Genomic DNA, 288,358 nt, shown 5'->3' on the forward strand with positions numbered 1-288,358 from the left:
ATCGTCAAACCCATCATAGATGATGTTTACATTAACTCTTATACCTTGGTGTAATTATTGTGAATACACAGCAACAGTTGAGACGGATCGCATCCGACACCAATTAGTTTGTTTAATGTAAATGTTCTGCCTCATTGTTAAATATGATATACCAGAATTATGTTGAAGCCAGTGTGGAAATGCTGGTACAGCTAAGGAAAACATGATGTGTCTGTATGCTTAAGGCAACTAAAGTACTACAAAGGTCACTGCTAATGTGTTTCAGGGATTGGAAGACTCAAATCAAAGTTGGAGGCGCTTCATGCCCATCCGTCTGCCTGACCTACACACCCTTTTTTAACCTCTACATGCGGTACATACTGTTTCCTGCATTGGCAATGATCATTGGCTTTGAATGTGAATTGGAAATATGGGAATGTCAGCCAATGAGAGACCTCGCTGCAGAGTCTTCCTCTGCGAAGATTTAATGACACCCAACTGGAGACTTGGCACTACCGAATGTTTATCTTGATGGCCCCAACTCCAATGTGTGTAAACAGTAATGGAGGCAAGCATTCATTTGCATTTCCTTTTGCCAAATGTTGTGGATGTTCTGTTAAAAATGTCACTCCCCTACTTGGACGGATACCTGACTACCGGCTACTATAATAATCACATTGTATCAGTCATTGTTTGCAAAATCACAGACACCTGGAGAGTGCAACCATTCTATTTTCTTTTCATTCTTTCTATCAAACGTGTCGAATAGCCAATTAAATCCCAAGGTTTACAAGCCGGGATACAGACAGCAGATGGAGGAATAAGGCAGAGGCTGTCATGAATAAAGGACACTTTGATTAAAAATCAGTGCTACTATAAAGATTTGTGTTTTAATTGTAAACACATTCATGGGGCACATGTTAGCTCATCTGTCAGGAGCATTAAAACCAGGGAGAGGCTTGCAGATTATAAACCAGGGGAGATTGATATACTCCCCATCCTAACCCATAATAAGTCGACTCTCCCCAGTCACAGTCTTTGCCCTTCCTTGGATGTCCCTAATGATACCAGCATTACTGATTGATGCTTGACAGGGGCATTACTTCCAGCGGAGGTCATTTTTGAAGCATCAGCACTTCCCAACAGCGAGCGGTGCTACCTGACCACACCTGCTGAGCCTTCCTCAATTAATGCAGCCGGAGACACGCGTGCATGTGTGTGAACTGTCAGTCTGCCGCTCGTTTCTTTGTCTGATTTCGCCGCGCCTGCCTGGCCTCTCACCGAGCTCATTTTCCCCTTCACTCTGTGTGAAGGCCATCTTCAGAGAGAGGGAAGGGAAAGACAGGAACGTACAAATCAGAGGGAGGGGAAAGACAGCGGGCGGCGAAGAAAGAGAAACTGTAACAAAGGCCGAGGAAAAAAAAAGGGGGCTGTTAAAAAAAGAATGAGATTGGCCGAGAAAGATAGAGGAACTGCGAGGAACAGATAGAGAAAAATAAATAAAGAGAGGATAGAAAGGCAATGAGAGAGACTTCTCCTGTCTGACGTTAAAGTTATTTGTAGTTCCTGGACACTTCTTTAAACACACATCTCCGTTCAAATGATTGAGCGTGGCTGTTATCTTTACGGTCTCGCAGTGTGACTGAGACTCTGTTCAATTGAAGAAACCGGAATGTAAACTTTAAGGCACTATTTATGGAAAGGTAGATACAGACGCCTTGATTGATAGCCACGAATAATTGCACTCTCACACAGAGGTTTGCAACTCCAATCAAAACATAAAGGGAGGGAATGTGTTGCCTTTACAAAAGCGGTCAAATCCAGTGCTGCAGAGGATTAGGAACATTATAGATCTGTAATGCATCATGACGGGCCAGAGCAAATAAACAAATTGTAGAGAAAAGCAGTGCACAAAAGACTTGCCAAGAACTATTCATCAACATCTTCCAGAAGCCTGTTGTCTGTGACCTATAAGAATGCCTTCTCTTTCTTTCCCTTTTCACAGAATACCTTATAGATGCAAGCTGACACCACTGGCATATAGTCTCCGAGAAATTATAGCTCAGCGCCGGACTCCCCGACTTTTACCAAGCTGTCAGTAATAGCTATTATCTTGTGTGACGATAGCAATGTCCCTGCTCTAAGCCATGGATAACTTCCAACATAATTGACCTCCGTTTTGAGGTTACATCTTCTACTTTCCCCTTACACCAGTAGCTCATCTCGTCTCTCCGCCACACATAGGCCGTAACCTATATGGACATGTGTTACCATGGCAGCGAGAGGCCTGTTTCATGAGTGTTTTATTACTTGTTGGGTGTGAACCTGCTCTACATCAGGCCCTTATCTCTGAGTGTGTGCCTTGTCAAAGCGTCCTCTTCACCCCTACACCACTGGAAAGTGTTTAAGTGTGAAATTGTTGTTTTGTTATATTCTACCCCTCGGCTGGTGTATATGCAAGGCTTTGTGAGGACACTTGAGACAAATCCTACTTCGATTTGAATCATGTAAGTGGAAACATGCTGGTGCTTAACTTACAGCTGTCTGATTTAAAGGGTTGACACACCCCAAAAATATCAGATTTCACACCTGTGGTCTCGTTCACTTGGTACATGCCAATGGCTAGCGCTCCGACACATTGTACGTGATAGGCTAAGAGGCGGGGACATCTCTAAGCGGTTGACTAATCATAACAGAGCAGACCAGCTAGTATAGTAGAGGCAGACACATTTATAATAAAACCTGAAAATGAGCAAAATAGGGCCCTTTTAAGTTTGTCAAATAGTGAATAATATAACCTGTTCAAGTTTACACTTAGTTCAAACACAACTCGGAAAATGTACTGATAAAACAAACCAAGATATATGAAATTGTAAAAGAACATTTACGTTTTGTCTATCTGTGAAAGTTACTGGTGTGTCCTCGCAGGATTTATTCCATTTCATGACGTTTTTTTATTTCACTTTTCTTATTGGAATTTGTAGCATGCTATATCCAAAGAAATGACTTCAAAGACAGGGATTGAGTATCTTTGTAAAACTCTTTTGATGTAATATTTTCAATTAGAAAACAGCTGGCTGGATGACAGGGAAGCACTCAAGAGTGGAATGTTTCAAGCAGACTTCAAAATAATACACTTGCCAGCGGCCCCCTTCCCACTTTGATGGCGCCCACCAATCTAAATGAAATGTGTTGTTGTGTGGACGCCCGTAGGCCCTGGCCACTCAGTCGGAGTAAACACCTGTCTGAAATTGGCTGGGATTGGTACCATCCGTGGCGCGGAATCATTACACCGGCACAAGATCGCCATGAAACGCCTTTTGTGTCCGTATTGCCAATTTCATTAAGCCTTGGCGAACTCTTTTCACGTTTCTTTGACAGCTTTTTGGTCTGGACATACTCCCTTTGGAACGAGCTTCAGAAAACATCATATAGTCCTTTAGCTATATCCATAAGCCCACACTAACATACAAGCTATGCTGCACATGAGAAACTAAAATAATTGGTCCATGGGGAGTTTAGTTTTGTCTATGTCATTAGAAAAATCTTAGTGATAAAAAAAGGCAGAGATGCTTGAATGAAAATAAAACTGGGGCTATGCAGGAAGTGTGACCCTCAGAGAAACACAGGTAATGCAAATTGGATGACTTTTCTTGTAGAGCAACAACATGTGCTCTTCATATGCTGTGTATGTGATATGAACAAATACAAGCACAAGCTGTTCTGGAACATCACACATATCCTCTGGCTTTTACGTAATTAGAAAAGCTCAGATTTGGCTTTCTTAAGATACTCTGGCATCTTTTTCTTAGATGTCTTTGAAGAGACGGTTCATCTTTGAAACATTCCAATTAGCCAGCGCTTTTTTTAAAGAATAACTCAAGAGAAAATGTGCCGACAGAGAGATGCCAAAGTCACTGTTCCTCTCACGCCTCAGCCTTCATCCACTCAATTAGAACAGCAGTCAGAAATTGGAGTTTTTTTCTTGCCATCAGCAACTTAAAAGATCTGTGGCATTTCTGGTCTGTTGCACTCCTGAGGGAGTAATATCAATGTGACTGTTCAGGCTCATGCCGTCAAAAACTTTTTGGGGTGGATTTCAGAACAACTTTCTCACATTGAGGGCACTTGTTTCTCTTTAAGAAAGAACAATGTCCTTTTTTCATATTCAAATGATCATCTACAATTATTCCCGTCTTGTCAAAAGATAGTGTGATCATTTTGAAACGAAGCTATTCAGAGACCACTGTAACAAGAAGAACCTTACAGTGAAACCAAGCATATTTGCATCTTGTTAAAAAAGTGTGCAAAGACGCCGTTGTGTACTCTTGCAGACTTCTGATCGAGGAGAGACAACAGAACGAGTCCACGAATGGAAACGTCGGAACACAGCGCGCATTTCCAATCTAAGCCACCTACTACTGACGGCAAAGAAAGAGAACATTTATTTTTTTTCGTTCTAGAACTTCTACAAGACAACATGATTACAGCACAGGGACTGGAAGAGAAAATGCACTGAGGCACCGATAGGAAATATAACCAGACAGACGATACAGTGCAGCTTCTTAAGCAGGGCTCATTACAGAAGGCCGTGCACTTTTCTCCGCTCTACTCTCCTTTTCTTCCACTGTTTTCTCTCTGTGTGTCATTTCCTCTTTTCATCTCCACCTTTCCCCTGAAGTTCCATGCTCTCTATCCCTACTTATGTGGCTTCTCTCCGTTTCATGCTACTAAAGGTTAACACAGCAAAGGTCCATGGCTGAAAGTGAAGCTGCCGCCTGCTCCTATCAAATTAAATGAGTTGGCCAGCGAAAAAAATCTTCTTTTTAATCTTCCAGTTCTTCTTCTGTGGGTGTTGCTGGAAAGTTTCGGTTCTGTATCCTCGCCTGGCTTTACAAGGCTGCGGGAAAGACTAAACGAGGGGCCTCATTTAGAGAAAAGTAGTGCAATCAAGTGTGACCTTACCAAGAGTGTACAGAAAGTGATGTCAGATATCTGGAGCCCGAATGTTCCCCGAGTTTAGCTTTCCGTACGGTCTTCACGAGAGATACAAACACTAACTTTGGGTTTGACGGTTGCTATATGGGAGAGAGCTGCATGCAAACTTTCGCTGTGAGCACTTAAATTGTCAGTGGAAAAAAGAAAGTAGTTGGAAACAAAGGTTGGAAGCGCCCTCGCATGGCAACATGTCGACACATAGGCGATGGAAATAACAGGGGCATCAGAATAGATGCCCCTGTTATTTTCATCATCAACGTAAATGCATCTGTCTCTTGTTTGATGTTGTGTAGGCTCATACTGCACACTGCGTCTCATTATCCTTGTTTATGCTCCAAGTGTATTACTTTGTCTCCTTCATTGTCTTTTTAATTAAAACTAGCTTACCAAGACATAGTATTTCATTCACCGTTGGATTTCTAACTTCTTGACTTATCTTGAAATAAGAAATCGACTCATAGCTAATAAACAAAACGTGTATAAGTGCTACAGCCATAAAAGCAGCTCTTCGAAGCAGAACTTGAGCTACAGTATATGCTAACGAAATACCCACAGCATTGTTTTCACCAGCACAGTTTCTTCCTCGGATCACATGCCACGGGTTATGCACACAGACAGACACGAGCACCGTCTTACTTGTGGTTTGCAGTCTGCCGTCTCCTGACCTGCATGTCTGCGGACCGTGGGAGGGAAATCTACGCCACCTCAATGAGAGGAAATGTAAACTGCACACAGAACGGCCCACGGCTCTGGACCTTCTTAGTGTAGGGCACCAGTGTTAATAAGTGAGGTACTGCGCCCTGTATGCACTTTACTAAAAACAAGTCATGAACTATATCTGCAATCACTATAGACATTGGATTCAGAGGGAATTATGTCAAGTAAATAACACTTTGTATTGTTGGTTTTACTGATTCATAAATCTTAGTTTTAGACATGAGCTTATTTCCTTTCTGTGTAAAGCTTCTGCTCCCGTCTAAAACTATGCGTCCTTGAACATTAATGAGGAGGTTCAAGAATTTATTAAAGGGACCTCGGGGTTTGCTGATCTTACTCCCTTTAAATCTGCAGCCGTCTGACAATTTCACCTTCAGTCAGATGTCAGACCATTAACTGATTAATCCATTGATTTATTTATTGATCACTAAAACTGACAGTCTGTCAGGAAGCCTTTATATCCTATATCTCATTCACATGCCACGGGTCACATGAAGAGGACTGTCAATCATTGAAACTACCGTGATTTTCGGAAGCATGTTATAATGGAAGGGACAGAAGAAATTATAGTGGTAATTGTAATGATTAAGAGGTCATTTCATATATTTTGCATGTGGGATATAAAAGTCCGTTTGGGTTCTAACAATCTAACTAAGTGTGTTTAAAGAGGGCATATGTTATAGAGTTAACACTATCTCCTTTCAAAGGCTGGGACATTTAAATCAAAATGATGTAGAAAATTCCATTAAATTAATATTTTTAGTGGGATTCCTCTTGTATTTATGTAGTTGTACTGACTCTTGAATAAAAATACGTGTCACTGTTGTGCAGAGTTGCATTGGAACCTCTCTTTATGTTTGACTTGTTAATTACGGATACCTATAAAGACAATTCTGTACTTTTTTTACTTTAAAAAGGAACTGCCATAACTCTGATTCACACAATTACAAAACACATCACTAGCTTATCTAATTCTAAAAAACTTTTCCAGGAAACACCCCTGAGAGTATTCTGCTGCGAGCCACTCATCAATCATTTCTGCTGTAAAGTTTTCCGGCTTCTTCGCGGTGCACTGAGAGTTGAAGCTGCAGGCTAATGTGCCACCAAACTGAAGGCATGCAAGAAAAAAGACCCTCCACTCCCACTTCCCTGCAATCACTCTCCACCCACAAACAGAACAGGTGGCACATGGCTCCCCTGAGACACGGTGACAACCAGGAAAACAAATGTTGAGCCTACTTCAGTGCTCGAGTCTGGCTGGCAAATACATGTGCTCGGGCTTAATTTCCATGATCAATGAATGGTTTCAGGGGGAGATCTGCATGGAAGAGAGTAAAACAGCCTTGTACATAACACAAGGTTATTCCCATTTGAAAGTGTAATGGCTGCTGCCACAAACTGTGCTCGCTCGGCATAACCCTCCCCCCCCCCCCTCCCTCCCGACACTGCTGCGCTCCCTGCGGGTCCCCGGGGACACGATTGTTTTTGCAGCCATGTTTACTTTGTGAGGAATACTTCCAAAGTCTGGATACATCAGTACTGTACAGGCTCATTTGCAAAACATATGAGACAGGCAACCTGTTTGCTTTCGTTTGCCAGTCTGTCCACGAGTTGTAAACACACAGTAAAATATGCAGCGATTATAGAAGCAGTACTGACTTTTCCAAATATGTAAGGCATATTATATTCCTTTGTTTCTCATCAAGGGCATGCTAGATCTTAATTACTATCCTCAGCGACTTGTTAGTCCACCTTATCCATTTAGTAATGAAATATAAAGACGGGATGAATCCAAATTTACAATTGTCTTTAACATCTCTACAAATTAAATGAATGTGTAGGCCTTGTGAAAAAACAGGATTCATTGGATGTTTAGTTTATTTTAACTGCTGTGGAACAAATAACTAAAACAACCTTCCATAGTGAAAATATCTTATCTATTGTAGTTGAGGATTTTGTCAATTTGGCTATTTAAAAAATGGCCTTACATGTACATAGCTACGGGGGCTTTAAATCACATACACATTTGCTTTTCTCAATTACTTTAAAATGTTGTCAAATCAACCTAATTATGCTAACTTACAGTATTTGATTAAACCTTCAGTAGTAGGTATTTTTGCCCCTTTGAAGATATAACTATGCAACGGTCCTATTTATATTTTTCATGGCTGCCTCCAAAGTAGCCTCTCGAGCCCATTGGCTCTCTTAAGTCATTGTCAATTAAGTCAGCACTAATGCTTGCTTTGGCTTAGAGAGTGAGAGCACTTTGGGCCCACTCAAGGCAAGATGAAATCTAAAAGGCAACACGTGAGTACAAACCCACATGAAAATGGTATATTGGGAAATTGCATCATCTAAATTGGTTGAGCATCGGCCTTCATACAGTATAAATATATATGTATATCCGACCCCTGACATGTTGCTGTGCCTATTCCACTCACAAGCTTAGTGTTGCAAGAGAAATGTGACAAATGTATCACCTTAGCTTGCTGCAGCGCCAGATACTCCACCCACCACCTTGTGTTTGGCAGGCAGGATGGTGGAGCTTCCAGCTGACCTACTACATCATGACATACATCCTGCTAGTCAGATCCATGTCATTCAGAGGTTATGTTAAGTGTTAGTTAGCTCTCCGGGCATCAGGTACATGAATCTATGTTGCGTCAATATGACAGCAGGAGGTGGAATTATCACATACAGAGGCTAGTTAGTAAGGGCAAAGCCTTTGTGGACAAAAGCTGGATAATGCTAGGCCCATGATAGAGCTGAAGCTGACACCAGCTGCACGTGGATTAAATGTAGCAAGCAACTGTACTCAAGGCAATCAGCTTGGTCAAAAGAGAAGTGAAGCCACAGAACCAACAGATCATCAAGTGTGGTTCTTGCCAGTGCTTAAGGCTGACAGCTCAAGGTTGACTTAGGAAGACAGCTCACGTTTCCAGACACAACACACACTCCTGGTCCTCTTGTCCGAAACAGCAAGAAAATTGGTCCTGCTGGGACTGAGTGTCCCTCGGGAAGAGCAGAACGAGGAGGCATCCAAGAGCAACAGTGCCAAATCCGAAGACCTGGTTGCCGGAGCTGAATATATAGTGTGTGCAAAGCATGCTCATGGAGGACGCCTGCATCGGCCAATCCCTGTCTTCAAGCTTCTTGGCATCCCAGGACTGAACAGGAAGAGAGCCATCAGGAACATCACAGGTGGCACAGAGAAGGCATCACAATGGCTGAGGATCAAGAGGGGTGACCGGTGGACCACATGTGATTTTTGGACACAAGCACTGACCTAATGAAACCTGGCCAATGGTATGAGAGACTTGAAACACCTGATGACAATGTTTATCGTCCATTTAGTTTGGATAAGTTATATGTTTGTAGCCTATCACGTACAATGTGTCGCTGCACTAGCAAATAGAAGCGCGAGTGTTACATAGTGATGAGACCAATGGAGGCGTTTCAGGCAGGGGGGGAGAGAGGAACTCAGTTTGAAGGGAACACAGGGATTTTAGCCTTTGCAGACCGTTTACATGCACCAAAACCTTTAAAACACACTACAGGAAAGGGAAAACCCCCAAAAGCATAATAGGGCCCCTTTAAAAGTACTGAAAGTCATTTCTGTAAACTCCTTAGCAGCGATATTTCTATTTTTATTTGAATTTGTCTCAAATGTGCGGCTAGTGACGCACTTATCTATCGGTTCGAGCCATTGACGTGTGCAATGGTGAGTTTAGGCAAACTCTGAAAGCTGTTTTAGTAACTGCTCCCTCGCAGATCATTTCTATCTCTCCAGCAATTCTGTTTCCACAAAGCTCTTGTAAATTAGTCTCAGTTTGAGGTGCCTTGTTCATCATACATCCTTGTTAATTTCCCCCAAGATTCAGCCCCATTTCCTGCCCGTTGGCTAGGTGATCGGGAGATAATCACGGAAGGTAATTCTCACATTAAGTCATTTAACCCCAACCAAGTGCCATGAATTAAATATCTCCCCAAACACACCAAAATCATTTCACATCTTAATCTGAATTAATCACGCCTAATCAGACAATTATGCATTTATTCTGTTTTGCACTCAAGCAATCAAGGACCAATTAGTGAGATCAGGCAAATATATGTATATTTCCAATTGTTGGAAAAGATTAAATTATATTCAATAACATACAGGTGTATTTTTCAGTGTGGTTGGCATGATCTCAATATATCTATACTTCAATTTTTTCTCATTAATGATTTTCTCACTATTCATAAATGTATGCTCCAAAAAGAGAGATTATTTTATGAGCAGTGGTTAAATTATTCAGTTAACTATTTTAATTACCAGACATTATGTGTTTTCATTCATGCCAGCCACACATTTCCAAAAGTAATTGTATCTTGAATAAAACAAATCCTTCTGTTTCTGTAATTTCTCAGAATTTAATGGCATTTGTGACATACTATATATACATTGTATTTAAAATATTTTAGTGACTGCATACTGGACCAAAGCCAAGATCTTGACATGTAATTCATTTCACTGATTTGCTATTCTAAAATGGTTCTGAAAATCTCCATATTGGTAATTTATAGATGTGTGCGGAGTCTGCTGCCTCAGACATATCTTAATTTGGGATAATATAGTGTTTGGTTTGCACAGTAAAACGTCCCACTTATTTTAATAGCTGAGCTTTACCAGTGCTAATATTTTCACATGAACACCCAGCCAAGGAGCCTGTGTTCACATTTATTTATTTAGTTGGCTGAAAACCACCATTTGTCTGACTTGTTCTGGTATTCCGCCCATAATAACTCATTAAACTACTCCCGAGCTTATTTCGTGTGTGCAAATATTAAACCTACAACCACGACTTCATGCAAAAGGAAGCAGATAAATGGTTTAATTATAAATTAGCTGATACAACATAATTCAATTAACCGTTTCCCTTTCAGGCTTTTTGCTAAGCCATAGCTTTCCGCAGGATCTGGCTTCTTATACATCGACCATGGCAATACAGATAATACATGCAAAGCTAGTGAAACAACAGGTATCTGTACATTATTTTAAAATATAGTAAGTCAATCAGAAACAGGACGCTTGGATAGGAAAAAAGCAAATGGGGATTACTCTAAACTGTCAACCAATGGCATCAGTTTGGCTAAATTGATTGGCAGTGTGTGCAAGCCAACCTTTGCCATCAGTATGTTTTGCATTCATCCCTATATACAAAGGTTACAAAACGATCTGGCTCTCAAAAACAGTTTTCTTCTCCTCATCAGGCACCTTCAGAAAATGGCTCTCCGCCTATTTGGATCAAAACCAAACCCAAACAATTTTACAAGGAACAATTGGACATTACTGCGGAGTAATTCAATGAAGTGCTACTATTAATACATTCTCATCAATGCAGTTTGAGTAAAGGAAAAACAAAAACAAGCCAATCCAAATCCAATAATCCAAGCAAAGGCTGCAGCTAATGTGTCTGGGGCCTTGTAAGTTGGACTAATCGATAGGAATTTTGAGCGAATCAAAAGGTGGGCGAAGAGGTCGAACATCTCAAGAACAAATTGATTTCCAGGCACCTTTGAAAAATTGGGGTTAGTATTGAGAGTCATCAGTGTCAAATGCAAGTCACTGCTCATGGGATTAATACCTGTCCTTCCTTCCTGAAGCAAATGGCATTGATTACACATTCACTGCAGCAGTTATGCACTTCTTGACACGGACACTTGTAATCTTTCCATGTTGTTCTAATCAATGCTCAGGGCCACGATTCTGTTGTCCGCTCCCCGATACAAACAGGGCTAGATTATAATGCTGTGAGATGGTGTGCGGCTAGTAGGGAAGTGTGTCTCTTTACTTCCTCTTTGTCCACGGTCAGAGGAGTCGTGAAATAGCACAGGGCTCCCAGGGGGGCACTCTGTTTTCTGTGACAAAGAGAAAGTCATTTGTCATCACACAGCTAAACAGTTCTCCTGTAAAAAAAAGAGCCACATATATCTTCAAAGGCAGTCATCCTGTTGGCCATGTTATATATTTTCCACATGTTCTCTTCCCTTTGCTCCCTCCTTCTTAATTAGGTGCACAATCTGATATTTTGATGTAATTAGCTTGAGAGCTGGATGCACTTTAAAGCAATTGAGTTTGTTGGGCTTCACTTATTTCTGCCTATCAAGCACAACAAGTTGCTCCACTTGAGCATGTTGAAGTGTGTGCAGAAGCAAAAGTCTGCACTCTGTTTACTTGCCTCACCCTGAGGGGACACCGGGGGAGATAACCTCTGCAGCATCTTCACTTAGAAAAGTCCAAACCTTTTTTTATTTTTATTGTTTTCCTATTGATACTTTTAATGATTTATATTCACTTCACAGACACTGCCAGTGAATGATTGAAGTGGCTTACCCTGGGCTTTCACATGAAGTAAGGTGGGGGGGATCCGACCAAGATTTCCCCAAAAAGCATGCAGGGAGGTTCAGGTCCACAAAAAGAAGTGTTTTATTAAACAATTAACTGGATTGACTTTAAAGGGGACCTATCATGCAAAATGCACTTTTTGATGTCTTTTATACATAAACATGTGTCCCTGGTGTGTCAGGGAACTCACGCAGCGTAAAAAAATAAAACCCTCTCTCTTTTCCTCCGTACCCAAATCTCTAAAAACGGGGCTACAACGGAGCTGATCCAGATTTGTGTCCGATATGACGTAATATCTGAAATGCGGACCCACAGCCCTATCAGAAAGTTGCTATCAGAAACAATGCCCGACTGTTATATGGACGTAATATGGTCGGTGTTTACATTAGCATCGCTAACACTCAGAGCTAACCTGTACTGGAGAGCATGTGTGTGAAGAAGCAGGAAATAAAAAGGAACTCACCTTGTGGTATAACCGGCAAGAGAGAAAGCCTTTGAGCTCCATACTGTTTCAGAAATAATCCTTGATAATCCATGATATGGCGTTTCATCACGGTAGTATTATAAACTTTTTTTAAAGCTTTATACACAAAATCAGCACTTTTGAAACAGGAAGTGAAATAGAGGGATATGAGGCAGGCTGATCTGTTTGGTATTTTGAGCAAAACACTTCATAGACATGTTTTTTATATATTTGTATACTGTATATCTGAGACCTATTGCCTAAAAATAACATGAGGTGCACTTTAAGTAAATCCAAATTACAATATTGTAATCTGTGTCTCCATTATCAAAACATAGTTTAACATTTAACATTAAGTATGTTAGCAGTTCTAAATTATATATTTCGTATATCATACTGTAACTCAAATCAAAAGCTATAAATGGCACCATCTGTGCAAATAGAGCTTGGGAAGTGCTTCATTATTGATAATGTGATAAGGTCATTGTAATATGCAACTTGCAAACATAATGTTGATCAACTGTTTGTACTAATCATTGTCTTGAGGAGATCTAAAGGATTCCTTATGTGAAATATCATATTTAGAATATTGTCATTTATTTTTCAAAACAGCTTGATACAAGAATCGAGCAGCTCTGACCTCCAATGAAGCATTGCTTACTGTTGGGCCGGGTCAAGTAACCCTGTTATGTCTCAAAATAAACACTGTGCTATATTTAGTGATCACTGCTATGACGTGCTATAACTCTGTTTCCCTTACTGCATTGCAGAGAGCTGAGATAAATCAGTAATTCAATATAAAGATTGCCCTGGACAGGATATGCTTTCATACAGGAAATGAGTTATCATACTCACTGCTATGACGCAAAATTACATCCATAAACATATTGATTAAGGCAGAAATACTGTGATTCTATAACAATAATGATAAAGGGTGAATGGTGATACCAGGGCACAAGAGGGTAGGGATGGGTATCGTTAAGGTTTTAACGGTACTACTTCTTTTATCGATACCGCTTATCGGTCCGGTCTTTTAACGGTACTCTTATTGGTTCTTTTGGAGAGAAAAATGAGGTAAACTAACTATATGTTGTATGTCAGGGACTACGGATGGAAATTAGCTCAAAGCTAAAATCCGGCATATTTACACTTGAAGCATTATTTGTCTAAAGTGTTCATTAATGTGCATTGTCCCTATTCAAATAAACAATTAAATGAAAATGAACAAATTGTGAACAAAACTAACATTGCTTTTTATTTAAATGAAATACATAATATTTCACATCAACAGAAACAACAACGTTTTAACAAATCATATTAAATAATCTGATGACAGAACTGTGAACAGAATGGCTGAAACTTTAACAAACTAAATAACTCAGTTCCCTCTAATCATTAACCCATGTTTGAATCATTGAGTTAGCTCCGTGTGTTGCTGCTAGCATACATAATATACCTGACGTGGAAACGTTACTCGTGGATGGGGCTACAGAGCTACTAGAGAGACAGTCGAACCCGGTGCATTTCTCCGTCTGAACGTGGTGCACTTTTGCAAGATGTTTAGACAAATTGCTCGTGTTACCGCCCTGACATGCTAAACTCTTATTGCACTTTAGGCAACGAGCGAGACGGGTAAAGTTTAACCACACCTCGGAGCGCGTTCTCTCCGCCATCTCCTCCGTGTGTGTGTGTGTTGCTGCATGTAGCAGCTGCGTGTGTGTAAACTGCCCCGCCCCCTCGCACACAGGCGGGGGAGAGAGATCTCTCGCCTGGATTGGAGAGATCGAAAATACTAAAAATGACGCATTTTGCAGTTTTTTTGCGTATTAGAAACGGAGTTGGCGACACTAAAACTGCAATATAATGTTTGTGTAGCAATAATACACATGACATATTTTTTAGATGTCTCCAGTACCGATAAAAAGACCGATAACGTCGGAGCTTAACGGTACCACGGTCTTTAATAATTCAGCCCCGGGGCCCGTTTAATACCGGGGCTCGGTACCCATCCCGACAAGAGGGAGGTTTTAAACATGCAATATTTTCCTCAATCACAGTTAATTGTACTCAATAGTTAATTATACAATTGCCATGGCAAGATAAATGTTAAATTGGCAGATCCAACCATCTGCATTGCAAAATAAGGTGTGTTTGTTAGGTGTGATTTGTGTGACTCATTTCCTCACCAAGACACATATTAAAAACGAAACCACCCATGCCTGAAAACCTAACATGCCCTGTTTACATTAGCATAGCTGACAGGTACAGTGTATAGTTTGTATTGTACGGTGTGACTCTGGGTAAAGACTCTAAGTTGGCACTAATGTGTTTGCAGGCGAAATATGAGTGACGCATGCAGCATGAATACACATAATGACCCACTTACCCTCCAAATCAGCACTGGATAAACACTTCCATGAACTCAAATCTAACACCTACAGGAATGCCATTGTTAGCGTGGCGCACTTTGAATTCTTACAATTGTAACACAGAGGAAATTCCAACATACTGTAAGCTTTTGTGAGCTTGGTATGTTTCCAGTTTCATGGGATCAGTTTGTTCTTACAAATATAGGAACTGAAAGGCTTTTACCGTCTTCATACTAAGGATTATTCACAAAGTTAGAAACCCACTAGCATAACTGGCACTGATTTGTTAGCTTGCCAATGACAAATGGCCATGTGCTCTCATAAAAAAAAAAAAAATGACATAGCACAAGAGGTTGCAGGTGTCAAGTGCAATTTACAAGTGTTTGCATTCCTCTGTTGTTATCTGTGTTCTAATGACGCTGTGGCCATGTTGCTTATCCGTTAGTGATTTGGTCTTAATGTGCTTAATGATGAACTAATTGCTTAAAAGCACCAGGTTGCCAAATCAGATCTTTATAAATTGAAAGTTGGATGACAGAAAGAGAGCCAAGATAAAATGCGAGGCTACAACCGTGGATGCACAATATTTATCTTGCTTTGTAAATCTAATGTATTCCTTGTATTTCATTCTGTAAACAGACATTAATGCATTGCATTGGGTACAGTTAAGCTTCAGGGTATATATTTATGTTTGTTTTGGCTCTAAAAAAGCAATGAAACAGCACAAATAGGACAGTATTGTGGAAACCAGTATTTATAAAGTGCAGGGCATTGGATTAAATGCAAATAGATGACAAATATATTAAAAGTATTTCTATAATTGCACTTCCCAGCTTTATTAGCAGAGCAGCTCAGTGTAGCTAGCGGTGCAGAGACATGTTTTATTGCACGTGTGTGTACTTTATAATGCGGTTCTGCAACTCAGATCTTTCGGCACGTCACGCCTTCTGATGGTTGTAGTGAAGAAAATGAGATGTTCTGCATAATTAATATCAGTGATGAGCCATAATGAAGTTCTAAATTGCAGCGGCACGCAGCGTTCACAGAAGGTGGGACTTTCTGAACGGATGCAGCTGCAAAGCCAATGACGAGAGCAAAGCCAGGACTGACGGATGGATTCAGTCGCTTCAATCTACCAAGTCAAATGAGTTACCATCGACTGTATGCTTGTTGAAATCCTCAACACAAACAGAATCTGCACTGTCTCTTAATTATTGTGTTTTCCTTCAGGCTCCATGTGGATAAAGGCTATCGAAACATTGCATTTAGTTATGCCAAATCTATACATAATTGATCATCTTGGCTTGAATTATTTATAATTATCAGGATATAAATATTGCATGGCTCACATGAATAATGAATCACTATCAAATTCAATTCTGTGTAGCTTTGGACTATTGTAAGCACTTGGCTATGGGTAATTGCGTATTGACTGGGTTAAGCCAAATGTTTGTCAAACTGTGAATGAGACAGAATGACTGCTGAGCGTTCGCCTGATAAAAAGGGACGACTCTCTGACTGTCTTCCAACAGCAGCTGGGACACAACATTGAAACTCATTCCAGAAATAGTTCACAAATCCAACTTTTTTCCATCACTGGCGATCAGTGTACTGGCTTCGCTGCTCATTACGTATGAATAGCTGACTGTTCACCCATTCCAATTAACATTGGCTTGTCAGTCTGAGAGACTTGTGCATTGATGGCTATGGATTTCAGTCCAGGAAATACTTATGAGGATCTCAGGGGGGAATTCAATCAGTAAGGCTTTCTTGTATCCCTTAAGGCAAGGTCTTTCTCCTCCTACTGCTTTAACCGGAGCACTTTAGTAGCCACATTTAAAACATGACAACTTGTGTAATGAAATCATTTTAGGGTATTGCTAAAAAAACAACACAATGGAGACATCTTGGCTTCAAAAGTAATTGTAGGCAAAAACAAAGTCATGGAATGTAAAACAAAGTGGCAGCTTTGAATGCAAGAAAGAGCAACTTTGCATATTCTAACGTCACTTCAAATCATTTCGCTGTCACAAACTCACAGCTGTTTAATGGTTCTCCAATGTATTAGAGATCAAGCTTACAGCGCTGTTCTATTAATATGTTTTGAAAGATAAACGTCAACGGAATACCGCGAGGAATAACATAATTTGAAGCGTTGTGTAATCGTTAGAAGCAGCTCATTTACTGTATAGTTTCACGAGGCTGAAGCAGGCAGAGTAAAAACTCCATCTGTCCATCAGTGAGCTCGATAGTGAGATGCCCATTACTGAATTTAAAACTTGAAACGTTGCGTAATAGCTCAGAAGAAGCACATGCTGTGCTGCATGTTCCAGAGGGAAGAAAGAGCAGGGCACAGGAAGGATTGTAATGTAATTGGGCGGGACGGATACATCTGTCCACCTGGGCTCTGGCAAATTAAAATGGATTTGTATAAAAGGAGGTTTTAATTCTCTGATAGGGCTTCCAAAGTGAGCAAATCAATAATTTATTTGTTACCTTTATGGCGCATTTCCACTACACGGTCGGCCTCGGCCACGCTCGGTACGGCTCGGTACGGCTTGGCCGCGTTGGGCCTTAACAGGGCCGACTCACTTCATGCTGCGCTTCCATTACAGTTTAGGAACTGGGGTAGTTACTATAGTAACGCAGTGTAGGCGGAGCCGTGACGTCATCTTCAATGAGAACTCCAGAAACACAACACAGCCGTTAGCTGTTAGCACTCAGAGCTCACAGCTCCTTATATATGTTCAGAAACTAGACAAAAGTTAACCAAGTACAAACCACAGACTGCCTGTGTCATGGTGAATACAGTCGCTGCCTTATTTATGTCTGTATAGGCCGTTGTTGTGAGTGTGGACGGTCGGAGCATATACTGCGTTAGCTTAGCCAATCTCCATCTAGAAAACACGCATTTTAAAAGGTTTTTCGCCTGCCGTCTGTCTGCAGACTTGACAAAGCATTAATTCATGGTTTTTACTAACCGGTATCAGTATGTTGTTACTTCGGCATCATTTTGAAACGTGTATTACAATTAAATCACGGTCAAATATGTCCATCTTGTTGTAGTTGTAGCCGCCTTGCCAGCGCTCCTCTCTCTAGTTTAGCATACTCAGCCCGACTCAGCCCTGTTTGTTGGCCCCGATAGAACCACAATTTTGTCGGGCCAGAAAAGAGGTGAAAAAGTGGCCCCGGGCCGGGCCGGGCCGGAACTAGGCCTAGTGGAAGCGCAACCAAAAACGGGCACGGCACGACACGGCACGCTTAAAGCGAGCTCCGCGCTGTAGTGGAAATGCGCCATAAGTGGCATAGCCTCAAACCCTCCAGGTTATGAACCCTATTTAGATTTTTAAAGTATTAGCTCTCTTCTCAAATGGATTAAAAAAAGGGTTGTTCAAGGCCAAAAGTGGTACAAATGATTAGAGAAAAGTTACACATCTCTAAATATTCATAGGTATTGAAGGAATTTAAAATGTAATGGAGTATTTTTCCATGTTAAGGAGTATGTTCCACCCCACTGTGTTCGTTCGTTCACCTTGTCAGGAAATGCCTCAGACCTTTGCTATCAAAGCTTATAACTCATTCAGTAGTGAACTCCAGTTGAGGTCTTCGGTATTAGCTGCTGCTGCTGCTGCTTTGGTTAGGCTGACAGCCAGAATGTAGAATTCATTTTCCTCACCTAGACCTGCTTGTGCACACTGCCAGACTCTGGGACACTGATAAAAGGGCAGAGCCTGGCACCGAGTGAGTCTCTCGGGGAAGTTTCTATGTTTAGTGGATGCTATAGGGAAAAGCTAGCACCGCCAAGTTACAGATACAACACTCATTTTCAGGGGGCGGGATGCCATTTACAGTCCCGTCTGCCCGCCAGTGGTGAAGACAGCGGAGATAAGGGAGAGAAATGCTCAAGTGGCAGGGCAATGCTTCACAGCTTTGATTTCAAATTCTGTAGCATCCATGATTCCAATGGAATATTCCCCCACAGCTCCTCATTCACACCAGGCTGAGAAACATACTGACACAGTCAAACTGAATGTTTTATGTCAGGGTGACGATGTATATGTTGCGTAGTGCACTTCTTTCCACAGGTTAAGCATCCAGCAACAACATGTGAAAAGCCTCGGGGCCTTACTATCTTTTCACATCTCCTATCTCAAAAGCGTACATTTTTTAAACTAGGTCTAGATAATACACAATCACTTCATTCCGGTGTTTCCATTTTGTTTTCCCCAACAGCATCATCATGCAATTATCGTCCATCTTCCCCCTCTTAGAGCACTTCCCATTATAAATGGTCAATTTCTTTGATTGTACCCCACAGTAAATTGCACTAATAGTAATAACTATGCTTCATGAGGCCGCATTTTAGCCGAATAGCTTTTTCTGATCTGTGGTTTTTATGTAGGTCTGGTAAGCAGAATTACAAAGGGCAGCCTGGGCGTGCAAATGTGCCTGCTGCTCAGAAAAGATGGATGTGAGTATAAGCGAGGGGAATGGCTGCTCTGTAACAACAGCTGGTTATTTGGACTATAGATCAGATATCTCAGACACCGCTGATTGGAATTTGATGAAACCTTGAAATGATGAGGCTCACCTTTTGGATTTTTGGGAGTTCACATTACGCTGATTGGGGGTGTCGAAGCTGCTTGACAAGATGACATATGTGCTATCGATTCCTTTTGTAATTATGTGACGTCATCAGCTACCACCCACGTAATATTTGAATCCAAGACGTCGAGAAAAAGCTAATGGGATGTTTCCATTTGAATTGGGAATATTGGACAATATAATACCGGTTGCAAACACACATTTTTTATGATCAAATGGATGATAGGATAATCTCCACATATAGACACCACTTTTATAATAGTTCAGGCATGAATGCAATTAGTGTGAGCAGGGCATTTACTTACTTACAGGCAATATTCCATTCATGTTGAAAAGCAGCTTCAGTACGGATGATTTGTCCTTCCTTGTCTTCTTTATTTACATTATATTATGTCATTAACCATAATCATTGAATGCACTCTTAGATTTCTAAAAAAGATACATTACATTAAACGTTCATATATGAACATACATTAAGTTAGCATTATGACGGTTAATTGTGCGATGATTGCTTTGAAATGATCCCCTGCTGTGATACGGCTTGCAAATGGATTTTATTCCAGGCGCTTCTTAATGTTTGATTTACATTTGAAGTAATAGAAAGTCTGCATACTCAGAATTTGATTCACTAAGCCACATTTCTCTACTGGATGCATCTACTAATTAAATGTTCTTTTTTAATATGAATCTCCTCATCTTTTTAAAGCAGAGTGGGAAAAAAACTCACCTCTCAACCAGCAAACCTCATGAGAATGGCATTCAATACTCTATGTGTGAAGCTTATTTATAACCATGTGACCTCAGTGCGCACGGGGGGGACATACTTTTATTCATTTCAACATATTAAAAATACGATTTGGTTATTCAAAAAATACAGCTCTTACAATATCATATCTTTTTGACTATTTCTTTATCTTATTTGTTTGTACTTGTTTGCATTTGGTTAGCATACAAACCAGACAACTGTAATCATCTATAACTGTGCAGGAAGATATGGAAATACATCTTGCCTATTAAAGCAAGAATGATGCATTACATCAGCGACTCCTAACTGTAGGCCACCAATGGGCCATGCACATTTGCCTCATGCATTTTGCACATTTCCTTTGATCTGTGTTTAGGGCCGTGCAAACCCAAAAGGTGTTACTATCACAGTTTCAAAATGAAGGACACATATTAATGCTTAATGTGCGGGTAAAAATGGTCAAATATCTCAAATATGCTGATCTCAAGTTCCAGGATTCAGCCGGGGGAAAGGACTTCATGCATAATTCAAAGAGCCCGCTGCGACACTGACAATGAACGTTTATGTAAACCCAAAGTGAGATAATGTGGCAGAGAAGCAAATGCTAATTCACCTCACTAACAATATGAAGATGATCATTTGCATAGTGAACCACTGTATCAAAGGTTAGAGTGGGAAAGAAGTGGAATTAAACGGAAACGCTCTCTTGATAGGAAGATAAACTTTGTGAGGAGAGCAAAGCTGCGTGTCATTCCCCATGTGAGGAAAGGTCACGAAGAAAGACTCTTGAATGGACATAATTAACTCCGCAAAGGATTTCTGCTAAATTGCTCATTTGGGGATTTATGTCTTTGGTGTAATTATTTTACCGTAAGCCTCTGATGGCAGCTTCGCCTGCATGTGTACCGGCATGTAGCTCAAACCTGCATAAGCAAATTGCTCTTTGTGCCGCTGAGGTCAGAGTCAGTATCTCGTTGTAATGGAGCAGGTTTTCACTTTGACATTTACACATGGCTGGCTTTTGACTTCTTTTCTAGGAGCAAGTGGGGCGGATACAAAGTCAGTGCTTACTTTTGAACAAGTAGAGAAGTTTGGAAACAAAAGACCTAGAAGGCTTATGGCAACAAATAATACAAATCATGCATCTATTTAAAACGAAATGTGCACAATATGTTTTTCTTTTCAACGTCCCAAAATATTCAATTTACTCATCATTATAAACAAATGTAGGTTTCAATTAATAGATTATTTAATTTATTTGAACAATTTAAGCCATTTCTTTCATAAAGCGGATCTCTCAAAAACTAGTTAAAATAATAACATGTCATGTGAGTCTCTTATTTTGTATTCAAATCTAGAAATATATAAATCTAAGGCCCCTGACTGTTCTTTTTACTTTAATTTTACTTGCAGTGCTGTTATTTCTAGAGTACTGTGTTCACATGAGCGTCAGAGGCCATTAACCGAGTGTGTTTCAGTGTCTTGCAGAAAAAAAATTATCCATGCACTTGCAGTCTTAACAGGCACTTGGGCCATGCTGCCAATTACCGGAGCCACATCACACAAGTGGGCACCTGACTAGCTGCAAATATCACAAGTGAAATAATGGAGGGAAGTCAGCGGCTGGAGGGGAAAGAGACTGAGCAGATGTCACCTTGACTACACTCAATTTGCCCTGAATTATGGCTCTAAGGAAAAAAAACACGTATTGATTTGCCACATGTGAGCATCCCTTACTCACCTATAAGCGTATAAATGTTAAGATCAGACATTTTTCCAATAAATACAAATGTTGTCTTCATGTTTTCCTCATGTTCTTCCAATTCACAAATCTCCACCCGTGTTTCTGTAAGTACGGGGCTGAAACCACCAATCACTTTGCATATTGTATGATCTCTCTTTTCTAATGCTTTTGGTTCAAATTAATATGCAAATATCTCCCAAAGCACGCTCATGCTCACCCCCCCATCTCCTATACATCCATCAAACAAGCCTCATTTACTTCCCTTAACTTACACAGCCACTCAACCAGCGCTCCCAACTTCCCAATTGCGTGCATGTGCCAGCGCTGTAAGGACTCTTCTTCTCCACAACACGTCTTCTTAATAAATCATCTGGCCCCCCTCTCATCTCTCCCGCGGATTCAAAGACCCCGATCAATACGGCACCCCTGAGTCGGAGCTTTCAGTTAGCACTTGGTATAAAATAAAAGCCTCGAGGGTGAACGTGTGCAGACTCGGCGAGGAACTGAGCTAGACGGTGAGGGAGAACGACATGTGTTTGATATTGAAGAAACGCTGCTGAGTTGGAGTTGGATGTGTGTGAGTGAGGAAGAGAGAAAAGGGCGCATGGTGTACACTCCTCCATCTCTCAATTAAGAACATTCACCACAGGCAATGAAAAGGCCTGGAGGGTTACGTTACACACACACATACATGCCCCGTATTGTAAATGTCAATCAATAGCTGCACAGTGCATGGGGCAGGGCTTCTCTTTGGGCGATTGGTAAACAGAGGAAAACACAATGAAACCTTTGTGAGCATCAATGCATTTCGTCTGCTCGCACTGTAGTTTACCTCTGCATTGTTCTCCAGGGAGAAACCAACTAGCACACATTCTATTGTTGCACCCTCTACTGTGTAATAATCAAGGTCAACACTGTAGGAGACGAGTTCACCTGTCTTCACTTCCTGCTTCCTCTTTCCAGCCTCAATAAGACGCTTCGAAACAAACACACACTAGCAAACGCCCCTGCACACTCTCACAGTTTCTGACACCACACACACACACACACACACACACACACACACACACACACACACACACACACACACACACACACACACACACACACACACACACACACACACACACACACACACACACACACACACACACACACACACACACACACACACACACACACACACACACACACACACACACACACACACACACAACGAGTCAACCCTCTCAGCATAGCCAACGGGAGGTAATCAAAGCCCTGATATGCTCTAACCAGATCCATTAAGGAGCTAATAAAGGCTCTGGATGAGTTAATTAATGACCCCCAAGAACATCATCTGCCTCCAGGGCTACTGCTCACGCTGCCGGCTCAGACTCTCGCTGAGAAAATCACAAATCAAAACAAAAACAGCCACAGTTGGGTATGATTTAGGTAAGAAAAAAACACTTGTTTCGGCGGGCTAACGACCAGAGAACAGGACAAACTGTTAAAGCTCCATTGATTGGATGATGAGGTGTGAGTGGGTGTGTGTGTGTGTGTATGTGTGTGTGTGTGTGTGTGTGTGTGTGTGTGTGTGTGTGTATGTGTGTGTGTGTGTGTGTGTGTGTGGCTCCGTCTGTGCACCCGATGTAGTTGATATGCAGCACGCCGCTGGAAAAGGCAATATGCTTCAGAAACAAAAAAAGTAATTGATGCTAATATGGAAAAGAGGACAAGAGGGAAATCGAGCAAATCAATTAATAAAACATTTCATTCGTTTGGTGAAGCCTTGTGGAAACTTCACAGCTTCTTCAGAAGGAAAGCCATTCCCCATTCTCTGCCTCAGCAGATAATGCTGTCAGTTCATTCTGATAGAAACATTTTAAATGCTGTTTCACACATGAGTACTTTTGTTTTTCTTTAACTCATTGATGTGTCTTCACAACCCACCACAACTTCTGTAATTAAAAAGAAGGGGGGACAAAATACAGAATTTTAAATAGGGATTTTGAAGGGTCCTATAAACGCATTTACATTAAAAAAGAAAGTGACTACGCAGATAACCACAAAGAAGCAAGGGACCTAGCTAAGAGCCTTGTGGTACTACACATCTCAGCACTGTGGAGGAGAAAAGACAATGACTCAAAGCAACAGTGCCTGATTCACAGACACACTAAATTAATCATTGTTTAAATTCCAACAGAGTTTTTAGACGAACACAAACTACTTGTATCAACCCTGTCAAAAGCAAACAAAGATTACACCAATTACGTTGTGATGACAAAACACAATATAGTCCCCAACCAAAAGCCAGGTATTGTTTGCAAACGTTTTTGCCTGTCTCTCAGCCTGCCTGTTTTTTTGATAAATATATATATTTATAAATCTTCTAATTTCGTAAGGTGCATTCCTTACATTTATAGTTGCTGAAAAAAGATTGTTGAGTATGAATTTGGACCTGTTGATAATATCCACAATCCCACCCTGATGCCTCTTATCTTATGCAATTAAAATGTCCAACGTTTTCATAGGATGCTGAAGTGCCTTTTGACCCGTGTTAAATGTGTGGCTGCTGATTGAATTATTTTACTGCTTTCAGTAGATTGGTGGGTTGCTGGTAAATATATTGACTTATCAATACATATCTCCGTGTGTACGCGCACAAATGCCAGTAAACCTTGGCCCCGGCTAACTTATGGATTTGAGTGGACCCCACCCCCTGTTGTCCCATCAAAATGTGAGAATGATAGTATCTGGAAGTCTTTTCCACCAGGGCACTCTTTTGTTTCCTCCATCTCTCTTGACATTTAGCAATGTGCTAGCTAGGCATGCAGCGCCTGCTTGTTTACAGGGTCATTAACTGTTTCTCAGAGTCCTTGCACCCAACAAATGTGGTGATTATAGTCCGCCGAGAGGCTCCGGCGTGAGGGAGGCTGTAAGAAGAAGCTCACTATCATCACAAAGCACAGGCGGCATTATAAACAAAACTAACCCTCTTTCTTCTTACTCATTGGCCTTTTGTATGCAGACTCAGCCCTTACTTAACTCCTTCTCCCCGTAAAAAATAATGATACTAATTAATTAAGCTGGCGTTTATTTGATATGGCTGGGGGAACGCTCTTAGTGCGTTCATACGTATAGTTATCTCCTGCTGGGTGGATGCGATTCATCCTTCTGATGTTACCAGGAATGCTGAAGTGTTAAAAGGCGATTGCATGCAAGCACATACAGCACTATGCCGTAGGGGAGATTTAAAAGGTTGTAGAGGAAGAAAGGATCATCTCCACTATTAGGGATGTAGTCACTGTCTTGCTGTGGTGTGTTATTGCTTGAGATGAGAGGACAAGTAGGGGTGGACAGTGTTTAAATGATGACTTGTCCGCTAAGGCGTGATTTTCTTTTGGTTTGACATTCATCCATTCACTTCATTCCCTACTTATCATCTCGAGTGGGCTGAGTCAATCCCATCTGACATTGGGGCGAGAGGCGGGCTAAATCCTGGACACATACAAAATGTAACACCCACGTAGTATATTACAAATGGCAAGGGCTTCAGAAACGGTGTGTCTACAAAACAGTATCTAAAAAAAGATTAGAATTAGCTGAAACCCAATGCTGGTGAGTGGTAAACAGTATTTTATGTTACCGTTTCTCTAGAAGCCTTATGGTTTCATCAATACTTCACAGAGCGGTAAATTTCAAGGTCACTCTGGTAGATTAAAATCCTCATTACTTCAGGTTGTGCAGCTGCTGGGGTGGAATTTAAAAAAGCTCTTTTTTGCAGGTTATGGGTGTAAAATATAATAGCTTGTCCATAGTAAAAATCTTGGCGACTATCCGAGCTATAGGGTTGTGAAACGCTGCGGCGAATATTCGAACGTAGCTGATTGAAGTGTTTGTTGCCTAGCCCCTTTTTATATTATCTCCATGTTAATGCGGACAGCTGGCATTTATTTTCCTTTCTACTTTGTTATCGCTTCCTCCTCGCCTGTCTTTGTTTACTCATTACTTGTGCGTGCAAACATACCTCAAGCCTCAAAAGCTCTGCAGAACCATATGATGAGGTAACCTTGCAGCATGCTATCTCGGAAGATGGCGAAGGTAAGGGAAGATAATCCAAATACAAACAGACGCTGAATTAATCAGAAAAATGCTAGAAGTCGAAATAGATTTTTCAACCTCCACACTAACTTTTGAATCTCCCAAACTTCCCTCGTTTTGTGACGCTTGACCTACTCAGAGGGACAACGCTTATACTATGATGTGTTTTTGTTCAGGGCCACTGCATTTGACTGTTTCATTAACATTCAGGGCTGGGGAAGCATCGGTGCTGGGGCCAATGTGATCGTTGGAACTGAGGACACGCTGCATACATATAAATAAATCCACGGGGGGTGAGGCTTGGCATGCAGACTCCCACTAGTTTGGACTCGGTGTGGATAGCATTATAACATCATTTACATGTGTTTAAAACAAAACATCTCTATACGACCCTGCTCTTTATGAAGAAGGATTACATCTCAGGGGAATTCTGCGTGCTCTTTTGAACATTGCTATAAGCATGCATGGTCTGTAGAGTTTTGCAAAGCATTATCAGTAACAGTTAGAGGTGTAAGAAAGCAGTAGCTTCACATGTTTGATATTATATTCAATTAGACAGAATATAGGTTGGTTTAAGTCAAGGCAAAAAAAACTAAACATTATTAGGGTATTTTTTCTGTGTATTTGGCATCCACTCCTTTACAATGGAGGAACATGGAAGTAACTGTGAGGTACTCATAATATGGTTTGATTTTAGTAATGAAGGAATGCCTTAGTGATCACGGTAACCCAATAATGTCACATATTTAAGTTTATTTACAACATTATAGTCCTAATAAACACAAAAACACAATTTGTAGGGTATCCATCACCATTGGAAGTTAATAACCTTCCAAAAAAAAAGTCCAAACTGCTGCCCACATTCTTGGTCCCTAATTAAACCAATAAGCTTTATTCGTCTGCTCGTGAAAATAACTGAGCATGTGTCGATACAAAGGCTCCTGCTGCAGCGCATCTCTACTGCAAGAAGCATCTGCTTGGCATTAATAAGTTAGACAATAACACGTGTGCACAAATGATACACACAGTTTCCCTTTTGCTAACAGACACACATACACGTACATGTTCGCTGCAAAATCCGTATTACATGGCACACAGCAGGTATGCTCCATTTGCAATCCTTGTTACAATGCTTTCAGGAAGGACAATGGGAATGAATATTTAATATTCATTAAAAGCCAGAACTCCTCGTACTGTGGTATAACTGAAATAAGACTTATGCTAATAAAAAAAGAGAGGAGGTGAAGCAATACCCTACTGCCTGCCTCACACTTCTACATTCATCAGGTGTGATATCCTAAATTCAAATGAAATGCAGCACCCATTGCACGAGAGATGTTTCAATTTCTCCTCTAACAGCTCAGTCAATGGAGCACAATAAAGCCAGGGTTGCCACATGTCCCCAGTATTTTCCAGTCATGGAATAAAAATTAGCCATATGAGATTAGAGAAAATTGGTATAGCTTTCTGAAAAAATATATAATTTATCATGTTTTTCCTTTTTGGAGAGCAGAGTGTTTGATGTCTGTTGAACAGCCAGCAGCTGAAATTAAGACTCTGTTCAGGGATGGGGAAGTTCAAATGGAAGGAGGGGGGGGACTCAAAAAGTTTTGAGCTTTTGAATGTGGCCTGGGTCACACTGGCAGGATAGAGAAAGAGTTTTATGTAGTGGCAGAGACACTACATAAAACTGGAAATGGCACTCGGAAGAGAGGACTTCACCCAGGGTCAATGCTGCGTTCACATGCACCTCGGAAAGTTCAGTTCCCTGAGATCTTTCACCTTCTGTGTGTTTAGTCGTGATGAAGAAACATGGAAAGAAGATTTGTTGCTTCTAAAGATCACGTTCATGTCTGTTTCTGAGGTTTTCAATTTCAAGGGGGGGGCATCGTGCAGTAACTTATAGTATTGATTATTAGGCAACACGTAAAGGCAGCACTCATGCCATTTTTATGCAAATTAAAAATGTTCTGTGCACACACGTGACTCTGATCAGTAACAGGTTTCTCCTTGGCTCAAGCTACACCCTTTCAACAAGTTTCATGAAAAGCAAACCAGTAGTTTTTCTTTTATGCCGCTGACAGACAAAACAAACAGAAAACCAAGCCAAAAACATAACCTTTTGATAATATCCAAAGTTCTCTCTGAATGTAGCAGAGTAAAAATGAATCTTTCTCTATTTGGTTGTAGAAAAAACTATGTTTTGCTCAAGTTGAAACACGTTCAATTCCTTTTTACTTCTTAAAGATTTTCCCTTTGTGTTTGAGCTTTTCTTTCAAACAGCTTTTCGGGGCATATGTCATTATTCCACTTCTATTGTTGAACATCAGCATATTTCTCTGATAACACCAATTCATGATGTCAATATGATATGTGTGATTTTTCTGGAAACGAAGGACTGAGGCTTCCACAGAAACCAACTTTAGCCTGGGTTGTGCTCGCCAGCTGTAGGTTGTTCAAATATGCCGGAGAAAGGATTTCTTGAAAGCATTTGGGTCTCAGAATGCAGCTGCGAAACATGCCGGGTTGTTAGGTCAGACTGGGGAACGTGGAAAAGCTCTGAAGGAGAAGCCGACAAAGCAGCTGGAGGTAAAGTGGGCTCCTCACGACATTTAGTCACAAAGCAGCCCTGAAACAGAATCCAGGGTAGATTTATGTTTGCTCCTTAGACATGCACACAACTTCCCGTGTTCTTGAGCTGACATGTCTTGCTCTGAATGGCAAACAAAATATCTGGAACCTGACAAATGGTGAGCGCTTCTCGCCTTGGGAATTTCACGTCGGTGCCAATGATTGAAAAGACCCTCAGAAACCAAACGACCTCCGAACGCTTATTGTTTTCTTCCTGATTCATTATGCGCGTGTCGCCACAATGGGCTCTACGTGCTCTGCGTACACCAGTTCAAATGCAAAAAGTTGAATGTTTAACTTGTCTGCCCCCAGAGACATGCAACATACGTCTTGTAAATGTATTTAATCCATGCCGTGAATTAAAATCATACTGCATTGTGAATTAAAAACTCCTGAGATTATGTGTGTTTGTGGATTCAGTGGGATAAGAGTGAATAGGATAAGTTATAAAACCAAATATTCATACTGAGATCATTCAAGCCATGAACGTGCATTATTCTAAAAGACCCCGGTTTGGGGAGTTGCCCTTTTTCACAGTTAAATCACTTGTTTATTCAACTTTCAGCAATGCGAGATATAATTTGTGCATCTAAATTTGATCTGGCTTGGGCAAGAGTAATACTTAAAAACTGTGCTGGCTCCAATCAGCAAAGCTCAGGAGCCCCCCCCTCACGCTCCATTACAGATGAACAGCGTCCAACAGCAGAAAAACTCTGGATGAACTGGGCATTGCCAAATCATGAGTGTGTGTGTGTATGAATACAAAGTAGGGAGGTCAAAACAACAAACACACATGAGTGACTTTGGTTATATTTAATTATTTTAAAGCAAGTGTGAAATATTTTTTTACAAAATGTTCTGTTAAAAAAGTATTTACTAATGTTGGATGGTTCAATCCTTTCAAAATGATCATATTTTTTAAAGTATTTCCAAAGTATTGTGTGTCCACATCTGAATAAAAAGAAACTGGTAAATAAATGTGTGATAAACCAACGTAGTGGAGTAAAAAATACAACATTGGCTTCCAAAATGTCATAGAGTAGAAGTATAAAGTAGTATAAAATGAAAATACTCAGGTAAAGTCAAATATACTTAGTTACTTTCCTCAACTGCAATAAGGGTATACTAAGGAAAGGGAGATCTCGAGTAGAAGTTGAATACATAGAGTGAAAACCGTTGTTAAATGAATATAAATAATAACTTGTTAGAACATTTCAGCATAGTCACAATGTTATGCTACATTAGCACGGCAAATGTACTGCCTCAATACCAATAATAAGTGCCTCCTTAATCATTCATTCATTCAAATATCGAATGTGGTTGGATGAAATATTGCAAGCGTGCGTGCTGCTTCACACCCTTTGCTCTCACATCTCCCCTCTGCTGAGCAGCTGGGGGGGGGGAGATTTCTCTTCCTCCCCCTCTCTGGGAAAAACAACAGCATTTGGGATGTAAAAGGATACATATGGGAGTTACCCAATGTGTGATGAAAAACACCCGAATGTGTGGACTACTATAGAAGTAATGGTGTTTTTCAAGCAACACCTTCCCCTAATACTCTCCTGGGTGTGTTCATCTAAGCACAGTGACTGCAGAGAATAATAACACAAGTTGCATCTGAGTGTATCTACATTTTGCATCTGAAATAATCTCCTAAACATGTCTCCGAATAGTATTCCCTCCTGAGCCTGTGCTGCACTTTGAATACAGAGACATTATTGACACCAAATGTTGTAAAGTATGATTATTATCATTGTTAAGTATAATTTGTTCCATGCTTGAGCCATCCAAAGTTGTAAGTTGTATTGTAAAAATACAGTATATATATATATATTATATTGTTTGGTTTGATTTGTAGCTGTAGGAAGTCACATTTAACGTCACTTTCATATATGTTGCATCAGTTGAGCGAGTTGAGATGAAAATACATTTATTAGCCACTTGTACCTGTGCACCAACAGGATCTGTGTCATCAGGAGGGGGGGCCACCGAGCGCCTGATTAATGAGTGAGGGTCTCTTACACTGAGAGGCTTTTCATTGTTCAGCGCTCTCTTCGAACGTCAAGAAATTGTGACCTTCCTCTCTTATCTGGGCTCGACTCCCACTAGAGCAACTTATACTGAACATGTATATGCTCATGATACACCACGTGAGGTCAAATGCATCTGTTTCTGCTAAAACCCAACTTCCTTTTCTTGAAATGCCACGTGGTTTTTATGATTATAAAATACAAAATGTTGTTTTTCCTAACTTATACGCAGCTGATTTACTTAAGAGGCTTTACCACATTGGCCTTAATGTAGTTCCTCTCATATTCCAGTGACATTAGCCCGAGCCTTGGTAATAAGCCTTGTGATACATCCCCCTTCCTCGCAGACCTTGGCATGTAAATGAGAAGTGGCACTGAGGAGGGGGGGGGTACTGTGCGTCTGAATTTATCTGAACTGATCAGAAACACAATTATGCCTTGCTCGCTCACAATAAACCACGGTTAAGTGGGTTGGAGAATTCATTTATTTACATTAACTATGTCGTCGTTCGACAGTAATGGATGCCTTTCATTAATGAATGAAATATTTCGCCTGGCTCCGGCTGCCTTGTTCTAAAGCTTTGGAGGGGGCGGGGAGGAGGAGGATTTAAAAAAAGCGAAAAACAATTGATAAATGCAAACTTTTAGAGAGATTGTATTGAGCGATTCAGAGAATACTGCCAAGAAAGAAATTGGCAAAAATAAATTCGAAGCCTTTTACCTCTCATACACACACACAGCTATTCATGTTCCATTCCGTCCTGTAGTCCGTCTAATTGAGAAAATAAAAAGGTTTTCCCATTGATTTATTTTCCCCTCGCTGATTTTAACAACATAAAAATGCATCGCTCCCAGTGGTCTACATGGAATTAACTCCTTTGGTAATGGGCAGTGATTTTTAGAGTGTGTGTGCGCACATACACATGCTTATTAAATGTGTGTGTGTGGCCTCAATGTCACCCGCCGCTCCCTCTCTCTTGGCCTGGTGTTACAGACAGATGTCTTATCTACGCTCCTGCCAACCGTACGCACCCCCCCCGCGCCACACAGGCTGCCCCTTACTCGGCACTAATCTCCGATTGGAATTAAAACATAATTGGGAATCATGAATCATTATTTTTTTCGCCCATGGACAGCTCAGGCACTGCCTTGTCAGTTTGATGCACTGCCTCCCTGGTTTATTTATTAAAGGCTTTGAGTCTGTGATGTTCATATGGCAGAGAAACAGTGGGGGGGGGGGGGCTCGGACGCTGCGTTCAATGTCTTCGTTAATGCTGATTCACTTGCCCCAGGGTAGCAGCTACCTTTACATTGACCTATGAAGTACATAAGGGCTGCCTGAGCGTGTACATTCAGTAACATTTACACATTATCTAAAGTGAAAGACCCTTAGAGGTGATGCACTGCTCTTACTGACCTCTTGGGAAAAGAGAAACACCAGAGGATAGACGTCCACGTTTTGTTCATTTTAAAATGTCGTTGCATTTGTAAAAAAAAGTATATTTTTGTTCCAATTTTTACTCTTTAATTATTATTTTCTTTTTTTACTGTATTGTACATTTTAATGAAAAACTGCAACGTGCATACTTGTATAATTAATACATATATCTTCCTTTGTTATATACATATATATTTTCATATATTTAGTTTAAGTAGAAAGTCAATATATGTTTGTTAGTTTTTAATTCTAATTTATTTGTAATCTATTTACACTCTGCTGTATCCCAAATTGGGATCAATACCTATTCATTCATTCATCTTTCGCATCTAACTGTTATTTCTGATTATATAAGATTGTATAATATGCATAGAAAGAAATGAAATGGATGTTAACCTCATCTTTTCAAAGAGAGATTTGGATCTTTGCATGTTATGAGAGAGAAGATGATTTTTGATATATATCCCTTGTATACGCCTGCAGCGAAAAGCGCTCGTCTGTCTTTGAACTGCTTTGAAGAAACCAGCCCTCCGCCCCTTCGTAACATATCGCAGTAGTAGAAGTAAAGATTTCATGATATTAAGGATCACACATATTCTTAACTGTAGTTTCCATGTACGCCGTATGAGCGTTTAAATGTGAATTAATGACGTGGTAAATGAGTGGAAAGGCACACACTGAAGCTTAATGTCAAGTTGTATCATTTCCATAATAGTACAGCTGCTGTCATGGCGCTCTAACCACTGATCTGTGTCACTGATCAACTTTCTCTTTCATATCTGAAAACTAGACAGAACTTTGAAGTCTGAGGAGACTGTCATAACTACAGTTTTCGGGCTGTTTTTAAAGTACATCAAATATTCATGCATTCTTTTATCTATTCAAGTTTGTTTGAGAGTTACATTTACTAAGTTCAAACAATCATCAAAGAGTTACCACATTGATTTACAACGATGCAACAGCTTTTGTTTACTAGAATAAAAATATATATTTGTCGTGTCATCTTTTTTTTCTGACTGTTTCTACTTCAATTAGTTTTTCTACATTTGCATTTTCTACAGCATTTGGCTTAAGTCTACTAGTTTTGCCATTTTCATCCAGTGAGACCATTTTCTGATAACTGACTTTACTTAATAACATGACCTGTTGTGACCTGTAGGATAATCAAAATATCATGACATCTAACACAAATGAAGTATAGAATAAGGGCTTTCAGGGGATGTATGTACATTGACAAAAATGTAGTCTTTAAGTTGTTCCCAGAAGAGTTGAGAACAGCTGTTACCGACCGATCAGCGACTGGAGCCCGTCCATGGTGCTGAAACACTCTGCTCCATTAAAGGTGGATATGTGTTCTTAAAGCTGCTCCGAAACCACTTTATTGGCAATATAACTGAGCTATAGGTTGGAATAGTTTCAGAATGACATATTTATATTCACTCTATTCACTTAAATATGAGCCGTGGATGCCTCTTAAAGACAGTAATGTCAGATATGTTTCGCTTGTGAATATGGCCAAGTGAACAAAAATGATCCCATGTGCTGCACAGATACAAGTCAGTATTGCCGAAGTCAGACATTTAAGGGGACTTACATATCAAAAAATGTAAAGATTATTTAATTAAAGTGGACCTATCATGCTATATTTGAATAATATAGTGTAGGACCATACCTATGTAAGGCATATTTATACTTTTTTTTTTTCAAAATACCAAACAGATCATGCATTTTAGCCATTTCTCATTTTGCTCAATTTGACATTTTTTTGCTCTCTTTTTGCAAGGGCAGATTCTGTGAGAACAGCACCACCTAGAGGCCTGGCATATGTACTACAGCGTCTCCAGCGCTTTCGAACGGCAATGGCCGTAGCTGTCTCCTCCTGATTGGTGGAGTTGGCCCAATAGCCGTAGCGCCACCGTCCTGACGTCAGGACAGTGTTCAAATCTGGATCAGTTTTTATCAGATCCGTTGCAGCCCCTTTTTTAGAGATTTGGGTATGGAGGAAAATAGAGAGGGTTGTGTTTTCTGACACTTGGTGAGTTCCCTGGAACACCGGGGACACATATTCATGTATAAAAGACGTGCAAAAGTGCATTTTGCATGATAGGTCCCTTTTAACTTACTGACCAACCTTTCTTTATGGTTATAATAAGCTCTTTCAGAGGAAGTGCGCTTTCTCTGTACATTACAGCAGCTAATAGTGACTCATATACCCAGGAGTGAATGCTTCCCTTGGGCCTGTACAGTAGGATGCAGCTGCCTTGTTTCATGCGAGGTGAAATACTGTTGCGTACAGGTATGGATTTCCCTATTACGAGTGGCTAGCCAATTTGAATGCTTCTTAAAAAACTCTATCTGCCAGCTGTCAATTCTATCACACCTGTAACTGTCAATTAATGTAAGCGCAAAAAAATGGACGTGTTTTCCCAGCATTAGACAGCATTGGTGTGATTCCTGGCTCACAGAGTGTGGGTGGGCCTGTGAAGAATACCATGTCTTAGTCAATACTGAGTCATACGGCCCGAAGTAAAAGCTGCCCTGACTCCGCTCTGTGAAGTAGGGCACGGGCGTCTTGCTTCGTGCAAAGCGAGTGATGTATTGGATATGCGTTGGGAAGATGCACTGTGCAGATAACAAGACTCGTGCACGTCTGTGAGAGAGGCAGAGAGACGGAGAGCCGTGTGTCTCAGGGTTTTTGTGATGTATCGCAAATGAACACATGCTCAGTTCAGGTAAGCAGATGGTAAAGGAAAGAGAGGAACGCATTTGGAAAAACACACCTCCAGGATTCAGAGTATGTTTAAAGCACAGGATCTGTATCATCTGTCTGTATTGTTCTCTGTCAGAGCCAATGCATAATATCTCCATTTAAACCTATTGAAGGGATGGCTCATAACTGAAGCTCGATGCATGACATCACCGCCAGCTTTAATACGATAAAGGTTAACATAATACACAAATCAGGCTTTTTTTTATCCTAATATTTCCCTTCAGTAATTGTTTTATTTAAATGTATTATTATTATTTATTTAATTTACACAAATTCCTCACAGCTACCACTTGGACTTTTTCAGAAAGCAAGTATTGTTTTTATTTTTTTACACAAAAACTCTGTTTCAACTGAGATACAGAGGGTCGTAATACACATACCATGTATTGTGAGAGATACTTTTTCTTCTTTTTGGGGCAGGTATGATTCATATCCCATAGTCTAAAACAACTCAGCACTATCCTAAACTGTCCTTCATTACATATGTGGATCAAGTAAATTCTCTCTCACCTCAAACGCCACCTTAGCAGCACGTCGCTCAATATTGCCGAAAACATCCTTCAAGAGACCATTTCTTAAAACACGCACGCTCGTTCATTATGCTAATCGACATTCTATTATGCAAATCCCATTTCCCAAATTTCATTCTAGTTAAACCAACAAGATAAGTGAGGAGCCATGATTGCATTAGAGAGCAATTTATTACTTTTTAAACCATAATGAAAAAAGTTTTTTTAAATCACAAGTCCACACCACTCTTAAACTAAACAACAGTTTCTCTATTGCTCACGTTTGGAGGGAGTTCACAGTAAGGTGAGTTTCTTATTTTTTTGTATTTTGGGTAGTCTTTTCCACCGACATTAATGAGTGAGTTGCAGGTAGCCTGAGTTAGTTAGAGAATATATGGAGGGACAAGGGAAGGATTTGTTTTCTTCGACTCACATTTCCCTTTCCTTTTAGAATAGTTTACTGTAGCTTCCAACTTCAAGGTGCTTCAGGTGCAAACACTCACAAATCTTCCCTAATACTGTTTGTTTTTGTTTCCTCTCTGGCTGGCTTCTGCTCTTATTCCTTTTCCTTGTTTTCTTGCACTTGTAGCATGCCCATGGCGTGTTGGATTAAGTAAACAAGACAGGAAATCGCGTAGCACTCTTTATTTTTCGTCTTTTGTTACGACGCTTGAAATGTGTTCCGTTGTAGTGTAAAAATAAGCTTTAAATACAATTCCTAGACAACACTGAAAGGTTCTCAAACAGGCCGCTTAATATCTGGTGCAAACATGCATTCAAGAGCTGGAGATCAAAGACAAACATGTTCTGTCTGTTCTGTCTTCCAGCAGATTCTCCATGTCTGATTGGACGCTGATGTCTTTGAGTCACAGCGTGTTTGATTTAGTCTCATGCCTGCTCTAATCCAGGGGATGCGCATGCCTGTAAAGTCCCCTTTTCTCTCTATAGCTCTCCGGTTGCTTCTCTTGAGTGAAAAAGCACTTTCTGGTGTGCAGAATCCTCAGATGTCACCATTTATATGAAGTCTGTTTTATGGCGCTTCTGAAATGCTGATGGTAACTGCTGCAGGATTTCCTCAGGAGCATAAAATGTGTTGTTAAAGCTACGTGGTCCCATTTATATCTGTGAATGTGTAAATCCAGGATCATATAGTAAGGCGGGACAGCTATTTCTTTATATTATGGTAAATAGTAGTCAAAGAGAAAGGGTAGCTTTTGCATCGACTACATCTGCCATAAATATTCTATTTTTAACTAGATATCAGTCATGTTGCCTGATGGGAGGACATCACTCACACACACACTCTCTATTCCTCTCTCTCTCACACACACACACACAGCCAAATGCCAGCATGGATTGTTGGTCAATAGGAAATGACATGGTGTTGTCAGTGTGTGTGAGTGCCTGTCAGAGTTGCCGCCTCTCCGGCACAGAACGAGATCACGTGACTCGCCGACTTGTGGCCGATTTGTCAACCCGGAGGCGACAGGGTCAGAGGGGGTCGGTGTCGGAGCGTCGACGCCATCGCGTGTGTGTGTGTCTTTGTCTCCTCCAGTGAATATTGTACATTTCATGTCTCCTCAAAAGGAACATGAGTTTTCTGTCAGGAGCACAAGCGGTCAGACTGGAGAGAATAAAATACATTTATACATTTGTTTTACCACACTGCAGGCACATAATCCTAATTTCCAGGTTCATATTTATAATTTCCCTCTGGAGGGAACACAGGGATTTAAGCATCTGCAGACCATTTACATGCACAAAAACATATACAGTATAACACACTACAGGAAAGGGCAAACTCCAAAAAGCAGAATAGGGCCCCTTTAATATACACCCTGACATGGAGATGAGTGTAATAAAAGTCTGTTCAACTTCTGTGCATGTTGGATATTCATCACTTTATGACGTATGGTGATAAAGAGACACTATATCTCATCCTAACTGCACTCCTTACTTTCACCTCTGTGCAGAGTTCTGGGAATTAAGCCAACCTGTGCGCTGGAAATGTGACACATAAAATGATGTACAGCGCCCTATCACCATGGCAACGCTGATGAATTCTGGCCAGTGTTTGAATACAGCTCGCATGTAGGTCAGAGGCCTTGGGATCTTAACTTTATATCCATGTGGCGCAAATCAGGACTGGGGAAGGGAAATAGAATATCAAATGTGACACCATGCGGCTTTCTGCTCTTTATTCTCATTAGACGTCATCGGATCTGTGTCACACATGACATCCAAACTGGGACAAGTTCTGCTGCAAAGCTACTGTAGACTGATGGAGGCAGGTGACTGGAGCTGTTTTAGGACAGGCTTAACTGGTTTAGCTTCAGGCCTCGCCTAACTAACGAAGGCTTACTGTACATGGAGCCAGTGTTTGAGGGAATTAAACGTTTGTGTTTGAATTGGCAGCAAAACGTAAAAAAAAAGAGGATTACCTTAAGCTGCAAACTGTCATTTTAAAGCCGAGGCTGTGTTTTTTCGTGTGAAATTTAAGATTTATTTTTCAGACTTGTCATTATCCCTCTGTAATATTTCTCCATGTCCTATTGGATTTCCTTGCAGACGTGTAGCCATTTGATTACACTAGTGAGAAAATTGTAATACATGTGGAAAGCTGCGTCCAGGTAAAGGAAATAGATCCCCCACCCGCCCCACCTTCCCTCCTCCACCCCCCTCTGAGCCTTTCAGGTAATTTATTTTTCTTTGCATACAAAGCGTGTTGCTCCAAGAGAAATATCACTTGCTTCTCAGCTTGAGTCTGAGTTGTGTTTCATTCCGGTGGGATATTTTATACATAATAATTCGAATTAACAAGTGTTCTCAGACTCTAATTCTTACTTTCAGCAAGACCGTGTGGAGTGGAGCTTAATTTTCCGAGGTGTGAAATGGATGGCCCGGTAAAATGTCAAAACAAAGAGAAAAGCGTCAAATCAACACTTTAACCCCGACACCGATACACGCTGCTGCATGTGGAAACATTCGACAGCGCTTTGATCCGGTCTTCCTGCAGTGGTTACATTAGTCGTGTCCCTCACCTCGCTCCATAGTTACCATGCAGACGTTGTAGAGAGAAATCGCTCGGCAACACTCTGTTGTCACTGGTTGTAATCTGGGGTTAAAACCAGATACGACTGCTTTATCTTTAACCCCCCGAAGCAGATCTGTTTAACTCTTGAGCATTTAATCCTTTATTTGGGTTCATTTAAGGTGCTGGGACCCCGAAAGAACATTAAATTGAAGAGATAATGCGAACTTAAAGGGGCCCTATTATGCTCTTTGAGGATTTCCCTTTCCTATAGTGTGTTATATAGGTTTTCTCTGCATGTAAATGGTCTGCAAAAGCTAGTATAGACCTTTTTGAACATTGAAGCATGGACACATGTCACAGTAGAGGCATAAAATACAAATATGCTACCTGAAAATGACATAATGGGGCCCCTGAAATAGAGAGCAGAGGGCTAAATGTATCGTGGATCTAGTATGTAAGTATCTGTGGTCCACTGGTTGAAGGTATTGTGTATTCTCCTACTTTAACTTGCAGGCTGCAGACTGTCACACGTAAGCTGAATGGCAACAGATCATATAAAAACAATATAACACCTACACTCACTTTGATACAGGAACTAAGGGAAATATTTCCGTGAAATCCCACCCTAAGCTACTCAAAATCTCAGCGTGATCCAAATGTGTTGTTTCCCGTCTACAGATTTGTCCCAGCAGGCTCCCCGCTCTGCAGCCCTTCTCTACCTACGTGGGGAAGGTTTGACCCTAAACGAATCCCCCCTGGTGGCCAACCTTCACAAATTCTCCTAAGTTGCCATCTCCCTCTTCAATACTTTCAATCAAACTCTCCGGTGGTGGCCCAGAAAACTGCCAGACGTTCCTCATTGTCCAGCCAGTTGGTGCTCTCCGTCTGTCTGGGCTTTCACAACTATCACAAATCGTAATTGTAACGAAAAGTAAACTTGAAGAAACGTCCAGCCGCGAACAAATTGCCCTGTCATCATGACATTTCCTTTTTTCTTTGTTGTTTCTCTGCGTGACACATGTAGCCTTTTACAATACAGATGGTTTTGACTGCTGGCTGGAATAAGACATATTCAATAAAAGTTTTCTTTCTGGAACATTCATTGAATATAATTAATCTCCATTTATCCAGCTTCAAATGAATTACGCTTTTGCGTGCTTCCTCGAATTTCTATAAAAAGTCCATTTCATACACCATGACTGTGGTTTGCTGCGAAATCCATAATGAGTGACACATTTGAATGTCTTCATTTTTGAATTTTAAGCATTGCTTGACACTCCCCTTCCTTTAGTTAAGGTTAAGATGATTGATGACACATATCAGTCAAAGTGTGTGTAGTGTTACAGAACATTTGATTGCTTATCGATTCATTTTCTCAAGACTTTGAAAGTACAAGTCGTAAAAATCGGAATATTTATCATGATATCAAGACTGACAGTGTCTGATGTAATAAAACACAATAGAAGCATTGTGCCTGCTTCGGAAATGTTTTTCTCCGTTTCTATCATCCATTATTCCATTTAACTCTGCTTTACATGAGCTTCCATCTAATGGACTCCATTCAGGTAGTTGAATGCGCTCTAATAACCGGCAATCAAGCGCTTTCATTGTGTCGCCACCACCACGCGCCCCATGAGATTGTGAATAGCAGAAATACATCAATCATAATGAAAAACAACACAGTGTGGGAACGGGACGCAAATATGTTTTTCCTGTGTCTTATTCTGTTTTATGGTTCCAATGATTGAGATGTCCATGTGTCGCACTGAGACACTGTCAGCAGTTTCCATTAAAGTCATTTTTAGGGCGGGAAATATAGTCAAAATCCATAAAATCCTTAATTATTGATTCATCATGATCATACTTGAAATATCATGTTTTATTATACGGTACCGCTCATATTTGTAGGGAAACTTAAATAGACAGCAACAACAGTGGGAAAAATACATAATACACTTTTTACAAAACCTATGGAAATCCACGCAATAAAAATACGTTCTGAATGCTATCAGGAAGACAAAATAAAGAAGATGCTATGTTGCATATTCCAGCCAGATCGTATATGAATGATATAGGGTTGAGGGAACTGATGCCTGCGCTGTGTGTTTTCCAATGGAGGCTGATCCCATCCCAAAAGAATTTCCTATACAATCCGGCTTTGTTAAATCAGTATTAGCCGTGTCCCGCTGGATCCCGCTTATTAGTGATTGTGCATTCAATAAAATACTTCCAAGAGTGTATACATTAATATTGCATGTGTTGGTTCTGTCACTGGGAATAAACAGGGAACAAATCTACTATATTCCCCTTTATATGACTCTCTAGTGGACTGTAAACATTGCTATGATGGTCCATTCAAGGTATTATTGAAGAACAGTTAGATATAAGCCTGGTCTTTCTGCGTAAGCGCAATATTTGCAGTGAGATCACAAATGAAAAAGATATATCCGGCATTATGAAAGGCACAGGGTAGAATACATATGTCTCGATTAAGGCCCATCAACTGTACCTCTGTTCCTAGATTATTTTAGAGGAAAGCGTACAATTATTCATGATTTATATATATATTAGCGTCATGGGCAGAGCTGCATACATACTACATGTTTAAAAAATAAATTATTATTTTTCAAAGGATAGTCAGTCCGAAATAGAGATATATAAATACTGCAATTCTTGGAACATTTCTGAAGGCTGCAGATTACCATCAACCTTGTTCCTGTTAATCTTCTGAAAAAAGTCCTTTGTTCATTGAGTAGAACATGTGACTATGAAGAGGAACATAACAACGGCTGCTTTCTTGGAAAATGAACACTCTTATTATTTGAGGGATGTGTCATTCATGAAGAAATTCTCTGGCCTCCAGATTGAAACCTCGCTTACGTGTATTTCTGTTCCATTTCCTCTCAGATTTATGATTACCTGTATGAATAAGTATTTCATCAGGTACTTTTTCTTCCTGCTCATCAGGGCTCGGGAAGGCCTTGATTTGTGACGGGCTGCGTGTAATGGCAGCACCAGGAGATGAAGTCGCATTACAGCCGTCGGTGGCGATCATCTGTCACCAGAATGGCGCCATTAACCAAATCTAGTCAGGTATCAGTCACCTGGCAGAGGCGCTTCCATCGGCGCTGTGACACTAGTGTGTCGGCGTAATGTATGAGCGGATTAAAGCCAGAACTAGCCCTTCAATTGGGGTATGTTTGAAGGCAGTCCACATACAATAAAAAGGGATATAATAAGTAATAACTCCATGCAAGTGACATGGATTTCCCCACTCAGGAGAAAAACACACACCGTTTCCCATCTTTAATTTAAGTCGCCAGTGTGTCTGAACTGCTGTCTCTTCATAAAGTATCCATCAGGCGATGACCGAGAGTTGTTCACCGCGGAATAAATCATCTTGGTAAAAAAGTGGAAGCAGCACTTGTTGTTCTTTATTTTATCACGCGTGACAAGCAAGACCCTGGCACCTGCTGGGTTATTCATGCGACTTGCTCTCCAGAAGCCATTGCGAGGATCTGGGCAGGGATCAGTCACTCGCTCATGGCATTTTCATCTTCTCTGTGACATGAGATTGCGTGGGAGTGACACCCAGCTGATGTGTCGGGAGTGATTGCAGCTGGGTTTTATCTCTCATTCTTCCCTGAGGCTGAATATTCCACAAATTACATAAACCCACAAAAAGGTTATGTAGCCTTTAGGAGTGTCAGCCTTTTGAAACTCCACCTACTACTTCCTCTGGAATTCATAAAGTATATTTCTGATTTAGATTGTGCAGCATTAACTAATACCAATGTTCTTATCTGACAATGCAGTCTGGGCTAAGAAACGGTTACCTTCTCCTTTAAATCCAGATGAGTACCTGGTCAATGGTGATAGGGCCGCCACTCAGCGGAGGCCCGGAGAACCAACAGAACCCTGCTGCGCATTACAAACCTGATTGACTGTCAGGGAAACACGACACCCGGTCCCTGCTGCTTCACTGAAGGGTGTGGGCGAACCCGCTGACATTGGGCTCATCCAGAGCACACAGACACATGGCTCCGACACCCACAGGTCTCCACCGGGTTCTGAGGAAGCGGCCTGTCACGCAGCCTCGCCCGTCAGCCATACTCACATCCTCTCCACCCTTGCCGCAAAAAACAAGTGACCTATCTCACACTGACCCAAGGAGAGGCACTGTCAACAAACATGCTGCTATCTTAATGTGACACCGTGTGAGATGCTAAAATATCAACGTGTCCTTGCTCCCAGGCTACACTTTTCCTCCATATCACGGACACAAAAGGGTATAAACATGAGATGATATTCAGGGGGATTCTGGGCCACTCAAAGCAGGTTATGTAATTTCCTTTTGAATATTGTTTATATGCTCTGAGATCTTTTTGTCTATGTTGACAAAGCGACAGATAAAAAGCCGCTCCCTGCTTTCTGTTCTTCCGACGCTGCACTTTTAAAGGTAGACTGATGCTGGGGTTTGATGCCGCGGTTCAAGCGGGGCTCTCAGGGCTGATTAAAAGGAAATGAGTTTTGCTGTTTTCCACGTTGTGATGGAATATTACTTCCCCGTGTTGAAGCTGTTAGATCATACGAGTGACAAAAGGTTTCCTTGAGTCAGCTGTTTACTGTGCCGTTTTAACGATGACAAAATGAAACCTCAGCACAAATGCAAACGGGCCAAATGGGCAGTGAGGACTAATGATAGCGTTTTGGGCCACTGTTCTGTAGTCTAAACACATATGACAGAGTGATACATCTACTACGGGCTCTGGTTTCAGACAGAGGGTGAAAAGAGGTGCTGCAACAGAGGCAGTATGAGAAAAATAACGTGCTTGTTGAACATTAAAGCATGGAGACATGTCAGAGTAGAGGCACTACATACTAATATGCACCTGGACATTAGCAGAATAGGGCTCCTTTAATAGTTTGTAATCATATTCAGAAGGAGATTTAAAGAAAACAAAGCCAAGTGTCTAATATAATTAGTATGGTATATTCAATGCAGTTGCGAAAGTAAAAAAAACGCATATCAAGTCATCAGGTCATGGTACAGTGTGTATTGTTCAGGGAAAACTTTCCAACGTGAATCCACTGTCTTATTAAGAACTTCTCTCATTGTATAATCCTCAATGCTTCGTGCCATTGTCAACATCATAATAAACATCCTGCAACGCAGAATGAAGTGCTCTTCTTAAGGCTGTTTACCAGAGGTAGGTAAGGGAAAGGTCAAGGAGGGGGAAAAGAAAAAGGAGACGTGACAAGTCTGTAGTGGCGGTCCAGTGTGTTTATTGCCCGAGGCATGCACTCCACCTGGCAGCAGTGTCCTTCTGCACACACACACACACCAGCACACACAGCTTCACAATACCTCTGTGCACTTTACTAGGATAGCTGTCTCCTGTGGGTTCTTCAGGCTCCTCTTTCCAGGGCCCAGTGCTTAGGTGAGATGGCATGTTTACTGGCTGCATAACATCCCTCTACCTTCCCATTTCTGTTGTTTCCTTCCTCCCCATGTCAGCTTACCGTCAGTCCCTTTGTGACAGCACTTAGCTGCTCGTGTACGATGTTACAGTTAAAGGATAAGGCGGCAGGTAATCTGGATTGTTCCTTTTTGTCGACATCCAATAAAAACCACCAAAGCCAAAAATGCGTTAGTCCATCTCTGAATACTTCATGATCTTCCTACCTGCGCACTAACTCCAGGGTTATTTTCAGAAATAGCATGTCTGTAAAACTTAAGAAAGTATGGTAAGAAAAGTGCAGGACTTTCAGTAAGCACGTATTTCTAAAAAATCCTAGTTGTTGATGGGCTTCGCTAGGTGAATGAGCTGCTGTCTTTTTGGGGCCGATTGAGTGAAAGAAGGTCAAAATGCAAAGAGTAGTTTTTTTGGGGGGGTGTACTGCAGGGATGGGGGTCACGGCAATCATAGATGTGCATCTGGAAGGGGAAATTGCAATTTCACCCTGAAACAGCCACACAGTCTGACTGCTACAGAACAGGCCTGGGAATACAGAATAATACAGACCTGAGAGGTGGGTTCATCGGGCGCCTTACCCAACATGGAGGCTGGACGATTGACACTATTATCCATGGGCCATAAGCAATAACAGCCAGGTATTTATTTCATGATACGTGTTGTTTTTTCAAGGTCACTTTCTCCTTCACCTCTGGTAAGGCTAAATGTAAGATTGTGCATTATCTCAAATGTATTCTGAGGTATCTAGTGTTATTATCGACCCATGGTTGGAGCAAGCTAGTGGAAAATAGTTCTTCTTTTACTTATTCTGTATTTCAGAATACTCTATTGGTGCCTGTTAGCATGCTGCTGTAACAAAAAAACATCCGGATTTTGAGATGAATGAATTATATTTAATCTGATCTAATCTAAAGCATATGAAAACCATTTGATGAGGTCAAGGTCAAAAGGTCAAACTACTACACAGCAAGTCAGGTGTGAAACAAGAAAACTATAGCTCACTTAATACAGAAAAGAGTTAAGGGCCCACATGTGGATGTTGTTCTGAGACCTGACCGAAAGTGGGGTTAAGGGTTTTCATTCTAAACTACCGATGCTCCAACAGAGCCAGTGTTGCCCATTAACTGTAACACTGTCAATGCCATTGTTGGCACACCCTGCATGCGTCACAATGAACACGCAGGATTCATTTGCGAGGTTAGCCTGAGCCCGCTGAATGAACTGAAGGACATGACTGAAATTGTCCAGCTGCTTTATTCTCTGCACCCCTTGTCGGTGTTATCAATCGCATTGCCAATAAAGTCCCGGTTAAGAGCTCACGTGATGCAAACATCCGAGATGTATATGCCATTTGGTCGAGGGGAAAGGAACTCATCTATTTTCTGCTTGGAGTGGGTCTGCATCCGGACATCCATCATTTCTGGGGCTATTGTCTGTTTGTGAGTGTGTGTATGTGTGTGTGTGTGTGTGTTCATGTTGCTGTCTTATCATGCCCCAACATCATAATACAGGCCAAAGCACATCAGCGAGTGTAATTGCACTTCTATCTGACTCCCCTAAACCTCTCTTCTCCTCTTCCAATCCCAGAGAAGGATTGTTTGTGTGTGGATCTTTAAAAAAAAAAATAAAACACGGCAGTTACTTTTTTATGATGATATCACGACTGTGTGTGACATCTGTGTAATGGCAGTGTCCAGGTTGCTAGGAGAGAGCGAGGTGCCGGGTGACATAGTGTCAGATGTTTTATGGAGAGATTCCCACGTACACAGAGCGAGGGGGGGGTTGTGACGGAGCGGGAATCGATGAGAGAGAGTGAGCGACAGAGATAACATCTCCCCACTTTATGGTGTGATTGGCAGATACATGGCAGACTCAACCATCTTGTTCTCGCCATCAAATGAAGTCTCTCTGGGAGGGGGGATAGTGATGGCGGCGCTTTATAGAGATTGCAACTAACATCATCATCATTGGAACGTATAATGGCAGTGTTGGTACAGTAATTATACAGTTAGCCATATGATGTCTTCTGTTTGCTGAAGTGCGAGGAAAGTAGTTTGAAGAAATCCCCAAACAATAATTTGCCATTCATTTTGTGCCCCACATGATTGGTCCCAAGATAGTTTTTATATATTTAATAATCATATCCCTAAATGGGTTTGGTGCTTTTCCTAGAGGTTTGGGCCGGGCCTTTTCCGTAGGCGAACTCATCACTCATGCTCCAGATCTCCGTTTCCTCATGAATAACATTGACAGATGGGGGACAACTGTCTTGTTGCTCTGCATGGTAAGGAGTGTGTATGTGTAAGAGAGATAGAGAGGAGTGCAGAAGGGATAAGACATGTTGGCACATGTCCGTATGCTTTGATATATATGTACTGTGAGTGTAAATGCATGCCTGTGTATGTCTAATCTAAACCTGCATGCATTTGACATACTTTCCTCATACTCATCCTACTCTCAGCATCCTGCATGTGAGCAAACTGCATAATGCACATGCAGTGTGTGTGTGTGTGTGTGTGTGTGTGTGTGTGTGTGTGTGTGTGTGTGTGTGTGTGAATATGTGATTGATGCTTCCCTGGTACTCGCCACTCCGAGAAAGCATGCTGCCCTCCACTTGTCTTCCATGCAATTAGGTTAAATAATGATACCACATAAATTCCCGCAGCAGGAAAAATGCTCCCCTGCCCTTGTCGCCCTCTGAAATATGGCCAAATCCTCCGTGAATGGAGGTTGAGTGGAGGTGTGTGAGCATATGTGTGTGTATATGTATGGGGTGAAGCATAGGGTATCATGTGATAAGAAGAAAATAATGGTGTATACAGTATATCAGCTTTTAGTGTAAATAATGATAACATATGTTGTGTACTTTTGTTATGGTTTGGGCTCCTTATGGGAATCCTAATGATACAATGGTATTGGAAGTACCGGCCTGTTTAAAACTTTATAACAGCTGGAGAGAGTTCTATATGGGCTGTGCACACATGCAGTAAACAATTGTTTTTACAGATTGAAGACACAGAGCCCTGACATCCACCCCATCCAACCTCTGAGATAAATTGGAACAGCGACTGCGAGCCAAGCCTAATTGCCAAACATCAGTGCCCGACCTCGATGATGCTCCAGTGGCCCAATGGCAGCACATCCCTGCAGCCTCGTTCCAAAAAGAGCCTTCCAAGAAGAGAGGAGGCTTTTTGAAAGCATATTAAAGCAGCAAACTTATAATTTGGCCACATGGGGGCAGAAAACAAACCGTGAAGACAATTAATCATAATTGTATAAAGTCGTTCTCAAATACGTCAACAAACAGTAGTCTATTTACGCCTAAAATCAATAGGAAACCTTCAATTAGAGTCAAATGTATGCTCTTGTTTCAGCTCAGGATAACTGTATGTGTAACTGTCATTACCAGGGTTGGGAGGGTTTCAAAATGTATTCCATCACAATTACAAGTGAGAACATGTAAACAGGAAGCTAATCTAAGTATTACAATATGATGATAAGTAAGGGTCACTTTCCTTTAGATTACTTGTTACTTAATGATATGACAACAGAACAAAGTACCCTTAGAAAAGAATAAACCAAGATATTTAGATTACAAAATGTGTCCACCTGAATTAACAAGAAGACACCAGTATTGTTGTTTAATAAACCTGGTGTATTTATAATAAAAACATTGAAACTAGTGTACATGATAACAAAAAAGTCAATGCTGTACGTCCAGGCAGTACGTCTACCTATAATATATTGATCTTTATTCAAAAATGCGTTGTAATATTGTAATCCTGCTAGTTATTCCCATTTTTTAAACAGTGATCTGATTGCGTATTTTTTTATTCAACTGTAATGGAATACAGTTTCCTTTTTGTCTGTCCTGATACGTCATTACTCACCTTTCTTAGTCATTGCAAGCGACCCCTCAGATCATCACAGATAATTATGTGTGGCATTACCAATATAAAAAAAACAAACCGATAAAAGGTAACACATGTGACACTGTGATTTCGTGACTGTTTGTCCCTATGCGTCATGTTCCAAAAACCCACTTCCTCCAAACTCTGCACCCACCGTTTATTTACAGGGTGTAACGATACACAAATAACCCGGCCTAAGCTACTACTTTGCTACATCTGACACTTTGTGCATGCCCTGCCAACAACTGCCCGGGTAAAACTGGCACTCCAGGGATGAGTACACATACCGCTACGCCCCTATTAGTTGTATAGATCGATTTGTACCAGGCCATATTAAACCCAAAGCAGACAGAAATTAGGTGTCTTTGAAAGACAACGTCTGGGGTTTCAGTATTCCCAATGATTCACCAGCCGGAGGCCAGCCAGCCCACTCACAATTTAAAGCACCCCTCTAAAGTATAGGGAGGCAGGGAGGAGGAAGGAGAGAGAGACAGAGGGGGAGAGATGGAGGATGAGAGGAAAAAGAGGGAATAAGCAGGGAGGAGAGAGAGAGAGAGAGAGAGAGAGAGAGAGAGAGAGGAGATGCTGTGATGAGGTTGGTTGCTATGGCAACTAGCAGAGCAGTGCTCTGATATATATTGTTCCCCATGAGAGAAGGAGGGAAAGCAAGTGGGAGATGGAGCAGAAGAGAGAAAGAGACGGGGGAGAGTTAGGGAGGCGGTCTGGGGATGGTGAAAAAAAGTTGAGCAGGAAAGGAGGAGAAGGGGGGGGGGGGGGGGTTAAGGAGCAGAGGGGGAAAACAAGACATGAAAGACACACATGGACTGAGAGGGATTGCCATTAGTGGGACGGTAAAGAAAAAGGAGCGGACAGATAAAAGGAGTCACAGTCTCTCAGGTACTTTATTATTTCCTGGACCCCGGCTGGCCATTCTTGTGATCTGGCCCCGGCTGCCTGCCCACCCCTATTATGACAAATCTGTCTCGTTTCAGCATTATGAGGAGAGCCACTAGCTTAGCAGGACAATATGAATCAGCCTCGGGTTAATGCCCTTCCTCTGTGCGCGCACGCACGCACGCACGCACGCACGCACGCACGCACGCACGCACGCACGCACGCACGCACGCACGCACGCACGCACGCACGCACGCACGCACGCACGCACGCACGCACGCACGCACGCACACACACACACACACACACACACACACACACACACACACACACACACACACACACACACACACACACACACACACACACACACACACACACACACACACACACACACACACACACACACACACACACACACACACACACACACACACACACACACACACACACACACACACACACACACACACACACACACACACACACACACACTTCAAAGCAGACCTGCTAAAAACATTGGCACAAATGCACTCGCACACACGGACAGAGGCGTGCCTGGCGGGATCACACAGACAGATCCTAATGAGGGGTCGGATATTAAAGGCAGGAGGGAGGGAGGGACGCTTTGCACTAAATTTAGCCTCAGACAAAAGGCAATAACCCAGCTGAACTGTTTCCATGCATCTAGATAACAGCCAAATACATGTGGAGACAAGCACACACACGTATATTAGAGCCATATCTCCTATCATATTACACTGAGCACCCAAGTGGAATCCCAATTGACCTGTCTGCTCTAAGCTGTTTGTTCTGTGTATTAGGGAATTATTTACAGTGCCGTTATAGCTCAGCCTCTCCTACATGAGTTAGAAGATGAGAGGGTTGGTCTTTTTGCTCTTACATTTCCATAATATCAACCTAATTGTGTGCTATCAGAAGCATTAAAGGTGACATTTGCGGAGGACAGTGCTGACAGTGAATGTCAAAGGCCTTTTAACCGTCGTCGCGGTTCACCTTGTACCATGTGTGCGTCAAAGCTTTTTGCCTGAACGCCTGCACTCATGTGTGTGCTGGAGTGTGTGGCCTGCTCTTGAACCCGCGGGCCAGAATTCAGCATTGATTAAACTCCTGTCACATCGCTCATTTTGGAGGTCGTGACATGCACGAAAGCTCTTACGGTGACTGATTTGGGTCAGGATCAGATGAACTCTCAAAAGTCAAATCATCAAAAGGCGTGCAGGAACAATTTAGTGGCTTTCTGATTTGTAAAAAGGAATATACGGCGAGTCCCCGACGTCTCGACGAAACCAAAAAAAAACGACAACAAATCAAAGCAGAGTGTGACATCTCAAGATCACAATGTTAAACTGCGAACGGATGGAGAAATGAGCAATGGGGATTTAACCGTGGATGCTTTGCAAACAGGGGTGAGCGCGGTGGCATTCTATGAGAGCTGTCAAGGCAGGGTGTATCATCAATCTGCCCCGCACTGTATGAGTGGACATGTTTGACGGCCCTTTGCATTTCAAACAGCAGCAAATGTAACGTTTAAAAACAGCGGACATGCTAGCGCTGCAGATGCAAAGTGAGGACGTTGCTTGGCCCCGTTTGCAGCGTGTGCTCCGTGGCGCAACTACAGAGTGGCATGTGACAGGCAGAGCAAATACAATTAGCTTTTACATTATTTCTTCGCCGTCATCTGTAAGGTGACATACAATGAAGCATCACGGCTCTTTCTTTGATGCACTGCATGATCTGTCTGTGAAAGAGTGCTCAGGTATGACTCTTCATTTGTATGGGAAACCCATCGGCCATCAATATTATTACTCATATAATCCATCATCCATGGCCTCAGAGATACGCACCCGTTGCTTCACAGCTCTGTGCTGCTCGGGGCTATGCCTCAAACGTGAGTCTAAAAAAAGTGGCGTTTGCAACCTTCAGATCACCTCCAGAATACTTCACGACACGTCAGGAAATATAATATTCACTCCCTACTTCCTACTAAGGTGTGCATCTGAATCCACGCTTATTTTACTGACATCTCATCGACATTCATAAACATGATTGTGTCAGATTTCATGGGTGAATCAAGAATGTGAGATTATACAAGCTCCAACAGAGCCACATATGCTTTACGTATATATGACTTTTTTAGTTTCCATCTCCATCATTCATTTTCTTTCTCCCTCCTCCTCTGGTGTCATTTCCACTTCTGCTTCCCGAGGTCACGACCCCCTCCTCTCCCTGCGGATCCCGCCATGGAATAATAAAGACCGAACTGTCCCCCACTGCCAGAGTGTCCACCTGTGGGAGGAATATTCACGGAATGACCTCAAACAAAATGCCGGTTGCCCTCGGCAGCTGGGTAAACAGGTAATATCCTCCATTTAAACAGACCATAATAGTAAAAAACCTCTCTCCTGCTCCCCGCCCCTCCTGGCCTCTTTAAACACATCTCTTTGGTGATTGCTCGATGCAAATGCGGCGCTCCACGCTCGTTTCACTTTGGCTTCCATTACACTGTGCAAAGATTGGTAGGCTTGTCGGAATAGGACATTTGCCTTTAATCATTTATGATGGCCATGTCTAAGTTGGGTATGCCCTGAAGTGCTCTGTCTCCCCTTACCTCTCTGATGCTGTGTTACTGTCTCTGTCTAACATCTCTCATTCTCTCTCCCCTCCTGTCTCATATTTTTCTTGAACTCCCCAGGGAGGGCAGTGATTCCTGTTTGCCCCTCCTGAAACGCCTCATACTTAGATGCTCTTGACACAACGGCCAAAACGTTAGCGGTTTGTACCACTCTTTGACAGTACAGACGCACATCTGATTTTGTAGCTTCTTTTTTTCTCCCTTTGCCGCGTAGGAGGAAAATAAAGTATTAGGGGCATTTTCACTATGTTTCCGTGCACCTTACAGCCAAGCCGGTGCATGCTTAGCTTGATCAGCAAGAGGCTCTCTGCTTCCCTCTCAAGCTGAAATCAAAGCAGGAGCAGAACAGGTGGGCAAGCTGGGATTGCGTGTGGAGCCTTTCAGATACCGCGTGCCACCTTTCTTACCGCTGCCTTTGACAAAAGTCTATGAAAGGAAACACACTCTCCCTTTTCACACACACACACACACTAAACAGCAAACCCATCACTGGCATTGTTTTGCATGCCGTTCGAGATTGTTTTCTCCCTGCCAAGTCGGACTGCTGTTTGACATTTTTCTATTTCCACATTGTTTTTCGCTTCTTCAATATTGACTTTGTTTTGTTTTCTTGTCGACAACAGAGCCCCCCGCCTCTGTAACAGGATGGCATTTCTATTACTGCATTTTATCTTCTATCGTCAGGAGCGCCAGCGCCACAGCCAGAGGGCCATAATTGAGATCCTTGTGTGTCTGGGAAGCCGAGATACTCTGCGGGCGGATGGGAATTTGATTGCCAGGTTTTGAGAGTTTCTTAAGAGTTGAGAATTAAATGCACACGCACAGAGAGGCAGGTTAGGTAGCACTTTGAAAGGGTCAAAGGTCAATACATGGTATGGATATAGGAGGAAAACTATTGTTATCCCAGGTCTCACTGTAGCCTCTGACTAATATATGAAGCATTACTGATTTACACGTTTATAAAGGGTTCCCTATTAGAGAAGTGGTTCCCATAATTCTAAACCAAGAAGGTTTTTGCCTCTTAATGTCCTGCCAAGAATTTGCATTACTCCGCATTTTCTGTACGTCCAACAGTAAATGATTCTTAATAATTTAGTGCTGACCGATGGTATGGTTTCTGCTGAGCACGGATTATGATGGCGCCTCGGTCCGAAGAAGTTTGGCTCGGTGATACAGAGGGGGGAATATGAGAACAAATGAGACAAATCAGAGGTAGTGATGGAAAACAGAAAGAGTAAGCGACCGAGAGAGAGAGGCAGTGCAGAGAAACAAACAAGTGTCCTCTTTAGGAGGGTCAATAAAGCCGGTCCGGTTTGAGCGAGTGCTGCTGCAGTTTTATGAGGCAGCCATTCTCACTGCTCATACGGGTGGCCTCTCATAACAGAAGGAAAACAACTAATCAATAATTGAGGAGAGCAGTAAACACTGTGTGCACAGCTCCTCTCTGGGGGGGATTCCTTTGCTGCTGTTTACATCATGTGTGTATGTGCATGTGTGAAAGCTCATGTATGTGTAGGAAATATATATTTGGGGAAAAGAAGAGGATCTTATTTCAAAGCCTGCTTTTATAAATCGATAGAGGGGCTATCCATCTTCCCGGGAGGAACAAGGGTCACGGTTTTGAGAATGTGAAATGCCTCACCCTTTGAGAAAGTGAGACACCCTGCTTGTATGAATGACACTTTTCAAATTGGTGCCTGTTGGTCCAGGGGACAGTGTCAAGCCAGGCTCTCCAGCCTTTGCAGAGGGGGTTTTGGTCGGTGAGTCAGTTCAGTCACTTTACTGAAGGTTATGAAAAAAATAACTTGTACTGTGTACTTCAGCTTTATGTTTTTAAACTGCCTTGATGGGTGACACAGCCATCCATCTTGTTGTCGGTCTCTGGACACAGAAGCTTGAGACATTTCCCCCGTTGGGATTTAAAATATTCGAAACGTCCCCTAACTTCCTCCTCCACGTCCATCTGGTAATGCAATCGCACACGTTTCCTTCTTTGCATAAAGATTATGATCACACGCATACTCTGAATAGAAATTACATTTTGAACATCCTTTGTCACCTGAGGGAATTAAATAATATTATATGAGAATTATGTTTTCTCTCCATCGTGAAGGGATACATCTATCTGGGAGTGTGAAGCGAATGGAAACGGCACTATTAGAGGGCTGATGACTTACAGGAGGGACTGTATGAGCTAATTTGCCCAGATATAATGTCTTCCAGAGCCGACAGAGAGAGGCAGGGAGGAAGACAGACTGCGATGCTGTAGGCTGTCATCACTCCAACCAGTCAGATTTCACGGCGGTGGAGCCTGCGTGGCACCGGTGCCTGATGTGGTTACTGTTGCAGGAATAACAACCAGGTTGCTCGGGGAGATAGAGAGGTCCACATTGCCCAACTGACGGTGAACACTGCATCAAAATGCTTGGCTGTGTATGCAGTAAAGCATACGTTGTAGATCTAGGAGCATATAATGTACCATATGTGTCCAATTAAGAGCCGTTTATTCAGGAAATAAGATATCAGAGGAAAATGAACCACCTGAGCAGAAACACAACCAAGAGGAATTTTTTGTTTGCCAATCATTATGCTGGCTTTTGCTGGGCAAGTTCTCCATGTTTCCTGATGGGAATTTTGCCAGACCTCCTTTGTTTGAACAGGTGTCTCTCCCCTATCTGGATGCACCTGTTTCACTGCATTTGTTCTGCCTTTTTCATTAAAAGCTCCAGCAAATAATCCCATGGCCTCGAATGATCTCAATTTAAGTAGCCAAATTGCCCTTATTCCAAGCTCTCTACCAGTGACTCCTTGTACTTAGTGTTTCACGGCTTCGGTTATCCAGAATTAATCATTAAGATTGCGTCTTTGTGACGAATGTTGTTGCCAAGTTGCCTTGGAGACACAAAAAGCTCTCAAGATGTGAGAGTTGGACTTGATATCCCTTCATCATTTAACAAACAAGTGTTCACAGCTGCTCTCAGCAAATGTAACTATAGCACTGGCTAGTAGGGATGCCAGCGATTATTCGATTATTCGATTATTCGTTACAGTCTCCATAATCGAATATTATTTTTAAAAATCGATTTTATTAATATATTTTTTTATTAATATTTATGTTTTTCTTTTTTTTCCTGGTTTGGTTTCAACCAAAATATAGACTAATGCTAATAATAGTAATAGTATTAATAATTGTAAATGACCATTGATCACACCACCAGTTTGTTTTACTGTAAACTTGGAGGAAGCCAGCAGCGCAGAGTGCAGACTGCTGCTGCACACCGACCCCGCCCCTCCCTCTCCGTCACACGTGCGATTGATTTATTGGCGACAGAACAGTGAGAACACAAAGAAAGATGAACAGAGCGGCACGTCCAAAGAAGAGTTCCTCGTGGAACTACTTCGAACTGACATGTGCCAAAGAAGTCAGATGCAAGCTCTGCGAAAAGACGTTGGTCTACCACGGCTCAACGTCATCAATGCGTTCGCATTTGAGTGCGAAGCATGCCAAAGAAGTGCCTACAGACACAGACGCAGCACAGCCGGCCATTACCAACTTCATTTCAAGGCCACGTCGTTGTGATAACAGGCGTGCAGGTGACATAACTGCACTTATCACCAATATGATAGTGAAGGACATGCTGCCAATAAGTTTCGTGGAAGGAGGCGGTTTCCTTGAGCTTATGGCAAGCGTGGAACCAGATTACAGGGTCCCGGGCCGTACTACAATGACCAAACGAATTGAAAAGCTGTACAAAGATAAGGCAGAAGATCTGCGCAGAAGCTTATCAACTGTCTCAAAGGTGTCGATAACCACCGACGGGTGGACGGCACTCACAACTGAATCTTATGTTACCATAACCTGCCATTATATCGATAGTGAATGGGAGATGAAGAGTGCGGTTCTACAGACCCGTGCAACGCCCGAACGGCACACGGCAGAGAATTTAGCTGAGGGGCTCCGCAGTGCTACCGAGTCCTGGGGGATACTGGAGAAAGTGACTGCGTGTGTGCATGACAACGCGAGCAATGTTACTCTCGCCAACAATGAGTACTTGGATTGGGATTCAAGTCCATGTTATGCCCATACACTCCAACTTGCAATAAATGATGGATTCAAGCTGAAGCCCATACATCATATTGTCGCCGGTGCCAGTCGACTTGTGTCACATTTCCACCACAGCACAGTAGCAACACAGGCGCTTTGTCAGAAACAGGTTGATCAAACACTGCCAGATCACCGCCTGATACAGTACTGTCGTACGAGGTGGAATTCCATCTACGACATGTTTGATCGCCTGCTGGAGCAGCGCTGGGCTGTTGCTGCGGTTCTTTCGGACCGAAGTGTCACAACTCTGTCAGACGCTAGGACCCTTGACCTGGCCGATGACAGCTGGATCGTGATGGAAGAGATGCTGCCAGTGTTGCGCTCCCTGAAATGCGCTACTACTGCCCTGTGTGGAGAGTCAGGGGTTTCCAGCTCTATGATTTATCCTGTCACAGCAACTTTGCTGACCAAACACCTGCCTGTTGCTCCAGAAGAGTCTAAAAAGGTTGCGGAGTACAAGCAAACCGTGTCTGTGTCACTGAAACGGCGACTGAAACCCGACGAAGTGGAGAGTGCCAAGAAAGTTCCGTTCATCGCATCGTTTCTTGACCCGCGGCATAAACATCTAAAGTTTGCTAACGATGCGCTCAGGGATGCTGTCAAGGCCAGAGTCAAGGAGCTGCTTTCAGCCTTAGCTGTGGGAGCAGACGCCAAACCAGAGATCACCGAGGAGGACTCCTCTGAGTCTGAATCAGCGGGGGGGTCTGCAGCGGGGGGGTCTGCAGCGGCCAAGAGACCACGATACGACAACAAGTCTGCAATGCTAACATTGTTTGGCGAAGAATACCACGCGGAGACACCTGTAACGCCTGAAATGGAATTAAGCCACTACTGTGATGAAAAGTGCATCGCTCCCCATTTGGATCCCCTCGATTGGTGGAGAGTAAATGAGACGAAGTACGAAAGGTTGGCACAACTTGCGAGGTCATATTTGTGTGTGCCAGCCACGTCTGTGCCCTCGGAAAGGGTTTTTTCGGCGGCAGGACTAATCCTTAACCGGCTACGCTCTCGCCTACACCCTGACCACGTCGACCAGCTCATCTTTTTGAACAAGAACTAAATAGTAAGACGTTTTGTTGTTGCAAGTGAAGCTGATTTAATTTGTATTTGGAGCCTAATTTTCAATCTATAGCCTAAAAGACTCACTCGCTACTGTTTGTTAGAATGTTCAATACAATAGGCCTACTGTTATTTATAGACTATAATGCCATTTTGATTTATTATTTTGATGCATAAGCAAGTGATGCTATTGTTTTTGTTAACTGATTACTGCAGTATTATTTTATTCGTGATTGTTTACTAGGCTATGAAGGTGAAATTGTACGGCCTATTGTTCTAAAGTGCCTGCCATAGCCTTTAGTTGAAGATGCGCGATGCACGCACACACATAAAGTAGGCTATTTATTTCAATGATGCTATTATTAATACTGTTCTACCTGAAGAGCCCTTTTGTACCATGTACACGTTCCAGTGTCAGTGTTTTTTTTTTCCTCCTCCGGGGGGGGGATGGGGGGGGGGGGCGATTAATCGATTAATATTCGCCAGGGCTGTCCGATCTTCGATTTTGGTCATGGTCAGTTTCTGGCATCCCTACTGGCTAGTATGGTGTCATTCTTACTGTAAAGAAGCTCCTGGTATATTTCGGGGCTTAATGCTGCTGTACATATTGTATTATGTTCTTTTCATACAGTACTGCAGTTGTTACTTTTTGTATCGATAGCGCCAACATACCGATGCAAGATGGTTTTCCACAAGTTCGTGTGCAAGGCACAACATGTGCATATGGATTTGTGTGTGTGTGAGTTGTGAATACTGCAGACAGACAGCTTCAGGTCAGCTGAGCTTTGTTTGGGGATTAGTTGCCTGTTGGCAAAGTCAGAGCTTCAGAATCACTTCGCCCTCGGGTTCTTTGTCACTCCGCCACAAACCCAGAGACAGACACAGCGACAAGCAGACGGCGAGCCCATTTTGTTCAGGGCCATTTCCTCTCCTCCTTCCTCTCGACTCAATAATACTTACTCACTGCTGCTGCTGCTGCTGCTGCTGCTGCATAAAAATCCCTTAATACCAATTTAAAGGCTTTTTTTTTTTTTTTACAACGTGCAGTATATGCTGGACAGGTTTTATGATCTCAACACCCATAAAAGTGATCACCATTAAAATAATGTATGGTTATTCCAGAAAAGCGGACACTTTTATTTGTGTTGGGAAGTTTTGATGAAACATCATATAATATTCACTCATTAACAGCTGATCAGGGTTGAGTCATTGGCATGCGTAGGACCTGACAAAGGCTATAATTGGAAAAGCATATTAAAAGATAGTCACTAGATGTGTATAATTAAGTCATAAATAAGGCATGTCCTAGCGAGTGGCGCAACCTTTACTTTAAAACAAATGCCTCAGTTGGAAGGTCATAGTGGTACGCATGACAAGGTGGCTTCACGGCACACACACACCACTCTACAGATGAGTGTGTGGATGTGGAATACCACCAGGATCTTGTCAATTAACCGCTGAAAACAATCCCTCAGCGCCTCGGGGGGTTTAGCAGCTAACTAGGAGGGCAGTGCCAGTTTGAGGGAAATTGGCCGCTCCACTAGGTTGCATGATGATGCTCAGGTGCAGCACAGAAACGCTCATTAATTCCTGCTACCTGGGGCTGGAGAGCATACATGATGGAGCCAGAATTTAAGGAATTTGCATCACAACCCCTCACTTAAAGACAAGGGAATTGTTAAACACGATGAGTTTTTTTTACATAATGATGAAACAATGAGAAGTTCTACGAGGTAAGCAAATGGTGCCAAGCACTGTGTGCATGTGTCTGAGTAGAAGCCAGCGCCCATTTCATTCTGCACACGTAAGTCCATGAAATGCACGTGGTTCTGGAGAAATATTCCTCTCATGAACGTAGGGATAAAAACACCTCGCTGACTACTTGTTGGAAATTGGATCCTCACACACAAGCTTTTAGGGTAAATTGAATTGAATAAGCAATTCAAAACAATTTTCTTTTTCAATAAAGCTGTTGGAGCTTCTAAGCTTAAAGGGCCATACTAATGGAGGTTTTTTACACTATCTTGAGATGGTCCCTGTTCAACCTAATTTGTTATATAGTACATCTCAGTTTACTACATGCAGTTTATAGTACAAAGTTTGGGAAAAACACTGCTTTTTTACCCCCTTAAAATATTGTTTTATACAACAATTCCTGCTCAATTGTGTCCACTCCGTTAACCATGGAATTAGTCAAAAGAAGTCACGACCAAGCTGAGTCTCCCTCTCTATCATTCATAAGTGATAATCTAGGGATGGGGGGGAAACATCTCATACCAGGGATTAATCAAGGCATTTAAAATCCATTTTCATCACTCCGCTGAACTGCATGCTTGACCTCATGGATCATCGTCCATGCCCTGAGACACTGATGGAGAAATGGTGCAGCCCCTACAAAATGAGACGTGACGAATGGGAAGCTTGGGATGTCTTCAAACTGGGACTCATTGAGGAGAAAAACACAACTGTAGGGATGTAATAAAGTCTTTAGTAGCTCCAGGGAGAGATGTCTAATGTCTTCAAAGAATAACTGGTGATGTCATTGGGGTTATCTCCTCTTTTGATACATTTATAAGCAGGTAGACATGAGAAAGCGGCAATCTTAACCCCTAGGCCACCCGGGTGACCCTACTACAAATCTGTGATGGAAAGACTGACAGAAATGGGCAATTACCAGGAACAGACGGTGTAAAGAAGAGATGCTATCGTGTTGCATTATGGGATGCGTAGGATTTAGGAGTTTAGGAGCATGACCCACACTAAATATGACGATATCTAAGTCTTTCTTCGGCATCAATTTAGATGATTGTTCTTTTTTGTCAGTCATTACAAGTGTATGTAAGATTTGGATATGTTTCTTCCTTTGGATCCTTGTTGTTATGGAAAAGTAGTTGAACCTGAAGAAGTGAGTTTTGACATATCCTCGACCTGAAGAAAAGGTATTCTAAAAAGTGAAGACATTTTGCTCTGGGGCAAGGGGCCGTGTTGGAGAAAGGTAGAAGCTCTTAGTCGCTGAAAGACGGAAGAAGACTACATCCCCATGCTGGCTTAAATAAAGGTCACTATAACTGTCTGACACAGAGGAAGGCGACAGAGGCACCCGGACAGCCGATAAGGGAAGAGCGAGCGCCTCTCTGAAGGAAGCTAAAGGTCACATGTGTGCTGTTAAGACTCTTTGGGGTCACCAAGGTGGCATGGGACCTCCCCACAGCCCAGCTCCTTGTTTGCCAAGGGACTCTACTGCAGTTGAGAGGAAAAAAAGAGTATTGATTTATGGAGTAGAGCCGAGTAAAGTGGAATTGTTTGTTTGCACGTGGGTGTATGTGTATGGGAGTTTATGCTATGTCCTCTTCATCTCAAGCTTCCCTTATCGCTCGCACGCTAATATCCGCTGCTCCCTTTCTTTCCTCCGTACCCCCCGCCCTCCTCCTCTCAGATTCATTCTTCCCTCTCATCATTCTCGCTGTCTTTTTGCCTCCATCTACCTCTCCTGCTGTTTCAGTAATCTATCCGATGCCATAGTGAGTGGTTAGATGGAAATGAATTAATCATGTTTTTCCAAAATGACTCATCTGCACAAAAACATGAAGCCGGTAAAGGGCAGATGCACTGCTGAGTTGTGGTGACCCCTGCAAAATAGCTGCACCAAAAATAATTCATTACAATTGGGCAGTAAGTGAGTGGGTTTAATTTAATAGACCCCTTTTCGCGGAATAACAACCGCTTTTGTAAGAGTCGCATGCAAGGTAGTGACGGTAGCTGTTTATTTTTCCATTTCTATTTGTGTAAATAATTTATGTCATTAAATCCGTACCAAAACATTTTTTTTGCAAAGGATAAAGAAGAAAGGCTCTCCACTGCGACTCTGCTAGTAAACAGGTCCCCATATCCACAGAGAAGTCACCCCTGAAAGGGTCTTCTGCAGAAGGGCCTAATTGCTGGTCGGCCATTTTGCTTTGGGGACATGACAATATTAACAGAAACTCTTGGGATCCGAGCAAGGAGCCCATGACAGTTGGAAAGATTTATAATTAAGCAGGCGAGGATTAAAGACATGGACACACACTCTCATCCCCTCGACCCCCCCTCTTTCCCCCCGTAAGACAGAGACAAGCAGCCACACACAAGTATGAAGATTAATACACAGCTGGCCGGGCTGACAAAGCCAAACTGTTGAGTCAAGAGTCATTACCGCCTTCACGCATCCCAGAGTGCACCACAAGCATCGAGCCCCGTGCCTGGAGAGACACAGCGAAGGTCAGGGGTCATAAACTCAGCCAATGTTGTCTTCACACACAGTTAAATTCGGCCCTGCTGTCCTTCATGCTCATTGGCCTGATTCCGGCAGAGAATACTGTGGCGGAGCTCACTTCACCTTTTGGGTTCGGGGGAAACGAGCCATGCACTTTAAGAACTAACCGCCACGTATAAATGATGTATGACTTTTGACACATTTGTCATGTTATTATGGAGTTCCTTGACAGTAAGCAGTTTCACGAGGTGCGAGGCAGATGGTGCAAGACCTGGCTCACACAGAACAATCCCAAGTGTGTATTAAACCCAGTAGGAAACCAGCTGGATGGCTTAATATCAGGGAAATTATCAGTCCCTTGACCTTTGGATTCTCTGTTACTGTGCATTGGTTCATTCTCATATATTTAAAGGGGTCCTATCATGCTGATTTCAGGTTCATATTTGCATTTTGTGCCACTACTGGGACATGTCTCCATGCTCTAATGTTCAGAAAGCTCTTTATATTCCTCATACTGCCTGTGCTGCAGCACCTCTTTTCACCCTCTGTCTGAAACCAGAGCCCAGTCTGCTCTGATTGGTTAGCTGGCCGGCTCTGTTAGCATTTGTACTTCATCACATCAGAACATTTATAAAACGGAGTTTCTGGAAACATAATGGTAAACACCCAACACAATTGAATCTGCTGTTCAGGATTTACAAACGTTATTGCCACAGCTGCAGAAACGTAACCCCTGAAAATCTAACAGATTGCTCAATAACATCCCAAAAACAAAGCACACTGCGAATGATGCATCTTTGTGTCACATTCTGCTCAGCCCTTCATGCTGAGGCGACAGCTCCACCAATTCTCTCCCTGCGCTCTCAGTCAGAAGAACTATTATATCATTTGTTTTTTTGTGTGTCTAATTACAGATTTTGCCTTTAGACTTTCCTGCCGACAGGCTCGCTGCGTCTTACAAAGTTTGTCGCAATTTATCTGGTAGAAAAATGAGCATTACTCTGTGACTCTGGCCTGCGGGGCACAGAGCTGTGAAACACAGCACATTAGCTTGTCAAAGTGGACGACGTAATTTGTTTTGTTTTTATGACTGAATTAAAAGCGTCGTTCTGAAGTTGTGCCTCGACTGCTCCTCGTAATGCGCTTGTGTTGTGAGTCTGTGGATGTACAGCTGCTTATTCTGTGTGTGTCATCTGAATTGTGTGTTCATGATGTATTCACGAACATGCATGCATGCACACGTCTACGTTTACATTCATCCAGTTGCTTGTTTTTCATATGTATGATTGATAGCGTACTTACAATACATAAAAAGAGAGGGAGAAAGGAAAAACGCTATTTGATCCATTATGCAGGAGTGATGACGCTACATCTCCACAGGCTCTGCATTAAGTTCACTCTGACTTCTCTAAAAAATGGTAAGCACAGCAAAAATGAGCCTATGCATACTAACAAAAACGCAGCAATATCTTTCAGTATCTCGAGCAATTTTTCCCCAAAACCAAAACACACAGCCATGACATGATGCTGGAGTCTGGAAGAAAAAGCAATAATGTTTGGTGTAGTGTTTATCAGCATTTGCATATATATTTTTGGTGAAGTTTCCCTGCTGTGACGCGTTTCTATACTCTTAAAGGAGTGCTGAGGGAACCTGTTGAAACATATTCTGCTAGTAGTGTTTTATGTGTTTTTCTAATGAGGCATAAAAAGACTCACATCCCTTCCACTACAGCTACACAAAATGTTGACTGCAATGCAACAGTGCACATTTATGTTAATGTGATATGCCAAAGAAGACAAACAGAGGGCAGTATGAATGTGCATATTGTAAGCAAAGTTATTTAGGCTAGACTAATGGTGCTTCTATTGTGTAATGTATGTATAGACATGTTTTTTTAATAACACAACACACTAAATACAGTTGTTATTCATGATGTGTGTATTATGTTGTAATGGTGTCAGATCTCTACCATCAAACAAATGATATCTGACATAAAGTATGGGGAGGGGGTCTGCAGTTCGGTGGACTAAGGACCTTCAAATCTGAGGCCGTGGTTCTCAGCAGGAAACCGATGGATTGTCCACTCCAAGTAGGGAATGAGTCCTTACCCCAAGTGAAGGAGTTCAAGTATCTCGGGGTCTTGTTCTCGAGTGAGGGAACAATGGAGCGTGAGACGGGCCGGAGAATCGGAGCAGCGGGAGCGGTACTGCAGTCGCTTTACCGCAGCTGAGCCAGAAGGCAAAGCTCTCTGTCTACCGGGCCATTTTCGTTCCTACCCTCACCTATGGTCATGAAGGATGGGCCATGACCGAAAGAACGGATACAAGCGGCCGAGATGGGTTTTCTCCGCAGGGTGGCTGGTGAGAAGTTCAGTCATCCGGGAGGGACTCGGAGTTGAACCGCTCCTCGTTCGCGTCGAGTTCCAGGCACATCCAGCTGGGAAGAGACCAAGGGGTAGAGCCAGGACCAGGTGGAGGGGTTATATCTCTTCGCTGGCCTGGGAGCGCCTTGGGATCCCCCAGTCAGAGCTGGTTGATGTGGCCAGGGAAAAGAAAATGTGGGGCTCTCTGCTGGAACTGCTACCTGTGCGACCCGACCACGGATAAGCGGGAGAAGATGGATGGATGGATGGATGGAGAGCTACTCACTCCAGATTAAATTTAAATATATAAATAGTATTACAAATTGTAAAACGAGGTAGGAATGTAAGAGTTCTAAATGTAGTTTGAGAGGCGTAGCGATGTCCGTCCTCTTAGCCATTTACATGCACAAAAACCTATATAACACACTACAGTGAGGGAAAACAAAAGAAAGGAATTAAAGATCCTGCCAATACATCCATTAAAAGTAAAAACTAGTCAAACAAACCCGATAGTTAATGAGAAACTTTTCCCCAAGTTTAAACAAATAAACTCTGTGTCCACCTCGCTGCAGGAGTAAAATATGTATGTTTATCCGCCTTCTTTTCTGCATCTCTTTTCCTCTGTGTGGGTGTTCCCACCCAAACTTCACATTCATATGCAGCCTACGTTCCCCCTTTGCAAACTTCCCAAAAAGTTCTGACCCACTTTAGGCCCCCCCTTTGCATATTGGTAAACACATTTATGAACATTCTGTATAATCAGCTTCCTGAGTTTTACCCCCATAAGGTCACTCGCTCTGCAGACTGTCTTATCTCGATCTTTTAGAACAAAGGGGATGAGAGACACTGATTAGGGCCTTCAGACGGGCGTGCACGTGTGTCTGCGTGGGTTTAAGCCTTCAAAACTGTGTGTCTGTTGCTGTTTGTGTGCATATTTTTTGGTGTGTGTGTTCCCTCTCATGGACCTCTGGGCCCTGAGTGTGTGTCAGCCTTGGACCAGAAACATGAAATTTGCATTCTTTAATTAACATCCAAGCATTCACTGGTGGTTGTAATTCCGAACTTGGGCTGCCGCTAGTGTTGGAATCACAAAGGCAAACAACCCTGGAGGGGATTTTCTGTCTTTCACACTCTCCTCTTTTTACTGTCTGCAAATAAAAAAAGCTGAGAGTAACTGGATTTGATTGGGTGACATTTGAGGGAGAGTTAGAAGCAATTGTGTTTAAAAACAACAACATGCCACCACAAATGGATTGCCTTCAGGATTTGTATTTTCTGCTGTGAGATAAAAGGACAATTGTACTAAATGTGACAGAATTGTTTTGGAGTTTCTCCCCGGCGGGCGAGAATGAACGGTGGCACGAGGTGTCAGGTTCGGTTAGCAGGAGGGGGGGGGGGGGGGATGTGTGGCTATGATATGTTGTTTCTCTTTGTAATGACACAAAACAAGTTAAAGCTTGGGGGGGGGAACATGATTTCCATTTCATCAGTGCCTGTGTTCAAAAATGCTGGCTGCATTTTAACTGCCGCTGAGTTATTCTGTTCTGTCCTAAAACAAAATACTGTTGTCTTTTTATTCTTATTTTTTGTGTGTAAATGGCAGCAGATACTCTTCTTAAGAGTGAAGTTGTTTGAATTTGAAACAAGGCAAAAACACTTACTCAATTTTAACATTGTTGCAGCCCCTGCAGCATCCATTGCCTCACAATGTTAGGATCACATCATTCTCATATGAACAGATAATGCAATCTGAGTTATTGAACATGTTAATATGTTATTAGGTATCTATGACTTTATCAACATGTAGCAAATGTAGGTTAGAAAAATAGCAAATATGTGCCAAAAGTTGTCCTATGTTTTCTCTTATAGGGACATACCTAAGATGTATCACATGGTTCAAATAATATATATATTTTCTGAGACACCAAAATAAAGGAATGATTTAATAATTAGGCAGATTTTGCAATAAAGTTAATTCCACTTCTGTGCTCCTTGATGATAACATCCTGAGGCTGATTCAGTCTCAGGGGAGCTCTCTTTCTTCATATTTTTCCAAATGCATTGTCAAGAACTACCATTCAAGACAAATCCGGCAGTGCTTTAGTTCTTCTAAGTAATATTTCCCTCTCCTGGGGGGGGTTGGGGTACAGCCACCAGGCAAAAGCAGCTTCATATCGCCCGATACTCTGCACACGGATCTAATATGCAAACGCTTTTACACTGGGTGACAATTTGTTTAAACAAATAACTGCCAGTGCAGTGCTTGTGAATCATTTGCATTAATGTTACGTCTAAATGGTCACATGGGAATGTAAGTGGAGCTTTGCAGCAGCACTGAGGAAAATGTAGCTTCTTGTTGATGATTCAGTCATTTTACTTTTTCGCTGTACTGGAATCAAGTCACAAACACCTTAGATCACCACGACATAGAAAACAGGGATTAAAGCATGCAGCAGGAAGGAACGCATCCTGTTTCTCTTAGAAGCTAACAGACTTCCTTGTTCGCATGACGTAAGCGGACTGTGGTAACTTTTTTCGAGGCATGCTCAGTAATCTTTAACTTCACAACAACGTTTAACACCGAAGCAAACTCATGGCCAATACAACACACCTATTTAGTTATTTCCAAACTCACCTGGCTCTTTAAAAAGGCTAACGCTAGCTGATACATATTTGAAAAGACCTCCTTAAGATGCTGACAATACAAAATCCTATACTATGTTGCAGAACAAGCTTGATGATGAGAGAAACTACCCAGAGTGCACTGCTGTCGTTCGCAGCACTTGCAGCCCCGGAGCGTGGTGCAGGGATCGCACTTCAAACTGCTCCCCTGTGTGGCGGCTGACTTCCAATGATTACATGTGATGGTCATGCCAAAGGGGGGGGTGAAGGGGTGGGCTTGGGGTTAGACCATGCTGGGAGTAGATACACATTTACAGGTATTGAATGAGGATGATGTCAGAGCCGCGCAATATGTTATACGTTTTAAAATCTAGCGACAGTCTTCAAACGCTTTCAATATCAAAGCGGCGCGGCTTCTGTACACGCTGTACTGTAACTCAGCTGCAGTTCATCTGACGGACTAAGAGTGACAATGAAGCAGCGAGAGAAACAAAAAAAGTGTGTTTGTGAGTGTGTAAGACAAAGTAGAGCCAGAGGGGGGATGGGGAGGGCGGGATCAGCCCGGTTACGGCCCGATGCTCTGCTAATGATGTGATATGTTCTTGCTGCCGCTGGTGCAGGGAAACTGGAGCTAGCTGTGGGCTAACAGCCTGTTGGTCCTTCTGTCTCACACTCTTCTGTTTTTAACATTTCTTCAACCTACTCACTTGAATTTGGTGTCTTTCACATTTGGCCTCGTTCTCTGTTTGTATAAGGGTCTTTATTTAATGTTTAATGCAAACATTTGTGTAATATGTACAAAAGAAAATATCTATGGTCATGATCCCACTTGTAAAATGTAATATCAGTGAGAAAGCATACAATAACAAGGGTGTTTTTGTTCACAGCGGTGCCGTGGGTGTTAACACATTCAGGAAAGTATTCATGTTTGGAATACATTCAGTGCAAACTTACAATTTCAATTTGATAGAAAAACAAATATATATATACAGAATTAGTTTTTATCATTTCTTCTTTTTCTTACAGCCTGTATATATTCTGTTTCATCTCATTTTAATAAATATAATATTTCACTTGAATTATTGTTCTTTCTTTCGGTGATAAGTAGCATTTTTTTGTGTCAAAACCAAAAGATATCAAGGCCAAATGCAAAACTTAAAATCAGCGGTTATTTTTTAAATAATTCTTACCAAATAAATAAAAAATATGACAGTCTCACTTCGATGTGTCTGTAATCCTCTTTTTCTTTCTGTTTCTCTATTGGCGTATGTGTCTGTGTCACCATTTGAAATGTAATCAATAATCGGAGACATGTGACAGCGGAAAAGTTATATCAGTAGTTTCCAGTTGTCACTCGTCAAATGTCTATTTTTTTCCTTCTGTCACACTGCGACATAAATAATAATAAAAAAATACGTTTCCTGTTATCTCTGTCTCCCACCAGTGAGGATTCTGATTGGCTGGGTGGTGACGTGTATGATTGGTGACACTGCCATTCATGTCTCTGGGGATTAAGGGTCCCTGCAAAGAGCGTGTGGGAAAAAAAAAAGGGGGTATGGGGGTTGACATCTTTACTGTTATTCACTTACGCAGCTTATTACCAGTTGAGTGAGACAGACGGCGAGAAGAGGAGAACAAATAATGTGACAAACAGCCTACTGCGCGGGCCGTAATAGCCCACTATAAATACAGTAAACCATTTGTTGTTAAATATTACATTTTGCTTCCTGAATTGAATGCTTGGGCAAATTCTATTAAGTGTGTGTGTTTTTTTTAATACCAAGAAAAATAAACATCTAATTTTTTCTAGAACCAATGCATTATTTATTAGGATTTATTTTACAGGAATTCAAGACTATTAACTAGATTGTGTTATGATATAGCTTCTCCTGCATGTACTGTACTGTCCTCATCCACACACACTGAAATACAACTTGATGAGGAACACTTAGCGACAGGATCAGTGTACGATTATTATTTCACTTAGAATTCATGGCAAGAAAAACAAAAAAAGGCGAGGAAATCTGTGGAGGGAAGAGGATTAGCTGGAAGTTCGGAGAGGAAATCTGGAGCTAAAGCTTTCCGATCTTGGGATTTGGCCCTTTAAAGCTGCTGAGTTTGGCGCCGTGTAGGGGCCAGATTAAACAGAGGACCCACACGCTCAAACATGTATGTTGTTTGACTCCGCTCAACACGGTTGATCTCTGAAATCCAAGGCAAGCTCTTAGATCTGATGCCTTTGTTGTACGCAAATGGTTTTGGCCTGATTAGCTGGTTCACACAAAGGCCATAAGTTTGTGCATAACGAGAAATGTTACGTAACACCAGTAAACCCAGCAACTATAGGCTCTGCAAGGCCATGTGTAATAATGCTCTGTGCTCACAAACAGAGTGATATTATGGGTGTGCAGTAAGCTTGTTATTCCTTTGAGGACACAGGAAGGATAGGTGAAACTGTACTTGTTGTGACTCGTCTGCCGCCACCTTTTTTTTACACAATTACTGCTCCATTTCTCAGTCGTTGCTAGGATACCCAAATCCAATAGTTTCTTTCGAGGTCAACTCCCGCATGTGTCATCCAGAAACAAACGGGACGCAAGTAAATCAAAAATCTATCCCTAAATCCCCTGTGACATCGTATCCCTGACTATCCGTTAATCCCCGGTTGTCACAGTGGAGGTAGATCAGAGTAAATAAGAGGCGAGCGCCACGATGACGTTTTGCCAGGAGCATGTGTGTGAAGGGAGAGGGGCCGCCCGATCTGCTGACCGCCCTTCACAATTATCATTTCTGAAACCGACTTTGAAAACAATTGCGGCACACTTTAACTTTCAAGTCTCTTCTGGCAATTACTGTACCTAATTATCACATTCTAGATACTTAACGTGAGTATTTCCAATTAACTTTATGTCAACTCGACTCCATCTAAAAGGGACATTTTGTACTTTTACCACATTTATTAGATTGCTTTGTTTACTAGTTCCTTTAAAGATTCATAAATTACCTATTCAATTATGATGTAAGCTAACAAGCGCTGGTAAAATGCTCATTTTCAGGTTCATATTAGGATTTTTTTATATAAATATATGCATAATTCACACTGCAAATACAAAAATGGAATTGGTTATGTGAGTTTGACTATGCTATAGGACTTTGAGGGTTTTCAAAATGTCAACCTTGCATACAAAAACTCTCACCACTCCTAGTAGTATATTTAAATATGATTCTATATTTTGATTTATTATTTCAGTGGTACACTGCAGGCTGCTTACATTACACTCTCATAACTTTCACTGAAGACATACAACTTACCAAAGCTGACTTAAGCCATCTTTCTCCCTTTTCATATTTTTATAAAGCCGAGTAAAATCTCAGCGAGGCACATGAAAAATCTCCTTCTGAGGATTATAAAAGGAGGGATAATAAAACCTGGCGATTGCTGCAAACCATTTGCATATCCTCTATTGTCGCTGGTTATGGCTGTGCAAATCATCACGCTGTTAGCAGAAAATGACAAATAGCAAGGACAACTTAAGAGAAAAACTGTGCTTTAGACAGGAGAGTTGTATTTTTAAAGGACAGTGTGACTCGGACCATTGTAGTGTTAGTAGAGTCATTTTGGCTGCAGGTTACCCATCAGATACCTGACAAATGTACACAATAGAAACTCCTGCACTATGAGTTATTAGGGGCTTAAGAATGGCTGCATTTCAAACCACTAAGATGATTGAGACTAAATGGACCAGAATATGAAATATGCACAATTCAATAAGGACTGCGAGTGATGTTTTTGAAATGATTGTATCAGAAATACTCATGGTGCCCTAAGAGGAGATACACATGTGGTATGGTTATGATCTGTAGAAAGGGTTCATCCACCGAAAATGATGACTTTTTTTACACAGGGATCGTGTTGGATTTGAATGTATCGACATGTCTCTGTTGCGATCCGTCTCCAAACCAATTTGCTTCACACGAGTGCAAACACAGAGCGGGGATCTCCATGGCTAGTGTAAATGAAAGAAGTAATCATCCTAAAAACTCATAAAGGAGACGTTTTCCCATCGGGACACTCTGAGGGAGACGGACCTGTGCAAGCACGGCCGTTATTCATACTGTGTGTGTGTGTGTGTGTGTGTGTGTGTGTGTGTGTGTGTGTGTGTGTGTGTGTGTGTGTGTGTGTGTGTGTGTGTATCGACCTCCGCCATGACCATGGGATCCGGCTGTCTGGGGAAATCTGCTCCAAATTGGACTATAAGCAGACCTGAGTGTGCCTAATGAGGTGTTGATCACGAGTACAGGTCTAAGGAATAGTTCGCCACGTTAACAACATTGAGCGGCAGAATTATTCTCAGTTTAGTGTGGAGATGAGCAGTTCAAGTCCCATATCATGTGGAAAATGAGAGTGATTGAACAAGTATGGCAGCTTCCCCTTGTTAATAGATGCTGTGTGGATTCAAAACCCCAAGAGATTAGATGCCTGTAAAGGTAGCCAGAGCGAATGTATGCACACACACATTTACACTTGTCATTTCAAGTGTCTCGCATCGGATACAATCCAAATGTGATTCAGTATACTTAGTCTATAATTCTACTCCAGGTCACGATTCTGATTACAAACTTCTTGTCTTGCTTTTCCCCGCACCCGATGGCAAATCCAGACCAGATGGCGTTGATAATGCTACTCAAGCTGTTTGGTGACACCACCAGAACAAAAACAATGTGGTAAACATAGCAAACACTGTGGCGCTGTGACTGTTATTTCAAATGTAATGGTTGTACTGACCAGGGATCAGATCAATGCTACAAGAGTGTTTCATGTACAAGTAATTAGAACGGGGGTGTAAACATATGTAGTATTTAGAATTGCAGGAATATGAAATCAATGTCTCCCCGAATAATATATTTTGAGATACACTTTTATTTATATATACATACTTGCATCGCTGGCACCTATTACCCAACTAGATATAACCATATTTGATTGAAATCAATCTGCCGCTTTGTTGCATTCAACTTCAACTAAAGTAGTTAAAAAATAGATATGTGATCCTTCCAACATACACACAGTAGTGAATGAATCAGCTCTGCCAAGTACAATTTGCAAAGCCCTTATTCAAAATAAAACATCATTTAATTTGACTTTGATGCCATTAGATATGAGGATACCCATCACACCTTTGATGTGCCGATTATCTTGGACAAATAGTTATTGTCTGCTTTCAATACGAGTCCGTCAGTGCGGAGCAACAATAAGAGGAGATGAAGTGGTTCAGTTTTAACCTGGGAGTGGACAGAACTGGACTTCAGGGGCCTGAAGGTCCCCTGAGGCCACAGAGACAAATCTCCTATCTCTGTCACATAGCAATGGTCAGAGATACAAGCACCTTCTTCCTGTCCATTAAACTCCCTTTACTCTGTCCTTTGCTCCATCTCTGTCACTCTTTCCCCTTTCCTCTTGTCCATTTAACTCATTCTTTCTGTCACTCTTCCTCTTTGTCTGTCTCTCTGGTTTCAAGGAGACAGCCATTTGCTCGATTGAAGGTGAAAAAAAGCCCCTAAATGTTCCCGGTTCTCGGCACAAGATCGCTCTTCGGTTGTGGTCCTGACGTAGTATCTCACTTTGACCTGAACTCCACACTCCATATTTAAAGCAGAACTGTTTAGACACTGATTAAGAGAGGAAATGTGCCATGGCCTCCAGCTGCATATCCTAACGCTCCGCACATCATTATCAGCCAGAGTTCACGTGGGGCCAAAGAGGATTTCACTTCCTGTATCTCCTCTGCTGACTTATGATGCTGAGGCAGCGCTATCAGGCCGTGCCGGTTAATTGTACTTGACAATTGGAGACAGTGCAGCCATGTTCTAATAATTACGATTAGCAAATTGGAAGATGGAGGGGATACAGGACAAAGAGGCAAAACTCTTCAGTCCAATTCCAGGCTGACCTGAGGGAAACGGTCACGCAATTACCATTTGCTAATTTTGTGTTAATGATGTGTACGACTTGCCTCTCATATTTCACATGCACGTACAGGTTGAACACACACACGTTTGAAGCCTAACAATGCGTTTGGCTGCAGCTCAACCATCCATTATGCGTGGTCTGACCCTCAGGCTGCAGCGCCCTTTCTTTCTCTTTGGTGGTGCCTGTACCCCCACCGCCCGGTGAACGATGTGAGACATCACAAGAAGGGAAAGAGAAACTTCAAAGGTTGGAGATGATTCCTTCAGATCTTCGCGCAGCGCGCCGCAATTGTCTGCGCGGTTAGACCACACACACTCCGACCCCTCAGCCTTGAATGTGGAAAGGAATGCAAAAAAAGTAAAGAAGCCTTACTGAATCACAAAGTTGTATTACAGATACAGGCAATATATGTGTTGGTTCTTCAAAAAAATATAATATAATATGATATTGTAGAGTATATTTAGTAATTGCACTTTTTGGGTTTATATTGTTAACTAGGCCAATATTTTTTTTCGTGTGTTTAAATAAATAAGAACATTTTAGCTTAATTTGGAGCAGACTTTGTGTATGGATTGAACAAACATGCACAGTTACAATCTTTAATTATTCCATTATTGTAGCCTAATGTCGTGTATACACACACACCGTGAAAGTACTTAATCACACTTTAATGGCCCTGTTTAAGCAGATATTTCTGTGTTAAACGCAGTCGTGCCGATCACTCTGACATGAGTCCAGCAGAGCTTACAGGCCATCGTGACTTATTCCCACACAGACTCTCTGCTGCTGTTGTTCAATCCGAGATGTCACCCATTACTCACTACTGAGACGGACACATATGGTAAAATACTGGGTAATTGGATGCTGACGGACCTCTTTGCCCCGTCTACTGACCATTAATTGATCTCTCCCGCTGTATACCAAAATAAAACGGTTTTACTATTGCCAAGGATTCTGATTGAGGCTGCTCTAAACACCTCCTCTGTCTGCTTTTTTTTAGCTGAGCTATTAAAAGATTTGGATCAAAGTAGATCTTTTCTACATTGTCTTGCAGTAAACACCCTTAAACAGCCTTTTTATTGCCATATGGAGCATTTTCCTGAGAGGTAGCTCTGGGTGAGGTCTATTTCGGGGTCATGTTGTTCCAGTCACTGTGTATATTTTTCCACACCTTCGGGATATTTGAACCTTGGCACTGTGTTTCGCTGAAAGTGGCTGATTGTTCCTCGCACAGGGTCATGGAGGGAAATCACACAAGAAGTGGAATTACATTATAGCTTATTTGGAGGCCACAAGGTTCCACGGAAGCCATCCATCAAATGTTTAAGGTTTTTTTGGCAACCTGTGAAGAGTGCATTCTGCAAACACTGCATAGTCTCAGGTAACTTCCTCTCAGCAAATCAAGTGCAGGGCACAGACACTCACCTCTTTGCACATGGCCGTGGGTCTGGGTGAGAGATCTCAGCGGACACCCTGTGCCCGTGAGTTTGCAAACTGCTGATTTGAGCTATAACTAAACACATTGATATGCATATTAAGGTATTAAATGACCCAGGCTACAAACAGTTTTGCTTATTTATAACTCGATATGACCTCTGAATGAGTGTTAATACTAGAATAAGGGATTATCTGCCTCAGGTGAAAGTGTTTTGCCATAATCAACATCCAATTTAGCTTAATTTAATAATAAATCAAATATTTATGACACTGCTTCCTTGACTTGCATTAAGTTAGTTAAAAATACTCATGCAAACGTGTAGAAAATAAAAAGTGATATTATCCAATTAAAACCATGCATCAATCCAACATACACATTGCTGCTGCTAAAAATAATCACCACCTCCTAGTGTGTATTCATCTGCAACAGAAAATAGTCCCCAACAAATATACACTTTACTCATGTTTGAATAATGTTTGATTTCACTTCAGTGGACATGTTAATTACTGATTTATAGTCTTATTTTTGCCAAAAAGTGCACTCTCCTCTGAATATGTGTCCATCACTGAGAGCTGTTATGTCTGTAAGTATCAACAGGTGTGACGTAAATACCGTGGAGTTACATGTGAGATATGTAAAGCAGGATTTTTCACAAGCAGCTTGATTGCATTCATAGGTTCAGCATGTTCCCTGATTTAATTTTCATGGATGGCGTACGGCACATGCATTTCCTTTAATCTAGACAGACTTTTAGAGTCATAACAGGGGTGCTTATGGTGTCTTGTGTACTGAGGGGCTTATTAATAATGGGGCATGTCCTCCAGGGCAGGCAGAGCCATACAACACAGCGAGCCCGTCGTGTGTGTCCTAATGGTGCCGTGTGATACATGACACGAGAGCCGGCAGCATTTCACGCTTTGGACTCTTTTATGCCCTCGGATGGTTTTACATCACGTCCGGGTGCGAGGCGCCACTTAGCACATTTACAGGTACAACTATTATCCCCTTCATCTCAATAAAAGTTTCAATTACAGGACATAGATTGGATCAGATAAATGGGCCGTGGTGGTGAGATATTGCACCCTCAACGTGGGAGAACAAAGAAGAGGGCAAAAGAGGGGAGAGGTGATTCACGTGGCTGCAGTCACCACTCAAAGTTGGATTTCGTTCATTAGGAAAATCTCTACAGGCAATGAAGTGTATGCAAAAGTATGCATTCCGACATGTTTCACCCCCTACGATACAAGTGTGTTTAAGCTGCAAGCGTTAATGGAAATAGTGTAAATGATGTGGAACAAAAGCACTTACGATGCAAAAGAAAAGTCTGATACATTCGAGGCAATAAAGGATTGTCTGATCCCGTGGTGTAAATAAGCTCCGGCAGATGCACATTCAGTAAGAATAGTGCATCAGTGTTGCCATAAAGAGAAAAATAATGGTGTCATTTACAGTTTTATTTTGCAGGGGAACACAGAGAAGGATGGTGATTGTGTTTGAGATGAAAACGTCCAGCAGAAAGAAGAAAATGTCTGAGTCATTTTAACACAATCACACAGATCCATGCACATGTACAACAATGGATTAGACTTTGTTTTGACACATTGCTCTCACGGCTGCGTGACTTTGCGTTGCTTAATATTGCATGGAAAAGAGAAATGTGGAGGAGGATGGGTTCAAATATCGAAAAGTTTTCAGACATTTCTCTTTTTTCTTTTGGCTAACAACCTCCTCTGTTTACTTCCGGAACATAGTGACATCATTATGTAACACATGCTTCTATGGCAAGTGAACCATTTGCCTCAAAATACTAATATGAACATACAAAGGAGCATAATAGGACTGACTTCTTCAGTTAGTTGAAATGTTGTAAAGACCAAAATATCCACTATTTACTCAAGGATTTTATGGTAATTATAGGATGAAATGTTTAAGCATTGCCCACTTGAAAATAAATGTATGAGATACACATGAAATAAGAGCATGAATCATCTACAAGCTTTACCTTGTCAAAACAGAATCAGCCAATTGTTTCACCCCAAAGATAATAATAGACTCTAAAGGGAACGTCAGACAGATTTTTAATCCAATTATTTTGTACCATAACCTACTGAAAATAAATATAAGTCACAAGTCTCACATACCCGTTGTTCCCATTTCTTTGGACAAATACATCACATTGAGCAACAAAATGGAGTCTGTAATGTCTGTGAAGGATGATGAATAAAAAACATCCCTCAGATCAAGACTCAAATGGGATTTAAGTGCTGCAATTTCAGCAAATTACAAGTACTCAGCCTTACAACGACTCCATATGTTCTACTTAGTTTTCTCTACCCTGATTGATTGACTAACACACAAACACACACATGTCTCAGTAGCAACCATTTTCAGTGCATTACTCATAGATGTTGTACTCCTTGGTCCATTATGGATTCACGATTGTGCCTTTTAACGTACAGCCTTTAAAGATAAGTGGTAATAATTCTCCATTCGGACTGAGAATGTCAGCATTTTAAGTATCAAGGATTTTCTTTAAAGGGGACCTATTATGCAAAATGCACTTTTGTACGTCTTTTATACATGAATATGTGTCCCCGGTGTTCCAGGGAACTCACCAAGTGTCAGAAAACACAACCCTCTCTATTTTCCTCCATACCCAAATCTCTAAAAAAAGGGGCTGCAACGGATCTGATAAAAACTGATCCAGATTTGAACACTGTCCTGACGTCAGGACGGTGGCGCTACGGCTATTGGGCCAACTCCACCAATCAGGAGGAGACAGCCACGGCCATTGCCGTTCGAAAGCGCTGGAGACGCTGTAGTACATATGCCAGGCCAGTAGGTGGTGCTGTTCTCACATAATCTGCCCTTGCAAAAACAGAGCTAAAAAATGTCAAATTGAGCAAAATGAGGCATGGCTAAAATGCATGATCTGTTTGGTATTTTGAAAAAAAAAAAGTATAAATATGCCTTACATAGGTATGGTCCTACACTATATTATTCAAATATAGCATGATAGGTCCATTTTAAGATAACTGCAGATCTTTATCAGTGATGACAACATCCATATGTCCTTCATTTGAGAATATTTCTATATGGGTCAGAGGTTAAAAAAACGGAATCTCTGCAGCTTCTTTCCATCACAATTTCCATTTTACCTTCACACATGCTCTCCAACGCTTAAAGCAAGTATAACAAATCTCTTTATCCCTGCTGCTGTCTTTACAAACATAATCTCTAATTCAAGGAGGAAATCATTCATAATACTGGCCAAGGTTATTAAAATGAGCACATCACTGAACAATGTTCCCACTGTTTGAGGGCACTAAAAGCATATGCTTTAGTGGAGATTTCAGCTTAGTGCAGTAATGTGAAGTAAGAAGTATGATCACATCCCTCATCACGGCAGGCACAGTCACGCATCGTATTAACTCTCATAGTTCTCTATTTCTCGGGAAGTATGCAGCTAATATCTGATGTAGCAAAGCGTGAGTTGAGGCCTGCATGTTCTTATGTTTTATTCTGACTTCGTTTTTGGTCATAATACCAAAATATCTTCCTATATATGACAAACAATGCTCATGATTAGTTCTAATGATGATATAAAACAGCTCTTTATCCTTCTCTATCATTAAATACCAACATTAAACTGATTTTGCTATTCAGATACATCTTTCATTATTCACCTCTGTGTCTTAACCTTTTCCAAGCCATCAGTGTCTTATTCAATAAGTATACATAGATACATTATAATTATCAAACACACACTCAGCCTCAGGAGGATAGCTAAAAGCCACAAAGAGTATTATTGCTAATTTTCAGGTTCATATTTGTATTTTGTGCATCTACTGTGACATGTTTACATGCTTTAATGTTCAGGGTTAGGTGCTGCAAACTCCATCTGAAGGGAACACAGGGATTTTAGCCTTTGCAGACCATTTACATGCACAGAAATCTATATCACAAATGACAGGAAAGGGAAAACCCCCAAAAAGCCTGTTAGGTTCTCTTTAACCATCAGCTAACTCTCACTCAACCATGGCCGGCCTGTGTACAACCCATGCCCGTGTCCTTACATGACACTAACCCTGATAGTGTGACTTTTGACATCTGAAATCCAGCGGCTCTCTCTCCCCCCCCCACTTTCGGCCCGAGGCGATGTGAGACAGTGGTAGCACTCCCAGCTTTACTGTCCGCCCCGAGATCCTCAGTGAGCGAGAAAAGGATCCAGGCTGTAATGAGCAGACAGTGTGCCCGCGTTAACACTGACGCTAATGGATTTCTACAGTTCAGGAGCACGGGGGCGTCCCAGTGGTCCTAATTCAAACTGGGATTAGCAGCAGGAGAGGGAGTGGTGTATGACTAAAGGGAGCAGATGAAGGGAATCAGCGAGGATGGAAGTTAGTGGTGTGGAGGAGCGGTGAGATGGTGGGAAACTGGTTTAACGAAAAGGGTATTTTTTTTGTTTAAAGGCCTTTACACACCTGATCCAGGAACAGTAACGTCAAAACATTTTTAAAAAGCAAGCATCGGGTATCAAAAATTCTCATAACAGTGATGCAAATTGGCGACAGTTGCAAAAAGTGTTAAAAAAGCTTTGAATTGATCAGCTCAAACAGTGTTCATCCCCCAAGAAGAGCAATTTGTCTGCATTGTGTTTTGCTTTAAAATCAGACTGCATAGTAACAACTGTGTTAACTCGCCACACAACATGCTACGTGGCGTGAGCTCCTTCCGCCCCGACTGACATGTTGCCCTAACTGGAATTAACCTATTTCTAGTTCGCCTTATTAACACTCATCCTCAACAAGAAGTGTTACCGCAGCGCTTGCTACACTACCTGCTGGCGCTCGCTGCTTCGTGTGCCACATGTACCCAATTAAAGTGGGTCTCCACACCCCCGCCACCTCGCAAGCTGGCTCTACTGTACCTTCCAGGGGAAAAGGTGCAAAAACAACTCCCCTGAAAATGCGAATGTGCTTTCAGTCAACTTGTGGTTTTGAATAAAAAGGTGTTAACTCTTTTGCAATAAAAATACAACTAAATGTGGACCAGGTATCATTACATGGAGTCTGCAAAGAAGGATACAACTGTTTTTACAAAGGGGAACAAATCATGAGAGGAATTGAGTCAATACTGTAGCTTAGTCGCTGCCAGGATGATCACATCACCAAACACAATTAAATCACTAGTCTCATTACTGTGTCTCAAGTCTGAGCAGAAAATGGCAAGAGATTTTAGAGGAAATTCTTCACTGAAATGTCTCACCAATGTGCAGCAATTTGCCCGTGTGCTATATTTACCCACTAACATGCATTTCTCTAAAACACGAAGCTGATGAGCACAACACCAAATGAAGAATATGGAACATGGAGTGCTACTGCTTTAGCGCCCAAATGGCCACTGTTAAAATTATTCAGCATGAATTGTTGATGTCTTGGATAATTGCATGTTTCCATGGATACAGTCCCACTGAATATGGCGCGCTCTCAGAGTGGAGAGGCGAGAGACAGCTGTGGTGTTCGGATGAAAACAGCCGAGAACATGGGGAAACTTTGCACAGCTGGCTCAGTGACGGATGCTATCGCGCCGCTGCAGCTCCAGAATGGCAGCATTAGCTAAAGTACAGGAGTGTTGCTTTGACGTGGCGCCTTCCACTCTCTGAAGTGCACCACATGCTGGTATGGCGGCCAGCCACACAGAACATACTGTCCTGTAAAATAAATCCATGGGAAGGATAATGTAGCCAGTACAACCAGATGTCAGTGTTGGAATTTTGAAACCTTTGTGGTTCACATATGTTACAAGGTAAAAAGGGTTTACCTGTGTTGATTTTTCTGCTATTAGTGGCTTTTACCATACCTATGTTATATTTCTAACTGTAAGGATGACTGTAAGAGCTTTTAATGTCAGTGTCTTGTTATGAACAAAGCTATTGATGCGAAAAAAAAGCAGTTGGCCTTAACCAAGGTGAAACATTTAGAACATTGGCTGTACAGTATCTTCTTCACAATGAATGCCTTTACATGCTTAGCTAGTGAAAGGGCCGTTACATGAAACAAAAGCAGAAAGACGCGGTTGCTCTGAGAAAACAGCAGAGCATTTTCTTTTCATAAAAAATAACAAAGTACATTTTTAACTGAAAGGCTCCCACCCAAAGACAGTTTTTATTATACACTGTCCAAAAAGCAAAAGTGGAACATGGTTTATAAAATAGGAGCAAAGAGATGGCTCTTTGAAACAGCTAGTTAGTTCCAAATGCATCAATAGGCCCTCCTCTTGACTGAGTGGGAAATTAAGGGGCAGGGCCCATTATCCCTCAGTGGAAGCCTTAACAGGAAGTCTCTCATGCGTGGAACTGAGCGGCCTGATGGGTTTTCAGCCTGTCAAAGCATTGCAGAGTGTAGAGGGTGGGCTGAGGGGGCCTTCCCTTTTCTATCAAATGCAAATTAAACATAGAGGAAATGTACATGTGCATCATAAAACTGTGTTTGTGCATCTGAGCATGCATTGGAGTGTAATTGGATGTTTCCAGGTGAGTCTAGGATACATTGTTTTTATAGCAGTGTTTGTTAGAGTAGCTATCACCCATTCCATTATTAATTATAATTATAAGGGGGAAGGGGAAGGGGGACATCTTAAACAAGTTGTTCCAAACTATGCAGTATCAATATTTGACTTTGTTGGCACCACACATGAAAAACATCCTGTTTGCATGGGCTAAGATCATTCATGGCAGTCTTCAAAAGGTTAAACACCCATTGTTTTTAAGTAATGTTGGAATGCTTCATGAATCTCATAATGAGGGGAACAAAAATCCCATAAAATCTGATTGTGTTTCTCCATTGAGTTCCATTGGCGGTGAATTTATCCAACAGCTGGGACCCGTTGAATGAAACCTGCAAGGACTAATTTGTGTTGAATATCAATTCAATGCTCAAATGCATTGCTGAAAGTAGGAGCAATTAACAGGCTAATTATCAGGACCGTGGAGAACATTCTAATCAGGGGAAAGAGCTTAAGTGAAATAGTGTTGTCAACATTGGCTCAGGGAGGGAGGGACATGTCTTTGACTGTTGCTACCAAGATTCAACCTTTGTTTAAAACTTATGAAAGTTATTAAGTTAGTTTATTAATGTTATATGGCTGTTTTTTTTAAATATATATCAGGTTCACTTTCCAGAAGCACAACAATGCATCCAGGTGTGATTTAAGCAAAAATACTGGTGTACTGTAAGCTCTGCAACAAAGACAAATGTTACAAACTGATGTGTTACAGGTAAAATGATCACCTTATCTACTACCTTATCTCTGCATGTTAGCATGACAGCATCTGCTGAATAGCACTTAGCACAAGATATGGTTGATGTCAAATGGACCGTGGTGCTCAAAGAAAAGTCTAGGGAAGTCATTCGGATGCATCCTCTGGGGACTAAGAATGTGAATGACCAATCACATCTATAATGCATGCATTATTAAGTGATATATTTCCAACTGGACTAACCAATCACTCGCAGCATCCCTAGAGTCCTGTCCCTAGTGGGGAACACTTGTATAACGGTTAAGGTTGCATAGAAGCGGAATATGTGCTGAACATATTGTACGAGGAATAAACCTGCCAGAGTTGGTGGAGCTGGATCTTTTACACAGTATATGTGAATGAATGGGTAAAGGGTTTAGTGAACTGCGGAGTATTGGAAGTCATACATTATGTTACACATAAGTCAAATGGTGGGCGACTCGGAGACAACACGATGACATATATGTGTCGTTTTTCTATAGTAAGACACTTCTTGTAAACAGCTTTCACTTAATTTCCAATGGATATGGAACTGCATTGATTAGCATGTAGCTCACTGGAATAATTGTAGCAGCACTCACCATCTCATTAACTGTGTCCATTTATTTTGATCCCCTGCCAAATGACACTGGGGATTGGGGAAAGGTGAAAAGTTTACATTGGGGTGGAGAATGCATCTATTAAGGCTTTAATGAAAACACTTGACCATTTCTGGCAGAGCACCAAGACTAGATACAATTCAAATTCACTGGACCTGAAGGGAAGATGCTAATGTTCCTTCCCAGCAGGTTTACTTCTAGTCTGAGGCTATAGAGTATATATACACGTTATGTAAATCTGTCTCATGAGGACTTACATTGAATTGCATATGCATTGAAAACCCATAATGGTACATTTATGCGTTTAAACTTCTTGTCTGCAGAGTCTCTGTTTCGGTAAAGCGACTCCAGGATATATTTCCAGGCTGCTGGCTGTTACCCATTGCATTCGGCTCCAAATTTAGTTAAGCCTGATGGACTCGTCTGCGCTTTGTCCGTAATTTACCTTCCCTCATTTTCATAGCAGCTACAAGCCCTGGAGAAATAGTTAAACATGAGCATGGTTGTATGCAGTGTACTCTGTTCATTTCGCTTTGCAAAAAAAGAGTAGCCAGCTATCAGATGTCAACATCCATCTCTTCATTATATCATTATAAACACTGAGAGAGCCGCTCTCTGCAGCCTTGGATTACATTCTCCGTCCAGACAAAGTGTATTTATTGTGCGGCAGAACTAAGACACAACATTCCAACATGTTGTCATTATTCTACCGCTTAGAAATCTACCAAATAAATTGAATTATTGTCCTTGGACATTGATGAAAGGTTTATTAGCCAAAATAAAACATAACCATAACACCTTTAAAGACAGCTTTTGGTGCCAGACAAAAACCTTTGAAACAAATTAGTTTGGGAGCCTAAAAAAAAGCTTTTAACTATTATTTCCAAATTGTAAATTATTACTATAAAAATAATTGTATCATTTCGAACAGAATCCCTCCATTGTAATGGCGTAACAGAGCTAGATAAATTAAGTGATAGTTTTGATGGTTGGATACCAAGTGGTAGTGAGATTTAATGAACCAATTAGGTATTAGAACTGACCCTTTAAAATATTCCAAGCAAAGTTGTTGCCCTAAACTGACTGAATCTTTGTCAAACAAATATTCAGCATACTTCTAATTTAGCTTTTAGGCCAAAAATAATGACACAGGCTGTTGGACCAGCATACCCTTCCTTCTTTTCTACATTCTTGGAAAAAGTCTCGTCATAAGAGAGAGGTTTGATCTCTTGGGCCATTTGTACATCCGAATAGTTCTACACCGAACAGCCTGGCTTTCATTACACATCAATATCCAAGCACTAACAAGCTTTAGCAGTATTTTCTTGTGTTTCTCATCTGGCAGAATCCTGCTTCCTCTTCCTAAATTGTACACAGATAATTAAGCACAGGGGACAGAATCAAGCAGACAGGTATGTGTGCCTTTGAGTTAATTGACTGATTTAAAGAGGGTAAGTACAGAATGATGTTATCTGCTTGGTTACTCATTCTTGGTAGTATGAAGTCCGCGTTGGGAACATCATTTATCTTGTGACGGCACATACGCTGACCTTAAGTCTGTAAACAAAAGTAATACATGTCCGGTAATCAGACAGCAAACAGCATACTCGCACATTATAATTACGCCCCTTTGCTGAAGCGCGGATATTAACAATGCTAATTATTCCAGCGTGATACTCCAGGGCGAGAATGTATCTATTTACAATGCAAATGTATGCTATGAATTATAAAAAAGGGTGTGTTATATTAGTGCACAATTAATCAAATCTACGCCTGATTAAACATATGTTTGAGGCTTTGGGCTTAAACCACATTATCTCAAACAAAGCAATGTGCAGTTTATTCATCTGCATTATGTGGGTGGTGCGGATTTAAAGTAAGGTTTTCAATGCACACTCACATTGGTAAAACATTTATTAATGTACCCTTTGTTCTACGACTGTGGAATTATTCTGCAAATGGTTTTCTTTACTTAAAATATCTGCAAAGAGGATATGTACTCACAGCACACATCACTCCCCAGGTAGGCAGTAAATCACTGTTTACCACATGTCACTGATTATTGTGTAATGTCGGCATAGACGGAGTCCTGATGGTTTGTTCTTCTTTATATTGAATCACATGTGCCATTTGAGTGATAAAGGACCTTCCCACAGCGGGATCGATGGAGTTATACTGCAACTACTAATGCACTATAGATGCTTGTCTTTACTTATGTTAGTACTGCACAAAGGCAATGGATGGAAATGGAGTCTAGTGGACGGATGTATGCACAGAACTCCTTACCCCAAAAACAGTGGATAAACCAGAAGTACATTTACAAATAAATAATACATATGATGCAAAGCCATAACAGTGAATTAGCATTAACAAAACTGTGGATATTACATTTGCTCGATGTTAGTAGTTAAGAAATGTATTTATTTTTACTATAAAAAGCTCCAAGGTCGAATAGTAATTACATACGAGTTTCAAGTTTTTCTCGCAATTCTCAGTCATATTGATTGGGAATTTTTAATAAGTCCAGATAAGATCGGCTTAAACAATCACAGTTTTCAGCAATAACAATACAATTACTGGGTCCATCATGGAGCCTTATTCTCTGTGTTTGTTTCTATCCACAAATCCCCCATGTCATTAAAAGACTGAGGGAGAAGAGGAAGATGCACTTTGTTTGGCTAAAGTCGCTATCCGGCCTGCATATGAATACGTCTCTTTCTATCCAGATCAGCATGCTACTTGGACGCCCCCATTGCTGTCTCATTAGCATTCCAATAAAGTGAGTCAGACACTTCCTGGTATAGAAAACTGTCCGTAACACTTAATGTCATTAAGGAACTGGATCTGAGGAGATGTGCAGTGGAATATCTAGGCTTCCTAACCTGTCTTAGATATGGAAGCATTAGCAAGGTTAAAACAATGCTTTTATCACAATAGAGACGATAGTAATCTTTAAATACTTTTTTCTGTTGTTAAATTGATCTTCCCAGTTGTGGCCATTACTTTAAATTACAGTGTCTTCACACTCTCCCAGCTTGAGCATTGATTTACGTGGCAGAAAAAAGGCTGACGCACTGTAATGGTGGCTACCCTGCTGTGAAACCCGTTTTTCCATTTGTAGGAAAAAGTAGACGCATGGTTGCCTAGTAATAGATTATATGGCTGCTTATTAACACTTGTGCGATAACACATCTGGTTTCCAAGGAGTGTGACTACTATTCAATCAAGCATATATCCCACAGCTACTAATCCTAGACAGAACTGAGTTGTACATACTTCTCTGGAGTTTATTTAACTAAGACGCATTTCTTATGAGCTTTGAAGAGTTCATACTTTTAGTTAGCTGGTTCCACATTTAATATATTCTTGAAGATGAAGAGAGTCTTGGATGTTCGCTGCACTATATTAAACCTCCTTATTTTTATGTGTTTTTCTCCTTTTGCCAACATCCCAAGGATAATAGGGTTTGTACCCATTTGAATAATTGCCACACGAACCCTGCTATACCTCACAGGGTCTTTACAGAGCTCGGTGACAGTGTTTTCCATAAAGAGCTGGCGGTATTTCAAAAGGAAATACAATTGAAGGGCCAAGGACAGCATAACAATTATTTGTGAATATAAATAACCCTCTTCCTAACATAAACACAAGATATTTTAAGGCTATTGTCGACATTACAAGTATAACAACAGAAAATATGAAGTGCACGCTCTTATTCTCAAAGGGAGTTTAGATGAATGATCGTAAACTTTTTACATTTGCAATTGTACACCTTGACCCTAGATTGAACAATTCCAAAGGACCTTTTAATCTGACCTTTGTGAAGATATATGGTTGGTTAATTGTGGTTATAGTCTAAATAAACTAGACCTAACATTTTAAAAACATATCACAAGGATGTTTTATTATATGTATTTATTGTTTTAGTTTACTTAAAGAGGTTTTATCTCATGTCGATAACTTAATCTTCTGGATGCTAAAAATATTTTAATAAAATCTATCTAGAGCTGCCCCTCAAATGACATCAAAACTATTTGTTTTTCTTGGCTAAAAATTAACAAACTAACAAACAAGTTAAACAAAACAGTTCAGCCAGTTTTTAAGCCATCGTGTGTAAAAATAAGTATCTCCGATCCTATAGCTAATATTGACCCGTTTTGAACTCCTTGGGAGAATGATTTGGAGTGATTGTCAGGCTGCTAGGTTTACCGGGACTGCAGCACGTCTTGGGATAGCTTCAGTCTGGGCCGCCGGCCCAACACAACACAGACGACACTTCTGAAGGTGGCCAATGATTTGGGAATCAAAACCAATTTCAAGAGGCTTTCTGTTCTCATGCTGCTAGACTGCTGGAATTAATACAGCTGAAGATGAAATTCTGCTTGGATGGACGTCATATGTCGACTTGCCTGTCTGTGCTGTTTTAAAGTGGTTTCGAGTCTAAGGGAGACATTTGGTGTAGGAAACTAAAACACCTCTTGTAGAATCGCGCAGAAGTCTTTTGGTATATGTGTCCTATGATTGCTCCATTCAATTGAATTGAAGACACATTAGAGGCTCAAAGATTGGATGAACTTAAATAATTTAACGAAAAGTCAATGTAGTTGCCATACACAGAAAAGCAATTTTATATGTAAGGCTCAAAAGAAAACTGTATTGTTTTCATTTCTTACCTAATATTTCCTTTAATCATATGCCGTTGCATCACATTTATGAAATGTATACTGCACTTAAATAAAAGCAACCTGAAAATATCTGTACACCTTTGCCTTTTATATTATTAGTCTCACTACACAAGAGGGAGTGCAACACTGTGCATAATATCTACATTATATCTGTGCATCGTTAAGGATAGAAGCAATCACCATGATCATTATGTGGGATTGTTTTTGCATTACAGCGTCTGACAGCAGGTATTTCTTTAATGGTGGTGGGCCGAACAGTTAAATCCATCCTGCATATCTCTTCACAAACAAGGACGCACGCCTCATTTAAGCAAAACACCTCCATAAGTGCATCGCTTGGAAAAGATTTGTAATGCATAGCAGCATTTCACATTTTTTAACAAGACTCGATGTGACTTATGCAATAAGATCGCAATTGGTGTTTATCTGTTCTGAGTGGGATGTTCATAATTAAGCAAGCATGTGTGGAAGGTTGTTGTGATTCACGCTGCCTCAAGTTGTACTAGCTCAAAGAAGTATTGATTAAAGGGGCAGATTCATGATCCGGCAGTCCTACAGGAACATGTTACGTGGAAGCCTGCAGCAACTCAAGTGTTAATCTGACCACGAGAGGTAGTTGGACCTCGTATCCAAAACCATTTTATATTTGTAACCCGTTAAAACCCTCCAGAGAGTTCTCCTGTTTCAGTTTGCATATTGATTGAACTGAATACGAGCTTGAGAATAACATACTAGCAGTAAAATCTTATTTCAGGACGGACATTACATTAAGTACTTACTGGGGGATTTAGCAATGAATATTATTTATGTCGAGCAAAGCCTGTTCACTAGGGTCTAGAGAAATAACTGCGAGAATCAAGCCCACCAAACATGCTTCTGGTATTTTGTGCAAACGTGATTATTTGGAGACCTAATGTGATTAACTTGTGAGAATGTAAACCTCTGTGGACCTTGAAGAGGAAGAGCTGTATCGGATGTTTTTAGTCAAAGATGTTTTGCATGAATCCTCCTCTGGTCCTAGAACGAGAGCGAGGCAGAGGGATGATGCTTGTGTGGGGTTCTCTTATTAGGCGTGCCAAAAGAAAAACAAGAAAGCCACGGTTGGTTATTTTCTTCCCATTAAATAGTTGATATGTTTATCAAAAGCATTAAAGCAGGAGTCCTGCAGGGCTTTTTAACCAACATTTTAGGTTGAACTTGACGTGAACCAAACCAAAACCAACTGCAGATTTTTTGTTTGCCGTGAAAATCTACATAAAGTACACTTGATATTTATGTAGAGCCGCCTGCACCAATATTTTTTTCAAACTTTGAAAAGTGTTCGACCCTTCATTGATTGGGCTGGTAAAGACTAGTTAACTTTGGATGTGCTATTCAGCAAAAGGGCAGATCTCTTTGGTCTTGACATTAATGGCGCGTTTCCACTACACGGCCTCGCACGGCCTCGCTCGGTATGGCTAGGCCTCGTTAGGACTGGCTCACTTTATGGCGAATTTCCATTACAGTTTAGGAACTGGGGTAGTATCTGTAGTAACGCAGTGTAGGCGGAGCCGTGGCGTCATCTTCAATGAGAACCCCAGAAAAACAACACAGCCGTTAGCTGTTAGCACTCAGAGCTCACAGCTGCTCATATCTGTTCAGAAACTAGACAAAAGTTAAAGAAGTACAAACCACAGACTGTCTGTGTCATGGCGAATACAGTCGCTGCTTTATTTATGTCTGTATAGGCCGTTGTTGTGAGTGTGGACGGTCGGAGCATATACTGCGTTAGCTTAGCCAATCTCCATTTAGAAAACACGCATTTTAAAAGGTTTTTCGCCTGCCGTCTGTCTGCAGACTTGACAAAGCATTAATTCATGGTTTTTACTAACCGGTATCAGTATGTTGTTACTTCGGCATCATTTTGAAACGTGTATTACAATTAAATCACGGTCAAATATGTCCATCTTGTTGTAGTTGTAGCCCCCTTGCCAGCGATTCTCTCTCTAGTTTAGCATACTCAGCCCGACTCAGCCTCGTTGTCTCTGGCCCTAGACCCACGATTTTATGAGGCCAGAAAAACTGTGAATTAGGACCCGCCGGCCGGTACTAGGCCAAGTGGAAACGCAACCAAAAACGGGCCGCTGACGTCACAGCCCTCTTAAACCGTGCTCCGCGCTGTAGTGGAAACGCGCCATAAGTAACAATACTCTCTTAGGGAGATGGATGATGGGAGCTAATAGTAAAAGTCAGACAGGTCAGTGTGGGAGAAACAAGGATCAGTTGGACCAATCAAATTAGGTCTATGGGTTTCCAGGCAATACAAAAGCTTTGATTAAAAGTCGTTTTAACAGAAAGTTGGTACAAACAGTGCAGGCGAACTGACTGGCACTACTGAACCAGCCCCCCCTTCACCATTATTCGTCATGCCCTGCCAACTTGCTACAGTCATCATCCGGGAGTGGGCTGCTCAGCTTAGCACCCTCTTCTACATCTCTATTTTCCCTTACACACCATCCACTGTTTTGCTGGCACTGCAAAAAATGGATGAGCATAGGTGGAGAGCAGATACTGATTTCCCAAAGTGCTCCGAGTCTCTGAGGGTACACTACATACTGAAATAGATTTCATATGCGTCATTGTGCGGGGCTCTGAAAGAGTCCAGTCAATATTTGTGAATAACTTTGTCCCACAGCTAGATTTTGGACAACCGAGTGGGTTACTGGAGTAGAAAATGTGCCTACATTGTTTGAAAACCCACTGGAATGTATCACAGTGGCCACAGAGCAAAAAGTTCTACCTGTATGAGAAAAATAATATAGTATTTAAAATACTGTCACTTTCTTTATATACTGTACAGTATCCTCTTACAGAATCCCGTTTTTCCCCCATTATTTATGGGCTCAGAACAGTCTCATAATACACACATGCACACAGAAGGATTCACACTTGTATTTCATGATCCACAAAAGGATTCACACTTGTATTTCCGGATCCACACTTGTGTTTGTCAATGCACACACACATGTGTTCCGTTTCATATTCATGTAAATAAAATCCAAATACAGAAAAAAGTTTTACATATGTATTTTTGATCCTCACATATTTGTTTTCCGTTTAAAACCGCTGTACCTACAAACACAAACCGCTTTCTGTGCATGGATCGCTGTGCATTCGTGTGTGGGTTTTTTGAGACTCCCCTGACGGTCACCCTATTCGTACTTGTAATTTTTCTAGATGTCTCCTTCATTCTAAGCCAATCACATGAGCGCGTCCCCACAAGGGTATGATTTATTGCGTTCATGACACTTCATATACGCATTTTGCGCTGTCCGGAGCAGGGTTTCCGCGGACAGAATTAATTTTACCGGACAAATTTGAAATTTACCGATCATGTTTTAATAATAAGAAGAAGAAGAAGAAGAATTGTGTAGCAGAGTTTCCGTTAGCAGGTAATTACCGGACTATGACCGGATATGGCTAATAACACGGGAGTAAGGATCATCTCTTTTCCTCTCTCCCTCCCTCTCTCCTGACAGCCCGTCAGTTTCTCATGCAGCTCGCTAAAGCTTCACTCGCGTTTATGTCCATATCGATCAGATCCAGCTCTCCTGATCGGCCTTTATAGAGAGCACCGATCAAACTATTAAGAGTGAATATTGGCCGATAATGACCGGCGGGGCTCCCCCCGTTGACAGTTCACTGTCTAGCACTGGCTTCGTAGTGCACTGATCGATTAGGCTAAGCTAACCTGTAGCTGCTCCCTCCACACTCACAACAACTTCATACAGACATAAATAAAGCAGCTGTATTCGCCATACAGGAAACACACATTTAAAACAGTTTTGCCTGCCGTTTTTGTGTACACAAGCATTCATTAATGGTTCGGAAAGAGGCACTGTACCTTAATAATATAAAGGCTTGTATTTGCGTGCATTTCCTGTTCGGAAAGTGGCAATGTACTGAGAGTGGAAGTGTCCTGAGATTAGCGCCTGCAGGCAGGCTCCATGGACCTGTCAGCTCCGGACAGCGCAAAATGCGTACATGAAGCGCGACGTCATGAACGCAAGAAATCTACCTTTGTGGGGGCGCGCTCATGTGATTGGCTTAGAATTGAGGAGACATCTGATTGGCTATAGATAGAAAAAATTACAAGTACGAATCGGGTGACCGTCAGGGGAGTCTCAAAAAACCCACACACGAATGCACAGCGATCCATGCACAGAAAGCGGTTTGTGTTTGTAGGTACAGCGGTTTTAAACGGAAAACAAATATGTGAGGATCAAAAATACATATGTAAAACTTTTTTCTGTATTTGGATTTTATTTACATGTATATGAAACGGAACACATTTGTGTGTGCATTGACAAACACAAGTGTGGATCCGGAAATACAAGTGTGAATCCTTTTGCGGATCATGAAATACAAGTATGAATCCTTATGTGTGCCTGTGTGTATTATGAGACTGTTCTGAGCCCATCATTATTTGGTAATGGAAGAGCCCTGGAGTATCATAATCCAAGCCCACTCACACATTTAGAGCCATTTTTGGTGGCAAAAAATATATAGCTTCCCTTAATGGAAAAAAACGTAAAGCCTTCTTTTCTCCTCAACCCACCGTCAGAAAGGGATTTCTAAAAAGAGCCAGCACATCTCTTCCTTTGCCCATTTCTTACTCCTTCAATTTCATTATGACATGTTATGGGTCACTGCAGTATTGCTACGTTGAGCTGCCAACAAGCATATCATCTTCCATTAAGATCCAGCTCAATGGTTGGAGTGGCATTATTGGTTGGGAGGAGCAGACGGAGAGTAATTGATCTGAAGTGTAGACACTAGCTGAGGGTACCCTATAGAGCCGTAATAGACCCAAGTCTCTATGAAAAGCATTGAAAGGAGAATAGGGAATATATTCAGAGGTAAAACCAGTTATGTTAATCATTTGGTTTGGAGCTAAGAGTTAATTTTCTTATTGTATTTAATTTAATTAAAGAAACCAAATTTGCATGGTTCAAGTAAATATTCAAATCCTTAATCGTACTTCTCCTGTGCCAGTGTGAAATTATGATTTAGCAATAATTCGCTTTTTAAATTCTGAACCCAAAGCTCTCCACCACCTCTGCCTGGGAAAGATTTACACGGTGTGGCACTTGCTGTAATGGGCTTGTCCACAATGTCCAGCAGTGATTGATCTCAGCCATCAAGCCTCATGTGTAAAAGTACTTTGATTTACACTTTGTTAATCTTTCACCACTGTGCAGAGGCCCGAAAACCGAACCTAACAATATGAGCACTGCTTGTGACTTATGGGAAAAAGTAGCTTCATAAATGCTCATAACTGTTGGCCGTATCAAATCATATAAAAAGATATACATCCTGCTTATCTTGCCCTGCAGAATTATGAAAAGTGAAGTGCTATTACTGAGGCTGGTTGTGTTAAACACCTCATGATGGGTTGGATTAGAGTAGATTTAAAGAGGCCCTGTAATGCTTTTCGGGTATTCCCTTTCTTGTACTGTGTTATATAGGTTTGTGTGCATGTAAATGGTCTGCAAAGGCTAAAATTCCAAAGTTCAATCCAAAGGGAGTTTCTCTTCCACACTTTCGGCCTGTCTGAAACACATCCACTGGATTTAACGCACGTAAACATGTCACATTACAGGCATACAATACATCCATGAACCTGGAAATTAGCACAATAGGGCCCAATTAGCACTAAACTTTAGCCACATATAGAGGGTAAAACGTAAGTATAGTTTTCCAAAATGTTTCCTAACAACCACAACATCAAACAAGTCGTATATATTCCTTTTTTTGGCACTGAAACTTCCATGTATGATTTATTTGCTTTTAATTTAAATGCCAAAACTCATTATTTATACATTATATTAAAAGATCATTAATAAAAAAAGCTCTTCCAGTTTACAGGAGCACCGTCACAAATCAGCCACTACGGTCCCTGTTGGGCCCCACACAGGATTTATGCTAAGATAAGTAATTACATTCAGAAACATATTTTTGCATACTGGATTTTAACCTTTAGAGCCGATGGATGGACTTTGGAATTGTCTCAACCTGACATGCTATATATTGTTATCTTAAGGAAAAGCACTCAGAGATACCAATCAATTTGCATGTCGGAAGTACAGTAATTCACATGCTCTAGGACAGTTTCTCCACTGTAGAAGTTATCTTGCATTACTGGCAATATATTTGCCCTGTAGGCGTGCATTATGCATCTGCAAGGTTAATGTTTCTGTTGGAGTAATGTGAATCTAAATGTGGTATTATGCAACAAATAGCCTTAAGCTCTGATTTCTGGCCGTGGTTGGGTGCTGACCACAGAACATCTGATTTAAAATGTAGAACATTTGGAGCATAAATTATTCATACCTTTCGCACAACATTGTTTACCATCAACTGCATTATTAAAAAGCAGAATAAAGCCAATTAAGGCTAGGATGTTTACACTTCTCTATGGTTATCATGTTTGACGACCCCAGATGTCTTGTTTATTGCATTTTCTTTGAATATTTTGAATAATGCAGCTTTTACAGCAGTGTTGTGCATCTTATTTGTGTGTAAAATATTTCGAGGATGCCTGTAAACATGGCTTCCACCCCGTAAACTCTGACCTAATCCCTCATGTGTTGCTGAATAGGTCCAGGTTACCATTTGATCCCTCTCTCTCCCATTATGTATGCAGCACACACACAACAATAAAGAAGAGTATAATTAACAGCGAGCGTTTGAAGACAAGTAGTCATACCCTCATTACAGGGCAGCTCCATTCCTCAGAAGCACGCACACACGCACACACACACACACACACACACACACACACACACACACACACACACACACACACACACACACACACACACACACACACACACACACACACACACACACACACACACACACACACACACACACACACACACACACACACACACACACACACACACACACACACACACACACACACACTACGCTCGACAAAGACAGGAATAAGAGTCGGTGACAAATGGACGGACAGCATCTGTTTCTCAGTGTCAGTCGGCAGCCTGGTGCTAATTGCAAATGCCAGAAGATACAAAACCGTGGCAAAGGTCTCTAGCTAACTTCTCCCCAGCTCGGATTTTTTTTTTTCTCCCTCCTTCCCCTTCCTTTCTTTCTTCTTCATGCTCGGGGGGTAAACAAACGCTAGGGGCCCGGTGGCGAGAAAAATCACATTATATATGAAGCGCTTCATGCTATCACTGCTGTGTGTGTGGTGTGTGTGTAATGAATCCCAACCACAGGCTTTCTATTCCCCAATCACCTTCTAATATGTTTCTGGCAGTGGCTGTCATGTTAGGCAGCACATACTGAAAGGCTTGATTCCTTAAAGGAGGATTTATCTGGTTAATTAGCAAGGCTTTGTAACATTTCACAGAAAATAATCATATCTTTATTTTACCTAAAGGATACATGTAAAAACATTAGCTGACGCAGTGTATCATATCTGTATTTCCATGTGTGGCGTGGCTTATTATCGCTACAAAATACATGTGTTTATTCTGTTTGTCTCCTATTGCAAAGTATACATGTTTGAGTGTACATTTGACTTTGTGTTGTTCTTGATTTAGGGAGGACATTTTTTGAAATCAGTGGCATAATTGTGTTCCTCTATTTGCATTCCCAACCGTTCTGCAGTCCTCAGTCACACCCAGGACTCAGTATAGCTTCAATATGATGCTGTTCATTTTACTTAGTGTCAAATATTCTATTTCATGTCTGTACATTTGTCCAAGAAGCCTTTATACGTACAGCCCACATGAATGCATTTCAGATAATTTCACTCTAATGACATTTAAAGATGCGATTACATGAATAGGAAAAAGATGGCAGCAGCAGAGAGACATTTTCCTCACTGTATGAGAACGATTATAATGGCCAGGCGTCTAATGGCCATTATGACGCTAAGTAAGGCTGTTTTTAGAGATGGACACCTCATATGAGTTGATTAGAACACTCTGTTCTGATGTAATTAGATCTCCCCTAGCTTTGTATATCTAACGCTGGAGGATGTGTAGCCTGCCTCCATTTTAGGTTTTGATTATGCACCATCAAACAGAACCAATCTTTTTTTTTTAAATATCCCAAACTTATTTTTGTCTTTGCAGGAATTAGATGTAACATTCTGTCCTGTTTCTTTTAATGAGGCCTCCTGTATCTACTTTGAACTGAGTATTGTCTGGACGTGTATTTCCAATTAAACACGACCAACATAGTTTTCCATGTAAGCAAAATCATGATCTGTGTTAGTCTACCTCACCATCATCCTGCGCGTTGTACGGTTTGTAGGGTCATTTCACGGTATAACCTTGTGATGAGTTAGAAAAACCAACATGCACACTGGTACAAAATACGGAGATGTTACCCTGCACTGCAGTGACAATATATAGCAGATTGGAAATCACTGAAAATCATCCCTCAGTGAAGATACCATTCATAACACTATGACTCTGACTACGTTTGGACAATACCCAATACCATAGTTTCAATTAGAAGTCATATCTTAAGTATCTGTTCCCATTATACGGCCATTTGAGCTGGAACAATGGGTTTATCTGAACTATGATATGTCCTGAAGCTGTTTAAATCAATAACACATTTCATGTGGTACAGTAGATGAAAAAGGTATATTTTTAACTATTTCCCAGTAATATGGACCTTAATGTGGCAAAAATCCAGCTCACCTAAGGTCTACATTTCCTCTGTCGAACCCACTGGTTTGTCAGCTGCTTTTCTCTGGAGACAATGCAATGTTCATGGATAATTCAATTTAGACTGAAGGGCAGTGAAATATAAAAGGCACTTGAGGCCACTTATTCCATTGTTACAGTGCCAACTAATGCAGATCTTACCAAATGTACCGCCTGTACAGAGACATGGATTTCAATTACCTGAGGGGATATTCTGCAGTGGCCTTTTGTAAGGACGCCACAAAGGGACTATATCTAGGGTCATTAGGATACAGGTTGGAGCAATGACACATTTTAAAAGTTTGAATCCCTGACTGAGGCCCTATTGTGAATGAATGACACACATGACAGCTATCAAAGACCTATCATTGATGCATCAGTCTGTCAGCCTCTCAGCCGTCATTCACAGAAATGTCATCACAATGCATCTGCATACTGAATGTATCACCGCTCCATTGAGATGAGAAGGTAATATAAATACATATCTCCGGTATGAGATGGGTGTCACATGCTCAGTGAATTGGAATAAATCACATCAAAGTCCTAGTGTGTATTCAATGGGGGGAAAAAACATGGATATGGTGGTCATCAACACAGCATGATGTAAAGGAAACAACTCCAGGGGGGATGAGGGTTGTTTGAAAAGAAAACCCCTTTAGCTAAATTAAAGTATCTTTCCCAAGTGGTACACATGCAGCATGAAATTTAATTAAAATCCTAACAGTCTCGGTTTAATTTGTTTCGCTCGCACACTTTTGAAATCCAAATAAATAAATAAATGTAAGACTAGAAGAGAATAAAAGGACTCTTGGTCGAGGTTCTCTGCAGGAAACATGTCTGCAGTCAGACAGTCGGTAAATTAATAATTATTGCACCTTGTATCTCCCACCCTTTGAAGAAGAGGAAACAGTTTAATTGACACTCAACCTCACCTTCCCTGAAAGAGGACAGAGCACGTCGTTCCGAGGTGACTCTCACATTAAACGAGAAGAGGGGGCGGGAAGGGGGAGGGGGTGGGAATTCACATTCTGAAGGCGCAGGGGATGTATCCAAGCATCACCAAAAATATTCTTCAAGAGGCATATTCGGAAGAAGGAAAAGCGTTGAACGTTTTCTTCAAAAATTACCTCCGAGTCTCAACCTCGAGCCAGCACACCGATGAGTCCAAAGGTGACTCAAAAAGTTTCATAATAAATGACATGCAATAAGCTGGATATAAAACTCACTGCTATATCCAAGACACTTACGGTAGTGAAATTGGGACATCACTGATGGGTGATGATCCTCGTGTTATGAGCATGGAGACTGGCTGATCCTCAGCGGGCTAACTTGATGTCGAGAGACACTGCTGTAGCCTTAGCAGCTACGCCAATCTAATATATGCAAATAATGAATCACCCCCCCCTCTATATCTCATTCTAACAAGTTGCTTTTGACATAGAGGCAGTTCCCCAACGAGTCCATTAACGCATTCTCCTCAAATTCCTTTTCCGTGATGTTGACATTTTTGCATGAGAACTCGAACGCCTCTCTAGCAGGGGACTTCAGGCTTGCTTGGGCCAGCTACACACACATGCTTTCTCAATCCTTTGCTAGCACACACACAGAGGCAGAAAATGATCCCATGTCCCGCTGCATTAGCATCTCCACAGACGTCAATCATTGCAAGCGAGCGTGAACAGCTCATTGACAGCTTTCCTGCTACATGGAAACGTCCAGCCTCATTTCAGCGACGTCAATACCAATTCTATGCTGCTGTCATTAGCACATGTATAAATGAACAAGAAAAGTTCATTTTGGATGCTACTCCCTTGTTGGATGTCAGAAGTGGAGTTGCATTATGCAGCTGAATGAGGAGCAGTGATGGTGTACTGCATTTCAATGTGTCTAGGTTTCCAAATGAAGTAAAAAAAAATGACTTTTAGACAATCATCAATCTTGATTTGGGGAAGTTATTATTCTTATTCGGGTCAAACTTAAATAAATTAATGCTACAAAATGTGCATGTTACAAGGATCAACTCACATGACTATATATATGTAGACAATTATAGTGCTCAGAAAAATGTGGTAAACAGATAATATTAAAGGGGGTAAAGGCAGCAAATGGATTACATAAATATCAGTCATATTCCTAAATGACTTTGTCCTCCATCATTGCATGGAAATCCACAAAGTATACACCAGAGATGGTCATCTGGGAACAGGATGATAATTGATCACAATGATTATGAATTGTATGGCTGGGACAATTAGTCAAAGTGTGACAGTGGACCAGCTGTGTGGCTGTTTCCTGTTATAAAAAAACAGTTTGTTTCCACTAGAGAGACAGACAGAGAAACAGTGGAGGCGTGGAGGATGGATTGAGGGACGGCAAATCCACTATTTTGTTTCCCCCAGCTGGGCTTTACAAGCTGCAGCTGGTAAAGCTGATCAAAGCACGTTATTATTATAAAACATGTTTTAGGAGGCAAATGCAAACCAGGAAATTGATCCTTCATTGCACAGTACAGTATGTGGTCTGTTTATGCAAATGGCGAAACATCCACTGAAGACGGAAATAGGTGAAATATAATGTCCTGTTTCCTATTCCCCAAATGTGTATTGTCCTACAGTAAATGTAGAACTTGGAGTATATCAGTATATTTTATAGAATTGATGTGCTTGCATTATTCTTTCTCTTTTTGGGGTTTCACCCGCATGGTTGAATGCACCTTTTGTTTACAGCTTTGAATAAAATGTTTACCTTAATACATAAAAAAATGTATGTGGCGGAATGTAACAAAGTACATTTACACAAGTACTGTACTCAAGTAAAACATGTAGATTCTTCTACTTTTCTTGAATATTTTCACATTATGCTACCTTGTTTTTTTTGGTGCAGATTTAGGTTATTAGTACAAACTATAAATCAAATAATCAGAAAAACTATTTTCTAATACCTCATACCTTTTTTTTAATACATACGGTGTAGTATAGAGGTGTGTCTAACAGCAATGTAAGGCTACAATACTCAATTGCTGGTAATCCCATTCAGGAATTGAGTGAAACTAAGCTAAGGGAGATGAGAGAGTAACCTTTCCAAGACAATATGTTGTTCAGGGTTTATAATGTACTGCAGGCTTTCCCCAACATGCATTGGGCAGAAGTGGAGGGAAACGCCCCGAGGAGGTCGTTGAACTTGTTCTAACCTTCTCGTCTTTGGGAGGAACCGCTGTACACAAACATGTGTTGAGCATGTACACTCCTCACAGAGAGACCCAGATGGGTTCAGACCTTGCTGTGAGGCAACAGCACTGAACGCAGAGCTGCTGTGCTGCACAGCGTTAAAACATTGATGGGAAATGTTAAGAATTCACGGAGAAGTACAAAATGTCAAACACAATAATTAGTGCTCAGCACGGTGGTGACAGGAAGACATGCTGCGCTGCAATCTGTAAGACAGCTGACTCTGAAACCTGCGTGAGCCACAGATCGATGTCTGGCACTACCCGCTTCTTGAATGCCATCTCTGCATGCCTTTGGCCCACTACCCTGTGTGGATAACTAGAAAATGGTGTGTGTGGTTGTCCTAATCTTCGGCACAGGAGAGATGATGAGGCTGGTTTCATGATTTGTGACATTGGTTTAATGTCAAAGATCCAGGACATTTCCAAATATAACCAAGACTAACCAAAGATATTTTCTTTTTGGATATTTCCAAGAGGAGAGAGCAACTGTAACGCAACAGTCTCATGGATTCTTAACATGAAATAATCAATGTTCCATCAACCTCTCTCTCACACATCAGCAGATAGTGACGCTGTGATGTGCGTCAATCATACAGACGCCACTCAGGCAGATAACAGGGACCAGGATGCGTCACCCCAACAGGGAGTGATATGGAACAAAGGATAAACTAAATAAGCTCTTTGTATCTCTGGCTTCTTGGATTGAGACGTACTGTAGAGAGAAAATTGATTTCTGAATTATTTCCCTACTTCTATGTTTACAAAGGCACTACGGTTTACGGAGAAACAACACACGAGTGGTGCACCTGGGAGTAGTTTTCATTGTGTCGTTGTGGCGTCTTTCTCTTCTTACCTTGTTATGTTCCCTCGTGAATCCCTTATGGGCTCTCAGGAGCACAATCAAGAGCTCCTTGTGGGCATTTCTCAATGATGTATAGTCCTGGGGAAGTGCAGAGGCTAGGTATCTGTGATACGTGATGTGGTGTTGTGATACGACTAAACAAGTCCAAGGTCGTCCATTGGTGATTAAGAGACGCCACCGGCTGAAGCTCCAGATCCTATTCAAGGTTTTCTTTAAATAGTTGTCGACTAATGGCAAATCAATAACGGAGAGAGGAGGATGATTAAACATTTCATCTTTGACTAATGACATTTAGGCCTGAGCTCCTCTTAGCGTTACCGCTCCTCACTCCCAGATATACGCCTGGTATATCCTCAAACATACTTCCTACATTTGAGGTGTATCTGCAGTCGTAGCGCATGACAGGAACTGGTGCTAAAGGTGCAGCATATCAGTCTGCATATAAACGGCTCCATCTATTTTCAATTAAAAGATGCCATCGATTCGGGCCTATTGGTATGCATGGGAAAACAGCAGATGGGTGAGGAGTGTTCCTGGTTGTTTTCGGCGCTGAGAGCAAAGTGAAGGGCATTCAAGCTAATCGAGCCGCTTTGTACACACGCGTCTTAACACAAATTAACCAAATTATAAATAAATTTGTCATACTCAGGGTGGGGATTCTGGATAAAGGGAGATTAAGGGCAGCAATGCGGTAAACAAAGATAATCCCAATGCTCAATAATGCAACTCACCTCCCTCTCAGAGGATTGAACACATTTGTTGCCACTTCTGTACAAATGATCTCTAGAGGCAATCACTCCCGATGAGTGAGTACATCTGTGAATCAATGTTTCATTGTGTCATGCCATGTAATCAAGAGTGTTAAATATTCAAGTTGTACTGTTAGTTGCAAAACATTTGAGGAAATAATTTGATAAATCGCTTTAATTCTAACCTGCTCCCGGCAATCCACCAAAAATAGACTGGATTAATTTTACCTAGGATAATCATCATTTCCTAAAAGCAATTAGATGGGTAATGTTATTATACAGGCGCTTCATATCACCATCAGCACTTATGTCACTCAGAGGTCTCCTACCTTCTCTCTGTGTTTTGTTATTCTTGCCATCCAGCCCAATCACAATGTACATTTATTAGTGTCGAGCATTGGTAACAAGCATTTAATGGATATGTGCAGCTGAATCATGCATTATTCATTCTGCTAAGGCAGTATTAATGCTTCACCCATCACATTACACAGGATTGAGTATGTATGCCTGACAACACAATGTAATCATTAATGTTCTCAATCATTTTTCTATGCCAGATTAAGCTGATATGTACAGATGCATTTCAGTGTTATCCAAATGTTTACCCTCAATTTGCAAATTGCTATTCATCACACAGAAGATGTTAACATTAAACGGTTAAAGCAAGTTCTATTTATATAACTAAAGTGATAAATATTAATGTCTGATTCATACTTCCATGGGTTCAGTCGTGCCCTACATTTGCTTGATGGTATTTTAATTTGGTAATGTTAAAGAGGCTTTTAGTGCTGTTAGTACTGTCGGGGTTGTTGAGTTTATTCATCAGTGACCTGAGGAGACTTCCGAAGAGGCGTTCCATCAAAAACTCTCCGTTGTGCTGATTGGGATTGCAAGTTACTCCTTACCTCCTCTTTTTTGAAATTGTTCTGACGTCAGAAACAGGGAGCTCCGCCTATATGGGCAACTCTCCACCTTTCAGGGGAATGGGGGGTTGGGCCACGGCCATTGCCGCTCGAAAGCGCTGGAGACGCTGTAGTACATATGCCAGGCCTGTAAGTGGCGCTGTAGTCTGCCACAAAAGCAGAATCAGCCCTTGCAAAAACAGGGCTGGAAAAGAGCAAATAGAGCGAAATGAGGCATGGCTAAAATGCATGATCTGTTTGGTATTTTGAAAAAAAAACTTCACAGACATGTTTTATATAGGTATGACCCTACAATATATTATTAAAATATAGCATGATAGGTCCACTTTAAAGAAAGGTGTTTATTTAAAGAGGCCCCATTATGTTTTGTGGGGGCTTTCTCTTCCCTGTAGTGTGAGGGTTGGATTCAGGCAGGGGGTGAAAAGAGGTGCTGCAGCACAGGCAGTATGAGAAAAGAGCTTTTTGAACATTAAAGCATGTCACGAAAGAGACACTAAATACAAATATGAACCTGAAAATCAGAAGTGTACAGTATGTCATCTTTAATGTCTCAAAGAGGATCAAGATGAATTGCTTGATGTGTTTGATATAAAGACAGATTTGTGAGCAAAGACATAGCTGAACTTCCTGTTTGTGTTAATGATTGGGTTTTATCTTTTAATCTGGGACCAGCCAATCACGTACTTATTTATTTTGTACACAATTTATCAGCACAGCTGTTGGTAACTTAACTTGTTTGTGTGTTGTGAGTTTGTTAGCTATAAACTACATTAGCATGCAAGAGAGACTTGTCTGTTTCAGCAATTTTTCACATGGTTGACAAACACATGCTAGGGAAAGGTCCAGAGGAATAATTATTGATGCTCAGGGCTGTGAAAGTCCTCATTTTCAGTGAAACTACCATGGCCAGACAGGGCTCAACTTCCAAACAGAATGGGACTCGGAGGTGGGGACTTGGCCTAGGATTAATGGCCAGTGTTGGAGGCCACTGGATCCATATGACAAAGTAATGAAAGAAAGACGTATGGCTGGAGTTCAGCCTGGCCGAGCTCGGGGGCCTCCATGCCTGACAAACACATTATGTGCCAGATGAAGTGACGGGAGCAGAATACAGAAAAAGACTGCGTTAGTAGAGGAGGCACATACAGTATAAACTACACTACATAAGGGACAGAGAGATCAGCAGCTCGGAGAACAGGCCAACATTCAGATTCCCTTCAGTGCGTTGTATCTTATCCGCAGGGATGCTGTTTTGCATTTTTTACCGCAACACTATTCTGGTTATTTATTCATACATCCACATTTTGATAAATAAAACAGGTCAAACATGCATCATGTTCTGCCAATACAAGTCAATGAAATGTCACAGTGTTCTTTTCTTGTTGCAACGCAGGGTTTAACGGCCGATTACAAAAAAACAAACAAGTGTATCAACTATTAATCTCCTGGGCCATGTTATATCATGCATTGAAACTAAATATAAAAATGGTGCATGGCAGATTCAAACTCAAGATCCTTTTATTACACATCATCAGACATGTGCACGAAGGAATCCAAAGTACTTAAATGTTTGGTTCTGCAAGTAATGAAACATTTAAACGCATTACGAAATAATAAGCTACCTGCTGCCAGCCTCGGCTATCCTTTTCTAGTCGCCCTCTTACGTCTCCCTTGAAACACACCTAGGAGTGGCAGGGTGCTGTTCCCTCTTGTTTCACCCTCACCTTAGCATTAGTACTTAGAATTGAAAGTGGCGTAGCAGCGTACTGTGGCATATCAACAGGTAAAGATCCAACTGCCTGTAGCTTAAAGCGTGTGCGAAAGGGTTTGTGCATACATGCTGAGCAAGGACCCTCAGCAAGACAAGGGGCCTTCAAGTACCGTACAGTATTATCAGATGTGGTGGATGAAAATAACTGGGCAAGGGTTGGACGCCAAGTCAAATAAAACAGCTTGCAAGTAGATGTTCTCCACCACCCAACATAAACAAATGCATGAAAGAAACAATACATCCACTACTCCTAAAGCACTATTTCAAAATGCCCATATAGGATGTTTTTCAAATGTTCAAGTTTGATTTTCCAAGGCTTATGGTTTTGTTTGTAACAAAACAAGGTCTCCCTTGAAAAAGAGATCAATGATCTCAATGGGACCAATCTGGTTAAATAAAGGTTTGAAATGAAATGAAACAGTAATGGTAGGGGTTATAGTTAGACTGCTGACATCAAGCCACTTTATTTGAGTGGGTGAGTTAGTTGTGGCCTTTCTAAAGGAAGTGGATGCCACCCCCCGGGAAATTATGGAGCTACTGTAGCAAAGCACAACGCTATTTCTGGATTCAGCTGTCACTTCTGCAGCAATGCTCTCGTTCCCAAGAATGCTAGAGACGGGATACTCACCTGTATATACTCTGATCCGCGTGCTTACATTGAATAAGGTACTACAACTGGTTCATAATCTGCTCACCATATATAGATACAAACGATCTGTGTGGATTTAAGTATTAATCTTCTAAGGTTAACACAGGATTTACACAGGTTACTTGTCCATTGCTTACGTCATTCAATGATAGTGCTTGATGCAGGCTTTTAAAGTTCAATTTTAAAACGCCACATTGATGGTATAGGATGATATTCCATTGAATCCAATACAATGCTACAGCTAGGAATCCACAGTACAAAACCCTTCTCTCTCCTACATACTGTATCTCTAAATAGGTTTGTTGGCAACGGCAGTAAACGAGGGCGACTGCTGACGAACATTGTGCACAGTTGGCTAATAGATCAGTATTGTGCAGTTGGTCAATGGATCAAAATAAAAAGCCTGAAAGCAGAGCTGCAGGTTTAGGGGGGGAGAGTGGTTGATGAACTGGGCAAACACTAACACAATTACCAGGAAATATCAGCACTCTCTGCACTTTAGTTCCGCCCCGAGTGTGACCATAGACACTATCTTAATGATGCCTATTAGATACTCTAGAGATTATGATTGTAGGGTAGTAAAAAGAACGTATTGCATGTCCATATACTGTGTGTTCCCTGCAGCACAATAAGATGCATGATCAGGAGAACAAAACATGGAATTGAACATATTAGAAAATAATATGTCTCAGTTTTTTGTCTGGCTTTTACAGTTAGAATATTCCCAGACAAAGGGAAATGAATGAATACATGCATACAAGTAAGCACAATATATATATGATATATTGCTCAAGCCATGATGCACATTTTCCAGATGAATTATACTCTGTTTTGTTATTATTTATTTTGTCTTATTGTTGGCAGGAAAGGTTCTATTGAGATACGATATGTCTTCTTCGAGGGATTCCTGGATTATGTGACATTGAAAGAAAAGCTGAAATATAATAAAAGATGATTTATGTTTCAAAAGGAAACAATCCATACAAATCCTGGGGGGTTAGACAATAAATGAATCTTCACCTGCTTTGGGTTAAAATGCTGTTATCAGACCAGGCCATGGGTCGGGATTCTCTTTTCGCTTTGTTGAAGGATTTAGGAGTTAAGTTAGCTTCCTAGATACCTGCAATGAATAAAGTATCCGCCTGTCTGAAATCAATTGTTTGTTCTCGGTTGCATGTCAGGCAGAGATAAATAGTTTTGTCTCGGTAACTGTCACCTGTTTCACGGTTCTTTTATATTACCTTTCTACGACAACGCCTTTGCCGACAGAAAAATGCCTGAAACTGTAATGAGTTCGGATCCATTTTTAATCATCAGTTTGACAGCGATGATAGAACTCTCTTTACAGCAGTATGCTCTACAGAAACCCCACTGCTATTCATGTTTTCTATATTGTATGACAACAAAATCTAGGAGAAAAGTATTTTCATAACTGAGTGTTTTGATAAGCAGCCAGAAAAGACCCGAGAAGATAAAATGTAGGGTGGGGGGGATCCAAAGCTTCACAGGGGGCACTGCCAATTTCACACCATTGCTGTAAACAAACGTCACATATTCATCTGAATGTGATACAACCACATTCGCCAACAGACAAAACATGGCACCGATTCACTGGCTGATTGCTAACACTATTGAGCAGAACAATTGTGTGAGTGGCAGCCCCACAAGACAGCAGCCTTCACAAGAAAATAAATTGAAATCTGAAAATAATATGTCTATTTCTCATCGCTGGTGGGAGCAGATTCATTTGTTGCTTTGACAATCTGTTATTTGAAAACAAAATATGACTTCATTTCACCGCTAGGTAATCACCGTAATCACAAATGTCAGTATGCATATTATTGTGTCCGCATGTTGTACAGCACGAGGAGAAAAGCAGGGGAGGGGGGTGTAATAGGGAGAGAGCAGAGGTCTGTCTTTTACCACAGTGTGCCCTATAGCCATATGGAGGTAATGATATCAGCTTGTAAGGACATCCTTCACACCAGCCGACATTTTCTCTCAACATATTAAGAGGCAACTCTTCGTTCAACAAGATGATATTTAAGGAAATGGCAAATAAAGTACAACCAATGGAAGTCTTCATCAAAAAATAGCTTTTACCATCAAAACAACTCACAATAAGCTTGGGCTAACACGTCAGGACTTCAGCCTGCTTTCCACTGGCACTCCCCAACTGTTGGACCCGGAGACTGCTTTCAACTCCCGTTAAATCGGTTTACAGCCGCTCATGCGTGTAATGCACATTTGTCATGAATGAACAATGCCGAGCCACCCACCGAACACAGCGGCTCGTTGCATCACATGCCAAAACATCCATTTATGTTAACCACCAATAAGTGTGGCCTGTTTTTTCGTCCTTGTTTCTTCTCTGGAGGGATATTTATAGTCTACTGGCTCAAGTGTGTGCTTACACTGCACCATCTTGTGCTATATGTGGGGGGTTTGCTCGGTGGTTGGCCAATGAATACAAATGATGGCAGATCGTATGACTTTAACTTTGATTTGCAGTAACATTGATGAAGGGGGGTAAGATATAAAGTGGGGGCGAAAGCAGGGGAAAAAAAGATCTTGATACTTCCGGCGTAAATGTGATTTCATTTCTGAGGATAAATAGATTAAACCGTTATTATTTTACTACTACTACTACTACTAGTAGTATCTGTCAGATTCAATATATTAGTTTAGCTGGTAAGCATGATACCATTTCCAAAGACAGATATAAAAGTCATACATTTTGGCAGTATTTAAAGTTTTGGCCAATAAAAAAAAAACTGTTTGATTGTTTAAATGATTAAAAAAATGGTGTTGAAGACAGCATTACATAATATATTAATAAACACAATAACACATCAATCAGGAACATTTCAAATCAAGCTTTCAGGTGAGACTGTATTCCAGGGAAGTCATCATGTAGAAATAATGAGGAAACTGGAAGGTCATCTTGCTTAAAATGGTGAAGTCCAGGGTATTCTATACACTTGTCATACCAAATGAAGGAATCAAAAGTTCACACAAAGTCTATTTTCATTGTCTATCTTGGCTTGTCCAACCATAATTAAAACAATTCATATCTCCATTTCAGTTGGAGTAGTTCCCATGATTATACCAATTAAAAGTCCAATGCAGTTGCCAGGAACAATTGTATAGGTTAAATCATGTAACTTTCTTACAAACTAAATCTAAAGTAGGACCATTTCCACAGGATCAAGGGCAGAGCGTTTCAGCGGCGTCATGCTATGCTTGTTTACAGCCGAACGAGTGAAGCAAACTGAAGCTGGAGGGCCAAGCCAAAGATTGTCAATCATTCATGAGCACACTGCTCTCTTCTTACCACAATGTAAACTACTTTAAAAAATGTAACTGAGCTCATGTATGAATTATTAATTGTAACTTGAGCTGACCTTGAATTTAAATACTTGTTTCTCCAGCTTATGTTCTTTACTTGTTGTCCACGTATCTCTGCTTATGTTCTGTGTATCAAATGAAAAATATGTTGGTTTTTGTCTGCTCTGTTGCAATGTTTTTATCCAGGGTCAACACCAAAGACTATTTTTAGTGTCCCACAGACTTTAATCCTAGTTTATGCTATCATACCTCTCATCCTTTCCCCTGACAAGTTCTGCATTAAAGTCTTTTGACCTCCAGAAAGATAATACTTTCTGTCTACAGATCAAATGGCTCCTCTATGGATTTTGATATGATCTTTGTAGTGATATTTCCCGTATTTGTCAGTATTCCTCTCGTACCACCAGGGTCATTACATCTTCCGCTATTTGCCGCTGTGCTGCAGCCTGCAGCTGTAATCGCCTCCCAGTGTCAAGCTGTGAGTGGCTCACCTTTAAACAGCTCTGCATGGGGTGGCTAAAGCCTTTCATGTTAGTAATCATAGCAGGCTTTATCAAAAATGGCCTTGGGTTGCGTCCAGCATGGCGGCATTAAATGACCAAAAGCAGCTGTGATTATAGTCAATTAATAAATATGACATTTGAAAACTTTGCACATTGCAACTGTGGCACGAATACGTTTTGCCAACCACAAATCCAAGGTGTTAAATTGGTGCTTTGAGTAAACCCTGCGAATGTTTCATCAAGTTAGTAATTGTTTTCTAAATGCAGTGCATGTGTTGCAACCGCAGCGAGTTTCTCCCCCCTAATGGAGGTGTTTTTGGCCGTTCCATCCAACTATAAATAATCAACAGTTTTATCACCACCTTTCAAAATAAACACTTGTATAGAGTGAGAGACCACAGTGTAGAAGTAACAACTTGGACACATTTCCTTGAAGGTCTCATTGTTGGAATGTACCACGCATCTCGGCCCACCTTCATTTCTCCTCACCTCTTCTGAAAGCGAGCTTAAAGGAGACAAAAACAGCCAACTAATATTTCACTTTACTGAGATATGAAAGACGGTTAGGGTTTAAAAGTTCAGAGAATCATAAAAGGAGCTTCTTTTTTTAATTTTCCTTTTACAGCAATGCCGATTAGTCCTTCAGTTTATTTGATTAGTACTTCAGACAGTATTGAGACTTTTGAAGAGAAAATAGGTCTCTTGTTAAAAATATGGCTTTTTTTGTGTAAACAAGCCCAGTTTCTATTAACATTTTAGATGATTCCACATGATTTATATCAGATCTCAATGTCCTCTCTCTGTCTGTGATTGCGTGATGCACGTGATTTGTAGGAAAAAATGCAAGACGTATGATTTGCATACAGTACGCGAAAAAACGTAATACTTAATTTACAGTCAATTTACACAACTGATCTCACTCAGCTAATCCATCATGCCTGATGGACACTAATTCAACACTTCCACATATTCTTGACTTTTCTTTTGACCTATAATTAATCAACCATCACAGTAAGAGGCAACATTTTTTTCTCAACCACACAAATCTTTTCACAAACGATAAAGTCTCATTTACTACAATAGGTACTTCATCTTAGGACCCGTTGGAAACATCTGGATGATAAATGGCTTGCATGAAATTAAAAACACAGCGGGTATTGTGGATAATCGCTCATCCCTCCTGGGGTGTCCTCGGTAATGAATACATAAATTACACAATATTTAGGCAAAATGAACGCAGCTGCTATTTGCAGGAGTTTGGTAATTTGGGAGGAGGGGGTTATGGTAAGGTAATGTATGGACAACCAGCCTAAATGGCCAACTGCTAACATTAATACATGGAAGAAGCAAACAGTAAGGCCATGCAGGAGAGGGCTAGGATCACTCAACAAGACCAAAGGGTACCAATTGGCATTTCCCTTTATGCTTCAGGGACATAAGGCCTAAGGAATTTCACAATAGGGTCCCTTTTCTATTCGAGTCATTCTCCCAGAGATATAAAATGTCGTCCCTTAGAGAAGCTTTAGAAAATCAGAAGATATAACGGACTAAAGCTGCGGAAGCTTCCTTATTCCTGTCCTTTGAGGCATAACATTGACAAAGAAGAGCTCCAGGTCCTCAGGAATTTCCACAACGGAAGACTCTGTTAGGAGGTGATGGAAGAACAGGCCCACTTTCTCTCTAGTTTACCATCTGTCAGACAAATGAATGTTTGCATACACTACCTACTCAATGGGAGAGGTTGTTTCCGGCTGCAAGATACCGTCTGACAAAAGCGTTCTAAGAAAGTTGTCATACATCAACACTACATTGATCATTTGCCACCAACACATGCTTCAAGCAGTTTCATTTTCTTGAAGACTCTTGCAATATCTTGTTTTTTCACAGCGTTGTTGGCGCTTTACAAGTAAGGAAATTGATTTAATGAATTGTTAAGGAATGCCAACTTTCACGCTGTTCCAAAACTGTCGTCTCACAGTATAATGTATGAAGGTGATGTGTACAAAAAAGCATGGAAAGGTCAGTTTAAATTGGGGTAAAATACAATTTCTAGCCGGTTAATGCATTCCAATATGTAGCTAATGGATTTTTTGTCATTTCACGAATGTCATTTTTCAGATGATTGTGACAAAACATAACATTGTGGCATTTGTAGCTTTCATCCATCATTTATACTTTTTGAAAGATCAGTGCAAGCATTTTACTAATGCAGTAAAAGCATAAACTGACAGATTCTGGATCAAAAGTCTAGAAACAGGCAGTTACCGAGCAAGGAGCTTTGTTATATAGGTATGTGTGTTTACTTTATAACTGAAGTCATTCTGCAGAACTGTGATCCCTAATGGTTGGACAAGTTCCTATAAAGGTCACTTTGTAATGTGAAATGGACCCTATGCCTTGTCTGAATTTTAAATAATTTCTTTAAACTAATTGCCAAGTTGAAAGCTAACTGCATATCCTCACTGATAATGGTTATCACTTCCTCAAGGCAGGTTGAAACCCATTGCTAAGAAACCAGAATTCCCTATTTGTTGCATAACTTCTGATAAAATGGTTCTCTATTTCTGGTGAGGATATCCCACCGTACCTCCAGTACATTGAATTTTAACCCAGAGCCTGTGTTCAACAAAAAAGCCCTTTGGTGTTTTGGATGTGGTCCAGATTCCAAGCACTAAAATGTAAATTCAGCAATACTACCTTGAAGCAAAATGCTGCAATGGGAGAAGTTGCTCCAGGCTGAAGAGCGCCGGCAGCGTACAGCAGAGGGCCTCGACTCAGACCGTTTCCAGAGCTTGTATTGCTAACATCTTTCAGCTCCACATTTGTAGTCAAGTAAGAAGATTATCTGTGATAAAATAATAAAAAAGAAGGGGAATGTGATGTTGTTCAACACAGCAACACAAGATTACTACCTCAGCTTCCAGCTCGTCAACCGTAGAAATCGTAATGTTTATCGGTCTTAAATTGATCTGGGTTGCAAATGATGTATATGTCGGGCTTGCTTTGATTTTGAGTACGGGTATAACTCATTATGTAACTCAGTGCAGAGTAAGAGCAGAGAGACCACTTCAAGTGTTGTAACCTATAAGCAAAGAGTCGCCAAATAACATGGCAACCCTGACTAAATTGGTTAGACCACTTTCCAAATAGATTGGTGATTCAGAGTTGGTGATGTGATGGATATGTAGACAGGGTTTAAACATGTCAAAAACAGTAAGAAGAAAAATCCACATCGGGGGAAAGGATGCAATGTCAAAAAGACAGCAATTTCCGCAGTGCTTTACACAATCGCAGCATTTTGTGAGCCACCACTTCAGCTCTTTATAGAAAAGCTGCAGGATATTGTGTTGTATCTGTCGCACAGCACTGATGGTGATTGCCCAAATAAAGATTATACAATCACACTTCTTACAATTTAAGTTTAAATAAGGGGTGAGTATTTAAATCAATGAATGGAGTGTGTGGGAGAGGAAACTTAGGGATGTTAGCTTCTGCAGAACACTTACATGCACACAAACCTACGGGAAAAGGAAACCCCAAAAGTGACCCATTTATTGATTTTGTGGTTATTAGAAAGATGATCATTGATCTACGAAACATTTAAAACAATCTAATCTTATTGTAATGACATATAGTATTTGTATGTATCCTGTAAGCCATTTCCATACAATCTGTATTGATCTCTCACTTTGGCACCACTGATTAACAGCAGTCTCTAACTCTGACACAGGCCTAAGAACACAGTGTACAGCCAACACAGCTGCTTAATTTAATTCCTCCACAGGGGTGGGCTCCATGGGTACCTTTACCCAATCAACCGTGTATTTCTGCTGCACACAGGAACCTTTGCCACCAGATAATGCCTGTTTTTTCTAGCTGTCACCGTGGTGATGGCAATTACAGGCCCTAGGGTGCCAGACAGGGGGCCTTTGAGTTTTAAATCAGTCAGGCGGTCTATAGGGGCCGTTTAACCTAGCTTAACTGACTTTTTGTTTGAAACAACATGAAACATGAAAAAAAGGGAACTTAGTGTACTCTAATGAAGATGACTTAACTTCCTTAGATAAACAGCTACACACATGAAATTGATTTAGCTTGTCAAGTAAAATGAGGCTCAATGCTATTCAGCCATCTTCCAATTTTTCTGTGCGTCATCCTTTTCTTCTCTCAAACTAAATGGCATGTTTACACATTGAAGTCTAGATTGGCAGCAAAGTAAACAACATTTTCTCTACCTCAGCATTTCTGTTCAACATTTCCCACCGAACAGGATGTCAGTCTCATATGATCAACTTCGGAGCTGAAAACTTTACTTCACTTGTTTTCAAGTCTGATCAAGTAGAAGTGCACTACCAAAGAAAAGTGAGCGTAATCACAGGGCTTATCTTTTTTAAAAGCATATTATTTTCCAACTGTGAACACTCAGGCTTACAGGCTTACTTTATTCCTGCTTCTACACAGGGAGAATCATTTGTAATTGGGCACCAGGCACCTACAAGGTCAGGTCAACTCAGGAAATATGTAACTAGCATCGTTTTCTCAACTGTTCTATTAGTTAGTGTTAATGTACTGAATAGTTCATGGATTAGCTGATAACTATAAAAGGTTTTCTCTTCTGTTATTGGAGAAACCCTTGAATATTTACCACTCAGATTATCATTTATAGCTGCTGGGAGACTTAATAATATTGGATAATAATAATAATTAAGATTGCCATAATTTGATTATGTTCTTTCCTTATTTAGACCACACACCTTATCTACATTTCCTCTATTGATTCTCTGACTGGAAGCAGTTTCATATCTCTTCCTTCAACAAGCCAATTATATGTTTTTTTCCCAGGCAATACCACATGGCTGTTTTGGATGCACTGCTCTAGTTACACGGCTGGGTTGTTTCCTAAAATATATATTAATGCTACTTTATGCATTTATGATGTTCTCTAAATGTGTAGTATAGACACTGACTGATTGTTTGTTAATAGGGACCTCTTAATATCTATACTCAAGATGCATATTTGCTGCCTCCTTTCCATTCTCTTATTTCCACCTTCCTCCCCAGGCTGCCCCTCCCTTTAAGTGCTTCCTCTCGCTCTGCTTGTTGTCTCAGCTCCACCTCTTGATAACTAATCAACTAAACAGCATGCTGTAGAATACATGGTAGCAAGCACCCGCAGGGTACACTGGTATGATGCATGTATTAATTGCAATTCCTCTTCATTGCACTTGACTCCTGCTGCATGCTTATCATCATGGCTTCCCACCAGCGGAGCAGAACGCCACGCCATTGGCTGACCCGAGCAGCGGCGAATCACTTTGACATGTTGTTAAGGTGTCGCCGGGTAAACATCACTTGTCTTGAACTTCCCAGCTGCAGGTCTTCTTAATACATGGCTATACAGCGACACAGCTTTCCACTCCCATTAACCTCTGTCTACAAATATGGCGGTGGAGGGGGCTGCTTTGCATTTGCAGCACAGGTTAGGCAGCGGGGAGTTTGAGGTAGATTGAGCATGATGAATGTTAATCGATGATACAGTATGTCCCGAACTGCATAATGAGCTTGTCTCTCAAGTCTTCCACACCTCAGCAAATAGAGTTTGGCTTCTGCCCCTCGTTCTGTATTCAAGTGGGTGTGTGTGTGTGTGTGTGTGTGTGTGTGTGTGTGTGTGTGTGTGTGTGTGTGTGTGTGTGTGTGTGTGTGTGTGTGTGTGTGTGTGTGTGTGTGTGTGTGTGTGTGTGTGTGTGTGTGTGTGTGTGTGTGTGTAGTCGCGCCATTAAATCTACACTTGAATAGCTTAAGGAAACTCTGCACGCTTGTGTTGTTCTGAGAGCTTTTGTCGTAATTTCTGAAGTCCTACCTTGAAATACTGCCAAGTGCTGTATGTGCCAGAGAGAAAAATACTTTTGTTGTTCAGTTGCTGCCACTTTTAATATCATAGCATTCAACATGGTGTACTATCAGAGGCTGTTTATCACCTGGCTCACATACAAAGCAAGCAATCAAGGTCTGTTCTGTATTTGCTTTTTATTGGATGTTTTTGAGACGTTTGCTTGTGTTGTTTTAGCTGTTACAGATTGGACCAGACCATCAAACAAGCAGTACTTAATAATCAGGCTCTTTATGTGTGCTTCTTTGATAATTCCACTGATTTCATTTGATTATTTCAGTGATTATCCATTTATGAAAATGTCATTTAATGAAAGCCGCATAGTGGGGCAATTACAAAAGTGTGTTTAAATGATAATTACATTCAAGGATCTATCAAAGTTTACAGAACATCTAACGCTTCAGACTTAGAGATTAAATCTTTAGTTTAAGTCACATTTGATGCAAACGTTTTTAAAAGTATTGAACACATATTGCGATGAAACTTGTATTTCCTCACTGACTTTGATATTGTAGAAGTAATTTAAAACAGCGTTGTAATACCAATATGCGCAATAGTGCCATATTGGTTCTGATGGTTCGAAGAGATGTATAGCATACATGCAGAGTATCATGTACATTATTTGTCAATATTGAAAGCAGAGTCCGGTCTAATAATATTCTTTTGTAATACAAATACCATGCAATGTCTGGTAATAACACAAAGACTCCTACAGTAATGTAATTGTATTCCATTTTCCAGAGGAGCAGTAGAGGGTGTCATCTTTCGAAAAAGAGACTTCGTCCAAATGGACACAGTGATGAAACTGTGTGAAATGTGTGAGCGCCCTGCTGACTTCATTGCAAAGGCCATGTCTCTCCCCTGTGTTCATCGTACTTGGTGAAGTGACTTGTACGAAAATGAGATTTGACATGTTTGAGTAAGGCATAACAGACAAGCTGTGAAACTGCTCCTATAATCAACACCTAGGTCAAATAATGAGGGGAATGTCTCATTTCCTCTCATTAGTGGTACCTGGAGCTGCCAACGCTTCTAATGATGATTCTGCCGATGGACACTTTTAATTTTTTATGTCTTCTATGTCTTATATAAAGCATGTTAAATTCATTTGTTGTTCAACGTCGCGAGTCAAACTCGCAGTGGCTTTCCCTTACACACCCACGTCAGAGTTATTCACATATTTAATACGTTTTACACCTCTGGAACTCAGATTTACAGTTGACAGAATTATAATAGGCAAATATTATCCATTGACTCAAGTCACTTCCTCCACCATTTACTATTTGAATGAGTGTGAAAGAATACATAAATGTATTTCTGGCAGATGAGATGAATAAAATATTAAAGTGTGAATAGATGGGATTTTGAATGACTTAAATGAGCAAATTCATGAACTGGAGATTGCATTGATGACTGAGTGACGGATTGACTTTTAGCTAACGTGTCTGCTTTTTTATTGCATAGCCATCCAGCCTTGAGTTCAATCAATACAAGGGATTACTTTGAATTCAGACTGGTCACGGCCTGGCTTTACTTCCTGTGCTCGAACAGCAGTATTCCCCTCCAGCGTGGCTCTCGGTGGAATGACAGATTTGGAAAATAAGGGAGAGTTTAGTGCTGGATTCACACCGACCATTCTTGGCAGATGGGAGCGTTTGTAACATCACATGGGGTGTGCAGGTTTTCCCAGCTCTCACTGCAGGGGGTTGGTGTTTGTGGAGGCCATCTTGGACTGCATTCAAACAGCTAGCAGTGACTGATGGGCCCAAGGGATGTTTGCCCCTGCCCAGCGGAATAAACACTAGCATAGCCCTGTGCAGCTCTGAGAAATCATGTAGGGGGTGAGCCTAAAATGCTACAGAGTGAACTGGCACTCAGCCGTGGAGTGGAAGTCAAATGCATCAATAGCATTTTTATGCTGATGTAAATGAAAGTTGATGTCTACTTTCTAAAATAGGCATTTGAAAAGTGAGAAGTTACGCTGATTTCCAGGTTCATATTCATATCTACTATGTTGCAGAAGTACAACGGAGTCCATTTGCATGCACAAAACCCTATATAACACACCACAGAGAAGAGAAAACCCAAAAAGCATTATAGGGGTCTCTTGAAAAACGTTCTCAAACTCTAACCCAGCAGCTGTCACTGATGTCTGGAGTCTGTACAGTATGTTCCACTCGGTGAGATGAGATCTATTGTTGCCGTCATTGAGGGTTTGAAGAGCATATTTATGTCAAAAAAGCACAAATAACTAGTGACATAGAGCGGCTTAATCTTTTGACCTTGTCATTGTCAGCTGTGCGAGTGGATCAAATATCAGCTTCTCGTGTGAGTGAGATAACACCCTTCTGTGCAATTGCATAATTGTTCTTTTTCCTGCTCTCTTTGTAGAATATTGAAAAGGTACACTGTTAAACAAAGACTTCTATTTCCGCCCAGCTGTGTGTTTGTGTATTAAAGTGTGTGGAATATTTTCCTAATCCTCCCTGGCCCCTTAATGAAAGATCAGATGAACCACACATGACTGAACACAGCCATTTATGAATCATTATTAAACATTTTCGACTGGGTCACTGTGTTTGCCACATTTGCCCATCTATAAATCTGCAACTCAAAATGCTTTCTAAAACTATTTATGGCGCATATTTATTGTGCATCCATCATTCTCTGGTCCTATATCAGCCCCCTAACTCTGAGATGGTTGATAAATGTCATTGTGAACAACTACAGCCTAAGTGACAGTTGACATTTTATGATCGGAGCACTCTTAGTAACAAAGTATCCGTATCTTGTCTTCCGCGTGATGTATAGCTTCGGAGGCGATGAAAGAAAGGCGGCCTGTTGCTTCATTACACCACCTTTCTCCAGTGTATTATAAATTCCACAAGGAAGAATATTCAAATTTCCGCCCGTGAGGCCATTTGCGGCTTCCAAATATACTCATTTCAGATATATTGCCAAGAAGGATAGTCATCTACGAGATCATTAAGACAGGAATAACTATCATAGCACGGCTGATTTCTCACTGGAACCATGGCTTAAGAGATTTCCTCCCTCATAAAAGTGTGTGTACATCTGCGTCGGCTCAAATAGGAGCAGAATTGATTATGCTAAGCTAATTGCTTGTATAGAACAATGACTTGTGGGTGAAACATATACTGAATCAAAGTCTCTGTGCAGTAATAACTAGCTTTTTTGTGTGTTTATAATACAATGAAGTGGTCGAGACTAAAGCAAGAGCTTCCGCACCAAACCTATGGTGGGTGGTTTACAGAGTTTTATCAATATGCTCTTCGCAACTGTGCCCTCGCTAACCCTGGAAGCAATCCATGCAGAAACCCTCGGCGCGGTACACAACACTACTGTAATGATACAAAAGAGAGGCAGTGGATAAAGTAGGATCTTCTTCTTGTGTAACAATTAGATTCATGACCTGATCTGAGTTGTATACCAGCAGTGTGGGGAGAGGGGGTTTTAATGTATGCCCCCGTGTAAATGTGATGTTATTTGAAGAAGCAAGAGGGCTTGTGATGTAACTGTCCGAGTCTCTCACTCTCACTCTCCTTGTCCTATCTGTCTCTCGGGGGGGGGGGGTTGAGACACAGTTCAGCCCAGAGACACTTTTGAAATGCCATGGGTCACTTTTTAAAAGATCAACGCGGATTTTAACTGACAGATTCTACTCAGTGCAAAATTAATGCCTCGAGGTGGCGGCGCGTCACCCATGGACATGTGATTTCCTTCTCTTTTAATTGTCTGTGTAGAGAGAAACTGAACTAAAGGCAATGATAGCCTAGCAATAAAGATCATTTTTAAGAATTATTTCAAAGACCAATGCCTTCTAACCCATGACTAATGTAGTTAGCAGCATTCTCCATACTACTGCTTTAAAGCATCTTCTGATGTTTGATATGAGTATTTCATATGTACCCGCTACCTAATACACAAGGACATGCTTGATGTAATGTGCACTTTAAATTTAATTAATATCGAATAATTTAATTTCATCAGTTACTCAACCTATTTTATTTAAAAAGGCCAACAGTGTAAAGTGTTGGAGTGGTAATGCAGATTTAAAATATAGCTGCAGGGCATCATCATCACTCGGAATTTCAAGGTTTTATGAAATTATTTAACTGTGTCTTAGATTTTACCGCTGATATTCAGTCAAATAGACTTTGGAACATATACTGGAGGATACAAAAAGATTCACAAGATAGATAGATAGATAGATAGATAGATAGATGATAAGGAACACTGCTACTTGAGCTTGAGCTCTAACTTATATATATGCTGTAAACACTGCAAACTTGAACCTAAGAGGCCAGTTATCATCTGAAAGAAATCTCCAAAAGCTTCAGCCAGAGGATTTTCATCCAAATAATATGGGTAATTGTATCATTGATGGACAAATTCCCACAGGTATTTGTTATATTGGGCTCATTGTCACCTGTTTGATTTAAAGGGGACCTATCATGCAAAATGCACTTTTGTACGTCTTTTATACATGAATATTGCCCCTTTCACACCGGCGCTTTTCCAGCTCCTGCTCGGAGCTGGAGCTGGAAAAGCGCCGGTTTTTCCTGTTCACACCGCAGCGGCGGCGCGTCATAGCTCCGGAATGCGGTTCACTTCCAGCTCCAAAAAATTGTCGGTCCAGAGGCAAGAGCTTCGGAGCTATGACGCGGCGTCGCTTACGTCTCTTACGTCGAGGCGTGCAGGAAACCTTACTTTGACCATCCGTTCGCTGTTATTGATCATTGTGGAGATACATGGGCTATACAGGTTGTCATGTCCGACTATCACAAGTAGAATCATAATGAAAAATACGCCGGTAAAAAGTGCCTGTAGAAAACGGCTTAGCAATTAGTCAGTTTAGCTTCGGTTGCTATGCTAACATCACCCATGTTATACCAGAGAAACTTTCATAACAGCGTTGTGATGCCAAACAGCGTCAATTCAGACTGACACACATTCACTTAAGGGGAACTGGGGATATGTATCAGCTGCTTGTGTGACAGTCAGACAGTGAATACTTTAGAGCCGTGTGAGCTAACCCGGAGCTAACGGGAGAATAAACTCCCGTTGAAGAGCAGCCAGCACTGCAGCGGTCGGTAAATGCCGCTGAAACACATTAATAAACAATGAACCACGACACTCTGGAGAAAAGTATAAGGTTGGAGAAGTCGTTATTTAATTTAATCTGGCTTCGTATGATTAAAAGCAACACAATCATCGACCCGACGCAGTCCCCGGCCCGTTGTTGTTGTGGGAGAAAATCAGCGACGTAAACTGTGACGTCATGACGCAGCAGCGGCAGCTCAGGGCAGTGTGAACAGAGCGGGAGCTGAAAAGGGAAACCGGAGCTGAACCAGAAAAGCTCTCGCTAGGAGCTAGAAAGGGAAAAGCGCTGGTGTGAAAGCCGCATACAGTATGTGTCCCCGGTGTTCCAGGGAACTCACCAAGTGTCAGAAAACACAACCCTCTCTATTTTCCTCCATACCCAAATCTCTAAAAAAGGGGCTGCAACGGATCTGATAAAAACTGATCCAGATTTGAACACTGTCCTGACGTCAGGACGGTGACGCTACGGCTATTGGGCCAACTCCACCAATCAGGAGGAGACCGCCACGGCCATTGCCGTTCGAAAGCGCTGGAGACGCTGTAGTACATATGCCAGGCCTGTAGATGGTGCTGTTCTCACTGAATCTGCCCCTGCACAAACAGAGCTATAAATTGTCAAATTGAGCAAAATGAGGCATGGCTAAAATGCATGATCTGTTTGGTATTTTGAAAAAAAAAAGTATAAATATGCCTTATATAATGTAGGTATGGTCCTACACTATATTATTCAAATATAGCATGATAGGTCCACTTTAAATAACATCTAGGAAAAGTAATCTGAGTTGATCCTGTTCAAGGACAGATCGTCAACATCACATTCAGACTGTAGGAATGCTTTAACTCAACCATGTTTTTCCCATCTGGCTAAGGGATGATCCAGTCCGATAGGCATTATGGTAATTCTCCATGCTCTTTGTTTGACCTTTTCATCTTGATGGACTCGCAGGAAGAGAGGGGAACAGAGGAAGTGCGAGCATGATGCTGTATTGATATTTTCTCCAAGTGGTTAAGTGTCGCTGAAAGCTAGGCTGTCACTTCACAAACAGAATATGAGATTTGGTGAAGAGGAGCCGCCGTGCCATCATGGGCGGCTGAAAGAGAATACATACATAGCAAAGCAAGGTAATGCGGTTGTGTGCGGGCTACGAGTGTTATTGCATTACCTTAAGCTATGTCTGGACCCCCAACGCACTGCGAGGGAGTCAAAGGAAAATGTCAACCAAATGCTTCCCGTTTAGCGGCATCTGGTCCCCTCCCAGCAGATTCTGACCATTTATTATGTCAGGTAAATGTTCAGTAATCTTTCTCCTGCCTCTGGCCTAGCTTTTGATGGTTCCGCGCAGCTTCCCATGAAAGAAAACAACATTTCTAACACTCAATATTCATTTTTTTTTGGTTATTCGGTAGTTATTGCACAAGACCTTCAATTTGAAAATACATTACGGCACCCGAAGCTGTGGCAGCTGCCCAGGACACGTTCAAAGGGAAACACACATCCGCCCTCGAGTGCACTATGCCCTCCTATTATAAGCATGAGAATCTGCTCTTAGAGATACACACTTCAGTCAAGGTTGTGATTATGTGTCAGCAGGTGTGGGGATGGGAAGGTGGGGTTGTTATCTTCATGGCTGAACAAGAACTAGATGGAGGAAAAGGGAACATCTTTCAAAAACTCTAGCCAGCACTCGGGAAGATAAGAATAGAACGCTCCATTGGCCCTGCATTGTGTTGGAGAAAATTGCAGTAGAATCATCACAAAAGACCCAATACCCCCCGCAATTTACTTTCCCGGATAAGGGATCATTGTAAATCATCTGTTAAAAGAGTGACCACAGCTGTGGAGGTTGATCAATGCTCACATGTGATGTTTCCGGTTCTGAAGATGCCTTTGGAACATGTTAAATACGAGTTTGCTTTAATATAAAGCCCATGCGTCACTACAGATGCATCTTAAATGGACTGTGAAGCCGGATTTAAGGACTTAACATTCACAAGGCTTTGCATTAAACAGCAGTCATAGATAAGGAGTGTCCTTTAATGACATTACATTATGAATTTAAATCAATTATATCAGAAGTAGAAGTAAGAACACCCACAGGAGATCTCAGGTCAGGGAAAAGCTTTTCACCCCACAAAGATGTCTCACATCAACCAATGTTATTGTACTTGAAATCATCTCAAAGGGCCCCAATAAAACTGAAAGCGAATTGAACCCTAACACAAGATATACTAGGTGTCATTTCAAAAAGTGTTTTTTTTGTGGCTGAATTTATTTGATACAACAAGCTGTAAACCCAGCAGAGACAAAAGGCCTTGGTGCAGCTCCCAGCAGGCTGTCACTCGCTCTCTGCAAAGCATTACAAAGACAGCAGAGCCGCGGTCCCTTTACTATAATTTCAGTCCAAACTGTTGGCGCTCAGGCTCGGCGGAAAGAGGTAACACACTGGGGCTGACAGGAAATGTGGGAGGAATAACTGCTTCGCTGTTGCAAAGGCACCTTCCGGGCCTTGAGATTCTAGGCTGCAGGGGGAAAGATAGCACCTTGCTATATCTTTCCGACATTACAGTTGAAGACTGGGGATTACAGTGCATCTTCCTACAGTGGCTATTGTTGAAGTTTTCTTGAAAGAAAAATAAAATAAAAGAATCCCTTTGGGGTGTTCTGGAGCTCGAAAAAGTCTCGGGGAGATTTGTCAAGGTGATAACAGAGTAGCTAGGGGAATACATGTGTGAGATATGTCAGTCAGTAGAAGGTGTGATGAGGTGATATGCATTTGTTGGCTTATATAAAAAAAAAACTTTAAAACCCTGAATTGTAGTCTATCAATAAATAATGTGTCATGTAAACGGAGAATTACATAGCAAAACTGTGTGAATGTGCGGGAGAGAAAGTGCCGCTGGAAGGAACACAGGGATTGTAACCTTTGTAGACCACTTCCATGCAGAAAACAACTATATAACACACGACAGGATAGGGACAACATTTGTATAACTTGCCTGTTGCTTCATTCATGTCAAACAACTGCTGTGTTCTGTGATGCGAGTTGCTGGGATCATATCCGATCTCAATAATGACTGTATATTTGTAAAAAATAGCAGGGGTGCTCATTTCAAGTGATCGTTCTGTGGTGTAAAGTTTCTATTTCAAGAATCTCAATTTGAAATGAATCTCAAAATGCATTTTCACAGTGTGAGTTCGAGCTTAGCTAGTCAGCTGGGGATCGCTCCCTACTGACGGGAGCATTCGAACGCTCTGACGCTCCCACTTCCTGTGGTCTGAACGCTCTGAATAAACAGGAAGTCTGTGAGTCCGTAAACCCCCAAAAGGAATAAAATACTCCATGTAGTTTACTCTGTGGTTTCAGATTATTATGTCAACCTCAGTATGAAAGCTTAATCTGATGTGCGGTTGGACACATCAAATATAATTAGACATTTTATAAATACAACTTACTAAGGGTTTTAATTGGCTCTCTTGGGGTTCTCTTCCCAAATTGTGATGTCCTATAGCTTATTGCTATCAATAAAGTTATTTTTCTAAAAGTAAAAACAAATCTAGATTACTTGACAACCTCATGTTTGGAGTGCTCTGATCTGAAATCTAGGTTGCATGATAAATAATTGCAATAATGATCTATTGTTGCCATTGCACAGCAGGAAACATTGTTTACATTGTGAATTATATATATATATATATGCCATGTTTCTTGCAAGCTTCAAGCTGTTATTTGAAGGGATTATCCTGACGTTGAACAGTAATGGAAAAAAATATATATAATTATCGGAATTAAATGCAAGATTACAGCGTTCCAATAGGTTGAATTTGGAGAACGTTTTTATTTTAATTTGAATAGTCATTAGGATGTTAAGTGCACCTGCACCTTGAAATAATTTGTTTTATTTTTGGAGTTTAATATGGTCAACAATTGTCCAAAGCCCTACCTACTGTACAAGTGTTAAGATGGTTTTGCTATAGCTGCCTCGCATACATATTTGCCATTACTTTACCATTCAGATTTGTCAGTGAACATCGCCTGTCAACATAAACCAAGAGCTCTCTGATTTAGCATGGTGCTCCTGACCTGCAGCACGAACAGTTTCAAGAGAGGTCTTTGATTATTTATCGGACATGCAGAGCGTGCCAGGTAGGACGTAGAGGAAATAGGTTTTTGGGGACACATTCATCACAATCTATCACCTTCTTTGCAGTCACTCATGATTTTTTTGCTATTCAGGTTGAAAGGTAAAAGTACAAATATGATAAATTGTTTTAATCGACAGTATTTTAGACTTGCAGAGTGTATGTCAGGTAGCAGTTACGTGACTGGTATTCCACAAAAAGCGTCTCCGATGTATTTCAGGCCCTAAGGCTGTGCATGTGTTAGCATATAAGAGGAGAGGCTCCAGGCCAAGACAAAGTGAAGACACTTCTTTTTAACTTCATCTTTAAACGTTCATTACTTCTCTTTTTGGGGTTAGTAGTCATAGATTGATCGTGTTAATTCTCATACATCAAAATAAAGTCTACAAGGGTAACGCCCCACTAGCTTAACAAATATTTCTAGCGAGTCGCCTGGGTTTGAAGCGACCCCATGTCGTCATCTTTTTCTCTTTTCCATTTCCTGTCTATCTTCAGATAAGAGAGAGGCACTACGCTTGAGGTGACAGGGTTGCAAAAGTGCAAGGTAAACTTGACTGAAGCCTGGGCTTAAGCTCAGCATTGATTCTCATTACATCGACTGTCAATGCAAACAAGTAGGCAAGAGGCTTTTCAGCACTCATTCAGTCTGTGTCAACATCCCACTTGCAAGGCTATCTGCACGCCACTCTCCATGTGGCAGACTTTTTGTCCAGACATATGCTAAACTCTTCAGCTTTAATAATGAATAAAACCTGATTCATAAAGCCCAGCTGATTTGACATGCTCAAGGCTATGTGAAAAGGAAAAATATAGGCTTGCGTGTCATACTGATTGGTGGATTAAACGTGGAGTTGAACACATTTAAGTGAAAGGCTCTAATCATGCGCTATTGAGTTGCGGTTGTGCAGCTGATTACAAATTACATCCCGGGCTACCGTGTTGCCTTTAGGCTCCACTGCGATTGAATTAGACTGTCAGCGTTCAGACATCTCCAACCAGAGTGTGTTCTGTCCCTGACAGGTGTTCCTTCTCCGAGACAGGTGAGTATGCTGGCGACATCTCTTGTGCTTTTAATGACGCTTGCATTGAAGTTAATGGGAATTATGTCATGTCTGAAGTGAATTGATGGAAATAAATATCCAGCCATCAGTGCTTTTATGTCACATGTGTCCTTTCTGTTGTTGGCTTTATGCCGAAAGAAGATAGCCATGACGAATGCAGGCCGCAAACTGGTTTTCTATTTATCTGCCTCTCCAAGTCTCTTCAAACCTGGATGAATTACACGTTTTTGACATGTTGACTGATAGCAAGATAGAGCAATCCACTCATGTGCAAGGCTCTCGTAAAAAAGTGGACTGAGCGCTAACGTTCTGCGGGGACCGAAGATTGAACTGCCAGGGGTTTGCAATCGCATCTTCGCAATGACAGAAGGCTGAGGAATTAGGGCTGGAAAATAAGAAATGTTGAGAAAGGTAACAAATGCAGGTGTGTCTGTACAGGACAAGCTCACTGAATGGCTTTACGGGTATGAAGGTGCTGTGAATGATTTGCTTTGCCTTACCAGTCGATGGATCCTAACTCAGCTGATCACCTATAGAGGCTTTCTGAGAATTGTTATGGTTGAATGATATAGGTAAGAGGGTAAAAATGAATTTCCAGTGGAAGCTATTCCTCTCTTTGAGTTTCCGGAGGCTGTTTCAATCCTGGTTATCACTCATTCAGAATGTGCTCCTCATAAATAAAGGTTTGACAAATACAAACAGTCAACTCTTAGGGTAGTATGACTCATTCAGATGGCTACATTTGCCTAGTGTTCACCAAGGTAACTGCCAGAAGAATAACAATAAAGATTCCATCGTTCCACTTTTACAGACATTTTTCATTTTATGTTAAATACTTCCAATTAGGTGGATTAAGGAATGTTGGTAGGACATTTGAGGGTTATGGCCATTGCTTTGTACTGTATTCTGTACCAACGTTATATATAAAATGCTATTATTACCTCTACGGTTTAGTTTGGACAACCTTGTACAAACTCATCTCGCCATTGTTTAACACCTTGTGAAATAACTGTATGAAGTTTAGCTAAGAACTAGTCGATTATCATAAAAGCATTCATGATTGCTAAGATGGAATCGATGCGAAGGAGCCTTACCCAAGCCTGTATTGAAATTAAACAGTTGATAAACTCTGCGAGGTTAAAATCAATAGCTTGGCCTTTCCTTTTAAACACACCACGTATTGCAATCACAACAGAGGGCTCTTATCACTCATCACAAATGTTCAGGAGAGAAAATGTATGTGTGTCATTTTGCCTTGAACTGCTATTTGTCCTTCCCTTGGGGGATTATTAGACAAAAACACATTTAGAGTGTTGCAGTGTGTGTTTTCACAATTACTTCCGTCGCCGTGTAATCTGCCTTCACGCCAGTTGTCAGGGGGAATGACAGCATCCCATATTGTGCCGCGATGAAAGTCGAATTGTGCATGTTCTAATCACTGGTTCTGCTAAATAATACATTAATTGCATCAACAGTGGCTGCATCAGAACTAAGCTTCTTAGGCGGCGCTGTTTGCATTGTGTGGGTTTTTGCTGGACCATTATATGAAGAGTGGAGAGATCAATGCAGCAGCCCTAATGGTTAGGCTGGTGAAGTGGAGCCAGTGGTGTGTGTATGACATATAGAGAGGGGGATTTGGGAAAGCTACACACACCACAGCAGGACCCTAGTGGGGCGGTGTGAGTCTGCTGGGGCATTTATGGCTAACATGATAACATTTCAGCACACATCAGCGCAAGATGCTCATCCTGTGTGTCATTTAGAATCAATAACAACAGCGTGATGTGTCTTGCCAGTCTATTAATTCCACATGGGTCATAACATGCGCCGCAGAAGTCATGCAACATGGCATATGGGATATTTTCAAATGTATTATTTATCAAGACGGATCTTTTCCAGTCATGTCACATTAAATGGGTCTCATAAAAAAACAATATATGCTATTTTTGATGATATATGAAAGTGCTTAACGGAACAAAATAGCGTTTTAATCATAGAAGAGAAAGGAAATTGCAGTAATTATGGTTCACTAGAATAAAAATACAACATTATCCTTATATAAAATCATTCTTACTGGGCTTGCTGTCTTATTATTTTACTTCTGAAAATAAGCTTTGAAGATGTTCCAATAAGTGTCTCTCTCTTCTCTCTGTGTGCTCATGTTATTAGCAGCACCTCTTTGCATTTAGCGATTCAACCTTTGAAACCAAGGCGGCGAGTGCGGCGGTTCACTTTTGACAACTTTTTTCCCCCTCGCTAATGAGAAGGTATCGACTGTTCTGAGCCAGCATTCGATGAGCCTATAGAAGCCGGAGTTTCAAGTGCAGCCACATTATTCTGTTTTCCTTGTGAGACGCCTACATACATCAGGATGATCCATCTCCAGAGTCATTAACAAAATCACTTTAGCGCGCTTCTGACAAGCCTCAGTGATTGCCGCTAATGAACTTAGCACATCAAAGATAAATCAAAGCTGAGGAAAAATACTTAGTTTGTGCACAGCTCAGAAAATAGGCAAATAATCTGGGTTGTCTATTCTTTAGTTGGTTTGAGAAGATCATTGACGTGCCACACAGGACATTGTCCTTTGAAAAATCACTCATCGATCACGTAAACAAATAGAAAATTGCTTTCAAAAAGGAATAATGCTAATAATAACCTAACATGGCAACAGCTTTCATACAGATTGGGATTCTTTGTTCTTTTCCAGAATGTTCTGCCTAATTTACAACCGTCAATAAACTGACAGCTGAGAAAAATGTTCCTGAACAGAAGAATGGCTGTGAGCGCCACGTGTTAGTTTGATAAACTCTCACCGAGAACGCCCTCAGCTGAGATGTGTAAGCTTTTTGCATAAGTTGTGTGCAACGTGCACCGTCTTCCAGTGTGATTTATTTCATCCCGGAATCCCGCCAGCATTAGTATTCCTCGTCGTCAGCGTCTCTCGGTTGTTCCAGCATCCCAGCCACAGGTCTGCTTACAGTACAACTGTGGTTTGCATTAGTAAAATCTGAGTTTGCTGGGTGAGAAGATTGGGGGGGGGAGGGGTCATCCAAGATGTCTGCTCAAAACCTCTACGGATGTTTGATTCATAACCTCATGTACATTTCATTTTGTGCTTCCTCTCCTTGTTCATCAATATTTCAGATTCCCCTCCATTGCTGCTCGAATAAAGCATGTATTAGTTCAAATATCTGTCCATGTTGCATGACTTGTCTGGCGTTTAGAGTACTTCTGTAAAAAAAAAACTCTGCTTTCTTAATGAAACATAGATCTCCACGTACAAATAGACGTGTTTCTGTGGATCCAGTGATTGCAGATACTGTGGATGTGTGCAGGGAGCCAAGGTGCAGAGCTAAAGGTTAAAGCAGGCCTGCAATTTTAGAGAGCTCATTAAATAAAGTACAAGTAGTGAAGCAGAATGAAAATCATTACCCAAAGAACTCTGCGAAAAAGCAGAGAAAAACCCTCTCGACATCAGGATTTGTGTGCCATGTTAGCCCCATAATCGCCAGCGAGCATCATGAGATATTGCAATCAAAAATACAATCTTTGAATCAAGGCTCATGGAAACATATCAGGTCCATATTGGAAGGGTTAAAACTCAAGCTGTTTCGGACCATCCGGATGCTGATCTTCCACATCCGGATGTTTGACATGAATCCAGGTCATTCTGCAACATTGACGAAGCAGTTCCCTTTAGCTTTTAACATATTCAAACTAGGGGACATTTGTACTTTAGCTGTTCGATTTGGAGGGATAGTGATGGTAATGATTCACCTCAATCTACATTTCTTTTACTCTCACAGGCCGCTATTCTTACGACTCACAAAGACACCGTCCACATTCACTCTCTACTACCAAGGCAGATTAGACATCATTATAGGTTAGTGAGGAGTTTGCTAACTGCAAATCAGATGCTGTTAGATGCCGTGATTACAAAGAGCCAGAAGACAGGCTTTTTAGTGAGTCAACCTCACCGAGTCCTCCTTTTGAGCTCAATTATAACCCTTATTATTGAGTGTGAATAAACGAACAGCCGGCCTTACTGCAATTAGAGAAGACAAGAGCCGAGTGAGCAGCGAGGAGACGCAAAGGGCAGGTTCACGGAGTTACACGAGGCTTCACAAACTAATTGGAGCCCAACTTCTCTCGTATTTTAACATGCCTTCTAGACTACTTTTTGGTTAACTGGACATACATGGTGCTTATCAGATAATCTATCATTTACCCTTAGAGTTGTGTAAGGTATAATTCTGTGAAGCTCGGTTTAAGAGGGAATTCTGACCAGGTAGTTATGGTCATATGGCGATTAAAGGCTACGATGAATTGGTATTGCTCACACTTTTTGGCATCTAACCAGTCCTAGACTCTACAAACCTCTTTCAAAGAGTGAAGAACTCACAATGTGCACTTGCATAAAAACATTATGTATGAATTAAGACTGTTTAAAATCCTTTGTGTGAGAGATATGATTCAATTTGGTTCAACTGCTCTGACTTACGTTGGACTTTTATCTCACTTGAAGACCCTCTGGAGACTTTTAACCTCCAAAGTTTTACTCGCCATCAAACACAACTTTATTATACTTTATTGAATCTTTTATAGTTCTGGAGCAATTTATGTCAAAAAGTTACATTTTTTACAACCGTTTTGAGACTTCATCACGGTGTGCCACCAGCGTGGGGCAGTATTTTTTCTTAAAATAAATCCTAAATGGATTTCAGGCGAACTCTTCAGGCACATTCTGAACATGCTGCTCCTCGCCTGTTCCTCTTCACTAACACACTGTAGAAAACGCTGATCTCATCCTTCAATTGTCCCTTGTGTCAACGGGCAGATTGCCCTTTAATCTTAACACTGTTTAACCAAACATTACGTTCTCCAGCTCAACTTCTCCTGCTGACACAGACACTTTAGCTTATGGGTAATTACACTGACTTCTCCTTAAAAGCTAATTATGACTTTCTTGCAGTTTCAGTGCAGTCTTATATTTAAAAGTGGCAGAGTTTGAACCTAAGGGCTAACATCCCTGGCAATCGAACTACATGAAACTTTCTGCCTTGTTTTGTGCCATTATTGATTGTCATTGATTACCATTTGTACATGGGAATACATTTTTGTATCAAAATATGCATCTTACTGTATGTCTAATTCATTTAATTCCCAGTCAGTATGTCCATGAGTTGTATTGTTGTAGGAGGATATGTTGCATGAAATATAATGGTATACAATGGAGTAGTTAGTATTCAGAACGGGATCATTAGGGTGTCTAATGTTAAGAGCAGATTGTGTGTGAAATAGGTTTAAAAAAACAAGGCCTCACAAAATGTGGAACTAAGAGTGTCACGGTTGAACGGAAGACTTAACAAGGGTTACAACAAACAATATGGGAGGTAGAACATCGTCCTTCACCAAGGTCAACCAATGAGAAACAAGGGTGCTTTAGGCTGATAAAACGTCTGTCCAACAGTATGATCCCGGGGTCTGCTCTGATTTTCTTTTCTGTTTTTGATTAAATAAAGTTATTTTGCATCGTACTCTGTCTGCCTCCAGAGGTCTGGACTCTTCAACGGGCCCAGAACTAGGTTTCTTCAACCTTATCATGTCATGAAATTTGAGTTACATTTCAACACAATTCAAAAATAAAATAATTTAAATCCGATCTCAGATTCCCAGTTGACTTAATTGAAGCAATTACAAATTAAAGACCATTGGATTGTAGACAGATACATAGGCATTGTTGGTCTACCTAAACAACTGTTTACTTCCCTCATGAAAGGAACACACATCAGGTATTTATTGGTTGAGACAACTGACTCTTCTTCCCTTTAACAAATCCTGAGCCCCTGGGTTTGCCCGAAGCAGAGAGAGCTCTCCCCCCTTGCATTTCAAACAGAATTTGTCCAGTGCACAAAGGCACCGTCCAAAAAATTCACAGCCTAATGAGACACAAAGGATTTTAACACAGCTAGTGAGAATCGGCAGACTTGTAAAGCAGATGCTTTGAAGATCTTCACTTCTTTTCCCGCCTCCGCTCAAAGCCTCGCTGTCCCCTCCGCCACCTTCCCCACAGCAAGGCCGCACATTCGGCAATATGTTGATTAGAACAGCGGGGACTCATATTACTGACATTGAATCTAAGTGTGATTGATGCTGCCGTTGATACAACTCTGCGAGATCACGATTATAAACAAACTTCCCGTGCGTTTGGGTGTAAACACTGGCCTGCTACGGTTGGCTCAGTGGCAGTGTCTCTGCTCGATTTGCTGAGGGATTCCTGAATAATAGAACATTGAAATTCATTAGAGGGCTTTTTTTTTTGTACAGGAAACATTTAATGCTCCTGAAGATATCTTCGCCGTAGAACTTACCTTGAAACTACTTTCAAGTCAAATGGATCTGGGGATTTAAATGGCTCACTTCTTCACCCAGAGGAAAAAAGAATCTAATAACTTGTTTCTGTAATGCACTTGTTGAATGTCGGTTATCTGGTATTAGAATGTAGAGGAAGTTATTCTGCATAAATCCATTTTTGGTAGAACATTAAACTGCAGCTTAATCAGTAATATTAAGTCAACCCTATTCTTTCTTATTTCCTTTTCCTGTAGAGACTCTTTCTCAGAAATATGTGACATTTCAAAGATAATAATCCACATTTGAGTTGATTGCTTTCAGGGGCATTTACTCTGTCCTCCAAAAGAAGAAACTCCAGCTTGCAGAGTTCCAGCTGAATTTAAACACCTTTTTTTGCAAGTTTTCCAAAGATCTTTGGTTAATTAGTGAGCAACAGGTGTGTTTCCTCTGAGATATGACAGTGGTTCTGACCTTGTGTATAACCTCCGGCTGGCAGTAGATCACACAGGTTTTCACGAGACAGCCTTGCAGATTTAAGCAGTGGAAGGCTGCACTTTGTAGGGTTATTGCAGACAGGTAGTACTTTACCATCAAGGGCTGTTGCATGAACTCACAAAGCACACCCCACCCGCTCCCTGACTCCTCTGCATTCAAATAAAAAAAGCCTGATTGAGCTTGACTCCGCTCTCAGCTCTGATATTTCAAGAGAACTTGACCCGGTTTTAGTCAACCCCCCGCCACTCTGTCTCATGTCCCTGCTGCTGCTGTGGGATAATCAATATGTCCTGTGTGTGTCTTATAACAAGCCTTAGTGAAAATGTATGCAGGGGGAATGGAACATTCAGACTTCCATGTCACCGTGGAGACAAATCTTTCAGCAGCCTCGGTGCTAACTCCGATGAGACAAGTCGTCCTTAAGACAAAAGGCTTCCCTCGGTTTAAAAACACAGCTGCAGTCTTTGTGTTTGGCTCTCATTTCACAAGTCTGATGGAAATGTGCAGCTGAGGCATTCATTCCCGAGTGCACGGGGAGGAGAGAAAGTGATTGAATGGAGGGAGAGGAGGAGAAGTAGAGAGTGAGGAATGCAGAAAGTGCAAGGGGTGCACCATTATTCATGCAACACAACATGTTGACCCATTTGTTCCAAAGACTTTTGAGAAACCCTGATTATGTTTTGGCATCGGTAATTGATTCTCTTCCTTTCTGAAGGAGGTCCAGGCTCCATGTTTGACTTGATTCAGAGGATTATCGAGCTTAAAATGGAGAGAGGCCTCAAACTCTAACCACAAAAATCCCCTCTTTCCTTATCGTGCCCTCGTTTTGCCGCTTTTGTAATTAAACAATTCCTATTAGTTGGTTCCATCAAGCCTGGCGAATGTGTTCACAATAGAATTCGACCAGGGCAGAATCTCTGACAAAATAAATCCACTACTAATGGCTCATTTCTGTCTTATTACCTAACAAAGTGCAGCAGTGTGGTCTTCCGGCCTTCTCTCCCTTTCTGGGAGCTGGCTAAACTCGGGATCCGTAATTGGTTCCCTGGCCCTGCAACACCTCAAAAGACTTACCATCATTACTGCAGAGGAACCAGAAGGAAGAGAGAGCAAGATTCCCGACAATGATCTTTCCCTAGTGAGCAGGGCCTGCAAGAAGAACTGAGGGGAAGGCATGAAGAGGAGAGGCATATCAAAGAGACCCGTGTTTCTTTTTTCGTCATGCAAATGCGACGTCATTTTGCAGCCGAGGAGGGAGAGCCAGGGAGTGGGGTGGGAGAGGGGAGCGAGAAAAAATGGCATCACTGTGTTGTTTTGGAACAAAGACGTCCTTTCATGCAGAGACAAAACTATGTTTGTATATGTTTACAGAAAATAAAATTATTTCTGGTGTGGAAGTTTCGAGACAAATGGCGGCATAGTGCTAGTGCATGTGTTGCTGTTTAACACAAATACCCACGACCAAATGCTGGGATATTCTAAGAGCTTTAAATGCAGTTGCAGCCTAAGCATGTGATCATTAGCCAGTAATATATCGTACCTGTAATGCACAGTGCAATCTGACTTTCATTTATATAAAGCGTTGTGGTGACAGCTCGTAACAATGACACCTGGAGTTGTGCATTAGTGTGATGATATAAATGTCCCAGCACTCATCACTTGGTTCAGTTTTCCATCAGCTGAATGCAAGCTGGCAGACTGAACTTTACAAGTAAAAACAGCACTACTTCCCCAGCTGTCACATTAGAGACGCCTAACTCTACTGTATTTTAAAGAATTCACACATTATATAAAAGATAGTAGAAATGTATAATACTGAGTGTCAGACCAAAACTATAGTGGATTTTCGGGAAAGTATAGGTCCAAAATGTAGAAAATATACTCATTTTGAACTGTTTTATATAACATTGAATGATTACGTTGGCACATTAATGGACATTTTTACATTTCAAAGATAAATTGATAAATTATTAACATTATTTTCAAAATACTTTACAAAGCATTTGACTAAAAATTGTCAAATAAATGTTTCTTTATATTTTTGCTGTACCTTGTTTGCATTGTTTTTACATTTACTTTATTATTTCAGAAGTGAGAACACTTGTAACACTTGTTTTATTTAAAAAAAAAAAAAAGAAATATATATAAGGTTATTTAGGTTCTGTTTAAAATGATTTTATAACTATTAGGTAAATAAATAGATCCGAACATGCCCTGTTTGACCAATGAAAAGATTGGGTAATAATTCATTTTTTTTATTATTTATTTTTCAATATGTTGATTACATTTGTTCGTTTCTTTAGTACAGTTTTTTTTTTCCAGTTCTAAGACAATAACTAAAATGTTAATATTGTAATTTGAACTAAATTCATAATACATTGGAACTATAATTTCACATCCCTATAATTTAAATATGGCTGTTTTAAAATCTAAATAATAAACACAGTACTCATCAAGCTCTTATCTAATATAGAGCTCTCTTGGGTAGAAAACAGAGATCATTTCAAAATGTTATCATAAGCAAACTGCCCTCAGTAAACATGGGGGTGTGCATGTGAGTAATGGTATCGCACACTCCGACAATTAGAGGTTATGTGGAGATTTTTTTTGGGATCACTTCCACTGTGGACCATCCCCTCTGCAGGATATCACAGTGTGTCGCTCGCAGCAGCTGTCACACTGCGATGGGAAACCATTACATTTGGATCTCTTTAACCGTGGCGAAATGTTCAGTGTACACTGCAGCAAAAAAAAATGGAGGAGTTTCTATTAAAGCGGTTTTAAACCCCTAAGAGGCTTTTTCCACACAAACGTGTGGATGAGGGAGGACAGAGAGGGTCTAAACACCATCATGGGGCAGTCAGCACCTCTGCTGCTTTAGAGGCTTTGTGTCTCAGCTTTGACAGGTCCAACTTGACACAGGGTCCCTTCAAAACACTGCAATTATCCATCTGTATCTCTCGCATCTGCAAGTAGAGTCTCATATCCAGCCCTCTTCACCTCGCTCCCACTTATTATCTCCCCTTTATCTTCCATCCATCCATCGAGGCGAGGTTGGAAAAGTAGGCCACATTTTAAACTGCCAACCCTGCACCATCACTGCTTAATAAAGTAGTAAACATGCACGGTTGCCTGCTTATCCCCAAATTAATTAGCAGAAAAATACCTGTCGTGCGGGTTATAATTACCGGCCACTCACTCCGGCATGCACCGCTGGCTACCAGAAGACTGGAGGGTGCCACGAAGAAGTGAAACCAGCTAGAGATAGCATAGTTTCCCTGTTTTCTTCGCATATCATCATTTGTGTTAACAAGCAGGATGGCATCCTCTTTACCCGGCTTCCCATCAGGCTTCCCTCCCTCGGGATCCCACCGCCAAACAATTAGTTACAGAGTTGATAAAAGCGTATTACCACAGAGTAAACACGAGCCTCTGGAAAGAAATCAAAGAAGTCTTATATTGAAATATTTAACATAATGTATGGGCGGCTTGTTTGGGACATTTTTTCAATTCAGCAAAACAATTTATTTTGTATCTCGCCTGATAGAAAAACAGTCAATTTGCCAAGAAGGAATAGCACAATATAATTGCACTTTAAACTCAATTGACATTATAGATGTACTCTAAAATAAATCATAATTGTCCTAGAAAGACATGTTGTTCAATTCCTCAGTAGGTTCCAGAAGCAACCTAAATACAGAATGACACCATGAAATTCCTGCTTAGCAATGTAATTATAAGCGCTGGTAAATCTGCTCTAAGACGTGATTCATCTTATCACCTTTAATCAACAGATATATGATGTGTTTATCAGTCCAACCTGCATGCATCCCTTCCACACAGCGCCTGTGTACAAACATGCGAGCTTTTTAATCTCCCAAACACATTCTAGTGGTGTGCAGGGGCTGCTTAAATACTGTGACACTGATGTGGAATGATTAAAACAGAAGAGACCCCTTTCCTCTCGTCCTCCCGCCCCCTACCCCATGTCTCCCTCCCGCCCATGCCTCTCATCTCATCTATGCTCCAGCAGTCACATATTCTTTGAAGGGGAGATTTAATTGGATCTCCTCAGAAGGTGCTGTCGGATTAACCAAGCAGAAAAACAGAGTTTGGCTGGTCATGCTTCTATCTGGGGCCTCAGATCGCTTCCGACAGACAGTGATCCCAATAATCAAGCAGCAACATGATAAAGGGCCACAGATATTGGATCAAAAGCATATATGCATTTTGACTGGGCTTTGAAGGCATGCGTGGCGAAGCGATGACGAGATAACTTTGCGGTAATTATATATGGCCCTGACATGCGGTTGAATAGGATGTGGTGGTTAGATACTTTTATCTTGTGCCGCGACAGTATGTGTTGTTGAATGCTGAAGGAGCGTTGCCATGTTTAAGATGGCTTTTGACCATTGAATCGATATAATTTCACAGCAGAGAAACAACATAAATGTATACTGTGTATTTCAGAAAGAAGCCCCAGTTATATGCTTACAAAACCAAGCGTTCTATCATTTTGACGATGACATCCCGGACTTTCTATAATTGTACACTTTCTAAATTCCTATCCTGCACTCCTAATCTTCACAATTATCTTTCTGATTCCTCTTCATGCGTCGTATCCCCATGCAAAAACTCATCATGTTCCTGCCATCTATAGAGCCTCAGTTTGGCATTCCCCATTGAAATAATGGCACCTCACTAATGGTTTATTTGCCATTTTTGGATTGTAGACAGCCCCTATTTATAGTTAATAAACAGATGAATGTTGTGGCTGAGCTAAATTAATAAATATAGTAAACAGTGAAGTAGAATTTTAGATGTGGGATGTGAGAAAACTCATCCCATTTGTAAAAGCCAAACAGTTATTTCAGGAGTACGTGTAAATGGCTCGAAATTCTGGCTTTTTCTTTCTTTTTTTAAGTATTTACTAATTAGGCTTCACATACAAAGGTTAGACGTGCTAACTCATGGCGACAGACAATCACAAAGGCAGGAATTCAAACCGTCAAAAAGCAAGGTAGTCAAGGACATGTGCAAGCACTCGGAGAAGAAACTACTTCTAGACTATGAAAGAAAATGAAATAATTTTATAAGCAGACCAAATTACATGAATCAGTATTTAAGAGTTGATTATGTCGTACTCTAAATGTATTGTGTATTTGTCTTACTTCAATTTGCATGATCTCGATATAAAACTACAGCTCCCTTAAATCGATGGAAGGATGTACAAGGAAGTATCAAAGTGCCATGGGGTTATCCGTGGGCTAAAACATACATTTAGCCTAAGGTTGTTTATATTTTTGGCAAATTGCCACGATTAAAAAGTACGTTGAATTAGCTGTTCCTGTCTGTGATGAAACCCATGGACAACTGTAACCTTTAAACTCAAGCAGGTCAGGAAAAGTTCATTTCTCTTCTCAGAAGTCAGTCTTACAATATATATGTATGGTCTGAATACAAGAGTTATTCATCTAAAAGTTGTGTTGTTCATTCTGTCATGGGCATAACAGCCTCCCGAGGGCTGCTTGTGGGGCTATAGATATATTTATTTATATATTTTCTTCTTTCCTTGCCTTTTTCTTATCCGTCCTATCAAAACGAGCTGCTGTTGGTAGCATTGAGGGCCCCATTAACCCCTCCCCTTCGGGTGGCCTTGAGGGCAGGGTCAGCACTGCAACGCACAGTAAACCAGGATGCTGTTTTCATGCTATTTTGCATTATGACCTCTGGTCAGTGCAGTCTTAAATACTTATGACAGCTGCGCCTGCGGCGGTGGAGTATCAGAGCGCCGGGCTGTGCGGCCCCTCTTCATCAGAGTCCAGGCCCGCTTATTTGTCCGCTCTATTTCTGTGTAACAGCGATGATGATGATGTGATAAGTATTTGTTAAATTGTTTAATATTAAAGATTGGTCTTCACAAACATGCATACTAATCCAAAACTGCACCTGTATGTGTGTGTGTGTGTTCACACGCAATTATATTAAATGCTTCAGGGTTTTTTGATATGAATAAAACATGTCAATGATTCCCCCTCAGGATGTTCTGGAAATTCTAATCAGGGAAACGTATGAGTTGCATGAAAAATATTGGAGCGCCCTTGTCTCCACTTGTTTTGTGTGTGGGATATAATGTGATCACGATTGGGAACGTGGCTATAGATTTTCAACGTGGTAGACAAACGTCTGTTGACAGTGATATCTCACTGCCCCCCCTCCTCCTCTCTGATGTTATTAAGCAGTCCCCTTCTGGCAGAGATTACAAACTGCCTACATAATTGCCATTCAAAACAATTATGTATAGTTTACGGCCTGGTTTTCTAAACTGTGGGCAGGGACCAACAATGGGTTGGAGGGCTGCTTCTGCAGGATACGCACGTCTCAGGGATAACAACACAGAGAGAATGGGTTCACTGCATTCAGTCGGTCACAGTGATTAATCAAACCTGAAAGAATCTGTCAGGGTAACAGTGTTTTATTTAAATATAAAAGCAAAGTACGATAACAAGCTAGTGGTTTTTTGCTCATGGTTTTGTTCTAAATTACACAAAGTTTTGTCTTTTTTTAAGGATTAATAGCTTGGGGGCTTCTTTTTTTTTTTTTATCATTATTCAACTTCAGGGTTAGTTACAAGTTAATCTCAAAGTGCACGGGGTGACAAATACACCGCAAAACTATGTAGAGATGCACTTCAGCTGCACGTCTGTGGTTCAGAGTGAGTTCATGGACAGTGGAAACAGTGTAGTGGGAGACATCTTTACACTTAAGTATCAGCACAGCCTTGGCCTCCTGTACTTTAACTTATATCACAGCACGTGTACGCGTGAATGAGTCATGGCTAAATGGGAAAATGAGTCCACAATGTTCCTGGGGAGACAAAGGGAGCCGCACAACGCCACCATGCTAATGGAGTATGTGTGTTTTCTGCTCCGGGAGATGTCGTGACAGTAAGAGGAGCCTGCCTACAACACACTAAACCTGGTAATGCATATGTCTATATCTGCAGTTCACTTGTGTGTTCTGGAGGTCATTCAGACAACAGTCTTTTGCATGCAATCACTTTGAGAATCTGAAAAAATACAAATATAAGTATTTTCCAACAGTTTCCTTACTTGTTGCAACTCCGTCAAATCAGTAAAACTACATTCTTCATGGCTAAAGGCTTAGACATCCATGCCAGGAAATGTTAAGTAGAGCTGTTTGGCCCTTGGTACTCCTTGTCTATTCATATCATTTGATATGTATGTGATTGCTGAGCAACACAGTGTTCTATATACTTTAAAATCCACTGTCAAGTGGATAAACTTGTACAAACAGTGGAATTAGTAATGTGTTGGATAAGATTTACGGCATGCAGATCTTCTCAGGCAGGCTGTTTATGTTCTTGTAAGATGTGGTGGAAAATACATCAACATTCACTACATGCAAATAAACTAAATAAGCTGGATGCAGCATACTGCAGCAAAACAAATCTTGAGTAAAAGCCATTCCATTATTTATCATTGCTTTCAATCACCCACATAATAGCGTACTAATTAACCTTTTCACAGACGGAGATGTACGGCCAATTATCCAACTGGATTGGCATAGACCGTTGATCACCGAAGATGTAAAATGGGGGAAAGTGATAACCGCGGCTGTCTGTTCTGATGGGCTGACGCTGCCTGCTGCTCATCAACAAAAACATCCGCCCTGACTGTCTGAGTCTCATCAAACTGCAACATAAAAAGCACAGAGATACAGTTTATCTCAGCGAAAATACGACCGGCTGAACCCAGTTAACCAACGGTGTATTATGCATGGGGTCCATGTGGAGTATGATAAAATCCCCTGTCGAAAATTACTTCTGATAAAGGTCATCCGGTTAAAGACTTGCTGGATGTTACCCACATATTTAATTCACCGCTGGCTGCTGCTGCTGCACTGCTCCACATCCAATGGATTGTTAAAAAGGACATTTAAAAGAACCTAGAATGTGTCTTTAAATGTACAAGAACTGTCCTAAATACAATGTTATCTCTTTGAAAAGGAATACTTTGGGTCATTTACTCATAACTATGTACTCAATTATAGTCCCAAAGGGGTATTTGATCTGGTTTCATGAGTAAACTTCATAAAGAAATGTTTTTATTTTAGAAGGACATTAATCTATTCGTTTTAGGAAGCAGTATCAGCATTTTAGATACAGAACATTTTCTAAAATAGGTGACATCTGTGACAAATTGTATCCTTAAACAATTAGATTATACCTGCTACTCTATTCACAATATGTTTGAAACATGGCTGCAGGTTTTTCCACAACAAACTGGGAAAAGAAGGTTTTATAAATGTGCTAAATGGCATGTAGGATCCATAAAATAAACATCAAATGATATGTTGCTATAACATCATTTACACTTCAAGGTCAAGGAACCAAATCATGTGAGAAATTGTGCTTTGGAACCATCTTCAGACTTCAAAAAAGTATTGACTGCTAAATATAGATCCCCAACTGGGATCACAGTCATCACAGTCTTGGATAATAGACCCAGCTTCCCTCTGCCCAGACGCCCCCCCCCCCCCCCCCCTGCTCTGTATTAACAGCGTGTAAAAACAGGCCATGTCTCGATCCCATGCATGCTTCTCCTCCCTGTGGACTGGCTGACACTCTGTTCTTTGATCTTTATGGTCATTTCTCATGTCTACAAGTAGCGAAAAATGCACCAGAAGGGTAGACTATCCCCCTGTCATTTGAGAGGAGGAAAAGCAGACTTGTCCTTTAATGCTACGCAGCGGGTGAAGGCGATTCATCTCTGCCTGTCTCTTGTTTCCTAATCAGCTCGTGAAGTCGCGATGCACCGCGCCGTTTGTGAATGGCGCCGACATCAGAGGCTGCTTGGCCGATCGGCCGCTCCATCTGCCCTGATGGACAGCGCCAGATTGGAGGCGCTTCCTGGGTCTTCTCCACATGTCCATGCACCCTCTAGATGACTGGGTCCCCACCAAATTACTCACTTTGATACCAGAGCAAACATTAGCCCCCTGTTACATTTCCAGAATATGTAGTTTAAGCTACTATATGCCAGGGTGCATAGATGCACATGGATCATATTGTGTGATATATTTTGCAACCTGTGTCTACACCATGTGTTAATAACAACAATTTGACACATATATATATATGATCCAATGCCATTATGTGTCTGTATGTGTCTATATATCTATCTATTAAGTATCAGCGCTAATCAGGTATTGCATAACAATTGTGAGTGTGATTTATAAGACTGTGTCCAAGAACAAAGACATGCTGCACTATAATGTGCTTCACTGGAGCCCAATGGAGGCTTTGAAGTGCACATTCATATATGTAAATAGTACTTGTTAGAAGCACACAGTGATACAAAATTAATTTCAGTCAACATCATTTAAAATATATTGCATGGTAAGAGTATTTCCGAGCTTGTGGAGGAATATAGTGAAACTAAAACTAAGTTTGATTTTAAATGAAAGAATAAACACTGTATAAAGAGAACATTTTTTACAAGTGAAATGCTATTTCCAAAAAGAGAGAGCTTTGATATCCAGGGCTGTCCTTGATCTTCACTGCCAATAGAATATTTTACAAAAGTGGAAAGGGGGCAGTGAGACATTAGATTTGGGCGCTATCCTACACAGATTCCATCAAAAGAAAATGACTTTGCAGGCATGGACTCAAAAATATCCAAAATTTAAATTGTCAAGTCTGTTTTAGCTGCGACTGCTATCAAAGTCGACTGGCTAGAAAATATAAAAGTGTAGCTAAGAGGGGCAGTAACATTTTCGTTTTGAACTTTATTCCATGTGGAGTTGAAAGAGATGGCTTTGAAGGCTGGGATCAGAGTTCTGGGACTTTAAGCTTAAACATGTTGCTTGATGAAAATAACCTAAGCAAATATCAGTGTAGGGATTAGAGTCCTTTATCCAAGGCCAATGCGTTCCACAATTCAGTATTTCCCTCCTTGTTCCAATGCTACAGCGTTTTATATAAGTACGTCCAGTTCTTTCTTCATGTTCCTGCTGACAAACAAACAAACGGTAGAGAAACCATGACCTCCTTGGGCCGAGGTAATGACTCTAAACTCAGTAGCCTACCAACAATTTATCTTGTAACATAAACCATAATGGTTAACCAACAAGACCAGAGGTTTCTTTCTTCAAAGGTGGTGTTTTCTCTGAAGAGAAACCATGTGACCTTATTCTACAATAACGAAGAACTGAAAAGGTTCATGGACACCTAGAATGTTTGGTTAATTTCATCTAATCCCTAGAGCATTTAACGCTTACGGTGTGCCTGAGTTTACTGTACACAGTGAATGGCCATTTGGGTGATTATAAAACACTGACCCAGCCTCAGGATGTCTGTGACACTATGAAAAACACCTGGGGCCTCATTTATAAAGCCTTGCGGTTCTTTTGGGGAGGTCGAGATAAATCAAATTGTTTGGTGGATGCAGTTTGAACCAGAGTAGGAGGTCGGATCGTCATCGAAATAAATAAATAAGTGTTCCGAAAAAAGTTAATGACAAAATACACATAACCTTCCTCAGGCAGTGTGTCAGTGTGTTTGTGCCGGGGACAGGAGACCCCCCCCATGATGAGAAACTGTAAGAAAGTATCGGGGGATCCCTGCGGAGTGGAGTCAATTCATTTTTATTTTTTTATTTGGTGGTTTGTGTTCCAGCTGTCAATCAGCTGTGCGCAGCGTCTCCACTGCAGCCTGTGCGTCTTAACCCCCCGCAGCAACTCTATCCACCACTTAAATGAAATAAAACTAATGTGTTGTGTTATATCAGCTGCCAAATCTACCAAATATATGATGTTCTTAGTTTCCATACCTCCTGTGTTTTATGAGCGACTTATCAAGTCTTAGCAAACGGCATAAAACACGATTAAACATGATAGTATTTAAAACCATGCTCGTATCTATACAACCTATAGACGTAATTCTGTCCTTCTGCATACCGCATAATTTATGAGAATACATGTCATAACATTAAGACAACATATTCAAAGTGGTTTTAAATAACATTTCCGTATTTATTTATTTCTCCAAGTTAGGTTTTTGGGTGCACTGAGGAGTCTCAAACAGGCGTTTGTTTAATCATTTTAAGATTGGCTTTAATCAATTTTTGCAAATTAATTCTTCATATATGATACATGAGAGATAAAATTTTATTTATGGTATTATTTCCACATATTTCTTCCTTCTGCCAACGGTGTTGCAGTTTCTCGTCTCTCCCGTTTTTGTGCGTACCGCATACGGATGGGTCAAAGTTTGCGTGGAGGACCGCACATTTTCCCGTCAAGTTTGTTTTTTATAAATCGCAAACATTGCTTAGAAACTGGCGTACGCCATCTTTTGAGCGTACGCACCGTTTATAAATGAGGCCTCTGAAGTCTAATGGCCTTACCGGGGTTCCCCATGTTTGCAGCTGCAATGCACTGTTTTAGAATAAATATCCCATTTCATTAGTATTAAACCTGGGAATTCCAATATTTTAAACATCAAGCAACAGCGACAACAACACAAGATCCAACGCAACGTAAGATTGTTGGCTGTCACACAGCAGATCACACACTCTTTGATCAGCACATTTAATAAATCACCAAGAACCCTTTTATCACCTACACAACTTAGCTGAAAGTAGGATGCAGAGACCCTACTTCATACCTTTGTTCCATCCAGACTTTATTATAGTGACATGTTGCTGTCAGCAGTATAGGGGCTGTTCGGTGAGGACCTAAATTGAATGGCTTTGTAAACCAAACAAAAGGACTCGGAATAAACCACTGCAAATATGCATGACATAATGCACCCTTAGGAAGATTCAAGCAATGCTGACAGCTGTTTGTGGCTCAGCCCTCTGTAAATTACCTTTATTTGAGATAACCTGACAGATACCTGCAGCGTTAATAGGTAATTCTCATCTTGCTTAATGAGTTCACCATATGTTGGAGGTACTGTAGGGTGATGACAAACACAAAACAGAGATGATATCCTCTTATGAACAACTGTTTCCTACGAAGCATGCAGAAGCATAAGGCAGGATATAAAGAATATGAAATTGCCTTCAGAGCTAACTGGCATTATAGTCACAATTATATACTGTTGATTATGTTGATAACTAACAACTCCATGCCAACTAATGCTTTTGAAAGGCAAAGAATAATAAAAAAATATATATATGTATATATACTGAGCCCGGAGTCAAATGCTTTTGTGTGCACAAACCACAGGTGAACAGCAAACACCAGTGTGATTTTGGTAACAGTACGACTATCTAGGACAAAGTTATAGTGGGGGTGCCAAATCCAGCAGCACCAACACCAGGTCTGCCACATGTGGAAGCCCCTCTTTAGTTTTTCACCTGCTGAGCCCAGAGTCAAATGCTTTTGTGTACACAAACCACAGGTGAACAGCAAACACCAGTGTGATTTTGGTAACAGTACGACTATCGAGGACAAAGTTATAGTGGGGGTCAAATGCTTTTGTGTGCACAAAAAAATGTGGGGGGGGCTGCCCCCGAGCTCTCCTAGCATGTTTTGGACCTCGGTATTTACGAAATCCTGGGTACGGGCCTGATCGTAACGAGCAAACATTCACATTTTCTAAAGCCCATCGTCTCAAAATGTGCAATATATTTGGATGGAAACCTTAATATTGTCATTTAAAGTCATTGTACATTGAGAATGAAAGGCACATTTGAGACAGCACAGGTGTAAGTGTGCACTAAATCCCACAGACTGTATCACAGGTATTATTCAGGCTTTAGCTAAATCACACATGAATGTTCAGCTTGCATTCATACTGTATTAGAGATAAGTCCTTTGCTTTAAATGACTCAAGACATGCATATTTAAACAGTGAGCAGATTTAAATGAGTCACTCTCCAAACACAATTGGCTAATTATGGAAATAAGCTTGTCTGATCCAAAATTAACTAATTCAGATTCCTTCCATCAGATTTTCATCGCTTTTGCCTCCAAAACAATGAGCTTTAGTTGCTCATTTGAGTTTATCAACACAGGCAAATGTTGAATATTCTGTTTATAATGCTCATTTACTAGCAGAGAACTGGTTTGATGGTAACCAAGATGTACAGTACAGTTAGAACATAACAGTATGAAGACATTCATCTGGGGGGACTTGAAATAGACTCATTAGATTTATTAAAAATAAAAGCAAATCTACCCATCTATTCACCGAATGAGACCGTGTTCCCAGGTCATTCAAGGACTTATCAAAGGACTCATGACTCACACAGCTAAATGCAACATTCCCAGCAGCTTCAATTGAATAGACACCCCCAAGGTCGGCCAGTTATTGGCTCATACCCCTCAGCAAGAGTCAAAATGTGACGGGGATCAAGACATAACTGTTATTCGAGATGAACAGTAAGTCATGCTCAATGTCAACAGAGAAAGGCTTCAGTTTCTGGGGTTTAAAAAACTATGAGACCAACCCAGTCTCACGGCATTTCGTGTTATAGTCACATTTAATCTATTGATTCGTGTTCACCAACAAGCTATATTATTTCACATGTTTTACTTCTACACATTAATATCTGATTTGTAAAACATCATAGACAGAAAGGTATATCCGTCATTTAATGGTAAGCTATTGACATTGTGATTCCATACTGTAGATGTGTCTCCCATCACCCAACACCCCTGACTATTCTCTCAATTCAGTATTTACATTCTTTAATTCAAAGAAAATGAGTAATATCTTTAAAAACTACAAGTCCCTGTCTATCAGCTGTGCACCGTTATGGTGTAAATATAGCCTATACCAATTGGATCAAATATAAAAGTCAGCCGAATTAGTGTTGATACTGCAAGGAGGCGTATTGTGTGAAAAGAAATGTAAGATGTTGTTTAATTGCTGATATATTTATGATCCACGTCACATATTCAGTTTTGGCGGCAGTTCTTCCAGTTTGTCTAGAAGTCTTCTCATCAGGGCTCTATACATAGAGAACTACGGCAGATATGTAATATTTAATGCAGCCGAACCGTGCATTACCATGCCGTTATGTGATGACTTCCAAAGAGGAAAGCAAGCACACTCTGATTAAAGTATTATTTTTTTTTTTGTAAATGTTTTTCGGATTTCATATCGCATTAACACCATATCCCAACGTGCATTGCGGCTAAAACATCCAATCACCGAGCTTCAACCATAGCTGAGGATCTTGGGTAATCAGTTCAGTGGGTGTGTATCGCAATGATGCTCGAAATGTCCCTTATAGGCCTACGTCTGTTTCCGGTTATTTTATTTTGAAATTCAGTTCCTGACGGACGGCCAAAAAGCCAGAGATTATAGAATTAAACAAATAAATAAAAACAAGGATAATTGTGTGTTATTGTTGAGTAAATAACAGTGTGTTATTTAGAAAATAACAAATTAGAAGGAAAAAAATATTTTAAAAAATACAGATTTCAGTATTCTGAGGCTCTGAGCCACATTTATTTTCCTCGCGGACAGCAAAAAAAGTCAGACATTATACGATTTAAAATAAAAACATTAATCGTGGCTTGATATTGAGTAAGACATTTTTTTTATGAACCACACAGCTTCCGGTCTCCCAGGACCCGACTGGACAAAAAGACGTGGTGCAGGCACGAAACATACTACCAATAGAAATACATTGCTTTTAAAATCGTTCTGTGTGACACGAAAAAAAGGGGAAAATCGTGTTGGTGAACACGAATCAATAGATTAAATGTCGTGACTATAACACGAAATGCCGTGAGACTGGGCTGGTGGGACAGAAAAGAGTGTAGGCCAATGCAATATTGTCAAAGATGCACACAAAAAGTGTATGTTCACATCAATGTAAGTTTGGACTCATTCAGCAACAGCTGAGCGCATCAAATATTCCCTGAACAGTTAGCAGGCCTTCTGCAAAGGCTACAAACAATAACATAGGCAACAGCTGACTATACAGCCAAAGCAAGCCTCAGCAGACTCTCTTCCAACATTTCTGTCTGTGTTGTGTTAGAAATTAAAATCAATGTTTAATAGCATAATTCAGTCTAAAACATATCGGCAGTTTAAAAGCTGTTTTATTGTGAAAAAACCCGGAAGTTCTCAGGAAATCTCAATGCCAAGCTTTTATTCTGAAAATCTTTCATAGCAGTTAGCATGTAGCTAATAATACGTTTTCTGAATGTAAAGTGAAAATGACACACCAAAACCTACGGACTTTAACACTACATCTATAGACGTCGAGATATTATTACTGCTGAATATTAAATGAAGGTACAGTTGATCGTAGAGTGTTTTCACATACGTGAGTAAGCTATGACGTCAGAGGGAGTTACCATAAATGAGAACTGTGCCGTAGCGGTGTTTTTAGGACTTCTAAACTAACGATTACAGCTGTTTATAAGGTATTAAATAGAAAGTCATGACAGAGATAAGGAGGAGAAAAGGCTTAAGGAAGTAGGCAGAGAATACAGAATGTCGAAATCATCTGTTCTCTCCATACTTGCCAACCTTGAGACCTCAGAAATCAGGAGCATTTCCAAAACCACCGCGGGGGGGGGGTGCTAGTGGATTGCCGGAGCTGTATTAGATTAACATGCTTATTGTAGTTGTAAGGAAAGGAGTAAGCAGAGGGTAGAATTGTCGATTCTTGTTCTGTTTGCTGTGACTATCTTCCTCACCCTCTCAGACTTTCAGTTGCGCGCGCTACGCTACCATGGAAACCAAACAATGGTGTAGCTGTATTAAAGTCCGAGTGGAAACAGTCCTGAGTAAATCTGATTTTGTCAGAAATCGGGAGAAATGCGGGAGAAATATGACCCCGGGGAGAGGGCAATGAAATCGGGAGTCTCCCGCGAAAATCGGGAGGTTTGGCAAGTATGGTTCTCTCGCGATATCGAACATTGAAAGATGAGAAGGGCGGTCCCACTATCTACACAGCGGGAGAGAACGAGAAGAGGATAAATCGAATCGAAAAGGACAGCCCGGCCTCTTTTCCTACGCTGCAGCCACCTGAAGACATCACCGGCTTTGTCTCTTCCTTACCTATGCTTGTTCTTTAACCACGTTACTTAATTAAACTACCCATTTGAACCTTTTCAGAGACTCCATTAGTCTCATTATTTTAAGTTTCTTTCCTGGGAGCGAGAAGATCACGATTTATCAACAGTTGACAGCAGCAACAACACAGCAGCTTCAGTGTCAAGCCAAACAAAATACACTACAGCACCTCCAGAACATCAGTAGTAAGCAAGCAATTAAATCCACACTGCAGAAGAGGGGATAAGAAAGCAGCGAGGAGACAGGCAGAAACACAGACAGAAAGAAGGTGTATCTGACTTACTTTTGACGTCTTCTTCCATGTCAAATACTGTCCCTCCGGCAGCCATCTTGTTTGTTGACATCTTCTCTTCTTCTTAATTTAGGTGACACAAAGCAACTTACATCAGCTATTTCGACAGAGATCACACACAGTTGTCCATTCCTACAGAAGAAATCTTTCAGTATCTTGACCCAGGGACACCTCAGCATGTAGACTGCAGAATTGAACAACCAAGCCTCCAATTGATAGACAAACATTTACCCCTTGAGCCACAGCCTCTTGTTCTCCTTTCTCCTTCATGTGGAAGAGGTATCCATGTCAAGAAGTGTCCCACTGCACATGTTACTGAGTAGCAATCTCGTTTGTTGACAGCACTCCTCCCTCCATTGCTTCTTGCTTTATCTGAAACACAGGAAAACATGGTAAAAGTCCTGGCTTTTTCACTTTCATGTTAACTTTCACAGTTATTTTTGTCCCCCAGAGTCCTTCATTCAACGTTGTCTGATACATCATGACAGTGACACCTTGTTCCTCTCGTCTTTTTCTTCTGTAGTATGACTGCACCAGATTTTTTTTCACAGCAGACACAGAGGACAGGTGTCGCTAACGATGGCTGGGTTCCATTTAGCTTCTCCAGGCAGCTAGCATGGGCAGCTTCCCAGCAGTGGATCAAAAGTTGAATCTGATGATGGTCATCAAGTTTCTAGAATCAAAGTTGAACTGTAACATAAAAAGGCAGACTTTTAGAGATTTTTAGAAATACTAACATATAAACTATGCATTCTGGTACACTCTGATAATGCCATTTTTTGTTTTTTACTTTGTTCCGACAGCTGAACTTGCTGCTCCTCACAGAGAGAAGAGGAAAGAGGAGAGTCTCTCTGAATTACTTTACATTGTGGATAAGGGTAGATAGCCCCCATTGTTCTGTGACCTGTCAATCATCAAACCGGGGGTCGTATTTCATTACGTGTTCATTTTTATCTGAAGTTGTACCCATGGATGTATAAAGAGTTCTATCGCAAAGTTATTCTCCGTCGGGACTTCCGGCAACAACACCATGCCGTTATCTTGATTCTGATTGGCCAGAAGACTCGAAAAAACATCAGCAAAGATTTTTTATTGAGAAGATGATCACTACGTGACAGAAGTTTATGGTCTCCGGCATTTCGAGTCAAAATCAAAAGTTGGGCCTATAAAATAAAAGTTTGACTTTAAAAAAGAAATAGTAATCTGCACCTGCAATACTGCACACTGACAACAGGGAGAGATTATTTATCAGATGTTGCAACCCCAGACATGTAAATGTATGAGGAATTTGTTTTGGTGTACATAAATACAGTTAAAGAAGATAAAAAGTAAGAAAAAACTACCAAAAAATGTAATAAAAACAATTGAAACTAATATATGTTAAGATATAGAAAATAATTTAAGTGAAATCTGGATGTACTAAAATACGATGTGCAGTATACTGTTACAAAGTACTTGGAATAATAAAATAAAAATATGTGCAGTATTGTCATGCAAGAGGAATAAACACTTAATCTTGAGTGGAAATGTGTTGGGTAATGTTATTAGTAACGCGCTATATTTTTTCCAAAAGTAATATATGACTGTAAAACTGAAAAACAACTAAAGGTGACAGGTCTCAGGGCAAGTTACGTCACCGAAGTGGATTTAGTGCAATACCAGAACTGGGAAAAGTAACTCTGTAGGTTACACAACATGTTTGTTGACAGAAATCTCAGTGTGTGATGTGGAGACGCCGTGGGCATGTTGTGCTTTTGAAAGAAGTGGAACTATAAAGACACTTTGATGTCCTCTGGTTTGCCCCCAGACTTGTTGAAGCAAAAACTGAAGGAGGGCTTATGTGATGCCTATATTTGTATTTTGAATATTTCACATATAGGGGTCAAAATTATGCAGCTTAACTGAGTGAAGTTATCTGTCGGAAAGATTTGGAAGTAAGCTTTAGTAACCTTAACTTTGCAGATAACCTTCTTGTTTACTGGAAAGTTACATCATGTGTTGTTTTACAGAGCTGCTGATGCACTTGAATAATACATGAGTTCACTAGTCACCGAACCCATTTTAATGCTAAAAACAAGCACAAATAAAGATTAATGATATTTTTTACACCTCACATGAATTAACCGATGATTTGTTTGGATACTTCAACACCTGTATAGATCTGCTGTTATGGGTCAAATTCAAATACTGACCTTGTCCTGGAGGGGAATTGGTTATTTATGGTATTTTAATAGGTAATTTTGTTATCAAGATTGCATGGGAGTTGGTTGCTCTCATTTTACTACTGACTTAATTTGCATATTTAACTGTGCATCATAAATCTGTGCCGCCAAATGGAGCCGTCATTACTTCCACTTGCTTTTACACCTGTACAAGTAAAGTAAAGCATCCCTCAGATTAAGTGCACTGCAAAGGCCAGTCTCAACAGAGTACTAAATATCAGCTCACGCTGAAGTAATTTTGTGATAAAAGCTTGCAGCAGCGAATTCATGTCGCTGTCAGAAATGTCTGTCTTTGATACTGTTGTTGAGTCAGTTGCTCTGTTGCATCTTCAAAACAGAGCGAAGGAACCCAGGCAAGCTTGTCATATGACAATGGCAGTTATTCAGTCAGCTTCTGATTTTCTCCCCTCTGTCACTCGGCCAAAAGATTCAGCACAATCTACAGTTGAATGAGAATAGGCAGAGAACTTCCTTTATTCCCTTTCCCTTACAGATATAAGAGGCACCGATTAAGTTGACCAGCTGGTTATCAGAGCCTCCACGCATCCACACACCCGGAGAACCTGTTCCCTATCAGTTCTGTTAAATACCTTTCACAGCCTGTCACTCAAGTTGCTTTGATTTTTCTGTCACCATTTCTTTGAGGTTTTCTGTCACTATGCCAATCTGTAAGTCACTCAACAAGCCTTGATCTCTTTCTGTATGTTACTGTAGGTGAGTAAAAGCCAAGATATTAATCACAATGCGGTGTAACCTCATGTGACTTTGCATACATGTGCAATTAGTGTCCATTTATGAAGCAGATGTAACAATAAATAGTACCATACAGAGCAGTATGATCTTCTGCATTTCTGGACCAAATACTACATACCATGCCAAGAAGACTGTCCCAAGAAATGCATTCCAAGTTTGGACTGCAGTGATCCCTTTTGTAGCTTTCAGAATCCCATAATCCTTTGGGGGCACGGGCCAGTTAATTAATGAAGCTGTCAGGCAATTCCCCTCAACTCGTAAAGTTGGGAAATATCAAATGGACGCATTCCATTTACCAGGTATTTGCACTCAGGCGGTCATTGATCATTGGTTTTATATATCGATTAAATCAGACCAATGAAAACCCCAGTGTGCGGTGTAAATAATGGGAGTGATAAACTTGTGCTTGTAGCAATGTGGACATGTTGTTAATCAAAAGGAATTGAAAAGAATTCAAGGTAAGGATATATTTAACTTTTCCATTGTGTGCACAGTATCATTCTGTACAATTCCTAATGTAAACTCACATCACATATCACACCCTAGCTTGACAGCGTTACACTATTCCTCATAAACTTTTACATATTTGACATTATGGCTTGATGAAGGCGTCTGGAATGCATCATTAGTTTTACTCCGTCAGGGCAGACAGTGTCATTTTCAAAGGAGACATAGGGTCAGCCTGGCCTTGAGGATTTACAAAGGAGAGGGCGTTTCCTGTTTGGAGGATACAGCCCATCATTTGAAACACCTTCTGCATACAGATTAAACATTGCATGACTTGGTCTCTGTGTAAACCCAACACTGTACTGAGAATCAGACATATGGAAGCCATTGGCCCCTAGGCTTACATCTAAGAACAGTTGGTACTATTTGATACATTGTGTGTAATGTATGGCCATAAATTAGATTAAAACATATGATGTACTTAAAAACAGAAGGCCTCAATTAGCAAGTGCATAATTAGCAATATCTTTATATAATGTAGTTTTCATATTAAATAAAGCAGCTTCATTCAACAAAAGTCCACACGTACAGTAGATTATGTTCTTTATCTAATTGAAAAATATTTGTATTTTGCCATTACTATTGCTTATGTTTTCGCTCGACCGGATAAGCCTCCCAAAATGTCCTCATATCCTTCAGCAGTGAGAGGAGCACACTTAACACAACATCATAAATCAACATTAAATACCATCTCCAGTACACTCCCATGACTATTTTGTCAGGGTCATTTGTGATCATGTAATTACACAGCGTCCTGTGCATCAACTTTTAAGAATGATTTACAGTGCAGGGTTCATCTGGCCACATTAATCATTCTCATGCTAATGGCTTGCACTGTTGCTTGTCTCTTCCAGGGCTCAGGGTGAACCGAGGAAGATACCCAAGAGCTAAATGAATGCTGAGCCATTGCATGTCATTACTCACTGAAGAGTATATTGGTAATGTGGAGGTGGATTGTGTGAGGAATGAAAATATGTAAAAGCTGTCAGAATCTGAGTGTGGCGCGCTAAACACACATGGATAGAAAAATAAGTAAACGAAGCATTAAGATTTCCCTCGGCTTCCACATTTTATTTTCTAGTTTAGTTTTGGTATTGACTAAAGGAAAAGGTCACCACTATTTATTACTAACACACAGAAATACTGTGACTGCATAAGGGCAGTCCGTTTTACTACACTGGGAAGCAAGGTGTATTTCACAATCATGAATGAAAGGATACAAAAAGTTCTTATATGATATGCTTGATTTATTATATATCTTTTTAAATGGGTGTCACGGGCCTCAAGGTCGTGCAGTTCCCTCGCCGCATGATTGAAGATGTTCATTTCAGTTCATTTAAACATGATGAAACATTGGCAATGGGTTTAAATGACAGCCACAGAAGGTCCCACAATGCATTGAGTTTGAAGTTACATTAACACTCAGTAATACCGAGCTTTACGAAAGCAACAGCATGTATAAGATCTGAGAGATGATCAATTCTGGCTTACAGCTAAATCCCCAGATTTGGTGATTGCTTTATCTAATGAGCACAACTGAGAGACAAATTCCTACATTGTTCTTTTAGGAATTAGTGAATGTTTTGATGTCCTGGTGGCGAGGAAGATTAATCCTTGGTTTGAGAAAAAAATATGTAGTCTTTGTGTAAATACCAGTTTAGAAGCTGGGGTTTTAATTTGTTTTTCGGTGCCATCTGTACTTAATGAGACCCCATAGATTTTCCATATTTGCTGAAATTAAATTATTTTGTATCGCTTAGCCACAGTTAGATGCAAACCAATGAATAACTCCTTGTGGTTCAATATGTTATTCCTGAACAGCAGTGAGTCCCCAGACAACTGGACTCACCGATGGAAATTTCATTTGTCACAGAAGGCAGATAATTGTCCGTAAGCACTTCCCACTTGGAGACACGGTCATGGACTTCCTAATTCTGCTTGTCTACAGGACTGACTGGCGATGTGATGCGGCGCGGTTCTTCCATGTGTTAATGGAAATCTGACCAGTCACTTGTTGGACGTTTCAGATGGAAAAAAGTGACTATATGAACAAAATATTCTGTTTTTGTGCTTTTTCCAGAGAAAAAAACACATGCATCCAATGGACTCCATTTTAAGTCTTGAAAAAGCTGTTTACAGTGTCTATTGTAAAACTACAGAATGTAAGCAACGGTGAATTTGCTTCTCCATCGTCTTGACAGTATTTACAGCATTTAGTTGTGACTGTCCCACCTTGGCTGAACTCTTGTGCTGTCAGTAAACCATACATGGTTATTTGAAGCTGTACAATTTGAAAATAACAAGCAACCCCTGCTTAGGATGTGTTCAACGTTTCCTTGTCAAGCTCCACTTGTGTCTCACCAGTTGGGAATCTGGTGATCCAGCAACAGATGGGAAGGGGCACAGTTAGCCGGGAGGGCTTGCTTTGTAGCAGCTCTTGGATGATGGTATTAAACAGAGAGCTGAAGTCCTGGCATTGGTTACCAGGCTCTCAAGCCGCTGTAGGATCAACTAAAGGCCTATGTTGAAAATGCTCCTCCACTGATCTGTTGGCTCGCTAGTCAAACTGCTGTTTGTCTAACAGGGGTCAGGGATGGATACAGGATAAGCAGGATGAAGAATGCATGTCACAAGCAGTTTTATTTTTAGTGACTGACATGATTAAGATGAAAACTCTAATCCCTTTTCATTAAACGTGTGATACATTTAGCTTTTGATACATCCAAAAAGAGGCTATGATATATGGATTTGTCTCTTCATCATTCCGATTTGTCTATGAGTTTTGAATTGCAAAGGTTTCTAGGTCTGACTTTGAAGCTGGAGCAGCAGTGGTTTGATACATGTTGAAACCAATGGAAATAATCAAAGCGAGATATAGGACTTAAGTGAAACGTATTCTATCAAAGCAGAGAGCAAGAGTTGGGTTTTGGCTGGGTTTCGTTGGAGCCCCATTCCTATCGGTGAGTTCCAGGATGAAGAAACTGGCAACTTATCACTGGCTTTGAAGATTGCGCTTTTATTTTGTTAATATCTATGGAAGCAAATTGGGAGCTATATTCGTCACAATTCTCGGGTTGAATCACTTCTAAAATGCGATGCCAAGGTAGAGCCAGTCCTGCTCTAAACAGCCTCCGTAGAATACCACACAGTCTTTTGAGGTTAATGTGCAGCTGCTTGACAGTTGGCACATGCATGGAAACAGATGGGAAAGGTTATCTGTAGAGGGGGGAATCTGTTAAGCATTATTCACCCGTAAAATCGACATATAGCTAGTCCAATGACGCACACTGTACATAATGAAAACAGCTAATGGATGGATATGAGAGCTGATATTAGACGTAAATATGTATTCTAGTTAAATTGTGATGAGCAGGAATAGCAGATAAAAGTCAGTAATACAGTTGAACCGGTAAGACAGATGGAAATATATAGCATGCCCTGCCTTATACCATCAGTCTGCTCTCATGGAAAGCTCCCACTGGAGTCCAGAGCTCAAGATATCTCAGTGAACATTAGGGTCCCACTAGCCCATGTCTCAGTCAATGCAGGGAGCTCATCCATCTTGTTAGCCAACGCCTCCACATTCCCTATAACAATAGATGGAATTTTTTTTTCATTTTTGTCCTATATTGTGTTTATCTTTCCCCTCTACCGTCTCTTTAGTAACCCAGCAGCTCACACAGTGGATTCTTTGGCCTGGGGGGTTTAGCTCTGGAGCACATCCCAGGTGAATCTCACTTACAATATGTTGCAGTTGGACTGTAGAAAGGTGATACAATTGCACCACAAAAAAACAAAGACAAATGTGGCAGTTCTCCCGAGCATGCTTGAGGGCCAAATGGAAAATAAGAAAAACTGCAGAATAATTAAAGGAAATGGAGAGCCGCTGCAGTGGTCTTCAATTAGTTTTGTCTTGGAAGAAATACTTGGAATGTGGAGTGTTTCTTAAGTAGATTAGTTTCTAGCTAATGCAAGCAGAATGGGGAGCTGCTGTTCCTAAAAAAAATAGCTCTGACTTTCATTATTTTCAAGTAGACAGGGAGGAAAGCCAATGCTTAGTGGGACAATGTCCAGGTTTTACATAATGGGGCAAATATGGGGGCTTTAAAGACCACCTGTAGATGTAGAATTACCGTAGCTGAAGAAAATACTCTCCACACAAACACTTCTTTGTCCCTTGTGCATGAATGTTTATGTTTGACCAATGTTTTATGAGCACAAATCTCCAGTAAAGTGTTGTGTTTGCGGTGAGGTCCTCATATGACACTTTGCTGCCAGTATCATAGCGAGATGCTTAGTGTTCTGGGCAGGATTCACGATGTTGTTGTCACTGAGGATGAGCTTAGCTTGAAGCGAAAGGCAGACATCCGAGTTGATCTGTCAACTATTCAGGCGGAGATGCAGACCTGTGAGTCTGAGGCAGAAAGGTGAATGGGGAAGTAGTCATTTCTGAGAGGACAGGAGAAACTGCTGAATATGTGACGGGGCAAATGGAGCACAGGGGAAAGTAGGCAAGGTAACCTGGGGAATTCAAAAGGAGGATGTGAGGTAAAGGCCTTCTGCACAAATATGATGTGAGGGGTCAAACCATCTGAGGAGAGCCCCAGATATTCGGAGGTCAGCATGAGGCATCTGCTGTTTCACCGTTTTTTGAAGGTGGTCTAGAAGTTCTGAAAGCAGCTCTCGCAGTGCACAGCAACTCACTGACAGTGCGCTATGCAGTGTGCTGCCTGGAAGCCAGAGTCTTTGAAGTGCAACCATTTCAGTGAAGGATTAGACAGCTGATCGGTTAATTTAAAGCAGCACATGCAGGCTTTTTACAAAGAAAGGGAAAGACAAACACCCACCCACACACACACACACACACAGAGAGTCACAAACACAAGGAGCAGATGCTACATCTGCAGCACAATGTAAATGCTGTGGTTGGCAACTTCCCATATTAGCAGTACAAAATGGCATGCAAATAACAAAGCAGGTGACTATAGGGACAAGTGCTTTTGTATTTCACTTTAACTATGCTGAAAAATGTATATCAGGAGTCCAGTCAACTGTTAACAATATTACAATTTTAATTCAGATTTCCAGTTGAATAACATATAATCCGTCTGCATCTGCGACTATAACGCATCTGGCCAACTTCCTGCCTTTCAAAATAGTTCTTTCACTAATAAGACTTCCATTTGAAGACAATGAAATTCAAGTTATGCTTTAGATACCCTTAAAAGACTGTCAAAATCTGCTTTTATATTCATCACAAATACCAATCGGGTCTTTAGCATACGGTCTACTTTGAGAGTTGACTTTAGTCATCTTGTCATTTCATTGTGTGTCATCTGCTACTGATAATGTGTCCGACCTGTGTGAGTGTGTTTTGTTGATATCTGACAAACAATGTTTAGATTACAGTCTTTGACATTAGTTAATGATATATGTTTGTCAAGAAATACATCATTATTTAACCATGTCTTCACTTTGAACCACATTTTTTTAAGGACCAGGACAGTGTTGCCATATCAGAGGGCCAAGTATAATTGACTTTGTTACTTTTTGGGATTTATAATAATGTTTGAATTTGGAAATAAATAATTGTTGCTTTATGCAGGAGATATAACCTCTCAACAACAGGCATTGATAACTACCTCAAATATGTATTCTTCCACTGCTGAGAAAATAATCCCTATCGAAGGATGCTGTGTGAGGATTTCCCAAACCCCATGTTTCTTTCAACACCAAACAGACTGATTGTCCCAGAGCGTTCCATTCTTAAGACATAACACGGCGTTATATACCGGCGGCGGGATGCTGATTCAGTTGTTAGTCCTCTCCAAGCTCAGCATGGAGCCTTCAGAGCTGCACAATACAGCCCCCATTACATCCTCCTAATTACCCCTGGCTGGAGTGGACTGCAAACTGATTATGCCAGCACCACGGTTAAAACACTCTGGAAATGAGAAGGCCACGGAGCGAGCCAGCACTTTTGTTTCCCATCAAATCCAAGGCCAAATCTGAGAGCTGCTGATTAGGGGGTTGTCTTTTGTGGATGGTTGTCGGGTTTAAAGTGAGGGCGTCTTATAGGTTTATGTATCAACATTCACGTGCTATCGAAAGTAACTCAGAGTACATTTGCATATGTACATTTTGTTGGTGTTCCTTTCATTAACATAGCAACATCTAAGTGCAAGTGAATGGCAAACGTGTGCACAACCACATGGAACTACTCACACAGTTGGTATTTTAAATGTGTTCTTTCTCAGTGAATATACTTACAAAAGAAATGAAGGCCAAACAGGAGGCGTATGGAGAAGGTCTAACATATTGAGTGGCACAAAATAGCAAAACACAAAACCTATTGTATGAATGTTTCCAAGTTCTAGCCTGTACCTGACACTTCAATTACATTTTCAGAAAAATCAGGTCACATCCACTTAGATAAGAGGAGAGGACATAACGCTGTCTTAATTGAACCTCTGAACTGCTCTTGACATAGTAGCGGTTATCTTACTTCTCTCTGGGTTTTTCGTTTTTTATTCAATCTTTGGTCGCACTCTAAATTGAAATGGGCGTGTTTGTCAGGATCCTGTGAATCCTGGACTCACAGTGCTCTGAGGACAACTATGGAAATAAGGGAAAGTGTGTCACCAGAGCCGCAAAGGTTAATCTTGGCAGACAGTGAGTGGGCAGTGCGGCTGAAAAGATAGACTTTGGAGTTTACTGCCCCGCTATTTGTCATACTAAGCCCTTGCTTTAGACAAAGGCAACTGGACACCTTGATCCGCTTAAATTAACTGTCAACATAAATGCGGGCCTGGTGAAAAAATAAATAGGAATAACAACCCCCCTCCCCACCACCACCACCACCCTTCTGCACCCACGACGTCCCATAAAAGAAGGTGAAGGAAAGGTCGAAACTGTGCCGACCGCAGGAGTTAAGACAGCTCACAGAGATGAGTTTGAGATCCATAACAAGCCCTTAAGGGCAAGGAACCTACAGAACTTGACCTGATCCCCTACAGACATCCCTCCACTGTACGTAATTGGAAAGAAAGAAAAAAACTACGCCTGCCAGCACACCATCAGAGAGTGGTTAATTCCAAACAACAAGAAATAGGGACAGGCTTCAGGGGCAGATTACTTATGACTATGAAAAGCAGATGACTGGGGATTCACATTTTCATTAAAGAGTTAGGCTTAGGCAACGCGTGAATGGGGATGTTAAAACGAACAACAGGTGGTGTTTACATCCATCATCTTAACGAGGCTATTAACTGAGCGAAAAACAATAGAAAAAATGTTTTCAAATCTAGAGCACATATGGGAAGCTTATAACTTCAATTAGGTTTGAATATTTTCTCTACCAAAAACAGACAAATGGGGGAAGAAAATAGAATATGCAGAATCTTAAATTATTAACAAACAAGTTGGATTTTAGATTTTAAGCTGCAATTATGTCCGTACCAGACTTTGGACATGCGTATGCTCTTAAATTCAATGTCTTTTAACCATATGCACAAAATAAAATCCCTATGCCCTGCACTATTCAGATCCCATGGTTGTCTTATGAATTCTCCTGAAAAATGTATATTATATTTCAAAAGACAGCCTTTTTTGGGCAGTTAAGAGTCCGACCACAGCAGGTCACACTTTCCCTCTCCTCGTTTTTTGACCCTCTGTGCCTGGTAATCAAGAAATATAAAAACCCATTGCAAAATAAACTCTGCTGCCTTCAGACCTTTGACCAAGCGCTCCTCTTCCACATAAATGCACCTCATTGTGGATACCGTGGCTCTGATGTGTGGATGTTTTGTGCTTCTGTTCAGTTCCCTTTAGGCGTTTTCTGAAAGCCTCCTGAACTCCCATGCCGTCAGGAGTTTTGAGTTCCAGCAGAGACTCCTCTCCATCTGCCCTTACGCTCTCCAGGTGGACTGTTCTGACATTTTGTTCAGTGAATGGCAAATAACGTCAGACAGGAAAGAAAAAAATATTGAGGACAGGTCTTTCGTCATAAGGCTATGTTGCCGTTTTATATAACATATCCTTACTTTAACTTTACACAGCAATGAGTTTAAGTCCCACAATTAATCTAATCTTAAAGCTGCTTTACATACAGTAACAGTGATTAACATTGCAAGCATATTTAACTACAAAGTGGTAATGTAAAGTATGAATGATTAGTTTAAATATTTTTGTCTATGACCAATGGGAATGTTTAAATACATTGTAGATGCCAAATGTATTTTCATGCATCTTGGTTAGCAAAACCACCAAAAATTGAAGTGGATGGACATTTAAGTTTGGATGATTGTGTTACATTTAGTTTTAAACATTGAAACAGTCTGCGCTAAAAGTCCAATATGATTGGAGTGATTTCTCCGCTGATGTATCGGGTCGGTGTGTGACCTCGTTTGTCTGAGGGAGCGCCCTGTAAGGTGAGTCAGATGAGCCTGATCAAATCACAACAACTTTCACTTCCTGCTCTTTGCATTTTCAGACCTGTCTACTTGAGTGAGCACTGAAGTCATCTGAGTCAACCACAGTGGAAGCCAAGAGCCAATAAGGCCAAAGCTTTTTAAATCACCGCCTCATTTTCAATAGATGTTGGTGTGTCATACTGCAATGGTATTTGATGATAAGAAATGAAAAAGATACAAAAACAATGAATCACTCTCTTTTTGCAACATGAACATAAAATTGCCTTGTGTGTAATCAAAAATTAAAACGTTGTATTTGCTTATACTTGCAAGCCGATGCATGTTTGTCTCCCTTTAAAATATAAGCAATTATGCATACCAACTTTTATAAGTATTGTTGGGAAGAACTGGCTAATGAACTGAAAAATCTTACAGTCAACTCCTACATGCAGCAACAACAGAGTGAAACAAACCACTGAGCTTCCCTGGTACGAATATAGACTTGTTTACAATCTGGAGAAAAGCTAATCACACACACACACACACACACACACACACACACACACACACACACATCTGACCAAAAGCTCTGCCTTCAAATCCCCAAATGCTTTGTGTTTGTTCTTATTGTGTGTATCTCCGTCTCTGTGACAAAGGGTTTGTTAAAAGTGTGTTTTTGCGTTTGACTTGACTGTGTTTGAGGCTTGTGAGCTACTCTTCTCAGCTGGTGATTCTCACTCAAGGCATGCTGGGAAAAGGCTCTCTCACCATCTTTGGGCCACAGTTATATTCCAGTCCCAAACTTGCATCTTTCCCCAGAAATATATCTTTGTTTTTGTTGACTTGCAACAATGCTTGACTTCAAAAGCCAGTGGCCTGGATATGCTAGAGTATCACATTCATTCAAAAGGAATCATTTACGCCTTTATCTAACCCCCCCCTCCGGGAGTCCACCATCAAGCTCGGTATTTATCTACGGATGAAACTACCCGTATTGATTAGAGCTCGAGTCCCGTCATCAAACTTAATAATCTAAGAGGTGATTTACATTTATTTATCACGATTGAGGGCGTTTGGGGGAATGCAGCAGAGAAGAATAACAGATCAGAGACCTTCGTGTTGTCAGGCGGAGGAAGAAAAGGACGAGGACTGCGTTGACAGGGTGTTTCGGTAGGGAGGGGTGGATGGTGTACTTTGGAAAACTGCTAAAAAGAAACTAAATCTCACAGGAGTAACTTAAAAAAAACACAAAGTTGTGTCCTATTTTGCAGCCTGACAGTAATTCATTGTTTAAGGCAGCGGGAGAAAACACTCGCTGGAATATGGTATGATATTTGCCTGGAGTGAGTTTGAGTAAATTCCAAGGATGCATATAAGCAGGTGATTTTATTCAGCAAGGGTAAGCAGTAAAAATACACCACACAGGTTGAGGAGGTCTCAAATTGTTTGCGGCAACCTCATAAAAAGATGGGAAATTGTGTTGGTTTTTCAGCTGATATGCTCCGCCAAGGTGAAGGACGTGATTCTGTCTGAGCCACACACACACACTGCCAGAAGCAGTTGTCTTTATCATGCTATTGATCTTTCCTATGGTGCTTGTCTTGTGGATTACCATATGTAGAAAAACACAAGGTTATGTCAACAGAACATGTGATTGAAATGCATGGTCTATTTCTCAACACATTATACAACATGTGTACATATGTGAGTCGGTTATCTGTGTTCTTTTGATGGGAAATGATTAATATGAATTCATTCATTCTTCTTCAGCTACAAAACAAGGTACCATCGTAATATATCTATTCAGTCCAGCGACTACTCTTTTATTTGTGATCAAATAAAAGAATAATGGAAAGTAACTTATTGATTTCTGCTCAATTTTCTCCTGGCTGTTGCCTTCCAACTCAAGCAACCAACACGGCCAAATAAAGTCATCTTTCAGGGTTAGATCAACCCCATGGAAACTTAAAGCACAACTGATAAAACCATGCTTGACTACAAAGCGAGAAGTGGACAGTGGCATTCAGTTGAACAAAAATTGTTCAATGGACTATTGGATCGTATCATTAGGAGTGGACTGCACCATGCAGTGCTTCAAAGCCTTAGATTGGCTTTTAGGGTCGCAGGATAAGTGTGACAGAGCTCCAAAGTGTGTGGAAAGGAAGAGGAGTGGTGCTATTTAGGTATTATGCTGCACAATTTTACCGTGAGGAAGCCAACTGTATGTGCACCCCTTTGTTTGAGGCCTACTTCTCAGCAGGAGGGAGGAAACCACACTGTGAAGACACAGTTGTTATGTTGCTGTTGCGGTCACGACGTCTGGTTTATACTTTTTTCTTAACTTTCTTCTTTTCCTTCTCTGATTGTCTCTGCCTTGGTGAAAGGGATGAAAAACAAACTGCATGGCATCATAATTAAAGCCGGTCACATAGCGTCTGACGGGGAACACAGACGAGTCCAATCCGATTGTGATTAAAAAATGAGAACCGACGGACGATAAACAAGCTCCCCGGAGTTAAACTGCGGACGTCTGATTCGGTGATGTCCATATTGTTTTCATTTTGGCTTAATCAAATGTCAGCGGCAGGGCTGTTGGATTTGTCCGACGTGAGTTTGCTCTCCGGACCTCCAACAGCGCTGGAGTTTTGCATAATCCGCTCGAGTCTTGTTTATTATTCATAAACACATCAACTAAGGATTAAGGAAATACTTGACTAAATTGACACGTTCTGCTCCTGTTACAATCTGTCTGCAGCGACCGCAGGCTGCACGCAGATGTTAAGCCTTTGTTTTAAAAGAGTCATTTTCTTCACATGTATCTTTTAAAAACAGACAGTAAAAAGATTATTGGCAAAAACTTTTTGTATTATCCTCTTTACACGAGCAAATCCTCAAACCATTCAAATGACATGCAAGCTTTGCGTTAATGATTCTCCAACAAACAGCTTGCCTGTAGAAAATTGTACTCAAATTATTCTTATGAATCACCATAAAACGCAATATATCCACTGGAAACAAACAGACGCTTGGTTTAGCTGACAGTTGTTTAGTAACCATCAGCATAATGTACTGTACATGACATTAACTGTTTTCCTCATTGTTTGCCTTTAGGCTTAGAAAATGTCAGCGGCAATACTTCAGTATTTGGTGATCGTGCCCTGCGTCGGAGGACCTCTAACCACAGGAAAGCTTTACAGCGTAATCCGCTGAAGTCTTGTTTACCATACAAAGCAAGCCCCTTTCTCCGAGGCTTTAGAGAAGAAAGCAATGCCTGTGAATGCAGCGCCTCACTTGTCACCATAACAGCCTCTTCAGAAAATTGCACTGTTGCAAAGTATGTAATTAGAATAATTGGCGGCGAGCAGCGGGGTAAACGTTTGACAATATACATACAGTGTATGCATGTGCATTATTTTATCAGCACGTGCTGACTTGTAGATGGAGATACTGAAGCAGGGACTTGGAAATGCCACAGAGAGCAAGGAAAAGGTCAACTGTTCTATTATTATCGAATGCACCATTTGTTACAAAAGTAAATAAGATTGTGCCCCATGTAAAAGTGGAAAGAGCTTTGTGCTTGTTTAAGATTTTAAAATATCCAATGGAATTGCTATAGAAAAAGGTCTATGGACGATAATGAAATACCATTACCACTATGGTAATTGATTTACAATAAACACAGATCCCAAAACAAGCTTTTTCTCTATTTTACCAACACGAGCAGGATTTGTAGGCTGCAATGGGTACAAGTTCTCTATTCCTTTCTGTTTGCCGTCGGTTGGTTGATCAGCACTCAGAGATACGAAGCAGTGACTCGAAGGGGTTCTTGATTGAGTACAGCTCTTGTGTTCACTCATGGTAGACTCCATTACTTCTCCATATATAGATGGCAGAGGGGGGAAAGGATCCCCAGCAAATTTGATCAGCGAGATTACAAACCACCGCGTACTAGATCATTTAAAGCTCATCTCTGTTGCCTGCAAGGACCACAATACATTACTCCCTGCGTGCGGAGCATCTATCAGCCGCCTTGCCGCTCCAGGTCTCCAAAGATCAGATGAACGAAGAGGGAAGAGCTTGCGGAGCAAACGACGGTCCTGACCCGACGGGGTCAAGAGAATGTGAGGCATGGCCAACAGCGTTCAAATGATGCTTTGAATGGGCGCAGATTCATCACGCGGGGTGGCAGTGGGCAGGGAGCGGTGGCCCCGGTGGCCTCGGTGGAAGCTATCTGTAATGATAGACGGCCGTATGAGTGTTTCAGAGCCCTGTGAGAGTGCTCTGGCCTGGTCCCTACATTGCAGAAGGACATCTAATCTATTGCTGTAATTGGACGCCAGCAAATGAGAAATCAACAGTGGATTTGTGGATTGGATGAACTATCGGTGGGAGGATACATCACAACTGGCATTCTTCTCTGGAATCATGTAGAATCAGTTACATGTGGTAGTTATGGGTTTGATCCATGCTTTTTATATATCATGTTGACATTTTATGAAAAAAAAACAGGTCAGGAAAGTCGGCTCACATGGGAATTCTTCCAATAAAACTAAATGGATTTGTTGTCATAGATGTAACTCATCTGAAGGCATGTAAAAGGACTAGTGTGCTCAGTAAATCACAGCCCATTTATTGTACGCTGTATCTAGTTTATAGCGTGGACCATCTTCCAAAGCATTTCTTCTGTAGATGTTTGTATCAATACATGCAGCTCGCCTTAAGTGAGGGATGAGAAACACAGGGTCAACCAATCAGCAACCCCCACTGCTGGAAAATAAAGCCAATGCGGGGGTGTTGTGAAACTGCAGTTCTGCCGAAAATCCCCATAGACCCCCATGTTAAAAGGCTCAACTATAAGGCAGCAATAAACATGCAAACATTTGTTCAAAGCCTTCAAAGGTGTTGAACTTCGGGGGTGTGGTGAAGTGAATGCCCCCTTGACAAACTTTTCCTGGCAAGGCTTATTCACCATGCTTTATATGGAGTTTAGTCTGTATGATTGAACATTTGTTGAAGATATGCCAAAAACACCAGAGCAGTACTTAATGATCTCAAAAAATCAAATGGCCTTTTTCAACCCTCAAGCTTGCCTTGCCTTTGTTCAAAAGTCCTGACATTGTATCACATCTACCACCCCATTGCTACACTATCAATCTCATTTGCATGTTGGCCCTGTTTCAGTCGTAATGCTGCAAAACATTCCCAAGGATCTAAACAAGGGGGAATTGGATAACTGCCCTCAATTATTCATGTATTTGCCCAGATGCATGTCCAGATTTGTAACCACTTTATCAGCCTGACCTCTCTCTGAAAACACCTGCAGTTAGTGTTAAAATTATCCCCCCTGCTAAACTCCCGACTTGTGTTAAAAGGGAACAACCTTGGTGTATTATGGCAGCTTAAAAAAAGAACAATTCAGTTGTGCTACCCTCAGCCCCACTCTCTGGAGAAACAATTATCATTCTTTACAGTGACTTTTAAGAGCTGCTCGAGGGCCAAGCAGAAACAGCGACAAGGACGTCTCCCTGTTTATGGAATTGTGTGAATATTATATTTGCTCCCTGCTGTGATGTTGGACTATCATACTGACGATACCCAGCCTCGCTATACCAGCCTTTTGTTCCCTGCATTTCAAAACATTTTCTTTGCAGCTGTTTGAGTTAATGCTGTCATTAGACTATTGGATCCTGTAGCCAAATTATAATGTGATCTCCCGCATCATCTATTCTTCTTCTCCCTCTGAGCTGATGAATAGCTTAAGGTCAGACTATCAAATTAGTGGCTCCCATTACTCCCCAGACACTAATGGCATCTTTATGAAAGGAAAGATATGTAATCTCTCCAAAAGCCTTTTGGAGACCAAACAGTTTGTCTGTAGATGAAATGTGAGTGCAGTGCTTCGTGAATTGCAAAGTGATTTGGGTGTATGCCTGTTAGAGCCAAACCCAGTTCACTTTCCTTCAAACACACACTGTGCAATGTTTTAAATTAATCTAACTATGCTAGTATTTGTCTATTTATATGCACCCTCAATTCTGGAATACAAATACATTAAAAAACAAGTTGAAATATTGCACAGAAGGTCAAAGCAACCACAAATAAGGATCAGTAAATGGCTTGGGCTAACCAGGTATCCAAAAACTGAGCACATCATTAAAAATATCTATGTTATTATGACAACTTCATGTTATTTTCGGTCATATTCCAAAGGAGTCCCATTGACTTGACTGTTTGAATTAAAATGTAAGCCTTAAGGGAACCCATTGCAATAAAAGGATATGACAGTATAGTGGTATTTATTGAATTTAAATGTTTATCTTAAAACCAATGAAAAACAATGAAATTATTGCCCAATTGATTGAAGTGACACCACTTGGTATAGCTTAGACCTCTGTGCCATGAGCTCAATGGATGTACGGAAATCTATTAAAAACACATTAGTCACAATGTTGTTCTGGGCGACATCTATTTAGCGCCATGGGCAGTGGCACTGTTGTTTATTTACGCCATCCGGCTGCCAGAAATACTCACTAGAGATCCAAATGCACATTAATCCACAGCTTAAAATAGTCCCCAACAAATGAACTATTTAGACCTGTTTGGTTTACTAAAAACTACAGAGCTGTTATGAAGTATAAGTGGAAACTGGGAGCAGATGTGTCTTTTTTCCCCCTCAGAAAACAAGAAAAACAAACATATGTAAATAACTGTGATATCTGTTTTTGATGTCTGTCATTGAACCAGAGTTAGCAGCGAGTCACGTTTTTTTGCAACCTAGTATCCGACATCCTGCATCGCCCACATTCTATTTGAGTTCCCTGCCACCCGAGAGGCCAACACGGGGTCAATTGATCAGGACCAGGACGGAAATAAAACAGCTTGGCTTCAGCCGGAGACCCCCCGGTCAGCCGCAATAGAAGTCCATCACTGGGTCACACCCTCCATCCGTCACTGTCTTCTGCTGCTATCACGAGCAGGGCCAAGGAGAAGACGGGAGTGACTCCAGACTGCAGTTCACTGTCTGGGTCAGACACTTACACACATAAATCTGTTGTATTTTTCTTGTTGAACACCCTCATTAAATCTGTATACCAGCCACATGCCAGATGATGAAGTTAGAAGAGGACTTGCTTTTAGACAAACTGAATGTGAACAGAAACTCAATTTAAGGCCCCTAATACTTTTATAATATGAATATGTTATTTATCCTGCAAATGTAGTGGCCTGTGCTTCCCTGGAGGTAAGTACGAAGAGACTACATTTTCCTCCAGACTGCAATCAAACCGCTTAGTTCACTAAAATATCCCCCCATCATACCTCCACCATCTGCAGTGGCGCTGCAGGTTATAACCTCAATCCCTCACTCGGCGGTTGGAGATAGACTGTATTCACTTTCCTTTCAGACAGCTCTTGTGTGCTCTGAAATTGCATACCAGAAACCTTGAGATATTTTACCTAATCCAGACTGAATATGATTCTTAGAAATATAGTTTTCACCTAGCATTTGCATGGTGCCACATTTTGAATACTTTTATTTAATTTCTTAGCAAGAGTTCGTAATATTGCACTTCATAAGCAATCAGTGCAGCTTCTGGCCATGTCCACTTGTGATTTTGGATTTTTAATGATACTTTCAGCCCAGCGGATAGGATTAGCTGTTACGGAGGTGAATCCAGTTACTTCCACAAGGACAGAAAAGCTACTTTTGGATTTAACAGCAGACTTCACAGACATTTCTATCAGGACAGCGTGCCAATTCTGACCTTACACAAGTTGAAAGACAAAGGAATTGTCAGGTTTCTTATTCCTTATTCTGACAAAATTCACAATTCTGCCTTTTTAAAGAATATATTGAAAAGGGCATGAGAAAACCAGGCAGTGTAAGGCTCTATATGTCCTAACACACAGTGAGTTTCGAAAATGCTGTCAAAGCTTTTTGTCCTCTTCTGAAAACTTTTTGACCTCAGATTTTCAAGATGACAGCAGCAACAACACGATCAAACACAAAATGTAGGTAATAATATTCCCTGCGATCCTGTAGGCTCCGAACTAGTGACCGTTATTAAATGATAACAGCAAGTTGTAAATACTCAGGGCATCACATTCTCTGGGAGGCAATAACTTTCTCAAGGCTGTTGGAAGCCTACATTTAATTCCACACTTCTCTTGTCTCCTCGCTGATTGGATGGATGTTGTGAAAGTGTGATGATCTTTGCCAAAGGGAAAAAAAAATACCATACCAGGTGCAGTTGTCTACTTTGACATGAGCAGAGATGGAACAAAGGAGGAGAGAAACGCCGGGTTATGACTCACACTGGAAGGCATCTAAGCACAGCTCCTGACATCTGTAATATTAAAAAGATAAATAGTTCCCCATTCTTTCCGGTCCCAAAAGTTTCCAATCACTGTGTTGGGACTGTGCCATTAAATGTGTGTGCGTGTGATATGAGAAATACTGCACTTATCCTGGATCCGTGAAGCTGGAAGGCTTCCTATTAGGAAACCATTTGGAACTGAAGTTCAAAATCCAAAGTGTGCCTCTGTGATTTAATTAGGGGATTGCAAACGAGCAGCCAGGTCTGTGTGAAGATGGCAGACTCATAACTCACCACTTTCTTTCGGCCATCTTGGATCCATTTCTCTCTGCACCTCTGCTGAAGTGGGTCAAATTCTATTCCTGTATTTCCAGAACTTCTTAAATCTTCAAATGATGTTCAAGCTGATTGAATTTTACTCCACTGCCCCTTCAACCTCTCTCAAATACCCTTAGGGTTTCTGGTCTCAAAAGGATCCAGTAACCTTTATATGAGATAAGACTCACATGTAGAAACAAACCTCATCTGGTCTGTCGTTCTTAATTGTCTGGCTCTTCAGAGGGACTCATTTAATGCACACTGATGTAGCACTGGACGTCCAAAGGCAACAGATGTGTCAGATTCCAACAAAATCTCTTAATAATTGGCCTCAAAATATAGTAAGAAAGACAGCTCCTCCGTTTGAAAACCTCAGAAGAGTTTGGTTTCAGTTCCGACATGATTGATTCTTCTCGATTCTTAAAGGATTTGCAGCCCTTAAAGCTTTTTATAGCAGAAGAGTTTGCTAATGCTCATTACAGAGACAGCAGACAGGCTGCAGAGCCAGGCACATATCTGCCGCTCCAACCTTTTGGGGTTTTGTGCTGATTGTTTTTTGTTTTTTTTGTGTACAAGCTGGTTTTCTGTATGCAGTGTGAAGGCAGGCTTGTAATGTAACTCCAATTATATGGTCTGCCTAAAGCCAAGAGCAACGAGGCTTAGTGGAGCATCTGCTATCTTTTGATGCAGTTTCTGACCTCACACTGGCTATCCTTATGGCGAATTATTTACCATTCAAATATACAACAAAATACATGCAAATAAGACTACTTCCACCTCTGAAACAACAAGGGACAAGTCATTAACAAGAGTTATACTAAATGTAATTGCATCTTTGAACAAAATGCTTTTGTTTCCTCGGAGATACAATTGTAAATGTTGCCCAAATTGGAACGCTTAATTATTTCTATGTTGTTGCCCCTTTAACGTATCGGTTTATCAGTTCAATCTCTTCTTACCAAGTGATCATCACTTTATTATTACATGCCTTGGGATAAATGAATCTGCAACACATGTTGTCAAATGCACCATCTGTGTAATTGGTATTCAAATGTGGTGTTCACCAATATTTAATTTGCTTCTAGATGGTAAACAGGAACCAGAGTGATACAGGCCCCGGCTCCACGGGAACACATACGGCAAAACACATCGGAGTAACGCAAACGCAACCGCAAAAAACCTTCCGCCCACACGCAATATACACCGGATTGTGTCAAGCTCCACGAGACGGCTCCGTTTACATCCAACCGCTGGAAAAGCTGCAGTACATATGCCGAGCCTGTACGTGGCGCTGTAACTTCCTCCACAAAAGCAGCAACTTCCTCCACAAAAGCAGCGAAGAAGAATGGTTGTCATGGCTGCACTTCTGTTTATTCTCCACGGTGGGGGCCGAGGGAACCGGGCAGAGTTTTTCGCCGGTCAACGTGTGTTAAAGTTTAAATCTTCCGGACAAAATTATAAAAGTGCCGGTCAAAGGTCTTCATTGTTATTTATTGAGCTTTAAAACAAATGAATAACGACGATATAATGATATATAATAATAAAATACACGGAGCCTGTCTCTTTTTCCTCTCTTCTGACAGCGTCAGTGTCTGTCTCATGCAGCAGCTGATCCTGTAATGAGTGACCCGACAGTAAAAATAAACATATTTATAACTAGTTTAGGTAGTTTGAGAGGTAATTAAAATAGCTAAGGGTGATGATCTGACTTGAAGTGTGTGTTTTGCTCCCGCTGCATCACAGCGGGAGGAGCTGCGTGTCTCCGTCCTGTCAGATTAGACTTCACTCGCGTTTATGTCCATATCGAGATAAAGATAAATAATCTGAATTCAAGGAGGAGCTCCTGTAGATGTTGCACAAAGAACTGTAGCATGGTCAGTAGCGACTGGAGCACGATAGCAACCCTGCGATCCGCCATTGTTGTTGTTAACGAAACACATCAGCAATGATGCGGGGTACGCGGAGAGGTGGGAAGAGGTGGGGAGAGGCGGGGCTATGAAACGGATGACCGTATAGGCGACCCCACGGCCCCGTTGGACCCCCCAGAGCGCTCCGTTCCCAGATCTATCCACCTTTGGACCCGTTGTCGTTTGCGGGGTCTGTTTCTACGTTTCCGTTACGGCGTCGTCGAGCTTAAAGGGCTATACGCATGAGAAATATGCGGATTCAACCCGTTTTCGTCCCCGTGGAGCCTAGGCCACAGTTAGAATAAGTTCACCAGGTAATCAGAATAAAAAGTTCAATTAAACTGAAGACAGGAACAATGCCCTTGTTACAACTTAAGCCAGAGTCAGATCACAACTCTTAGCTGTCCGTCCAACTTTTCATATATATATGGATGAATAGAAAAGTCACACTCTTGCTTTCTCATTGGATTGTGGACTGAGATAATGGTCCCTGAACTTGAAGGATTGTTCCTGTCTTTTTCTGTCTGTGTCACTGTGAAGTCAAGTCAGATATTTCCTCAAACGAGACACTTGATCCTTAGATGTCAGCGAAACTATCATACTGCTGAAGACAGCTGAAATTCTTTAATGCTAGCTGAAACATGTTCAAACTTTTATTGCATTCAGTGATATTCTGAAAGAATCCTTGAATCGCTGACATTATATCCTCAAACTGTGTCCGAGTCTAACACATTCACACGTTTTTAACTCTCTTTAGAATTCTGACTTTTAACTCTCATTGCTATTAACAATATCAATCTGAATGATGTGGACTGAGTGTCAGCACTGTTTCTTTTATGACTCTGTATATGAATGCCAGAGCGGGAAGAAACCTCACCATGCATGTCTGACCTTATTTCTACTCGGCATACATTATGCAATCAAATCGAGGTTTGCAGATGATATTAATGAAGACAACTGAATTCCAACGCCGGTCTCCCGCTTGGGCAAACAGACATCTGCTAGTCAGCTAAAAAAGGGGAAAGAAAAAGACCGCCAAGGAGGATATTCAGGCTTTTCCGGTCTCAGGTCTGAATGTATTTTCTTCAGCGCTGTCCTCCTCACTAAGGCCCCGTCCAAACGGAGACGAAAACGGACCGAATTTGATATCAAAAAAGTCTTCCGTCCACACGGAATCGGCTCAAGAAATGTGTCCGTCCACACGAGACCGCTCGAACCGCTGGAGACGCTGTAGTACATATGCCGGGCCTGTAAGTGGTGCTGTACTTCCGCCACAAAATACACCAAAAGCAGCGAATAAGACCGATGACGATTATTATTATTATTATTATATTATATTATTAATGTTGCTGATGGTTGTGGTAGAGGAGCTGTACATTTTGCACTAAAATCTGTATCATGGTCAGTAGCGTCTGGAGCACGAACGCAACCCTGTGATCCGCCATTGTTGTTGTTGTTGGCGGAACGCATCAGCAATGACGCGGGGGTGAGCAGGAGAGGTGGGGAGAGGCGGGGCTATGGCGTCATCGTTTTCAGGAAATGATCGTATAGGTATATCATACACAAGGAGCCGCAAGCGTTTCGTCCTCAGACCTACCGACCTTGGGAGCCGTTATCACAGGCTATCGGATTCGGGCTCCGAATCCGCGTTTCCGTGCCGGCCTCCTGATATCGTCTCCGTGTGGACAGGGCCTAAATCATCCTGTATCACAAAGTAAATCAGTCTTGTATCCAGAGTGGTTATGAGTGTGGATTATTAATGGTTGACTGAAGGGAGGACATGCTAATACAGTGGCTGAAGGGTGCAAGTCATTGGTTCTGACCTAAATGACCCCATTTACTAAGCAAATACATCAGGGACATACAGAAAAACCTAATAGATGCACATAAACATACGCCTTGGATTAGGTTTTGTCCAACATGAATTGGAACGAAACAAAATCCAAATGTACAGGAACAGTAGTGCTGCATATAGAACTTAGCTCAATGTCTGCATTCAGTGTGAGGTCATGCAATCAATTGCTATCTAGCACTGGTGGGAATGTGTTTTTGTTATGCAAATATTTGGTTATAAATCAAAGTGTTAGACAAATTGACCTTGACCTTTAGATGGCCCTTGATGGGAATGAGTTGATCAATTAACTTATTTCATGGGAGAGATATTCTATTGAATCAGATTTACTGACCATTGCTAAAGAAGAGTTGAGAGCACTTCTTTTTAGATAACAGATCAGCTCCTTTGTAGTGCCCTTTTCTAAAATCCTCAGTTTTGGCAGACGCAGGTGGTCTGTGAAAATTGTGCTGCATTATTATGGGTTATTTTCCCTTCTATTTTCTTATTTCCTTTGACTTTGTCATTTGGTCAGGAGGTGCAGGCAGTTAAAAAATACATTTAATTTTCTCCCTGAAATATTGTCATCTCTCAAGTAAAGTAATTGCCAGAATTGATTATTCCACTTCAGCTTTAAAAGTTCAGTTTTCACCCATTTAAAAGAAAAATAAGTAAGTAAGTCTCTTAGGGAGGGAATCAGGTGTCTGTATGACAACAAACATTACAATATAGTAAATACAAATAAAAGCTGCAGTGCTGCATTTTGGTTTGACTGTCCTGCTGTACTATGCATTCATGACTTCATTGTTTAGATCGGGTGATAAGCTCTTCATTAAAGAAGCTTCCCTGTAGTGCTTTATACGGGTTTTTGTGCATATAAATGGTCTTGTCCAAAGCATTTGAGAGAGAGGATGTAATTATTTCAGTCTTTTTCCCGTGTACAAAGATGACCACATCATCGGCATACATTTGCACATTCAACTCAGGACATACATTAGGCAAGTCATTAATGTACAGTGAAAACAGTAATGGTCCAAGAATGGAACCTTGTGGAACCCCAACAGGGTTCACAAGGTAGGGCAATTTGGCACCGTTGACCAAAACGCACTGTTGTCTGTTTGATAAGTAGGACTTAAACCAATGTATCGAAACTGCCGAAAAATTGAAATGAGTTAGCTTTGTAAGGAGCACTTGGTGGTTAACTGTGTCAAATGCCTTCCTGAGATCAAGGAAGACAGCACCTACATATGGGCTCGTGTCCAACATACATTTAACCTTTTCCACAAAGACACAGTTCGCTGTATCAGTGGAGTGGTGAGCACGAAAACCAAACTGCATTGGGTGGAGTGGAGCGAAACCTCTGTCTAAATGTTTGGTGATTAGTTTTGACACCCATTTCTCAGCTATCTTAGAGACTAAGGGGAGGATGCTGATGATATGGCTCAACAACATGAAGTACTTTCAAATCTTGCCAACAATAAATAACCCTGGATCAGTGGGCTAAATGGAGAGAGCACAGGCCTGCATATGGACTAAAGCTTAGCACATTTCTTTGTCTCATGGTGTTTGTTTTATGTCTGAACCTGAAAGACTTGGGAGCACACTTTATTTTTAAATGATGGAGGTAGGAGAAGGTCTGACACATTTCTAAAGATCAACCCAGCGTGGTATTGATTTCCGTCTACTGATGGTATTCTCTAAAGTGCTTCAATTCAAGAATTACATCGAGCCGGACCAAGGCTTCTGCACCACGTCAACCTATCAATCGTCCCCGTCCCTGTCTTTGAAGACGGATAAAGAGATAAAGAGCGGTCAGAACAGAAAGTAAAAACTGACATGTCTCCTTTTGATCCAGGATATAGAACGTCTAGTCCTGATGCCACTGATCTGTTGTTGTGACACTGATGGTTTCTGCTGTTACATAAAAAATAACCCCCGCTGAACTAGAAAAAGGGATTGTGGGAAGTAATTGGGACATGAAGTTATTTCTTCTGGTGATTTTTTCTTTTTCTCATTTGAAATTTGCATCAATAATCCCACTACCACAATGTAGAAAAGGATTAACGTCAGCAGAATAATTGAAGAAATGGTTTGGGGATTGATGTTGCTTGGCAACCCCTCAATTTGAGTTTCTAATGTTAGCTTTAATTTCAGTCAATTGAGTCACTCCAAGATTATATGCATGGAAGGAACAATTTCCCCTTCCTACCTTGCTGAAGTTAATTTCGCATGAGTCAGGGGTAATACACACTTGGTGTAACTGTTTAAATAGCATTTGACAAATTCATACTATCAACTGCTGCTTGTGGGCCAATTTCTCTAAATGGTTGCTATTGTATCTGTTAGCATCAGAAAGTTATTAAATCATAATCGTCGTTAACCTGGGCCTCATTTTCATATTTCTGCTGACAAATCCTCATCAGTCTTTTGTAATCGCTCCTCACAAGAAACCGGCGGGGTGAAAGTGAAAAAAGGGAATGTCAAGATACTTATTCAGCTATTTGAAGATATGATGCTGCTCTGGTTATGGTGCTATTATGTTGAAAGGCTACGAATTTAATCACGTTATGACTTTGAGCTTCCCTTGACCCCTCTGGAGTGCAGTGTCCATTGTAAAAAGGTAGCTCAAGGGTGAAGGAAGTGAAAGTACTTCCCAAAATAACACAATCTAATGAAGGAACCATGCATTTCAGTGACCGTGTGCATGTGCGTCCACAAATCCCAACCGTTTTTTTCTGCTTTTGTCAAAATCTGGGTCCACTTGAGTCACTCCAATGTTCTACACCTGTCTTACATTGTGAAAATCATATGCTAGTGAACATTACCCAAGCAGCAAATGTGTTTCCTCCAATCACATTGTTTATGCAGAGTTAATACAGGGTTGAGATTGAATGATGTAAGTCTATAATATGTTTGATGTATGTCTCTTTGGGCCTACTTTATATCCAGTGCATCAAATCAAATTCACTTGATTTCACGGAAGGACAAGCGAATACAAAATTCAAAGCAAAACATTTTCATTTTCAACGAGGCCACGCATGTGTGTCCTCCTTTACGGTTAACCAACACTGATATCAGACTTGTTGTTTGCACAGCTTGAGTGATGTGGCACCAAAGTGACCTACAAAACAGCCGTGGTGGGGCCATAAATCACATTGGGTCTGGAATTAATCACTGTGCAGAGGACATCTTCTGCCACCGCTGTCCTCTCACAATCACTCTCCACAAAATGCTCGCACCCTCCCTCCCTTCCATCCATCCTTCCGTCTTTACCTCCATTGCTGTATCAACCACCAAGGAGACCACCGATTGGTCCCCGGGGGAATGACAGAAGCGGGGTTGTCCTTTCCACCACCTATTTAAAATGCAGGTTAAACTTTATAGAGTTGCCCGCATGTCAGCTATCTGAAATTCTTTTCTGCACAAGATAATGACGTTTTTTTTGTTCTCGACTAGCCTCAAGACCACATTAAATTTCACAGCCTCCACCTCATGGCGCCAGCAGTATGATAACTGTCAGTTTTATTTCAAGATGCTGACCATAGGGACCATGGTGGGAGCAAGGAAGGGTGTGGAGGAGGAGATGGGGGCGCTTGATTTATTAGACGGCAGTCACAGTGGGGATCCAATCAACATTACATCGAATGCCAACACCAAGTCGGCGTGAGGCTTAAGGCACTTCACTTCAAGGGCAGCTGCCGTCAGTTCAAAGACAAGCCGGCACAGTGGCCATTGTCTTCACTGTAAAACTCAATCTGCCACTCACCAATCCCGCGACCCTAGGATGACAACATTGATCTGTTGGCCCTGCAAAAGCTGCCAATCCCTGCCAGCAGAGTATCAACGAATTATTATCTTGTTTTGTTCTGTTAACACTGATATTGGCTAAAAGAAAACAACAATATATATAATAAAGATGGGCTATTTGCCAATGCTGCAGAAAACCTCCGTTTTTAAAGCCCAACGTTGGAACTGATTATGAATGCATCTTGTGATTCAACATGCCACTGTTCATCTGTTCTCAAAACTGCAATTATTTAGTGCAATGAGTGTGAACATCCTACTTTATCAGGGTCAGGTAAAATAACATATTTGTATCAGGTTCTAGCATGAGTTAGATTGGAGCACTGGAGTGGATAAGTTGTGGAAGAAAATGTGATTCTTTCAAATGTCTAATGGGAGGGATTTTTTTAATTCCCTGCTGTCACAACATCTCACCAAATTGATAGTGGGAAGACATTTCATCTGCAGGTTATTTAACACCTGACTCACCTAATTATTGGTGTGCTATTACACACCATCACAAGAGTGTTGCTGCCACACTTAAATTGCCTTATAACAAGAAGTACACAATTGTTTCGACCTGGGAAAAAAGGCTCACAGTGTCTAGCTTGGTGTTATCAAGGTAACAAGGTCGCGTCAATATACTAAGAACCATTATTACTACATTATTTGACTACTATTCTTAGTTCCTCTGGTTCCTTTCCTCCTCCATCTCCAAACCTCTTACTTCACTTTTGAAATCTATTTGTGTTTTATGTGACAGTGTTGCCCAAACCTTTGTCATTTCTGGTTCAGGAGATTCAGATTGTTGGTGTGTTTTTTGCCAACCTCCAGAGTTGTTTGTCCCCCAGTGTGATTACAATCTCACACTACAGGAGACAGGACGGGTTCAGGGTCTGAAAACCGTCCGTATATGTCAATCCAAATTTGCGGCTGCTGCTGTCGAGGGTGAGAGGTGAGAGATACGTCTCAGCCCCAGTGGCTGGAGGCTGATGATTATAGTTGACATCTGTCCGACATATTTTTTTCCAAAGGTCAGTCAAAGGCCTCAGTGAGAACCATGTCCAAGCTTTTCTGAACGAACAGTTTTTTGGAATCCTTCACATATATTACTACCACATATAGTGCTTTGGCAAGGCAGTCTGCCAGGAATAAGAGGGGCCATGAGTACAGGTCAGGAGTGGATTTCCCAATTTCCCAAGAGATTATAAGAGTATTCTTGATATATGAACACTCTCAGAATACAATCATTGAAGATGAGCATTTCAGTGGAAACTTAAACAAAGGCTGACAAGGTATCATGACCTTGTTTTCATGTTTTCCAAACTCAACCAGAAATGATTCAACCCTCCCACACTCATATTCCCTACGTGAATGCAAATCAACAACACATGTAACGATACATGAGTGGCTCCAGTATTCTGAAGATCGATGACTGGTATATTATGTTGCATGGGTTTATATTGTCCACGAACGGATAACTACGGTACATTATGTTGTGTTTTTCTCTGCTCACATGAAGCCAACCTTAACCAGATGGTTCAAAATGGACTCAAATCCACGTATGAAATGACACATCACCTACCAAATGACCTAAAACTACAAATTAAACTGTTTGACCTGTTGCAGAAATGATACAATGGATGATTATTGATAAAAAAGAAAAGGACCAACCAAAGAGGAAGTCGCAATGGTTTCTCAAGGAAGTGACTGGGACTCTTTTGTCTTTTTCTGTCTCTACATTGACCTTATTTCAACTGAAATAAACTATTTGTAAAAAACTCACCCCAGGATTAAAATGCATCATATCGACTAAATCCTTCTGACTTGCCCTGCTCGATCAATGCCCCACTCAAAAACACACTCCCTGTTGTCACAGCAATTAATCGGAAACAGCTAATCAAGATCTATGAGAGGAAACCCTCAGCAGGACACAGAAACTGTCCCCTCATTGGTGGCTGGCGAGGTAGCAAACGGCTGTTGGAAAATCAATACTTTCCAATTAAGTGACATTTGCTCCCAAGGGATATAGTTATGTCCTTTCATGTGGTGTTTTTAAGATGACTTTTTAAATGCATTCTTTGTTAGTTGTTTAACAATCTTCATCATTCCATTTTGTACAGTAGAAGGAAGCAAAGACATCCACATCATATTATTTTTGGGCAATCCCCACACATTGTAAAAAGAATGGGTTCATTATTCGCAGAGGAGAAATGACTTCGACATAAAAAGCCAATATGCAAATCCCTGAGGAGCATAATGAGTTTGCAGAAAATATGAAAACAACCTATGAAAGACTGTAGAACAACCGTCCAACAATGCCTTCAGCTGCAATATCAGCTGTGCAAAACAGTGGAGACAATCTTTTTCAAGGGCCCTGTTCAATTGGAGTTGATGGTGTTGGTATTTCATGCAGTCAGATGCTGCGGACACCCGCAACCTCCTCCACCACCTCCTCCACCAAGCAAATTGCTAGCACCTAGCACCGCTCCCTGAAGCCCGGTACGAAGAGTCAATTACGTTATTGGGTTAGCAGCCGTGATGGTCTCAGAAGGGCAATAGAAATTAGGTGGTGCACTTACATCAAGGTGGGCCGGGACAATCGGTAAATGATTGCAGCATTAGCTTCCCCGACCACATCCCTCAGCGTTTGGTGTGTCCAATAAAACACACAGAAAAATGCAATCCAATGAATCAGACTCCACTCTGCAGCAAATGAATGAACTGTGCACAGTGTCTATTAATGTCAACCCGTGACAAACATGTCTGAGTCTTGCCTGGTCTGCAGTACAAAAAGCCTGTGTAGCATTATGGGTAGTGCATTATTTATGTTTTTTCAACACCCATAAATGACATTTTTATAAACTAACCTCCTAAAACAATGATTGCTGATGCTCTCTATACAGCAATCAAATGTAAGTGTGCACTAGCTGAATGCCATATTTATTCTAAAAACTGACTTTGAGTTATAGAAAAAATAACATGAAATCACACAGCTTCCCGCAGAGTGCATGGCAGTGTTTGATCTGAATGTCTTCAATGCAACAGTGATTGTGCTCTGACTTCAGCTTAGTGATTCAGAGTCAAAAGGATGTCTGTGAGTATGCCGACTTATTTTTAGTTTGTTCATTTCATCGGGGATGTGAAAAAGAACTAAGGAAAACTGCCCATGCGGTGCGCCTGAGGACATTTGACAATTTGTATAAGCTACATCCATCTTCAAGACAAAGTATTGAACTTGGAGGTTAGGGGAAATCAGCAAACACATTCATTTCTGTCAAGCAACACCACTGCGGACAGGAGAGGTACATTGTTTCTGTTTGCCAATGATCAATTTTGGATGAGAGCAAAAAATATCATTTTTTATAATAGACACCAAAATTAATCTCAGAAGTGCTTTGTGTTGGGGAATGAAAAAATGTTTATGCAAGTAAGGCATTAAAGTGAAGAACATAACCTTTACTTGTATTCTATGATAATTGCTTTGTGCTGCAGAAAGGGAACCTTTTAGCAGTGTAGTTTGATAACAAGCCTTGTATTAGGCTGTTTTAAAAAGATATATTAAAACATTTCAGCTCTGTCTGAAGGGCATGACGCAGTAGAGAGATAGTGATACAAAAACTCAGTTTCCAAATTAAAAATGTGCACAATCCTGACGCGTCCTCAGATGTCCCTTTGACTTCCCGCCTCTCCAACAGTGCTCCAGATGAATACCCATTTACAATGTTCACATTTTTATTGATTCTTCCTTTTTATTATTAATAAAGGTTGAGTTTTCTGTCAGACGGTTATGGGGCATGGTAGACTTGGACTTTTCCCATTTCTTTCTCTTTTTGGATTTTATGAGATCATGACCCAGAGCTTTTACTAGATTAACACTAAGGCTTTTAGCATCACACAGGTTCTAATTGTCCCTTGACAACATGAGTGCATTTGCACAAGCGCCACAGGCTTGACGCCACAGCTCCGAGCAACAGGCCCGCATCAACTAATGCACTTTGCAGTGAAAAGACTAAACGCTGTGTTTTCGTGCTGTCGCAGAGCAAGCGCAGTGACCTCATCCTGGCAGAGTGGTCATTTCATTGAGCACAAGTGGATTCCTTCCCACCTTTACTGGTAATTTCACAGCATCGTATGACATCACTCATGTCGAAAGACGCGTGGAGCACACTAGAATGGAGTGATGGTGTTAACTCGAGGTGTAGTGCAATTGTTGTGCCAACAACAAGCTTGAGCCTTCGTCTGCTCAAACAAGTTATTGCCGCACTGACGCAGGTGTAAAGGGCTATTTTTATCTTTTCTTTGAGACTTACTGTACTAGAGATCAATCAATAGAAAGAATAGTATGTCATCTCAAAACCTGAGGTATGAATACATGTATGTCATAATCTGTTACTCAAAGAAATACTGCACTAATTTCTGTTGCAATAGTCTTTTAAAACATCATAATATATCATGCACCTTTATGAATTTTCCTCTAACCTCAGGTGTAAAAAGCAACTTAGCTGATCTCCAAGACATGTTCAAGTTATTTCCATAATCCACAGGTTGTGCTCTTAGAGACATTCCCAACAATGTGTTGATTCAGTTAGTGCAACATGACTCATTAAATGAATTAGTACATCAGGGATCTATTCTCTGCCCCTTTATTATTTGTAAAGCTTTACAGATGACGTTGTTGAACAATGTAGGAACATCAGGTTTCTCTAAGAAGATGACACCACTGTCTGGCAGCTATAATGATCAAAATGCATCCGAGGTTACTGAGCTGGAATACATCTGAAAGTTGCCTAAATGTCTTCAAGCTTAGCAAATGTGTGGCATGATCCTATCAAGAAAGAAGAATCCATCTTGCCATGATAATGTATTTGGCGGAAGCAATATCATCAAAGTGAGCCTATGCATCAAATCACAGGAACGTGTAGGATTAAATCATTGTATTTTACACAACTGTCTGTGCCTAAACTTCCCTGCTTTTACCAAATCCTTCCAACATTCATGGGTAATGTTTTCTACCTTATCCAAATCCGTTTACAACTGTGTGACAGATACACCCCTACTGGGACAGTGCCTCTGGTCATAATATGCCATCAAATCTGTTGGTCACACTCAAATGAGGTGTTACTATACTGTGTGCCTCGTCTGCCTATACGCACTGCAATGCACGAGCGCATGAAATTACATCTGTGAAATGCTTAATATTTACAAAGTAGAATTGATTGCATCGTGAACAGTGTACTCTTGTCTGTAATGATATTATATTGACTTACACTCTTCCCAGGAATCATTTCCTCATAAATGGTTTTAATTTTCAAATGCTGCAAATATCTTATCTAAAATGAAACTTGCTCGAACAGAGAATGTATGTGTCTTGTTCATAGCTGTCGCACTGCGAGCTGAAGTGGAGCAGTGATTTACAGTCACAGGAGAGTCCCTCCTTACCAATCTAAACTTAAGTGGTAGTACTGAAGTATTTCAGTATTGCCACTTTACAACAAATCACCTCTGACACTGGGGAATCATCAATGGCACAGCAGCATTGTGCTTTTATCAATGTAACGGTACACAAACACTAAATCTAAATATGTAGTCCTACAGTATGAGCACATATGTTTACTGAAATGCCATTTGTAAATGTGTAAAACATGCATATTTCAAATATCTGGATTGTTTTAAATACAGTGATATTTAAAGTATTTTCTTGACTGGCGCAGTGAGTTGAAAGTTGTATTTCTGCAGCTTTGTCGAGACATTCAAGGCTATAATGTACAATGTCAATCAAACCTAAAAAACAAGGTAATGGTTGGCCAGTTGGCAGCGATCTTTTTGCGACGCAAGCAACACGGTCTAACACACTCCCACACACACATGACAGTGGTCACCTCTTTGTGATTGATATTCCCACAGAGATTTCGAAAGCAGCTGATCCAGAAACACACATGGACAGGTTAATGACATGAACCCAATGTGACCTCTTCCTCTGGTGTGTTTATGTGTACCATCAGCACAGTTAAAAGCTGACTCAGGCTTTGTGTGTGTGCATGTCTCCATTTGTGTCTCTTGCATTGTTTGCATGTGAATTAAGTGTGTTTGTATGCAAGGATATTCCAGGCACTGCATTCAAGAAGGCAGAACAAATGCATTTAAAAAGGCACATATGTGGTTGTTGCTTCTTTGTAAGACTCCATGTCCTCTGAGTCAAAAAACAAATGTATAGAGGCAAAGAAAGAGCTGTTTCTACTGATGCATGACATTGCCTCAACTGGTGAGGAGTGTTGTGTATGTATTCGCATGTATATGTGTGTTTATTCACTTCCACAGAGCCTTGGCAAAAGGCCCGATGCGTCATTCCCACTCTTCCTCCTGGACAGGCGAGCGTGTAACATTTGCATACACTCGCGGTCACTTGAGGCCTTTGCACCGAGGATTGCGTGCCGTCAGCATTACGGGCATGAATTCAAATGTCTGTTTTCATTTCAGCCTTCGACAGTCACAGAAAATGTCCAGACAAGAAGCCGCATTGATTTCCTGAAGTCTTGTTATTGTTGTTTTGCGTTCTCTCCAACTGTCACTTTTCATCACTTTAGATACCCACACCCTGTCCTCAATTACCACTTTTTTATTTGCATTTGCATATAACAAAATTATGTCTTCATCCCCTCAACTGTCAGGTTTTTATCCTTTTACTTGGATTGATACATTTGCTGCGTAGGCGTAAGATCATGGGGAAAGACGGCACTCCATTTGCACTTCAATTTATAGCAACTTTTGAATTACAAAATGCATCTGTGCACTTTAACTCACAGTTTAAAATCATGGCCTTTTAGCGGCCCAGCAAGCCAAGGTTTATCCCACCAATTCATGCACTTGCACTGACAGGTTAATCTGATTTCACAAAGGGGAGCTACAACACATTGGGAAGAAAACTGTTGCTCTGCACCTTGGACTACTTTTAAAGTGCAAACCATGAAAATAAAGGAAACATTGTACTTTTTGACCTGTAGGTTGTGGGTGCAACAACTAATAGCGATTTTTCAGTAAGAAATACAGTGTTTCAGATTGAGTTTCACACCTGAAAGCTGGCTGATATACAAACACAGTGTTTACTTGTGGCCACGGTGCAGCTCCACTGGAGTAATTGAGGATTGAGAGCTTTGCCCAAGGGCATCTCAATTGGAGTTGTTGATGGAAGGGGAGTGTCGCTTCCCATGACATCCAAAGCTACCTCAGGGATTCACTGATCTGATCGTACTGGCAGTCTAGTTAGGAGACAATTTACTTAATGTCATTTATATTTAATCACCACTAGTTGGGGGTTATATTCCACTCTTTGTTCCTCTTTCATTCGAAAATATGCTCCAAATGATGCTTAGTTGGACTTTTGTTGACCTTTCCTCTAGTGTCATAATCAGCTCAAAATAAAATGCATTCCAATACTTTGGTTTATGACCAAATGCGACTCACATTAGCCTCAGTTGTACATTAGCACATCTAGCATGGTTACTAGCATGGTGAATATAGCTTAACATTAACATTGTATCACTGTTTAGTGAGCATTTCGCATTAGCATTCAGCTAGCATTCCTATGCAAGCCTCACAAAGCATTTAGCCTGGTTGTTGACTATTTTAACCTCTTAAGCACGGCGGTCCCCCCATTGGACCCCTCCCACCGTTTTTTTTTTCGAGATAATGTCTCAGGGCTTCTTAACATTTATGAAACTATTAATGTGTAGCACCAGATTAACGGGAAGAATCTCAGCTAACTGAAGATATGAACCATTTTTACCAAAACAAAACACAAGTCTCATAAGAAGCGTCTAAATGACCCCTGAGCGAAAAAATTCTAACGCACTGCGGCACACAATTCAAGATAAAGATACCCTTATTACTTATCGTAGCTGCACATACAATATAGCCGATTAAAGCTGAGACTCCACTGATTATTTAGGTATAGTATCATCACTGAGCGATCCGAACTTGCGACAGGGGAAGCAAACACAGACATCACAACACGTAGCTGTCAATTAGGTCAAAAGACGTGTTCAATGGAATTAAAACGAAGAAAAAAAATGCTACAACTGTTGATCCATAGGTTGATAATGTACCTGTGCCTTTGAAGAAATTATTTATAATCCATAATTCCATTTTTTATGTAAAAATCGGAGCGGAAAAGTTAGCTGCTAATGGTAGCCACCAGAGTGTATGCAGCTTCCGGTTTTGGTAACGCGTCACTCTCACTCCTTATTTGTTAACGTTTTGGTGTGTATATAACTTTCCCTCGATTCCATTGGCTCTAGCGGTTATAAAGAGATTTCATTCATCAAAATCGAGCAAGGGGGGCCAATCCACCCAAATGACCCCAGAAGTGGGTTTTTTTGGCTAAATCTCTCTAAAAAGGTCAAATTTCACTTGTTTTGCATCAATCTTGATACAGGGTACTTATTATATGTTGCACTTTGGATTCCCAAAGCTTTTAGTCTACTAACCCATCATCCAAGGGTAGTTTTCACTATAAGTAAAAAAGAATTTTTGGACGGACACTATAATTTACAGTTTTTTACTACGTAAAATCTGAATTTTCTTTAAAATAAAAAACATCTATATTGATTCTGACTTTTCTACATCCAACTCACAGGTTTATCATTACTTTGAGAATAAAGATTATTAATTTAACCCTTTTAGAAGGGAAGATATGGTCATTTGTTCTGGGAATGTCATTTTCAAGCCTGAGACCTGAAAAACAGGCTCAGGGCTTAAGAGGTTAAACATATGGTAATTTGTCCTTTCAGATACAAATGTTATAAATGTTTCAAAGAAAGACAATGCAACATTAAAGGCATACAGACGGAATTTAAATGTAAATAAAATAAGCTACTGCACTTTTAAGCAGTACATAGAAACCACTATGTCCAGCAGACTTTGAGTGCAGATGTATGTTGTCATGGCGAGGACACTAAAAGCTACACTAGGACTACAGTAAATGTACACAAAGCTAAAGCACATGCTCACACTGTCTTCGTCTGTCTCCAACACTCGCTACAGAAGACCACTCTCCGGCTGTGTGCTGCAGCAGAAAGTCGAAGCGGTCTGTCAGGTGCTACGAGCTCTTCATTAGACACAGCACTTTCACAGCCATACCCAGCGCCATGTAATAGAATTTATAGAGTGGTAGTTGAGTTACGCTTCCCCTTCCAAGAGTCCCTAGCTGAACGTGCATGGAGGGATATTGGGACCACGCAAAGCCTTCGACTGTACCGTCAATTGATTTCAAGCTTTTTGAATTAGCAGACGGGGAGGCGAGGTGCTGATATTTGGTTTGGAATTTTAAATTGGAAAAGTCCATTGAGATTGTCATACCCTATTAGCGAATGGCTAGCTGAGTGGACTGAAACCATTCTTGACAGGTAGTGCTTAGGCTGACATTGATTAACTTTGCATACTGTGTTGTACTTTATGTTAAAAGTCAGCGGGGCTGGGCCAAAGAATAGAGCTATCTTTTGCTTTTATACCCACAATTGGAAAAGAAGTCCAGCTGCAGCCAGATCATAATACTTCTAAAGTCCTCTACTTGCAGAAACTACCTCAATTCACTCAAAAGCATAATCTTCAATTGTTAAGGCCAACTGGTGGGCTTTAAACTGAGCACTGTGGGGGGATTAGGAGCAAGTGTTCTGCATATTAGGCAGCCGCTCTGTGCCAATCTAAAGTTAACATGACTTTCATTATATGCCCCTTCCTCTGTGAAGGTGGGACACCCCTGCCCGATGAAGATTTATTTCCACAAGTCTTTTTAAAATGTAAGAATCTAATAGATATTTATGGTTGGGCTCTTTTTAATCTAAGAGGAGTCGAAACATCGGCGGCAAATTTTGGTTGAATAAGACTTTCAATTTATCATATACATGAGTCTTAAAAAAAATCAGTTGCTTGGAGAGTTACAGTACGATGTAAATCTATTTGTAAGTGCTTACATTTATCTGTATGGTTTTCAATACCGCTCACAAATTGGATTCATTTGTTAAGAGTTGAATGGAGGTTCGCTTAAAAATGTCCATCTTGGGGACAACTTCTTTTCCATCACTATCCATTTGCCTTGAGGGGATTTATAAGTCTACAAAGAAGGAATGGTCCTGAAGATTTGCAGAATATTTGTCTTATTCCTATAATGATAGGAATAAGACAACACAAAAATATGTACTGTTTATACATGTTCCCAGTTTTTATTAGTTGCAATTGTCCCCAATAAATTCTACAAAAAGTCACATAAGGTTCATCCAAACTGTCAAAGAAAGGAAGGCCAAGGTCTATCAGGCCCATTATTAAAATACAGATTGCTTCCTTTCCATAATAGGACTTTCACACATCTTTCACTAGCGAAGCATATAAATGTGTATTAGGCCTGGCATCGGGTCGGGAAGAATTAGTTTCATTTGCATTATTCATCGACCTAGCAGGCAGACACATCTATCAAGGCTTGGGTGACTTGCCGTTGCAGAGTTTTAAATATTACCTGTTAAGATATACACAGCTTATTTACTGAGGCAATTTGCTCTGAGAGCATTTTGTGGAGTGGTCACACAGTATATATATTTATACACCCTGCAGACAACAACCTGATGTGCTAATAATTGGCTGATCTCTGAACAGTTGCCGAAAGTTTCTTTGGGGAGAGAAAAAAAAGCTGAGTCCATTAAAAGAAATCTTACTGTGCCCTGCTAGGACAACAACATAAACAGCTCTAGTAAGACTGGCAGTCTGCCAACCAGGAGACGATATGCTGTATTAAATGCAGCATAGATGGCTAATCAATGTGCTGCAGTTCACTTTCCAATAAGCCTATCATTTAAGGTTGATTACTGTCATCAGCACTAATTAAGCAAACCAGAGAACCTCCATCCATATACAGGTAGTTCAACTGTCAACAAACACACGGTCTGGGTGGTCAGCAATAACATGAAGCCAATGAGGAAATGTATACGAGTGTAGATATTATTGACTGTTTACTCACGCTAAATGTTTACGCTAACATTTATGTTGCCAGATGAGTCTCTGGAGTTTAAGATCCTGACTGAAATAATAAATATGCATCCTTAGTAATGTCAATGAATGCATGGGTCAAGCAGCTAAATATGTAAAGTATACTTAAGGAGCCTTATTGTAACTTGAGGGTTCATGTTTGTAATTTGTGCCTCTACTACTCTCTACTCTGGAGGGAACACAGGGATTTTAGCATTTACAGAACATTTACATGCACAAAAACATCAAATGAATCCACAAGAACTGTTAATATTTCCATTCAGATACTGTCTAAAGTATGAATAAACAGCTACTTTGATGTCATACAAACCCATTTATATCAACTGAAGTTGGTATTAAATGCAGAAAAATCCAAAGTGATGATATTTTTGAATGGCAAAAAGTTACCATCTATTCTACCCAAGATTTGTACTGCTCAAGGGACTAACATTGAGAGGGTCACTACTTACAAATATCTGGGATTTCTTATTGAACAGAACTTGTCTTTCAAGTTACACACGGAAAATGTTGTTTCATAGCTAAAAATAAAATGAGGTTTCTTGTACAGAAATAAATCTTGTTTCTCTTTTCAGACAAGGAAACATTTGATATCTGCCACGATTTTACCTGTATTAGATTATGGTGATCTGCTATACATGAATGCCTCTGACCAGTGCCTAAAGAGCTTGGATACTGTGTACCATTGTGCCTTACGATTTATTACTGGATGTGGATATCGAGTACACCATTGCACACACTGCTGCTAATTGGCCATCTTTGTCTGCTCGCAGACTTTCCCATTGGTTGGGTTTTATTTATAAATCTCTACTTGGGTTGGTTCCCTCCTACATTTGCACATATATGTGTCAAAGAGAAAGTCTATATGGCCTGCGCTCCCAAGATTTGATTCAGATGCTGGTTCCTACAGTGAGAACAAAACTGGGTAAAACAGCTTTTAAATATGCTGCCCCCACAGCTTGGAATAATGTACAGAAGGAGCTGAAACTCTCAGATGTAATCACTATGGGGGAATTCAGGTCCATCTTAAAGGACAGAGAACACGACACCATTGGTAGATGTGAGTGCTTGTATATCCAAAAATTGTTTTAAATGTTGCCAGTTTTTAATGATTTTTAATAGTTTATTTTATTTCGCATATTGACTGGCTTATGTACCATTTTATTTGTGTTTTACAGCTGTATTTGTCTGCCTGTCTTGTCTGTGTTTTATCTGTTGTAACTTTGTTCATGCTGCCCTTCTTGGCCAGGTCACTCTTGGAACAGAGATTTTAATCTCAATGAGTCTTTTACCTGGTTAAATAAAGGATATATATAACTTCAACAAAGCACATTAATTGTTAAGTTACTCTTGTTCATTTCGGCCATTGTCTATTTCGAGCATATGGAGCTGCCAACAAGCATTCCCCCTGCCTTCCTTGAGCGGTAGCAGACAGGGATGAAAATGCCTGCATGAATACATCTTAAGTGAAAGACACTGTATGGTAAAGGCTTCTGAAGAACACTCCACTAAATCAAAGATCAGCATAGCGTTTGGCAACGGGTGGTTAAACATGGCCTGCTGACTTTCTCATATGAGACAATGGTGCATGTAAGGCTTGCAGAATCCAGCTAATGCAGTGAAGTGGCAGCAGCGTTCATGTGCTGTGAAGTACATCTTACACCATAAGAAGATGGCAGCTACTAACTGTTCATTCCAGTCCAAAACCAAAGGTTAAGTTGAGTAACAAGTTGTGTAAATGTAAAGTTACACTGCCATGCTGTTAAAAACAACTGACTATATGAGCCTCAAACGACAATATACCAACTTTAAGTGGAATAAAAGCGAGGTAAATCAATGCATGCAATCACCATAAACCCGGTTGCAGTGCAAGCAACCCAATTATTTTCTGCTAAGCAATGGAGTTAAATGTAACCAACAAAAGAAGGATATATATATATAAACATCAGTAACCCACGCGCTATGACGTCAGCAGATTACGCACATCATGCTTGTGTCTGTAGAGGGTAGCGCTGTTTCATAACTTCAAATAACTATCTTTATAAAGTGCATTTTTAAACAGAGTGTTCTTTTCTCAAGGACTTGCAGAACTTTGAAATCCAACTTCTCTGTTAAGGCAATTGTTCCCATCCCGCCTCTAACAAACCTAAACATCTGGAATAGCTTTTTGTCTTGTCAGTTTTTCAGCTTGAAACCATGCTGCACCTCAAGACGCAGAGCATCTGAACCTCCACATTAGCAGGAAGAACAATAGTGTATAGGGGAGGGTGTGATGGTAATGAGTTCTGGATCACCAGCCACATAAACAATACCCTTAACAGATGGGCGCCAACAAGTACCAGCTGTGGAGGCAGTGGAGTGAGGAAGAGACTTGTCGTTGGAGAGGACTAAATAAAACCCAGGGTTTGGTCTTGCAGGGGATAGTAGCAGCGGTGACACCCTTAGAGGGAAGGCAACCGGCGCCCGCTGACACAGGGGCGGCAGGTGGAGGGAGAATGACGGCAGACATTGTGACGCCCCCACGAGGACGGCAGCTCCACTTTGATCCAATGCATGATTCATTACAGGCTGACGTGACCAAGGACAGCCAAGGAGCTTCAGCACAAAAAAACTTTTTATCACATTTCCTCAAAGTGTCTGCTTGATTTATGCCTTCATAGCAAAGGTGGCGGGTTTATGTGGATTTCTCAGGGAAGGTTTATTTGAATGTGTAAAGAGGGTAATAAGCTGTCTCTGATATGGTTTTGTCAACAGTATAGGCCCTGCTATTGCCACCCAGAGCTTTCAATGAAATGATGAAAGCTGCAAATTTCCCACAGTGACATATTTCCCCATTATGAGGCTTTAATCGAATAGCTTACATTCTCAGTCAATTGTTTCTACATTTCTGTATTTTTTTTAGCAGATAAAAAAGACACTAAAATACAGTGTTGGACCTTCAAAGCATACCAATTAGCTGTGTCCTCCTGCACAGCAACAGTGAATTCATGAGTCACCCAAAGGCTCACAAATAAATGCTCTCCTCTTGATCCACTAGTTTTATAAAGCCAAAGGACAATTGGTGAGACATTTAGTATCTAATATGTGGTGTTTTGATTGTGTCCTATCTAAGCCTGTGGATGACCTTAAGGAAAGTTGAGGGCAAATGATTTGGACACAAATAATTTCGGATCTCTTATTATGCTGATCCAGTGTTGTGCGTGATCGAAAATGCATTTCGCTGATGTATGCCTTTTTAGGCTTGACGTGAACAGCCAGCAGCATAAACAGAAAAAAGTGCCAGGCGCACAGATTGCAAAGGTCCCTTTGATTAAGGTGGCAGATTAGTCTCAATAAACAGTCATTACAAATAATACCCAGTGGCTTTTAAACGCCTCGAAGAAAAAACCTGTGCAGAAAACACAAACCGCAGGGCACAGCCTTGTTTTGACATGGTGCCGCTTTTGTTATCTGTGTCTGTGCCCACCTGGGTGATGAAGCATTTGGACAGAGACAAAGGATCCTTGTGAAACACTTAAGTGTGTGTGTATTTCTCTATGGAGTGTTGTTGCTGGGTGTGACTTGGCAGTTTTCAGTGTGTGACCCTCTGGATCTGAAACACTTCTAAACACCTGGGTGGGAGTAGAGCAGAGGAAGAAAGCAATAAGAAAATCAGTTTAAAGGATTGTTTAGACCAGGTTGTACTGTAGTATGTTTCGTTTTTTAGTTCAACAAATAACATTTGTACAGTGTTTTTGTATCAAATAAATCTAGTGCTGGGGAAATCTATTTGGGGGGCCAAGAAAGAGCCCAAAGATTGATTGAATTAGCTTTTAACTGTGTTACATTTTTAGGTTGACATGCTAAAGCTCCAAATTGTCCAACCAGACTGGAGCACGTTCACAGCCTAATGTTAATAATTTATTGTAAACATTAAATAAAGTTAATTATTTAAGGTGCTATGTGTGCCGCATTAAATATGTTAGTCTCCACAGAAATCTCATAATTACAGAACTCGACACAAATAGTCACTTCTCAATAGCAAAATGTACATGAAATGCTCCCTGTTTCTTTAGCGCTGTTATAATGTCTTAGAATGTCTCCAGAAATGCTCAGCTGAAGGAGTATAACTGCAATATGCTTTTCCCGTAAAGCAACAAACACTCTGAAAATCCGATCTGACAACTCAGTGTGAAGTTAAACGCATTCTCCAGGGTGGTCAGCGGCCCCCTCTGTGCATCCCTCTCCCTGCACCCACCATGCATTAACAGTGCAGACACTCATATTGTAACATGAACTGTGTGCATTAGGACTTCCTGTTGTAACTTCTTAAAGCTGCACAGTATATTGATCCTGCTTCAGGGAACGAACCCGGATGCAGGAGTTAGTCTGCAAACAAGCAGTAGAACACACACACACACACACACACACACACACACACACACACACACACACACACACACACACACACACACACACACACACACACACACACACACACACACACACACACACACACACACACACACACACACACACACACACACACACACACACACACACACACACACACACACACACACACACACACACACAGTAATGCTGTAATGCATTACCACAGCAGTGTGCTTTTGGCCACAGAACTCCAACACACTCACTCAATGGAATTCAGCCAGCATCCTCTCAATGTCAAACTCTCTTTTAAAGCTTCAACATGACCGGCATATTTTAAGATTGGCCATGAATATTTTTTCACATGCCATTTCCCCCAACATTTCTGTCACCCCTCACCATGCCGTCTCCAATATGAACTCTGTCCACGGAGATTTGCGCCATTCACCAGCGAGGGTTACGTTTGATTTAGTGGTCAGGGCAGCCCGGTCATTTGACTTGAGCCAGCGTTTTTTTAATCCGGCTTTGGGTGAATTAAAGTTCAGACCGGGGGTGCAAATGGAACTCGCCCCTCTACGCTTGGTGTGTTTGGTTCAGAGTTTCTGCCAATCTCTGTGATGTAGGGAAGTTGGAGTACAACTAATTGTTTCTGGGTCCAGGAGCAAAATCAGATTATACACATTATTAATATTGGATTCAAAGTAAAAAAGTACAAGAGCAGTACACCTTTGGTCTTCCTGACTTGAGGGCTAATTGACGCTTGATTTAAATGAGAAATCGGAAATCCTTTATTCTTTCCACAGCATATGGCATACTTTATCAAAAGTTTAAAAGAGTCTAGTGTTTTATAGTAATGTCACTATGTTATGAAAATGGAGGATTTCATTACCAAGCAGCTGTAAATGGCTACACACCCTAAAGTTTTCAGCGTTTTCAAATACAAAACTGGTTCTGAAACAGTACTTTCGCCTGATGTCAAAGTTGTTGTGTACACACCGTCAGACAGTTAGAAAATAATTTCATAACAATGCAGTGCTTAGCCCCCTCAATAAATGTCTATTTTGTTTAAGCTTCCTTTAAATGCTAGAGTAACTTAATCTGCTTCTGTATATTTCACAAGTGTACACTCTTCAAAAGGCATTATGTTTTCCCATAGCGCATTGATCGTTGTTTGTACGGCTATGATGTAGCATGGGATAATATTAGCTTTCAAACAATGGGGAGAATGGAGGGATAATAATACGCTTCGTAAAAGAGGAGACAGGAGAAGAAGTCAGTGATGTATCTTGCTGTTAAGTAAAAAAATGGTTCCAACTGAATGTCCGACAAACCACTCAACCATAAGGTCACTTGTTTCCTCAACTCCACTCAGCAGCTAACTGCATTAACTGCAATTACAACTTCTATTTTCTCCTTCCATCAGTCGGGGCTGGCAAACACACACCACACCGCAGGCGTGAAAGGTTCAGGGTCATCCACAAGCAGCATGTCAGTGTTTCCTTTCAGGGCATTTCAACAGTGAAATACTCGACGGTCATCAGAGGCATCAAACCTGCGACCTTCTGGTTGTAGGATGCTTTCTCTAATTACCACGGCGCACTGCTCCCTGAAACACCAATATGACCCACAGTATCACTTTAGCTGTCCATCATCAGCTGTCACACTGCGAGCAGTGGGGTCAGACAACTTGTCTTTTGTGGGCAGGACAGTTTATACTTCAGGGACTTGCGAAAATGGAAGTACCCATCACCCAAAACCATTTTTGCCGGACAATTTGATGATGAATCATTCCGACAACGTACTAGATACTAAAGTGATGATATGGTTGAAATGGAGCCGCGGGCAATGCCACTTTGTATTTATTTTTTCAATTAAAAATGACATTCAGAATGCCGCCCCAGCTTGTGCTCTGATGTATTTTGGCTTCATGACAGTTTCAACAAGGTATGGTACCCCTGACAATAACAACAACCTTCCCCCTGTGTCCCCTCAATTCCAGATTTGGGAACGCTGCCAAACTACAAGAGCTGCAGCCTTGACAGATCTGATAGCTCAGGACTCACTCCTTCAACTCCTATCATCAAAAGTGCCTCCGTATCACCTTTACCCATCAACTCATGTTACAATGCATTGCTATCTGATATCTAGTTAAGTCATGAAGGATGCATATCAACTCAATTTGGTATCGATGTCTCTGGTAATTAGGCATAATTCAATTTTGCCCTCAGCCCCCGCCTCCCTCGGTTCCATCTTACCCTTGTTTCTTAAAACCCAGAGGAAATCAAGCCGGCGTCGCCTGAGGAATATGTAATTTCTCTCGGAAAAGTATTCCCCAGTTCGGCCCGAGCTGATGGAACACAGCTTCATTTTTGGGAAGACGGCGGAGAAGGCATACAGCTTCATAAGTGCAGGAGTTATGACGAGTGTTCTGGGATTGTTGGCTGCAGGCGTGTGTCTGACCTGCAAATGAACTTGTGTATTACAACAAGGCAATACAATAACAACAATGTGTGGGTAGAAAGACTACTTGTCTTTAGTTTTTAGATGTTTCACAGAGAAAACTGCCACATTTTGATTACAAAATAAATAATTTTGTTGTATTATGAAATATTAAATAGACCGAAATAATGGTGTAAGGTTTGGTGTGCGCAGACTTGCCTTGAACTACGAGTTTCTCTTAAGATTTTCATTTAATAAAAACTATATTTTGCATTAGTCAATGAAAGTATTATAATTATTATATAATTACCTCTCCAGTTATAGTTATTCTTATTCTTCGGCAGTGCTCTGCATGCACAGGATTTAAATGAACTGCGCATAATAACCGAAAATTATGCACGCATGTAATTCAATATTAGTTTTTAATTATCTAAATGATATTATATATTATATCATAATAGAGCTGCATTGAAAAAAAGAGTATGTAGAAAGCATAACATATGTACATGATTAGCATACAACCTACATTACCCAAAGGTTTCCTGATAAAACCACACATTTGCTCCTACAGTCATTTAGTTTAATATGGCTTCATTTATACAAAATTAATTTTTTTATGTGGAAGTATGTAAATACAAAAACAAATATGGGAAAGCAATTAAAAGTCCAGCCAATATGTGCATACGGTGTCTCTATTTTAAGAGGCCGAGGCCTGCAGAACATTTGTGAAGCATATTGTGAGTGGGAGTGCTGGTCCGAGATCAGCGCCCAGTTTCTCCTCAGCATACGATATCATTCATCCTGACTATCAATCACCCTGTGAGATCTCAACTTGATGGTTTCATCTGTCGTTCAGATTTGAATTCTGAAAAGCAGCCATGGTTAAAGCAAACAAGTCAAATGTGAGCATTTCCAATCACAACTCGGCAAACTGATCCCACGATGGCTCACAGCTCTGCTTTGTAAGCCGTAATACATTATCCAAACCGATGACAATGTCTGCGCCATCGCTGCGAGACAGAATGATGCAAATAAGGAGCAACATTTGCATACCCTTTCAATCAAATTTACAAGCTCCTAATATCAGCAGGGATATCTGACAGAGACCCACATGTTGCCAGTATGGGGTGGATTCATGGGGTTTTCATTGTCTGGGCTTCACTTCTTCTCTACTCTGCCTTTTTCCGAACCCAGCACTTGATTTAAAGTGAAGAACACATTTTCAGCATCCCCTCGGTGGCTGTTTCACAACTGATGAGCTTCATAGCGTTGTGCCTTTGTTAAAGATATTTAAGCCTCCTCAAGAGAGAAATGTTTTGGTATAAGAGGAGGATAAAAATGCAGACAGTTTTAGAAGCATTTAATCATAACAAGCAAGCAGTAGTGGGCATGTTTTCTACATATTTCTTCCCTAAAACTGTGCTTAACAAGGAGGAAAGCATTTACTAATTTGTGCTGCCTCCCAAGGTTTCACACCTTTTTTGTTGAAAAATACAAATAAAATGCACAGTACTGTGCAGCCTCTTTTATTTGATCTCATTGTAAACATTGCCTTGTTGCATATGCCAACAATTAATTAAGTCAAAATGCAAGCTTTTTCTATACTCAACATCATTTCTCCTTATTAATGTATTTTTGCATGCACGGAAAAGCATTATTTGTAAGCGTTTGTCAATATGTTCAATTGACAAAAAGACAAATTCAAACTAGCTTGATGCTAACGTATATAGCATCACTTAATTGCCATGTACCATCGCTACACCATAATGTATTGTGATAGCATGTTAACTTTGCTATGAAACAAACAACTGATGCTCCATTTTCCGTTCCTAAAACGCAGCCGGGAGTTCATTTCCATCACTACTTACGATTTTCTGGAAGCCATTGTGTTCTGCTCTGTTCCTGACACTGCGGTGACATTTTTGTGACGTGTAACTCAAAAAGCCTGTAGCGAACTCTTGCAGTCGTAAGTCATGGAAAAGGATGTCAAGCCTGAATCAGATGTAATGTTCGAGTCATTTCAGGCTCAGCTGGTGATCAGGTCGGCACGCTGTGAGAACCCATGCATGACTTTGAACCATTAGATCACTGAGGAAATTGTGTAAAACCTCAGATATTCACAGCACAACATGAGCCAATTGTTACAATTACAATTTCCCTCCAACCACTGCTCGACATTTCAAACTGAAGTGCAGGAAATAAAATGAGAAAAACTTCTTGAGTATTGGAGTTATTTTTTACAATAAGATTGAGTTACAAAGTAAAGTTCACCAAAGTTCCACAAACTAGCTTCTTCTGACTACCAATTACTCACTTCATACCGAAATGGGAACACCAGGTGCATCCCAATGGAGGTACTAAATACCTTAAGATCTCATAGTGTAGTCTCAAGATGTTAATCAAAATAGGTTATATTTCACAGGAAGTGGGGCATTGTGGACCTAAAAGCATTAGACTGGCGGTTTTACCCACAAATACTTTTATTCTTGGGTATAATTCAGGCAAAGCAAACAGAACAGAACTTCACATGAAATGACAAACAAGAATCCAATAAAGGGAAAGGCAGGACTCAAAATCTGAACTAATGAGTGGATGAAGTGTAGGTGTGAAAGAGGTCAGGTGGTGAAGGCCTGGTGAAACTAACAAGGACAAATAAATACGTGGGAAAACACACAAAGACAGGAAGTACAATCCTTTTTTTTCAAAATAACTAAATTTGACTCAAGCTATTGCTACTCATAGTATAATTATCATGATCCTTTTTTGGTATCGTAACAATTATTTCTCATTATTTATATGTAATTTAATGTGCAAGCCTAGTTTGTGGGGACTACTCTAATTATCTTTACATTTTGAACAAGGTCAAACACGAAGAAACACTATGTTTGAAAAGGGAAAATATCATTTAAAATAACTAGAAAACACAAGGTTTAATGAAAGGGCTGTTTGCACAATGTTGCAGATAATTTAAGTGGAAAAAAAGACTGAAGGATGTGGTCAAAAGCTCGGACGCCATGTATTGAATCCACCTCCAAGAGAGCCACAAGGCCACTCCTAGCACACTTCATTATTTGCACAGAGACGGAGTGGCACATACTGTATGTCCATAGAGCACTGAGCCTTCAGAACCTCCAGAGAAATGTTTGTGTGACTGAAATCCCATTCTGTGGTGTATTCAGGAGTGTGTGTGTGTGTGTGTGTGTGTGTGTGTGTGTGTGTGTGTGTGTGTGCTGTGAAGCAGTGTGGCTGTCAGTGACCTCCTGTCGTTTCGTCCCTTTCTCGATAGTGGCCGTGCGTTCCCTGCAGGAGTACAACTCGGGGAGATGATTGGCTTGGCATCACCACCAGCTCCACTTTAGCCCATAAGCCTTCAAAGAGCAGCTAGCCATGGAGTGAGGCCTCTTCTAAGTGTACAAAGAACTCTAAGCCCTGCTTTTCCATAGCACTTAACCACATCTTTATTAGCATGGCTGTATCTGTGAGACCCACGCTCACCCTGCCAGACTTCCATACCAGGAGCAATACCAGTGATGTGTTGCAAGTAGAGAAAATACGTTATTTAACTTCTGAAGCATGCACAGATGTACATTGCATGTCTAACTCAGGCATACAAAATGTGGCTGATGCACTATGCATATGCTCCTTCTTTTAATCATGCTGCTCATGGAATATTTGCAAACAGACAACTTTAAATAAAAGCATTACAACTGTGTAGATTTTTCTATACCCTTGTTTTAAAATGAAACAAGGGTATAGAAAAAGAAACCCAATTCTCTCTGATATAGAGAACAGAGGAAAAACACAGTGTGTTGTTAGTGATTAGGATCTACTGATATGTTCAAAGATTTCCGTCTCTCTGAACTCCTCAGGAACGGTGTGGCTAAATTATACAGCGAGTTTGACGTGACAGACTTTCAGTCTCAGTTAATTACTGTGAAGTCCCAGAAAGAAGTTATTACACGAGAAGCTCCTGATTTGCTTTTGTTTGTTTCCTTTTGTCCAGATGCGTCCCTATTTCTGCTCTCACACTCTCTTTTATCCGTCATGCTGTGTCTTTACAGTAGGCATTTGCTTTTTGACCGCAGTGTGAGATATACATCTCGTTAATTCTTGCCTCGCAGCGTGTTTGAGACATGCAGTCATTTGTATTTATATATAAAAAACATTGTTTTCCCCCGTCCAATCGCCTTTGTGGTTCATTATTTTGTATTTATACTACAGAAATCATTTTAACAAGAACAGAAGCACTGAAAGGAGTCAAAAACAACGGTTCATTTAAGGCAGGGGTGTCAAACTCAAGGCCCGGGGGCCAAATCCGGCCCGCGACTTCATTTTATGTGGCCCCGCAAGAGCTTGCAAAGAATATAATACGTTTATTATACGGTTACATGCCACTTTACAGAAGCAGGTTGCCCATAAACTACATGTCCCACAATGCATCTCGTTTTGTGACAGGCGCACTGAAGAGACATGCAATTATTTGCCCTGGACTTCTGCTTTCAGACGTAGTTAATTACTAAGTTATTACCCTATCCGATAATAATCCAATTCAGAGGCAATAATGTAATATAATACATTATTTTATATATATATTATATATTTATATAGTTACAACCGGCCCTTTGAGAGCAACCTTTATGCGAATATGGCCCGCGATGAAATTGAGTTTGACACCCCTGATTTAAGGTGACTCAACAAGATTACCAATTTACAATCTGCTGCTACGTACAATTACCATTTTTAATACTAATAACGACACTAAGATAAAATATGAATTATTAAAACCAAACAGCTTAAGGACAACAATAGCTCAAATACATAAATAAAGTAAAAAATAGCATTAAACTAGCCATCACTGAATTGTCAGTGTGTGTAAACACTCTTATTATGAAGCGAAGGTATCTCTGATTGTTTCAAAGCAATAATAAAAACTTAAGTGTGCGTGGCAAATGGCAGGCTTTCCAATAAAGCCCACTGTAGATCATGTTGCTGCATATTCCACACTCATAAACAATATGGATGCATTTACCGGCCTGCCACATGTCCAATCTACCACATCAGTGTATCCGCACTAATCCAGTTACCACTGCTCATTATCCCCCCTTCTGCCGATACACTGTGATTGAAATATGATAGTCATCTGAGATTGAATTAGCGACAAGGTCACAGCAGTAACCTTCCAACAAATTAGTACAGGAATGCTTTAAATATCACGGGCACGGCTTAGAAGTAAGTCTGGTTATTCCTGTAATTGCATGTGGGCTGCTCGGAGATGATCCACTGCTGTTGTTTGTGTCCTTGTTAAATGTTTAACAAACAATTTGTTTCATGTCCTTGTTGTTAAAGTTATTTCATTCAGTTTAGAGATACTTCCAAATATAGCAATGCATATCCTTGTGGGCCACACTGAAAATGTCCTTGTAGTTGACGATTGGTGGAAAACTAGTTCAAATTATCTTAGCATATAGACAGTTCTCCGTGCTTTCGTTAGTGTTATTCATCTGGAAAATTGGGTTAGGGTTAGGTTGAGTATACCATTAATCTAAGATAAATAGTGACACTGCAGTCACATGGAATCAAACTGTGCTGCATTTAAAGTTTTCGAGAGGAATAGATTGGCATTTGAGAGAAAATTGTAAAACTTGGCCTCCATTTAGCTGTCAATTCACCTCAGGAAACAAAACAAACCTATTAAATACCTATTGTTGTATTGTTATTGAGGGCAATAAAATACAGAAAAGTGTCTTTGGTGCAGCCTTGGCAGCGGAACAACAAAAGGCAAATGAAAGATAATTAACATCTGTTTCTGGCTCTTCAGCATGATTTAGGCTGTCAGGTTTCCTTCAGAACAACCAGAGTCGCAGAGGCGGCAGGAAGGATGCTGTCGTAAATGCAGCACACACAAATCAACAACCCACTCTACAAAGACACATGCAGTGATCATACAGGAACGCACCACAGATGCACATTTTACACGCATGCTTTACTGATAAACGAGGTATTCATTCCCTCTGCCAGACTGTTACAGTCAGTGTGTTGTGTGGGTGCATAAAGACAGCATCCCCTGCTCTCACATCATCTTTTCTCAGAAAAAACAAACAAAGGTTACAAAAGTCAAACCGTCAGATAAAACTTTTTTTTTAATGAGAATTAGGAATTATGAAAAGGCTGAAAGAAAGGACTAAATGCAAAAACAAAAGCATAACCCGCCAAGGCCGAAAGATCCTTAAAGAACCGGCTAAAGAGGAATCCAAACAATATTGTTTATCCAAACTGATATCAACATAATTAACTGTCACCTATACATTATATGATCCTTGACATGAGCAAGAACCTCCATTTAGTTTTCAATGATATCAGAATAAAGTGTTTATTGAGGATATTTTTGCCTAGACTTTGCCTTTTCAATGATGTGATTCACCTTGAAAACACAATCTCCGAAGAATCTGACTTCAAGGAAAAAAGTCTGGATTCACAATAGACATTACACAAGTGGAAAGGTTTTGTGCGAGAACTTCCTCAATGTCGCCCAAAAGTCCTTCTCCTTATCCTTTCCCAACTCCACTCACACCCAGGTTCAGACTATAGCGACCTCCTCAGCACTGATTATCTGGCCAACCAGTTCCTCCCAATTACCAACCAATAACGTGTTTCTGTGAGTTAAATTCCTCAAGCTGAACAATAGCTGTCTGCCATGCCAAGGGTACGCATGCCTAGGTCACCATCTTGCCTTTTGCCCTGCTAACAAACGCCTTTCCCAGAGAGTGGTAGACCTAAAGGGTGGCGGATTCATGTTGTCCATTTGTGCTTTGCCCATCCAAGTACCATGGGTGAAGGCCCGGCCACAAGACATTCGCCCGGCGATGTGCTGCTCAGTCTTATCTGAATCAAATTGGGTTCGTGAATTGGTGCATTCTGTACCCTTCCTTGGGACCACTTTGCCTCCAAGAACCGCCTCCTCAACATAGTAAAGAAATGTTGATGACCCTTGTGATAGTGTTTTTGGTAGGTTTCCTTATGTGTGAGTCAGCTCTGTCAGTAACATCAAGCCCTCAGAGCAAAGCAGACAACACGAGAAGGCTTGATTTTGGGTTTCCGGAGGTGGGCGGAGGTAAGAGAAGGCTGAGAGAGAGAGAGAAATCACACACTTTCATTCTCACCGGCATGAAAAAAACACATGGGGATACTATTGTGAAGCCAGAAAACGTGCACAAGAGACACACGCACAAACACACACACTAGCTTTGCACATACACCTTCCGACTCCACTGGCTTATCAGCGAGGCAGACAATACCATCCCACATGTAGTGCGATCTATCATTGTGGGCATGGGACTGCATTACAAGGCCTTAGATTGTGGACTAGATGGGCCTCTCAAGGGGAAGGAGCAGAGTGTGCCAGCACCGTGGAGGCAGGGCAAAGCTGCATAGCCAAGCGGCGGAAATGAAAGCCGGCTTGGGCCTCTTGGATCTCACTCTGTATTTTCTTCTATCTGTCTTTGCATCCCGTCGCACCTCTCCGTTTCCCTCTTGCTCTCTTCTGCCATAAAGGGAAGATCGTGCTTGAGTGAAGAGGCGATTTCGAAGGGGCCGGGCTCTGCGGATATAATGATTGAGGGGAGATTTCTGATAAGGATGAAAAGAGGGGGGAATATAAAAGAAGGCAGTGTTTGTTGGCGTCATTGATGGTGACGGGGGCGGCAGTGGGCTCGCGTCTAATTAAAAGTTTGCCCTTGGTGGAAGCGGAATTTAAAAAAAAATTGAAAAGGAAGAATTGCACCATGGACAACATTCAGCTGTAGTGTTTGAAAGCACTGAAGTGCATTAACGTGGATGCTGATTGCAAAGAAAAATCCTCTCCAGATGATAAAATGCACTAGAAGACGTAATTCCCTACTTGAATTGCACTTATAGGTGAAGCACTATGTTTCCAGACACTCCTTGGTGATTAGGAAAACATTCAACCACTATGACAGCTCCCATTCTGAGAACAAAAACACATTTGCTTTGAAATCCATTGGCTTATTTCTCATAACCTTAACCGCTTTGTTCAGCTAGAGTTCAACATGCTTTAATGCAAAGTGACAGTGAGACTCAGCGTCGAACCACTGTGTTCTATTTGGCATCCAGATGCAGAATAATTGCTATTTAGAACACAAATAAATCCCTATTTTTCTTCAAATGCCTTGTCAGTGAAACAACACAATATTAAGGCATCTGCATACACTTTATTTCCAACTGATTTCCAAATGATAAGTAATGCAGCAGCGTAGGCGTCGTCTTCAGCGTTCTAAAGGCATGCATAAGCAATATCTGCTTGTGAATAATTGAAGATTGACTAACGGTCTAAACAATATCTTTCCACTTAGGACGCAAGCTTACTTGGTATTATTACAGAACACAATGGATCAGTGCAGGAAAAAGACCCGGACTGAATCGATCGCGCTGCTCTTTGTGGTAAGACTACGCAGTGATGGAAAAAGGCTCAGTGGCTGAGAGTGGATGGATAAAAGCAGGGGGAAAGTTTGTTTGACTGTGATTTCTGGTGTTTATACTACTTAGCAGGGATCCATTCTTTCCTATTAGGATGTTTAACATCTCAAAAGCTGGCAGCTCATCTTCTTGAATGGTATATTTAAGGTAATCCTTGTGAGTGTTTGAAGACATTGAAAACAATTGCACCTGCTCTCTGCATTACTATGACTCATCAGTTTTTAATACCTTCCTAGAGTGACTTTTTCTTCCTGTTTTGCACACTAATCATCACCGTGTAAGCATTTAGTTTGTAAGTTTCAGATTCAGGATTATTCCACAGATCTGCCATTGAAATGTAGGGTTACAACTTTTTATGACTTTTGGTGGAATTAGTATTTTATTACTCCTTTTTTGTCTTTTAAAGGGGACCTATCATGCAAAATGCACGTTGGTACGTCTTTTATACATGAATATGTGTCCCCGGTGTTCCAGGGAACTCACCAAGTGTCAGAAAACACAACCCTCTCTATTTTTCCTCCATACCCAAATCTCTAAAAAAGGGGATCTGATAAAAACTGATCCAGATTTGAACACTGTCCTGACGTCAGGAAAGTGGCGCTACGGCTATTGGGCCAACTCCACCAATCAGGAGGAGACAGCCACGGCCATTGCCGTTCGAAAGCGCTGGAGACGCTGTAGTACATATGCCAGGCCTCTAGATGGTGCTGTTCTCACAGAATCAACCCTTGCAAAAACAGAGCAATAAATTGTCAAATTGAGCAAAATGAGGCATGGCTAAAATGCTGTTTGGTATTTTGAAAAAAAAAAAGTATAAATATGCCTTATATAGGTATGGTCCTACACTATATTATTCAAATATAGCATGATAGGTCCACTTTAAGTCAGCACTGTTTTTACATCATTTCGTTTAGATTTAAAGATTATAGCCATTAAGCAAAGAAATAAAGTTGTATGGTGTCTCTTGTGAATCTGTGTGTTGACTTGAATGCTCCCATTTTCAAAATGACTTCTAGCATCGCAGCGTGCCCTCTTGACCTTCATGGTAAAGTTTCTGCTGCCAAGACTGTTTCAAAATAGAGAAGAATGACCCTCCAGCTACTCTTGTTCCTTATGGGCTTTTCTTCACAACCACTATGCACATGTTAACAGTGGTTTGAGGGATATATTGCATACAAACTGTATACAAAGAGGCTCATTGCATCTCTTGAGTTTGAAACTTGAGATAGAAGGTTGGTGAGGAGGAGAACAGTGAGGTCATTGTGCATTTCAAGGACATTGCAGAGAGGATAAATGTCAGTATCATTTCGGAGAGGCCATTTGTTATGTGGTAGATCATTAATTCTGCTCACATATTCATTTTGTATTCATCCTTTGAATTCTCTACTCTTTTGAATGCATAGTTTTGCTGGAATACTTGAACATGTGTTCCTTTTATCATCATATGTTTATGACTAAGCTGCAATCAAAGTTAAAGTAGCATGTTTTAGTATTTCTTATAAAGATATTAACACAAAATCAACTCTGTGTTTCTGCCTTAAAACATCAGGAATGTGTGGGTTGATCAGATTTGATTGACAGTCACAGCAAATAACCCACAGACTATAATAAAATCCACGTTTTAAATTTGCTAAATCATATTTCTTTGCATATAAATATATAACCCATGTCAGTTTTTTTTCAACCAAGCTATTTCTATCTACAAAAACGGAGAGTACGTAAGGAAGAAGAAATTTTTTTTCAAACTTTCGAGGAAGACAGTGTGTTCATTCAGTCATTTATTAAGAAAATAATTAATTAAGGTTTTCTGTTGATTTGCCAGTTGATAACAAGACCCAATCATGCATTTGCAGAGTTGTTCCGAACTAATAAACAACAACAACCATATCTTGATTACGCATAACACTGGAACAGCAGCTATTAGTCTCATCCAGATATCCATGATGCCACGTTGAGATCGCAAATGGTCAAACGGGACAGCCTGCCGCGCGAACGAACAGAGTGATTCATGTTTTACTCAGTCACACAGAGAACTCCACACACACCCTTAGTGAGTCGTGCCTAAGTGTGGGTGACGAAAAAAAGAAGATACAAAACAATGATTTTTAACTTGTTATTGATTTCACAACCAACCCGCTTGTCGTGCAACAGAGCATCATTTAAGGAGGTGGCACCGGGGCAATGGTTTGTTCCCACTCCTCCGCAGAAATGACTACAATCTTGAAGAAGGCCTCTCTGCGGCAGACGTGGGAATTTCCAATCAGTAAGCACTGTTTTTCGATTTAATGAGGTGGTTTTCCCCCCACGTCTTGTTTCATATTGTCCTAGCAACAGGAAAGCCAACCACCCTACGACCATGGCTTTCAACTGAACCCCGCTGATTATCATCACATGTTCTTAAAGCAGAGAACCGAAATTGCAACCGCCCACTGTAGCAGCCTGTCTCCACACACTTAGAAGTGTGAGGCTTTGAATGTATCCATCTGCTACAAGCTCTGGTGGTTAGTTTGCTGCCTCGATTCTCTTATCTCATGTCACCATACATAGGACACTGTGAAACCTTCGGCCTGGTGAGATCACAGTGGAATCTGAAACTGTTAGGGTATTTTCCTCTAGTCCATTTCTTAAAAAGAAAAAAGGTTATAGTGCACTTCATTATAACAGTAGTGCTTCCACTGCTGTTTTTATCCTGCAGTTACAGTCTCTCACCTGACATACACACAATGTTAACATGGCAAACAGATGTGTGGCAAGTGTGAGATATGGAAAGTCTGTGCATGCTATTTCAAAGTTTTCAATGAAAGAAATGGTTATCAAGATAGAAAATGCCCAACAGGTCTAACAAGCGGTATCTATAATTACAGTATAGTTATATCTTGGAGCAAATGGTGGAATATATACAGTAGCTTTTAATCACTAGTTACAATCATAATTTTGTCAGGAATATGACTTTGACTTCTGAAAATACGACTCTTAAATGTAACTTTCTTATAGGGGCCCTATTATGCTCATTTTCAGGATTCATAATTGTATTTTGTGCCACGACTGTGACATGTTACATTGTTTAATGTTCAAAAAGGTCTGTGTGTTTCTCATACTGCCTGTGCTGTTGATAAAAACATAATTTAAGCAGCAATAGGCATATAGAAAAACCATATTTGCAGTTGTGTCATTTCTAAGACACATAGTATTGGTTTGAAGCATACTGAGGCCTTCCCTCACACACATGATATATATAAGAGTTTAAATCAAAGTGATTTTATTTGCAGTGAAGGAGAATAAGAGGCAGTCCTCAGGAAATGTGAATGACATTGAATCATTTTCTTTTTATTAAACTCGCTGCAGTATGAAGGAAAATAAAATAAGGTTTCTCTCTCTATTTTTCGACTTTGAGAATGATGGCTCTAAATTTTCTTTCTTTAAAGGTTATTTTTATGGCCTTTCCTCCACTGCACACCAAATAGACTTGTGACATGACATATGTGTTTGTCTGCTGAACCATGCCCTGACTTCCAGCGGGCTTTGTGAGACCCATGCGTTGAATCCCAATGTCCTCATCGGTCCTCCTGCATTAATTCCCCTATACGGCCGAGGTGAAGCCGAATTAAATGATGGACTGGCCTGATTGATGAGGCTGATTAAACTCCAATCATCATTTGCATGGCTGCCATTTTAACCAACTTCATTTACCAATAGAAGAATACTACTTAAATAATTATGATGATGGACTAGATCCTGAATCCGCAGTGTAGATTTTTTGGGAAAAAGGAGAAAAAGAACATATTAATATTACATTAAGGCACTTGGCTGACACTTTTATCCAGATCGACTCGCAATGACTGCTAAAGTTGAAAATAAATGAGGACATTTAATCCCTTCATAAGTTTAGAGGTTATAAAATGTAGTTTTGATGAAATACTTTTCCCAAGCCTGCCTTCATAAAGACAGAACTGAGAGACGCTTAATACATCACGCAATGCGGCTTTCTCCTGGGATAGTTCGAAATGGAAGATGTGAGCGGAGTAATATCTGCAACAAATGAATACAATAATACACAAGTGTTACATTCAGAGGGGGGGAAATGATAAAAAGGCCAGTTGAATATATTTTCTTATTAGAAGATCCTGAGAAGAGCGGAGCATCCCACCCTCCTAACTAGACGTGGAAATGGAAATTGAATTCAGTTGTCAGTTTTGATCAGTAATGGAAAATTAGTCCCTTTCTGCTATTTCATGCCTTGCAGTAGCAGTCTATAGATCAGAGGTTTTCAAAGTCTGACACTGTGAGCCCCCCCTCAGGCAAATTGAGACAACTGAACCACCCCATGCCTTTATTTTTTTCCGATAAAGAATCATTCTTGAGAAATAGGCACCATGAAAAGTATGCCGAATTAACTATTAGCAGTTCCTGTTTGCAATGTCACAATGGATGTACACAACACCACCACTGGATCAGTTTGATAGTGAAGAAAACCTTAAACAGTGAAGATTGTTAAGGATGTTCTGCAGTAATTATTGATCTATTTTTACATGGTGCATGTAAACTGTATTTGACAAGAAACTGACAAACTGTGATTACTGTAATTGCGTACAAAGCTCATAATTATCATGACGGGGGACAAGGAGGGTTAAAAACAAATTATTCACATGTTGCATGGTTGATTTTTAGGAAAACAATTACATATATGTATATAACAAAGCATTTGATTGATCCTGCTCACAAAGGCGACGATTACACATTTAAATGTTGCTGCTAATTTGGACGGCAGCCCTTTTTTCTGCTTCTCTTTCATCCACACAATGCATCTGACCGACCCTTGTTACATCAATAGCTTAATGGTATGATCCGAGGAGCTTTAAATATTAAATACCACATAAAAGTGCTGTTTCCGGGGTCCAAATCATAGCTTTAGTGGAAGTAGTTAGCCTAATTAATGAGGTTTTGAACTTTCTCCAAAGCAAGAATGCATTTAAGTGGCTCATTTCTGCCTAATGATAGGCTAGCTGTCTGACGCTTTATAATGTTGCAGTAGTCACACACTATTGTCTCCACTGAGTCATCATTATGAAGTTAGACAAATGTGTCAAGTTGACCTTTAAAAAAAGCAACGAAATAAATTAAAAAGGAACGAACAGACATGCAAGTCTCTCCTCTCTAGGGCTTTTTTATTTTTATAAAGTGTCGGTTTAATCAAGAAGCAGTGCAGTCAAGATGCAACCGAGTGCCATAACAGCTGTCATCACTTCCTGAAGGTGAGAAGCAAGGGATTGTCTACACTGCTATTGTCTGCAGGGCCCTCCATTCCATTAACATTCATTAGGCAGGAGTGATTTCATACAGGAAACCATTAAAAACCTCTAAGGTCTGGTTTTAAAGAATACATTAAGTACTTGCAGGTACTTTAGGATAGGTAGTACTTGGAGAAAACATCCAGGGATGAAGACATTTTGTTCCTGCTTTTGGATGCGTTTGCTTTTCAATAAAGGAAAGACTGTTTTATGAAAAGTAGGACTATGTTATATTTTTTTAATTCTACAAATGCAAGGGTCCCCAAATTCTAATAAGAACAATTCAGGGATTTAATGACAACAATATGTTGTAATAATAAGTAAGCAATCTTAATCCAGCGCAGGAATGGTGGGGTATTTGTAAAAACTACGATATAGAGAGTTGATTGCTGTATTTGAAGTCATCACATGACCATGACAAAATGTTGATTGCAGCTAGGACGGATAAGCATGGATGCATTCCAGTGGTGTAAAAGTATATATCCATTTATAATAATGTCATACAGTACAACGCTATACAGTAGGGAGACTTCCTTTCTCTCCAGACTCAGCTGCAGTGGTACTCGTATCCAGAGGGCAGAATGTCAAACAGGTGGTTGAGCGGCTGGTCAGGGATGGCAGCGCTCTACGTTGCCCTTTTTCCCGCTCCGCTGTTAGGATCTTAAATAAAGGGCAGCTGGAGGCACTCTTCTCTCTGAGCCATACAGTAGACGCACTCGCAATAGAATAAAGACATATTGAGAAGAATAGACGATGCTGCACATGCTGACCCTCGTGTCCAATGAATTAAACCATGTCATGCTTGCACACGCTTTTTATCATCTTGGAAGTGCTTTCTTACATTTACAGCAAGTACATGGAACGGTTTCTAAGGTCTGATGAAGGTTTTTCACATAATAGAGACATGAATAGTTTATAAGAGAGGAACAAATGATCAATTGGATCTTTTATATATTTCTGAGCAAGGTTAGCACTTTTCTTTACACCATTGCATTGGTTCGATGAAGTATATATTTTAAGTGTGTCAACAAAAGGAAAAATTGTTTAAAAAAAAAGAATCTGAGTTATAATGTATTCTACAAAGTGCAAAACATCAACAAAAGACCACCACGCTGCGCCACCTTTGTTCACCAGGAACGTGCTGTTTACTGTAAACCCATACTGTACAGTGCATGCATAAAATACTGCCAAGCAAGCATCAGGAATGTTCAACGTGCAGAAACCTTCATTGGAGTCTCTTTTTTCTCACCTCAGAAGACACACTCTTGGGATTTTGTTCTCAAGTCTGGGGCCTTTGAAGCTATTTTTGACTTGCTCAACCTACTTTTGCAATGACATTCACATTTCTGCTCTCTTTTCCCTTTTTTGAGCCAATAATCCCTCTTGACACAACCTTTGGTCCATTTTGCAGGGGCTTAGGAGGCTCAGAGTCGACTATGAGAGGTTGTTGTGTTTTGCCATGCTGACTATGGGTCTATACAGAGTCAACTACTTTTATCATTTTTACCTCTGCCGAAGAAGTAATATTTTCCACTTGGTTTTTCCGTCTGTTGGGTTGTCTGTATGCATGATTGCGGTTGTACTACTAATTTTCATGAAACTCTTTGGAAGGGTTAAGTGTCGGCGAAGGACTAACCAAGTCCGAACTCAACTCAAATTGTCCTTTACATTGTGAAGTGTGGCTGGAAATACAGTTAAATACAACAAATCCTCGATGTATTGGCCATGTTGATTCCACATTATAAATGAATGATTACATGATCAATACGAGAACAATATCCACATTTCGGGGATTGGGACCGTCCAAGGAGCATGTGAATGCACCATTGGCCTTGGCAGAGTTCTTCTTTTTCATTTTCTGTTTTCTGATTTAATCAAAGCGAGCGTGCTTGAAGGACTGCAAACAATGATCATCCAAAAAGTGATTGTTGGTATGCTCAGTATTGAGTACGAGAGGGACAAAACAGTATATAAAAGAAATGGAAAAAGCATTTCTGAAAAGCATTTGTCCCTAGAACAAAAACAGAATAATAACGTAAAAACAAAAGCAAATAGTGTGTAAAAATGAACAATACATTCGTCTATCTCGGTGCGACAGCCATGAATTAGCATGATTAGCTTTACATTGCTGTCACAACACTCTAGTGTACGGAGTATTTTAATAATGCCATCCAGACTGACTTCCGGATAGAGCCTCTTGGAGAGTTCATTTAAACTGAAAATGTGACAGCTGCCGTCATTATAAATTCATCGGGAGGCAATTAAGTCAGTGAATCAATTAGCAGAATGAACACTATGTATGTGATATCTTCTTAATTACTTGCTAACGCTGTATGTCCTCACGCCATGTGGTCCCTCTGTCTGCTGCTTTTTGCTCTGCCATTAGAGGAGGGAGGCGTCGGTGCCAGCGGAATAACCCCGGCTATGTGAAGCCAGTGGGGGGGGATGCGACAGAAAGAGAGGGAAAGGGAGAAAGCGGGGGACTCCACAGCTCTTTTACAGTAGATCCACTCTTCTCTCTGCCCCCCCCCCCCTCTCCTTCCGAGTCTTTCTGTTTCCTCCTGCCGAGTCTCCTTTTGCGGAGTGTTAGCGTGCAACGTGCTGAGGCCACGTGCTGGCGGCCACCTCACACCACAGACCTTGACCTCACACCACCCTCCTTCAGCCGCCCCCCAATCCCCCCAGCAGTGTTCCCTTTGCCCTCCTCTGTCCTCCATCCTCCCTCCCCTAGACACATCTCCTCCCTCCCTCGCATTCCAAAAATGTTTTTCTCATAAACTGTCCCACTTATTCCTCCTTCTCTCTTTCTTCTTCTATCCTTCTTCTTCGTAGTCAGAGCGCATCCTGCTCTCACTGTCAGTGAGGAGCCGTCTGCCTGTGACTGGAATCCCTCATTACGCTCCCAAACGTGACAAATCAACAAAGACACACTCACACACTGCAAGGTGAGACTTGGGAATTCGCTTATATTCCTCATCTCTTCCATACTTTTTCCCTACATGAAGACACAGACAGGAAGATGGAAAGATATAGTATAACATGATAAATGATATGATAAACGGTGATCATTTACAACCCAAAAGGCCCCAGGCTTAAGTGATAAACACAGAACGAGCAATTGTCATTTAATTGAGAAAATGCTGCTCTGGAGTCATATTTTGCATACTAATCAATACAAATGTTGTGTTCAGGGACTCCCAACAAAAGTGCACGTGGATGCTCATTTACTGGTGCAAAGCAGGCTAACGGATTTGACATATTTAATTAGCACCTATAGCATTGTTTTCTGCTCTCCTGGGCGACTCATACATCGTATTTTCATCCGGTTAATTAACGCCGGTGGAACCTCGACTGATTGTTTTTACGGCTCACTCTCATTACCTATCTCCGCACTGATCTCTGTCACATGCACTGGTAATGGCATGCATGTAGTGCTATTACTGTGTGGCATTCTCCATGTATCACGGGAGAAATTGGCCTCTCTTTTGTGGGGGGAAAATGCAGTTTTACTTGTGATTACATTTTTGATCTGGAGAACGGTTCCAGCTCGCTTGCTTTCATCATTTAGCAATAACAGCAGCGGAGGAAAAAAAGCCACATCATGTAGACGTTTGAAATGTGAGGAATAACTTTTGTGGATGTTTACCTTTTGGGCTTTCTTCTTTTTGATATCTGCAAAATGCCCTTGAAAGCTGAGACCGGCTTTGCTGATTATATCTCTCCTCACTTGATGAGTCAAGTGTGAATGTGTGTGCAAACCTGGCCTAGTTTCCTCCCACAAACACATCTCCTTAACTGAGTAATGCTACAGTACAAACCCAAATCTCACACAGAATTAAAGCTGCATGCCAAGTGACGCGGCTCGCCTGTCACGTATTTGAGCATATTTACCTGATTGCTCTGTGAGATATCTATAGGCTCACAGCCCTTTTTTTACTCCTGCAGCTTAAGCTGGCTGGCAGTCGGCCCGCACACACTGACACTTACACACACACACACAGATACAGACAACCACATGCAGACGCGAGCACACGTGCTCACTTCTAAAGAGCTGCAGGAAGGCAGAGGCCGATCACATCATGCAAATCGCTGTCGCTTGTTGGAACGTGCACGGCATTAGAAAAGAACTGACGGATAGAGGAGAGCAGGGAGGAAAGAAAAAAGGCGGAGGAGGGAGCAAGGGCGCGAGACTTAAAGGCTGCTTTTCAAAAGCTTTTGTGTTCTTGACCCCCATCGGTTCCTCTTCACGCTTGCCTGGCCACGGTGACGGAGTGTGTGACATGCCGTCAGACACCTCAAAGGTCAACAAGATAAGCATATGGCCTTTGTGATAATGGAAGCAGAGGCAAATATGTATGTCCGCCTGTGTATGCACCTTCAATCCCCCTTTTTCTCTCCGCTGGTCACGGGCTACAGGTGGCTAGCAAGGTGACACGGCATCTTGTTGTTGAAACAGGAACCGGCCATATGCTTGGGCTTCTGTACAAAGCTGTTTTCCATGTAAGGCAAGCATATGTGTCTGCCAAAAGTTTGCCGCTACATCGGTGAACTTGTTTACTTTATTGGTGTCAGCGTTTGCTTTCTTTGTCCGTGGACATCTGCGGTGACTGTGCAAAATGTAAGGACGGAGCAAGATCAATATGGGTTTAACAAAGTTTTAAACTAAAGAAAATTGACTTTTTTTCAAATGGCTGCTTTTCTTCTCATCTCCACTTAGGGAAAAGAGCCCTCACCCGATCGAATTATTTAGATTTAGATATCAACAACACTCCTCTGGTGGTAAAATAGTCAAATATGCCATCTGTTCCTACATTGCAAATATACAAAATCAGTGAAGCTTAGGCAGCTAATTTATCCAAAATGTAGCTCTTGCAGTCAGGGAAATACATTCGCAGCCAAATGATTCCTCCTGCATTGCAGCACTTTCCCCAGTGAGTGATGGTTCTTTAACAAGCTCTAAATAGCACGAAGGATCCCTGGGCTTAATGATGACTGCTATCACACACACCGATCCAACAGGTGAGGTCGGGATTGCAGTTAGGACTCAGCGTGGGCAAAGTCACCTTAATCATATAAAGTGCTTGTTATCGTGAAGGTAACACGGGCGTAGAAGTTGGTTGTACATTTCAAATTCAAAAATATATTTTAGGATTCTCTAGCAAGTGTGAAATAATTGTACTTTACCAAGCTGTGCTCTCCTCATTTTTATGCTCTAGTGCTGTTGTTCGAACCCTAAGGTGTTAACAGTGTAATGAAGGAATTGGACATTTCAGGTTTAATTGTATAAGCAAGAATGCAGTATGGAGACATTTCTGAGTATAGAGGATTAAATGGCTGCCATCGACGAGAGATTAGGATAGTGGTGCAAGAAAACTGCCTTCTGTTCAATTTTAAAAATATCTGTGAGAAAGATCTTTATCGGTAATAAATAAAAGTCAAAAAAGGCTTAATAAATGCTGGCTTGGGACACTTTTCTTTGCCAAAACAATAGATTGTGTGATCTTGGTAAACTGACTTGGATGAATGGTATACTAATATACTTTGTGTCACAGTGTCACCTGCATGAGTAGCTGATGTGTTTCCTGTTTGAAAATGACTTAATGCCGATATTAGGTAGATATTCATTAGAAAGTATTATACGTTTTGCTGAACATGCACAAGGCACACAAAAGACATCCATTGTGCCGACTGTCTTTGAACACAGATTTTGAATCCAGAGTGAAAAGATGAAAATCAATTTGGTTTAAAAAAAAAAAAAAAAAAAAAAAGTCTAAATGTATCCTGACAGCGCAAGTCCCATCAGGCAGGTTAAAAATACCACCAAAGATTATGAGTTACTGTGCAGTAATTTATGTGAAGTGAGAGACAAAATGATGTCCTCATTGTCTGTATTTGTGTCTCCTCCCTATATAATGTCACTACAATGTCAAGGATATCATGCATCTCAGCTCTGGAGGCCAACCATTGGCTCCACGCTTGCTAAAAGACACATAACATGTTTGTACACACTCCGCGGTCCCATGTGCATCCACCGTGAATCCTTCAGATGTGCGCACACCTTGTGATGTGACATGAATCCACAACAGAGATTTTACATGATCCGCCTTCAGACCTGCAGAACAGGTTGAGTGCGAGCAGCCTTGCTAAATATTAATCTCCTTTCTTTTTGGTCTTATCATTTCAGCTGCATGTGTGTAATGTTTGGCAGGATGCTGGCAATGCTTCGCATGAGCCCTGGGGAAGCTGGGAGAGGGAGAAACGTGGAACACATCTCATCACAGGACCCCACCAGATGCTGGAGTTGTTCACCCATCGAGCATGAAATTCTGTCCGCGGGGAGATGATTTATAATTTTAGTCTTACTGCTTGGGGAAAACAGCGAAGGAGAGACTGCACGTGGGAGAATGTGCAAGACAAACTGAATGGTTTCCAGACTTTGATTATTTCTCACTCTGTTATTGTGATAACGTGGAGGCAAAACAGCAGCTATGAGGAGAACTTGGCATTTAGTTTGGGAACTGAGGTTGGGGGCAATGGTCCTTGCTGATGTTTTGTTTGCATGAGTCGGCACAATCATTACTGCACATTAGAGGAAACAGGCACATTATGGATGGCCCCACATTGTTTGGCTATCTGGCATGCATCTACCACTGCATGGCGGACAGCAGCTATCAGCGATACATCAATTATTAGTTTGAGAAAAGGAAGTATAAGGTTTCCCATGGCGGGCAAACACAAACCTGCAATACTTAAGTATAACTGTAGAATGTAAAATAACTACATGCATTATTGTTTATGGTTGGCACTGTGAACACCGTCGGCAAGCAGCCCAAATATTGGTCATAACCTTGTCCATTTTATACATAATTGGTTATATCTCCCAACATTAACACACAGAGCATTTAGGATTTACTGAATACCATCTATTTTTAGAACCTGGCCTTTGGAAATACATCAAAGTTTGCGAACAAAACATATTTTGGTTCATGAATTGCTGATCGCGGCCAACTTCTCTCTTTCTTTTTTCCTGTCTCTGCTAATTCTATTTATACTGTAGACTAATTAGGCCGGCACCTAGCCACCGGCCAAATCTACAGCACCGCAAGTCAATAAGAAGCTTCGACCTGCCACTCCAAAATAAAAAAAGGGCTTGTGTGAACAAAAGAGACGGAGAAATAAAGTGAAAATGTGTCATTTGGTTGATGAATATTTAAAAGGAATGGGGGAAATGTGATATATTATCTTAACTTGTTTACCCACAGTAATGTATACTGTACTAATTTGAAGTATTTGGGCACATTTTTTTGATTGACTACATCTACGAGTTTACGGATGAAGCAGATTGCTGCCGACACGTACGCTTCACATTGCATGTGTCATCTATTTGCCCTCTGGCTTTCCTAATCCACTCCTGTGTCACTCCAAATCACAACTGGTGTCATTCTGAAACCCTTTTTCTGCCTTTTTCCTTTGAATGAATGGATGTGTTGCACTGCCGGGATGTAATTGACCTTGTAAAAGCCGAATAAAACACCTCAAAGACAGAAGTAAGTGAGTTTAACATTAAAGTGCCATCCATCCAAATTCTCACCCTTAAAACAATCAAGCGGCTTTGATTCACCTTGATGTGTGTTTGAAATGACACCTTTTGTGGATGTGGAACTTTATAGAAATCTCAAATGGAGCAGAACTGGCTGTGTGGACTTTTCTTTCGGAAAACTCTGACCTACCCCCGCCAACTTTGGTTCCGCTCGCTGCCTCGTCAAAAAACCTTAAATAGATTTCTCTAACCTTCACTTATCCCAGTAAGGTTCACTGAGCATGCATGCTGTTTTTTTCTTTCTTTGGGATCGGTCCCGCTTCACTTTTATACACTTACACACATTCACACCAGGGAGCTGCCCGGCAGTAACACAGTGCTCAACTAGTAGCCCTCTGAGGAATTCCTCTCGGGCAGGTGGGGATAAATTGTCTTGCTCAAGGACATTTCAATGGGAATCGAGCAGGTTTCTCATTTACTTCCCTGTCCAGGTTTTCCCAGTTGTTGGGGAAACTGGACCTCTCACATCTCAGTTTTTATTTTTGTGTTTTATAACCAATGCTAGGTGGTTGATTTCGGTCAAGGGTACTTTTAAAACTACTTGGACTTTAGTTATGTCACCATTCTTGGGCCGTCTACTTTCAAGGACTTGACTTCTGAAGACTTTTGAGGAGATTTCAGTATAAACATTTGTTTACTTCTTCTTTTCACAGCCTTTCAAAGTAAATGTTGTTCGCCCACTGCTTCAAAAATGTCTTTGTCCCAAAATGACAGACCTTTGAACACCACCTGTTGCTCACCCTTGGTGTGAATATACATGTGAAGCACTTTGTGATGTTATTTTCTTTTAAGGTGCTTTATAAATAAACTTACGTAAGGCTAAAATGTTTTTCAAGTCCAGTAGCAGATTTTAGGACACAAAAGACGGCAAAGAATTCTCCAGCTGTGTCCTCAAAATGTATTCAAATGGGTTGATCTCAGCAGAGGGCCCTTTTGCTGAAGCAATTGGTCTTGGAATAATGATTTAGTAGGAGGCAAGTCAGACTTGTCCTTGCTCTCAGCCTCAGTTGAATGTTTCCATTGTATGTATATTTTTCACAAAGAAGTTATATACATGCAATAAACAAAAGAATTATTCGCCCACAGACGGTTGGACTAGTAATATGAAATATGCCAGCTTTCTGACCTGGAGAACCCCATACATTCATTGCTACTTGGCTGAAACAGAACGTTTTTCATGCCCTGGCACTCTACACTTTCATTATACAGAAGCCCCGGGGCAATGTCTTCACAGGCGCCACCATATGAGGGGATGTCATTGTCTTGTGGAAGAAAAGCTCCTTTAGTTAGTCAGCCATAGAGCCTCCAGCAGTAGAGACACATCTTAACATAAGATTTGAAGGTTATGTCTGGGTGAGTGAAACTTTGACCTTACATGCACCACTGATCTGCTTTTCATATGTTTAACCCAAAATATGTCTGGGCCAACTATTTCTTTAGCAGCCAAACTGGAGAGTTTAAGGTCACTTTGTAGGGTTGGAGCTCCCGGTGGAAAACTTTGTGTAATCAAATATTTCAATATATTTCCCATTAATCATTATCTACTTCCTGTTTTGATGCCAATGTCATTTGTAGAACACATTATTTTTGATTTATTAGACGTATGTGGTACAGTTTAACCTCTGAGTCATTGTCTAAATCTCAAATATTTCCAGCAAAATACAACTAAGGTCGCCAACAAACTTCCGAAAGACTTGATTAAGAGGTTACATCACGGAACCAGAGCCAAAATGGAAGAATTGGCATGAAAAGAGCAAACAGAAATGTACAGGTTGTCATGTATAGCATTGTGAAAATGCTATTTAGATCGGATGAATGTGTCACCGAATATCAAATGCTTAGGGCAGAAAAAAAATTCTTATTTTTAACTGCCATATCTTTGTACCTTAAAATTGTTGCTATTGAGAAAAGTTGGTTGGCTAAGAATGGCTGTTAGTTGTTGATGTGTTTTACACCCTGAAGGCATTCTATCATTGTTTTTTTACACTCACATTTTTTTTAGCGTAAGGGGGTGTTCACATGCCGCTAGTGGCCAACAGATTGGGACATAATTTAACATTCATACGGTTCTAATAATAAGTGGTTAATGGTTGATACATATGCGGGTTGAAAGAAGCAGAATAACTGCTAATGAACCCAACACAACTAAGTATAGTCAGCTCAGAACTCAGGGAGCATTAACTGCATTACTGCCTTCATGTGGTTTGTCCAGTGTCCGTGTCCACGCATTGATTGAGACGGACTTGTGCTGTAGCCCTGGACAGATCAGTGAAAAGTGTGGGTTTCCCCCGCTCCTGACCGATGCCATCCTGCCGAACAGTAATGATGACAAAAGTATCTGTGTGACAGAGCGCCCGCGCAGACACAAACTGAAGGATCTTGAAGGTTCTTTCATCATGTGTGGAGGTCAGTGCGTGCGGCGAGGGGAAGCACAATTTATTGTCCAAACACGGACTTGTAAATAATGGGCAGGAATGGTAAACAGTGGGATGTCATCTCAGGCAAAATAAATTATGAGATGAGGCTGCAAAACAGGTTTGCAGACACAGTTTACTTCATTAGCTAAAAAAACAGATTTATCTAACCTCACCGAATCTTATCGTAAAAGCAATAAATCCAGTTGCTTTACTTTGATAATCTCGAAGAATACACACAGGGACTCGTTGCTGTGCAATGAATGATGAATTACTTTGGCCGTTGATGACGTCAGATATTTATCATATGCTGAAATTGGAAAAGAAATGCACTTGAATTCAATAATTCATGTGCATTCAGGGAAAACTGGAAATCTATTAGTGTCTCCATCACCTCTCGACAGCCCGTTTGTACGGCAGATAGTGGCAACATCTCATCGTCAGAGCCATTCTTCATGCATTGACAAACACAATCTACTTTACTGAGTTTACAATATTCCAATAGGCATTATTATAGGAACAGATGAGAGGAGATTACTATATACTGCCTAATAACTCTCAGTGTACATGTCACCTTGTGTACATTTCAGTTTATTGCTAGTTGTTATTGTTCGTTCCACTGTGATTAACTTTAATAACCGTTTTGTTATTACTAGCAGTTTGTCTTTCTCATTTCTCCGACTCTTTTTTCCCCACCTCCTCCTCTTCTTCTCCTTCACTTCTGACTCATTTCATTATATTTTTCTCATCAGCTCATCATTACTTGATTTATTTGAGTTTTGAGAATTACAGCTGTGATTTTTGTTCTAAATATATTTAGTTTGAAGCTATTTTGGAGTCAACTTTTTCTGTTGTCCTTGACCTTTTGAGTAAATACCCCTCGATCTTCAGTGCTTTGCTGATGCTTTCTCATTACATTTTAAAAAGACTTTTGATTATCTGATGAAGAAGCATGCACATCCTGATTTTCTCTCTAATTACATAAGATAGGGAAGCATGCAAAATGACAGATGGGTCATTGTCGTGATCCGGGAGATGGAGAGAATCATTTCCCCAATGATCCAGACACCAAAAAACAAACAAAAAAGTGCATCATCTGGAACGCACTAGCAGACCGTCTCATTATTTTAAGGAGAAAAACTGGATCTGTATTTTGAGCAGAGTCCAAGACTGCAAGTTTGTGGAGGGTAAACAGATTTTAATGATGGCAACAACCATTAGACTCTCAAATGTAATAATCCTGATTGAACCGCTAACTACAAAAAATTAACGGCGGGAATGTAGAACAAGATGAAGTGAACGTTGGCAGCCTTTAAAGCTGGGTATGCCTCAACCAGAGGATATGAACACTTTCTACAAGAACAAACTAAAGGAAATAAGTTGAAACTTCATCTTTATGCTGCTCAGTTATGCAGGAAGGACTCATTGCCCCCCCAAGTCATCCTCCTGCGCGACATTTATCCTGGGACAGAGTCAGCGGGTGGTTGACATGTGCAGAAGGAAAGGGAGTGGCAGGGGCAGCACCTCTCAACAGGTGCAGACCATTAGCATGAAAGAAGCCTTGCAAAAATTAGCAGAGTAAAAATGAAGAGGGCAGATACGTCAAAGCATGTTTCGTCTCATGTTTATGTATACCGATTTTAAGCTATTCTTGTTTGACCGATTCTCAAAGACACCAAAAAGGTACAAAAAAGGTGACGCAAGAACTTCTAAAAGATGAAAAGTTTTAAATCTTCACTTTCGCTATGTACAGAACTGACAAGTCGCTATTCAACAAGAAAACATGAACCATGCTGCAACACCACAAAACTTCCAATACTGCTTCTTTTTTTATTTACTAAGCTTTGATCATGCACACCTCAACCATGTGCTACTGCCTGTCTCCAGCCCTGCTGGTGTTCCTGCATTGTGTAGAGTTCACTCACACAAAAGAAAGCAACAGCATTTACAACAGAGGCAGAGAAACACAGGGAATAATGTATCACGCACAAGCTGGTGCAAGGTGAGCTAAAGTCTGGGCTGTTATCCAGCAATTATCACAACAATTATTTACAATTTAAGTACCGTTATAGTGTGCATATCTTTTGTTCTGATACAGGCCATTATCCTCTTAAGCACGGCGGTCCCCCCATTGGACCCCTCCCACCGTTTTTTTTTCGAGATAATGTCTCAGGGCTTCTTAACATTTATGAAACTATTAATGTGTAGCACCAGATTAACGGGAAGAATCTCAGCTAACTGAAGATATGAACCATTTTTACCAAAACAAAACACAAGTCTCATAAGAAGCGTCTAAATGACCCCTGAGCGAAAAAATTCTAACGCACTGCGGCACACAATTCAAGATAAAGATACCCTTATTACTTATCGTAGCTGCACATACAATATAGCCGATTAAAGCTGAGACTCCACTGATTATTTAGGTATAGTATCATCACTGAGCGATCCGAACTTGCGACAGGGGAAGCAAATACAGACATCACAACACGTACCTTTACGGAGCTTTTACGGCAGATCGTCTCACCGTAGCTGTCAATTAGGTCAAAAGACGTGTTCAATGGCATTAAAACGAAGAAAGAAAAATGCTACAACTGTTGATCCATAGGTTGATAATGTACCTGTGCCTTTGAAGAAATTATTTATAATCCATAATTCCATTTTTTATGTAAATATCGGAGCGGAAAAGTTAGCTGCTAATGGTAGCCACCAGAGTGTATGCAGCTTCCGGTTTTGGTAACGCGTCACTCTCACTCCTTATTTGTTAACGTGTTGGTGTGTATATAACTTTCCCTCGATTCCATTGGCTCTAGCGGTTATAAAGAGATTTCATTCATCAAAATCGAGCAAGGGGGGCCAGAGATAGGTCAAATCCACCCAAATGACCCCAGAAGTGGGGGGTTTTGGCTAAATCTCTCTAAAAAGGTCAAATTTAACTTGTTTTGCATCAATCTTGATACAGGGTACTTATTATATGTTGTACTTTGGATTCCTAAAGCTTTTAGTCTACTAACCCATCATCCAAGGGTAGTTTTCACTATAAGTAAAAAAGAATTTTTGGACGGACACTATAATTTACAGTTTTTTACTATGTAACATCTGAATTTTCTTTAAAATAAAAAACATCTATATTGATTCTGACTTTTCTACATCCAACTCACAGGTTTATCATTACTTTGAGAATAAAGATTATTAATTTAACCCTTTTAGAAGGGAAGATATGGTCATTTGTTCTGGGAATGGCATTTTCGAGCATGAGACCTGAAAAACAGGCTCTGGGCTTAAGAGGTTATATATGCACACACACACACATATGAGACATGCGTACTGGGCGATTCCTGAACATCAGAGACCCAGGAGATCGTAGATTCATCAGATCTGGAGAGCCTGCTCTTTATTCCCTATCATGTGAGTAAAACGGCCCCCTGCTGTGATTAATCTGCAGGACAAGAGAAGTAAGACTTCAGCGCTAAATGGCAGGGCAGGAAGTCGATATTCCAAGAGTGATATCGTTCAAAGACTACCCTCCAGTGTCCATATTTCAGTGACAACTACTTAGTTGATTGGATGTTTGAAACGGAAAAGTTATAAATGAATGTATATGTGGATTTTAATAACCTAATACATCTTTTATAGGGATGATTTTGCTTTGGATTTTTTAATTATTGGACATTTAAGATGTCAAAATTGTATTACTTTACAACACAAAGGTGCTGCTTTCATTACGTATAATTATGCTATTGCTTTTAACTGTTGCATTAGCATGTAAGCAGCACCTTTGTGTTGTAGCAGGCTATGATGGGAGAAATCTAGTTTGGATATCCCACTGTCTTATTTAAGATTGAACATACACATCCTTTGACAGTGACTTTAGGTGCATGAGATAATAGAAGAAAATAAATATTATTGCTAGAAGGTAAAATGCTATTTACTTTGGCACCAGTGCTCTGCGTCTTATCGCTCCTTGTTACAACACATTGAGAAGCAGATAAGAGGAGAGGGAGTGATCACTGCTAACCCCCCCGGGGATCGAAGAGAAGCGGGTTCACAGGTAGATGCCGGGGCATTGGAGGGAGCAAATAAGAAGTGAAGAAGCAGCGGGAAGCTTTGGCATCAACAGACCTAGCGGGTAAACACAAGGGTATGCAGGAGCTGGCGAGTGGGGAAAATAGCAGAAATGGCAGATTTTTTTTTTTTTTCCTTCATTGACCGGTGAGTCTTTGTTCTGAACCTTGCAGAAGCAGCTGGGGAGAAAATCTTTTGTGTTGCTACTTTGTACTGCAACTGCTGCACAACAATTCCCCTCGGGATGAATAAAGATCCATCCCGTCTTATCTAAAGAGTGGCTAGAAAATGGACTGTCAGATGAGCACAGTTTTCAATCCACAGCAATGACAGTCAGTGTTCTTGTGTCAATACTCAGGACAGTAGCCTACAAACTAACCTGCGTTAAGAAAAAAAAGGCTGATCACCCCTTACTGTGGCTCAGATTTTCAAAGTTCACCTAAAGTAAGGTCACAGCATGATTCAGGTTCACGGGACAAACATAGCAATAATACTTTCACCTCTGGACACCCAATGTAACCAAGAGGACACTGTTAAGCCTGTTCTCTAATGCTTTACGATTTCATTTAAACAGTATTCTGCACTAATGGGTCCTTTTATCCAGCACCCATTATAGGCCCACACACTATACATGCCATGTAGCTATGGAAACACATATTTTCTTTATTTCTAGCTGCATTTAGCCTGAGTAATTGTTGGAGCCTTTTACACTGACAATTCAAAGGCTGGTTGCATCCAAATGACGTTGTCCTTGGGAGTTGATGAGTCATGACTTAGAATTACATGCATAATCAAATTCATGGAGGACAGTAAGCCAGAAAGTACACCTCAAGGAATCTACCATGCAACAAAACTCGAAGCAGAGTTTGAAACGAAGCATGTGTGATGTGGGTCAAAGGAGGGACAAGAGAGAACTGTTCTGACCAAAGTCTGTGATGGAAGATTTTGCAAGGAAATGTAGCCCACACTTGTAAATGGCAGAGATATCTGGTAGATTGGTCATTATACTCATCCAATAAAATACAAAATGTTGTCAGTAAATGGAGCCAAGGTCAAAATAGTCTTAAAGAACGAGCTACCAATTACCTTGCGACTACAGTCTGTAGCTGTTAGCTTCAGACAGCATAAATCAACAAAAATGTGAAGCTTCTTGAATGTGGCGACTCTAAGATGGCAGATTATAGGTTGAGCAAATCTGCAAACAATGATGGGACCCATTCCAAATGTCTAATTGTGCCAAGCTCATACTGAGATATCCAAAAACACTGGCGGCAGTTCCCGCCAAAGAGGCTTAAGAAGCACCAATTTAAGGTGCTGAATACTTCTTGCATTCATATAATAAAATGTGTTTATTTTTGCCTCAAAGCTTTTGAAAAGCACCAAATATATCTCTACTGAGCTCCAGCAAATGTGTCACATCTGTTTTGGCTCTGCCCAAAATTAACTGATTTTCGGCTATATTCAAATGAGTTTCTGACTTTCTAAAATCATCCAGATCCTCATGCCATACTTCCAACATTTGGCTCTGAACTCTTCTTCTTTCTTGCCTAATGAATGTTCTTTTTTGTGTGTAGTATCATCACACTTGCTTACCATTGAACATACAGCTTGATACGTCATGGGACATTTGTTATGTGCAATAGGCAAGGTCTACATACAAAAAACTCTTTAAAAACTTTCAACAAAGATTTTTCAAAGGAGCTTTTCAGAGTCAGAAGAGGACCACGTGCAGGAGGCTTTTGTTCAGAATTGTAAAGGCTTGGTCTTCTACAAACGTGTCTATCTACAGGTTCTGCTATTTGTAAAGACACTTTAAAAAAAAAATATGTTGTCTAGATTGACGTCATTCATGTGTTACTATGGTGATACTATTTAATATGATAAGGTCAGGTACTACATTCTCAGTATTCACTCAGTACAAAGGCTATGAAATAATGTGTCTGAAACTACTTTGCTTTCAGTGTTCCACTTCTCACAATGGCAGTGAAAAAGTAGCTCACAACGTACGCAGATACACATACAAGTAGGGCTGTGCGATTATGGCAAAAATCCTAATCACGATTATTTTGGTCAATAATTGATATCACGATTATTAAAAACGATTATCCATTTACTTTGAAAACATCCATTTATTGAAACAAAAATGTGAACAGTATGTTTTTAACAGTTGATTACCCTGAACTTTAAGTATAATTCAACAGAAAAACCAAAAAAAAATTAAATAAAAAAAAAAAGAAATTACATTTTTTTTTTTTTTTTAATAAAAATAATAATCGTTTTATTTCGATTACGTTGTTTTCGTAATCGTTGCAAGCCAAAATCGTAATCGAGATTAAAATACGATTAATTGCACAGCCCTACATACAAGTTTAGATTATCCTTGATTAAGATAATGATGATGAAAAATACTCGTATGGGGGAACAAAGCAGAGCATAGTCCTTGGTCCAGTATATGTGCAACGAACAGCTGCAACTGTATTCATATGTATGCAGCATATAATTACCTATTGATTTAAGCTTTTGTAGTGCTAGTTCTAAGATGAACAATATACGGAGCAGATAATCAGTAACATTGTTGGTTGAAGATGTTCATGGCCCATCTCTTTGCCCTATTTCACAGAGGTCTAAAGGGCGATTGATCACCTAAGCATTTCCCAAAGCATCTGAATCCATCTGGACCTTTCTGACCTCAATGTACAGCTTGCCTCAGCCATAATTTATCCCCGTAACCCCCACCCCAACCACCTCGCCCTGGGATTGTAATACGGTTCAAATGAGTTGAGCATGTCGGAAAAGTTTTCTTCTTTCAATTGGTTTTGAGTCAGTGATGGACGGCCCTTATTTCACTCTGCCATGTTGACATGTAAGAGATGGGGCACTACCGTTTAAAAGTCAATATCACTGAGACAGATTGGCAATTTAAGAAAGAGAAGTGACACACTGAGTATTCAGAAGGGACATATCAGAACTTAATGTGTGCCAAAATATGACATATGACTAACAAGAATAAAAAGAATGTGGCATTTGTTAACTTAAGGAACACCCCGGCTTTGTAAAATATATTTAATTGGCTGCTCTATTTTATGACTGACACGTTCAACATGAACTTATTATAAAATGCACCTAACAGGTCATTTGACTTTTCATTTTTAAATAACTCACCTGCCTTAAACAGTAGGGGAGCAGAGTCGCATAGCAATTAGGAAAATGTGAATTAGTTTTAGGTGATGACGAATCATCCAACTCTATGGAGTGTTATTGAAGAAGAGAAATAATGTGTACCAGCTCCGAGGTTGCTGCTTGTAGATGACCCTGACTTCTGACCTTCTTTACAAAGAGTACAAGTAAAAAGACAGTGTTCACACTTAGGGACCAATATTACAATATCATATGGTGATCTAAAGCCCTTAGAGACTATTATGATCTTTAAACCCTGCTGTAAAAAGGTGTTGAATAACAAAAAACAATATAATTAGTAGTTTGGGGTTTTTGAGAGTAATGCAGCTATACATTCAAATGGTGTTTTTAGAAGAAGGGTCATGGGGTCATTACATTTGAACAGGGTCTAACCACCTGGGAGCGTGAAAGTGCACTTTTATCCCGACGGTATGGTCCTAAAAGGAAAAGATCAATTCTCTAGGGAGTAATACAAAATTGACCTCATAGCGGTGCTTGATGAAATATAATTGCACATAACAAATGTGGATATCGTCTGGGAACCATGAATGCCTAAACATGTGTGTCGATCTGTCTCGTAGATAATGAGTTATTTCAGTGAAGTTATTTTGATCTGCTGATGTTGCTAGAGGAAAAGTCAAGGGGATCACCAGGAGGATGCATCCTCTTGGGAGCATCAATATTATATGTTTGACGACAATTTACTATATAGTTCATGAGATATGTCAGTCCGGAACAAAATGGTGGTCCAATCATTGCAGTCGATAGAACCAGGGTTTTGTTAAGACTAACATGTACAAAATCCTTTGATTCTCTGATCTTTTGTTCCAGTCTGCCTGGAGCTCAGGATGTTCTTTTTATCCCATTTGCTCAGACTGTATTTGCTCCAAAAAAAATCAATCATCCTGTTCTTTTTTTGTGTTATTTTTAATGTTCTTTGAAAAGCAATTTGATATCAGATCCTGTTTTCCAAAAATACCAGTGGTCATCCCCGTTCAAAGTCTGTGCATTACAGCGCTGACGGTGATGAACTTGCTTTTTTGCAGCTTGGCACCGTTCCTTTTGCTTAGCGTGCGAGGGTAGTGTTTAGCCTGTAAGCACAACTCCTAGGACTGGAAGAATAAATAGATTCTAAAGTGTGCATGACAGAAAAGCAAAGCAGGCAAAATGAAAAATAAAATGGGCTTTCAGGGATTTTGCTGCTGTAGTTTTATATAGTGAGAAGAGGACACGAGTGAGCTAAAATTCCAACACTTTATGTTATAAAGAGGAATAAAACCAAAGCCAGATTATATGTATTGTGTAGCTTTCACATTATTTATAGAGAATACAAATCCATCAGTGGGTTAGCGTAAAACGCACAATACCGAGAAAAGGAGATGAAAACAAACATTGTTATTTAGGCTTCAAAGAGGCCCTAGCCTTCACGCCTGGACTACCATTTTGGTGGGACGCTTGCAGATAATTTAATATGTGACTTTAAATTATTCACATGGATTATAACTCCTATGTGCCTTATTAATGTTCTTTGATCCCATTGTCATGCCTGCATGTAATTACCACACTGTCCTTCATGCTTGTTTCATGTAAATGTCTTTCTGTCAGTTCCTTTTTATGTGTTAATGATTTGTGGCTGCCCCCTGTCAATGAAAACAACAATAAGAAACCATGAATTGTTAGTAATTACAGGAAGTCCATGACATCATTTGATATTACATAGTTGAAACATGTGTATTATATTAAGTTAGGGTTGCTATATGGGTAAAAAAGATATGGAAACCAAGATCAACTGCAGTTTTAAACATTTTCTGAATGTATGAAACGTTCAGAGGTCTCTAGGCTGATACAGTATGTCCAAATCAAACAACTTCACTGTTACACTGTCTTAGATCTAATCCAGTAAGATGTGTGGACTTTAGCAGGACTTCCTTTGTCCACTGGGATTTCTCTCAAATACCACAAATATACGGTGTGTGGGTAAAATTCACAGTCTATACTATCACTTGATCTCTGAGCAAAGCCATTCAACAAAACAACCTCATTGAAGAAACTGCACAGAATTTCCAAGCAAGTCACTTCAAAGCAAACTGGCAGACTAAAATCACACGTAATTACAGAATACGACACCGAAATTGCATGATAATATCGTACTGAATTATGAGACGTCTTTCTGCCATCAGGTTCTCGTACTCATTAACTAAATAAACTGAAGGTGGCATTTTATTTACATCAAAGAGCTCAGACATGTCCATCAAATAAACTCTACAAGTGTTTGATCTTAGTTGCTTTTCACCCTCACTTTGATGTAGTCTCTCACTGACATCACGACAAAGATGTGTGGACCTTAATGATTAAAGAAAATAACATGATGGTTAAGCAACCAAATATTATTGTCAATTCTTGGCATAATGTCATATTTAGTTTGATTTGAAGACTGTCTCCTTCTCAGTGCATGCTGGGATAAGCTTTAGCGCCGCCATGACCCAAAAGGGATTAAGTGGGAAGCAAAAGGGAATGGTTGGCAACAGATGCACATCGGCCTGTCTCATTGATGTGTTTAAATGCCGATATTCAATGAGCGCAATGAGCATCTCAAAGGTGAGCCATGACCTGACTAAAGGGTCCTGGCAAGAGAGTTGCTCTCCCCTTCTTTGATGGGGATAAACAACTGCTTGTTTACGGGTGTGAAACAGAGGGTGCGAAATGAAGGCAAGTTAAGAGAGAAAAACAGAATGTTCAAATTCATCCCAATTAAATAAATTAATCATCGCAGAGCAATAGCAGAGTAGATCAGAACAACTCTGCCGATGAGTCTCCCACTGTTCCAGCCAGCAGGCCTCGGCCACCCTCGGAGATTAATCAAATTCACGGGATGTTTGATTTGCATTTCATTAAAGATTTAGGAGAAAAATAAATGGGGAGGCACTTTGTTTGCAGGGGATGGACTACATTTCGAACCCATCTTCATTTTGTGGCGTGTCTGTATTTCTTATCATCGCCGACGTGGCTTTGGGTTTCTTTTGGGTTGCTCTCTTGGGAAAGGGAGTCAGTGCCGTCTGATGTTTATCTGGCCCCAGAAAAGCAAGCTATGTTTTAATGTGGGTCATATTTGCTTATGTTGTACACATTTGGCAAATGTTCTATATGTTCCAGTCTTTGCCAGGCCTCAGACTGGATGATTGAACAGAAAATAAGTTATATTACTTGACATATTGCCATCATGCCATGCCCTGTGTCCAGCGCCTTTTTTTGTTGCACAATGAATGAATACATGAATATATATGTGGGTATATGATACAGAAAACCCTGTGCATTTTGACATATATTTTTCCAATAATGAATTCAAAATAATAACCATTGTAACCGCGGTCTTCCCCACTGTAAATGTTTTATATCACCTGCACACATGCATTGTCCCATACACCTAAACAGCTGCCAATTGTGATGGGAACTATTTGCACAGATGGGTAAAATCCTAATCTCTTTTACTGTCCAAATGCATCCAATGTTTCAGTGGATGTGCAAACTCTGGAACATCTGGGCCACATCAAATGTGTGACATCTGTGTCCTTTTGGATGTATGCCCCAGATATCAAACACAGGGATATACATAAGTCCTCTGTTTTGTTCTGCTGGTGTATGTAGTGCACATAAGCGTTCTTTAACATTTTCAATTGATTTTATTCTTAGTTTAATTCTCCAGCAGCCCTAGTGGCTCCATTTTGAGGAGTTCATTAAGATGGCATTTTGTAAAGCACAATGCGTCTCCCCTCCCAGGGCAAATTACCTTAAATTACAATCAGTGAAAAGACACAATAGTGCAAAATCATCGAAGTTAAAAGCAGTAATTGCTCCTGTGCTGACTTTGTGAACATTGCTTGTTTGCCATCCACTTTTGAGTTGCACATTTGGGAGCATTTCAGCATTCTTCCCGTGCCAAACTGCATTAGTTGAACAGCTCGCTGATCAAAAAGCTAAAGAGTATTTCTATCCAAAGCTTCCATCTGAGTTGCCGGTCTTGTTCCCCATCTGTATAAACAACATCGACACGGATGACATGTCAGGCTTTAAAACACTAGTCGAGATCACATAAATGGCACGGGTAGTGATAATCAATTTCAATGAACCTGCACTGTGTTGTAAACCTATTCACATTTATCTACTGGAAATCAATATTATGGAACTGCTTACTAGCCTGTGGCAGTGACATGGCAAGAGGTTGGCTCCCGAAGTACACATTTGCATCCTAAGACCATAATGATGGGTTATAATATTATAAAAAGCGCTGAAGTCACACATATAACTACCTCCTCCAAGTATATCATAGTCATATTCTTATATTAAGCCTTCTAATAAGGGAAAAGGAGGGGAATAAAGCTCCTGGAAATGATTTACACACATGGGAATTAGAGCTCAGCAGTGTTGGATAAGTACAGCCATCAGCTGTGATAGAGACAGATAGAAACATGCAACACAATCCACGCTGCCAATACTAACATGCTGGCACTGGACTGTGTTTGCTTCCTCACTCGAGCAAATCATCCATATAAACCAAGAGTTTTGTTTCAATAATATTTGAAGATCAGAGGCAAATCAGCTTCAACGAATGCCAACACCGGATCACATGAGGAAAGACCGGATTGGAAGTAAGGCAAGGCAAGGCAAGGCAAGTTTATTTATATAGCACCTTTCAACACAAGGCAATTCAAAGTGCTTTACAAAAATGAAAAGTAGTAAAGTGAAGTAAGCCCATTCCAAGTCTTTAGGAGAGCATAGATGTCAAACATTCTTACCTCCATGTGATTAACAGATAAGTGGATCATTTTACCAGTGATATTGCATTTCTTATCTGTAAATGCGGTGCCTTTGCGATTCTCTCCCTTAAGTCATTCTGAACTACTGCAATGCAGAGGATGATAATTATATTGTATTGATTTTTATAACTTAACTAATTTTGCCCATTTGTAATTTCTGATGAGACGAGCCAGAACATTAATGACTATGGATTTCCGGGGGAGAACTTGACCATTCATTAACATACTGTATATGAGGGCACGGATTGAACAAAGTGAAATATCGCTTTTAAAGTCCAACATTGGCAAAGGCCATTTTCTATAAACTAATATATTTCATGCAAACGAGCCCTGCGTATCTTTATTGATCTTGGGAAATAAATGATCATAGATCTGCAAGGTACTCACTGCGGGCAGCTCCTTATTGAGACCGGTTGCTTCAAGGAAACATGGCTCTCGTGAAATGACAGCACATATTACATGATAAAGTATATCATGCATGATCCATCACTGAAGTCAGTTCATCACGGACGGGTCCTGTGAAACAAAACATATTAGTACGACATTTTACATAATAATGAGTAGTTTGAGGGATTACAACTTGGTATTGAGTAACTACATGTGGCAACAAATCCTTGCGCAATTAAATACACGGTGGATTTTCTGCTTATGTGGTCTAGTTTGACCATTAGCTAATGGTGGCTAATGGTAGCCAACTTAAAGTGGTATTTCCTAGAACTACTCTTGTGAGCTTTAACCATTCTACGAAAGAGAGTAAAAGCAAAAAGTAGGGAGTCTAACTTCTCATGAACTCCACTAATGAGGTGAATTAAGGTAAAAGCAATTATCTCTTATTGGTTTTCCTTTTTTTTCCAAAGCTACCAATTACAAAGGCAGAAACGGATGAGAAAGCTGAGAGCTAATCAGGTGGTGTGAAGGGCTGCGTCTCAATAAAGACCTTCTGAATGTTTTATACTGTACATGTAATGAAATGCAACTGAAGCCTAAAGCCATTATGTGTGATAAATATGCAGCATATAATGAAAGAGAATAATTTTGTTTTTGTAAGTTATGTTCCTCCATTTAATGGCTGCATTGCCTAGCAACAGCATCCTGGCCAGCGATAAATATCCATCCCCCACCGCCTCTCATCTCATCCTAAAAGGCTGCTTGAAATTTGCAGCAAACACTTGAAACCACTACACTATGCTTACCCCCCTATACTTAACCAGCTACCTCCCTGGCTGAGCAATTATGTAACATTTGGGGTTAGGAGTTCACAAAGTCATTAAATGCTTTTCTAATTATTATTGATTGAGCGCCAAAGGATCGAAGAGAATCTGGAGCGGCGGAGAGGCCGAGACAGGAGTGAAGTATGGTGCTTTCAGGCCTGCCAAGAGAGAAGCCTCTCCCAGACTGACGTGGTTAAAACTGCCGCCCTCCACCAAAACATGTTGGCACCTTTTTCATTTTCAGATTATCCTATCTGGGCGTCTCCAAGGAAATGGGACATAATGTCAATTTTCTGCATCAGGCCAAAAAAAATATATTGGCAACAAAAAAAGCAATTTGCTGTCATTTTATACTGTTTTCTTCTGCCAACTCAAGGAACTCTGAGATAGATGCTGCATAAATTCTATCAAACTTTTCATTCTGTATGCAACCGATGCAGTCATACCAAACAGGATTCTTAAATAGCTGTGGAGCTTTCTCCCAAATGAGTGCTGTTATTACAATGAGATGGGCTAAAATATGACATTGAAAACAGTGAATTTGGCGCAGAGAGCATACTAAGCAGTCAATTTGTAAATTAAGTGTTATCCTTGTCGTTCTTTGTTTCAACTGTCCCACATTATGATGTGAATCAAATGCACTTGTGCAAGCCATGGAAGGGAAGTGTATTGTAAGTTACAATACACTTCCCTTCCATATATATTCACTGTGTTACAATTTGTAGTGAATAATACAATGGATTATTAGATTTAATTAATTGGAGATAGCCTTGGTTAATTAAAAGGGCTTTTGGTAAATTCCCATTGTGCTTCCTGTCATAAAAATAGCATTGGAACAGAAGTGCCACACCACGTTGTCTTCATATCTTGGTAGTGTGCTCACTTCCTGCAGCACAGTGATGTAATTCCTTCAAGATTTCGCCAGAATGCAGTACTTTTTTTTCTGTTAGTCTCAATCTGTCAATCAATCAGAGGCATTGTTTGGGCATGATAACAAACAAAGAATGTGTAGACTGTTTCTTTCATGACCCATCACTGTGTGAGAGTGTTTGTCTGCAGATACCAGCAGCCAACACTTCATTTACTTTTCTTTTAGAATAACATACAATTACAGTAACTGGAGCATATCTATCTATCAGGACCTGTCACACAGAGTCAATGAAAACTCATTAGTCCAATGCATCGGAGGTGAAACTCATTTTAGATTCCAACAAAAGGCGGGCACGTGTGCATGTGCATGTGTGCATGTGTATTTCCTTTAGACTTTTCATCTGTCTTTTTCCAGACAGATTGTCCATGCATGTGTTTGTGTTTATGTTTGTACTTTCAAACACTTGATAAAAAGCTAAACAGCTTCTTAATACATTACGATAAGATCGTGTTTTCTTGTTTAAATGCTAATTCATGCGCGCATGTGATCTCCCTTTGTCTCAAGGTTCTTTGATTCCGCCTGTCTGTCTCTCCTGCACTGTCTCTCACAAACAAAGATTAGTCTCTCCTCGAGCTGTGTCTTTTTTTTTTGCTCATTTGCTACAACATCAGAGCTATTGGAATTGTTTTTGTTACAGCACTCATGGCATGTGAAGATTGTCTCATATTCTCTCACGAGAGAAGAAAGACAATAACTCTCAGCAAAGATGAATGGGCAGCAATAACTTCTGGGGAATTTATGGTGATTTTCTGCACGTCAAGTTCCTCACATCCACAAATAAGACGTCTTTGCTCACATCTCATTTGTTACAGCTGATGCTTAGGCAATATACGGTTCAGCATAGTGCTACATGTGGCTGCAGGCTTTTATCAGGATCACAGACAAAGGCACATTATCATAAGAGGCGAATATTTCCATCCGTCATGTTTTTATTCTGTTTCGATATAATTGTTGCTAAGTGCTCCCTGATGTGCTCGTGTTGAACTACAATACAGCTGTCAATCAAGCAGTGGGACAGATTCAAAGTTTGGATTTCATTTTAAGAGACAATTCCGATGTCTTTAAGTAATATTCTGTCTTCCTGTTTTATGTTGTTACTCAGACTTCCTGTTCTGTTCACTTCCTGCCATGTTTTACATACATAACATTTCAGGGGAAAATACTGACTTGACGTAAGTAACTATCTGGGGAAGTTGTGAGGTGATATGTTTTTTTGTTTTTTTAACCTTTTCACCTGCAATGCCTTGGTAAATGCATGCAAATTAGCGCATTTTAATTAGGCCTAGTTAACGCCTAATTTACATATCAATGTGGCGATTGTGATGACGTTATTAGATACACATTTTACTGTATTCACCTTTAGTGTCTCCCCTTAAGTACAGTAGGCTACATTAGCCTGTATGCCCATGATAAATTGCCTTAGCTAAACCTTGAGCTAACTTATCCATTAGCTAGTAGCCTACCTTAGTTTGTCTTTTGGCTAATAGCTGTAAACTCGAGTAACTGGCAGTTTAGTCATTTGTTTATCACCACTCACCTTCAAACAAGCCAAGAAAAGCCGGCATAACATGGGACTTTAAGGTCGGAGGTGATGCTACATGTCTGTCTGAAGGGACTATCGATGTCCGCACCGCTGTGCGCGAGAGGTGGAGGGAGGGAGGTAGGGAGGATAGAGAGAGCATCGGAACTTCACAGTCTAATCTCCCGACCTGATATTTTTATTTTGTATTCAATCAATATCTTTTTGGAAAGGGAAACTGTGCGCAAACAGCAGGAGATATATATTCATTTATTTGAAGAAAAAAAAGGGGGAAAAAGGGCACTTTCTCTGGAGGAAGAAAAAGGCCAGGGGCTCAAGCCCACTTTGCAAGTGCCTGCTGATTAGTATTTTTTACCTGTTAGTAGTTGCTCCATGCAGTAAAATATAAAGCACAATGAGGTTTCTTGTATTGAAATGTGCATACCAAATGTGTTTACATTGCATTCAAAGTGTGTGTCGGTAATTTCAACCTGTGATAGGACATAGCAGAAAAAATGTGTTTTACTTCAGAATTGAATTATGAGCCGATTATTGAATGTGTCTGAAACCTTCCATTTCCACACTCCACATTTTTTAATGCAACATCAAGGCTTTGGTCAGGGTGGATTCCTCTGGGATATTTTCTCCAAATGGGAGTGTGGTGTCTGGTGTCAGTAACAATAAAACATGGCTTCCCTCAGGACGGTTGTGCAGTAAAGCAGCAATACTTTATCCATGTTCTGATAGAGGCCTTCCTGTGAGACTTGAAGTGGCCTTTCTCTTCCTGCACCACTTAGTCCGTTTCACTATGACTGGGGAATATGTTCCTGCTCGGTCCCAGCAGCACATGAACACAGATAGTGGGTCGTAATCCACTTGCCATCGCCAGTGATTGATTGTTTGCACAGCAGCGAGACACCGGGTAGCTCGCTCTTCCTTCAAGGCCTGCAAGACACTTGGCATGGGACATCTCATCCCCACCGTGGAAAAACTGCCATGTCTGTTCAGAGCAAAACAATTTTATGCTTTCTTCAATGCTACAGGAATTGTGTTTGAAGAAGTTCACCCCTTGATCTTAAAAAAGCAAATTTCAAGGCATTTATGAATCTTTAATGACATTGATATTAAGACTTTCACCGTCATACATTTTTTACAATAAGTTGCCAACATTTTAAAATTATTTCATTGCGGCGTGAACTATTTAATCCGTTTATGTTGCTTTAATAATTACAAGATTGTGATTAAAGTCTAAATGTTTCATGTTAAGCTGTCACAGTTATTAACATGTCACAGGCAAGATGAAACTCACAAGCAGATGCCTGTAAATAAACTCAATAACACAAACGGCTGTGCGATCACCTCTGCTTGAACAGATTTTGCTTACATTTACCAATTCCCTTATGAATATGGAAGGAGTCAGCCATGTTTTCATCTGTGGCCTTTTCCTGACCCAGAATGCATCCTGCTGATGTTCAGAAAACCTGAACAAGGGGGTCACATCTTATGGAGGCAGACACGTAGTCCCCTGTGGGGAAAATCACACTACACTTGTATGTTCAAAAAAGACATTGATTTTACAAGGGTTTCTGGGTCACAAGCAGACTTTCATGTTGTGAGGAGATCGGTATATTTCACTCCATTTGGAGACTGCTATTCATTATGATTGTACGATAGAAACAAAAGGCTTTTATTGCACTCATTATCCCTCTCTAATTTTATGTTCAAACACAATACATGCGCCAACCTGCAGTCACGAAAACCTACTAAAAGGAGAGGGATTCGAGAAAGCAAATGAGGTTTTCCATATACTTCTAGTCACGACACGCTCAACCTGTTTATGCTGGCTAAAGGCAATGATTAGGATCGGGTTACAATGTGTTTGACTTTTTCTAATCCTGGAGATCTCGAGCACCACCCGAAGAAAAAAAGTGGTTTACTGTAGTGTTAGATTTTATATTGCATGTATCATGGAAGACCTTCAGAATGTTTAGCTTTTGAGTTGGATATCTTGTAAAGCGTTGGCCATATTGGAGCAACAATTGGTGTTAATGTCCTGAAAAGCTCTGTGACCCTGTGTTCTTCCATAGTGCTACCATATGGAACAATGTTGCAATGAAAGGTTACAGCTACCGGAAGGAAACATTAAAAAACATTAAAAAAAAACATTAAATCAGGGTAAGCTTTGTTAACCAGCCATTAAATATATGAAATTGTGATGCATCATTCCCTAAACACACTTTACTTTGTCGTAGTCTGTTAACTTTTCCCATCTAAATAGATAATTAAGCTTTTTTTTATTTGCAGTTATATTCAAGCTTTTATCTGCAGACTTAAATAATGAATGAATACCAAAGTATTAAATTAATCCAGTGAATGGCTGCAGGGTACAAATCATTGCCATTTGAATGTATTCAGACTGGTAATACAGTAGGCTATAATCATGCAAGGCCAACGCTGCAATTACCTGAATATTTTAGGTCATACGTTTCCATAGAGAATAATCCTTATTCTTCTGTGATTTTTTCTTAAGAGCAACCTCTTTATGACTAATTTCTAAAGAAATGTGATTTAAAGTTTCAGAAGTGTGTAAATACTTTTTTTGTATGACTTTCTTATTCACCAATGGACTAATTCCAATATTTTTTCAAGTACTCAAAACATACAAAGTACATTTAAATGTGCATATTTTCAAGCCAGAAAAATGAATGCGTAAGAATATGCATGAATAATTCAGTATTTTCCCCCAGAAGGTTTTTCCTAGCAGCATGGCTTTGAAACGCTTTTTAAACATTAATGTTGGGAAATAAATAGTTATTTTCCATATTTTGGAAAATAAAAATCTTTGTAATCTTGTACTAATTATATGGAAAGTAGAGACAAATGTCAGAGTGAGCTTTCCAGAGAGCAGTGTATGCACTTGTTTGCATACACTGCTTAAACAAGTGATTTGTTTTATGTAGCATTAGCACGTGTCATCAACACAAATGGCGCAGTGATATATTAATGAAAGAAACATGTATAGTATATTGTACTTGCAAAAATGCAACAACCAAACATGACCATTGATAGAAAGGCTTCTCTTTGGGATTCAATCAAACTGACAAGCAGCTGAAGTGCAATTCGGTACCAAGTCTATAATGATGGTGAGTAGGAGCAATTCTCTGTAATAGCGTTGCACATCGATATCTTCAAATGATTTCCATTGTCTCTTTTCCCTGTAGTGTAATTCAAGCCATGCTGTTGTCTTAGTCTCATGTGGGAACCTGGCAATGGAAATCAATAGTGTGTGATTCATTATAATGAGGTATTTTCTTGGTCTGTTTAATCCGTTTAACTGGCATGTGTCAAACCTGTTGGTAAGAAGGGCTTTGCAAAGAATCAGAGAAGCCATATTTTTAGAGAGAGATCTAAAGAACGGGGACAGATTTGGTTTACATGTTAAAAAAAGATGGCTTGTTCCTGGAAGGTCACCTGCTTGAATTCACAGATATGCCACAGTACAGGGAAAGTGATTGAGCAACACCCTCCAGAGAGAAAGAAAGGGAGACAGAGAGGGAGATAGATAGATATAAACGACCTCGGCCTCTGCAACTAAATGTCCCCGTACATCTAAGAGCCTGTTTTTCTTTCAGCTGCATATCACCTCGTCCTCTCCGCTGTGTCCATCAAGAAAATAATGCAGCCTTGTCTCTCTCCTTGGGGAAATAAACTAAGCATTTGTGACAGGGCTGTATCTACATTTGCCTCAATGCAAGATGGCAGGTTTCTCACAAGAGATCAGGGATTTGACTTCTGTCCATTACCGTCGACCAGATACAGATTGTTGATTTTGTATCCGTTGCGGCCATTGGTTAAAATGAAGCTTCAGGGAATTGGCAGGGTCACGGGATCCAATTTTGATTGGACTATTGAGTGACCAAGCCAGGGCCTGCCAGATTACTATTGGCAGGTTTAATTTCAATGTGTTATTTGTTGCCAAAGGCCATACAGTACGACAAGACAACGTAATACCAACAAGAAGACAGAGAGTAATGTAATTGAGTACTTAAGACCCCTGGAATTGTTTTGATTCATCTATCACCCAATCCTAGATTTTAGTAGAATTTCCATGGAGTCTCCATCTACTTAATTACTAGCTATTTGGACAATGTGAACCAGTATTTTAAAACATCATAAGATTTCCACTTTTAAAGGGTGGAATATCATGAATTTTACCAAGCACCCTTAATGACGCAGCACAAATGCAGCAAGCCTTGTACATTATACATGTCTTTCTTTATAACCACAATTTACAGGTCAGATATCCCGTCGAGGGCTTGTACAGCGTAGAGCTTTTAGGGCCTGATGCTCATATTCATCAAAAATGCAGACGAGGCACTTTGATCACAAGCTAGCGGGGCCTGGAGAGCCGGTGCACAGGTGTTCGCTGCCTTCACAATGTCACTGTCTCTGTCCCATCTGGTTGTACTGTAACATCCATATGCATGGTGTTATCAAGCATGCCTGCCATCTCTCTACACTTCACCTCTTCATCTCGCCCACCCCCTCTCTTGTCACCGAGGCTTGCTTCTATCTCAAGAACACCTTTGTATACCCTTGCAGCGCCTTCCACAACTCCATGATAACACTCTTAGTTTTCAATCCTACAAGAGCCGTGTGTTCTTAAAGTTATCTGGGAAGTGCAAGCTTAAGCAGTGTTGAACTTATTTTACAGTACGTGCAGATATTATGTTATCATTTACCTGACATATGTTCTGCTGGGAAAGCTTTCATTTCACCCATAAAATAATCCGGAAATAGGCTGTAATACAGTACTGCTCAGTTGCAATTTGTACATTTGAACAAGCTTCCTTTTAAGCAGAAAAGCACTGCAACAGACTTTAATGATGATGTCATCCGGAGACAAACCCCGGAGCTGCTCAACCGGCAGTGAATAATGGAACAAATGCTACATCTGTGAGAGCAGACATGGCACTGGTGTATGGAAGATATTCTGATAAACAGCTGGAAACACTTCACATAAAAGAGTGGGTCAATAATGGACATCCCGCATTGGGAGACCTCTCTTGGTTTGTACAAATTCACTTTATATATTCACAATGGGGTTTTTTATTGTGGATTTTTCCATTCACTTTAGGATTTTACAAAACATTTTTGGAGCAGAATTCAATGCATTGGATGTCCTTTTTAAATGAAAGAATGAAGGTGATCAAATGTCATCATCCTTATTTAGGTCATCATTTAGTCATCCAAGATAAAGTTGTTGTGTCTAAAAAAAACTATCTTTTTTCCGCATGGCATTAAAATAAGACGTACTTTCAAAAATAAACATTTTTCAGTGCCTCGCCAGGTAAGATTGAGACCTCTAGTTTGTTTTTGTAGAGTACAGCTAGTAAAAGCGGCAAAAGCAATACAACCCTCCAGAGACATAATACATCATGGTTGTTTTTCAAAACCGCATTTGTTGTGTGAAATGGACACGGTGCCAAGTGGAGTCAAGTACAATCGCGTCAAAAGCAGCAACAGCAAACGCTCAGTTGCGACCTTGGAGAACACTATATCACAGTCTTGTTGGACCAACTTGGATGTAAAGTGCAAGTAATTAATTTGATATCTTTGTGCCTCTCGTGAAAACAAAAGAATGAAACATGATGTGAATTTGTTTTCCTGACGCATTATCCACTCTCCGTAGTGTGGTATTATTTATTCCTAACGTTTGAATATTCCAGTCAATAAATCAATCTGAGAAATGCAAAAGCTTCTATTTGAATGTGTTCCAGTGCTGAACATAATTTGGCATTTAAACTGAAGTAACTGTGATTCTTCCACCATCGAACAGACTCAAATTTGGTGATATAGACTCAACAAGTTGTGAAAATGTAATTACAACACCTCGCTATTAATATGAAGCAGTTGGAGGCCGGTGGCTGATTATTCATTACCTCTTGTCGACACACTTGCACAGCTGCCCGAGCAGTGTGTCGCTGTCACTGCCACCCCATCTGCTTGGTGCTGGTGGTTAAAGTAAACCAATAAATGAATAAGAGGGGCTTTGGAAAGGGGAATGTAGAAGGGGGGGCATTTAAATAAAAAATATTACAATGGAAGGAACAAAGAAGCTAAATTAGTGTGTGGGATTCAGCTCTATAATTATTTTTAATGATAGGTAAGGCCTTAAAATGTAGCATGACATGTACACTGGAAGGTTTTCTCCGTGGTTCACCAGAAAAATAGAGACATAAAAAAGATAATTTACACTGTCCTGCTTTAAAAAGATGCTATTTTAGGTGTTCCATCTCAATTAATCAGTATGAATTCTCCTTTTCAGAAATTAATGAGCTTTAATCCTTAGGTTTTGATTGAGTAATTAATTTCATTGAGTACATATGACAGCTTTGTGTCATGCACGGTAACACTTGAAATGACATGTTAATGCTTACTGAGGCCTATGGAAGAAAAAAGATAACATTGATGACTTTGAGATACTATCAGAAGACGCCATTTTATAGAAAAGGTGCATTACGCAAGATAAATACGGCGTCAATCTCATACTCACTAACTCGGTGGGTTGCCCAATGGATTGGTATGATGGAAATTGGAATAAATGGGGCAGGGCTAAGCAGGAACATACTAAATATTACATGGTGTTTGGTCTCCTATGATTTTGTCTGTGTCAACAATTTCTACGCCAAAGTCTTCATTGTTTACCGTCATGATTGGCATGATTGTATCTGAAAGAAGGGATCATTAACTGACTACTGGGGAAAGGAAAATCAGTGGATAGCTCAGACGAAATATGCAATATATAGAGCACTAATGTAGTCTTTGAGAAGATTTGCATTGATTTTTTCTTCTCGCTATGAATCCAGTCCTGTTGATTACTCTTCTTTTTGTCAGTCCATTGCTGGTTTTGGTATTTTTCATTGGATTTCTTTGAAAACAAGAAAATGTATAAAACATCTCCAGACTTTTCACAAGCTTTAACACCTTGCCACATCATGTCTGCAGTAAAGTGTCTCAGTCTTACCTTGCTTTGTCAAGGTAACAATGACACATGGTGCTGTTATGAGGACAGGAATGTGCATTGGAAGTTAGGATCTAATATCCAACATAACAGAAACATGGCAGTATGCCTTAAAAGGGAGACCCTGCTTATGCAATACCCTCATTACCAGTGCTTTAATATTAAGTGTATTATTTGATCAATTGAGTGTGCTGCATGAATTGGAGATGAATAGAATAACAAGTAAGATAAATATTGCATCTGTCCTTGTAGTTAAAGGTTATGTAGAAAATGAGGTAAATGATCTGCTTTGGCAATGCAAAGTCATAGTGGCTGCTTGGAAAAAGAGTTCACGTCTTGGGATTATGAATTCCAAAACTCAGAAGCTGTTTTTTTTTTTTCTTCTTGCTCTCTCACATCACATTCTTTCATTTTAATTAATCTCTAAGCTTGGGAAGTCTCACAAACCAATTAAATACAGTCTGTCCTCTGCCTCGAGTTGTTCATCAAATCAGAACCTCACATTCTCCGCCTGTAAAGAGCAGTGTGTGCACGCATGTGTGTGTGTAACAGAGTGTGTGTGGTTGATTCTGTGCTTCAACCTCCCGGAACCTTCAAAGGAATAAAATACATGAAAATCCATCTTGCTTAAAATTCCTCCTCCGCCGTGGAGGGGAGATACTGGCGCCGTTTCTCAAGAGGCAAGAGCAGATATGATCGTCCGAAGCAGTAAACTTAGCAAGAGCCTCCACCATTTCAATCCATCACGCCACATCCTGTCTAAAAGGGGTGGACTAGGGACCAACTTTCACTGTAGTGAGCATCATCGGATGACGCACTACTGAAAATCAGGGTTGAATTACCTAATGGCACCTGGAGAGAATCGAAATCCTGACCTTTACCAGGAAAATGTCTGCATGCATTATTAGACCTTGCTTAACACTCCGGCATTGAAGACTAAGTGGTTCTAGAAAATCCACTTTGTTATATTTTTTCATTAATTTTAAGCCAGTATTGCCATTATTTTTGGCTCAAAGGATGGAAACGTTGGTCTGATAATCTTTTAGAAAAATCTTAGAAAACTATTGGATGTAGTCCATGACATTTTGTGAACTGTCTTTTTGAAATGTCTTATCAACCATTGGTTTGATAGCCGTCAAATTTGAATACACATTCATCCACTGCCCATTTCAGGACAGTTGTAATCACTTTGTTACATGTATCACAATGTAAACAACCATTCCATCCATCCAGTTTCTACCACCTACTGTATCACTTGTTTGGTCTTTAAATTGCAAAATAACTGACGTTCCTATCAGTTCAATATTAGCTTGCAAATGATACAACGGTTAGCATCTACTCAACATCAGCATGCTCTTTCTTTTTTTTCTAATGCTGCACATACATTATGTTGACACGCTCAAATGAAATAAATGGATAACAGCAACACATAGTACCTTATTAAAATGTAACTCTTGATTAATCTTTATGCCCCGGTACATCAGCTTTTGCTGACCCATTTGTACGCCTCTCCGCTCCCCGATATGGTTAGTCACCGTCAGTTCGGCAAAATTGCTCTGAAAATTAATAACACATGATTATGCATTCAAGGTAACACAATTAAACATCTTGTTATCATTATCATCGTCCAAATATAGTGTGCCATGCTCCACTCCTGGCTCTCACATGCATTCATTGAGGTGAACTTATCTATGGCTAATAACATCCAAAGTGTAAGTGCATTTGTCACAAACAAAGGCATAATATATCATCATTAATGATACATAAAAACATAGATAGAACAATGCTAACAATACAAGTGCAGGTAAGGAAAATCCATATGCCATTATGATAATACGATAACATTTATGCTGTAGTACAAATTGTCGACAGAGATTTGATGTGAACTGATGGCTGGCTGACAGCTTTCAACTTTCAGCCCGGCCTCCCCCTCTTTATTTCTTCTCTGCCATTGTCAGAAAATATCTCGTCTCCCCTGAAGCAGTGTTTGGAGCTGGCGGCTTGTGGTTGAAGGCTGTGATGGGATTCGGGGAATAACTGCTACTCTAGATTAGGGATGGAGATGAGGATGACTAGTGACTGACAAAACAGACTTCTGGGAGGGCTTAGTTACTATATAGCATCAAGGTCAAGCTGTGGAGAGGGAAGACTCTGCGGTGAATGTGCAGACATGCTGAATGTGCACTGAAACATGGTTGTGAGGTTTTCCTGCTTGTGAAAGAACGGTTAAGGGCATCGCCTCAAGACTGAGCGGTAGGATTTCACCTGGAAGATGTTAAAAAACCAACAACCCTTTTGTAACACTTCTTAAAGAGTCTTCAGCTGGGAGAGAGAAATGAATAATACAGCTTAGAAAAGAGGACAATATTACTTTAATGCACTGCACCTGCTATAGAACACACACACACACACACACACACACACGCACACACGCACACAGTGTAGGAGAATGCCCACTGTATCCCTCCAATGGTTTACATAACTGAAATGATGTGCTTCAGCTCTTCTCTGCTTATCACCATGAGCCACACTTTATTGCTAGGGCCACCTCAAAGAAAATGAAATGCAGCCTCATCCGTTTGATACCCTCGAGCACAATTTGCTGAGGTCCTATTGCTGCTGAGGTATTGTTGAGCTGTTGTATTTTCCAAAACACGCCCCCCCCCCCCTCCAAAGATCCAGCTAAATGCCATATTTTCTCTCAGCTATTCTTTGTTGGCCCCATTCACAATGGCTCACATTAGCTTTTTGACTCCTTTAACACCCCAGTGGTAAAAACATTGAACAAAAAGGCAGACAGAATACTGGTCTGTTGTAATTACATTTTCTGTTCTGCTTTACTTCACTAAAATATTTCACTAGAGATATGTTGCAATAACTATGAGGCTCAGAAAAAGCCCAAAAAATCATTTAATTATACAATCAAATTGAATGCCCTTTTAAATTAGTTCCTGTAAGCTTTTCACTGCCGAACACTGATCAATGGTCTGTCCTGTTCACAACATCTAAAAGCAATTAATACAATATTGTTAAATGACTTTTTCCATTCAAATACGTATTCTTTAAAGTCTGTTTGGCCTTTGATCTTATGATGCTCATGGAAGAACTTGGTAATGAAGTTTTACTCCTCTAAGAGATAAATTAAATGTTAAATGGAAATAAAGGGATACAAATGGGACTCAAATACATAGCCATTCTACGGTCAAACTTTTGAATTTCTTTGCCCAGTAAATACATTTGTGGTAAAGAAACCAACCAAAACAGAGCGTTATGTACTAACTTAAACATACAAAATGCATAAAGTGCTTAAAATAGTTAGGCTTAGGGTCCAATTGGGCCTTATTTGTTTTGGCCTTGTTCAAAACAAACTACATGTAATGGGTTATTTAATTCTTTTTAAAAAACCAAATAAGCATTCATTGCCTTTAGCAGCAGCAACTGTTCTCTTAGCTGCCATGTGCTTTCTCCCACTGACCCATTATTCAGTCTGTTGTGCTAATTATTAAATATTCATATGTGGATTGAGCTAAAAATGTTAGCCAATCTGCAATTACCTGCACACGCTGTGTCCTTGTAATTATCCCTCTGTCCGTCATTATTTTTATATTACATATCACATGGAGGCTGTGATTACAAATCCTCTTTGTCCAGAACATCCGCTACTTTTTTCCTGCACACCACCTTCTGCTTCAGAAATTATCCCTGTTTGATTGAATACGACCATTTCAAATGTTCAATATACCTGGATATCAAGAACCAAGAAAACCCTGAAGTAAAATGCTAGCCTATTTTTTTTTCTTGCAGATTTTCTATGATGGAATAATGATGCAACAGCATTGGAAATGAGTGCAACATCACACGTTTCATTTCAGAGTATAAGCTGGAAAGAAAATGCAAAGACCTGCCAGTACGCAGATGTCATGTTTGTTTGTTCTTTATGACCTGGTATTGATTTGGAACTTTGAAACGGAAAATCTGCTAAAAGACTCAGGTTATGTTTCAGTGACAGTGATTGATATTACACATTCATAGAAAATAAAATTATTTTTTTACACCATACTTTGGGATAGGAATTTAATTAAAACCCTGAATATGTTGGCAGGTTGAAAAACAGCCATATTGTTTTAAAAGCTAAAAAGAAAAGGTGTTTTCTTAAGATAATCTAGAATGTTGCTGCCATGAATTTAGTTTGAAAGAAAGTTGTATGCAAATATTGTCACTACAAACAATTCAAAACCTTCAAAATTCATGTAAAACATATTCATAGCTTCTTAAGAAAGTCCTGGATTTAGAAAAACTAACATGAACAAATCATTTTTTAAGACCGACTTTTAATAAATACATTTAGTGAGGTAGCATAAGGCTCACAGTCATGCTTTCCTAATAATATTCATGCAACCAAAGAATTACAATGTAGGTGCCAAGTGGTCGGAAAGGAACTTTAACGAGCTAAGGAGGAAGAGAGGAGACACTCTGAGAGCAATGAGAGGTTGGAGGGGAGAGAGGGGAAGTGATTCTGCTGGAAAAGAAGTTGATGGAAAGATCTTCTTGAGAAGTGAGTGACTCCGCTAACCGAAGTCTTGGAGGGTCATTCCACTGCTGCAAAGCCTGAAGAGACAGCGGGTCAAGACTGATTGGCTCCACGAACAGGTCAGCATGGAGAGAGGGAGTGCGACGTGTCAAGGAGTGGCAGAGGATGCGCTGGTGGGCAGGAACAGAGATATAGAGGTGTAAATCTCTTGGAAGTGGGATGCAATCAGACTTTGGGTGATAGGAGGAATTTAAGGAGCAATTTAGATATGATGAAGATGGAGGAAGATGAGCAGGAAAGGGGGGGGGGGGGGGGGGTCAGGAAGAGTTTGGGATATATTAATGGGAAGGTTTGTGCAGATATTAGCATATCAATGTCCCCCATTGGAAAAGTGTTGAGACAGTTAGTCAAACTTCCTAAAGTCTTTTTTTGTGAAAGTTTATATTATTACCATTTAATACTTATGTAATCTAAGTAAGTTTTGGGAATCAGTATTATTCTAGTAGGCAGTCACTTTGTCTGCTAAAGTATATTTGATTGACAGGTGAATGTTATATTGAAAACTATATTGAAAGGCCCAAAAGGAGCAAATGTACAAAATCAAAGTGGGCCAAAAACTGACCCGTGTCAGCACCAAATGCTGCAAAACAAACCATCTGTTTTATTTTGTTTACAGGAAAGATGTTCCCTCTTATTCCTCTTATACTAAACATGTATCATACTTTTCTTATGTTGTCTGGTTCAAACCTTCTAGGCCAGGTCAATACTTTTAGCAGCCTTACAGAAGTGTTTATCCTTCAGTGTCATACTTTTATTCTGTAGCCATGTTCTGGTACACAGTGACACAAAAGACCTATTGAGGTCAGGGACTTCTCGGGGGGAAAAAAGCAGCTCGGTTTGTAGCGGAAAGTATGAGGTGGTCTGCTGACATCCAACTGTCCCTAAGGCATGCACACACTTACATTGCAACCTGAATGAGAAAAGAGACCCAAGTGTTGCTGGTGTAGGAAGTATTGAAACAAGATCACAGGTCCAAGGACTGACTCCCAGAGGAGAGGGTGAGTGCTGACAAAAGTTCCACTCCTCAGTTCCTACTAAGAATGACAATGAATCTGGCCTCAAGGCTGCATTATCAGATTCACATTTGCAATTGACTCCTTAAGAATAACTCAAACAACCTGGTTCCAAAGAAGGGCTCCTCAGAGATTAACCAGTATGCTGTTCAGTATTGGGATTGTACCTTTTTTAAATTTAACTTTCTACTAAGTCCCACATATATAAGCAAAGAGTATACTCTTGAAAGTGTCTGGGGTGTATTCTGGTAAAAGATTTTCCTCGCCTATACGAGTCGCATTCCAATTATTCTATACTAATTTTGTACTTTGTGCCAGATACACACATTCCCATTGGCTTCGCCTCGAGATAAACTTTCAAGTTTTTCCATTTGATTGATAGGAAGTTTCTAAAATAGGATACCTGCAGCGGAGATGACGGTGTTCCCACCATCAAAGAACTCGTGTTTTCAAAGAACAAAAATAAGATTGCCCCTCATAGGGAATGTCTGGTAAGTTTACCTTTCAGACGGCATTGCACAGCTGCAGGTTGAAGTAATTATATACTGTTAAGCGCATCCCCCATGGCTTATGAGAACATGGGAGAGTGAGAGAAATGTGTGCACTTGAAGTATTATATTCCTCAGAGAGGCACTCCATTTTTTTAAATATTTCATTATTTCTTTTTTTCTTTCCCGGAGTGGTTTGACTTCAAAGGGCTGAAATGTTCCTCGAGTATCCAGGTTTCTATGTCTAATTAGGGATTCGAGAGGTGCTGCTTCTTGCAACCATGTGTTTTTGTAAACAATCAATATTTCCCTGCTAGGAATAGGTGCTTCAAAAGTCAATCAAATTGGACTCAAAATGAAAAGCACCATGTTCAGTAATCAAGCTGCTGAAATTGTCTTGAAACGTAAAACAGGATCCCTGACATATGCAAATAGACTTGACTCCGCAATATCCTTTAAATGACAAATGCATCAGCTGCATTCAGGGTATGCCTATAAATCAATCATGATCATGCTAAATTGTACTTTGGAAATACATATTCTGTATCAAACAGCTGACTCGCTTTAGGCATCAATCATTGCCTCCATAGCCAGAATAATAAAAAGGTAGAAGACACCGTGAGTAGCCCTGAGTGCTTTTATAAATGATTGTCTTATTCAGTGATGCATTTATGAGTAATCACCCGAGATTGTGTCTTTCAATTTTGTTTTCAACAACCCTTTATTGTTAAATGGGGAAGAGAAATAATTTGCAGAAAATTACTGCAATTTTTGTTCATTAAAATGAAGGAGATTGGGGAAATGAACCAAGAAAAGACAAGTCTGTAAAGTTGAGAGACAAATCTTTTTTCGGCTCAAAATTCAACCACCAAGTCATCCTTATTAAAAAAGCAGTGTGGGATTCAAACCAGCAATTAAATTCAATCTTTTGGTGAAATGTGGATATTATTATAATCAGAGGACAACAGGGGGATTTTTTTCAGCATGAAAGTGGAAATAAACCAGCTGGTATATCAATTGGCAGTCTTTGTTTGAATATTTCTTAGATGGTAACTAAATATTTCATTCTTGATTAAAGCGATGCTGAACACCATTAAATGCGATGGTGTATCGTTACTCCATTCCTATGATCAGAGACCGAGCCCTTGAACAAGAATGCTGTATTTATAAGTATTTGGAAATAAGGTGACTTGATCAGAATTATATTATAACCAATATTGTTATTGTTTATTTCATTAACAAACATTTTTGAGTTGTCATGATTTGACCTTTTCCCTGTAGGAACCCTGAAGCAAAAGCACCTAAATTAAATTCAACCATATTTAACTATATATGAATGAAGTGTGCTTTTCCTACAATTAGTGTGGTTCACAACACATACTGTAGGGTGTTTATAATAGGTGCTAATGGGGATTATGCTTCTACAAACTGCACAAAAAGAGCAGTTTAAAAATGTGATGTCACAATACTAATGTGTTTTGTGTTAAATTATTTATTACAGTACAGTATTTCAGTTAATATATCAGTACATTTATACACGATACAGAGCGTGATTTATCTGTTCGTTTCTGCTGCAGCTCTGCCACCTGCTCATCAGGGGACGTGACAACAGGTATGCGTCGTTAGGTCCTTAGCAACAAGGGACTGGGTGATGTTCAGCTGTGGGGGGGGGGGGTGGCTTAATTTACATTCTTCAAATAATTCTTAAATTGAACCCAATGTTTTTGTGTACAATGATGCCTAACACATAAACAATACACCTGTTTCCGATAGGTAGACTCTGTCTTCTTTGACAGGATCAGGCTGGATACTGAAGCGTACGCCAGTGAGGACGATACAGGGAAAGGGAGAAAGAGAGAGGGGGAAAAGGCACATTCGTACGGGTAAGAGGTTGAGTCATCAAGCTTGGTGGAGTTTCAGCCGCTGCAGAGAAAGAGGGGAGCAACACATTGTTAAGGAGATTAAAGGAATAGTCAGAGGAGAGAATCCCTTTTACTTTAATCCCAAATGGGTTTAAATGGAGAGGAGACACTGTTTGAACATTTGTGCAACCAGGGCAACAGTCAGTTTGGTGCAACACTGGCAGAAAAAAAAGGTCTAAATCTTCTAAAACAGGGCGAAGAAGGATGATATTTTAGGCTATTTTTTCTCCTGGAAGCAACATAAGTTTGGTGGGTCGCAACATGGTTAATTATATTCTACATAAATGTGTTTTCCAATCAACTTCTTACACTATCCTAAAAAATAGAACTATCTGAAAGCAGAGCAAAACAGTTGGTATTGTGATTAATGCAACAACATCTTAAATCTCTACAGTTCAAGGACTATAATTATATTCGAATGGATGGAAGAAAATACATTTAGTCAGAATGTGAAAAGGAATACTGTTCACATTTAGTTTCAGCTGAACATTTGGCAAAAAGCAATGAAATGTGACCTTGGCGGTGCAAAACACAAAGGCTCTTTTCACAAAGTGCAATCATTAGAGAAACAAATTAAAGGGTTGAGTCCAGAGGGAGATTTCTGTGCAAAACATGAACTGCTGAGTCCTGAGACTATAAAGCAGTAGCTCTCTTTAACACACTGACAATTGATGGTTCGGGTTTAAAGGCAACAAAACCGTTTTATTACAGAGTTGAAACCCAAAGTCATGGAGTCAAACTATGTGCCATTTAGCACGCCTTCAGCCAGAGAGAAGGGACTAATCAGTGAAGTGATCCTGCTAGTGAGGGAACGTAAAGGCGACCCTAAACACTGTGAAACCACAAGGACACATTATTCAGTTATATGGAACCAGTGTGTTCGTTTTATAGTCAGATGTAATGATTAATACGCATATTACCAGAACATATGGTTGCATTTATTTTTAGCTGCTTGGTGTGTTGAAGCTTTGCAATTATCGACATATTTAATTATGAGGTCGTAGACTTCCTATCAAAAGTTGACGTAGTCACCGGAAGGTCACAAATGAGTTTCTGTTCTACAGTTTAAAGCTTTGGCATTTTGGCCCATGCCATCTTGTTACTTTTGCGGTTGCTAACAACACCCAAACCAGACAGCTGGGTGTTAGCAATCTGTCAATCACAAGTTAGCCCCGCCCTGATGCAAACTCTGTCTAAATGGGACGATAATTTACAAAATGAACATTATCATTTATTGGCAAGACCTAAAACAATAAATTAAGACCATGAATTTATGTTTTACAATGTTTGATGAACTTATAAACAGATGAAGAGTAGTATAATTTTCTCATAGACTTATATACAATAACCTTGTCAGAATAACCCCCTACTGGCCGGTAGATTTCAGCAATCAATAGCTGCACATTTTCATTGTAAGGGTTAGGGTTTAAAAAAAATATATAAATTCATTTTGTCGACAAAGATTCAAGTTGAATGCGTAAGGTGAGTCCAAAACCACTCATACTATCCAATAGATGTCCAGTGCTTATGCATCAAATACATTATTCAGCACTCCATCCAGCAGGTATTGGTTTTGAGGTGAATGCTGACTAGACAATATATTCCCCTAGTGTGTAAAGTCAGTCCTTATCCTGTTTTGTGCTGCACTTTTATAGACACGCATTTGCCAAAGCCGATTTTTTTTCAACTAACTCTTTGACCTCAAATGCTCTAGGAAAGTAGCTTAGAGGGAATTTGGGAGCTTGGTCGACCTCTTCTTAGAGCTGCAAAATGCTACTTTACACACTCCAAATGTTATTGAGCTGTCTGAAAGCTGTTTAAATGTATTATATCAAAAATCATAAAGCATGATGTCAATAACTGTACACAGCACTTACATGTATACCAACCAAGCCAAAGAGAGGAGAGAGAAATTGTTGTATGTTACTGGAAGAAGTAGTATTTTCTTACTCTTTTTCAGTCCCTTCATCAACCATCACATCCAATCAGTGTTACATTGTTTTCAGATGTCATCGTTAGCACAATCACGGTTAACATTTAAGGGGAAACGTGGCCAAAAAACTGAAGATTAATGAATGTTAACAATATCCTAAAACTATCCTGCCCCATTCTGTCCATGCCATACTGGTTAATTAGACCCTGTAGACAAAATAAGCTATGACACCATTAGTAGCGATGATGTAATGTTGTGTTTTTTCCTCCCAATCTTATGACCTTGTTCATCTACAGAACCCGTTTTTACTGGTTTGTTAAAAAAGGCAAACTGACAGTGAGCAAATTCATGCCTAGTCCGACACTATGGCAGGACTGCTTTGGTTTTATCCCGCCACTTTTTCTTTTGGACTGGAGGAATCCCAAAGTCAACATCTCGATGTGGATTTGGAGACTGGCGCTGGTGGTAGACACAGTGTTTAATGTGACAGGCAAGAAGATGGCCTCTTGTAAGAGGTAGCTCCATAGAAAGGTGCTGACAGGAAAGCCATGTGTGAGGAGAAGTGAAGGTAGCCTGGACATGCAGCGAGTGAACCAAACAGCTCACAAACTGAAGTGAGAGGCGAGCTCTGTAGCCGTCTCAGAAACGGAGTTCAAACCCTGCCTACTACTGTACGCTGTGGACACTGAGTATTTTTAGCATCCACTGAACACATGAAGAACGTCTATTTGATTTACCAAAGTAATACATAATCAAACTAGGCGAAAGCATAACATGATTTTGTTTCCCTTCCTTGTGGTGTACATGTAAGCCTGTAAAGTGAAAATACCAGCAGAGCTAAGCAGCTGCCGTGCCTTGTCGCGACTTTTGAAGGCTTCTCCTACTGAGCCGTCAAACACCCCAAACATTTGAGCTCCTCTTATTCTGGCACAGGCCTGTCCGTCTCATCCTTCAAAGCCAATCCTCAAAAGCCAGGGCAATGGATAATCTTCCAATTGCTCCTCCAGAAAAGGAAGGAGGAGGAGTGGGGTAGAGAAGAGAACAGATGAGGACTAGGTGGTAAATGATTCGTTTGACTTTGTCTCTGTTGCTCTCTGCACTCTGGGCTGCTGTCTGTTTTTCATTTTTTGTATTATTCCCTGCTCTGCTTGCTCTTCCCTCTCTTCCTCTCTGACTCAACAAAGCCCTACTCAGCATCCTTGACGGGGAGAGATCACAGGAGTAGGGAGTAATGAGACTCCGGCAAGCTCACTTCCACTGTATCCTCTCCTTTCTAGCTCTCCGTCCCCTCCCTTCACCACACATAGTCAGTCACTGTCTAGACCTCTGCTACCTGGTGTGAGGAAGGATGTAATTCATTAGCGAGTGAGGCTAGAAGGGCTGTCTCCCGTGCCGTGAAAAAAAAAGGTGATGAAATCAAAACACCGGCTGATAGTGGAGGTGCACCCTCTTGTTTTGCTGCTTCCTTTCCTCCACCATTCTCTAAATCTCTTTCTCTATCCCTCAGCTACTTTGAAGTCTGTCACCGAAAAGAGCCTGACTCAGCAGCCGGTCTCTCTTCAGCTCTCGGAGACTGAGGTGAACACCAATGTCAGGCAACCTTGACAGAGACTTATGGTGAGCGAGCCTGACACAGGCATGCAAATAAATTAGACACGCGCAGATCAACAGCGACTACAAATCACGGATTCAAACACAAAGTGCGTGCGGGAGGTAACAGCGCCACGGTCGGATGCACACACAGAAAAACACACACGCACACCGGCACGCTGGAAACACACCGCGGCGCAGAGCGGGAGCTAATTCTGCCGTGCTGAATGACAACGACATGGCAACAGGATTGCGTCACAGGCTGATAGCTGGAAGACAGAGAGGGGGTGAGAGTGAGACGGAGTGCGTTGGCAGGATGTAAAAAATGATGGAGGTAAAGATGAGAGAGGTTAGGCCATAAGTTATTCATTCGCACCTGCTGTTCTCTTCTTCTCTGTCCACCCTAAAAGTCAAGGATCAAAAGATGGAATCAAAGGCCCTCAGTGAATAGGGGGCAGAGATCCAAGGAGACGCGTAACCCATGCGGGGCTCGCTCTCCCCTCCTTCCCCCTCCTTCCCCCTCCTCTGCGATTCACTATGACTCGCCCGGTCATGATCTGCAATATGACACCTCAAACAGTGTTTCGCTTCTCTCACTTTGACTTCCTGTCACTGCTAGGAATGGATTAATGGTTCCCTTAAAAGAGAAGTGCATCGATTCAGCATGCAAGATGGACGGTTCAAAAAAGCGGGTCAAAATCAATGCAGCAGAATTTGGGAACTGTGATCTTTTTTTACTGTGTGTATTCTCCTTTGGGTGTGTCATGTAGCGGATAATGTCTTGTGAATAGACATCCGTTTTAATCCATTTAATGCAAGCAAATGTGTATGTGATTTGTGTGGAGTACAATCTTTGAGGTGCTTTAAACCCACATGGAGTTCTCCTTTATAAACTGAAGTTGGTCCTGTTTTGGTAAAAATGGGGGAATGCCTACTTCAATAACTGTGGCAATCCATTATTCTTTGTTTTTTTAAATTCCCCTTTTTCCAATCCATTTTAGATGAACGACACAAGTCCCCTGAGCTAATTGGAGGTTATTCAAAGCACCTGTTGTTCGGGGTGTGGGGACTGGCTCCTGATTAAAAGAATGTGTTTGGCTTCAGAGTAGATGAGATGGTAGTGATGCTTCTGATGTGTGGATCACACAAAATGCAGTAGATGTGAGACTCTTTTTGTTCAGCTTCTTGAGATATTCAGCAGAAAGCTGTTACATAACATTATGATTAATTTAAAAGATTCATCCTCTGGGCTATTGGCAGTTAAGCAATCCATTAAACTGTTCATTTAAACAATCATTCTTTTTATATAGATACAGATTTATTCATTTCTTTCATTTAAATATATCCACTTTGAAACTTAAACAGGATGCTGGGGTACATCTGCTGATAAGAAAATATTTAATAAAATCACACATTTCACTCACACTCCTTCCACAACAAAGAACGCAGCATTGCTTTTATTCCAAACACTGTCATGGTAGAGCCAATCCCTGATGTCAGGCAGCCGACATGTCTTTTTGAAATAGATTTGCATTCTTACCTCACTCTCCTGAGGCCAGCAGTAAAAGTACAAGCCATCTATTTTAAATTGTTAGAGGGTAATGAAGGAGGGAGGGAGAAAAAAAGATCTATGACACGATTAGAGGCTGGATTTCTACTTAACTGGCAACAGTATTTTCATCATAGATACGATGAAACCACTTATATAAGAATATGTATGCACCAGTGTAAGCAAAACACTAGGGCACAGCTTATTTAGAGTATTACATTAACCTGTAAGGTAAAAACGTATTTTCAAAAAGTACGATGCAGCTTTGTTGCTAGAGGAGACTTGTATCCATGTGACATATGTCAAACATGATTTTCCTCTCCTTTTTTCATTTCTCATACTCTTTTTTTGTCACGAACCTCAGCTAGATCTTTGACTCACGCAGCCAGGAGACACTTCCTTTTTGTTCCACATGGTTTCATTAATCTGCCAACCACAGATGGGTCTCACTGTAGCGGGGGGAATAGTGTTTGGAGAAGAAATTAGTGTGATGCTTAACCAACAGGTTCTGTGTGTATTTTCACTAGCAATTCATTACCTTTGCACTGATATGGAAAGCAGACACTGATTGGCTGTGATGTAAGGGAGAAAAAAAGTTTGGGGAACGGAGAAAGGATGCGGAAAAGAACAATTGGAGCTGACAGTCCGGCAGCTGTGCAGCGAAAGTAGAAATCACTGTTCCTCCGTGAAACATCCGTTGAGTCAGACTTTCCAAAGTCATGCTCTGTGTCATGCAGAGAAGATATTGGAGCTGGGCGAGAACTGCTCATTTCTCCTGCCAAAATGCAACATGGAACAGTGGACGGTCCACAAAAAGAGACCATAACTGAAAGCAGTTTTAACCTCGTGAAAAATAAGCGAGAAAACACCGCTGGGTTTCATTTTCCTTTGCTGTTGCCTCGAAAATGTGTCCTATCGTCTTTTTCATATGGGTGTGAGACAACCAGGCACGGCAATACCCCACCTGTTTCATCTCAAAGATTAAAAGTCAGACACCCTGCAAATTATTCAAAGACTCAGAACCAGGAGAATAAACTTAAATCCAAAAAACACAGCTAGCCAGCCAAAGTGCTGCAATCATACCCCCTCTCTGTCGTCTGTGCACACAAGTGAGACTCGCTGAACTGCAAAGACAAACACACTTAGTTTGTCTCGGAGTCGGAGCCAAACGTCGAGCTCTGTTTCCCCAAGGTGCGACATGTCATATGGAGCTTATGCTCATAACAAGGAAAATCAACAAACCAGAGAGCAAAATCAGAAAAAAAACCAACCTTTTATTCGCTTGGTTCAACAAATGAGTGGGTATTTTTTCCTTGAGATATTGGAGCAAAGACAACCGCACAGTAACACAAAACAGAATGTCCAAAACATCTTGTGGTTGCTGTACCATGGGACACAGGAAATATACAATGTTCAATAGTGTACTGTGTACAAAGTAGTGGTGCTCGATAGAGTGGGAAGACGTGAAACAAAGAACTTGCACTTATAAAATCTGTATTAAGAAAGCCGTTGTCCGATTTCAAATGATAGATTTCCAGTGTCTTGAATGAATCGTTAAATGAATGTGTTTCAAGTCAATGTTCATTGGCTGGAACGGTGGCAGGGTGTGTTGCCTGGTTAGGTTTGTTGCTAGAGTGCAGCCAGCTCTGCGGTTTCCTGCTGCTCAACCACAGTGCGGGTCAATGGAATCAGTTGCTTCAGTGAGCAGATATTTTCTTTAAACCGAGGCCTTGTCATTGAATACTGAACTCCAATCAACATCAGAGTATCTGTGTGTGAGACTCTGACACTCTAAGTGATAAAATTGATACTCCTGTAGCCTCAGTGTTCAATATAACAACATAGTGAGGCACACTTGGATAGAGTTTCAGTATGAAATGTGTCACAAACAGAGATGGGGTCGTTACTAAAAAAAAGTAATATATTACATATTACATATTACTTTAAAAAAAAGTAATATATTACACTACTTCGTTACTCTCTACATAAAGTAACTCGTTACTTTACTCGTTACTTTACTCGTTACTTTACTCGCAGGGCCGGCCAGCCCCTCCCTGCAGGCAGATCACGCAGACTGCTAAAGTTTCAAATGTTCTCTTTAGTTCAGTTTCCATTGTCGCATAAGACTGATCCAGATAGCTCTGACTATGGCTGTCCTCTGTCTCCTGCTATCTGTATTTTGCGCAGTATATCTCTGAACGATGCGATGGTGATTCCACTGTGCAAATGGGCAACATTACCTCTACTATGAAGGATGCTACAAGCCTGTCCATCTCTGCTTTGGTTACCGGTCCTCCAAATTCTTGCGGCGGCGCACTCACAACATCCTCACTCTGGGTTCGGGGGTCCTTAGCTATTAGCTTCAGCTTAGCATGTGTTCTTTGCAGGTGTTTGTTGAGGTTTGACGTGGTGTTTACAGCAGTGGATAACAGCTTCTGGCCTGGACACAGTTTGCACCTCACCGTCACATTCCTGTCTATTCTTCGGACGAACTCAAAATAATGGGCATACCTCCACCCCTCGAAAGTTATCGCTGACTCTGCCATGTTTATGCAGCACTGCATGCGGAGATGTGGACGTGCAAGTCGCGCAGATTACGTACATATAAACCCCTCTTGTCTGTCAGTGTGATTATGACTGATTTTATAAAAGTAACGAAGTAACGCGTGTCGGGGCAATGTTAGTAACTGTAGTGTGATTACTGAATTATAAAAGTAACGCGTTACACTACTCCGTTACCGACAAAAGTAATATTATTACAGTAACGCATTACTTTGTAACGAGTTACACCCAACTCTGGTCACAAACATGTGTTTAAGGACCTAACCTTTGTTTTAGGGTGCATTCACCTATTTATTTGACGATGCATTGTGTACGATTCTGACATTGATTTCAACTTTCAAAAACAATTACAATTTAAAGGTTACAGTTGATTGAAAATGTATTGTGATATCTCCTTATATTAGCATGCTAACTGAGTGGCCACCTTTCCTCTATTGAACTTACAAATACATATGTATAATTCACAATACTTCTGCTGACCAATTATATGTTTTTTAGAAAGTGCAATTGCAGAAACGTGAACATGCTAGAATTTGAAAACACATGATTGGAGAAGGACGGATTTCCTAAAGCTTATACTATGTTACTAATGTTTCACAAAAAAAGTAAATATTCGATCCCATGCCATGTCTTTTTTTATCATGTCCTATATAATCATTGTAGGCTTTACCGCTCTAGCTTGCACAATACTTCTTGTGACAATGTAAAATAATGTTTTTAATCTTATCTACCACTCGCATTATGCAAAGCAGAACTGTATGCGTACTGGATTACTTATCTGCTACACACAAACATGTGGCAAAGGATCAGGCCACTGTTACTTTGGCCATGAAAAGCACCGCGAGCTGTAAATGATAAAGCCTAAGCTGCAGGGTAACATTTGTTTTGTTTCTTGTGCCAGTTTGAGGAACATAGAAGAGACAATGGATGGAGTTTGAAACCTCCGTTAAAGTTACACTGAAAGAAACTCTTTATGCAAACAGAAGGGAAAAGCAGTTAGCCACAGTTATTGACTTTTTGCTGCAGAAATGGGGAAAATGAGGTGAGTCTGCGGAGACAAATTAGTATAGAGAAACTGAGGTTGATTTGCTTATTGGTTGTTTGACAGTGTTAAAATTGCGCTTCAGCTTCTGCTTGTGTCAGCATCTGCCGCCTGAAAAAGGCATATATAACTGGACACTGAGATTTTTCCTGAGAATGCTGCGGTGTCACAGTTTTTCATGACATCACAGGACTTTGCGTTATTTCCCCAACAAAATAAAAGCCATCATGTCTCCATTCTGCTCCATCAAACATTCACACACATATGATTCCTCGTATTTCAACCTCGGTTGAGAGTGTCACATCGCTCGCTGTTACCAACTCGATGTTCAAGCCAAGAGGGTGACATGTCACGCTCTGCTCTGACTGACAACATGCCAGTCGATGAGCTGGAATAAATCACATGCTCACTCACAGCCAGAGAGTCAAAGAGTGGCTCGGTTTCCCGCTGCCATGTTGCTTTACGGTGCATTATCCTGCACCTGCACTGACAGGTAGGGACAGATCGACCAGCAGCATGTCGAAAAGAGTCATATAAGGAACACTGCTCCCCAGCGCTGAAACATAGCATACTGTCGAGTGTCACGCTGCTGTGGCAGAGCCTTTTGCTCAGGGCGCGTGCAGACAAAACCACAGAAAGGACAACAGCCTGTAGACATTACACTTCTGACGGGAAGGAAGTGTAAAAATGAATTCATAGTCAGTCTCCCTTTTTCAAACGTGGTCCCCTATATGTGAAAGTGGGGAAAGAGTGTAGCGGGATGTGGGTGGTTTAAGGGGGGGCTGCTCGGGGGTGACATACACAGGAGTGAAGTCGTACCGAGGAGACTGCGTAGCGTTGCCTGGTCATTGTACACATGTGGGAGGACTTGCTTTTTTTTATGTCATTGTCTTGCGGGAAAATGTGACAGTGATGGATGGGTGTGTTGAAGCAGTGCTTTCAGAGTTTCAGCCTTCACTTTTAGATAATAATTTCTTCAAGTATCAAGGCTAAATAACAGCTAAACATACATAGAGGTATTTGTTAGGCTGTCATCAGATGAACAACAAGACACAGCCCACTCATTCATTTCAATGAGGCTCTGTGGCATAGCAAAAGCATAAATAAGATATTAAAAAATGTCATCCATGTGCAGGTGTGCATTCCTGTTGGCTAATGTTGCATCATGTATGCTGTATTTTGACACAATGTGAAGTGATCTTTTGGAAGCAGGATGTAATGACTATCATTTTTATAAAAAATGATTAAAGGAAACAGAATTAACAAGACTCATGTCCTTATTCATCCTGTTGAAGCCAGGCTTTGCATACTGTATAGCTATAGGGGAAATGTTCAAACTCACTGCTGCCAGAACTTTTTAGAAAAATAAAAGTTTGACTCATGTGACTGTGAATCAATTTACAATGTTTGTGGTGCTTTGCCTAGGGGGAGACTGTAAAATAAATGGATCATACACGGTTGCTACTATCCCCTGGCAACTCTGCAAACATGGAATAACTATATCCATGTGCAGTGAATACTCTGGAAAGCATGGCACAGGATTCAATACATGAGTATTTATTCACTTTCCCGAACCTCAATGGACAAACCTTATTATTTGTACAGAAAGTAATGTGAGATTAAGCATGTATGTGCAAAGGAAACACGTGGAACAAATGTAGGACTCACTGCAGGAGTGGGTGTTAGCGTGACGAGCTACATGACAGGGACAGAGGTGGATAACAATTGGTCACATAGTCCGAAAAAGACGCGCGGCACATGTCTCTTCATGGCAGCAGATCAAACGTGGGAGGACTGTAATCCCGCGCGGAGTCACCGAGAAGAGAAAACAGTGGAATCTCTTGACAGCAGAGGAAAGGCAGAAAACAAAGAGAGGGATGGAGAACTGGCGTGAAACAAGTGCTTCCAGGCTCGTGGTTTCAGATAGGGGGGGGGGGGGGAACATAGAAATCTGACTCAAAACAGAGGGAATTATTTAAAGGATAATACAGATGGAGCGGGGGGAAGGAAGCTGAGGAGGGGCACGGGATAATAGGGGAATGAGGACGGAAAGACACGGGGTGCAAAGGGAACAGCAAGAAGCTTACCCTAGGTAATTAGCCTAAAAGTGCTCTTAAGCAAGGTATGGAGCTACGGCTAGCTGCTCACTGTCCAGAAGCTCCAGGCTGTGGTTGTGTTGGGCTGGGCAGCCAACTGGAGCACCGTCTACCTGCGGCTAAGGCTGTAAATAAAAAATACACTCACAGCTGCGGCATGCATGCCCAGTCATGATGGTAGTTCATCAATGTTTGGGTTTCTTGGACCTCAGCCTTGGATGAGCTGTTTGAAGAAAGTCTGCAACATAAAAGCAAGGCTAACGAGCAAGAAGAGTATTGGCATTGCAGGGAAAACATTTCAGAAATGCTATGTTAGCTTGTCCTTGAACTTCAATGTGAGTTTTTGATTACAGCTTTACTCTTTTATTTATTAAAATGGTAAATCTGTAGAAACATAATATGATAAGATTGTATCACCAAACAATTATGATAAATAATATGGAGTTTTCTCCCCAAGGGCATCACACAACAACAGCCCTTTTTAATGAAAGCCCATGCTGCACCTGTCTCTATTGTTCAAGGACGATTTTATATATGATATTAATGTTATGTGGGCTGAATCAATGTTCGATGCCAAAATGTCTTCTTCTTGCTTCATTCTCAACTTCTTTGGAATATCTTTTCATATGAAAAGCGTTGAAAGTATGTTTGTATGTGAGTGGGTTGGGAAGGGATAGAGGCAGAACATAATGGCACTGCAAGGTTTTGTAGGCTTAACATTTGATCATCCGTGTGGACAAGGTGTTCTCAGGACAATGATGTGTGTGTGTCTGCACAATGTTATTATGTCGGTCTTAGTTATCATTGATAAAAGAACACCAAGGATTTTTGAGACACTTATCAAGGACAAACATAATCATCCCGTCCTTGTCCTTTGAGTAAACAAAACATTTAATCAAAGAAAGTCCTGTAAATGTGTATCTGTTACATTTGAGTAAACAGAGAAAGCATACCACATCCACCGTACTATTTGTAGAGTGACACATCTTACTGACACATCTAAATACCAAGGATGTACATGTGTGTAAGTTATTTCACTGGGACCAGATAGATGTGTTTAAATGATATATGTGACATTTCCCCAAGGAGACCCGTTTTGAAAAGAGTAATCCATTTTTTTGTCACAAGCCACTGAGACCAAACACAATGAAAAGCACTCAATCATTGTCTTTCACCTTAATTAAGCCATCCATCACTGGCTGTCTGATGCCAGGGAATAGTCCGGGGCAGAGGCATGAGGAGACAGTGGGAGTAAACTCCCACCAAGCGCTCTAATATGGGCATCATTAAAAGTAAAACAAACCTTCCGGAGATGCTGCTTTTCCGTGAAATTCCTTGGGAGTGTTTGTTGTCCTGTGTGCCCGGAGGTGTGTGTAAGACTGACAAACAGCCAGACGGGGATCTGAACCAACAAGCAGACAATCAAATGGAAAGGAAGCTGGGTTTGGCTGCCACTGTAGACGACTGGTGTATCACTCGTTTGCCCCAACCTGTTTATTTCCCTGTCAATCACGGTGGAAGCTGCTTATGTATGTGCAGGGCCTCCAGCAGGGATGGTATACTCCCAGACGTCTCTTTGTGTGACACGAATGTCAAACATACATGGACAGGCATTTGTAGAGAGGGGATATGTGCACACACACACACACACACACACACTTTGTAGTGAAACTCCCCAGACGGCATCATGTTTTCCCAGAACAGACAGTCCTCAATGTCTGTCAGTGATCTGATAAGAGTCAACCAGAATAGATTTAGCCGATTTAGGTCTCAATTCTTTTAGATCACTGTTTCAACATTCAGTCCGTATCCCTCACCATGTTGAAACATGTCAGTCGCTATTACTTCAACGAACCAAGGCAAAACACAGCGGTGTTGACAGAAAAGGTGAATGTATGTTTGGGGGCGTATGCGTGCCAGTATTGTGGAAGCATATCCAAAACCTATCAAGGTCTGAGCATCATATCCAGACATCTATCTTCTCACATGTCATCAATGAAACATATTGAGGTCAGGATCTGTATGAGATCCAACATGGTTTTACTGACAACGTAGCACTGCATAAATAGCATTGCTTTGACTAAATGGGACAAAAACATATCTATTTTATCTCTGTTTCATTTGTTAATCCATTATCCTCATATTTACATTTTACTCCAATTAGGTCTTGCTTTTGTTTGGCTTATTTGTTTGGATTAATGCTTTTATAATGCCATGCATATGACTAAACTCTGTTTTTGAAGCTGCTATTCGAACAAGTAAATACATTTATTCGCTCACGTTTTCCTAAGGCTTTCTTATTTGGCATTAAATGATTATGTAAACATGATCGTAAGCTTTAAACGTCATAGCTTTTTCACTTTCCAGTCTCATCAAGTATGCAGGTAAATAACTTCATGAATCGACTTCTGCTTTCCTACATTCTTAAAGCCCATCAAATATGCAGTAAAACACGTTTTGAAGTCACTGATGTGTGAATAAATAAATGTTTTTAAGCAAGAGTGTTTGATTTACTCACCATTCACAAAGCTTTTAGATGCAAGTTTGCAGAACCTGGAGTAGTTTATTGTTCATTTGTTATTCTCTTCCTGAGAGATCCAAAACTCTATTATAAATAGCAATTTGCTCGTTGTGTTGCCATGCTAAACATTCTATACTACCCCCACTTCTTCATTTCCCTTCTGAGTTTCACTGCTTTATGGGCGGAGAGCCATATGCACACCCATGACCATATTAACGGAGCCCGATGTTCACTAGCCACCAGAGTGAGATTATACCAGCCCGGCTCTCTTGCTTTTTAAAGCTCAGCACTTACGGGATGATCTGGAACAGCAAGCCTGTGCACGCACTGATCCGCAGATAATATGGGAGGGAGAGAGGAGGGAGATGTTAGGGGGTAAAGGTCACTCGTTATCAATTTGTTATCCTGTAAGTAACACCGCTGGAGTGTGTTCAGGCACATAGCAGCGGGACTTTCTGTCTTCCTGCCGATCTCTCCTCCGTACACACTCCCACACACGGTCTACATAACATACTTGAAGACGCATGTAGATCTTTACAAGTGAGGAAACTCACACTTATTCAAAGTCATTCGAGATGTAAGGGATTTTGAGCACTGAATTATATATTTAACACACATTTTGATGGAAGATTGGTGTCCTTGTACAAGCTTCTGATAAGGATATAGACCATTTCTGAGCCAAGTCCTGTTGGAACAATGTGACAAGCATTGGGGGCTAATAGTGCAATTGTATACAAAATGGTTGCCAGTGTTTTGCGGAGGGAGTTTACTGGCAGTGTGACTGTACGGTTCAGAGACTATACTGTTGAACAATGCAACACACCTTATCAGGAGATCATTCATTTTCTGTTTTCATTCATATTTAGCACAAATACTCAAAGCAGGGTCAAGGTATTCTTAAGATTTTCCTTGAGCACACAATTACTATGCTTTGCAACAACACGAGCTCACCACTCTGAAGCGTCCACTTGTTTTGATCAGTATTCAGTTTGCTAGTAGATATGAATATGAGGCCTTTGTTGAGTGTTGCCCCCTAAATTACCTCAATGCCACCAATTCAGTCGTCCTGAACTCAGAGGATTTGCATGAAATTACTCCACAGACGGATACGGGATTGTCTCTGACAATAGAGGCTATTGGACCAATGCTTCTAAGGAGATATTTGATAATCTGGCACCAGTTATCTTCGCTGGATACATCACCATGGAGATATAAGCCTGAGTGGGAATGATTGAACCCGTCCATTGTCTCCTACTGAGCCGGGGCCAAGGCTTTACTTGATGCTATATTCAGAAATAGACAGTAAGGAGTAGATGAATTTATCCAAACATGTGTAGAGATAATTAACCCTTTCACAGCACATTCATATTAATGACAGATACATCTTCAGGTGCATTGGGAAAGAGGGCCTTACACATGAGTTTAGAAAGATCTCTGACAAAACCTAGTCCATTAACTTTCTGAAACAGACCATATAGTCCAGGTTCTGTACTGCATGTCCACAGCTAGCATCTCCGTGTCCAAATCACAGCACTTTCTGGTGAGTGGATATGCCATTTCAATGACCATGCTCGACTAGGCGCAAATGGGGAAAGGAAGTTGGAAATGTCTCTGTTTTTTGCCTGAAGCCTCTTCCGCCAACAGGGAGTAGGAGTAATGGTCTGTGACGTAAAAGAAGTGACTTGAGGTCCACAGATGTACCTGCAGAGGTAACGTTGGCAGGCGAAGGGGGGGGCTTTCTCGAGTCCTTTGACATTCCTGTCATCTTAGATGAAAATCTCTGGAAAATCACTTGGACTCTGAGATTCTGCTGGTGTCGTCTGAAGCCAACCGGGCAATGGACACAACGTGACTGGAGTTGAGTGACACCTGGTCTAATTAACTGTGACTTAATCACTTTGCATATGTTAATAGAAGGTATGATAGACTTGCAGCACATGCTGCCAAACATCACTCTGTAGTGTCCTTATTGGAACAAAGGTATGGAAGCCTGGAGGACATTTCTGTCAATCACACTCTGCTTTAGTTATGCCTTATTTCTTGTATCGGAAAATGCATATAGTGTGTACGATTAATATTATATTGTTTCAGGTATAGCAACAAAGAGGCACGTTTACGTTGTAAAATAAAAAAGTTGTATAAAGTACTTTGTTGCTTTGTCTGATTGTAAATATTGGGCTATCATTTTGTCTTGTATGCATCTTATCCCATCATTGTAACATGGCAAACAAGCAAAAGTAATGGTTGCCAACAAAACATTAGATACACTTTAAATTAAAGACAATGCCCTAGGACAAATCTAAAGAACACCTGTGTTTAACAATGTGAGCATATGGGATCTTTTTATGTGCAACAAGTACAACCTTCATTAAGGTAGGATTCATTTAAGCGAGGCATACTTCACAAACAGACAACTGATTGTATTTGATCAAAATAAGACAAGATGTATCCAGGCATGTCGGCATAATGCCAACCACTGGCAACATTCCATCAGTTCTGCAACCGCAGTACTTTTCAGAAGTTCAAATCACAACAGTAATTATGACAGCGTCTGCATCCCTCCTCTATCTATTCTCCCTCAGTCTCAAGACATACAGCTCATCAATTCCCCCGAGGATTAAATATATCTCCTATAGTCTCTGGAGCTAAAAAGTAACGACAGGCAGAAAGTTCTTTGAATGAAACTCCTAATCCGCCACTTTAAGGGTGCGATTCATTCTGCAGGCCAGCAGTTCAAGTAAATAAACCGCCTCAATAATTCAGGAAGTTCCACATAAAGAGGATGGAGTGTATATGATTCGGATCTTGCGCAACATGCTCTTAGGATGTGGCTGCAGCCATCTTAATGAGTTTGCAGCTTATCATCACTCACAAGAGAAAGCAAATCAATCACTTCCCTTGCATAGTGATGGCTGAAGGGGGGGGGGGGGGGGGGGGGGGGGCTGGCCACGGTGAGCGAGACAGAGAAGAGTACGGATGTGACACGAGAGGAAGCTCATTGGTCCACAGCGCGTTGTCTACCACAACAGCCCTCTGCCAAGGGCTCTCCTAAAGGGACACTTGTTTTAATAAAAGCGGGTCCCATATTAAACTCTAATCCATTAGCGTGGCTGCCGGGCTCTGGCAATGCTTTATCTAAGCATTGGAATAGATTAATGCTCTTTCATTATCACGGCTGGACCCTTTCTATAAACAGGGTCTTTCTCACGCCAGCGTTATGTTGGAATTCAGTGCACACCTTTCCTGCGAATAATGCAGCCGTTTGTTATGCCAATTTATTGCTCAAAAGGTTGTGTCAAGGACATTTCCACCATATGGGCCTTATAGTTATGAGCTTATTTGACGTCTCGTATCAATCATGTCTTTGTCTTGCCTGTACGACTATTTTTAATTTTTAGCACGAGCGTGATATAAATATATTTAAGGATTATGTGGGCGCTCACGTCATGATGAATGTGACAGCCACAGGCTCTCTTTCTATTAATTGCAGGTCAGAACCCCCATTTTAAGACAGAGACTTGATAACTGCGGGACTGGCTGCTCATTAGTCACCAGATTGTATTTTCACTGTCCTACCATTTTATTAGAGTACGTTACGTAAGATAAGTAGTAGCAGAAATTGCCAAAGTGCTTCCTTTTACCCTGCAGGCAGATGACCATCAGAAGTGTTTTTTTAGGAGTTAGTCTTCAGTGTGATGAGCAGGGATGAAGAGCAGGACATCAATAACAGGAACTGGCGGCGGAGTGGATAATTAGCCTTAAAAAGGAACAAAGGATCAATAACATCCGTTTGCCAAGACTTTGTTCATGGGGAAAACAGGTTCAGGGCTCCAGTGCAGGACCGTCAGCTTGTTCGGGTGACATGAGGACAGCAGGGAGTCATCTATCAGCCGAACTCACAGGCTGAGAGAATGGATATACTGTAATGGAAGTTTAGGGCTTTTTTTCTTTCACTCGAGGCTGCCCTGCTGATGCAGTGCCGCTCCATCCCTAAGAAAAGTTTGAAGAGTTATGTAGCACAAATGAAGGATAGTGGTGGTTAAAGCACTCTAAAGTCCCTATTTGTACCTTTTTCCCCCTATAGTACATGAGGACAATCGACTTCTAAAGCTTTTGGATTATGTTGGATATCTTTGGAAAGCTTTTGACAGAGTTTTTGTATATTTTATGTGATCACACATCATACCTGACAGGATATAAACTGTCCTGACAAGGTAAATCCTGACCATCTGCTACTGGAGGCAGGTTAAAACAAATGCCATGACTGGTTTAGACACAGCCTGTCACCCAGGTCTGACTATCTTACTGTCTTCAGAATGAAAATAAAATGCAAAGGCTGTTATGTTACCTGGAACAGACGACTTATAAGAGAGTAAAGCATTTGTATTTATAGTCACGGATTTAAATTGGGATCTTGCTTGCTTGCTGCTGTATACTGTTGTTTTTCTATCATTACCTCACTTTCAATTAGTGGGCTGTAAATGACACGTATGGATTTTCACAGGAACCTTTTTATCAGTTATTTCTGTCAGGTATATACATTATTATTTATAAACTGTAGCTGTCAAAACCACTTAGCTTCACAAAGGTTCATATCAATACAACACTTCACAAGGCATTACATGAAAACAATTATCCTAATTAAAGCCATGTGACACGATGCCATGTAGATTGGTATCTTCCCTACTAGTTAAGAGACTATAGCAATTATTCAAATCCTAGAAATTATTTTGTATTATACAATAAATCCATACAAAAAAAAACTTTTCTGGTTATTTATTCCCCTATACCCTTTTGTTTTCTAATTGTCTTGTTGATATTATATAACGCCACTTGAGTAACTTCTCTTCAACAGCATTCTGGGCATGAACAACAAGGGCAAAGGTATTGAGAACAGGCTGCAGATCAGGAGGCAGTATTAGATGTGTCGGTTTTGGCATGACGACTCTTGGCAGTGGATGCGAACAACAACTGCTGTGCCCTTGAGCAAAGAGTTCCCAGCACTGGGGAACTAGAATTGCAAAAGGATCGTTTTTGTTGGGAAATCAGAGACATCTGTAAAAAATAAATATGTGGAATAAAGGTTCAACGGTTGATGCCCAACAAAGAAACGAAAGAAATATTTTCAGCCGCGGTCGCTCTTCAGTTATTCCCGGTGAATCTCAGCAGCCAACATTTACCGTTTATTATCCTAAAAGGCTTTTCCATCAACAGCCTTTTCCTCCTGAGGTACAGGGTGATGAGTTCCTTTGATGAGTTTCAAAATGCATCTCTTATTATTATTTTTCTTTAAAGTGGACCTGGAATCCAAAGTCTGCGCGATAACACTCCAGCTATCACGGCTCCTGTGTTCATAATAGCCTCCCTGACTTTAATTATTAGCACACAAGTAAATCTCAGAGGCCCAAATTGATTATTTGAGTTTTCACATTAAGTTGGAACCTTCAGGGACACAATTTGAGCATTTGAATAAGATCATCTTTTCACATCAAGTTTTTTTCATTTTAAAAGCTATTAACAGGTTTTCGAAACACACAAATGGATGTTTAAAGCACACAAGTATGTAATTACCTTTCCATGAATGATTAATTTCATCACACAGTGACTGGATACATGTAAGTTACTCAGCTAAGCACTTTGGTAGCAACAGGGGTTATTTTCACATAGTGGTGCTGTTCACATTTAATTAAAAGATATCTATGATTTACGATGTTTTTAAATATATTATTAACAGTTGTGTGTACCATTTACCAGACAAATGTACATATTTATAAAACTGTTTACCAGGCGTTTAGTTGCATTTTCTTCCTTTTAAGCTGTTATTTAATAAGCCAAAATGGTTGCATGTTTGTTGGCCAAAATGAAATGTTGAGATTGAAATTAGTCTACTTTGTCTTCTGTTGGTGTGCGTGCTTCCTTCTTACCTTTGGGTGTTTGTCACTGGTTTTAATTTCCCTGTTGTCCCGTTTTTTTAATTATTTGCTTCACCCTAAGTTTGACTGAAATATTGCTCCCGCTCCATTTTAAATTGGATACTTTTCAGAGCTCAAAGGTCTTGCGCTGTAATCATCACATTAGAAACTGGCCATCTGTAAACCGGACGATGGTGTCAGAACATTCAGTCAGCAGGAAGAGGAAGAGTAAGTGACTTAGGCACTTCATTTGTTAAAGTTTAAATGCATATTCTTGCTAAAGCAGTATGATAACCTGTGGATATTGCCACATCATCTGAAGCCCTTCTCTCTCTGGGACTAGCATGTTGCTCCTTGTGCTGACAGAGTGAGATTCCAGCTCTTTAACATTTGCGAGCATCAGAGGCAGTATAAAAATGAGAATGTCAGCCTCAAGAGCAAAAATGGACCGAGCTTTTACTGCTGGCCAATTAAATCCCTCTTTATTTTCTGCAGAGGATTTTTTTTTTTATGTGGAAAAAGTCCCTTCTAAGGTTATATCTACAGAAGGGGAAATTGTTTGCACCCGTGGAATGCATTTTTACCACAGGTCACTGTGTAAACCGAATGATAATGCCATTCAGGACATTTTCCATATAACTCAGTTGCAAAGTGCCGAGCGCAAAAGAAAACCACTTTACACAGTGCCCTTCAAAACGTCTCTCACAAAATGTACTTTCTCACAGAGCGGAGTTTCATTGCCGTTTCCAGTTGGTTAGATTGATCCTTCTCTGCTGATGGTTTAATTTTGGCATAATTCAATAACCACATTCTCCCATGATACCTTACACATTTATATGGAGTATATAATAACGTCTTAGCAGTTAGATGAGTTGGGAATCTCTGGTGGTTTAATTTAGTGCTAATTCCTCCTGTTAACACACTTTAATGTGGCAAATGAGATACACGGTGTTCCTACTGTTTGCACCAGGTGTGTAAAGAGAGCGGCTGCTTGGGGATTTCAGGGGGGGGAAAAGGCAAGGTTAATGTACATCTGTGGATTTGTTGGGTAAAACTGGAGGTTAAGTGCTATGATTTGTGAAGAACGGTTGAGAATTCATCAAACCAGGTTGGTGTAAGACTGGGAAAAGGAAGCAGGGCCAGAAATACTGAGGCTGTGAATTAAATACGATTGTTTATAAGAGTAAATAATGCTACAAGGCTTTTGAAACAATGATTTTTTTTCTGTATTGAAAATAGGAAGAGGTCAAAGCAACGTGCCAGCGTATTTTAAAATGTTGCAGAAATTAACATTATAGTATGAAAAGCTATAATTTCGAGGTGCATGATTTGGCCATTTTAATTTGGCAATTTTAAAAGGAAGCAGAACAAACTGAAAGGGTTCAGTACAAAAAGAACAAAAAGCCTTCATAATTGTCCATCTTTTCATCGTTTAGAGTGTGTGGCTCGATGCCAGTATTGATACACTGTGCACAGATGTACGTGATACACAAGAAGGCGTGTATCACATATAAAGATTTAGAGTGTGAAATGTACAATATTTCCTGCACATCCTGATGAAATGAATCATGTCTGTTTGTTTTGAATCTCGCCATTCCACCCTTGTGAACTTCATTACACTACACCGTAAATGTAGCCTACACACACACACACACACACACACACACACACACACACACTCATGGGTACAGCGCAGAGAACATCACAAGTAGCTGACGTCAACTCTGCTGAGAGCCCCTCCATGGGAGCCTTTTTTTAACAAGCACACCCACACTCTGACAACTTCAGCCTCGCTATTGTCCGTGCACAAGCAAACTGTCGCTCAGTGTACTCTGGGAGGAGGACACATGCAAAACAACAGTTTTCCCATCATGGCAAGTCCATTTTAAACAGTTAAACCAAGCCCAAATGTCATCCTTAAACCAAGTCTATATTTCTCGAGCTAGAATAATTGTTGGAATGTCTTTTCCCCCTGACAGTACTATTCAGTTGTACTTCCAATAGCCACATTAGTATTTCTCCCTCTCACAAGTGAGAAAATGAGTTTTTCTACCTCCCACCATTTCATTATCGGAGCGATCTCCCAGCACGCAGTCTAATTCCTTTAGCAACCGCTTTCTGCAGACTCCTCGCCAAAGCCGCTGCGATAGAAACAAAATGGGGACAAGAGAGAAAGGGAGCAGCAGAGATAGAGAAAAAAGAAAGAGAGCTAACGAGTGGAATTTTACAGTAAATCAGAAACCTGTTAACGTGCGCGCACGGACCCACAAAGACGTGCACAAGCCACCCACACACACACACGCCTTATCTGGCTCTTTCAAACCATCAGTCTTAAACGCACACACACTTTGAGAGAAACCAATTTCACCAATAACAATAGGACGTCTAATTGCGAGCCAAACTCACACTATGTAAACACATTTTCTTTTAAAAGAGAAATCGAGTGGACCTGTAAGAGAAACAATATGCCAGACAGTGTTTTAAATGGTGTTGGACAAGTCATTTAAAAAGCCTGTGGTAACAACGTCACACAGATGGAGGACGTGCATTTTGAAATGACAAAACATGTCTGTTTGTATCAGAAATTGAGAATTGATTAATATAAATACACACTACTGAACCTAACCCTCAACTACCTGCATTTAGGGTCAAGGGCATTGAGTTGTAAACACATGGAGGCACTATCTAATCAAATATACCTTCAAATGCATAATGTAAGTGGAAGCCAGTCTTTTTAGAGCATGACCCAAACCAGGAACTGTCTTTAAATCTGTCTCATGATAGTTCTAACAACCTCCAAACTTCTTCCACTCCTGTTCGTCCTTAATCCTGACAGTGACGCACCCCGACTCGACCTTGTTCCGCACATCATCATTTCCCAACAATAACCTCCGAACCATGCTTTTTTTCATGCATTATCGACCCTATTTTGTCTCGCTCTGCATGTGATATGATGACGCACATGAGGCGGGCTGGGACATGGCAGGATTCCAAAGCAGACATAGACAGGAGCTCTGCAGCCTGCACGGGCTTTAGTTAAATGACTTGACACTCTGAAGGAAGCCATACATCAACCTGTTCTTTTTTTTTTTTTTTGGCCGGGCGTCGCCAGGCTCGGCTGGGGAGTCAGTAATGCTATGGTTGCCATTTATCAAACGACAGGGTTACTGCGGCTCCGGATCAACGGGTGCAGCCGCCATAAACAAACAAACAAAACGGGAGGCCTGATGAATACAACCAGGCTGCCCGGTGGGAACAGGAGTAAGGGGGGGGGGGGGGGGCAAATAGACAGAAAGCAAAACCATGGCAAAAAAAATAAAGCATGACAGAACGCACTGTAGCGTCTCCCCATCTCCTTCCACCCACAGAGGCACTGACATTAAGATACCTCTCTGAACGCTTTGATCACACACATGTGCTGCTGAGTATCCAACCACGTGCACGAGTCAGCTTATCCTTTGATTTTTTTCTCTTGGAAGGTGGAAACAGCACTGTAAATAGAGTATTGTACACATGACATGTATAGCTCTCTGATGGTAATCATTTCGTATTCAGGATTTCCATCTCCATCGCAACTTCATTATCTACAATTCAGATTGGACCGGGGGAAAGTAAATGCAAACTGCAGGATAACAGGTTCTTGAAATTCCCATTATTTCCATCTGAGGGAGGATATCAGCTACTTTCAGAGAGGAAGGGGCTCTTTGTCTCACATAATTACATGTTATATATGTAGTACATAATAGCATATTTCAATGCAAGCAGAACATTTTTGTAGTGCTGGTTTTGGATCAAATGCTCGAAGATCAAAGTACACATCAAGTGCTGTTCAGAGAATCTAGTTGTTATCATGATTTATCTCAAGAAAGAAATGCATACAATTCATAAAAATGAGTAGAAAATTGATTTACAGGATCAATACGTATCAATATTTGATATAAAACATTCAGATTTACCACAACATACCCAAACATATACTCATTTTGAAAAACAAATCTATCCAAAATCAAATGTTGTTGCTACATTGTTTTAGCATGTGCATCACAAGAGGGTATTATGTTCTCACACCAGTTAAATACATAGAATAAAAGCCAGCCAGCCACAGTGGGCATGTTTATTCGGCAGATGGCATTAAAGTCTGGATCCAGACTGCACTTTTAAATGCGATGGATTATATCTTAAAGTTTATTAAGCACAGGCTGGACAGTGGGAGTGTTAACCGAGAGGCTGATTGCACCACAATGTTAACAAGGAAGGGTTGGTGTCTAATGGCGGATTAGATATTACTGCAGAAGCTAGATGATAATGTTTTTTATCCCGGACAAATAAAAAGCTCAGCCTTTTCTTCGTCCTGATTCGAAACCCCTTCATTATTCATAAACCTTGAGTGCTTTCTGTATTTATGTGCTTGATTTTATACGGATTTGACTATAAGTGAGTCCTTGACTGTCCCTTTAAATGTTAACAGGTTTGCCATGACATTTCATGCTAACAACACTTCATACATAATGCATCTTGACCATAAAACAATGCGATGTCCTCGCACCAGAATTGGATTTACACAAGACTACAGGAGCTGACATATTACCTGCTGCAGAGTGTAATGCACAAACTGGAAGCATGAATATAAAAGATCGGTAATTATGGCGACATGGGGTAAGAGAGGAGGAGGTTGTGGGGGTAAAAATTGGTTGAGTGCTGATGAACATTTGAGCATTTCTACATGCCTGAAGGAGTTCCATTAACCACTCTGATTAAAGTAATCATTGGAGCCATCGGTGCCTGTCAGATGCCATCCCTGCCCTCTCAATTACCCAGATCTCCTTGAACTCAATTGCTCACATCATCATGAGGCTGGGTGGCAGGCAAGCGAAGAGGCTGCGCTGAGGACGAAGGATCTCCAGCGGGGGGGGGGGGGGAGGTGATGCGAGGCTCGAGCATATGGGACATGTCCACCCCCTCTATCCGTCTCAGTACACAGAGGGCGGCCGCATATTAGCCTAATTATCATTTATTGTCGTGTCAGTGGGTGCAGCCCAAATTTGTGGACAGGTTGAAAAGAAAAATTCAGGTTGCTTCAGTATCTGGTCACTCAGTATAAACATCTAGAAACTGTAACTTATTTAATTAATATGCAGATTTCTATTTATTTTAGTCTTGTCTTAAAACGTACTATCATCATATTAGAAGAAGAAGCAGCAAATCCTCACATTTCAAAAGCTGCAAGCAGAACATGTTGTCAAGCTTGAAAAACACCCTTAAATTCATTCTTAAAAACAGGTGATAATTGATTTTCGACCAATCAAAAAGGAGAAACATATGGTTTTGGCTCTTTCTACACACTATACTGTAATGTTAAATCAGTCCTTTATCTGTACTGCCCATTTTCTTGATCAACAAATCAAACATACCCATACAAATAAAATAACGAATAAATAATACAGTATTTTTTGGTAAATGATGCATGCCAGACCCTTGCTTATTTCTTGCTATTTTACATAAAAGCACATATCTTTTCAAACCTTGCAAGGCTGGATTACAAACTGCAGAGATCCAGACCCTTAGGCGGACTGTTTTGCAATAACTTTGTGCTAATTTTATGAATTTGTTTGGAATTGTGCACCACCAAATCACAATATAACCAAAAGAGAAATTGCCTTAAGGTTGCACCATCCAATCTTGAGGCCTAGTCTTATCCATGGGCTGTGAGATCAAATGAAATGCCTTTTAATATTTCAGTTTGTATGACATGGTGCATACACAATACACAATCTCAGCAGCGTAATCCAGCCCTGTGCGCATTTAGCCTCAAGCTGTTTTTATTTACCATAAACAGAATACGATTTTGAGCAAATAACAGCCAAATCCAATCCAGCAAAATGTTTAATTTGCCTGGTATTTTCAGCACAGAAAATGGTTGCCTCCCAGTTTAAATCAGTGCAGTGAAAATAGCCGAGTGAGGAGCCAACAATTGGTGCAGTTGGACAGATTTCACGCGTTGTACAATTCCTCATTGATTAACTCGCAAATGGTGCGAAAGCAGAGTGTTGGAGAACACTGGAACACACGCTGCCCATCGCTGTCCCTCCCAGCGCTTCATATGAAAGAAATATGAAAATGTGTTGCGCTTTTCTGAGCTCCGAGCCAAGAAGTAACTTTCTCAACTTTCCTCGCATCGAGCGATGATCTGCACCTCCATCACGCCTCGCCTTGCGTCAGCCCCTCATCAGATTCCACACAATAGCTTTAGCCATAAATCAGGGGGGCTTTTTGTGAAGCATGAGGCAACACATGCAGAGATATTTCCTCCTATAACTTTTTCCCGAATACAGATCTGGACCACTCTTTTTCCAGGAAGCGAGAGTGAGAGTTGCACAGGCACACAAATCCCATGAAAGGCTGTACATTAAATAATCCAGAGAGGCATAATAAACTCTTTGCCCTTCCTTGATGCTTCCATTTGTGCTAAGACCTAAAGAGCCCATTGGCTGATTAAAAGCATTATTTCAACTGGCACACACACACACACTCCTGCAGTGGATTGCTTCATGCAGCCATTACTCTGGGACAGTGTGCTGGGTCAGAACACTGATACACATCCACACTGCCAAATTTGGGTGGGAAGAAAGTACGTACACAGATACAGTAACACAAGCCCATTTGGAATGCATGACTCGGTGATTATGTAATTGTACTAATCTGTAATCTGTTTCTTCTTCTTTCAAGAGCCACATCCTGCTTTAAAATGTGAGAATAGATTACTGATCAGGTTTTTTTAAGCATCCTTTCTTTGTTGCACCTCAGTAATTAATTATTGAGTTTTGGTTCCCCTCAAAAAAACACAAATATGTGTCAGAAAACCGTCAACACTGTGCCATCCAATAGGCCACTGATACTGGGCGACTGCACACTTGGCTATGATTCACATCCCCTGCTACATGTATGACACATCCACAGTTACACTCGGTTCCAGGACTCCCAAATGGTGCCTTCTGTTCTCATTCTGGGCTTCTGTGAAAAGATCCAACAAAAGGAGGACTCTGAGCAGCTCTGTTTCATTTTTTCGAGAACAAAAAAGGCAGCTGGCACCTAGATGCTATTAAGTGAAAATAATACACTTATTTTAGCACATCTGATCCTAAATGCACAATAATCTGTTCTGAATGAGGAAAAGTGGATATATTAACACTGGTATGCCTGTCTCTTTAAGGGAACATACACAAATGCAATACCTAAATGGTGGCACAGTGCATCCTTTGTGTTTTTATAGACCTTATTTGCATATTGAATTTAAGTGGGTCAACTTAAAGTCCAACTGAAATTAAATTGCATCATGTTTGCTACAGAAAAGAGAAGAAATTGGACGGCCACTTCTTGTTTTGCTTTCTTTGACCCAATCTTGTTCTTCCGTGTGTCTGCGTAGACCTCATTTCGACGCAGCCAATCAAATCCTGCAGAGCAGATGGTTGCACAACGCACGAGCGACAGGCAACAAAAAAAACCCACATTAGCTTTCCTGCTAAATCCTGCTTCTTATCCAAACACCTCAAGTCCTGCACTTAGCTTGTAGTATGAGCCGCCAAACAAACATTAACTGGGCGAGAGAGCTCATTAACCGATCAGCTGCAGCACATTAAACAGCATGTTTTGGTTACTCTGTCTGTGGCTCTCTAAGGTGCAACACTGCTGTCAATCAAACATAGACACCCACACGCCACACAAGCCAGCTGGGAGAAAGGAGGTTTCTGTTATTTCCCTCAAACACCTTTTTATCTTCTATTAAAGAATGAAAACTATTAATACATTTGAAAATAAAACCACATTTTTGACAAGAAAAAGGGATGGTTAATGTGATTTTCAGTAACAACATTGTAAGATGTTCACTTATAAAACGAATTAAAACCAAAGAGAAATGGTTGACACTCAACCCTTAATCCAGCAGCTGTACGTTTTAATGAGTGTCAAAGATGATACCCTTTGATTGCTTAAATAGAATTTGATATCAGGTGAACTTTAATGATATACATGATCAAATTATCGCTTGCCTGGCTGCAATGTGGATGCTGTTGTCATGGTATGATTGCAAAGGGGTTGCCACAGATAATGCTCATTGATTGAAACCCATTGATTCTAATCCTGGCCTAGACGCTCTCCGAGTGAGGCTTACAGTATATACTGTATCTTTATCTGCTTTGAGTCCACAACATAGCCAACTTTAAACAGCCAATGTATTGCCGTTTGCTTTCTAAGTAAAATATATTTTAACCCACTAATTTCCAAGCTGTCCAGTCCCATAATTCACACTGTTATCTTAATCTGAAAATGTGTTAGACCAAACCCCAAATGATTTGTTTTATATTATGACTAAACAGTCTTAGTTTCCTCATAAGCACATTATATGAACCTGACATCATGTTTATTTGATGACAATAACATAGTTTGGTCAATATAGTGCAATAAGTGCAAAGCAATCAAAACAAATGAAGTTGATAAGGAATAGAGAATCTGCGAATGCTTGTATAAAAATAGGTGTTACATTGAGTAAAATATCAGTATTACACAACAGAATTATTACTTCAAATATCATTTATGAATTTTTCGTTTTGATAACATATCAATTCTACATATTAAGAATGAATACCCATATTCATTTTTAATATAATAATCTCCTTTATGAGAGCTCATTGAAGGCTAACCAGCCTTCCAATTCCAAAAAGTGCAGAAAGCATACAAAGACACTTTTTTTTTTTCATCTTCTTCAAATGACGCAGTCTTTTTTGAACATTGGGGGTGTGCCACTTTAAAAAAAAAGCCACTTTTACAATGCAGAGCTACAGTAAATGAAACTACAAACATAAGCCTTTCCAGAGGATCATGGAGTATGATGACACAGGTAATATTGATGTAGAATCAAAAGTTTTGAAAAGACATGGCAGATTATATCAATAAATACTTACTTACAGACTACAGCAGAAAATAGTCCTACACAGTTTTGATGATCTGCTGTACAGTGTTTTTGTCCAGGAGTGATTTTTATAAACATTTCTTTTCTGATTCACAATATACCTTATGTATGGTTATATTCCTGAAAATGAAGTTGGGTAAGATTTACCTGTACACTTACATTTTGTGTGTTATTCGATCTTCACCATAGAAAAATAGATTTTGCATCATCAGTTAAGCAGAGCAATTTTGTTCATCCATGTTTCAGAAAGCTGTATCCATTCCTGTAAAGTCATGTTTCAGAAATAAGAATAAGATTGTTCGGCACACCCCATTTTAAACTCCATCGCGTTTGCTTGTGTGTGTGTGTTGTGCCAAGGCACCCTATAAACTGAGCCACTGTTTCAAGAGGGGGCAAGAGAGAAAATGCTTCATTACATTAATGATTCTGTTGCTCAGAACTGGCTAAAGGTGGTCTGTTTCTCAAGAACTTCGAGGTAATCGGGCTCAGACTGCAGTTTAGCTTTTAGCTCCAAGTACTCATTTCTGTTTGGCTCAACATAAACAGTACTGGGTGCCGTGCCGTAGAGCACTGTTTCTCTTATCCGCTCCGGGTGCAAAAACTGACGTCTGACATCAAAATTGGGGTTGTACGTGTACGACACAGGCCCTGTGTACTTGTACTCTAGATTTGCACCTGCTGGGATGGACTGGATAGAAGGGTGGGGGGGAGGCTGCTTATCATGCTCAAGGATGCCTCTGAAGAAATGGTCTGCATCCGGGAGAGGGGAGGGGTTTTCACGGGGCTCGATGGTGCTCACGCTGTACGCAGGGCTCCTCATTGTACTGCTATCCCTCTCATCATCCGGGGTACTCCTGTATGTGACCTTGAGCTCATGGAGGTCACGGTAATCCTCCACTGTGTTGCCTTCCCGCGACCTGTAAATGGGGTTTTTGCACATATGTCCCATGGGGTGTGGGATATACTCATAAACGTGTCCCACTGGGGCCTTTACTTTGGGCCCGGAGCGGTTGCTGTAGAGGCTGTACTGCAAGTTAAAAGAGCTGACGTCAGAGTTGTTGGTGCTCGTGCGGTCACTCTGCGACTTTTTACGCTTTTTCATGACCACAACAAACAGCCCCGCGGCCACAAAGACCGACATGATGAAAACAAGCAGGAGACTGAGGATGAGGACGGAGAGGGGGACGGTGCTGCTGGGGGTGTTGAACTTCTGCGGGGCGTCTGTAGTCACCACTCGGTCATCCATGGGCTCTTCCGTAGGCTGTGTTGGCAAGGTGTACACGTCAGAGTAGTCTGGGCACAGGTGCTCTGATTGAATGGAGCACACGTCCACTCCTGTGTGGCGCCTTGGTGTTTCACACACGACCTCATTAACCACAGTGCCTACGCTGAGCTGCTCCAGCCATATCTTCATCCCCACTATGTCACAAGAGCAGTCCCAGGGGTTTTCAAACAAATCTATCTGAACAAGCAGCTTCAGCTGGTCTAAAACACCACTCACAGGCAGGTTTTGGAAATGGTTGTTGCGCAGATTAAGCCTTGACAGGGAGAGGGTGGAAAAAATGTCCACAGGTAAGGTTTTCAGGAGGTTATTGTTGAGGAAAAGTAGCTGGAGATTAGGGAGGTAGCGGAAAGTACCGGCATCAACCTCCTTGATTTTGTTGTACTCTAAATAAAGAAACTGCAAATTCTGCAAACCAAAAAACATTTCTCCTGTAAGCATGTCCATGAGATTACCATTTAAATACAGCCTACGTAGGTTGGTTAAATCCCCAAAAGCCCGGTCGTGGATGAGACTTATCCTGTTGTTTCCCAGGTGAAGCAAATCCAATCCAACTGCATCCACAAAATCTGATCTCCGTACCACAGGGATGTAATTTCCAGTGAGATACATTTTTTTAGGATTGTATGGCTTGGGTTTTAGATCAGAAATGCTTTCAATCTTTCTCTCTTGGCAGTTGACATTTAGCCCAATCTCAGATATCTGCAGGTTGCATGTGCAGGCAGCTGGACAGTCCAAAGGCACAGGAGATTTGGTCTGAAAAGCAATGATGGGGCCATAGTTGTAAGGGTTACCGCCTGGGATTCTGGATGTGGGCTTTAACCTAGTTCTGTTGAATGGCCGGGTGCCCTTGGTAGGCCTAGAGGAGGACCTAAAAACAGCAGAGGAGGTGGCGGAGGATGTGACGGCAGCAGGTGTGGTCTGGTAATATCCATTGGTGCTGCTAGGAGGTGCAGGCCTGACAGAGTCTTCTAGGGGTCTTCTTGGGCAGAGTTCCTGCTTGGACACCTCATCTAGGTCCCTACCATGGAGCCTGAATGGCGTCTCGCACACCACTTCCCCCACCAGAGCCGTGTAGGCTATACTCTCCAGCCAAGCCTTCAGAGCAATCAGCTCGCAGGAGCAATTCCACGGATTCTCCTCTAGCTGTAATTCCACAACTTTGTCCATGTGCTCCAAGAGGCCGATGTAGGGGAACATTTTTAACCGGTTCCCCCTTAGATCCAAGTGCGTGAGGGGGACACTCCGAAAGATATTGGTGGGAAGGGAAGAGAGCATGTTGTCGTTCAATATCATCACTGTCAGTTGGTGTAGTTTGCTCAAGGCATTAGTGTCTATATTGGTGATGTAATTATAATCAATCTGAAGGTATTCCAAACTCTCAAGTCCTGCAAGGGTGTCATCCCTCAGGGATTCAATCTTGTTGTTGTTCAGGTGCAACCTTTTTAATCCCTGGAGTCCATTAAAGGCACCCGACTCTACCTCGGAAATATCATTGTTCCCCAAGTGCAGGATGGTCACTCCTGTGTAATTGATGAAATCATTGAGAGACAGCTTCTTCAGGAGGTTCCCTGTGAGCAGGAGGTGGTACATGGAGAACTGGACCGGGCTGATCTCCGTCAGTCTGACGATGCCCCGGTTCTCGCAGCTCACCGTCAGGATCCCTTCCTTCTCCTCGCACGTACACAGGTTTCGACAGATCTCCCCATAATTGTCATACATCTCGATGAGCCTCAGAGATGATGCAATCAGAAGGATTATTTTTAGGATCCAGATATGCATTTTTCCTGGGAGAGGATGCCCCAGCTCACTCAAGTTTGGTACCATGAGGTGTCATCTAAGGAAGAAAGAAAAAAGGACGAGTTCTGTTTTAAATAGCACGGATAACAATGCATATGTGACAGATAATGCATATATATAGCAATGGACTCCAAACAGAGCACAACAACTATTCATAACAAACACAAAGGCAAATACAAGTGGGCCTATTAATGTTTGTTCATTATGCAGATGTGTTATGTCTGCAACATTTTGTTTTTGAGGCTGTCACAGAACAAGCAACCCAGATGAATAATTCATAAAAACACACTTAAACGATAATATATAATGAAGTTGATAACACAACTACCCGTGGTGGATGGCCACTGCGCATTTCTGATAGCTCGCCTGAATTCCAATCTATCTTGGGAGGGGAAAAAAGCTTCGCCATCTACCGTGTGCAGACTGATGGATCTGGTCATTCACTAATTCAATCCCTTGAGAATTTTCCACAAAAAGGCTCGATTTCAAAATGTATCATGGCGTCTTGATGATGTTGCATTTTGTTTTAATCACAGATTTAATCTTTCAAACAAACTAACATTAAAATCTGCAACTCCTATCTCCCAGCCAGAAAGATTATCACTCACCCCGCATAACCGACGACTTGGTAACAGTGGGGAAACTATCGGAGACCTCTCTCCACCTCCGTGCAAACAACACGAGGATAAGGAATCTATTCGCTTGCTATGTGTATAACGATCCCCGGGTAAGACATCATAAAAACGCCGGCTCTCCTAAAGCAATCGGCTCAGAGAAGCAGTCAGTGTTCATCTTAAAATCCGGCCTGCGTTAGAAAATGTGAATATCAGCCTACAAGGCGACAGTCGCAGCCTTTCTTCTGCCCACGGGCGAAAAAAAGAAATGAGAGGAGTTGATCAAAGGCAAATAAGCAAGTGCCGTTGATCTCATGGCGGATCTCTGATCGAAATTGCATTTTGACGGGGGGTAAATAATTCTATAATCAAGTATTCTGTATGGCATCTGCTATATAGAAGGTTACAGATAGTCCCTCTCTCGCTCTCTCTCTCCGTCTCCCCCTCTCTCCAACACAGACGCGTGAGTGCGCGTGCACCCAAACACGCACACACAAACACACACACGTTTGGTTTGTGTGCGCTCCTTAAAAAGAACACAAAAGCCTACACATCGAATCACCCTCAATAGGTGCATTTTAACATACAGGAACATGTATGGTTGCTATAGCTCACGAGTGCACCCACTTATATGTCATTATTTCTTACATTTGACTCTATTACCATACCGTCAAGGAATGCCAATCGCCTCTGGACATAGTATAACTCTAAAGCGTCTATTGCCGGGTATGCAGAGACAGTATGGCTGTTATTTGGAACGAATTCAATTGATATATGTGAGCATAAAAATGCAGGCTTGTTATTACCATTGCATCCGCAGACACCTTGCATTTTAAATCTGGATCAACTTCAGCAATAAAACTGCAACCGATTTCAGCACCACGGACAGATCCCCAGAATGTAAAGCACATGAATGAGAAAAATCTCCGTCCTCTTACCGTGCTGATCCCGGTGAACGCCAAAGCATCCCGAAAATCACGTCTGTGCCCCGTTTTTTTCCTCCAAGCTCAGTGAAAACATGGAATTCAGTGATTTAACCGCCCGCCCTCCGTCTGCTGTTGAAAACAAAAATACTTAAAGTCAAGTCTCCTCGGTGTTTAGCTCCAAAAACCGGGCATCGAAGAACACAGTCTCATTCAGGCCAATAACGTGACAGCCCGAGCGGCGAAACGGGCTCCTGTATTCTTCCAGCAGCCACTGAGATTAGCTGTATCATCTCGGAAAAAGAGCCACAACCAAAGTTCGAACATGTAAAAGAAAAGGGGTCGAATAAAAACTCGGTAATCCCACATCAGACAAGACTTGCCGCATGCATTTTAACTGTGACTTTCATCCATGCGCACTGAAGAAGCGGAGGAGAGAGGCACGAATCCCCTTGTCTGCTGCCAGTGGTGCGGCTTGTACCAGTTTATGTATAGATCTGCCCAAGGTCTCTTTATTTCAATTGCCACAGCGTTCAAATCGACCGCAGATCAGTGGATATGTTCCTCCTGCAGCCGTGGATGCGAGAATCCGATCCCCTTGTTCCAGTCTTCCATTGCTCATAAGAAATCCTATGCACACAAGCTGTATCTTCCCACCGACGTTTCAACTAGTGGAACTTGATCTTGGTTGGTGCAAACCAGCGCATCCCCTACAGCGATGGACGTATTATGAAACAATTACCATAGTATGACGGCCCAAATCACTCGTAAAAATGCATAAATCCCCCAATCGCAGGACTGTCACAGCGCGGAAATGAAAAGCAATTTAATGCGTGCAATACTCTTTAAGGGGGTATGGTAATGTGGAGGAGGTGGGATGGATGGGTGAGAGGGAAGTGGTGCGGGGGGGGGGGAGGAAGCAGGGAAAAGGAATGCAGGAAGAAGACCCGTAGAGGGCAGCACAATGATGAAAAAGGCAGCTTGGCAGGCTTTGTAATTCAGTGTATTTCAATTCACCAGCAACAACCATTTGATTTGTCACTCAGGGCTTCAGCTTGTTTTGTTGTTGCTACCAAGCTGTGCATCTTATTTCCATGCTTTTGAAAGGCACAACTGGACATGTCAAGCTCTTCTTTTATCACTACAGCACTTTGAATTCTTCTCTATGCGAGCCTTTGATTTCCTTGGAGAGAAGTGGGAAGCAGCTGAATATTGGCCTGACACTCATCCTGGATTCATCATGTCTCTTCATTATTCAGGCTGGAGAGATATTGCTCCAGACAGCCTTCACATGATTGCAGAATCGTCAGCACTGCAGGAATATATGTACTTATTAGCAGCACATTGCCCCTACCCCCACTCCCTTTCAATGGGGAGATGCTTGAATAATAATAGTTTTCTCTTTTATCCGCTGCATTGACAGATTGGGTCTGTTTCAGCTCATAATGCTACATATTCCCCATGAAGATTACCTTTAAACTTAGTCCAGTGGGTATTAAAGTTACATCAGTCAAATAATATCAAGCAAACATTCATTTGTACACCTCTTACAAATACCCGGATTAAGCCTATAGTCCCAGAAAACACAACTTTACAAGAGATCTGCATTGAGCGAAATGAGTGTACAGTAGGATTAGGCTTAATCCAGTTTTGCACCAAACACTCCAGCCTGCTAATGCTGCCGTGTAGCTGTGAGCGCTCTGTATTTTACCAACTCATGGCTTATTTGCCTCTTGTTGAAAGAGCAAATCAAAATCAAAGCCTCGGCTGCCCTCTTACCCTCTTGCTGTGGGACAAGAAAACTTTAGAAGCACTTAACTAAAGCATGAAGAGAAAATCGAATTAAATCGAGCATATGGTGGGCCGCCATGTCCAAAGAGATTTGCCACTTAGTCAGTATTGTGTGGTAATAAGTCAACTTTTATGCTCTCTTTAGCATGCAGGGTGCGACAATAAGCGGATGTGGCATCCATGTCGCATTTCCAAACTTAGCTGTGGAGATGCATTGAATTATCGTAAAGTCTCTAGCTCCGTAATCGCATTAACGCTGGTTTATCCTGTGGGGATGGACACATGGGTATCTGTGGAACTCTGTGGAATAGAGATGGAGTGCAGCAGGGTGTTTGCTCCGTCCCTCTGGAAAGGACTGTGGCTGGCTCCCCTGAGAGGCATCAAAGAGAGGAGAGTAGATGTCCTAAATAATATCTCGCCTGAAATGACTTTGTGTACTGCTGATATGAGAGGTAGATACCCTTGATAAAGTAGCACCTACATGATGATGCAAGAAGTTCTATAACTTGTATAAGAGTTGTGTGCATGCTCGTATTTACACCCAAATGGCTTTTGCTGTGTGTACATGAACATGAATCTCCTCCGTACAAAGGCTAATGGGTTCCTACAAACTTGAAGGCTATTATCATGAATCAGCAGCACGATATTATAATCAGGACTCATATAAATGATTAAGTAATTAAATGCAAATGAAAGTTCACGCCGTGTTGAGTTCAACATGTATCTTGTGCATTTATTTTTACCCTGTTATGAAAGATTTATTTATTATAAGCTCGTCACCATTAACATACAAGTCTGCTGCAAACAAGTAAGAGTGAAATGGTTGAAATCCATTAAAACATTTTGTATTTTTGAGTTATATTTGGCATTAGTTTGCTGGCACATTGGCACTGTTGGCATGGCAACTTTGGTGTGACTGTGCCAGACAAGAATTATGATTCAGAACAAAGGTTTAGTCCAGGTAAGTCAATTAGAGTAAGCTCCGTCTTACTATAATACGTTTCTCATAACTCAAAACTGAACTCTTTGTTCTCGTTTGACACTGAAAGCAAATCATGTGCTTTAATATTGTTCAAAGCAGGGTGGTACAACTTTCGTCAGCAGATAACCTATTCTTAATGTGCTGCCGTGAAATGAGTTGTGATGGCATTCTCGTTGAAGTTAGGAGTTGTGTTGTCTGCGATGTCAAAGAACAAAGCCTTCTGGGAGACAGGCTACAAGCCAAGAGCGGTGGGCAGGGGCAAATAATGAAACGTGTCTGAAAGAGAACATCTCAGTAGGAATAGACAACACAGCGCCACACTATTGGTTGTTTTTCTAATTTATTTGACAGTTGGATATTAAGAGCAAATCATACAGAGTTCAGTTTGAGGCTTAGTGTGGGATACAATACTGGACTTTTATCCATGTAAGGTCAGCTTAAAAATAATTGTAATCCTGTCAGACTTAGGGCCTGATTTCTACTGTCCTTATATAATAATGCACTGTATCTATGATGACAGCATTTTGAGGCAAAGCTATACAGTAAACGCCTCATATCTTTAACCTCCAGCATCTAAGAAAGTCCACTTTCATTAATAACATAAATGCCACAGGACCTTTTCAATAGTCCTAAAAAATGTCCAACTATAAGAAAGAAAATACTTTTGCAACTTTGTAAGACTTTTTTTATGCATTGGCCCATTAAAAGACCCGATATACCTGTTGTTCTCTTTCGCCATGATGCTTCCTGTCGATGGGGTAGATTCTAATCAAAAACTCCTGAGCCCAGGCCGGTGTATTCATCACAGCTCGGGATGATGTAGAGCTCCGCTGTGAGTTCCCAGCAAAGAGCGAGAGCACAGCTGCCGTGACAGCCGTGATTGATGGTCAAAGCAGGGCGAGGGGTTGCACAGGGAGCCCTTCCCTTTGTTTTCCACCATGACTTTGCTGGAGCCTGCACGAGTGAGGTCATTTTAAAAATGTTGAATCGGTAACATGCAAACTTAACCAGGGGCTTTTAATGATTCGTGCTGCTGACAATGCGATAAGTGCATCCTCACTGTATCAGGGAGTGGATGGGATTGAGTTATTAACTCCCCGCGCAGAGGAACAAAAGCACTGAACCATAACCGAGTCAAGTCAATTCATTGGACTGTAGTCAGCGTGAAGGCTTTTAACGTTATGAATGCACTTTAAAGCTTTGTGCACAGGCAAGAAAGTATGCTTTTTTAAAGTTTAACCTGTCAGGAAATCAATCATTAGCAAGCTAAATCCATGTCAGTGCTTTTAAGATGCCTCATTAGTTAGTAATACTCTTTAAAAGGTGGATACAAGGAACATGATCCATATAAAAGAGCGCTGATTTCACAAGAAACACTCACTGCACAGCGGCAGGGTGCCTACAACATTATTTGGGAACAGGTCATTTGTAAATAGCTGCAATGACAATTAAAGGCAAAAGGGAAAATACCATTAAGTAAGTGGTTAGGGTACGGATTTAATTTGAATCACAGCAAGGCAAGCGTATAATGCCGTGCAGCTGTTTGAAACCAGCAATTCAATTTCTAATGGGGGCAGAACTGATTGTCAGATAGTGGCTCAAAAGGAGGCACACATAATACATGTTTGTGGCTGATTTCGTAAAGAGCAATGCATTCTAGAAATATAATATTGACATACAATAGCACAACAACGGATATGTATTAAAGAAAGGATGTATAACAGGTTAATTAGGGAGTTTTTGTAGGTGATGGCAGGAGGGTTTTCCACATGTAGCTTTTGGATATTGTCAGGCTAACTGTTTCCTATGCTAAGCTAAGCTATTTATCTGCTGGTTCTAGCTTCTTAATTAGGGACACAGTGCCATCCGTATTCTCATTTAGCTTTGGTTAGAATAAGCATATTTGTCAGAATGCTTAATTATTTGGTAATCTTTGATAGGAATGTATTTGCAAAAAAATGCAATGCAGCAAAGTTACAATTTGCATAAGATAAGTAAGTTCGTTAACGAATCAATTCCAATAATTTAAACGGGTGAAATAAAACACACATCAGATTAATGAGAATTCTTCCAATCAGGTCACAAGTGCAACGCTTTCCTTTGGTCTGTTTGTGCTCCGAAGAGCTTCCTTGAAATCTAAAAGGAGCACCACTAACTGCCACTTCATGGAAGCCCTTCAGGCGAGTAAACAACAACAGGTGAGAGAAGTGTTCTTGAGGTCACACGTGGATCTATACGAGCTGGCAGGCTCTTATTCTATTCCCACTGATCTAAACATGCACTGACTGGGACTATTTTCTGCACATACACCTTATTTGCAACCTTTTCAAAGCTGTGTTATAAGCAGAATGTTTTGCATATGAACATGAGAAAGCCAGAACACAAGTTTAAGGCTTTCAGATTTCAGACAGGCTAAGACTTTTAGGATTTTGGTGAGGATAAGACTTTGTCATGCTGCTACATCAAGGGCAAAGTTCATTAATGCACATTGTGTGTCGTGCAATGCTTAAATAAGATTAGACCTTTTTCAGTCCAGGCTTATCATTTTGACTGCATTTTCCTTTTCAAATTAAAAATCACTGCTGGATTTTAATCTTTGAGTGAACAAGCAAGAGAAAGAGGGGGCGAGGCTTGCCAAGCCAATTAGGCAGGCAATAATGGATTTGCAAGTCACCAGAGGAACCATTTGCCCTCTATTTAAATAGTCAAGATAATTACAGTATATTCCAATAAACCCGAATGAGAATATCAGCGTGTACAAGTCAATCCAGCTAGCGGGTTCCTTTAGTCGGTCTTGAATCAGAAGTCAGACGAAGTGACAGAGAGGGCTTTTGGTTTTGAGAACTTTCTTACTTCAGACATTTCCGACTAACAGGGAGAGAAAAAGAAGCCAATCATCTGACGACAATTCAAAACGATATTTCCTAGCAATTAGAATTGTTTAGATGCTTGACTAGCTTGACTTCGACAACAAAAGCACATTATTGTTGTTCAAATCCGAAGAAGCTTCAGGTGCTAAAACCCAGTTCCTTCATGCTCAGATGATCAGACACCTTGATGTTCCTTCAAATGCCGTCTTTGTCACTTCGTCTGCCTCCCGGGTTAGATCTCTCGAGCCACATTAGAGCTTTTGTGTGTGAACGATGCTCCTTTTTAAATTCACCCTTGTGCTGGGTTTACAGACACAGTGTGTAGTAGCGGAGGCCTCGCAGCAACTAGTGAAGGTTGAAAGATGGTGCAGTGGCTGGGAAGGGCCTGACAGTCTGGGCACTGGATCAGTCAGTGGATTTGGGGACTGGCGGCTGGTGGCTAAGGCTATCCCCGAGGTGCACCGACAGAGCAAGTTGCTTCATACTGGAACCAAGCTTGTGTGTGTGTGTGTGTGTGTGTGTGTGTGTGTGTGTGTGTGTGTGTGTGTGTGTGTGTGTGTGTGTGGAATCAGGATTTGTCGAGCCCCTGGTGGACTCCCCGATGGCCTACATGGAGAGACCAAACAACCCGAAGACTCACATGGCCTAGAAAAAATAGACTTAACACAGCCAGTGCTATAGTGACATTATATGTACAGTATATCTGTATTGGTGAAGAGTATGATGATGAGTATGATGATGTTTAATATTAATTAATTAAAACATATTTGGGATAGATTTTCCAGCCACGGCATTACATCACATGGAACCAACATTATTTCTATTTCAATTGGATTTCTGGTACAGAATATAATTAGCAGTTCATATCTCCCTCAATCTTTTTCATTTCCCGTTGAGCAAATGCAAAATAATCTATCACAACAGTCTCTGCACATGTGTTTGTTTTTCAGCCACAAAGAAAATGCAAGGAATCCTAAATTCTGATCATCATAAGATCAGTTTGTTCGACCACATGATGAATAATGCATAGGGCTTTGTCAGAATATATATAACAGTGTATATATACTTCAGCAAACAATGTTTTATCTATAACCCCGTGGGACAGGGGTGGTTGACGAAATAATGTTTGTTTTTGTATATCATGTCATGCTTGTGTCATTTCCAAGTGGTAGTGAGGTCCCCGCTCCCCCCCCCCCAAGAGAGTCTATAAGCACATAATTCCCTTTCAAGCTCTCACTGTCTCGCTTCTCAAGAGTCACTTGTCATCAAAAGAGGGGGGGGAAATGTGCCTCGTAAGTCAGCGTCGACTTCATCCGTGGAAATATCTGAAGGAAGATTGTGGTTCATGTTGAGCATTTGAATGTCATGTTATTTGACATGTGGAGGGGAAACAAAGGGAGAGAGAAACAGAGGGAGAGGGATAGGGAGACCCCTCTGATACTTCCAAACAACGCTGCATTATTTATAGTGCTGAGACTGTGGGTTACCTTGTTTGACGCACAAGGAATGTGTCATAAAGGAAGTTATTTTTATTTCTCAGTAGTGCAAACTATTCACCTTGGTACATATTGTAAAGCCTGCAAAAAAAAATGTAATGTAACATTTTTTTAAAGCAGGACATGTACCTGTATGTTTCATTCCAGTATTGCTTTATTTACTTTAAATAAGTATCATTATTAAAATGTACAAAAACTATAACAAGTTAAAGCTCTCTTCTAGCAGAATGTGTGTGTTGGGTGTAACTAACCCCCCAGAGTGTCTCGCACAAAACACAACAACTTTTGAAATAATGTGCAAACGTTGACATCATTGCCAAATCTGCTTATCTGTTAATTATTAGTTAATCCTTTTTCATTTTCAACTCACACACCTGATGCTAAGTCCAATTCATAAAAAGAAGGGTTTCTTTCAGTTTTCTGTGTTTTCTCTCCTTTGCCCATCCACACACCTGCTCCCAATCAGCCTCGTTAGTCCCTGCTCCCTGAGTTTTTCCCGGCCAATCAGCTGCTTCCCTGCTCCCTAATTACCTCACCCGCACATCCCCTCGTCACATTACTTAGTGTGCATGTCTTCTTTTGTCCTTGGTTCTGTCCTTGTTGGATAATGTTTGGTTTTTTTCTTCCATATTTTAGACATCTGTTAATTTACGAGATGATCATAAGGATTAGCCTCAGAGTTATTTCAGTTGCAAGACAAATGTATAAAGTGATATTTTACTTTATCTTAAATGTACTGAGTAAGTAACCCAAGTAAGAACAATGCTCATAGTTGAAAGCTTCAAATTATTTATTTTCTGTGAATATTATTAAGAGAGTCAAAACCGACTATCTATATTCTTTCATAACCATTTTAATTTTAGGCGACTTCAACAGTGTTTGTACTGTGTCTAATGGTTCACAAAGTCGATACAAGAACATCCTCCTGCAGGGCCAAAATCTGATTTGAAGTAGCTTTCTTGTTATCAATTAACAAACTCCCAAAATCCATTCTTACATTATTAAGCTTCTCTCTTTGTGCTGCCTCAGAGAGAGAGCAACAATAACACTAATCAGTGAATGCACAGTATATGTCCGTTGGGGAGAGGGTCATCTTGGACACACTATAGTCGAAGTACGTCGCTTTCAGTCCCCGTAGACCGGACACAATCAGTGCAGAGCAGCTGTTAATTCTGGAAGCTAGGTGGAGGATCGGCTGTCATGACGTTCCAAAACCAGTAGCAGCTTCGACTATTTGCTGTCGCACACAATGTGTGTTTAGACAATGAGGCAGAGAAATGAAATGACCCCTGGATCACTATTTGGCAGCAGAAAGGATCATGGAAATAGCACTTCTAAGCAGAGAGTATGGTCGAAGCCGCTGGGGTTTTTTGTAGCTACGGTCACTTCTTTATGCTTTGGTAGGCCAGCATGCAGAAAAACAAAGGGATAGGTGCAAAAGCGTTGTTGTTTATATACTTCTAAATGAATAATAAATACAAATGTAAAGATTTTACGTGCAATTATGAGGTCTTGCAGATATAATATAATGGATGAATGTATGCCGAGCAATGAAGAGCAATTATTTATCATTTATGGTAAGCTGGATGGAAGAAAAATAGAGTTTTTGACAATTGGATAACTCAATCAACAACAATCTAACACCAATAACATTGTACATGTTTAAATAAATACACACATAGGTTATCAAACAGAGTTGCCAATATTAGTTATAACTCACACACCTGATGCTAAGTCCCATTAATCAAGAGATGGTTTTTTTTCTGTTTGCAGTTTTCCCGCCTTTGCCCATCCACACACCTGCTCTCAATCAGCCTCGTTAGCCCTTCCCTGCTCCCTGACTTTCTCCCAGCCAATCAGCTGCTTCCCTGCTCCTGCGCTGTAAGCTGTTAGAGTTTTAACTCAAGTACCTTTATTGAAATTGGGAAAAAAATATATCAATTGATCGGTTTCCTGGTTTTAACA

The 288,358-nt window shown here is 40.8% G+C and overlaps 2 protein-coding genes across 3 annotated transcripts; one reads left to right on the plus strand and one right to left on the minus strand.

Moving 5' to 3' along the window:
- The first annotated feature begins 54,794 nt into the window (after positions 1-54,794).
- Positions 54,795-173,958, plus strand: LOC117499230 (zinc finger BED domain-containing protein 1-like). The gene is made up of 2 exons (XM_034151608.1): positions 54,795-56,452; positions 173,748-173,958. Exons 1-2 carry the CDS (start codon positions 54,795-54,797, stop codon positions 173,956-173,958), a joined length of 1,869 nt encoding a protein of 622 aa, XP_034007499.1.
- Positions 173,959-274,205: 100,247 nt separating this feature from the next.
- On the minus strand, positions 274,206-279,946 carry LOC117498888 (SLIT and NTRK-like protein 5). Of its 2 annotated transcripts, none has more exons than XM_034151047.1 (2): positions 279,270-279,946; positions 274,206-277,754 (listed from the first exon to the last, which is right to left on the minus strand). In XM_034151047.1, exon 2 carries the CDS (start codon positions 277,742-277,744, stop codon positions 275,069-275,071), a length of 2,676 nt encoding a protein of 891 aa, XP_034006938.1. In that variant the 5' UTR covers positions 277,745-277,754; positions 279,270-279,946; the 3' UTR covers positions 274,206-275,068. The 2 variants fall into 2 exon arrangements, with proteins under 2 accessions (XP_034006938.1, XP_034006939.1); XM_034151048.1 differs by lacking the exon at positions 279,270-279,946 and adding an exon at positions 278,326-278,418.
- Positions 279,947-288,358: the final 8,412 nt, after the last annotated feature.

The sequence above is a fragment of the Trematomus bernacchii genome, unplaced genomic scaffold (genome assembly GCF_902827165.1).
Source record: "Trematomus bernacchii unplaced genomic scaffold, fTreBer1.1, whole genome shotgun sequence".
NCBI lineage: Eukaryota > Metazoa > Chordata > Actinopteri > Perciformes > Nototheniidae > Trematomus > Trematomus bernacchii.

What these genes read in the sequence shown, in the direction of transcription:
- LOC117498888 (XM_034151047.1), bottom strand. Translation starts at nt 277,744, where the DNA reads ATGGTACCAAACTTGAGTGAGCTGGGGCATCCTCTCCCAGGAAAAATG.
- LOC117499230 (XM_034151608.1), top strand. Translation starts at nt 54,795, where the DNA reads ATGAACAGAGCGGCACGTCCAAAGAAGAGTTCCTCGTGGAACTACTTC. An exon ending in AATGAGACGAAGTACGAAAG is followed by an intron (nt 56,453 to 173,747) that starts GTTGGCACAACT and finishes GTTCTCGACTAG; the next exon opens with CCTCAAGACCACATTAAATT.